A 288,358-nucleotide genomic window follows, 5' to 3' on the forward strand; every position below is an offset into this window, starting at 1 on the left:
CTGCCCCTCTGTGCAGGTTACCCAATGTTACTGTTAAAGGGGTAACTGCTGCTCTGTGCAGGTTACCTCTATTTCTCTGTTAAGAGTAGTAACTGCCGCTCCATGCAGGTTACCTCTTTAACAGTAACATTGGGTAACTGCCACTGTGCAGGTTATCCCCATGCATTCTATTAAGAGTAGTTACTACCGCTCCGTGCAGGTTACCCAGTGCTACTGTTAAGAGTAGTAACAGCCACTCCGTGCTGGTTACCCCTATGCCTTATATTAAGGGCAGTAATATTTACAATCAGGCATGCTGCTTGAACATGCTTTGCTTTGATCTTTGCTATAGAAACAGTCCTGTGCTTTTTTCCCCCTGATGTCTGCGTATCAGTACCCTGCACGATAAAGGTTGGCTGTCATCTGAATCCAGTTCCCTTTCCCCCTGCCATTGAAGCAGAGAGCATGCTGCAATTACATCAAAAGCGTCAAGGCTAATCACGTAATGGTAGTAATCCTCATGCTTTCTGATTAAGGGTAGTAACTACTGCTTCATGCAGGTTACTCCCATGGCCTCTTTTCTTCATTTCCAACCTCTAACCGCTAGGGATCCACAGTGTTTATCCCCTGCTCTCTTGAATTAATTTACTGTTTTCTGTTGCATTCCCGAGAGATGGTACCAGTTGGCTCTGAGTGTTGGAGTAGTTCATAAAAAGGGAAGAGACAACAGACACATTTACATTTCAGAACTGTAGGAGCAGCTTTAAACATCTTTTTGCCTGAAACTGAAATCTTCCCTTACAATTCAGCACAGGGAGTTACAGACTTTGCTTAAGGAAATATAGTAAGTGGTGGAAGTGGGATTAGAACTCACTTTAGCAGCCGAGTTGCTCTGGCCTTTTTTTTTTTTTTTTTTTTTTTTTTTTTTTTTTTAACTACTACACTTAATTCCCACTGCCTTTTCCTGCCATATCAAGTGGAAGAGGGCAGAAGGTTTTAAAATGACCATTTGTCTGACCTTACAATTCAATTACACCAAAGTAGACAGGACTTTGATAAACAGGTTCAGAGAGAGAGAGAGAGAAGTTCCAAGTCTCAGAAACAATACTGCTTTTTCGGCGTCTTGTTTAAGGTATCTTGGGTATATTTCATAATACAAAAAAAAAAAAAAGCTTTGACTAGGAAAACCAAGACTGGATTCTTTTCCTTATGCCCACACCCATACTCATAGGGAAACTGCATCTGCCTCAAGCAGCACAATAAGGCCATAGGTGCAATTGGGGCGGGGGGGGGGGGGGGGTGAAACAAGGCCTGGTGTGGCTTGTCCAGCAGCGGTGGTGACACCAGTCTGAAGGTAGCGCTCCTGATGGGGACCAAATCCTGGGACTTTTTTTTTTTTGTTTGTTTGCAGTGCAAAGCTTTTTCATGATGACTTTATTCAGGTTAATTTATTGTAAAAACAGAAGTGAAAAGAAAAAAAGTCTTATTTTTTCATGCAGCCATCATGGCGATTGCTGGGAGTTTGCCATTTGTCACTTTGCCTCCATTCTGCTTACAGGAAGTATTAAAACTGTGAAGCGTTATCAGCGCACTTTGACCTGGAAGTAACTGAGACCTTATTTAAAGAGGCGGGAAGGGTAACTAGAGCTGTGATGTAACTTAATTATTATAAGGAATAAAAAACCAACCCTTCCCAAAGTCTTTTGGTGTGGCCTGGAGTCTTTTCTTTTCTCTAGGGCGGCCCTCCTGGGCTGCCCTGGCAAAAGAGCGGAGAAGCCTCTGCAGACGTAGAAGTGGCACAAACAGGAATAAAATCCAGCTGAGAGAGCCCATGGAGCGCTCTCTCCTCCTCTAATAAAAGATGCGCCGGGCTGGAACAGGCGAAATATTCATAAACTGGTTCGCTTTAGAATTGAGATGGGTGCGCATCCAGCCAGAGCTGCGCATTCTAGGGGAGGTACAGCCAGAAAATATTTGGTTTTATTTTCATTTTATTTTTATTATGTGGTTCTGGGGATTTTCGTTTGTTTTCATTTTAGTGCCCACTAAAACAGAAACAAATCCTCCTCCCTCGAGTATCCCCTGTACGTGGGGCACTGGCGTCTGCCTGCCCTCTCGCACTTAACTTTTGGCTTGATGGATAATTTTTCTCATTGAACCGGACAATGTCAGGTTTAAACCACTTCACATTTTAAAGGTGGTAAGTGAATCGCCTGCTCCACCTTGCTGCCTGTACATTGGCCGTTGTTACTGCGGAGCAGTATTTCCCAAGTGGGCCATGAAAAGGTCACTACTGTCGGAAGCTCAGATCCAGACAAGCACGTTGGCTCTGCTCTCAGCATCTAACAGCAGCAAGAGAGGCCAGCGGTGGCTCTTAAACATGTAAGAGCTCCTTCCTGACCACATGTATAATCATGCATGCCTCTTCTTTCTAGCGAGAGCAGAATGTGGTAACCTGCAAGAAATGGAGAGCTACGCTCCCCTTTTGTGCAGCACCACACATTGACCTTCTAGCTTCTGACTTATCCCCCAAGCTGAATGAAGACTGGGAAAATGGTAACTGAGCACTGGACGAGACTCACTCTGAGGGCTAATGCAATAAAAGCAAGTTGAAAAGAGGGCTCCCGTTTTCCTAAGGTGCACCCATCCCCCTCTCCTGCATACGCTCAGTTGACCAGGGTCCATTTTCCTAGTCCATGGATGTGCAATGGTTAGGAAAACGGACACTCAATTTTACGAGCATCCGTTTTCCTAACCCATGCACAGCCATGGACTAGGAGAATGGACCCCAGTAAATTGAGCGTCCATTTTCCTAACCTGATCACTGTGAAGACTTTTTTTTTCATAATGCTGCTTTCTGCGGTTCCTCCTACTTAGTATCATGACCATATTCACATATTCACATGAACCTGAATTCACATAAGAGACAACCATGGTTCACCAAGGACCTACGGAAACTCAAACAAACCCTCAGAAAAAAGGAAAGCCTATGGCGCAAAACCCCTTGTGCCAGTACCCTGTCTACTTACAAATCTGCCCTCAACCATTACAGGAACAACACTCTAAAGGCAAAAAGAGATTTCCACGCTCTCAAGATCCACGACATTATCTTTGACGCAAGAGCCCTCTTCTCCTACGTATCCGAACTAACTCAACCTAACTCTCATTCCTTCCCTAGTGAACAAGCACAAGCTAAAGCAAATGAACTAGCCCTATTTTTCCAAAATAAAATCTCCAATCTCTTAACCCTCCTCCCACCTAACCCCACCCCTCTGACTAACCCCCTACACATCCCCAACAAGACAATCTCACTGGACACGTTTGAACCTACCACCGCCTTAGAGATCCAATCCCTGCTAAAGAAAATGAAACCTTCATCGCATCCCTTCGATCTAATACCGTCAAAACTTCTTCTGTTAATACCCGAAACCATCTCTAAACCACTTGCGGACATTATAAACTGCTCCTTAACACAGGGAATCTTCCCAGAGGCACTAAAAACAGCTTCTCTTAAACCTCTACTAAAGAAACCTGATCTGGACCCCATGAACCCAAACAACTTCCGCCCAATCTCAAATCTACCCTTTGTAGCAAAGATCCTGGAAAAACTGGTCAATTCGCAACTCTCTACCTACCTCGAAGATCATGAAATACTTCACCCCACACAATACGGGTTCCGCAAGACCTTAAGCACTGAAACTCTTCTCTTATCACTAACTGACCATCTCACCATGGGCTTGGACAAAGGACAATCGTTCCTACTAATCCTACTGGACTTGTCGGCAGCCTTCGATACGGTCAATCATGCCACCCTCCTCAACCGCCTTTCAGACATTGGAATTACAGGCTCTGCTTATACTTGGTTCAAGTCTTTCCTCTGTAACAGAGGCTACAAAGTTAAAATCAATAATAAAGAATCTCCCCGCTACAATTCCTCACAAGGAGTTCCTCAAGGCTCCTCACTATCCCCAACCCTTTTCAACATATACCTTCTTCCTCTATGCCAACTGTTAACCAACCTACAACTAAAACATTTCTTATACGCCGACGACGTACAAATCTTGATACCCATCAAAGAAACCATCTCTAAAACCCTCAAATACTGGGAAAACTGCCTACAAGAGATCAACCAACTCCTCGCTAACCTAAACCTGATTCTAAACTCGGCCAAACAGAACTCCTCCTCATCTCCCCTGAAAATAGCAACTCCCCACACTCTGCAACAGTTAACACCATTGCTACACATGCAAGAGACCTAGGGGTAGTAATAGACAAACACCTGAACCTAAAAGCATTTATAAACAATACAACCAGGAACTGCTTCTACAAGCTGCAGGTAATCAAGAGAATGAAACCACTACTACACTTTCATGACTTCAGAACAGTCTTGCAATCAGTAATTTTCTCCAAGATGGACTACTGCAATTCAATATTGCTAGGTCTCCCAGCCTCATACATAAAACCACTTCAGATGCTACAGAACGCGGCAGCCAGAATTCTGACAAATTCCAGAAGAAGAGACCACATCTCGCCAATTCTATCTAATCTTCACTGGCTGCCAATACACTACAGAATCCTACACAAGTCCATCACCATCATCCACAAATCCATCCACTCACAGGCCCCTCTCAACCTCCAAATCCCCCTCAGAATGCACTCATCATCCAGACCTATCAGAGACGCCTACAAAGGCTCCCTGACCGTTCCTCCAACTAAATCTACACTCCATAAGGCACTCAGAGACCGGGCCTTTTCTACAGCGGGCCCCTCTCTTTGGAATACCTTACCACCGGACCTTAGACTTGAACCCTGCTTACCAACATTCAAAAAAAAACTTAAGACTTGGCTATTCAGGCAAGCCTTTCCGGAGTCAAATATCCATTGAGAGACCTCACTGCACAATGTTAATATCCATAAAGAGACATCACTGCACAATGTAAATAAGTTACCTCTGTAAATTTTTACGCTACTATCCTTATTTCCTTCCTCTCCCAGTTCTACAACCTTGTTTTATTGTAACTTTTGCTTCCGTTGCACTTGTTAAAAGAACAGTTTTTGCACCCCCTGTTATATGTAAACCGGCATGATATGATCTTATCATGAATGCCGGTATAGAAAAACCTTAAATAAATAAATAAATAAAATATTACAGAAAAGCAGTATTTTTCACTTTTGGCTCGAGTGCAGGAGGTCGCTCCCGGACCCCCGTTGGGGAGCGATCTCCTGCACTTGGGCCATCGGCTGCCAGTAATCAAAATGGCGCCGATAGCCTTTGCCCTTACTATGTCACAGGGGCTACCGCTGCCATTGGTCGGCCCCTGTCACATGGTAGGAGCACAAGATGGTGCCAGCAGCTGATGGAGGGAGGGCAGGAGACATTCTGGGACCCCCGCTGGACCACCAGGGAATTTAGGCAAGTCCTGGGGGGTTGTTTAAAATTGCCATTTCGACAGCCGAATGATTCGGCCACGATTCATTGTATTCGTGGGAAATCGCAATACATTTCGCGACGCAACGAATACAACGAATCCGGCCATATACGTTGCGGATTCGCAATACGTTACAAACGAATGCACACCCCTAGAAAACACTGTTGTAGAGCACAGTGCACAAATGTGAAACAATGCAGGAGCACAGTGAAGGATTAAATGCAAAACATACAGATACAATAGCTGAAGGCCATTCCCTGCCCTAAAGAGCTTCCAGTCTATACTGCAGTTTACGCTATTTCCTCTTATACACATCACAATACAATCCCAGCATAGTTTACAGTTGAGTTCCTCAGGAACAGACAAGCAGAAAACCTGCTGCAGTATGCTGACTATAAATTCACACACACACACGCACTATGTATAGGGTAGAAGTTAAAAGAACATGTGACAAAAGGTAGATGATATTAGGGATGTGCTTTTGTTTTTAACGACATTGCCTATTTAATTTCATATTGTTTCTAAACAAACAAAATATGAGAAATTACTACTTACCTTATAATTTCTTTTTCTTTAGAACAGTCAGATGAATCCAGAAAAAGTGGGTTATGCACCTTTTCCAGAGCAAACTAATGTCATAGTACATATACCCCTGCAGTGACACCAATCTCCCAGTATTTTCTTCAAAAGCAAACTGGACAGACTAGCAAAAAAAACTTGATTAAAAACAGATAACCATGTCAAGACTCAGCCATCAGGAAGCCTGAGCTCAGACAAGAAACGTATTAACATTAGTCTAGGGACTGGACTAACACCAGTAATCCCTGTAACACATTGTCACCCAAGAAGACCATAGTACAATCATTCGGCAGCCAAGGGAGGGAAGGTGGATTCATCTGACTGTCCTAAAGAAAAGGACATTTTCAGGTAAGTAGTAATTTCTCATTTCTTAGCATCCAGACAGATGAATCCAGAACAAGTGGGATGTACCCAAGTTACTCCCGAATAGGGCAGGAGGCTGCCCATGGTCCTGTCAACCGCTCATGCAAAGGCTGTGTCCTCCCGGGCCTGCACATCCAGACGATAACACCTGGAAAAGGAGTATAAAGGAGGACCATGTCGCAGCTCGGCAAATGTCAACAGGAGTCAGCAACCTAACTTCCACCCATGACACTGCCTGAGCCCTGGTGAAATGAGCCCTAGCCTGATTAGGTAACTGCTTGCCAGCATTAATGTATGCTGCAGTGACTACCTCCTTAATCCAGCGTGCTACTGTAGCCCATAAGCCAGCTCTCTGTTTAGTACCGCTGTGAAGGACAAACAAGCGATCCGTTTTCCGTAAAGGCTCAGTAACCTCCAGATACCGGAAGTACGCAGCTGTATCGTCCCTGGAGTCACCAGGAGGAATGGGAACTGGCAAGATAAGGTTTGAGCTCAGAAACTCTACGCACAGAACAAATTGCCACAAAAAACACCATTTAAAAGGTCAGTAACTGCAAGGACAAGTTTATGCATCGGTCTAAATGTAGGACCTGTAAGAAACCGAAGACCAAATTAATATTGGAAACCGCAAGGGAGGATGAAGATGTTCCACTCCTTTCAGGAAACGTGCCACATCAGGATGAGCCGACAAGGAACCACCATTCACCTGGCCCCTGAAACAGGCAAGAGCCACTACTTGTATCTTTAAGGAATTAAGGGCCAAACCTTTATTCAAGCCATCCTGCAGAAATTCCAAAATGAGCGGGATCTTGGTCGAATGAGGAAGAGTACCTCGATCCTCACACCAGGCCTCAAACACACACCAAACTCACACATAGGCAAAGGAAGTGGAGCACTTTCTAGCTCTAAGCAAGGTGGAAATCACTGCCACCGAGTATCCACATTTCAGCAATCGAGCCCTCTCAAGGGCCATACTATAAGACAGAGTCAGATCTTCATCACTTAGCAGGTGCCTGTGTGCTGGAAGTTGAAGGGGCGAGTCCCCCAGAAGCCATCGCAGATCCGCATACCTCAGCCTCCTGGGTCAATCTAGAGCAACCAAGACCACCATCTGGCTGTGGCGCTCAATCATTCGGATCAATCTGCCCAACATGGGCCATGAAGAAAAGGTGTACAGCAACTTGTCTTCCAGCCACTCCTGCACTAGGGCATCAAACCCCAACAACTTTGGATCTCTCCTGCGACTGAAGAATCTCGGCACATTCGCATTGCGAGAAGTCACCAACAGGTCTAGGAAAAGAGAATCCCAGTGATCCAGAATCGGCTGAAATGCCTCGTCTGACAATGCCCATTCTCCTGGGTCCAGAGTCTCCCTGCTGAGAAAGCCTGCTCTTACATTGTTTTTTTTCCTTTTGTGTGTGAGGCTGAGATCATCTGGAGATGCACTTCTGTCCATTCCATAAGCTGAACTATTTCCTGCGACACTTGCTGACTCTGCTTCCTCCCTGCCGATTGACGTAAGCCACAGTCATTGTATTGACCGACATTATCCGGACCAATTGACCCTGCAGCCTATCGCTGAACTGCAAACATGCCAACCAGACCGCCCTGGCTTCCAGTCAATTGATGTTCCAAAAAGACACTTCTGCATTCCAGCGCCCTTGCACCGTCAGCTCCTGACAGTGAGTTCCCCAACCAAGGAGGCTCGCATCTGTTGTCAGTACTAGCTAGTCCAGTGGTAAGAACATAAGAAAATGCCATACTGGGTCAGACCAAGGGTCCATCAAGCCCAGCATCCTGTTTCCAACAGTGGCCAATCCAGGCCATAAGAACCTGGCAAGTACTCAAACACTAAGTCTATTCCATGTAACCATTGCTAATGGCAGTGGCTATTCTCTAAGTGAACTTAATAGGGAAAACTCACTTCTTTAGAGGATCTGCCTGCAGCCACCACTGCAGTTGGGAGGAGACTTCCAGAAGGAGTCGAATCGAATAGTCCTGAGACTGCAGGTTCCACCGAGACAACAGGGAGCACTGAAAAGGACGCATATTTTTTTATTTTTTATTTTTATATACCGTCCTCGCCCATGGGACCACTTCCAGGATTGCCGCCATTAAGCCAAGTATTTGCAGTAAGGACCATACAGTTGGGCACAGAGTGTTCAATAGCAGATGGAGCTGTCTCATCAACTTCTGAATGCGCACTTCGGGGAGGAAAACCTTGTCCTGCTTTGTGTCGAACCGAACTTTGAGGTATTCCAACGACTAAGGCAGGCTGAAGACGGCTTTTGGCCAGGTTCACCACTTTCAAAACTTTGGAATTCACTCCCAGTCCAACTAAGAATGCAGCAAGATAAAAGTAAATTCAAAACGGACCTTAAAACATGGTTTAATGCGGCATACAACGATGTGGAGAAATAGCCAGATGTTTAGTTTTACACCATCTCTGGGGACCTTAAGTCTATCTTGGAACTATATATTTATATTTTAAAACTTTATTTGTTTAATATGTATAGTTTTATTCTGTCTTTTAAGCTATTTCTCTAAGCTAGTAATTTTACTTTATTTTATTTATAAACTATTGTAACTTTCTTATTATGTTTTTATTGTAATGTAAACCGTCGTGAAGGCTACCGCTGAGATGACGGTATATAAATAAAATAAACCTTAAACCTTAAAACCCAGCTGAGCTCCTGCAAAAGGGAGATCACCTTACAGGTCACTCTGCAGCTCGCTTCCAGTGACTTAGCTCAAATCAGCCAGTCATCCAAATACAGGTGTATGAGGATCCCATCTTTTCTCAATTCTGCAGCCACTACCACCATTACCTTGGAAAAGCCCTTTAGGGCAGTGGCCAGACCAAAGGGCAGGGCCCAAAACTGATAATGGTGTCCCAGAACTGCAAACAGCAGAAAGCGCTGATGCTCTAGTCGGAAGGGATTATGGAGGTACGCCTCAGACAGATCCAAAGAGGTCAGAAATTCCTCCGACTGTATGGCCATTATTACCAAGTGCAATGTTTCCATGCAAAAATGTGTCATCTGGAGATGACTGCTGCCACCTTTGAGATCCAGGAAGGGATGAAAGGAGCCCTCCCTTCTTGGGCACAACAAAATAAATGGACTATCAATCTGTATTTTCTTGAGATGTGGGCATTGGAACCAGAACCCTTAGACTGAGGAGCCTTGCCAATGTAGTTTCCACTGCCTGCTTCTTCCGTAGTGAGCGCCTGGGAGAGACCATGAACATGTCCCAAGGAATACTGCATAACATCAGCACATGTCCTTTTCGTATCACCTCCAGGACCCATTGATCCGATGTGATCTTGACCCACTTTTGATAGGAGAGAGCGAGGCGTCCCCCTATCTCCTGTTCCTAGGGGCGAGATAGCAAACCTTCATTGGGAGGGTCGTGAGGTTCCACTACCTGAACCCGTGCCCTTTCTTGGCTGTCGGGGACGAAAGAACTGAGACCTACCAAAAGGTCGAGTTCTCTGAAGGGTAGTTCCTCTATAGGGATGCAAACACCTGGATCCTCTAGCACGATCTCTCATGTTAAAAGAGCGTGACCTCTGCTTCTTATCCTCTGGCACACAAGGAACCGGAAATTCGCCCCACTTACTGGCCAGTTTTTCCAACTCACTCCCAAATAATAGCAAGACTTTAAAGGGGAATTTAGTAAGGGTAGCTTTGGAGGTTGCATCGGCTGACCAATTTCTCAGCCATAACTGACACCTGGCCACTACTATGGAAGCCACTCCTCTGGCTGAAGAGCAGAACAAATCACAGCCTGCAGCTGCCAAAAAAAAAAAAAGCAGCAGCTGGCTTCATAACTGCCCTGGAGTTCACCCCAGAGTCATCGACCTTCTAGGAGAGAAGCAAACAAGATCGAGCCACCAGGGAACAAGAAGCAATCTGCAAGGTCATTGCCACCTCATCAAATGCTTGCTTAAGGATAGTCTCAATCCTTCTATCATGAGCATCCTTCAAGGCCACTCCTCCTTCCACGGGATCAGTGGTCCTCTTGGAGACTGCACATACACAAGTGCATCTACCTTCAGAAAATGTAAACACTCTCTTGCCACGGGATCCAAAGGCCTTCCATAACCTGAGCCCCTTTTAAATTAGCCTCTGGGGTGCCTCACTCAAGATCAATTAATTCTTGATTGGCTTCCATCACGAGGAAAACAAGAGGTCTTATGCAACATAACCAAAATGGGATTTTTCTTTGGCTCAGTCACATCGTCTGCCCCAGGAACTCTGAGCATTTTTAAGGTCTGGGAAATCAGAGTTGGCAGTTCATCTTTATGAAAGAACCATAGCTTAGTTCTACACAGTTCTAATCCTGGAGGAATTTCACCATCCTCAAGAGTGTCAGGCTCGGCGTCTGGATCTCCATTAGGAAATCCCATTGCCGCTCTAGCAGTACTCCGGCACTTAACAGTAGGTCCTGGCAAGGTTCCTACCTATGACTCTGCTCTAGGAGTATTAGAGAGGGCTGAAGATTGTGCCTGGAGAAAGGATTGCAATCCCTTGAAAAACTATCCATGAGAAGGTAGAAGCAATTAATCCAGGAGGTACTTGAGGCATACTCTCTGAGCTACCACCTGCTGCTGAGGAACCAGTTAGGGAAGGTCCAAAATCAGGTACCACAGCTGAGCTGTCTGTACCCAGGTCTATATCCGGCTGGGAAAAGCCAGGCTTAGTGAAATCAGAGTAAGGCAATTTTCCCCCTAGCCTCCAAACAACGTTGGAACAAGTCATCTGGCACTTCTAGCTGAGATGCCCAAATATAACAGGTAGTGCAAAGACAAAGGCACTTAGGTTTCTTAGGCATAGGCACCATTATGGCCAACTTTTGCTTGAGAGGCAGATGGAGGCATGCATCTAGCTTTTTTTTTTCATATGTCCAAAAATACTAGGTGTCCAAATTAGGCATCCAAAAATTAGGCATCTCACACCTAGTCGTCCAAAACTTAGACATCCCAAAAATAAGCGCCATAAAACAATTTAAGCACACAATACAAATTGTATGTATAGGTTAATTGTACGGCCACTTAAGGTGCCGCTTAACTTAGACGAACATAATACAAGGCCCAACTAAGCGTCCAAAAACTGGACACACAACCTGGACACAAAGCTAGTTGCACACGCCGAACCAACAATCCTGTAGAGGGCAGCCTTAGAAAGCACGTGAAATGCCACTGCGGCCTACCATGCAGCGCACAGCAAAAAAGCCTGAGCGGGGCCTAGCCTACAGAGGCTGCTCAACCCGTCAGGCTGCCCACGTTCCTCAACCTCTCATGGAGCAGGACAAACATCAAAACGGCACAGTGAGCACGGAGACCAGAAAAAGGAGGAAGACCTATGCTACAAAAACCTTCTTTTACATCTCTGTAAATATATATAATCTTTTTAATATTCTATAAAACTTACCTGAGTTAAGCCTTACCTGGCTGAGAACAGAGACGGTCTTCGGCTGCAGGGGGAGAGGGCATATGCCGTTACCGCCACACTCAGCTTCCTGCACCCGCTGCCTTTCAGCTGCTCAAGCAGTTAAGTCCACGCCGGCTGAAAAACCAGCTCATCTGAGGAACCACAGAAATCACCTCAGGAATTCTCAACTGTGGGAAGGACCTTTTGGTATCACCGCAGGAGAGTGGGGCAAATGTAATATCTTCAATTCTCCTTTTTCAAAATGAAGCAATCCCCAGTAGGGAGATGCATATCCACCATCTGCTGGAGACGGAGAATACTGGCAGGCTGTCAGCAGGGGTATATATACTGTGACATCAACTTGCTCTGTCTCCATCTGCTGGTAGAGGTACTTAACCCACTTGTTCTGGATTCATCTGACTGGATGCTAAGAAAATAATTTTTAAAAATATTTTTCATTTAGTGCACATTATTTCAATTTAGTACACACTAATGCAACTCATATACTGCACACCAAATCAAAATAGGGTGCACTAAATGAACATTTTTAAAAAACAAAAAACCTAACGAAAGAAAAAAAAAATGAAAAAGGGGAGGTGGGAAACAAATCATTCCCCTAATGGATATGAAGAATGGGAGCAGGAGACATGCAGAGAGAAGGGTGCCACTCTGGAAGGGAAGGAAGCAGAGGAGTGACAGAAAATACATAGCCACCATGAGAAACTGGGCTGCCAATGGGACTCCATACAGAGACAGGAACTAACTCCAGGTCATGCTGAGCCATTTCCATTGTGAAAATATGCTGGGGTTTCAGCTGTTTTTATCACCACCTTAGAGAAGGGAGAATTTTAAAAACAGCAGCCACGCTTGACAATTAGTCAGAGGTTCTGTCCATACTCCAGGCAGCTTCAGGCCAGCTTGCCAGTGGAAATCACAACCCAACAGACACACACACAATATTGAACAGGAATTCACAACTTGGGCCTGCGAGGGCTCCAAAGCAGTCTGGTTTCCCGAGTAACTAAAATATGCATATTTATCTTGCTGTTAAGATACCACAAATCCACCTGATGCCCATTCATTGTGCACACCCAGCCACGGAGAACCCCAATTTAGGCTGAGGGAGACTGAGCCAGCACAAGGAAGCCAGCGTATCCCAATTTTGGGCTATAGCGCAAGACCAATCAGCACTATTGCAAAGACTCTTCAAAGCTTAGGAGCATGTGAAAGGTAGACAGGGCAGGGGCTTCTTATTTTGCTTATTTCTGAAACAAGCTTTTCTCTGGAATTGTAGCCTGCAATGATGCAAGAGAAAGATTCATACTCAGTCAGCTAAGGAGATACCGCTTATGCGGTCCTCTAAAAGCTGGAAGCAAGGACTAGGGTAAAAAGCAACCCTCCACGCCTCGTTGCCAATCCCTGCACATACTTAAAGGGATGGGTGATTTTCAGCCAGCCAACGTAGTCTGCTAAATTGACATTAATGTTTTGCAAACTTATCCTCTTAAGAAGCCCTTCCGTTTCAACCTAGCTGACACTTAGCTAATTGCTTCATGGAAGGGTGTAGCAGTACAACAGAGCATTAGGCATTCTCAGAAAGAAATAAAATATATCTCTTTTCCCTGTGATTTTAGGCTGTCTGGTTGCCCTCTGACCGTCTTTCAAAGGTACAGACTTCAGCAGATGCAGAAGGATACCGTTGCAGTCATTTTTTTTTGTTACTTTTGCTTAGGATGTATATAGAGGCTAGACCGTATGGATTCAAAGTTTTCACCCAGACACAAACTAGTTTGAAGGCCACAGGACACCCTCTGAATGAACTCCTATTTAGTGTCTTGCACTGTAAAAGGTTTACCAATAGGCAAGAGTGTTTATTTAGTTATTCGACTAAGTCTATGAAGAGAAAACTAGCCATTAACTTATACTAAAGCCTGAGAGAGAGAATGAAGGCCACACAGCTGTGTCTGAAATCTGATAAGAACTCAAGAGGGAGGGAACGCCGCTGCTTTCACAAGCGTTTGAAGTGTATAAGGAGAGACAGCGAGAAAGAGGTAAGAGAGCACCCTGGACATGATGGTACGGCTGATCCTGTGGGAATGTAAGCTTGTTATATCTATGTAACAATTGTTATTATCTACCATTACTTCTACACAATCTGATTTTATTTGTTCTATACTACTATTGCTCAAATAAACTTACTTTCTTACCTGGAACCGTGATGTACTGAATCAAAGTTTATGTGTGGTTCTTTATGTAGGGGATAAGCTCCTGGGTTCAAGCCTCCAGGTATAATACCAGTAATTGTGTGTGTTTATATGAGATTAGCCCCCCAGGTCAGAGCCCCTGGGCAGGATACCAGTGTGCACAGTCTGAATCCGTAACAAATACCTGCCTTGGCCACAGACTCAGTTGGCAAGAACTGGGGCATCCTTCTCCCTGGGGGATAAAGCTCAATGTGATCTTCAGCCAGCTAATAATTCTATCTGAAGCAGAAATTCTGGCCTGCATAGGGGTTATGCCAAAACTTGGAGGTTTCAGAAGAACTCTGCTTAACAAAGGTGGACCTTGCTTATAGAGTTGGAGCTCCTGAAGACACTGGGGAAATAAGGTAGGGTTGTAAGGGGCCTCCTGAAGGATGTGACGTGACCAGACAGGGAGAGGAGGGATATCAGAGCGAATTGGTAAGGTCAATATTCAGTGTCACTTAGCTGGCTAAATGATGCCATATGAATATAAGCCAGCAGCACCACTTCACCCGCTATTTATCCGGCTAAATAGCTGGCGAAGTGAGAAGCAGGATGCGGCATTCCATGGCCAAGCCACTTAGCCAGCTATCGTAGCTGGATAAACACCATATTGGGTGTTATTAGCCGGATAAGTACAGGACAGCAATTTGTCTGTCCTACAGTTAACCCGATAAACTAAACTTATCGGGCTGAGTAAAGTCAGTGGCACAGTTGCGGAACTGAATATCTTTGCCAACGTAGCCAGCTAAATTTATCCGGCTAACTTGTTCACCCTGACAGCAGCTGAATATCGGCCTCCTCAGCTTATACTGCTGTTTTAAGTACAAAAAAACTAGAGCATATTGCAGTTCACTGTTCCAGTAACCAAACACCGCAAGTAGGGCAATGCAATTAAATGTTTTGGGCTATATTAATGTTAATTTGTGAATATAATAGGGATTATAGGAAATCCCAACCATTTATAAAAAAAAATATTATATATATATATATATATATATATATATATATATATTAAACTGTAAATGGAAATATGAAAACTGCACTAAAACTCAGGTGTCACAGTCAGGTTGCTTTCTGGTCCATCAACTTTGGATGCAGGGCCTGCCTTTCTGTTTTAAGAGCTGCCGTTACAATAACTCCTGCGACACAAAGTACAGCAAACAAGGAACCCACCTCCCCCACATCGTTTTAATTACAAAGACTCACACGGATTCAAATTGGGGGAAACAATTTATTTTATGCCAGAAAACAAAAAGTATTACTAGTAACAGAAAATATATTTTAAATAATTCAGCCAGCAGAAAGAACAGGTACAATCTCTGGAAGCCATCACCTCATTCCAGTTTAAAAAATATTCTGAAAAATAACATAACTGGTTTTGATAGCTCCTCTTGCTTAATCATTTTGACTCCAAATAAAAAAGCATGCACTGATTGGCATAAAAAAAAGTGTGGGCTGAAGGCCGGTTCAATTGTAGCTAACATGGCCTGCATTCAAATATTCCTCCTCAGGCTGGCAGAAGTCGCACTCACAGTCCCCTGGGGTGTAGGGAGGAGCGCGAGCCAGATAAACAAAACAAAAACGTGTTGGTCCAGTCCTGGCACAACCCTGTATTCCAAGATACAAGAAAACAAGGTTTCAACTTAAAAATGTAAACAGGACCTATGGGTAATACTAAAGGAATTTAAAGCAGGTCATAGCTGAATGATCAGGATTATTCTGCTGCTTTTAAACATTTACTACGGACACTCAATTTTTCTTGTTTAGGGTCCGTGCAAATGTGCGAGACTTACTAGACTACAGTCATCACATTACAAGATTTCTCATGGTCTTGTCTAGAATTTGAATGGTGTGGAAAACACAGTACAGCCCTCTGAGCACCGTGGCATAGATTCTGTCTGATCTCTTCCGCCAGTAAGACGTGACAGCAAATAAAGGGGTGCGGAAGATCAAACAGTAGCCTCCACCGACGTAAAGCCCTTTATCCTGCCTATGTGGAACCCCGACTTACGGTTCTACTGGCCGAGAATCACTTTTACACAGCTGTCACTGCACAGTGCCACCCCCTGGCTGAGTTTGGGGAGGGATATGACATAGGGGAAAAAATCCATGGGGAGCAACGAAAGGCAGCTCGTGACACCAGATTTGAGCCCTGGGTCCAGTGTGAAACGAATCTCTGTCCGCTGTATGCTGCTCACATTAATATTCTCACCAGCTTTACTTCCAATTACCTCTCTACATGGTTGTAAAAGAACACTTTAAAATTTTGAAAATACAAATAAAAACCGGTGCCAACACCCGCCAGTCCTTCAAACCAAAACGGTCTCCTGCTGATATCACAATTCCATTGAATGCATAGAAATTAGTGCTCTGATGTTACTGGACATTAGGAAAGTTCCCCTTAAAAAACAAAACAAAAAAAAAACCCCACAGCAAATGCAGCCCCTTTTAAACATTTCCGAGCACCTCAAAGCACTTAGGCGAGAGGTATACTTTGAAGTCTACATTGCACAAAGTGATCATCTGAGGATCACTTAAGCAAAAGACGAGCTGTATTATAAAAAAAAAACAAAAAAAAACTTTTCCTGCAGGCTTCGTTCTCCGCTGTCGCCTCAGCAGACCAAACATTTGCAAAGCCCAATGACCTGAGAAGAGCTCACGTTCCCCCAGCAACTGTGCAGGAATCAAGATGTCTATGTGGGACTAAACATGCTCCCAACAGGAACCGAAACACTGGATGTTACAAGGTGGAAATTAACCAATTCCCTTTTCCCTGCTACCTACGTGGGCGCCCTTTTCAATTCAGCATTCAGGGACAACGCCACTCATCCCACTCCAGCTGAGTAATTGATTAACAACATCTAAAATGAAACTTTGACTGACATAATCGTCCATTATGGACAACTGAGTGGCTGGCAGCCGTTAGCAGCGCACTAAAAATCAACAGCAGGCCTTATCTGACTCCCAGGTGCCAATCTGCCTCGCAGGCCCCATTCCACTCAAACCCAAATAGGCTTTTATTTCTAGTAAAGCACGTCGTCTCTCTTGTACTGCTGCTGATTTCATAAACTAACTAAAATCTGGCCTGGCTGCATGTAAGACATGACTCAGTGAGTTTCAGGCCCTTACAGGAGCCTCTCACAAAGACCAGGGATGCACGACCGCGCGCAAAAATAAAATTAGACTAAAATGTTTAAAAATCAAAGACCATAGGGAACGAACCACCCTCTCCAAAACAATTCTGGTTATAAAGGAAAAACAAAATGGAAGATTATATATATACAGAAAACTTCCATTCATTTTCTGATTTGTGCCTACTGCAAACACTTTCTCTCAAGTTCCGTGTTCTTCTGTTACTACACTTCGCCATCAGTGCAGTGCGATCTCTACATGAACTGAAAGACCCACAGTAAAAAAAAAGTGTGTATATATATATAAAATTAGATATAAACATATATATACACAAATATTTATGCCAACTTCTCTATACCTACACCTTTTAAAAAAAACAAAAAGTAATTTCCAATTTTGTACTGCTGTTTTCCCACCAAAAAACACAGGGCATTGATAAATCTGAAGAAACCTTTCTGCTGAAGGGAAAAAAAAAAAAAAGGTTGACAAATCCTGCCAAAAAAAAAATCTGCAGTCACAGGCTCCACAGACTTTGGTGATCTCTCAGACTGTGGGGGGAAGATGTGAACTGCTAATGGCCCAGAGGCTTCACGTGCCGAAAGGAAGCCTGGCTAAAGCACCACTGCGCTGAGCTCATGGCCCCGACAGTGCCATCAACCCACCTCTTGGTGGCAAATGTCTCGGTGCTTCTTGCACTGGCACGATTTGCAGAAACGTTCTGCACAAGTCTCAGGCCAGGCAAGCTAATGTAACTCTCCAAATGAAGCTATGCCGTTGCTGTGTTAGTCCACTTAAATATATGTGGAAAGACAGGCCAGCTGCAAGCTGGGGAGGATACCTCTGTATTGGGCTCACAGAGTATTTCCTGTGAATGGCTTGCACGACAGTGAAAAACAGGTCTGTATTCACTAATCTGATGGAGTGCAACTTGCTAGTTACCAAGTCCATGAGTCCATTATAAAAAGGTACCATCTGCTACTTGCTCGTCTATCCTTTGTTTTTACAGACTTGGACTCAAGAGTCCTGAATCGCTCCCCTTCCCTAACCTTTATCCTAAAACTATTAGAAGCATATAAAATATTATACAACTGGCAACAGAAAAGGCACTAGAACGGGCTCACTACTGTTAGCATAACTCAAAGTGACTGCTAAGCTCCAACCAGAGTTCAGCTGCCAAAAAGAAAGAGCATAAACAAGAATTTCCTTCCAAAAGAAAAAACAGCCCTGGAATGTAACATTTCGTGAAATGCAGTTGTTATACAGACCCCCATCTCCTCTCCGATATGCTGATGCCGGCAGCTCTGCAAACACTGCTTGGTAGCTGTCTGTCTGTCTGAAGGCACCATAACTTCAAATCAGGCCCAAACAGTGGGCGGGAGAGGGAGAACAAGGTCCTCAAGGTCCTACAAGTTACATTATCAAAGATAACTAGAAGCCGATAAGGTTCAGGTCCTTTTCAAGCATGTAATGTGGGGGAGGGGGGGGGGGGAAACCCTAAAAAAATCCACACATATGAAAGGTTTTCACACCTTTCCTTTTTTTTTAAAGATCAATTCACTTTGCAGTTAATTCTATTGCTCACACCAGTTGATGACCAGGAAATATTTTAAGATCATCATTTTGTAGCACTTTGAGCTTTTACTACGATTAATTAATTAGCCTCTCCTAAGATGATCAGAAACACTTAATTATACCTTTGCGGGTTAACAAAAAATTCTGATGTGGATAACAAAAGGTCAACATAAAACCTGGAATGGCTCATCTGCTACGCAGTGGGAGGCTTACAGTACTCCTGCCTATTCACTTGCAAACGTTTTTGTTATGGATGGCAAGCTGATGAAAAAAGAAAAACACAGTGACAAAGCCCCTTCATGATGCTGACTACTATAAACAGGAGTATGAAGAGAAAACAGCTGTTTTTAACTAACTACTAGGGCTCGCTAAATAGTTCTGGCTCACATTTACAGTGCAATTTTCTGTTACACTGCACCAGAAAATGTTTGTCCTGGTATATACACTAGCTAAAGAAACCCATTTTTTCCTACGCATCTTTTCACGTGGCCAAATTAATCTGCTTTTCATTAAAGATTCTTCAGAGGAGGCGCACTACTCTCATTTGGACTCTAGGGAGACACAATTTACTGACTTCTAAAATGTATCAGGCGTTAGACATGGCCAATGCCAATATACAAAATAGGCATGGTAACAGAAATGGCAACCACTTTCCAAATTAGTCAACCTTGCGGTTGCCAATCACTGGTCTGAATTTCTGCTACTAGCCTATGGGCCAATGGTTTTCATGTTAATTCATCTAGTTGCTAAATTCTACCCTTTGCCATTTGACCATTACACTACAGAAAGATTCCTGTCACTGGGGAATTGAGAAATAGCCATCTTTCCATTAAAATATAATAAAACAAAAACTTTCTGCCTTAAAATTAAGAATAATCTCAAAAGGCATTTAGAATAATGATTGATCCCTGGTCTGTAACTGTTCAATTTGTCCAATTAAGTGTAGCCGTTGCTTCATAATTGCAGAGTTTAAGTCCCATAGAAACTCCGTCAGCTTCCCCTTTAGGAGAGTTTCTACGGGTACAAACGCCAAAATCTGCTGCGGAGATTCCGAGTCAAGCAAACTGCTCATCAGTTTCTCAGTGTTATGCAAGTATTCACAAACAGGACTAGGAGGGCACCGATAACCACTACACAGCAGAACAGCATTATTTCCTAATGGCCGAGAGGATGTTGGACAAGCAAATGTGATGAATCTGAAGCAATGGTGTAGAACAAACAGTAGTCCTGCAGTGAAACGAGTGAAACAAGACATAATGGGCAGAACCAAGGCATCCCCCGACTGCAGTTGTGCCAATGAATGTAGAATCCAGTTCAGAAACTGTTGTTGATATCGTGGTTCTCCATCATGAAGCAGTGAATACCTAAAAGCACAAGGTGTAGTTGACTGTAGTAGAGTCACCTCCATGTTGGTTTGGCTTATGAGTCTGTACAGAGATGGACTACCCACCACAAGACATTTAACTTGATTTTTACATGTATCCGTTTTCACAGTCTGATGACACTTTGCAAGGTTCAACAATTCACTCAGTATCAAGTCATCTGTTAAAACATGGCAGGAATGGCAAGGCTGCTGGACAGAATCAGGACTGGGACCAGTTTTTGGCCGACTAACTGAAGAATTCTCAATGGCTTCATTAAGGTTCTTCAACAGCTCGCCATCACAAAACAAGGAGCACTTGACTTCTGGCAGTTTCTTCCCCTCCAAGATGTACCACTCATCGCATTCAAGATGATGGGAAAGTCCTTCTAAGATGCAACCTTTCCTCATGTTACCAAGAACGTGTTCTTCAGCCCAAGGAGTAAAATAGCCTTTCATGACCTTATCTTCCCATGATAGGGTTTCCATATATTTTCTTTCATTATATGTATCACTGCGTTTGTTTCTGTTTCCAAACCATTGAGCATTCATACTGCACCCTGCATGACATTTTTTGACAAGCCAGTCCTTCCTACAGATGTATTTCATGTCTAACTTTTGTAAGAAGTAGGCAACCGCATAATCCCTTAACGTATTCAACCTCGTACGGTCGTCTTCCGTCATATGCTCAAATAAGCGGAGGTTGTCCTTGATTGTTTCTATCTGATGCTTATGAAAGAAGGAACAGCACTGCTTATGTACCCTGAGAAACGATTTTGGAATTGCATGATGTGGAAATAGAGCCTTGTCAGTTATTTCACTCCCGAAGTTCTGAACCATCTTGGCCAATACAGAATGGACAGCATCCCTGCCTGCATATTCAAGACAAACCACATAGACTTCAGAGTTCCCAGATTTGCTAGTGCCGGGTTTAAAGACATGAACATCCTTAAAACAGCAGTTTAGCAAGAAGAGCAGGTTGACAGAAGAGTGTTCATATAAAGTGAACATCTTCAAGACAAAAGAACCCCCTTTGCCAAGGATCATTAAAGCAGTGATGGTTTCGCAGTAGTGTAAAGGAGCAACGAGTGCTTCTTGCTCTCCAGGGTTCCACTGGCAATCAAAGCTCCCATCTGCTGTGACCAAATGAACACTGGTCATAGGACTTATGAACTGTTGCAATCCTGTTAGATATTTCAGCGTCATGATATCACCTGTATTTTCTGGGCCAAAGTACCACCAGGACAATGTGTTTGCAATAAATCGATCATCCATTATCATGAAAAGGGTGTCATTGGCTTCATGATATGGGTTGAGGGTATTGGCTACCCAATTCCAGTCCAAGTGAGGGGCATGCTGGGATTTCAAATAATGATTAAGGCTAGCTATGAAAGCACCAGGGGCCTCGCAGAGATGTACAGAGTTCAGCTCTCGATTCCACAGAGCTTCCTTAGGAAGAAGAGGAAAGCAGCACACAATTTCATGGAATTTGCACCAGGCTTGGGTGCACAGTTCTGCGTTGACAGTCCTTTTCACTTCTGGAATGACCTTCCCGGCTTTGTTGGTGAAGGAGGTGTGGCGATGCCATTCATCAAGCTTCTTATCGCTCAGCAAGTTCTTGGTTTTGTTCAGAGACTCTTTTAAATCAAGAAGTGCATCAAATTCCTTGTGATCAGTGGTGAATGCGTCAGTGCTTTCCGGGAGCTGCCACAATTGGTGCTGCGGTTTTCGGTATGAAAACTTCTTCTCAAAGAGACTGCTAACTTCGGCAAGCACATCGGGGCTGAACACTTCCATGCTTGTGGTCTGCTCGACATGAGGCCTTTTACATTTATTCATTTACGAAGTTAAGTGTAACACCAATCTAGGGGGGGAAAGAAAAACAAAACAAGAACTGAGTAGTTACATTTAAATAGAATCACCTATCCCAACAGCATGAAATCAGTATATCCAGTTTAAAGAAATACTCAGCCCACAACTAGGACAAATGTAGCCATTATTATACATTTTGTTTTTTTAAATAGTCCCTGGGGCAAAATAAGTGGTATTTTAAAAAGCATTTCAGATGCTCTATCCAATACTGAGAGGATAAACTGGAGAACAACTTTCCAGACCATTGTAAGAAAACCTGTGCAAGTCCCACTCTAAAGAAGGAATACAGCAAAAATAAATGAACAATGACCCAACAGAGGGGCAGAGTGTGGGAAGATGGTGCACTTCATTTATTCCTAAATATAGGCAAGTAATGCACAACAGAGGAAACCGGGCTCAATTATTTCAAATTCAGGCTTTAGAAACTTTTTCACAAGATAGATATGTCGATCTTGTTGAATTAAAAACAATTGTCTCACAAAAAAAAAAAAGTGGCTAGACTGGCTCTGGAGTGCAGGAAACTGGCGTTTGATCCTCCTTTCGGATGAGGCCAGCTGGGGCTGGCCACACCGTGGAGTTGGCGCAAGAGGAGGGAGGCTCCGACAGCTCTCTTGCCTGGTTCTGCCCAGTCTTTCTTCAGAGACAGGAGTGGCTCCAGAGGACTGAAGAGGAGTGGACATTACCCTTGGCAAAAGCGAGAGCAGCGAGGTGGCTAGTGACCGCAAGCCAGATACCCTGACCCCAGTGGGGTGTAAATTAACGGAGTCACTGCTAACGCAAAAGAAGGCAGCCTACTTCGAATCCAGCAGATTACAGGATCCAAGGCCGTATCATTTTACCAGATGGAAATCATGTTAAACAGAATCAATTTCTTTGACTGGATGAGCAATGAATTAGATGCATGACATGCAAAATGGAACTTACTCCAAGGAAATCGGGCATCCTCGGTGGAGTGCATCAGCAATCTGTTCTAGGGCCCATTCTGTCCAATATTTTCATAAATGAGATTGCAGAAGGGTTAATATAAAATATATGTAATTATTTTGAAGATGATACGAAGATCTGCAACAGGATGGACATGCTAGCTGGAGGAGAAAAATAGGGAGTGATCTAAGAATCCTTTAGAGCTGGACAAGATTTTGGTAACTGAAATTAAAAAAAAAAAAAAAGGGGGGGAATCAAGTATTTGGGTTACAGAAATCCAAGAGCGCATTACACAGAGGTGGTGTGTAGGCGTGCACCAACAAGAAAAGGGATCTCAAGAGTGAATATATTTAATGAGCTCAAGGTAGCAAAACAGTGCAATAAGGGAGTCTACAGCCAGAGGATTGCTAGGGTGTTTAGGGAGAGATATAACCAGTATACAAAAAAGATAATATCTTTGTGAGAGATCACCTGGAGTTTTACGTCCAATTCTGGATGCCAAGAGGCAGTCCAGAAATGGTCTACCAAAATAAGTCTTAGGTGAAACTTAAAAACCTATTTATTTTATTTATTAAAAAAAATCCCCACATATTCCACTCAAATCCACAGTTCATGGCAGATATGTATACCATAGAGGAGAGGGGGAAAACTGAAAGCTCCTTTTGGCACAATTGAGAAATTACTACTTACCTGATAATTTACTTTTCTCTAGTGAAGACAGGTTAATCTTCGACCAGTGGGTTATGCACCTCCACCAGCAGATGGAGACGGAGCAAAGCTGACATCAAAGTATATATACCCTTGCAGTGACATCAGCCTGTCAGTATTCTCCGACTCCAGCAGATGGTGGACGTGCATCTCCCTACTGGGGACTGCTTGTTTAAAAAAAAAAGAAAAGAAGGAGAAAGAGAAGGATTAATCACATACTGCTTCTCCTGAGGTGATACCTTGTGATCCCTCCCTCAGTTGAGTTCTCCTGAGGTGATACAGTCCTCACAATATAACAGTGTTGAGAGCCCCTTCTGTAACCACAAGGGCAGCAGAGGAATTTCGATGTCCCTTATGCGGATGATGAGATAAAGGCTTGTCTGTCTATTGTTTTCTTATTGCACTTGATCTCCTTGCTTCTTTGCGATTAAAGATCAGCAATGCTTGCCCCTTTATTGAATACTGACATAGTGGAGGAAGCAAAACAGAATCAGTCATCTTTTCTGTGAAGACATATTTCCTTATGTTACTCTTAACTCTTGGACCCTTAAATAGGGAGCACTTCTTTTAGACCTTCTTACTACTGAAGGTTATTTACTTCTTGTGCGCTGTTTAATTTTGAGATATTTAAATGGTTTTATGTTGTGAGGACTATACATGCAACTGATGTGCCCTATACATACAACATAATCCTGACTGCAGATATTGGGATGCTGGAATAATGTGAAGTTATAAATATAGCTTGTGTGTACTAATGTAAGGGGGTGACCCCTTTTGGCCCCTTACAAATATTAATCTGTGGCTTCAGTTGGTCCCAGTGCCCTCAGGTGGTGGCAGAGGTATCACTAGGCCTTACCCTAAAGTGATATCAATACAGAGCCAGTGTTTTAGGGAGATGTACCTGCTCCTACGTTATGCTGGGAGGAGTAACAAGAGATCCCAAGAACCGCAGCTCTGTTTGGGTGCTCTCTCATCACAGAATGCTGCCAGTAGGCCTTAAGCCTTCCATAGGGATGGTTGGAAGGGAGAAAGTGTTCCAGCTTAGGGAGAGTTGGCTGGGCCTCACTAAGAGGAAGGTGTCCAGGAGAGAAGCCTTGGGACTTGCGAGAGTTTTAAAGGAAAAATTGTTCCTGAAGAAAATCAGAGTCCGAGGAGTCTGGAGAAGAAAAGGATTCCTTAGAACCTGTGGGATGAGTGCACTGGGAGGTTTCAGGAGTAAGCCTGTTTGGAAACATTCACAATCAAGAAAATCTTCCAAAGCTCACCAAGAGATGATAAAAGAGAAGAACATCAAGGAAAAGAGATTTCAGCTACCTAAAAGATAATGAGAGGACCCAGGGTGGAATGGTACCAGCCCTAAGATCTTAAGTGTTTGGAGGAAGAGTGTGAACATAGACTGAACCATTTGGAATTTTTGTTACATCTTTGGACTCTGTTGCTGTTGGTGCACTATCAATTCCTGTATCCTGTTGGATTTTGTTTTCCTACCACCAGTCTTTTTTTGTTTTCAGTGAGGTCTTTAATTTCAACACCACCTGTGGGAGTGAAGAGTGGTTTGTGATGTGCTTGGACTGGTGTGCAGGAAAGCCACAGAATGCTCAAAACCCTAATGGCCTTAAAAAGATTTAACTTTTTCCCCCTATGTGAGAATCCCAGGAGATCATGGGGCTTTGCATGGTGCATGGTCCATGGTGTCCCCCCCCCCCCCCTTCATTCTCAAGCTGACCAGGAAGTACATAAAAATAGCACCCGAGATGGGGCTCACAGTTTGTTTGTTTTTTGGAGGGGGGGGGAGTGACCCCCCTCCCCCAACCTGGGGAAAACACCTCCAAGATTTGAGACTTTTGCCAAAGGCTGTCCCACTGAACCCAAGATGGCCACCGTCCCTGTCCGAGGAGCTGGTGAGGTGAAGAAGGAGCCTCCTGCTACTCACCCACAGGCGAGTCCCTGGAACCTGTCACCTGGAGAGGCCCTGGGCTGATCGGACATCCAGCCAGGAGAGCCGAGGCCTGCAGCCAGGCGAGACGCCGGGGACGGGAGTTTATCCAGCCTGCCCCGCCTGGGCACAGAACTCCCGCAGCAAGCCAGGAGCCTGAGAAGCAGAGCCCCTCCTGGCAATAAGGCAGAAGGGCGAGAGTGGAGAAACCGCTGCGGCGCAGAGCTGTCCCGCCGGCCCTCCCGGGAGAGAGAAGCGGGGCGCACGCCTGCATGGGAGAGCCGGGGGCTGCAGAGCAGGGCCCTTTCTCCCACCCACGACCTGCCCGGCTGCTGGGGAGCCGGGCCCCAGGTTAGTCGGGCCGCCCAGAGAGAGCGTGCAGCGTTTGTGTGCCCAGGCCGGGGCTTTGCCCGAGCCCTGCAGCGTTTCGGCCAGCGGAAGGGAGTTGGGCCCGGCCGCAGGGCCCCTCTTGTTGCCTGGGGGGGGTTCCGTTTCACGGTTGTGGGGAAGGGAGGTCGGCAAAAGAATGAAGGGGGCCCGGGATGTCAGCAAGCCTGAGGGAGGCAGCGACTGCTAGGGACGCCCTGCGTGTCCGAGCCAGCGGGGGGGGAGCTTACCTGCACAGCGGGACCGGAGATCCGGGGGGGTGCTGGAACCCCCCTGAGGCCGCCCCTTCCTCACGGAGGCGCGCCCGCAAGCAAAGCAGCAAAAGAGACAGTGTAGGAGAAGGGAGGCTGCTGGGTCCTAGTGCCTGTCAACGCTTTACTGTTTTCTTTTTTTGGAGGAGGAGGAATCCAGAAGTATTTATTTATGATTTATATTTATAAAACTGCCCCTCCAGCAAGGGTTCTGATTGAGTACAGAACATGCAACAGAAAAAACAAACAAACCCCTCATAGAACAGCCATTGTCAGTCATAAAAAAAATAAATAAATAAAAACACACTATTTCATAAACCCAGCCCCATGAAGTAATCATATTAAAAGCAGCAATCATAAATGCAGCAAAATAACCTTAGCGAAACAGAAAATAAACATCCACAGAGCGAAGATTTATTTATTTATTTATTTAGAGATTTTTTTTTTTATATACCGCGGCACGTTAATAACATCACTTCGGTTTACAATAAACAATAAATCAGCAACATTGATCATTTGTGCAGCAAATTCCAAAGTAAAGACCCAATACAAGAGAAGGTGCTCTTAGTTTCGTTAAGTCTCACCATCTGCAGGGAGTTTTAATAGAATTTCCTATGAAGAAAGCAATACTGTTTTAGGTGATCTAGCAAGTCCCAGGGCCTTGGTCAGGCAAGGATTTGAAAGTGTAAATCAGAATTTTGAACTATATTCTGAACAGAATAGGTATCCAATGCAGAGTATAAATTAATCTCTGGAGAGATAAGGTTGAAGATTCCAAAAAGTATGCAACTGAGCAAAACAATATACTACAACAGAAGAGATCTGTGACTGAAAGGTGAGTTCAGAATCTAAGATATCTCCCACAACATGAACTTCTTCCTTTTTTTTAATTGTATTTTCATTGATGTCATCATTGTACAAATATTCAGTCAGAAATACAGAATATTTATACACCACAAAAGAAACTCGAGTGCATCTTTTTTAATCACTTAATGAAACATGAAATTCTAAATACTACCAGTCTAGTCTAAGCACAAAACAAGACAACCAATCACACCACACATACCTAATAAGCCATGTCCTTTTTTTCCCTTGGACTCCTTATATCATAGAGGTACATATTTATAAAAAGCCTTCCAGACTATTTGACAATCTCTGGTTAAAGGTTTTTGTGCCAACTTAGCATCTGATTGTATCAGAGATTTTGAGTCCAGAATTTGAGAAAACCATAAATTCAGCGGAGGAGCTTCAATTTATATGTAGAATTTCAGTATACCCAATCTAACCATTTAATAAAGCACTTTATATAAACTGCAAATAGCCTTTAGATAGGTCCATTGCCCAATCCATAGAACCCAATAATAAACATTCTCCAGTGATCCGCGGTTTAAGCACACAAACGTTCTATAGCCGATAATATTACTTCCCAATAATTGTAGAGTTTCATACAAGTCAAAAAAACTATGAGTAAAAGTATCTTTAACAATATGGCATTTTACACACTCATCTGAGATTTTTAGTCCCATTTTTGAAAAATTTGGTAGCATCATAACTTCTATGTAAAATCATAAACTGCATTTCTCTTAAATTGAGAAGCAAGATACAGAATTTAAAGCTTTGAATAAACCTTCCCAGTCTACCTCCAAAACTTCTGAGCCCAATTCCATAGACTATTGTGACACTGGTACAGACGATGTCCTATCACAGAATTTTTCAGATCTCATTTTATGCCACGTAGCCAGTTTGCTAACCTCAGAACCAGTCCCTAGAATCAAATTTGCCAGGGGGTCCGGACCAAGACTGGAAGGACTATACTGTATGACTTCCAATGAATAATGTCAGGCTATAAATGAGTATAAAATGTGTATTAAGAAGATTAAAGGCTTTCCTCAATTGTTTAAATTAAAATGCTGTATTTAGTGCTGTACAATACAGATGGGATAACCTCTTAATTCCCCAATTATACCAAAAATGGAAAATATTATTGGGTATTCCAGGAGAGAAATTAGGATTCCCCACCAGAAGTAATAATTCAGAGTTTTGCCAAGAAACTCCACACCAGCGACAGATATATTGCTATGCCGTTTCATTGCAATTAATAATGGATATTTCTCACGATACACAGGTAAATGATGATTCAGTGTAAGAAGGGCTCCCCATGGAGAAAGAGGTTGGATGGTTGTGGCTACCAATTGGGAGTGCAGAATTTAGTAGAAATTTGTTTTATTGTATTAAAATGTTTACAGAAGTCATACAAAATCACTGCAGTCTTCCATACAGTAAATATCATCAACATGTACTTGTACAATTAAATGACATCCTCCCTCCTCCCTCTTCCCTCCCCCCCCCCCCCCCCCCCCGCACGCCCATCCTCCCATCCCCAACCAGACCTGCCCTCCCCATGTTGTATTCAAAAAGTAGTGGATAAGCATTTACCCTGGTAGAATCTTCCTATACATAGCACATTCCAAATATGGGAACTATACAGTCTGGAAACTCCTATAATGAAAAGCCATTAAAAGCTGACTTCTAATTTTATGTGGTAAGTGAAAAATATAGGGAAGCCAAATGTCCAATATCAATTCCTTTCTCTTAGGATGCGGGAGTGCAGAATTTAAATTCAGCTATAAGCCACATCCAACCAAAGCAAAACTGATAGGCAGCATTATATGACCTGAAATTGGTTATACCCCCCTCTTTGAGATTTCTTGTAACAAAGTAGCATGGCTGATACGAACTTATTTATGTTTCCATAGAAATTAGATAATAAACACCTCAGTTTCATATTATCTTAACACAATAACCAACAGAGCATTTGGAGTCAATATAATAATTTTGGTAACAAAATCATTTTGAATAGCGCACTCCTACCAAATAATGATAGTATGTGTAATGCCGTCACCTTACTGTTATCCAAGGGGGGGGGGGAAATGTTATTTGAGCCAAAGCTGGGAATAGTTTCAGCACTCACACAAGAGCTGGTAGCTGGAAGCTGGCTCATCATCCTAAAGGCGGGTTTTGGCCTTTGAGAATACCTCAGGGGCCCCAAACTGTGAAAAGGAAGAGCTACAGAGTGAGGCTGAGAGTCCTGTGTGTACCTTACAAAAACTGAATTTCCCTGATCCGATGCCATTCCAGATTTTCCAGAAGACTCTCAGCATTTGGGACACTGACTGGATGTCATTTCAGGAGACTGCAGCCTAGTCCAGAGTAGGTGCTTCTGCCATGGTCTAAAGCTGTTCTGGTTTGTGAATGGAACTCTTTGTTTCAGTGTTTGTTCTGTGTTCTGGTTTGTTTGGGGGTTTTTTTCTTGTAGGTGCTGTTTATTCCTGAGTGTACTTCCTGTTTTCCCTTGCTGATTGGTTTCAGGAAGCCTCAGATGGAGAAATTCCTGAGGGGACTTTATCCTCCACCACCTGCTTGACGGTCAAGATGAGTTCCTTTCTTTAGAAGGCAATGTTTGATTTTTGCCCAACAAAATGTTTGTTGTTATGATTGAAAGGTTCAATTTTTGACTCCTGTTTGGAGAGCGTTATTCCACAAGTCCTGTGAGCCACACACCCAGATGCTCTTTAGTGGACTGGGGGCCGAAAGCAGTCGTCTTTTTAGAGAGCAATGGTTTCTTCCACACTGTCCTTCCCATGAACACCATCCACATGCAGCGTGTTTCCTGACGGCTGATGCATGAACCCTCAAATCAGCCACAGTGAGAAGGGGCTGCAGATCTGCAGATGTCAGTTTGCAGTTCTTTGTGACGTCGTGGATGATTTTCCGGTTTGCCCTTGGCAGGACAACTACTTCTGAGTGGATTCACTGTAGTCTTCAGCTTTTTCCATTTGTAGACTGACAGTAGATGGATGAAGCCCCAAATGTTTAGAAGTGGTCTTGTAACCCTGTCCAGACAGATGAGCATCAACTACTCGTTTTCACAGGGCCTCTGAAATTTCTTTTGACTGTGGCATGATGAGTTCCCACTGACCTTTTATGGTGAAGACCAAACTCAAAACCTTTTGGACCTTTATATAGGACAGGATACCTACACTCAGTCATGCGGACACACTCTGCAGGGTGGTTTACATGTTACCCAATTAATTAAGCACCTGATTCTAAATAGCCGACTAGAAGTTCACATAATATTTCACACACACTGATTTTGAGTTAGTTTTAATGTTCCTACTTTGTACATTATTGTGCCTCACAAAACATGGAATTGTTGAATTTATACCCTTTTCTTATTGCATAAGAAAACTCGTGTTTCAGTTAAGCAAGAGCATCGTGGTAAGAACTGTTAATTCTCATTATTGGGGTTCGCGCACTTTTTCATGCACAGCAAGTACCTTCATAAACACACAAAATCACATGTATGGCAGTTATAATATGCAATATTTTGTTTTGTTTTTGGTCTGTCTTCATATGTCCTGTGCACCACATCGAACTTTGGATATTGTGATTTATAAATAAAGTACCATAAATAAGTTCCATGCCACTTTGCTAGAAATATTTATCTTCAAGCTTTGGGGGAAAGTGTCACGTTGCCCCCATGGCTGAAAAGCCCGGAGGCTCCAGCTTTGAAAGTGAAAGCACCCTCAGACTTTACTTTGAAATTTAGCTGCAGGCGCTGCCCGTACTTCTTCACGGAAAATAGCATCTGAAGGGTTGAAAATTTCCCTCTGTAAAACCTCCCCCCCTATTGTGGGAGGGGCCACAAAAATAACTCCACCTCTCAGCCCTGTGTTTAGCGACAGACACATGTAATGCGCCCACACAACTAAAGGGTCTCCCAGGGATGGGGAGGAGAGGTTGGAGCAGAGAATAAAGCAATAAGTGATAACATAAAACCCACCTTATGTAGCTACAGCAAGAATTGCATATAAAATCAGTGCATGCACAGTTGCACAGCGCATTAGGATTCTTATATTCTATAGCAAACGCAGAGAAATGGCATTATAATAAAAAAAAGAAAGATGTTATTAACATGGAAAAGTGGGGAAAATCAGGTTGCCAGATATAAAAGAAAAATCACTAGCCCTTCTCTGTACCTCAGTTCAGTTAACTTACAAAATACTTCAAACTCCCACCTAAATTCTGGCCAGAATAATAATATAAGTTCTCGGTTAAGTCTCATGTGAGTTCTGCTTTCCTTTTCGTTAGGTAAGCTGCTCCACTTTGTGCTTGATGAAGCCGATGCAAATTCTTGAAACCCTGAGCTCAGTTCAGCTGCAGTGTCCACTTGCTTCAGGATATTGGAAGTCCCGGGTCTCACAAAAAAAAAATATATAAATTCCCTCTCTATATAAAATCCTGAATTTCCCTGCAGCTAAGTCAGCCTGATATGGAATGTATGCAAATACTATTCTAAATACTGTTCTTCTAGCTGTAAATGAAACAAAAGGTCAGAAAATTCTTGGAACTCACACTTTTCCTTCACTACAAAATAAAAAAAAAGTCACTGCTTCTCGGCACTGCTATATATTTACAACTTTATAGACTTTGGCTAGGAGGAACACTCCCCTCTGTCTGCAAATGCCTTCTCTGTTGTGGTAACAGCCATATGGCTGGGGGAGGAACCTCAGCTCTTTGCTATGTCCTTCTATCCTTTCCTCGTTCTGCCTGTTTGACGATACACAAAAGATAGCCTTTCTTTTATATCTAATTTTAAAAAGTTCATTAGCAATCGAACCCTTGCTCCTCATTGGCTCTGCTCTGGGATTACATTAGGTCCATTCAACTCAAAATTTTCCTTCTGCCAAATTATCCAGTTAACTTAAGTAATTGTAGCCAGGGCCACTTGGTGTCACTACAGTCCAAGGGATACCACCACTGGCTTCTAGCCATGTCACACCACCCATCCCCCCCCTTTTTTTTTTTTGTAGTAAACCAGAGGGAAATTTAACACTTTTTTATAACTCTTTATTTCAGCAAGTTTTGTTACAAATAAAAAAGGAAGGTGACAAACAACCCCCCTCCCCCCCCAGAACAACCATAAAAGCTCCCCCCATGGAGGGGACCACAAGTTAGATAGCAGGTATCTCAGCCCATGTTAACGTCACAAAAATAACAAGATAAGCCACGACATCACATCCAACCACCATATCCCGCCATCTGCAATTATCCTGAATGACTACGTCAGTACTCCCAGTAGGGGGACCAAATGTTGTCATATAACAGCATATTTCATTTTAGCCGATGGGTCAGCCTCTCCACCAATGCAATTTCGTGCACTTGACTCCGCCAACGACTCAGCGTTGGAGCAGCTTTCCACATTAAGGCTATCTTGTATTATCCAGTGTGAATTAATTGATTTGCCAGGATTCTTTGCTCAGTAGTGAAATTATGCTTCCCCCAGAAACCCAGTAGACATAATTCGGGCTTGAGGACTAATTCCTGCCCCAAATTGAAATAACATTCTGGATGGCCTCAACTATCTGTTGAAGAACTTTCCAATGTTATGCTTTCTGACTTGTAATGTCTCTCAAGTTAATGCACATCTTTCTTCCTTAGTGATTGCAAATAGATCCTCTGTTGAAGAACAGAGTAAGAAAATTGCTGAGTTGGAAACTTTTGTATGTACAATGATGCCTAAGGTTCAATTATTGCAGAATGCTGAAAACAGGCATATTAAAGATAGTTTGGTACTGCATAGTGAGATTGAAAACATTGAAAATTTAATGAGATCAAAAAATTTACGCTTGGCGAATTTTCCATACACACGGTTTTTATCTGCTTTTAAAATGTTTAAGAAATTTCTTACAGAAATACTAGCATAAAATGATGATAACATTCCTGGTATTTCAACATTTTTTTTATTTTTCTAGGCAGATTAGTGATGGTGGTGAGTTGCAGAAAGAACATGAAGAGGTAACATCTAGTCCAGGAATATCTACTTTTTTAGAGGAGTCAATTGATGTAATAAACAAGAGGGCTACACATTTTGTATCCTTTTGTTTGGAACAGGATAAAGAAACAATATTTGAGAAATTCTTTAGGAACACAGATGCCTTATTTTGTGGTCAGAAAATATTTTTTTTCCCGATGTCTCCAGATCCACACAGGCTCATAGGAGGCATTTTCTATCCCTGAAAAGTAGGGTTTTGTCTATTGGGGGTGCTTTCTTTTTGAAATGTCCTTGCAAATGTTTTATTACTTTTCAGGCAAAGAAATTTATTTTCACTGACCCTTTGCATCTTGAGATATTTTTACTTGATAAAACTATCCCAAGAGAGAGCTCTTCTGTAGTAACATAAAGAATTAGGACCTTTAGTTTTGAATTTGACTTCTCTCCCTTCATATTTCAATCTCTCCCCTATATTATTGGGGGAGAGATTGTAGTCAAATTTTGCTAAAGTTTATTATTGTGATTATTTTCCTTTGTACTCATACTTTGTTGCTTCTTTTTATGTTGTATAATTGAGAATTCAATAAAGAAAACATTATTAAAAAAAAAAAAAAGTGCCTGAAAAGACTTAAGCTGAGCACTGTCATCTTCCCATAATTGCCCCAAACATTTTAGGCCCAGTTTCCGCCACCTGGCGGGATCTCGATAGATGTTGCCAGTCTAAGATCCCGCGTAGGTGGGTAAGAGCCAATAAACCCTGCGCTGGCCACTTCAGTGTTTTACTCAGAGCTTTCCAGATTTTCAATGTGTTTGTAATGTGAGGGCTAGCACCACTGGCTTTCTTAGCTCTCATGAGCAAGTCAGGCTGCAGGAGCAGCATTGGCAAGTCCACATCCCCCACCAGTTGACGTTCGATCATGCGCCAGGGTACAGTGTAACCAAACCATAGCCCTCACTAACCCGCAGGTCCAATGGTAACTTTGTAAAGCCGGGAGAGCCATTCCGCCCTCCTCCTCCTGTAGTCTTGACCTGGTTGGTTAGAAATTGTGTGGGTTGGAAGGAGAATCTCATAAAGCAGTAGGTTCAAAATCCATCGGCATTGCCTTGGATCCCCGGCGTAATGAGGTGGAGCAGGCAAATGTAATGATGGAGACAGTGTACCATGCCACACAACAAATATATCAATGATCTATCGACACCAAGTAGCTAAAAATGGGGAGTTATAGACAAACTGTTCTTCAAACCTTGACATGTATAAACATGCTATATCAGGGGCCATAGTGGCCCCTATTGCTGTCCCATGTATCCATTGAAAAAAATCTTCCTTGAACAAAAAATATTTCTGGGTCAAGGCTGTAGATGCTAATTGCATGAGGAAAGCCGACATAACCCATTTATCAATCCTTCCCTCTAGAACATCTATCTTATGAATTGTGGCCTCTTGTGGGATATAGGTGTCATAGTGGATAACACATTGAAATCATTGGTTCAGTGTGCTGCGGCAGTCAAAAAAGCAAACAGTATGTTGGGAATTATTAGAAAGGGAATGGCGAATAAAACGGAAAATGTCATAATGCCTCTGTATCGCTCCATGGTGAGCCCGCACCTTGAATACTGTGTACAATTCTGGTTGCTGCATCTCAAAAAATATGTAGTTGTGATGGAGAAGGTACAGAGAAGGGTGACCAAAATGATAAAGGGAATGGAACAACTCCCCTATGAGGAAAGGCTGAAGAGGTTAGGACTTTTCAGCTTGGAGAAGAGAAGGCTGAGGGGGGATATGATAGAGGTGTTTAAAATCATGAGAGGTCTAGAACGGGTTAATGTGAATCCGTTATTTACTCTTTCAGATAATAGAAAGACTAGGGGGCACTCCATGAAGTTAGCCTGTGGCACATTTAAAACTAATTGGAGAAAGTTCTTTTTCATTCAACTCACAATTAAACTCTGTAATTTGTTTCCAGAGGATGTGGTTAGTGCAGTTAGTGTAGCTGTGTTTAAAAAAGGATTGGATAAGTTCTTGGAGGAGGAGAAGTCCATTACCTGCTATTAATTAAGTTGACTTAGAAAATAGCCACTGCTATTACTAGCATCAATAGCATGGGATAGACTTAGTTTTTGCGTACTTGCCAGGTTCTTGTGGCTTGGATTGGCCACTGCTGGAAACAAGGGCTTGATGGACCCTTGGTCTGACCCAGTATGGCACGTTCTTATGTTCTTATTGGAGTATAATGATTTAATATCCATTGATATGAGTAGAGAGGGATCTGCTATCTCTGGTAACGTACTGATCACCTCAGTAAAATGGGAAGAATCCCTAATATATGATCGTGCTTGTGGAACAAAAGTTTGTAAGAAATGGTCTACGAACACCAATAAAGGTTCCAGCACTGACCCAATCCCGGAAACAGTCTCCCAGGAGGGGAGACTAATGATTTATGCGCTTTAGGAAGTACATAAAACACAGGAATTCTTGGATTTTGTTGTACCAAAAACGCTGCCTCTTTATCAGTGATCCAACCCACACTCAGATACCAAACCAGAAATTTGTTCAACCAAAGGTAAAGTAGGTTCAGCAGACAAGCTACAATAAAATGTTTTAGCAGATAATCAGATATTTACTTCTCATTAAGCATAACCTCTCCACCGAAGTCATCAGGGACAGGAAATCCTGCCTAATCTCTCTGCCATTAAGAAAGAGCTTCACCTGAACAAAAACTCTTACCCTTCCTTCACCCCCCCAAGTTGTAGATATCTTGCAATGCCTCAGGCTTGATGAGCCCCTCGCTTATTTTTGGCCGTCCCCATCTTACCAACCCTTCTTTCTCCCACCTCTTGAAGCAATGTTTAGATTTGTAATGCCATGAATTGTATGTGTTCAAGGTGTAAATCGCCTTGATGATCTTGCAATCAGAAGACGGAAAATAAAATCTTTTACGTAAATAATCCTGATACCAACAACAGATAATATCTGTTCAGGGATATTCCTGTCAATTCTCTTTTTACTTCTATGGTTTAGCCAGTTTCCTCTCAGATTTGTAGTATTGCTTTAATAAACGGATGTGCATTATCTCCAGCTTTCCTCTCTTGGTAGCCAAAAATTTTGGAACTCCCTTCCAACGAAGCTCAGAATTCAAGAAAACCTAAAAACCTTCAAAAAGGAATTTGAAACTTGGTTGTTCAGCAAAGCATACCAACTCTCTCAATGAACAACAAATTCATCTTCGCCCTCCAATCCAACCTCATCACATCTATGCTTTCATATATAAGAAATAATACATAAACTGATCCTATCATTACTCATGTTATCTCTCATGTTTAATAACAGTTGTACTCTGCAACCCTTGTTTTAACCCTTTATCCCTGTAACCTTATTTTGTGAACCGTTATGATGGCGTTATTCTGACGTTCCAAATAACGGTATATAAAACTCTCTACATAAATAAATAAAGTAAATAAATAAATCATATGGGGTACCTAGGAGACATAACTTACAGGAACCTTATTCTTTTCTAATTGCTCAGTTTTCGCCCATTCTTTTCTTATGTTCTGGTACCAGTCCACTATGTTCTTAACTTAACTCGCATTATGATGCCATGTCACATTTAGTACCTCCAGTCCACCATCCACACTAGCATTCAGTGGAGTGTTTTTTGAGATTCTTGGTGGTTTTCTTTTTTCAAATGAGTGCAAATATTTTTTCTGTCTGTATTTTGATCAAAAGGGGGGTTTTTTTTGGCTTAAACATTGGTAAGGTATGAAAAAGATAACCCAACCTGGGTAATACATTAATTCTAACTGCCTGCATCTTTCCCAGCCAGGAAATATTTAGCCTGTTTCAAACGTCACACTCTCTCCCTCCATTTTTCAGTAGATGAGCACAATTTGCCTCATACAGTTGCTTCTCAGTTCTACTGATTTTGCACTCTGCTTGTCCCCAGGAAATTGGAAGCTTTCTGCAAGAGAGTCCTGATCCTGCTCAGAAAGGCTCATATTGAAAGCCTCAGTTTGTCTCTCATATGTTTATGTGCACAAAAGATAGGCATTCAGAGGGACAGAGATGGGATTTGCAGGCACACTTTAGAGTTCAAAAAGTATGCGTGGAAATTGACACACACAAGTTGCGTGCTACAGAGGCGGCTCAAGGCAATCTGCCGCCTGAAGTGAGGTATGAGATGGCTCATCCCTTGCCCCACTTCCTTGTACCACTCCACCCCCCCCCCCCCACACACACACACCTCATCCCCTGTCCCTCCTCCTTTCAGCTGCCGCCAACCTGGCCTCCGGCGGCAGCTGAAGGGAGGAGGGACAGGGGATGACCACGGGCTGCCAGCCTGATTTCTGGTGGCAGCCCGTGGCAGCGATCCTCCTCCCTTCAGCCACTGCCGGCCTGGACTCTGCCAGCGGCGCACGACAGGGTCCATTCTCCCTTCAGTTGCTGCCAGCCTGGCCGGCAGTGGCGGTCTATAGCAGCGATCCTCCTCCCTTCTGCCACCGTCGGCCTGGCCTTCACCAGCAGTGCGCAACAGCGTCCATCTTTCCTTCAGTTGTCGCCGGCCTGGCCTCCAGCGGTGGCGGTCTGTAGCAGCGATCCTCCTCCCTTCAGCCACCGCCGGACTGGCCTCCACCGGCAGCCCGCAGCAGCGACCCTCCTCTCTTCTGCCCGCGCAGGGTTGACAGCTGCGGCAGGGGCAGGCAGTGTGAGGCGGAGGCCACAGCAGCATTCTGAGAGGGGCATTTTTTGCCACCTCAAAATTCTGCCGCCTGAAGCAGCCGCCTCACCCTGCCTCATTATAGAACCACCCCTAGCATGCTGCACCAAGCAGGTGTAACTTTGGGCATGCTTTTTCAGAAGTAAGCTTATGCGCATAAATTTAGTTTCAGAACTGGCGTAAGTTATGCATGTTGGAAATGGATAAGTTATGTGGTTCTTATAAAATTACCTTCCAAGAGGGTAATTGTCAAAGGGACTCCTTCGCTTGCAGAAATGGCCCTTTAGAACAGTGATTTTTCCACCTTTTTTCCATCATGACACACCTGACAGACGATGCACATTGCACATTACATTTAACAGCTATGCTAAAATAAAAATCCTAGATATTTTATTGTTGAAAATGATGCAGGAGAAATACAACATCTTCTTTAATTTCAATAGTTGCTTATAAAATATCATGATTAAATGTCATTTTTTCACAAAATTGTAATCTCTGCTTACTGCATCAGTGAGAAACCTGGGACTGATCTGCATATGCAGTGCACAGCTTTTCGATAAAGACAAACTCTCCTGCATTTCACAGTCAGTCTCAGAAAGTTCTGACCTCTTCTGGAGTTTATACAGAGCAGAGTTAGGAAATTTCCCCTTTCAACTCTTCATACAAAAAATATATTCAAATTCGGATATCCCCTCAGTAACAGTACTTCAAAATCCCTTCCCTGTGAGCACTTTGTGAAATGACATGAAAACCTGCTAAAAAGATAATTTAGAAATTATATAGCATAACAGCCATACCATAAGAGCGCTAACACCCGGGACTTTAACAGAAACAACCTTACCTATGAGAAAGCAAGTCTGCAAATATACAACACAGAACACTTACTATTGGGAAAACAAAGCAAGCCAGACTGTTCTGGATCCCTACACAGAATCTGCATCCTAGTTAGCAGAATCCCTCACCTCTGTCAAACATGCAGAATGCAGACCGACTCTTACCTAATGCAGAATAAAAGACCATAAATTATAAACAAGCATACAGAGAAAAACTGAAACTCCAAGGGGGGGGGGGAGAGGGAGGGAGGTGCGGCGGGATGGCGGGGCAGGATACAGCATGCCTGCAACATTTCTGGCTTGGATTGGTGGTGGCAGCGATTGCCAGGGTTGAGGGAAAGGCAGCAACAGGAAGCGGTGATGAGGAATTTTAAGTGCCTGCTCCTTACTCTGCACCCTCCTCAAGCACGTGCGGCTGTTATAGAAAGCATGGGCTTGCTATCTCAGATTTTTTGTGACACCCCTTCCACCCCTGGGTGACACACCAGTGTGCCCTGACACACTGGTTGAGAACCATTGCCTTAGAAAATCGCATGACCGATATGTGCATAAAATTACACCCCTTGGGAGAGGCGTTCCAGGGAGTGAGGTGTAGACGGTGTTGAGACTTATGTGCACATTTAATTATTTACATTTGTGCATAGTTTCTAATTTACATTCGGCAAGGAGAAGGAGGTTGTGTGGGCCCGTACAGTCTGGATGTAGGAGGAGGTGCATCATCAGTGCCGGGTCAGGGGGATGTGGACAGAGAATAGGGAGAGAGAAAGGAAGGGGTCAGGAGGATGCTGGGCAGATGCTGGTGGGGTGGAGGTCAAGAGGATGCTGAGGGGGAGAGAGAGAGGAGGCGATTTTGTGTTTCTGGGCAGAGGGTGGGGATGAGAGAAAGGGGATCAGAGGGAAAGTTCACAACCCCACACCATTCCCAACTGGAGCTAGCTGCTCCAGATTGCAGCTAGCAGCAATCTGGAGCAGTTCTCAGCTCCAGATTGCTGCTCCGATCTCCTGCGCTGCCAGGAATGATGATGACAAGTGACACAGCATCCAAGAAAGCACCGGGCAAACCAAACAGAGGCTGGGGAATAAGAGGAAGTGCTTTGCCATCAGAGTCAAGGACACTTGCCACCCTAAGGAGCTGCACAGTCCTGGCTCCTGCTGCTGCCCCCAGACCCTGTTCCCTGCCAGATGGGAGCGCAGAGGGCTCTCTGTTGGATGTACCCCGGCCTTCCCTTTTCCCTTTTCCTCGTCCTTCCAGGAACACTTAACACAAAAGAAAACTCCCCCAGATCTCTCCTCAGCCCCTACACTGTGGCATGCGTGTACACAGTATTGGTTATCTGGCTCCTTTTTTTTTTTTTTATTAGTTTAAGATTGAAGGTTTCATTGCATTATGAAAATACTTAATAAGCACGTCTTTGGTAATGTCACCTGATTGTTCCTTTTGCCATCTAATAGCTAAAACCCCTAAGTGTATCTCGGCTTCTTCTTCCATGAGATACTCATATATGCATGATAATGACATTTTGCCTACGTGCAGGGACTGAATTGATCTGTCAAATGCAGAGCCAGTTACTGCATTTCAGTCCTGATGGATTAGTGAGCAGACATAATGCTTAATTTGAATGTATCTAAAAGAATCTGAATACTCTGGTAATTTGGTTTTCCTTTTGAAAAGTTCAGTGAGGTAAGCCTGAGCTCTTTACTGAGAAAGGATAGCAGAGTAGTCTTGGAACATTACATTTGGATTTCCTTGGTGTCCAGACTCATCTAAAGCTTTATGAGCCGAGGAGTTTTATTCAATAAAGATATTTTTCCTTTTTCACAGCATGAGGAAACATGAAGGATCAAAGATGGCAATGGGCCAGGTATTGTTAAAGGGCAGTGTTCCCAATCTCCTAAAAGTCCACCTTTTATTTTGTTTGTTTGTTTAAATGAAAGGGTTTCCCTTCTGAGCCCCTTCCCCTCTCTGTTATCAGCACAGATGTCCACGGAGAGTCTTGCAGTTTAAGCCACTGATGTTTCATCAGGAGCTATAGTAGTCAGGCTATGTGATGGAGTCTCACTAAACCCCAGCACTCCCGAGCCACCTCTGATTCCCAGGTTAAGACCTACAACGGGGCATGTCAGTTGCGAATGACGGCACAGATTCTATCCAGGCTAATGTAACTAATCAGGTGGACGCCTTGCAAGCTCCTCTGCCCATTCGGTCTTCTGCAGCTCTGTGTAATGCTTTACTTAGAACCCCGGCTTCTCCTACATCTGTGGTGAGTCCTCTGAAAGTAGCCTTTGCTACAGGGGATGTTAAGATCCCAAGGGAGATGTTCCTGGCTCTGGAATGATGGCTTCTTCCACCAATCAAAAAAGCAAACAGAATGTTGGGAATTATTAGGAAGGGAATGGTTAATAAAACAGAAAATGTCATAATTCCTCTGTATCGCTCCATGGTGAGACCGCACCTTGAATACTGTGTACAATTCTGGTCGCCACATCTCCAAAAAGATATAATTGTGATGGAGAAAGTACAGAGAAGGGCTACCAAAATGATAAGGGGAAAGGAACAACTCCCCTATGAGGAAAGACTAAAGAGGTTAGGACTTTTCAGCTTGGAGAAGAGACGGCTGAGGAGGGATATGATAGAGGTGTTTAAAATCATGAGAGGTCTAGAACGGGTAGATGTGAATCGGTTATTTACTCTTTCAGATAATAGAAAGACTAGGGGGCACTCCATGAAGTTAGCATGTGGCACATTTAAAACTAATCGGAGAAAGTTCTTTTTTACTCAACGCACAATTAAACTCTGGAATTTGTTGCCAGAGGATGTGGTTAGTGCATTTAGTGTAGCTGGGTTCAAAAAAGGTTTGGATAAGTTCTTGGAGGAGAAATCCATTACCTGCTATTAATTAAGTTGACTTAGAAAATAGCCACTGCTATTACTAGCAACGGTAACATGGAATAGACTTAGTTTTTGGGTACTTGCCAGGTTCTTGTGGCCTGGATTGGCCACTGTTGGAAACAGGATGCTGGGCTTGATGGACCCTTGGTCTGACCCAGTATGGCATGTTCTTATGTTCATCCCAAGACAAGTAACACTGGGGGTGGAATGGAGGAGCTCCTTAATCAGGCCCAAAGTTATAGTCAATATGGATTGCTGTTTGCTGTTGTGGAGCAATCTCTCTCAAAATGGATAATAATGTCCTGGGTGTTGCTATGAATTTACAAGCACAAGTCCAGGCAAGACAAGGATTTGGTTGAATATACTTAGAAATGGAGAGGCCTAGAGCAGCAGGCTGCAGTGCTTCAATCTTCCTATATTGCCATGATACAAACTAAGGTGACCATATGTAGCACTATGTACAGAGTGATCAGGTGCTCCTATAATTTTGGACCATGCCTGATAACAATGTATGTATTTCTTTAAGCCCTTACCCAGCTACTTGTGAGATTCCAAGTGTGTTTTATGTAAGCTTCTAGAGGTCCCTAATTTTTTTTTAAAGAGGTCTGCAGAAAGAAACTGAAGGAGGAACACCTTGATGAGCCTGACATCAGTATCGGGGAAAATGGCAGAAGCTATTCTGAAAAATTAAATTACTGATCATCTGGATAGACACAGACTAATGGGGCAGAGCCAATATGAATTTAGCAAAGGGGCAAACAAATAGGTGGACAAGGGTAAGAGGGTTGACATGGTGTATCTGGATTTTCAGAAGGCATTTGAAAAAGTTCCTCATGAGAAACTCATCAGGAATTAAGTCTAATGGGATAGGAGGCAATGTCTAGATTGGTACATGACCAAAGGATAGGAAGCAGAGAGTAGGACTGAATAGTCAGTTCTCTCAAAGGAGAAAAGTGATCAGTGGATTGCTCCAGGGATTTGTACTAGGACCATTGCTTTTCAATATTGTAATAAATGATCTGGAAAAGGGGGTGATGAGTGAGGTGAGCAAATTCACAAATGACACAGAATTGCTCAAAGTGCGACCACACCTTGAGTATCGTGTACAGTTCTGATTCACCCCCTTCTCAAAAAAACATATAAAGAAGGGCAACCGAAATGATAAAAGGGATGGAATGGCTCCCCAATGAGGTGAGGTTAAACAGATTAGGACTCTAGCCTGCAGAATTGATGGCTGAGAAGAAATATGAAAATCACGAGTGGTATGGAACGGTTAAACAGGGGTCAAGTCATGAAGCTAATAGGTAGAACATTTAAAACAAATTGGAGAAAGTATTTTTTTCACTCAATGCACAATTAAGGTATGGAATTTGTTGCCAGAAGATATTTTATTTATTTATTTATTTAAAATTTTTATATACCGGCATTCATGATACAATCACATCATGCCGGTTTACATAGAACAGGGGTGTACAAAGAACAAATGAGTAACCTATTAGTGAGGAGGAAGCAGTTACAAATAACAAGGTACTAGAACTGGGAGTAGAGAAGAAAGGGAGAGGATAACATTAGATAAAGATATTTACATTAAATTAACATTTTTACAATGGGAGGTAGTTCAACAGGCTGCAAGGGATATGCTGAAAGCAGTTGGCATACCTGAGTTCAAAAAGTGTTTGGACAAGTTCCTGGAGGAAAAGTCCATAAACTATTATTAGCCAGGTAACCATGGGAAAGCCACTACTTTTATCCCTGGTAATGAGCAAGAAGGATTGAATCTATTCTTTGGGATCTGGCTGGGTTCTCATGATCTGGATTGGCCACTATTGAAGACAAATGCTGGACTTCATGGAGCCTTGGTCTGACCCAGTATGGCATTTCTTAAGTTGGTATGTTCTCCTGAGCCTCCCCAGGCTAAGTACAGTGAAACTTGTCTAGTTAGCATTAACTGTATGATTCCTTATTATTTTATCTGTTGGCTGTTTACAAATCACATCTTTTTTTCTGTTTGCTGTTCTTACTATTTGTTAATAACTTTTATTTTGTTATTTCTATCCCTGTAGCTGATTGACAATCCCAGTATTTTTTGTATTTGGTCTGTAGCTGCATTTCTAGAAACTGTGTGGGGACTCAGTGACACTTAGAAATCACCAGCTTATGGGCAGAGTATGTGCCCAAAAACAAGAGGAAATCCAGTTAGTGGGCAGGAGGTTGCCAATGTAGTAGCATATACATGGGTGCAGATGGGCCTGAGCAGTGCTTGGCAGAACCCTTCGAGTGTCCCCAGGGTTAATCCTAGGTGGGTGTGAGGGGTATCGCCAAGTCATGCCATGACAGTGAGCAATACTGAAAAGTTTGCCTTGGGAGAGACTGGTAGCAGGGTTTTACACAACTGATGTGAATGCTTCTCGATTACAGCTTCATTGTGATATGCTTATGAAAAACGTAAGGGAGTGGAAAATTAAACTTTCAGCTCTTCAGAATGTGGTTTATCTGCTGAGTGGGACATAAGTGGGCAACATCCATGACAGTTATTACCAGAACTGACAAAGGTGATTAAAATCAGCTTTACTAGACCAGTTTCATCATTGTACATCAAAAGGTCACTCTCATGCCTCTGTAGAATAAAGACCTTTCTGCTGTCAAGTATGGGGCAAGCCAGACTCAATCACATGGTTGTTATATATGTAGAACTAGCCTGGGAGATGAAGCTTTAAATTGTAGCTAATAAGTTCATCCAGGCAGCACCAATCAGGAAAAATGCATTCAGTATGGAAGAATTCTGGCGGTGCATAGATTGAACGTATTCTCGTCGGTGCTCTCTGGATTTAACTACTCTTCAATGCTTCCTTTGGTTAGCTATAATAAATTAATTTTAATTCACGTAACAAGCTTTCTTGATTTTAATTCTGGATCCTGGCCTTCGGTTTATAGAGTGAAAAACAAATCTATTTTTTAAATCACATGATCAGTTGTTGATGAAGAGTGATTTCTAGAAATATAAACATGCACATACAGATGAATAAGCCTGTGCTTTGCCCAGGTCTAGCTCTGTGCCGCCCTCTTCCCCTGTGAAGGTTACCCCCTTGCCTTTACCCCCTGCTTAGGGTTGTATCTTTCCGCTGCGTGAAGGTTATCCCTGTGCAGAAGTCTTACACCTAAAGTTACAAAACGGGGTAACCCATGTTAACTTTAGGTGTATAATATACTGCTGCACGGGGGTATCCTTAACAGTAGGGCATCATGGTAGCCGGCACGGAGCGGCAGCCACTATCAAAAGCAACTTGCTGGGCAAAACCTTGGGTTTTTTATCTGCTGTTATTTACTGTGTTATTGTTTTTCATTACCATCTTCTTGCCACGAGGGATCCCCTGTGTTTACCCCACGCTTCTTTGAATGCTCATTACCATTATTCTCTCCACCGCCTCCTCCAGGAAGGCATGCCAGGCACCCACCATATATATATTTTTCTTTTACTCTTATGCTTCATTTTCTGTATTGGAGGCTTCACTTGGCTATTGTGGGCTAACTGGAGCATGTATAATGTAATCCTATTTTTCCCTGCTTTCTGCCTCTACTTTTTGATCTGAGAGTTATATATATATATATATATATATATATATATATATATTTTATTTTATTTTTATTTTTTTTTGGGGGGGTGGGGGTGTTTACGTTGCTGTGTATGCTTCCTCTGTTTCAAGGTTTTCTCTTGAGACTGTATCTAAAAAAAACAAAAACCCAAAACAAAACGAGAAAACATCCTTTTTGAACAAGACCCGTAGGGCCTGATTCATCACGGCAGGAGCACTGTGGCCTCTGCCCTTCATTTCCGGCGAGCTGGGCAAAGTGGGTAAGGGCTGTGGTCTGGACTTGAGTGAAACCTGCGGCAGGATCTCCCCCCTCGTCTATGATTTTCCACCTCGCTGAAGTCCTGGCTGTGCTTTCAGTTACTGGGATCCTCCATGATGGCAGCTGGTGAGCTACTTAACTGAGTAGGCAAAATAAATGTTCACAAGGGGGTAATAATGGGGACCTGTCATAAACAGTGAGACAGGTGGTAGGGGACGTCAGGAAACCACTCTTGGACACGGGCGGCTCAAGGCAATCTGTTGCCTGAGGCGAGGGCTGAGATGGCCCCCCTTCTCCCTTTTCCACACTGACCCATCCATACATGCATGCACTCATTCACTTCTCTCCCTCTTCCATACACACAGGTACTCTCATTAGTCACGGGAGCCTCCTCCTTCCCCAGGCCCGCGAGACATGAGCTCCACTTCCTTCTCCTCCTCCAGTAGCGTCGGCCCACTCTGCCCTTGTTTTATATTCGGCACCCGGCCCGGCATCGTTGTTCCTCCTCCTGCATCTTCAGTTTCCCATGGAGGAGGGCGACGCTGCAGCTTGTCTTTCTTGCCGCCCAGCACCGGGCTTCACGTTTTCTTCCATGGGCACGGGCGCTGATGCTCCTCCTTCTTCGAGTGCGCGCTGCTCCCGGCCCTTTCTCTCCTGGCCTCCTGCAGCAGGGCACCCGGAGTTCTCGGGTGTTGGCCCGGAGACTCGGCACTTCGTTCAGAATTCCGGGGTCTCCGGGCCAAATCCATAGAGTTCCCAGGTGTGAGTGTGAGGCAGCCGCGGCAGGCAGTGTGAGGCGGTCGCCACAGCGGCGGCGTTCTGAGAGGGGCATTTTTTTTTTTTTTTTTGCCGCCTCACAATTCTGCCGCCTGAAGCGGCCGCCTCACCCTGCCTCATTATAGAACCACCCCTGCCTGGACAACGCACACCTGACTCTTCCAGACCGTGTTCAGGATGGGGCCTCGTTACCTGCTGACCACCAAGAGCGCCTACTCGGGAAATAACGGAACGAGGATAAAAATGTGATTAAGCACCCCCTCCCCACCTTTCTTGTTACCAACATTGAAAAGCTTAAAACCTTGGCAACTCCTGCAACTGAAGGACAGCAGCTGCATAGTATTAAACACCACACCCAGGGCTGGTGCAGAGCGGAGCTTTATGATGTAATCTCATGTCCTCCTTTTATTAATGGGTCCAGAGGATCATGCCTTTTCTCTGAAATTTGGTTGCTTCCAGGTTATTCATTCCCCAACCGTCAATTTGCCAGTAATTTAGTTTTCCCTTCTGGGCCAACCGTGTCTGGAACAGTAGAATAACAGAAGATATGAATCTCTGTCAGACAGAATATTTTACAACCTTCCTTATGCCAGCTCCACGTTGTTTCGGGAACAGCACTTTGTTTATTTATTTTTTCGGCTTGGCAGTCTCCTCCTCCTCCTTTGGGCCTTCCAGCTCAATCAGAACCAGCCCCTACTGGAGTTTTCAGTGCCTTTGTTTGCAGCCTACCTAGAGTTTCTGCCCCTTTTCCTCTAATAGTCGCTGGCCAGAGGTTGCATGCTGCAGCTCGCTCCGGAATTCAATATGTGGGCAACCCAAGTCTGACTATTGGCTCGACCCTATGGAACAGCGGCATTCCCTGCCCTGGATAGCTCAAGGAACAGAAACTGTGCTCAAGAATCGAACCCCCTGACCTCTCGCTCGGCATCATGCAGCACTGCCAGCGAGCCACCAGGCCAGCCCCTGAAAAGGAGGAGAGGTTAGCAATGGATGTCCCTCTCTCCTCCCAGCACTGTGACCTCTGCCCTCTAACAACTGACAGGTGAGAGCTGGAGTTTGCATGGGGGGCTGCGGCAGGGTCTTCTCCGTGCGCGGGGAGATATTTCTGTTACTGTCTGTGTTTGTTATATTCCACGTAATCTGGAATGCGCCACCGTATACGCTGAAGCTGTGACCTTGCAGTGACCGGCTGAAACAAAGAAGGAGCTGGTTTTATATATTTGTGGCGCTTGGATGATTTCTGCAAAGCCAGCTCTTCCTGAGCCAAGGTGAAGACCAATCTTCCAGTCCCTTACAAGCGAATCAGTAATGAGACCTAGTGAAATGACATCCAGTGGATAATAATGAAGGCAACGAGCCAGGGGTGGCTGCAGCAGTGGATTTCCCTGGAGGAGAATCTCAGTCTAACAGAGGACCAGTTGTCCTTGGAGGAATAGTGCACCCTACTGTGCCTCTCCCCCTTGGTCTGGACTAATTACCCCTATGCTTGGGGTGGGGAGTACCACATCAGAAATTATATTTATTAATATGATTTATCTTCGGGTTTGCAGCCTGAATGGGAAATGAGACAGGGTCCCGGTCAACCCGATACCACAGGTCTGTGCCCTTCCCAAATAACCTCTCACTTGTAGCACCACAGACCAGATAAAATGATCACACCAGAATAAAACAGTGATTAACCCTTTTACTAGTGTTGTGTAAGTAGACTGTAAATCCAACCAGAACATTAAATGGGAAAAATACAGTAGTGAAGTATAATATGAACTGGCAGTTTTCTTATTTTTAAATCAAGCAATGGAAAAATAACACTGGGTATGGTCTGTTAGCCAGGGCAGCAACAAACTCATATGGATAATAAAAAAGATAAGAAACGCGAATAGAGAAGGGGGGGGGGGGGGGAGCAGTGAAGTACTCAGCTTTCAAAAATTGTCTCTACCTCTGAGTACTCAAAAGGGGGGGGGGGGGAACAGATCCCCCCCCCCCAATGTCAGCAGTTTGTAAAGAGTGCACCCTGTCCCAAACACAAAATTATGGGAAAGAAATAATCAAGAAAATGAAGAAGTCCCTTTTGATGGTGGAGCTGGCTAGATGACAAACCAAATTCATGAGCACCGCAGTGTGTGAAAGGTCTCTCTCTCCTGGGGAGCTTCACTAAATGGTTTACTTGGTACTAAACAGAAACCTGGCCTAGTTTCACTCTCTTACAGAAAGACCACGGTCCACCAGTTTTTCTTTCCCAGGAAGGGTTTATACTTTCTTTGGCTGAAAAGCTAGAGCGATTAAGATGAGATACTGAATTTGGGGCCAAAAGACAAGGAAATAAACCTTCTCTCTCATCTTCTAAGATTATCTCTGTGCAAAGTTTAAATTACTTAGCTCAGTCTCTTAGGAGGGTGATCCAGCCATGTGCTTCTGGGCCTGGATATCTCTGGAAAGGAAGTCTCTCAGTCTCTTAGCTCCTGACTCCTTTGTCTCTTGTTGGAGATTTTACATGTAGCTTGGCTATGAAGCAAGAACAGCTGTCTGTCTTTCTATTTCCTATTTCTCTCCCTCTCGATAATTAGCTTTTCAGAAGAAGAACTGATTGCAGGGCTGCCAGATGCATTCGCCTCTTCCTGGCTCCAAAGTTTGGCTGTCCTCACCCCTCACACACAGATTGAGCCAGCCAAATTGCACCTTTTCTACCTTAAATGGTCTCCTAGCATTCCTTTGGCTTCCTTCTTTGCTGGCTCTGAAGTGCTGTTCTCTGGGCAGGGTAAACAGTACAGCCCTTTTCCCAACTTGTTAACACTGTGAGTGCTGGACCCTGGCTCTTACAGAACATTTGTCATTCACAGCAGAGTGCACAGGGGTTTTTAACATATTTTTATATTCCTTCACTTTAGCTGCGGCGGCTTAGAGTCTCTTCAGGGCTGAAACCCCCTTTTTGACAGGTCCAAAACACATCACTCAAATCCAGAACAGTTTGACCCACATTGTAAGACTCCAACACATGATAAGCTCATGGGGGAAGGAACCTAGTTTACAGTAGTCTTGCTACGCTAATATTTGGGAGCACATCCTAACTCCCAGTAACACACCCTAACATCTAGGAGTACACCCTAAAACCCAGTAACCCACCACAACAACTGAGAACATACTCTAAACACCTAGTAATGCCTCCTAATGTCTGGGATCATAACATAACACCCACTAACCCATCCTAATAACCATCCTAACATTTGGGAGCACACCCTAACACTTAGCAATTCACCCTAACATCTAGGGGCACAATCTAACACCCAGGAGTGTACCAGGCAACCCAACTCATCAGGGAGGCAGTATTGGGACGTTCAGATGTAGAATTCAACCCTGCTCTGCTCTGAAGCCTTACACAAAAAGAATCTATGAGGCCAATATTCAGTGCTACTTAGCCAGATAAATAGGGACTTATCTGGCTGAATATCTGGCTGTTTAGCCAGATAAGTACTTATCCAGCTAAGTAGTTAGCCGGATAACTTGTGGGCGGATCAGGAAGGAGCTACTTATCCAGTTAACTTAGCCAGATAAGTGCTGATATTCAGACTTATTTGGTTAAGTTTAACTGAATAAGTTAGACCTGCTCAATAGCAGGGCTACAGTTAGCCAGATATAACCTATCCGGCTAAGTAGATCTTATCCAAGTATATTCAGTGGCATAGCCATGCCACTGAATACCCCTTCTAAATTAGCCAGATAAGTTATATCCGGATAACTTAGATAAACGGATACCTTTGAACTTTAGTAAGAAGAAATTAAACAGCACATCTGGAATTTCCCTCTGCTGAGTGTGTGGGACGTTTTACCATCGCCACTCTGTGCCTGGGTGACTAACCTTTGCACCGAGCTCTTGTATCTAACCTGAGCCCTTCCCAGGCTGTATCATCCCCCTACCTATCCTGATCCTAGTCCCACACTGTATCCTCCCAATTTTGGGTCATTGTGGGGCAACCTTCAAGCTGTCAGCATGGGGACTGCACGTTCTTTTTACCTCCAGTTTCCAATGCAAAACCACACACAAAAACCTTTTGCCGCAGATACAGAGAACGTGTGGTCACTAAAACCCGTGTTCTTTCTCCAGGTAGATTTTTTTTGGTTGGAAAAGCAAGTGCCAAGATTTTGAAAATGCCCATCAGTACGTTTACTCTTCCTCCTCTCCCCCACCCCCAATTAAACGCCATCCCTGGAAGCACCGTCTCTCTGCAGCTTACCTGTCCGCTGGTCATTCCACAAGGCACAGATCTCATGCCACGTCGAGGACGGGTAATTTTCAGAGAGATAATGAACACAGGTAAAATATCCGAAAAGTGGTTCTCTAGATGATTTCGGAAGTGGGGGTTGAAGCAGCAGGGGATGGAAGAACTTTTGGCAAAAATAGCTTCCACTTAGTGAGCTCCACTTCCTTTCACATTACTCGGGCATTATTTTTTTTTTTTAGCATTTATTTCTGGCTGCACGCCACGCGCACAGAGAACTCTGAGACAGTCTTTCAGGCAGGCAGAGCCATTCCTCTCTCCCAGTTCTTGGTTTGACCATGGACTTGGTGCCATAGATGATCATCACCCTGAGTATGCTGAGGTTCATGGGAAACGTAGTTCGGTGAGGTGTCTATCCATTCACTCACTTATCTGCCTTTACGCTTCATGCACATACAACCTGCCTCCCCTCTTCCTGCTCACTGTATGAACACCACACACTCAGCAGCCTTCCTCCTCTCTCTCTACTCTCCTACCATCCAGCACAGCCAAATCCAAAGGAGCTATCAGAAAGGTGACACATTTTTTCTGTAAAAAAAAAAAGGAAATAAAAGAAAAAGGAAACCAATACAGTTCTCCAAGGAGGTGGTTGAGAAAATAAAGGCAAAAGGCCGGCATTCAAAAAGTACAAAGCAACTGCAAAAGAGGAAATCGGAAGAATATCTGGTGAAGCTGACGGAAACAAGGAAAGAAATCTGGATTACAAAAGCTTGAGCAGAGGAAAAGAAAAGATCACCAAAGAGGTAAAGCGTGGTGACAAAACATTTTTCAGGTATATCAAGGAAAGGAGGCAGGGCAAAGGTGGCATTGTAAGATGGAAAGGAGACAAGGAGCAAAGTGTGGAGAAAGATGAAGAAGGAGCAGAAATATTTCAGTTCGGGTTTTCACTGAGGAAGACACTGGAGAAGGACCACTGCTGGCTAGCAAGAGTGCAGAGAAGAGTGGGGTAGATACATCTCCATTTACAGAAAAAGGTGATTGGGTAGAACTAGGAAAACGGAAAGTGGACAAGGCCATGGGGCCAGATGAGCTACATCCCAGGATACTAAGGGAGCTCAACGTGCTGGCGAGTCCACTAAAGGACAGGAGTGGTGCCACAGAACTGGAGAAGGGCGGTTGTGGTCCCTCGTCACAAAGGTGGTAGCAGGGAGGAAGCTGGAAGCTACAGGCCGGTTAGCCTCTCCTCAGTGGTGGGAAAATTAATGGAGAGACTTTTAAAGGAAAGGATAATGAACTATCTACAGTCCAATGGGTTACAGGATCCAAGACAACATGGTTTTACCAGAGGAAAGTCCTGTCAAACAAATCTGATTGGGTGACTAGAGAACTGGATCAAGGAAAAGCACTCAGGGTGGTTTACTTGGATTTCAGCAAAGCTTTTGATACTGTTCCACATACAAGGCTCATAAATAAAATGAGAAGTCTGGGAGTGGGCCCCAAGGTGAATGGATTACAAATTGGCTGACTGACAGACATCGGCGGGTAGTGCTAAATGGAACCTATTCTGAAGAAAGAAGAGTGATAAGTGGAGCGCCTCAAGGACTGACTCGGGAACCGGCTCTATTCAATATCTTTATAAGCGATATTGCAGAGGGATTAGAAGGTAAAGTTTGTCTTTTTGCGGATGACACTAAGATCTACAACAGAGAGGATACACCTGAAGTAGTAGAGAGAATAAGAAGTGACCTAAGAAATCTTGAGGAATGGTTGAAGGTTTGGCAGTTAGGATTCAATGCCAGGTTGTGCAGAGTTGTGCATTTGGGATACGGCAATCCAAAAGAGTTGTCTGAAGATCTGAGGTGTTACGGTTATGAAGGTGTTGGAGTGGATTCTTGGGTACTGCGGTGATGGCCACTCCCACGGGGAGGAGCCCAGTGAGGAACCGCCGTACTAGGCTAGACTCTATACACACAGACACAGAGGAGTTGTATTTATTATACAGCTCAATGGTACTGACCGGGGAGCAGGCAGCAGTGAAGGTGACCCAGTGAAGTAGTCCAGGGGTCCTCAGTAGAGGAGACCAGTCTCACAATCGAGTAGGTGATAGGCAGCGCGGCGTAGCAGGGACAGGTCCTGGATGTAGACATAGAGCGCTGAAGCTGAAGGTGAGACAGACTGAAAGGGTTAGTACTCACTGAAGCAGAAGCTGTATTGTAGAAGGTCCTGGCAGGCAGAAGTTGATCAGTGGCAGGCACCAGATTAGGGAGAGCAGGCCCTCGAGGAGCGAGTATCCGGTATCCCAAGATAGGTACCTGAAATAGAGCAGAAGGGCCCCCGAGGAGCGGGTACCCAGGTTAGTGAAGAATTACCCCGAAGGGCAGAGAGAGCTTCCTGCGGCAGCTGGGAAGCAGCAGAGCAGCTTAGACTGGAGGCAATCCAATCCTTGCTAACTCAGTTTCAGGCCAATACAGTACAGTGTGCTCCGGCAGAGCGCACTGTTAACCGCATTTGGACGCTCGTTTTCGATGTGCTAGCTTTACCCCTTATTCAGTAATTGCTTTGCCATCCTCATGTTGCGTTTTCAATGCGCTAGCTTTACCCCTTATTCAGTAAGGGGTAATAGCGCGTCGAAAACGCGCGTCCAACCCCCCCAAAACTAATAGCGCTCGCAACATGCAAATGCATGTTGATGGCCCTATTAGTTATTCCCGCGCAATTCAGTAAGTAAAATGTGCAGCCAAGCCACACATTTTACTTTAAGAAATTAGCACCTACCCAAAGGTAGGCGTTAATTTCTGCTGGCACTGGGAAAGTGTACAGAAAAGCAGTAAAAACTGCTTTTCTGTGCACCCTCTGACTTAATATCATGGCGATATTAAGTCAGAGGTCCCAAAGTAAAAAATAATAAAAAAAAATTTTAAATCGGCCCGCGGCTCGCGGGTTGAAAACTGGATGCTCAATTTTGCTGGCATCCGGTTTCCGAACCCGTGGCTGTCAGCGGGTTTGAGAACTGACGCCGGCAAAATTGAGTGTCGGCTGTCAAACTCGCTGACAGCCGCTGCTCCTGTCAAAAAAGAGGCGCTAGGGATGCGCTAGTTTCCCTAGCGCCTCTTTTTACCGCGGGCCCTCATTTAAATACTGAATCGCGCTCACAGGAGAGTGGCCTGTGCGCGCACCGGGAGAGCAGGCGCTCACCCGCTCTCCCGCGACTTTTACTGAATCGGCCTGTTTGTTAGCAAATGAAGGGCAGGCTAAATACCAGGAAGTGATGACGTCACTCGGAGGGGACGCTCCCGAGGTTCCCGCCATGATGTGGATAAAGACGTGGGTGGCGTGCACGCGAAAATCATGGTGAACACCGTCGCTGCTCCAGGGACACCGGAGAGAGCGGCATGTTGACGCGGCAGCAGCCATCTTCCCAAGGCTTGAGGAGAGAGAAGGAAGAAAGGTGAGGCACAGAGGTCGAAGCCGTCTGAGAATAACGGACGCAACATGAGGATGGCAAAGCAATGTGACAAGCTGCTGACCAAGGCTAGAGTGATGCTGGGCTGCATGGAAAGAGGCAGGAAAAAGGAGGTAAAAACGAGGCCTCTCCTGGAGTACTGTGTTCAGTTCTGGGGACGGTATCTCAAAAAGGATAGAGCAGGCCAGAGTGGGTCCAGAGAAGGGCGACCAAAATGGAAAGCCGTACGAGATAAAAACTGATTGATCTTAATATGTATACCCTGGAAAAGAGAAGAGACGGGGGCGATGTGATAAAGGAATTAATGATGCACAAAAATAAAATCTTTTCCAATGGAAAGGAAGCTGTAATACCAGGGGTCACGATATGAAACTTCAAGGGGGGGGGGGGAGACTCGAGAACAATGTCAGGAAATATTTCTGTATGGAAAAGGTGGCGGATGCATGGATTGCCCTCCCAGAAGAGGTGGCGAAGACAAGAACTGTAATAGAATTCAAAAGGGTGTGGGACAAACACAGCGGATCCCTGCCGGCTAGAGAATGGAAATGAAGAAATGGGGTAACGTTTCTATTACGTCTAAAGTTTATATTTATGCTTGGGGGTAACCTACACGGCGTGGCAGTTACCACTACCCTAAAAAATTTGCTGGTCAGTCTAGAAGCACCATTTTGGACTCTGTCTGCTGTCATTTGCTATGCTACTAGGTTAGGGTACCTGGAGGCCACTAAAGTGCATGAAATATATTATGCAATTTAAAAGTAATTGTTTATTTACAGAATATAAAACCTACAAGCATCAATAAACACAATTGAGCAAACTAGATTCACTTTCAATGTATTATTAGACAAATACAGGCTGCAATTTTCCGGGTGACCACTAAAAGTCAAAGCAATGCTGAAAAAATAAGTCAGGCGCTGTTCTCCTCACGGCCAGCAGAGGGCACGGTACAAACAAAGTAAACGTCAGTAGAAGTCAGATCCGATGGAAGAAGAAAGCTCGTGGGTAAGGTAGAAGAAATTGTCTGTGGTTTCTCTGGTAATTAGTGCTCGGTCAAGGGCCGGCCTCTCAAGGAAACACATGCTTCCAATGGCTACAAATCACGGTTCAAAAACTTCATTTGTATATATATATTTTTTAAATACAAACCCCAGCGTCAGAGAATCCTCTTAATTTAGTTTCCAAAGAATCAGATTTCACCCTAGCTAGACCGACTGAATGTAGAATTTAAGCTCACAGACTGCAGATCCATATAGCGTGCTGTTTTTTTTCTTAGGCTCCTACTTGTTATTGGGTCCGGCAGGCGCTGAGAAAGGACCATACAGACTGGTGAAGGGAGATCCAGCGAGGCAGGTTGTGGACTTCAGCAGCACCAAGCTTGTGGGGAGAATTAGCACAGATTGCCACCGACCTAGGGGTGCAACTAGTCCTAACATGAGACATGCAACATGCAAGGTAATAATTTACCTACAAGTGGCAAAATATCAGCCATTTGGAAGTTTGGGAAACTTTTAGGCTTTGTCTTAGTTGCAAGCAGGTTTCAGACATACTAACTGGTATGAAACTGAAACACAGTCTTTGATATGTGAACTAGAATGGGTCAGACAAAATGCAGGAGCACACATCTGTGCTTGTCTTTTACCGCCTTCCGAAAAGCCCACCCTTCTATGTGGTTTCTGTGTGTGTGGTGTAGGTATGGGAGTATGTGGTAAGGGAAGGTGTGTGTGAGGGTGAGGGGAGGGGGTTTAGGAGTGTGGGGGAAACTGGATGGGGATGTGGGAATAGTCAATGTGTGAAAGGGGTGTGTGAGGATGTAAGTGGATGGGAATATTTGGGAGGTGGGGGGCCAAGTATATGGTATCCATGTGTGTGGTGAATGTAGGGTGTGTTTGTGGGAGGGGTGGGTATATGGTGTGTGTAATACTTGGAATGTATGTGAAAAGCTTGTGTGTATAGGTTGGTGTGGCCGGGTTTGCAGATGAGGTTTGTAGGCGGGGGAGAGGGAGGGGGTGGGTCGGTATGTGTGAGGTTTCTGTGTGTGGGGTCTTTATGGGTGGGAGGATGTAGGTATGGTAAGGCATGAGCTTATGATGTGTGGGGAGTATGGGTGTATATGGAACGTGGAACTAGTCAGCGTGTGGGGAGTATGTAGGGGAAGAGTTGGTGGTGGGGGCATCTATTTGCTAAGCGTGTGTCAGGAGGTGTTTGTGTGGGTGTCGAGTTGTAAAGATGAGATGTGAGTACATGGGGATGTGTAGGTGGGAGTGTGTGTGTGCAAGTGGTGGAGGTGGGTGGGGTATGGAGTTGTATGTGCATGCTGGTGTATATGGCAGGTGAGTGGGGTGCAGGGGTATGTGGAGAGTATGTGTGCATGGAGGATGTAGGACTGTGTACGGTGTGAGTGTGGTAAGTAAGGTAGTAAAGGAGGGTGTGGGTTGTGGAGGGTCACTTTGGAAATGTGGGGAAGGAGGTTTGGAAGATGCCTTTTGGCATAGGGTGATAGGAGTACGTGTGGAAAAGTTTTTTTTGTGCCATCCTTTCTTGGCTGCTTCAATTGTTTTCCCTGTCTCTGATTTTTGTCTGTGTTGCTTTATAGCAGACGTGCCGGGGGGGCGGGGGGGTATTTGGAATGGCGTGCTCTTTAGTATTCGAACAGCTTGCACAGCCTCTAACATGAAGCAGCGGGGAGTTTTTCCCATTGAAAGCAATAAAGATTTCTTTTGGAAGCTCAGTTCTCTAAAAATATACTGACACCAGTGTTTCTGGTTTTTTGAACTCCTCTGAGATATTCCTACTTTCTTCCTGCTTGCCAAATTTGGTGACTTTCCGTCCCTCATTTGGAGAATTGTTGTGCCTACGGACAGACAGACAAATGGACATTGATCCCTATTCTATAATTCTTCCCAACATTCTGTATGTTGGAAAGCACAAAAATGACATTTTTCTGGGTAAAAATCTGGGATTATTTTGTGGACAGAAGTTTGACATGCTGCTCAGTCTCACCACCTGTGCTGATAAGGACTCAGGATCATACTGGGTGGCAGGGGCAGCCTCAAGGCGAGGGATGAGATAGTGCCCCCCTCCCACCCGCCCAGTGTAAATATTACACTGAGCCCCAGAATACCAGTACACCACCTACCGGGGAAACAAAACAGACCCAATTGCTATAGATCCCTACACAGACACTACACGCTAGCAGACTCTCTCATCTTGGTCACATGCACAGAGCAGAGACAGACCCTCACCAAATACAGAATACAAAATAAAGGAGCACAAATTAGACAAAAACTGAAATGGAAACCCCAAGAAGCCAGACTCTGTGTGTAACAATGGAAAAACAGAACCATAATTCATCATAAAACAAATAAAATCAAGAAACATAAAGCATCAATTATAATAGTATTCATTTATTTATTTGTTTTAAAATTTTTATACCGCTATTCAGTCGAGCCGTCATAGCAGTTTATATCTTATTTAAAAGATAAAGTACAAACATAAATATAGCCTAACTTAAAAACAAAGTAGCATAAAACACAGCATCCTACGTAAAATAGAGTAAAGTAATATACTAAAATTATTTAAAAGAAATTAGAATAAGATATAAATATAATATATAGTAAAACCATACTAATAAAATAATATTTTAAAACTACTGATAAACAGAATAACTTCTATTATTTAAAATCATATACATTTTTTAAAAATTTCCCAAGCACGAATAAAATATTTAAAAATAGCATATATTTAATTTATTTATTTAAGATTTTTGTCATACTGGCAACTGAAAGATTGAAAATACAATGAACAGGGGAGGGGGAGGGGAGTATAAATAATTACAGAGATACAGTAGTACAGAAAGTGCAAAAAAGTAGCAATAAACGTTAAACAATAAATCAATATGCAAAGGTGAACTTATATACAAGGGCATAGGAAAGAAATTGAATCCAGGGGTCCTGTAAGGATTACAGGGTGGTTTTCAATCTTAATGATGAAGACTTTATTAGATGTGTATGTGAGCATGTATTAAGGGGGGGAGGATTAAGAAAGCGGACTATTCTGGGTAGGCTTGTCGGAAGAGCCAGGTCTTTAGTTTCTTTCTGAATTTAGAGTAGCATGGTTCAAGTCTAAGTACAGTCGGGAGGGAGTTCCATTGTTTGGGGGCTGCTATGGAGATAACGCGGTCGCTTGTGGAGAGGTGGGCTCTTTTAAGGGGGGGGTACTGTTAGAGTTCCTTTGTTGATAGATCTGGTGGGTCGATTCGAGCGTGTGAGGCAGAAGGGCTCATCAAGCCAGTTGGAGTTGAATGAGTAGATTGATTTATGAATTATGGATAGGGTTTTAAAGAGAATGCGGGATGCTATGGGGAGCCAGTGGAGGTCTTTGAGTATGGGAGTAATGTGATCGGTTTTTCGTGTGTTTGTGATGACCCTGGCAACAGCATTTTGGAACATTTGTAAGGGTTTAATGGTGGAGGAGGGTAGTCCAAGGAAGAGGGCATTACAGTAGTCGAGCTTTGAGGATAAGGTAGCATGGATAACAGTCCGGAAGTCGTGATATTGGAGGAGGGGGTCTAAGTTTCTTTAGGACATTGAGCTTGAAAAAGCCCTCTTTGAGGATAGAATTGATATATTTTTTTAGATTCAATTGTTGGTCTAGTACTACCCCAAGGTCTCTTCCACAGGGTTGGGTAGATATGGTGTTGAAGGCTGGGTCGTTGGAGATCAGGGGGTTGGGTAGATATGGTGTTGAAGGCTGGGTCGTTGGAGATCAGGGGTTTGGGGGATTGGTGTTGGGACAAAAGGAGCAGTTCCGTTTTGGATGTGTTTAGTGCAAGGTGGATGTTTGTGAGGAAGTCATTTATGGAGGCGAGACATGTGTTCCAATGTGCCAGGGCATCAGTTAGGGAGTTATGAATGGGGATGAGGATTTGAACGTCATCAGCATAGAGGAAGAATTTGAGGCCAAGGTTTGTTAGAAGCTGACAGAGGGGGGTGAGGTAAATGTTGAATAAGGTGGAGGAGAGGGAGGAACCTTGTGGGATGCCTTGGGACAGAGAGTAGAGTGTGGATTCGGCATTTCCTATTTTGACTGCGAACTTCCTATTGGATAGGTAAGATTTGAACCATAGCAGGGCTAGGCCTGAAATGCCTATTTCAGCCTGCCGGGTGAGGAGGTGGTTGTGATTGATGGTGTCAAAGGCAGCTGAGATGTCGAGTAGGGCAAGAAGGTAGCAGTTACCCTGATCCATGCCTCTGAGTGTAGGAGTGTTATATATCAAATAACACCAAACTAATAAGGATAAAAAAAAGCCCCTGATGTCCATACTTGGGAACTTGATTTCCAGTCACCCTGAGATTGTTGTGGATTGGGGGGAGCTGCATACACTTCATTCTCTGACACACTAACTCTGTCTCATACACATGCAGGCTTTCACACACACATATGCAAGCTCGCTTTCTCTTTCTCATACACATGCAGGCTTTCACACACATTCTTTCTTACACAAGCTCTCACATGATCTCCTACACGACACAAACGTTCACATGCTCTCCTACACATACATACAAGCTCTTACTCTCACATGCTGTTCCACACACACATGCAAGCTCTGTCTCACATGCTTTCCCATACACACACAGGCTCTCAGTCTCACATGCTTTCCCATACACATGCAAGCTCTCACTTTCACTTGCTTTCCCATACCCACATGCAAGCTCACTCGCGCATGCTTTTCCATACACATATGCTTGTGCTAGCACATGTTCTCCCATAGGCAAGCTCTTACTCTCACATGTTCTCCCATAGGCAAGCTCTTACTCTCACAGGCTCTCCCGTACACAAGCTCCCAATGCTCTCCCACACATACACACAAGCTCTCACATGCTCCCCCCCCCACACACAAGCTCTCCCATGCTCTCCCCCCCCAAATACATACACACAGGCTCTCTCACACACTTCCTGACCTCCCCAATGATCGCTGATTTAATTCACTGCAGTCGCACCATGCGCGGTGGCCCCACAGCCTCCTGCCATCTTCAGCTGCCGGCGGTTTGGACTCTGCCAGCGGCCCTCGGCTCCTCCCAGCTTCAGCCACCAGCGGCCCTGAGGCCTCCTGCCATCTTCAGCCGCTGGCGGTTTAGACTCCACCAGCGGCCCTGCGGCCTCCTCCCAGCTTCAGCCGCTGGCAGGTTGGACTCCACTGGGCGACCCCGCAGCCTGCTCCCTCTTTCGCCATCGGATCTGGAGGGAGGCAACTAGCGCCCTGTTGGCTGGCGCCCCAGGCGATTACCCGATTGGCCCACCCCTGCTCACATACACACGCTGCAGTCTGCCGGCAGAACAGGACTTGAAAATCCAGATAATTTCCGGTTTTTCAGCGGGAATTCTGGACAGTTGGCAACCCTACAGCAGGGGCAGGCAGTGTGAGGTGCTCGCCACAGCTGCGTTCTGAGAGGGGCATTTTTTGCCGCCTCATAATTCTGCCGCCTGAAGCCACCGCCTCACCCTGCCTCATTATAGATCCGCCCTTCTGGGTGGGGTGGGATGGGATGGGGTATTAGTGGACAATTAGTACTGGGGGAGGAGAGCCTGGGGAGGTGATGATGTCTGCCAGAGCAAACCAAAATTCTGCGTGCTGAGCGTTATAAAAACCAGGTGAAAATTGATTTAAAAAAAGCAAATAGGTTTTGTCAACTTGCAATTTTTTGATGAAAATCAGTTTAGATCGAAAATAAAGGGCTTTATGTATAATGTTAGAGAGGAGGAAGAGGCGATAAGGTTATTGTGGAAGGGGTGAGGCTCACAGATGCGGTGTGCCCCTCAGAATTGCTCTATTCGTGTGAGAGGGGAGGAGAATGAGGATTTATTGTGGAAAGGAGAAGGAGCAGTCTTACCTTGTGGCTTCTCAGCAGTGATATTATATCATTTGAGAGAGAAGTTGAAAGAAACGACAGAGAGAGAAAGCCTGCACTAAAATGTAGTCCTAGCCTAGATCCCGCATTTGTCACTAAGGCGAGGGCTAAAGTCTTCCCAAAGTGTGGTGACAGCGTTTTTTGTTTTGAGCATCTGCGAGTTAAATGTTCCTGTTTTCTGGAGGGGACAGTCCTTTGGGGAATCAGCCCTTTGGCAGCAGTGCAATCTTATCCCAAAATAGCATCAAACCGGGCAGGATAATTTTGGCCCCTACAGCCCCTGTCAAGCCAGCTGCAGATCGCTTCCCAGGAACTACTGGAAGGCCATTAGCTCCAAGCATAGGAGGGTGCAGGGGGTGTGAGAATTCTCCCTAGCAGCCTGAGGGGGGAGGCCAGAAATGTGAGAATTATCTGCAACAGCAGGGGGGTAGGGATGTCTGGAATGGGGGTAGGTGAGAATTCGAGGCTCCAGGGAACCATGGGAGAATTCTGCCCAGCAGCAGGAAAGTTGGTCTAAGAAGAGGCTGGGGGAGTGCCATGTACTTTACTCTGTGGGCATCCACCGGCAAGTGATGGCTACAGCACCCTTGAATGTTCAGACCACAACAGACTGCGGAGATGCTTGTAGTTTTGGTAGATGGCTTTCTGGCTCATTGGAGGACCCCAGCTCACATGAATGCAATAATCTATAGCCCCTGTCATAATGGGGAAGCGAGTTATCTGCCTCTCTCTGCTGGGTGTACAGGTGCTGTATTGCACATGATCAGACATGCAAGCAACCAAGGCATCCATACAGCTGGAGAACAAAACAAAACTTCCTATAGTTTTACTTAATATTCCTATATTTTTAATTGATTACTACAAACACACTGTAATGACACACCAAAGTTGTATTATATTATAAGGACCTTCATCATAATAGGCCATGTGCATCGCCTCTTGGCTCTACCCACAAATATTGCTCTAGTATTGCATTGCCCAAGTATAATCATAGGTCCCTACACACATATCATTTTTTGTTTTAGAACTTTTGATTGCAAAGAAAACAATTCCAACTTGTGTTTGAAATGTTGAAAAATTGAAAGTCGCTGTATCCCCCCAACACAGTCCGTGTTTCAGAATCCTTCTCTTCCTGCTTCGGGGGGACCTGTTTCTGGCGTTTCTTAGCGTGATATTGCTTAAACCAGGTGTTCTTCGATGCTTCCTAAGAACAGTGACTCTTAAAACTATGCAGAGCCGCTGTGTTAACAGAAGTCTGAAACCAATCAGGATTACATACTTTACCTCATTCAATTGGTTGATCCAATGTAATACAAAACTTTATTAACAGGCTTTATGACCAACACAATCTTTGCTTAATCACAGACTGATTTAAAAAAATATATTCCTGAATAAACTTGTACATCTAAAGTGAGGAGCACCAATCTGCTTCCAGATTGATACCTGATGGATGAACAGTGCTTATGACACTGTTCATCCATCAGGTGATGGATGAACAGATGACCCCATTCCACCAGCGGCTGAAAAGAGGAGGCCTGTGAGGCCGCTGGTAGACCCCGTTCCACTGGCAGCCGAGAAGAGAAGGCCCAGGAGACTGCCAGTAGACCCCCATCCCACCAGCAGTTGAAAAAAAAATAATTTCACTGAGAAGGAGTCTGTTATCTCATTCCTCCCAGTGTGCTGGTCCTATGGCATTTAAAACACCTGTGGCCAGTAGGTGCTCAATGCTGATCTTGTGCATTGTGAGATCAGCATAGAAGAAGTGCTAGTCCTGTGAGTTTTGAATACCGTGGGGTAGGCGCACAAAGAGAAGCAGCAGAATAGGCTCTCCCTTCTGCTTCTGACGGGGAACCTGCTTGTGTTTTATGTTTGTATGAATGTGAGTAAATGGGAGCCTACCTGGGTGTGAGAGAGAGAGTGAATGTGTGTGTGTGTGTGAATGGGAGCCTGCTTGAGGGGGGGATGTGAATGGGAGCCTGACTGTGTGTGTGTGTGTGTATGTGAGAGAGAGAAAGCATGTGGGTATGAGAGCCTGTGCATGTGGGAATATGAAACTGTGTGTGAGATGGCATGTAAAAGTGAGAGCATGTATGTGTCTGTGGGAAGGAAATGGAAGCCTGCATGTGAGACACAGAACCTAAGAGTGAGAGCCTGTGTGTGTGTGTGAAAGAGTGGCAACCTACATGTAAGGCAGCATGTGAGAGTGAAAGCCTATATATGTATGTATGTTTTATTTTAGTCCTATTTATTTTATTAAGATTTATGTAATTTTATTCTACTGTTATTTTTATGTTTTTATTTGTTTTTTTGTTATGTACACCATAGTGATAGAAACATGTTTCTGTACAACGGTATAGAAGAATTGTACAAATAAATAAAAGTATATATGGGAGTGAGAACCTGCATATGAGAGATAGCATGTGAGAGCCTGTGTGTTTGTGCGTGAGAGAGTATGTAAGAGTGTGAGCCTGTATGTGTCTGTAGGGAAGGGGAATGGGAGCCTGTGTGTGAGAGACAGCATGTAAGAGTGAGAATGAGAACCTGTGTATTTGAGGAAATGGGAGCATGCATGTGAGAGGGAGAGCATATGAGAATGGGAGCCTGTGTATATGTGAGAGAGAGCATGCAAGAGTTGGATCCTGTGTGTGAGAGCCTGTGTGTGTATATGAAGGAGGAAGGAAAGAAGACAGGAGGAGAGAGAAGAAACAAAGAAGAAAGTAGAACCTGAAAAAGGAATAAGAAAAAGACAGACAAGGGGGAAAAAAGAGACTGGGACCAACTAATTAGAAAAATAAGATCAGACAACTCAGGTAAAAAAAAAAAATTCTTTTGATTTTCAGTGATTGAAATATGCCATTGCATTTCTTATATATTTGTATTTTGCTTTTTCTTCAGTGTTCCAGAATTCACAGAGTCTGGTTTCTCTGGCTTTCCATTTAGTTTTGTCTGCATGTTTGTTTCTAATTTGGAGTTCCTTATTCTGTATTGGGTAAGGATCTGTCTGTGTTCTGCATGTGTGACAGACGTGTAGCTTCTCTGTAGAGATTTACAGCAGTCTGGCTTGTTCTGTTTGCCCAGTATTAGAGTTCTAGGGTCTGGTGTACTGTTAGCGTTGCTACCTTTTCATAGATAAGCTTGCTGCTGTTTGAGCCCTAAAGTTATTGCTGTTATGGTATGGCAAGGTTCTATGTGTTGTCTTTTTTTTTTTTTTTTGGTAGGAGTTTGTGTTATTTCATAAAATGTTTGGATGTGGAGGGGTTTGTTTTGCTGTCACTGAGATGACACCATAATTTGTATATTTATTTTGCATGTCCTAGTTCTGTTTTATACTCATTGCAAATACTAAGTTCTTATGATTATTATGATTATTGCCGTTTATTGTAGTTATGATATTCTCTGTATTTTTAGAATGAGGATTTATAAAAGAATACATTGATATTTATTTTATTACGTGACTGGATCTGATGTTTCGTTAAATGTTCTTTGTTTACTTTTTACATGATATTGTGTATTTATAAACTGAAACAAATATAACATAAGTGTAATCCAGTTTAATAAGGCATTTCTAATGTTGGTAAGTACTTGAAGTAATAGAATTAACATATTTTAAAATGTCACTCATGATGCATGATGGTTATTGCTAAGGCATTACTTATTGATAATAGTAAGGCCTAGACCTGGATAATGCCCACCCATGTTAACCGTGGGCTCCCCCAAAATTCAGTTCTGGCTACGCCACAGGTATGTGCGAAGGAGTGGAGATGTGACGTGCAGGGTCTTTGTATAGGTATGGAGTGCAGTGGTGTATGTGTGAAGGAATGGAGAGCAGTGATGTGTGGAGATGTGCAGGGTCTATGGGTAGGTGTGGAGTGCAGTGGTATATGTGTGAAGGAATGGAGAGCAGTGGTGTGTGTGGAGATGTGCAGGGTCTATGGGTAGGTGTGGAGTGCAGTGGTATATGTGTGGAGTGGAGTGCAGTGGTGTGTGGAGATATGAAGTGCAGAGTCTATGTAGGTGTGGAGTGCAGTGGTGTATGTGTGAAGGAGTGGAGGGCAGTGGTGTGTGTGGAGATATGAAGTGCAGGGTCTATGGGTAGGTGTGGAGTGCAGTGGTATATGTGTGAAGGAATGGAGAGCAGTGGTGTGTGTGGAGATGTGCAGGGTCTATGGGTAGGTGTGGAGTGCAGTGGTATATGTGTGGAGTGGAGTGCAGTGGTGTGTGGAGATATGAAGTGCAGAGTCTATGTAGGTGTGGAGTGCAGTGGTGTATGTGTGAAGGAGTGGAGGGCAGTGGTGTGTGTGGAGATATGAAGTGCAGGGTCTATGCGTAGGTGTGGAGTGCAGTGGTGTATGTGTGGAGGAGTATAGAGTAGTGTGTGAAGATGTGACATGCAGAGTCTATGTAGGTGTGGAGGGCAGTGGTGTGTGTGGAGATGTGAAATGCAGATCCTGTGTGGAGGGCAGTGGTGTGGTTGTGTGTGTTCATGGTTAGTTGAGCTGTGGCGTGCACTGTGGATTGGAAGTGTGCAGATAATGAAAGGCAGGACTGCAGGCTCTGATCCCAGCCTCCTGTCACAATCAAAACACAGGCTGCAGTGCTGCGGCTCTCCTCCCTGGTCACATGGGCTCCCGGCTCTCCACCCCACTCCAGCCAGAGGCTGGTATTTCTGCTACATAATACCGGAGCACCGATGCTGTGACACAGCGGGAGCGAGAGATCGCGGTGTCCGGGACGGCAGCCATGGTAAGACTGTTTCCTCCTTGAGCTTGTGAGAAAAAACCCAAGAGGCAGAGAGAGAGAGAGAGAGAAGGGGCAGCTTCACACTGCACCAGGATATACACAACCTTAATACGTGTTAAGATCAGCATTTACTGTTTACTGAGTATCATTAGAGTACACACAAGATTAATTATATAAATGCAGGGTTCCTTCCCCCAAGACCTTACAGTATGTCTCAGCGCAGGGAGGTTAATGAACTTGCTCAGTGCCACTCAGTGAATAGAGGAGGGGGAGAGAAATGAGTCTGATACACTAAATATAAAAAAAAAAAATGCGCTAATCAGTGCAGTGCTTCATCAAACCATCACATGGTACTGTGGCAGCTGCACGTTATGTACTTACTGCTGTAAAACTGAGGCTAGAGATTTATGCTTTCAAGCTCTTACTCGCCGAATTGAAAAAATCTCAGGACGGGGTATATAATATATTTCTCAGTGCATATTCTATGCGGCAGTCTTCTATATACAAAAATATGTGCATGTCATGTATCTGATGTTATAGCCACTCTGTTTTACATACATTGGGATAAGCAGCAGTATCCTACGATCAAGTTTCTATGACTGACAGATGGGATGCGTCCTAGGCTGGGCACACTGCTGCCATCTAGGATGTTCTTCTGATAACTTTTCGTTCTACCTTAACGTAACTCGCCTTGAGCTACCAATGAAAAAACTTGAACTCCATCTAAAAAAAATAAAAGTAATAATGATAACAACAGAGTGCGCTAGTTGTATAGAGGATATTGGCTCCCTGTGTTCCCTTCATCAGAGGCTGCGCAGTTTGCAATTTACCCTAGGAGGTGCCTCTTGACTTCCCCAGGGTTGCAGCCGAAACGTTTTGACTGCAGCCGACGGTGCTGAGCCTTGCCACCGGGAGGCTGGCTGCCTCCCATCCCCGGCGCGTCTGAGTCAGGCAGAGAGGAAAAGACGCCTTCCCATGCCATGGAAAGGATCCCAGCTGACACGGCAAGGGCTCCCCTTCTGCCCTCCTAGCGCGCTGCTTGCAATAAATCGTAGAACGTATCAATTAGGGTGGGAAAACAAAACCAGCCGGATCCCTCCCCTCACTTGGTCTCGCACACAAACATAAACAGGCACATACTGATACACACACACACACACACACACTTGCTATGCACTATAAGACATGTCCCTCTAAAATGTTATCTCCTGTGAGGGGAACTGCAGGGTCATGGGATGTTGTAGCATTAGTGAATTGTGACGTTATAGAGTGGGGGGGCCCTGCAGGGTCAGGATGTTGTGAGAGCTGTGAGGTTACATGGCTCACGAGGTGTGATGGAGTGAGGTGGGTCCCAGCGTTACGGTGTCCTCGTGTCAGAGGTGCTGTGGGGGCACCGTGTCCTGGAGCTTCTGCAGTGTCACGATGACAAAAGGTGCTATGGAGCACCGCAGTGTCACGACGTCAGCATATCCGGGCTGCAGATTTTCACTGGATCTTTTTCTGAGTTCTCTGCTGTTTTTGCTGGCTGAGTTACAAGGTCTTTCTTTCCCTCAAGTCCTGCTCTCCTTGCCATAGTCAGACGAGGGAGTCTGATAATGTACTCCTCCACCTTGTAGACCTGCATGCCACAGAGGCCAAAATCTCACTAGTTCAGGGCAGCCACCTTTCATGTTGGGCCAGTGAAAGCCTGGATGCCACTGACCCAAAACACCATTCCAGTGTCCGCAGATATTCTGACCACGCCTGCGCTGTGAAGGGAGGGGAAGCTCAGAGCTGCTGCTGATTGACAGCCATTAGCCCTTTTTTTTTTTTTTGGTTGCCCAGTAGTTTTTTCTGCAAGTCAGTAAAATCTTAATTATTCAGTGGCCTGGTGATCAATTTTACAAAAATCTATTTTAAATTGGTTATTTCGTTTCCAAAAAGCACACTTTGATCATGCTGAGAGGTGGAATAGGTAGGACTATAACAGAGGTCACTGGTCACTGTCATGTGCACACGATGCTCAGCAACTGAAACTGCTGAGAAGAAATCCATTATTTAACCGGCCATATTCTTTTAAATATAGCCAGTTATGTGTATAGTTATGCGGCCACACGAGGCCGGCTAACTTTAGACTGTGCTGAAGCAGGTTTAGAGTTATCCAGCTAACCTAGCCTGGTATACATGATATTTAGCTAAGTTAGCCGGATAGCTCAGCCCCTCCCCTGGACACCTCAGGAAAGCCCCTTTTTTTATCCGCCTATATATTAGCCGGATAAGTGACTGAATATGCCCCATTTGCCATTTAGAGAGAGAGCTTTTGAGTTATCCATCTAAATGGCTCTCTGCGGGCCATACCAAGGGCGCTCAATTTTTTTATAAGTCGCCTGTGCGGAACCGTGTGACAGGCCTTACTGAGATCCAAGGACACTACATCTAGTGCTCTCCCCCCCAATCAAAGCGACCTTAGAAAATCCGGCGATAACGGGGGGCGGGGGCACCTCTGCGGTGCTATCGCTGCCGGCTTTCGCACCCAGTAGCGCCATCGTGAAAGGTGGTGCTATTGGGCGCGAAGCTGGTGGTGAAAAGGGCCCTTACCTTTTCGCCGTCAGCGACGTCTTCGCGGCGTCCGCCCCGGTGCTGCCCCGACTCCTCCTCTTCCGGGACCGACGCTGCCCTAACTCCACCCCGACTCCGCCCCCATTTAGTGATTGCACGCGAAAAGGGACTTTTTGCGTGCAGTCGCTTCTGAAAATGACCCCCTTAGCTGGTTAGAACCTACCTGGCTAGGTTACAGTGTATGTTCAGAGCCACGGCTATGTTGCTGAATATACGCGTAGAACTGAGCACTTAGCTGTATAAGTCTAACCAGCTAAGTGTAGACCTGCTCTATAGCATGCCTAGCTCAGCTGGAAAACTTATATGGCTAAATCCAAATATCAATTCAAAATGAGTGCAGACCCTCTGAAGATATCACATAAACATCATCAAAATGATCAGAAGTGCATATATGTTAAAATAACATGTATTTCCACAATCACCTAATAATTTTTATTAACATTCTTATACAAACTATCTTTTTAAAAAATGTTATCTTAACATATATGCACCTCTGATCATTTGGATGATGTTTAAATCCAAATATCGGCTGTTAGCCACGTAAGTTGTTCGGCTAACTTGGTCCACCCACCACACGCCTACTTTTTATACGGCTAACCGTTTAGCTATAAAAGGGAAGTATAGGGCTAAGCGGTGGCTGCTGAACATGAGCGTATATTCAGCGGCCGCTACTTAGACACACAAGTCCCGCTTATCCAGGCTGGCGTACCATTCCGATAAATAAGCAGGATCGATGCATTTCCATTTGGAGGCAATGGCCAGTCTAGCCGCCAGTAACAAATTGCTAGCCAGATTTTTTTCTATTTAGAGTGCATTCTGACCGAGTTTTTACTTTTTCTGAGGTATCTGGCCCTTTCAGAAGTTGCAGGAAATTAAATCCTTACACAAACATTTCCTCCCGGAGTGTGTTTTTTTTTTCCCAGTTTCTTGGCCCAACATATTTTATTCATGCTGAGTCTGACTGGTATTTTTGTTCACAGAAGGATTAAAGAATCACGTATTAACCGGGCTGTTTTACTTTGACTATAATTGTCAGAGTGCCTTTGTGATGTCATTGCCTGCTGCCTGTTTATTTAATTTATTTATATAAAAGATTTTATATACCGTCATTCGTAATCGCATCATAACGGTGTACAGAAAACCTTCATACGTAATAAAAATGACAAGATGACAATAAAAGAACAATTAAATACAGTAATAAACTATCAAGCAGTAAAAACATTCAAATATACAGTGCACTCAGTAGAGGTAATCAGTACTCGATTTGAAACTAAACTTATCTATCTGAAAAGGCTTGCTTGAAAAGCCAAGTTTTTCAACCCTTTTGTAAAATTTCTCCTGACCTGTCCCCTTTTGTGACATCAGTCAGAGTCAGGACAGAACAGGGCTGATAGGTCCACTAACAGATACTGTACAAAGGATAAACACATTAATAATTGTACAGATGTATGCTTTGGATTTAAGGTGAACTGTATGTATATATAGTATGTACGTCTGGGAACTCTCCAGTTTTCATGCAGAGAGTCAGATATTTGCATAAATTGCATAACTAGATATCTGTGAAAACACTGGAAAGCTCCAGGCCCTCCCCTTCAGGCAGTGTGCAGAGAACAGGAGAGGAAGGAGCGAGGCTGGAGAAGGAAGCAGAGTAATTGTCTTCTGCTCTGCTGGGTCTGCCGCAGCCTCACCCCTCCCCTCCTGTCTGCATAGGAGAAAAGGCTGGAGCCTGTACAGCTCTCTGTAATCCCAGGACTCAACTGAGGAGCATACCTGGGAATTTGTGAGTTGTGGGCACTCTGAGATTGCCGTTGGTTTTCCAGTACTGTGGGAGATGTGAGGGCCCAAAAAATACAGTAACCAAATTCCTTAGCACCATAACAGTGTTCAGAATACAATTCTTTTTCCTCAGTCTGTGCAGGAATCTCAGTCCCGAGGCCGGGGGAAAGCATCCACCCTCCAGGGCTTGGCCAAGTGGCATTCCCGAGTGGGCCAGGGTATCCAGGCCTGGATTTGTCAATAAGCAGACTAGGCACACACTCCTCCTCCCCCCATTCCTGAACTTTCTCCCTTCCTCTCCCCGCCTCTGAGGCCTCCTCCCTTTGAGATTACTTTTCTTCACCAATAAAAATAAAATAAATTCTACTAATACAATGGAATATAAAAGATAGAAATGGTTTTGTTTCAGAATTTTTACATTTTTCCCCCACAGGAAAGTAGGGGACTGTGTCTTGGAGACCACCTGCTCCCTATTGTACAACACCAGGGGGGGGAGGGGGGGGTTAGAGGAGGGTGACAGCACCCACAGTGCCTAGGGGTGGGCCGGCGAGCCCCTCCCAAAGCTGGTAAACATGTTAAACTCAGTCGCTGTACAGAGAGCCCAAGCCGCGCTCTCCCCAGAGGTGAAGATTCCGCCTGGGTGTCCTCGGAGGTCTCAGATTGTCCTTATTCATAGTTAGGGGATCTGCTTTCGGTTTTTCTTTCTCAGACGAATCCCTTAGGGGAGGGATCCCGCCCCCCCCCCCCCCCCCCCCCCCCCGCAACAGGCAGCTCCGGATGTTTCTGGGTAGGGTAAGAAGAGGGGCAGCCAAAAGTCCTCCCTGATCTTTCCAACCAAATTCTTCTTTCCCCAACTGAGGGGAAAACACCAGAAGGCCCCCGGCACCAGGGTCACCGCCAGGTCCTCACTGAGGGTGCAGGAGGACAGATCTTCCCTAGCCTGCTACTCCCAGAGAGAGGGTTTCCCTGTGCTTTCCCTCCAGGCAGCTCGCAGGGGTCTCACCAGGCTTCTCACAAAGCAAAGTCTCTGCAAAATCCCCCCAAAAACCCAGGATGCGGTCCTTACCCGCCAGTGAGTGGATAAGCAGGGCAGATCCCCCGACCGTCTCACAGATTCCAAGCAGTGGTTGCTCACACCTTAGAGTAGGCCTCAAAAAAAAAAAAAATCCCAACTTAGGAAAAGCTCCAAACATCCCCTCTGACTACAAAATTTACCTCCTAACACTGCCCCCAGAGCTCTCAGGAAAGAGCTGCTTATAAACCCTAAGAAGGGGACGGCCATTCCAGCACCTTCAAAGGAAGTGACTGCCTCCCCCTCATTACCAGCCTATACTGCACTAGCTGAACTTTCTCTTCCCTTGCTACCCACCACCACCTGCTCCAGAGATGATCTCAGCATTTTTCCCCTTCCTCTCTCCTTGATCCCAGCATTCTCTTTCTCTCACCCCCCTATAAGTGACTTGTGCATCCTCATTCTACCCTCGGCTAAGTAAGTCCCACGTCCTGGAATTACAGCTGCAGGGGGGGATTGTGTGTGTGGCTGCCCCTCTCGATACTGTCTGCCGTGTCTGCTCCAGGCTTACCTCTCCTCTCCTGTTCCCTGCAGGCTTACCGAGGAAGGGGTATGGTTGGAGCTGGAAACAGAGAGGCCCTGAGCTTGCTAGTGTTTCCCTGGCATTAATGATGCTAATTCCTTGAGCCTCTGGGTGAAATCCAGAGAGTTCCCAGGTGGAATCAAGAGGAAAAAGATATTGTAGAGCACAGGTCAAGAATCTGTGAGTGGTTTACAGGGGATGTGTTGGGGGCAGGTGCTGGGGACAGGGAGGAAGGAAGGGAATCATCTTTGGGGAGAGAGAGAAAGAGAGAGTCCGAATGTGTTGTGTTAGAGAGTGTATATATGTTTGGTGAGGGGGCGTGGAAAAGAGAAAGTTGATGTACCTTTTTTTAATTTATTTATAATATTAATTACCCGTCCTTCCATAGCTCAGGGTGGGGTACAATAAAATCATACACAAGCATCAGTTACATACAAGCATGAAAAAACCATAATACAGAACAGGCCATATGATGTTAAATGCCAATTTATAAAGGTAGGACTTGATGGATTGTGACGGCTTTTGGATCTTTGGGGCAAAAAACAGAGAAGGTTATGTGACGTTGCAAGCCAACTTAAAACACGAGTATTGGGGATACTTTGAAGGCTTTTGGATCTCTCTGAGACAAAACAAAATAGGCTATGTGATGTTAAATGCCAACTTGAAAAAGTGAGTCGTCAGGGATTTTTTTGAAGGCTTTTGGATCTTTGAGGCATCTCAAACCTGAAGGAAGAGAGTTCCATAGAGTGGGGGCAGAGATGGAGAAGGCTCGTTCCCTGGTGTCATTGAGGTGAGCAAGCCTTGCCGAAGGAATATCTAAGAGATCTTGACCAGAAGAGCGCAGGGACCGAGAAGGAGTATAGAGTTTCAACATGGAGGAAATCCAAGGGGATGTTTTATTATTTAACATATTGTGAACAGTAGTTGCAAGTTTATATTGAATAAAGGGGATAGGAAGGCAGTATAAAGATTGAAGTATAAATATATGTGCACAAATCATGCTTTAACGGGTACGTTTTTCGATGGCTTATTTGGGCTCTACGCACGTACAATAGGGGATCACATGGCTCGGTTTGCTGAGCCCGCTGTTAATGGATTTCTGTCACCTGAGAGAATGCAGACACTTTTGCGATAAGAGTACTTTACGCCGCATTAAAAAGAGGCGTTCGGATGCTGCTGGAGGAAATGTGGGTTAGTGGGCACTTTTATCCATATGTGGTGGGACTGTCCTGTCTTGCAGGAGTTATGGCAGGCGATTCATCACTGGTTGGGGGATATGGTGCCTGGCATAGCTGCCATTGGTCTGGCTCAGGTGTTGCTTGGGCTAAAATTCATAGGACTTTCGGATGAACATAATAGGTTGGCTCGCCATGTTCTGTTGGCCACACGTTTGGAAATTGCAAGAACATGGAAGGAACCCGGAGTACCATCAAAAGCAGTCATACAACAGAAAGTGGAAAAAATATATTTATTGTCTAAAATAACAGCTTTTCGACATAAATGTACACATAAATTTGAAAAGACAAGGCAAGCATACTCATGTTGGAAATCCGCTCAAGCAATAGGCTCTCCTTTAGTAGATCCGTGACCTTGAGCATTGAGTAATCTCATTTTATTCTAGGGTTAAGACCCTGATGGTTGTTTGTGGCAATCGAATAGACACATCAATTTTATATTATATTGGTTATCTATAATGGAGGAGGGGGGGGGGAATGGGCGAGGTAGAAAACTAAAGTTGGGATTCCATGTTGTAAAATGATTCACTCTATTGTTTAAGAATTGGTTAGGGTATGTCTCTATAATGGATGGGTTCTGTGTACAGTCATCAATGTTGTGATGTATACCCTTTAATATGATTCGATTTATTGTGGACATGATTCATTTAACGGTTCAATAAAACTTTAAATGGAAAAAAAAAAAAAGAGGCGTTCGGGGGAGGGGGGGTGCTTATTCTGGGGGCATGATTACAAACTACATGCGTACTGTTATGCTTAAAAACTGTACACGTGTAATAGGCATGTGGCTAACGCGTGCACTTTACACCACGTAAGCGTCTGTGTTGAACATTTTGCCGTGTAACAAGCCGATAATCAAGCAGAGTGGACGTGGGAGCCTTTTGCTGAAAAGTATGCACATGTACACCGTGCCGGGCCGGTGAGGAGCCCTAGTGGACACAGGCCTCTACACTCCTAGAGAAGTGGGACTGCTCAAGACTGGCAGCAGTGAGCATCAGCGTTACTCCTTTCCCGGGCTTCTGGGAGGTAGAGAAACAGCGCTGGCATATTTGGGTGAATGCTTGTGGGAAGGCCAGGGAGTGACTTGGGGCGAGTTAGAGGGGCATCCTTGATGGCTTTTGCACATCCTGAATATCTTTATTCACACGATGGTAGGATAATTTATTTTCAGTCAAATCTCTCATAACTGTCTCCTTTTTACGACAACTGATAATTAGCAGATTTTCACTATTTGCCTTTCAAAGATCCAAAATGAATTTGGAGCAGGTGAGGCACATCAAGAAAGTCTCCAGATGCTTTGGAACAGGAGCAGAGATGCGTGAAGAATATTTCTATAGTAGGAGGTGGTCCCCTGTGCATAATAGAAGCTGTAGCACTATACTCCAGGGCGACACTTCCAGTTTCAGCACCTACGAACAAGAGCTGAGAAGCCAGAGGGGCTGGTGGTGAGTGGTACCTCTGCTTTCTGATCCGTGGCTGGACACGCGCTCTAAAGCAAAGGGAACCGGAAAACGCGCACACGAGCGACTGAGAGAGAGAGCCCGATGTGAGATGTTCAGTTCGTTTTCACTGGCTTTAGACTGCTTTTCAAAGAAATGTCACGGCGGCTCAGATGTGCCTGGGGAGCAGGTTCACGGTGGCGGCGCAGGGAGTCAGATGCCAAGGCCATGCACTCATCCTGCAGCACTGCTCTCTGACCTCCACCTAATCAGCCCTCCCAGGACCTGTAGCTATGGCAACAGTAGCCAAGGGCTACAGAAAGAGGCTTAGGGGATCTGGTGTATAACACACAGCCCGGTTATAAGCTTTCTGGCTATCAGGCATAATAAGGGAAGAAAGGGCCCTTGTGGGTTGGATAGCTCGTGCACAATCATCCCAAAACTCTTAAATCTTCCCTTATGAAAGAATGTCAAACGCTGGCCGACAGGCACGTCATGCCTGGGGAGGGCAGGCCTAACTTTACCCAGGTAAAATCAGAGACTGAAAATTACACTCCCCCCTCCCCCGCAGGACATTTCGACTCACAGCACAAAGGAGCAGGGGATTTCATTTTTAAAACCTCGCCTTTGATTTACAGCGTGGACTTTGGAGAAACAGCGGCAAAGCCAGCAGCTAGTGAAATACTAACGGCACACGATTACCCCTGCTGTTTGTTGCGTGTAGACTTGCCGGTAGAATGTGTGTCTTTTCTTTTTTTTTTAGATCGGTTGCGCAATTTTTCTAAAAGGCCGTTTCTGCAGGTAAAACCCTATTTTGCCCACAGAAATCCCTTCGAAAATTCCCCTCCCCGGGGCCGATGCAAGGTCGGCACGCGAAATTGGGCGCTCGTGATTTAAGCGCCCGCTGCGCCCACCCACCTCTCCCGAGCTGCCATATAAAAGAAGGAGGCGCTAGGGAAAATTGTGCGTCCGTCTCGCCTCCTCTTCATCGGGCGCCCGGGAGACGTGGCTGTCGGTGCGGGTTAGGGAAACGGGCGCTCGATAAGAGCGACTGTTTTCTCCAGCCTGCTGGCAAAAAAACACGCATGATATGCACGGCCTAGACCGTGTATATTGTGCTTGAATATTGGGCGTCCAGAATTTTTTCTTTTTTTCAAGATTTTTTTTTTTTGGACGATGCTGCTTTCTATGGCTCCCATTTTGTATCGAGACCACACTAATAGGGGGAACCTCAGAAAGCAGGGTTTTGGGGGGTTTTTCTGGTAGAGCCCTTGATTGCAGCATGCTCCCGGGCTGGCGTTACATTTGCCGCGTTACAATGGGCACATTGGCTGCCCGGGAACATTTTATATCGGGCAGTAATAGCAAATAGTCTCATGTACATGGGAATTTACAGGTGATGAGCGCTATTAGCTGCGCGCGAGTTTGGACGCACGTTTTAGATGTGCTGATCCCAGCAGTGTGCGCTGACCTGAGCGCCTGATACTGCATCGGCCTGCATGTGTTTTCTCTTTCTGCCCAAATGCTTATTTGTCTTGTCTGTCTGTCTGTCTGTTATGTCTATCTGTACAGCACTATTCTGGAAATGTTTAAAAGTAGCAATAGTACTGGAGTTCTAGGGCCTTGCCCTCATGGGAAGGGAGGCGGATGCCTGGAAGGCCCTGCCAGAGGAGGTGGTGAAGACGAAAGCAATCAAAGAATTCAAAGGGACATGGGATGAACACGGTGGATCCCTAAAGGGCAGAGCGTGGGGGTAACTTGCTGGTGCGGCGGTTACTGCCCTTAGCCAAGAAGCCTTCATACTTTTCATGCAACTGCAACACTGCTCTCTGCTTCAACACCAGGGGGATAAGGGGGAGTTGGATTCAGACGACCACCGAGGGCCCTGATTTTTACGGTCTGGGGTATGGATAAGCATGGGGGGTAACCTGCACAGAGCAGCAATTACCACCCTTAACAGAAGGCATTGGGGATTACTACTCTTAATCAATAAGCCTTGATGCTTTTGACACAACTGCAACATCATTCTCTGCTTGGGGGTGGGGGGGGGGGGGGGGGGGGGGGGGGGGAGGTGAGTTGGATTCAGACTTCAACCAACACAGGCCCTGACTTTTACGGGCTGGGGGACTGACACGCAGACAGAAGGGAAAAAGCACAGGCCTGCTTCTAAGGCCAAGTGCATAAGCAAAGCGCGTCAGCCCTGTCTGAATTTTCAAGAAGGCTCATCCCCCAGTAAAAGTGTTGCTAGCAGTAGTGTTTTGTTTGGGTTACTATAAGGATCAGGAATAACTGCATAGAGCAGCAGTTGCTACCCTTCAGAGAAGCAAGGGGATCACCTGCACGGCAGATACCACCATAAAAAGCTTGCTGGGCAGACTGGATGGACCATGTTGTCCTTTTCTGCTGTCATTACTACGTTACTCTGTTATGTGTGCCCTGTGATATAGAAGGAGGAGGGAATGTGTGACTGTGAAGGGGGATTGAAAGTTAGTCTTGTGTGCTGGAGTATTAAAGAAATGCTGCTAGGCATTTGCCCAGATCCAGAGGAGGCGTGGAACCAATATTGGAGATCTGTGGCCTTATCTAGAGAATGCTAAACATTTCGTGATGGGTTGTGGGTACCAGTGAATTTAAGGATGAAGAATGACTAATGTCTAGCGTTCTTTGGAGTAGGAGATTAAGATCTAAAAGCTCTGCTAGAGGAAGCGTAAAGTGTGTTTATTTTGTTGCTGCTGTTTGTCTCTGCTGTGGATCCTGTGACTCATCGATTTTTGGTGATTTTGATTGTGAATAAAGTCGTTAACATTCTTTTGAATGGTGCACCCTTGTATGAGCCTTTAATCGAAAAATCCCAAGGTCGAGAGTTCCAAGTTGATCAGCTAAGAAAGGGTGAAAAGACAGAAGAAGGAAGAGATGGTGCCTGGGGTAAGTCAGTTAGGAGGATTTTTGAATTTTTCTCTGTCCAAAATGAGAAAATATTGCCATTAGCTTCTGAGCCAGGAACAGACCAACCCCTATCCAACCATTATATTTTTTTAACTCACAGAGCTGGTGCCAGGACCAGCATCAGGCCTCTTGTTTATTTTATGTGCTTCAGCTTGGGTTTCCCTACATATGATTCAAAGCTTAGTATTTAAAAGTATGGAAGTCGATATTCAAAAGCCATTTAGACTGATAACTGAAAATCGGAGGCATTCCGAAGGTGGGCGGGAGGCATTTCTGGGTGGAGCAGAGTTGGCCGCATAAGTTAGGCGGCAGAGTTGGCCGCTTAACCTATGCGGTTAACTCTTTTCGGGCCATAGGGCTGACCTAAAGTTAGCCATAACCTGCTAACTAAGGCCTAGATTCATTAAAATGCGATACATTTTGCATGAATAACACCTGCAATAAGGAAAAGGGGTGTGGCTATTAAAACTTTAGGGGGGAAGGAGAGAGAGAGAAACTTTCTATAAGGTATTCATAGTGGTCAACTATTTATACTACTATAGAAGAGCCAGCTAGTAACGCGAGGTGAGGTTTTGGGGGTGGTGTAGGGTTTTGGGGCCAGTTTTACATGCACAGTGAGACATACAAACAGCACAGTACACATCAGTGAAGATTTGCCGTGATTTGGAGTGAGGAAAGTCACACAAAGATGTTCTCTCGCCCTAGCTTGATGCTACCCTGGTAGAGAGTCTAACAAGCTAGGGCGAGAGAACAGTGTAGAAATCTCATCTTTGCGTGACTTTCCTAACTTCCAGTAAAGAGTTGACTACTATGTGTGCCATCCTAGCATCTCAGTCTCTCTCAAAACAGAATTTGCAATAAATTTCACAAATCCTGCTTCAGGCTTAACACCAGGAAAAAAGGCGTAGTTAAAAGTATGTGTTATGCTATCACACAGTGTGATAATGCCACTCGTTTTCATTGATCCCTCCCCAATTCTGCCCCTTTGAATAAATTTGCATTTGTGTTGTGATAAATACCTCAGGCATTAGGGCCATAATGCATTTTGATGAATGATGAATATCCCCAGCCTGATAGCTGGGGATATTCAGCAGCACAGCCACACCACTGCATATCCCCTTTAACAGGCCGATTCAGTAAAGTCCGCGGGAGAGCGGACGAGCGCCCGCTCTCCCAGCGCACGCACCGGCCCCTCGCCGGTGTGCGTGATGCAGTATTCAAATTAGGTGGCGCGGTAGAAACGGGGAAAAGGAGGCGCTAGGGACACTAGCGCGTCCCTAGCGCCTCCTTTTGACCCGGAGCGGCGGCTGTCAGCGGGTTTGACAGCCGACGCTCAATTTTGCCGGTGTCGGTTCTCGAGCCCGCTAACAGCCATGGGTTCGGAAACCGGACACCGGCAAAATTGAGCGTCCGGTTTTCGGCCCGACAGCCGCGGGCCAAATTCACATTTTTTTTTTTTTACTTTTTTTACTCTTCGGGACCTCCGACTTAATATCGCTATGATATTAAGTCGGAGGGTGCACAGAAAAGCAGTTTTTACTGCTTTTCTGTGCACTTTCCCGGTGCCGGAAGAAATTAGTGCTGACCTTTGGGTCGGCGCTAATTTCTGAAAGTAAAATGTGCGGCTTGGCTGCACATTTTGCTTTCTGAATCGCGCGCATACCTAATAGGGCCATCAACATGCATTTGCATGTTGATGGCCCTATTAGGTGCCGCGGGTTGGACGCGCGTTTTCCGCTCCTTACTGAATAAGGAGTAAGGGAAAACGCACGTCCAATAGCAGGCTAACAGTGCGCTCCATCGGAGCGCACTGTACTGTATTGGCCTGTAAGTTAGCCGGGTAAGTATATTCGTCTAACTTAACTATCAGCTCCACGGCTGAATATTGGCCCCCTGAAGTCTAATTATGTGTTTTTTACAGGATTGTTCTGGGAGGGGTGAGGTGGGGGTCATCAAGGTTGTTGAGTGTTTCAAAATCTCCAGAAGATGGGTTGGGATGCCAGGCTGGAAGCTCACTAGGGAGCCTAGTACTCTTGCACTAGCGCTACCCATTGCCCCTTCCCTATCAACAGGGGCCTCAGAATCCCTCTTGCTTCAGCAAGGAGTTGCCAGCATCATCCCATCCCCTGTTTCCAGTGGGCCCTTTGTGTATCCCCCATCAGCAGAGGGCTTCAGTCTCCAGCCCTCCCTTATCAGCACAGGGCCTCAAAATTAACCCCTCTTGTATCAGCAGATGCTTTCTCCCTCCTCTGTCAACCCCCTAGGGTGAGTATGATTGTGGCCTAAAGGGAGATATCAGTGAATCACAATTAATAATACACACAACAATTTTGAAATAAGGTGAAAAGCAGAGTCGCATGCAATTGGTAAGATGCTTGGATCGCTGTTTAATATTTTTATCAATGATCTACAAGGAAGGAGGAAACAGCAATATTGTCATTAATGACATCAAACTGTCAAACTATAAATATACTGCAAAGATTCACTGATTTTACAAAGGGATATAGAGGCGTGGCAGATGAAATTTAAGAAGGACTGGTGTCGGCCAGTGCACTAATGTAGGTAGGTTTTGTGTTGTGTAAGGTTTTGTTATGCTTTACTCTGTATGTTGATTGTAATTTGCTGGGATTGGTGGATCAGTGGAATAGAAATCGTGGAAATAAATAGGTGTGGTATGCCTTGATCTTCTTAACAATAACCATGAAAAAGATCTGGTCCATTAGTTGTTGATAAAGTAGGAATGATTTAAAAAAGCCGAGTAGCAGCAGCTGAGTACACAGAGGGCTGTGAGATAGTCTGACATGTAGATTTGATGGACCTCTAATCTTACTTCAACCATGTAGCTGCAGCATGTGGGATATTTTATGAAGCTGCATCTTCTACGAAGTACTGTTTATTAGCACCCGCAGGACATTATCTGTGAGTAAGATGCACATCGTACGTTCCACGTGGGCTGTCTTATATAGGCTACCGCACAAAGTCGGTTGGAATTGGTCGCGTCATTGTACAAAGCTTCTGTCCTGTGACGAAGGATTGACCCAAATGATTAGACATTTTGTCAATAGAGCTGCCTGCTGAAGGCTTTCATGTCTCATGGCCAATCTTTCTCGTCTGAATATGTTCAGCATAAAACTGGGGCAGATCCAGTGATGTGATACCAATTTTCTATCAAGGCATTCTCACCAGCTCAGCTGTGCTTCACTTGAAGGAATGCTTGGTTTTCATGCAATAATGTACCAAGGGTCCCTTCCAGTGTATCACTGTCAAAGCCTCAGCTCCTTCATCTCAGCAGATTCATGAGCTTATTTCATATTTCCTACTGATGACAGCGATTATTTTAGTAAGAGCCTATTGCCAACTGTGATTTAATTAAAGGGATGAATGAGCATTTTTTTAATCAGGAAAGCCGAAGCCCTACTATACTGAAAATAGAAAACAAATGTACCCGCCCACACAGACACTCCCAGCCCCAGCATCCCAGCAAAATAATAATGCCACCCCCTATTTACCAAAAATACATCACCACCTTGATAAAGTTTTATTACTCCTTGAATTTTCTAAGACAGGAGAAACCCTTAGAAGGAAACGCCCACAACCATCATGTCCCATAATGCTCAGCTTTGCAAAATTTAGGAGGGCAATTTTCCAACGTCTTTTCCCAAGATGAAACATCAGTTTACCTTTGGCATGGGTACCTTGACAATTGCCTTCCCTGCGTTGTGGGGTAAGTGCACACGTCATGCCAGGACACGCATCCTTTCACCTGCATTTAGTGGAGACGTTCCCGGCACTGTAGTCGGGGTCTATAGTTTCCAGGATCACCCCTGGAGCCCATTTTATATATCGAGGTTACATTCCAGACGAGGCCTTACCAGTGACCTGTTCCGAAGCATTCTCACCTCACTTTTTTCTTCTGGTTATGTCTCTCCCTATGCACCCAAGCATCCTTCTGGCTCTGGTCACTGCCTTGTCACACTGTTTTGCTACCTTGAGATCATCAGACACTATCACTCCATGGTCTCTCTCCTGGACAGTGTACATCAGCTCCACCTGCCCAAATGCATGACTGAGCTTTTTCAGATTGAGTCTTAACTGCCAAGTATAGGCCTACTCCTCAAGCTTTCTTAGATCCCTTCTCATTCTGTCTACTGTCTACTCTGCTGCAGAACTTAGTGTCATCTGCAAAAGGGCAGACTTATCCTTCTAACCAGGGGTGGTTCTATAATGAGGCAGGGTGAAACAGCCGCTTCAGGCGGCCGAATTTGAGGTGTCAAAAAAAATGCCCCTCTCAGAACCCTGCCTGCCCCTGCTGCGGCTGCCGACCTAAGCTGCCGGCGGCAGAAAAGAGGAGGGTTGCCACCAGCGGAGGCCAGGCCAGAGGCATGGAGGAGGGCTGCCGACCACGACTGAGGCAAGGCCAGCAGCATGGAGGAGGGAGGAGGGATGATGACGACTATGATGCCGGAGGCCAGGCCGGCAGTGTGGAGGAGGGACTATGACACCAGAGGCCAGGCCAGTGGCATGGAGGAGGGAGGAGGAACGACGCCAATGCCGCCAGAGGCCAGGTCGGCGGTGGCTGAAGGGAGGAGGGACATGGGGGTGGAGCGAGAGGGGGCGGGATGAGGGGGGCGGCGCAATCTCGTCCCTCGCCTCAGGCGGCAGATTGCCTCGAGCCGCCCCTGCTTCTAACTCCTTGGCAATATCATTCACAAAGATATTGAACAGACCTGGCCCCGGGACCAATCCCTGAGGCACTCCACTAATCACCTTTTTCTCATCAGTGATCCCATTTACCACTTTCCACTGTTGTCTATAACTCAACCGATTTGTAATTCATTCCACCACCTTGGGGCCTATCCCCAAGGCTGCGGTTTAGAGCTGAAATCCAAGTAAATAAACATCCGGTGCTTGCCCTTGATCTAATTTTTTGATCATCCAATCAAAAAAATCAATCAGATTTGTTTGGCATCTTCTCTCTCTGCTGCCGAATCCTTTCTGTCAGTAAAGTTTCCATTAACTTTCTCAACGTCGAGGTCAGGCTAACCATCCTGTAGTGCGCAACCCCCTCTCTGTTAGCATTTGTATGAAGCAGGACCACATCGGTCCTTCTCCAGCCACCCGGGACCACTCCCATCTCCCGAGATTTAGAGAACAGATCCTTCAGTTTCCTCAATATCCTAAGGCGCATCCTATCTAGCTCCTTGGCTTTGTCCACCCTCCGTTTTGCTAGATGTACCCTTGGCAACCAATATTGTTCCTTTTCCACTCCCTTTCTCTGTGAACACTGAGCATTTCTGCTTTTCCTCATCTCTCGATACAGATGGTTCCTCTTCTGCTCTCAGTCTTGCAATTGCTCTTTTACTTCTTTTGCTGATATACTTGGAAAAAGTCCTCTTTTTTTCCTTCCATATGCACTTTTGCCATCCTGTCTTCTTTTCCCGCCTTTTCTCAGCTGAACCAGATATTCTTCCGTGTTCTTGTTTTTGAGGTCCTTTTGACTTTTCCAGCCACCTGGTTAGTAGCTATGCTCCTACTTTTATCTACTTTCCTGCTCTTCCTATAGCTCCTTGGAGCGCAGCCCGCTCTTCTTCGGCCTCCCAACCTGCCATAGTCTCTTTAAGGTACTCACCCATTTTACCAAAGTCAGTAGTTTTGAAATTCAGGATTTTGAGCTTTGTGTGGCTTCTTTCTGTCTTGCAAAACATGCAGGGGTGGGGGAACATGAAATGCCATGGTTTAAATGCCAGAAGACTACCAGATGTATCAAAATCACTCAGCCACTGATATATCAAGGTGTCGGAGGCCTGGCAGGGCACCCATCAACCTATGGGCCACCCGGTCAGGTCATTCATCCACCTTGTGAGTAGGAAAATTATTTTGTTTTTTAGACTTTTAGTTAATGCGTATAGAAATGGCTCTAGACCAGCAGTCTTTACCAAAATCGAAAGTTAAGCCCAAGCCCAATGCGGCTGATCTTTTGCAATGTAATGCTTCTTCAGGGGCAAAACTTGTTTTCGCTGAAAAGCACTATGACCGTTGTCCGGAATCATTCTTCATCTGGACAGTCAAAAGTGTCTCACAGCCATCAGAATGGATTCATTGGCTCTTTGTCATTGTTAATTCTCTCTATCTTGGCCATTGTATCAAACCAAACCATTCTGTCTGATGATCACCGGTAGTCAAGTGGCCACCTACCTGTATATTAAGATGCTTCCTCCATTCAAATGGAGCAGATCCAGCACAGCTCCATTCCTCGTAAGCTCCATTTATCATTTGTCTGATCAGAACCCCTTGAAAAGAGTCACAAGCTCTAACCGAGTCTGCCAGTGATTGGACCCTCCAATTCCCATCTGGTAGATTAAAACCTCCCGCCAACAATGCCATCCTCTTCATTGCCACATTGTGTATATTTTCAACCAGTTCTCTGTCCAGTTCCTCTGCCTGTGAGGGAGCTCTGTAGACCGCACCAGGGTAGATGGATGTCCCCAGTACCTCCTCCTCTCCCCAGGTACCCTGCATTTCAATTGCTTTAAAATTATTTTTAACATAAAGGACTTCGCCAACCCTTTTTTTTCTGCCATCTTTGTCCTTCCTAAATACATTATAACCTGGAACGGTCACATCCTGTTCATGGAACTCACTGGACCACATCTCTGTGATTAGCAACAAGATTCAAAACCACCTGGACCATTACAGCTTGAACATTTGGGATTTGGTTGCATAAACTATCAGCATTTGTACTCCTAGCTTCCCGGCTGTTTCCTCTTGGCTTTACTTATTCTGTGCACAACCTCACACCTGCTGATTGCTCCTGGTAGACAAGAGAGCTCTTCGCTTTCTGGCTTTTCCCCACAGTCTCCCTTTGTTTGTTGGGCTGACAGCCCAAATCAATTGGCTTATGTTCACCATCCCCCCTCCCGCTTCTCTAGTTTAAACGCCTGTCAATATATGTTCTGCATTTGTCACTTAGGATCCTTTTTCCAGAGTCAGAGAGATGTAGGCCATTGTCAGAGTTTCACACTTTATTGTTTCATATATAGCCCCAGCCACCAATATATCTGAACCCTTCCTTGTGTTAGGCTTTGAGCTTGGTATTGAAGTCAGCGTGTACCACAAAACCTCTCCTCTCTCTCTCTTACCGTGAATAGGCAATACTTCTGAGAAAGTTATGAATCTCGCCAGCTGTCTTGTGTCCTAAGTTCTGATGCTCCCTCTGCACGACACCAACTCCTTTGCTAGCCGGGTCATTTATTCCAGGTGGATGATAACTTGGGTATCATGTGATGGGGACAGGCTGGCCAGTACCATTTTGAAAGATGATGTTGATTGGCTCAGAGCCTAGGGAGCACTCTGGGCCCCACGAGACCCCAAGGATCCCCATTGCCCACTGCCAGGGACTTCTTCTAAGGAAGGGGGGGAACTGGAGATTAGGGAAGAGCAGGGGGATAGGATAACTCCTATGGGGAGGGGGAGAGTTAAACTCCGAGAGGGGCGGGGGGGGGGGGAGAGTTGAATCCCGAGGGGGTGACTTGTGTTTAAAAGGGGAGAAGGTTTGGGTAGGGGGGGGGGGGCGGAGTGTTGCTGCATTTTGGAAACATTGATTTTCAAAATTGTTAACTTTTAAGCCACCTTTACAGGTGATGGGGGTATGGTCTTCTCAGACCCCCGGGGGGGGGGGGGGGGGGGGTGTTGGTTTTAGGCGGTCATGGCCCGTTAAATTTTGTGCAGAAGCATTGAGATGCTCATTAAAGTCCTGATGCTCCCACCGAAAAGTTATCTACAATGTCTTTTGTTAAATAACATGGCTTGCCTTATTTTTCCAAGCCATGTTATTGGATATGCATGAAATTTGCATTACTTGAGCTGCTTTGCGTGCATTTGAAAATGTAACGCATGCAAAGCAGCTCATTTCAATGGAGCTGGGGGTTTTGGGAAAATGTGTGGGTATATCACACAATAGACAGCATTTCTTGTATGTTCCACTCTTATCGCAGCTTAGTAAAAATATATCCCTGAGTTTCTACCTGGGGCAAGGGAGGACGAAGTGACTTACCTGTGATCATAAGGAGCACTAGTTGGCTTTAAACCTGATTCTCAGCCCGCTGCTCTAACCATTTGGTTATTCTTCCACATCATTAACTATTGGGGTATGGGCTAATGGGGGAAATAAAATGCAAGGGGAGGTGTCAGTATTTATTTATTTATTTATTTATTTATTTAAGTCTTTTCTATACCGTCGTTAAGTAGCTTCCGTCACAACAGTTTACAATAGGCACATAAAAATAAGGATGCTGAGACATTAATTTACATAAGTGCCATATCGGTCCGGTACATAGTTTTTTAAAATAAAATAATTGGAATGTGATACAATACTGTTCAGAGTTTTTTTTATTTTTTTCGGAATTAAAAGCAATGCTAACTTTATAAGTGTCACTTTATCTTTTAGTGATGGATGGTAAGACAAAGTAATATAAAAATAAAATACAGCTACACACGTATTGATTGTGATGGTGTGTGTTTGATTTTCATTTTCATTTGTTCCTACCTCGCACTTCGCCGGCTTCACTACTCCACCTACTCTCTTTGATAAGCTTGCTTAAATAGCCAGGTTTTTAGGTTTTTTCGAAAGGATTTGTTGTCACTTTGTAACCTTAACTCTAAAGGCCTGGTGTTCCACAGTATGGGTCCTGCCAGAGACAGAGTATGAAGAGAGCCTGGAGAGGAGAGTGCCAGGTGGAAGTCATCAGGAGAGTGTGGTATGGGTGGGCCTCAGGGGCTTTGGGGGCTTCCATATGAGGTCTCCTCTTTCTATCTCTTTGGGCATTTAAACCCAGGCTGCACCCGCACCTGCCGACCTTCCACACTCAGTTCCTCCTGTCAGCGTTTCACAGTTCAGCACTGCCCTCAGTCTCGGGCCGGGAAGGATCGGCTATCCCAGAGTCTTCTCTCTCCAGTGCTGAAATCGGGGGTTCTCCTTCTCCCGTGGTGCAGCATGTTCCCTTCCCTCTATATTAGTGGCTGGTTGTTAGCATCCTAGGCTGCCATTTCAGACCTCCTTGCTCTGGCGTTCGGCCAGCACTCAGTCAGTAGATAGAGGTCCTCCCTTGAAGGGCAGAGCTATGCGAATGCACCTCCCTGCCCTCCCTTTAGGGACTGTAGGTTCCTACATCTCTGTTCCTGTTCTTACTTTCTGTCATTCAGCAGCAGATCCAGATATGGCCTCCAGCCCAGACATTGTACAAGAGGTATGTACAGGGGATTCTCAGGGCTTACCCGCTTGGCTGACTGTACTCCACATTGCAGAGTCCTCTTTGTGCAGGGAAAGTGAGTGTCTGTGTGGGAGAGATTCCGATGTGACTGCGTGCAGCATCTCAGAGTCCTCGTCCCGCTGTCTAGGGGCTCTGCCTTGTCCCAAGGGAGAGTGACTGTGTGTGCGGTGCTCCACAGGGCGTCGCACCCCCTGGTGTGTGCCCTCTCCTTTCCTGCAGGAAAGTGACTATGTGTTAGAAGCAACATAGGCAGTTCCTCACTCTGCTGTATGCGTGCCCTGATAGGAGAGTGCTTGCGTGAGGAGTGTCACAGAGAGTCCCACACCCTGCTGTATGCGTGCCCTGATGGGAAGTTCCCGTGCGAGGAGTGTCACAGAGAGTCCCACACCCTGCTGTATGCGTGCCCTGATGGGAAGTTCCTGTGCGAGGAGTGTCACAGAGAGTCCCACACCCTGCTGTATGCGTGCCCTGATGGGAAGTTCCTGTGCGAGGAGTGTCACAGAGAGTCCCACACCCTGCTGTATGCGTGCCCTGATGGGAAGTTCCTGTGCGAGGAGTGTCACAGAGAGTCCTACACCCTGCTGTACCTGTGCCCCAACAGGGAGTGACTGTGCATGAGGTGCTTCTGCAGTTGGGCTCGATAATAACTGTTTGTGGAAAGATGAATTGCCCATGACCTCCTGGGAATTGAAAGTCTTTGCCTGTCACGTTGCTGAGCACTTTCACCCCCTTGCTCTCTCTCACCTGGCTTCCTTCTGTCCTGTCAGTCCCACACTTTTTCTCCAGGGAAATTATTTCCTTGGAAATGTTCTCTTTATTCTTTATTTAGTTGTTGCTGAGGTGCACAGGGCAATGATAATATCTCTGCATAAGACGTTGGCGAGACCTCACTTGGAGTATTATGCTCCGAAAAGTTATAGACAGGGTGGATGCAGTCCAGAGAAGGGCTATCAAAATGATGCAGGGTCTGCACCAAAAACCCTATGAGATGAGATCCAAGGACATAGATATATATAACCTTAGAGGCGGGGAGTGATGGGGAGAGAGAGAGAGAGAGAGTCAAAAACCCCAAAAGTGTAAATAATGCACAAGACAAAAACCTTTTCAGCGGAAAGAAAGTTCTGGAACAAGTGGCCATGCTGAAAGGCGGTAGACTCAAGATTAAGGTTAGGAATTGTTTCTCCACATTAAGGCTGGTTTATGCAAAGAGCGGCCTCCCAGGGGAGGTGGCGGCTGGGACAGATTTAGGCACAAGTTACAACTTAGGCCTTCACATTTTGAGGGGCTTCTAAATACAAAACAAATGACCACATTTTTGCTTAATACTCTGGGGCCTCTTCAAAGTGACGTAGTTTGGGGGCCTCGGCCTATCGTAATCCAGTCCTGGGTGGTGGAGGCACAGGGCAGTTGCAGAATTCAAGAATCCAGGGCCGGGCAGAGAGGATCTTTAGCTGACGGGGAAGCAGGAGCAAGGCTGGAGTGCAAATCCAGGTCTCGTCTTAGGAAAGGGAACTGCAGGCTGGATGGGCCGCCTTCTGCTCATTATCTTCCCTCGTGTTCTCTGTTCCTTTGTCGTTTTCCCTCAAGGCCATGGCGGAGGAGCACAGGCAGTGAACTTGTAATCTTTGCCGCTTTCAGGCTGTTCTCTCACACACGCCAGCACTCAGAAACGCTCCGGGGAGGAGAGAAATGTCACACTTACTGCCTTTCTTTCTTGCAGTTCTGTTTATTTTCTGGGGTGGGTAAATATTAATTCCCTGCATGGGTTTCGAACCTGGTTCCCCCCCCCCCCCCGCCCCGGCAGAGTTCCCAGAATGAATCCAGTTGCCTAGTTGATACCCCTGTCCCGTTCCTCATCCTGGGAGCAGACCTGCCCACTTGCTTTCCCCAGTTGAGAACCAACCATGCAGGGTTGTAGTGGAATTAACTGTGAGACCGGGACTTGGACCACTGGACCCCACTGTCCCTTGCCCCTCTGGCTTACACCTGGTTTGCAGCTGAGCGAGAGCAATTTACAAGTCCCCGGTGGGTGGGAAGGGACGGGTAAAGTCACGGCAAGGAGTGTTCGTGCAAGACCAGTGCTTTTTGCTCTCCCAGCTTGCAGGCAAGGGTCCTGCCCAAGCAGATTCTCTGGAGTTCACCTTGTGGAATTTGCACTCGCATCTGGGCATGGGTAGCCCTCCTGGCCACAACGCTTAGAGCAGCCTACATCACAAGTTTCCAGCAAATATGAATTGTTCTCTTTGTGTGATACCCTGGAGGGCTGGCTGGGAAGTGTATCCAGAAGAACAGGGCAGGAGAAAGATAGAAACATAATATACTTTGTTACCAGTTGATGGCCAGGGAAGCATCAATGTGCTGCGTAAGAACTATTCCCCCCCCCCCAAAACCTCGCCGGCCAAACTCCGGCTCCCGGGAGAGGTGGGGCCGGAGGAAGCAGGCCAAGCAGCCGACCGGCTGGAACTGACAGGACAGCGTGTGTCCTCCTCTCACTATGGCGGGGGTGGCCAGCTCTGGCTCTCAGGAGCCTCAGACGGGCCTGGTTTTCAGGATAGCCCCAACGAACAAGCGTGAGATAGATTTGCGATGAGCGGAGGCAGTGCATGCAAATCTGTCTCGTGCATACTTAGTGTGAATATCTTGAAAACCAGGCCTGTTTTTGCCTCTCCAGGACCCGAGTTGGCCACCCCGGCACTAGGGCATGAAGCATGTTATAGGAGAGGGCAGGCTGTGTGAAATGTCAACAATGTCCCTTTCCAAGCTTTCATTCATTCATTCTTTCTTTCTTTCCTTATGCGTTTTATATACCGTCATTCCAAAAGAAGATCACAACGGTTTACAAAAGCAACATTTGCATTATTGGTGCACACGACATCAGAACATGCAGCCTTCACGCTGTAAGTCAACACAACATCAAATCAAAACAAGCCACATTCACATTGTAAATCAGCACAATATCAAAACATGTTAGCTGCATTGTTCAATAGTAATTCATGATGAATTAGGTTCTTTTAGGTAATCTACATGAGGTAGCCAGTGAGATGTCTTAACATTTCTGTAAGTCTCTTAATAACTGTCAATCGTTCATTAATCCAAATCTATGTAATTTACTACACTTGTAAATTTTATAATAGATCACACGCTTTTTTGAACAGCCATGTATTCAGTTCGCATTTGAAGCTCTTTTTTTTCTCAGTGGTGAGAAGTAACTCCTCAGGTAGGGAGTTCCATAGCTTGGGGCCTGCTATAGAGAACATAGGATCTCTTATTTGCATTAGATGAGTATCCCGTGGCGTGGGTACTGTTAATAGTCCTTTGTTTTGTGATCTAAGTGTTCGTTGTGATGTGCATGGTTGGAGAGTTACGCCTAATAAGCAGGATTTACTATCACTGATTATGTTGAAGATGAGTGTTAGTATTCTGTAGTGTATTCTTGCTTGTACTGGTAGCCAGTGAAGATCTGTTAGTGCAGGGGTGATGTGGTCAAATTTCCCTTTCCCTAGCAGTAGTCTAGCAGAGGCATTTTGTAGTAGCTGCAATGGTTTCAGTTGTCCTGAGGTTAGGCCTAGTAATAGTGAGTTGCAGTAATCTTAGTGTTTGTAAAACGGTTTGGAAGTCCTGCAATGTTAGGAGAGGCTTTAATCAGTGTAAGATTCGTAGCTTGGAGTATCCTGTTTTAATTAATTTGTTTATGTGCTTTTTCATTGTGATGTTCTCATCGATTTGTATTCCTAGATCCTGTACTTGTTCAGAGGGTGTGATGAGGAAGTTACCCAGGTCTAGGGGTGAGGTTTATTTATGGATTGGTTTCTCCTTAAGAACATAAGAACATGCCATACTGGGTCAGACCAAGGGTCCATCAAGCCCAGCATCCAGTTTCCAACAGTGGCCAATCCAGGCCATAAGAATCTGGCAAGTACCCAAACACTAAGAAGATCCCATGCTACTGATGCAATTAATAGCAGTGGCTATTTTCTAAGTCAATTTGATTAATAGCAAGTAATGGACTTCTCCTCCAAGAACTTATCCAATCCTTTTTTAAACACAGCTATACTAACTGCACTAACCACATCCCCTGGCAACAAATTGTGCATTGAGTGAAAAAGAACTTTCTCCGATTAATTTTAAATGTGCTATATTCTAACTTCATGGAGTGCCCCCTAATCCTTCTATTATCTGAAACAGTAAATAATCGATTCACTTTTACCCATTCTAGACCTCTCATGATTTTAAACATCTCTATCATATCCCCCCCTCAGCTGTCTCTTCTCCAAGCTGAACAGACCTAACCTCTTTAGTCTTTCCTCATAGGGGAGCTGTTCCATCCCCTTTATCATTTTGGTTGCCCTTCTCTGTACCTTCTCCATCGCAACTATACCTTTTTTGAGATGCGGCAACCAGAATTGTACACAGTATTCAAGGTGTGGTCTCACCATGGAGCGATAGAGGCATTATGACATTTTCCGTTTTATTCACCATTCCCTTTCTAATAATTCCCAACATTCTGTTTGCTTTTCTGACTGCCGCAGCACACTGCACCGACGATTTCAATGTGTTATCCACTATGACACCTAGATCTCTTTCTTGGGTGGTAGCTCCTAATATGGAACCTAACATTGTGTAACTATAGGATGGGTTATTTTTCCCTATATGCATCACCTTGCACTTATTCACATTAAATGTCATCTGCCATTTAGATGCCCAATTTTCCAGTCTCACAAGGTCTTCCTGCAATTTATCACACTCCGCTTGTGATTTAACTACTCTGAATAATTTAGTATCATCTGCAAATTTGATTACCTCATTCGTCGTATTCCTTTCCAGATCATTTATAAATATATTGAAAAGTAAGGGTCCCAATACATATCCCTGAGGCACTCCACTACCCACTCCCTTCCACTGAGAAAATTGTCCATTTAATCCTACTATTTCCTGTCTTTTTGCCAGTTTATAATCCACGAAAGGACATCGCCACCTATCCCATGACTTTTTACTTTTCCTTGAAGCCTCTCATGAGGAACTTTGTCAAACGCCTTCTGAAAATCCAAATACACTACATCTACCGTTCACCTTTATCTATATGTTTATTAACCCCTTCAAAAAAGTAAAGCAGATTTGTGAGGCAAGACTTGCCTTGGGTAAAGCCATACTGACTTTGTTTCATTATTTATTTATTTAGATTTATATTCCGCTTTTCACACTTTTTCAGCGCTTCAAAGTGTATTACATTCAGGTACTGTAGGTACCCATGTCTTTCTATATGTTCTGTGATTTTGATAGAACACTTTCCACTATTTTTTCTGGCACTGACATCAGGCTAACCGGTCTGTAGTTTCCCGGATCGCCCCTGGAGCCCTTTTTAAATATTGGGGTTACATTTGCTGTCCTCCAGTCTTCAGGTACAATGGATGATTTTAATGATAGGTTACAAATTTTTACTAATAGGTCTGAAATTTCATTTTTTAGTTCCTTCAGAACTCTGGGGTGTATACCATCCGGTCCAGGTGAGTTACTACTCTTCAGTTTGTCAATCAGGCCTACCACATCTTCTAGGTTCACCGTGATTTGATTCAGTCCATCTGAATCATTACCCATGAAAACCTTCTCCATTACGGGTACCTCCCCAACATTCTCTTCAGTAAACACCAAAGCAAAGAAATTGTTTAATCTTTCCACGATGGCCTTATCTTTTCTAAGTGCCCCTTTAACCCGTTGATCATCTAACAGTCCAACTGACTCCTTCGCAGATTTTCTGCTTTGGATATATTTTTAAAAGCTTTTACTATGAGTTTTTGCCTCTTCGGCCAACTTCTTTTCAAATTCTCTCTTCGCCTGTCTTATCAATGTCTTACATTTAACTTGCCAACGTTTATGCATTATCCTATTTTCTTCTGTTGGATCCTTTTTCCAATATTTGAATGAAGATCTTTTGGCTAAAATAGCCTCTTTCACCTCCCCTTTTAACCATGTCGGTAATCGTTTTGCCTTCCTTCCACCTTTCTTAATGTGTGGAATACATCTGGACTGTGCTTCTAGGATTATTTTTTTAACATTGTCCACGCCTCTCACACACTTTTTACCTTTGTAGCTGCTCCTTTCAGTTTTTTTCTAACTCTTTTTCTCATTTTATCAAACTTTCCCTTTTGAAAGTTTAGCACTAGAGCTGTGGATTTGCTTACTGTCCCCCTTCCAGTCATTAATTCACATTTGATTGTATTATGATCACTATTGCCAAGCGGCCCCACCAAACGATTTCGGATTTATTTTTGTTTAGTGTTAGTTTTAACTGAGATAGCTTTTGCTATATTGCTTTCATGCATGTTGAGAGTTTTACTGCTGTATTTTCAATTGATTTGTCGATAGGAATGTAGAATTGTATGTCATCCCTATATAGGAAGAAGTTGATTCCTAGATCTGCTAGTAATTTGCATAGAGGGAACTTATAGATGTTGAAGAATGTCGGTGAGAGTGCAGAGCCTTGAGGAACACCAGTATCAGTTGGGAATGTGTCAGATAGGTTGTTGCCCAGTTTGACTTGGAAAGTCCTATCAGCTAGGAAAGAGGAGAACCATTTGAGTGCCCTTCCATCTATTCCAGTTTTTTTCATCTGACGGCATAGCAGAGAGTGGTTAACTGTGTCGAATGCCGCTGTTAAATCTAATAGTACCAAGCTATAGGTAGCAGAGATTTGACACCGATGCTGAGGGTTTAGGGGATACAGTTGCATACTGTGGATATTTGGGGATACCTCTTGAATATACTGGGGGGGGGGGGGTTTCCTGTTGATAGGGCAGATATTTAGTGTTTGTGATTATTTCATAGAATAATAGGGCTGGAAGGGGCCTTCGAGATCATCTCATCTGACCCCTGCCTCTAGGCCTAAATCATCCCAGATAGGCAGGTGACAACCTGCTTTCAAAAGCCCTCCCGTGATGGGTAACTTTGTTCAAGAGCTTAATTATCCTCACAGTTAGAAAGTTCTTATTCTCCTCTACTGTCATTTACAACCACTGCTTCTTATCCTATGCTAGGTGGAAATGGAGAGCAAGCAATTATGTTCTGGGTATTTGAAGACTGGTGTCAAGTCGCCCTCTATCTTTTCTTTTCCAACTCCTTCCACCTGTCCTCATGGGTCTTATTGTCCAGACCTCCAATCCCTTTCCTTGGACACTGCATCCAGCCAAAGGCCGTGCCTGTGCTGTGCACGTCACTTACATACCAGCTTCTTTGCAAAGAGATGATTTAAAGCTGCTTGGTCTTTGATTGGCAATCTGCCGAACCAAGAGCACAGGAGACAGGGGTGACCGTGGCCAATCCGGCAGGATAGGTGATCCCAGCCCCATCTCTTTCATTCTCAGCAAGCTCCTGCAGGCCTCACCAGCAGGAAGTATAGTGAAAGCCAGGCTGAAGGGAGGGAGAGCCGGCGCTAGTGTTATCATCATTTGTATAACACAGGAGTAGGCAACTCCAGCTCTAGAGTACCACAAACAGGTCTGGTTTTCAGGATATTCACAATGAATATGCATGAGATAGATTAGCATGCACTGCCTCCATTATATGCAAATCTATCTCATGCATATTCATTGTGAATATCCTGAAAACCAGACTTACTTGTGGCCTTCCAGGAGTGGAGTTGCCTGCTGTTAGTATAGCACATAAGAACATAAGAAATTGCCATACTGGGTCAGACCAAGGGTCCATCCAGCCCAGCATCCTGTTTCCAACAGTGGCCAATCCAGGCCATAAGAACCTGGCAAGTACCCAAAAACCCAAAAACATAACATACCAGATGGATGCAAGTGCTGTACAGGGACTCATAATGCACTGCCCCTACTCCCGGGATCTTACAATCAAGACAGACAGACAGCCAGGCTATAAGCTGAGCTAGGGCTGTACAGCACAGAGTGGGTATCCATGTGAGGGAAACTGTAATGTCCCAGCAGCCCGCTGTGGCCTGATTTGCTAAGCTTTATTCTCACACAGAATGGGATCGCTCATACCACAGCATGCAGTGCTCCAGTGAAGTCTGATCCACGGGCTCAAGCACCTGCATTTTTTTTTATCTTGAATGCATACTTGGTCGACATTCCCTGATTCACTAAGCTTTTTTTTCCTGAAGGCACACAGGCCGATACAGTACAGTGCGCTCTGTTAACCCAAAACAGTACAGAGCGCACTGTTAACCCGCGTTTGGACGCGCATTTTCGACAAGCTAGCCTTACCCCTTATTCAGTAAGGGGTAATAGCGCGTCAAAAAACGCGCGGCCAACCCCCCATAAACCAAAAGCGCCCGCAAAATGCAAATGCCAAGCCGCACATTTTTTTAAAATTCTTTATTTATCAAATTACCATGTTTATAGATCACAAGAATTTCTTGCATTCAGTAATAATACAAAATAACAGGGAAAAAAAAAAAAAGCCGCACATTTTACTTTCAGAAATTAGCGTCTACCCAAAGGTAGGCATTAATTTCTGCCGGCACCGGGAAAGTGCACAGAAAAGCAATAAAAACTGCTTTTCTGTACACCCTCTGACTTAATATCATGGTGATATTAAGTCAGAGGTCCCAAAAGTTAAAAATAATCAAAAATTTAAAAAAAAAAATTTTTAAATCAGCCCGCGGCTCTCGGGTTGAAAACCAGACACTCAATTTTGCCGGCGTCCGGTTTCCGAACCTGTGACTGTCAGCGGGTTTGCGAACAGACGCCGGCAAAATTGAGCGTCGGCTGTCAAACTCGCTGACAGCCACCGTTCCTGTCAAAAAAGAGATGCTAGGGACGCACTAGTGTCCCTAGCGCCTCTTTTTACTGCAGGCCCTCATTTGAATACTAAATCGCGCGCACAGGAGAGTGGCCTGTGCGCACAGGAGTGCGCACAGGCCACTGTCAGGCCACTGTCAGGCCACTGTCAGGCCAATACTTTTACTGTATTGGCCTGACAGTGAATCAAGCCCTCATGGTACATTTGCATAGGTCGCCTTAAGAATGTGTTTGTCTCTTGAAATGCTTGATCTGCGGGAGATGGGTTTAACTTTTGCCAGTGAAGGTCCCTTGAAGACTGCTTCCTGGCGAGGATCATCCTTCGGGATTATTATTGCTTCTCTCTTTTGCAACTTTGGCTAAATAAAGGAGAGGCTTAGGTTTAGTTTGTGTCTTCTGATCTGTGATCTCGTCTGGCTCCGTGCCAGGAATTTTCTCTGGACCTTTCCGGACTGGGACGTTAAGCATCTGACCTAAGATTTAGACAAAAGGAGCTCGCAGCGTTCAGAGAGGAGGAATTTTTGCCCTTGGCTTTAATTGCTTGCAAATTCTTTGTTCTTCTTTCCCTTTTTCTCCCAGGTGGTTTCTCTCACCAACCCCTCCCCTGGATGGCTCAGGTGATCCCCCCCTCCCCCTCCCCCCAGGCCAGAGGAGTGGAGGAGCCCCTCCCCTCGTTTGAGGAGGTTGTTGGGTTTTTTTCCCCAACGCCTCCTCCCCACCTCGTTACACAGCCTTAGCATAAAACTGCCACAGAAGAGCACTCTGAGGTCACAGCGGGGCTGCAGATGCAGATTTCCTTTCCCAAAATAGAACGCAAATCTGCGCCTGCAGCCCCAGCTTGACCTCCAAGTGCCTGTCTCCAGCCCCAGAGGAGGGAACTGATCCTGAGATCCCCCCTCCCCTCCCCTCCTATCCAGCCTTGGGGAAGAGACGTGTTATTGATTCCCAGCAGCCTTCTCTGTGGCCTGCCTGAGCCTCCACCCACCCCCACCCTGAATACTGCCCCAGTTCTGTCCTGATGCAGTCCTGCCAGCAGGGCCCTTTTTACCCATGGGCAAAAAGGGGCCGCTGCCCTGCCCAGCAGAGCGCCCCATTGCTTGAGCACACAGTGCTCTGCCCTGATGCATCTATTGGCCAGTGTCCTGAATCTAAGGCAGTGGGAAACAGCCTTCTCCTTCATGCTGCAGCCCCTCATTTCCCCAAGGCAGCAAGCAGGGAACAGGAGGAGATGAACCTGGCGCAGAGCAGAGCAAAAATAGCCACTCTGCTCCCTAATTCAGTCCTTCCCACCCCCCCCCCCCAGCTCTAGAGAATCGAAGGAGAGGTGGTGAGACGAGCGGCGGACTCCCGATGACGACCGGCCCAGGAGATACCACGTGGTCTGCCGAGCGCGGCTCTGTCACGGCAGACCACGTGACTAGCGCGACCGGCCCACCGGGGGATGCCCGATTTCCCCCAATAGGCCAATCCGCCCCTGGTGAGACTAGAGTGGGCAGCAAAGCAAAGACAAATTCATTTTTGGTCTGTATATATCTGTTCAGTTCCGGTGCAAGGGTATTAGGCACCCATGGCGATCCTTCTGCTACACTGCCCCCCCCCCCCCCCCGTGGTCTCCCCCCACTTCATTCGTGCTGCTGATTGTGTGCTTCTCAGAGCCGCAAGCGGGTTGGGCGCTGCTCACAGCCCGACGAATCTCTATTGCTCTTTGCCAGGAGCAGGATAGGCTCCGCTCATGGCAGCACATGGCTGCTGTTTGGCACCCCCTATTGGTCGGCACCATAGGTGACCGCCTGACTTCCCCTAATGGACGCACCTGCCCTATATTTGTTTATAATTTGTGCTCACTTATTTTGTATTCAGTGAGAGTGTGTTCTGTGTGTGTGAGAGTGAGGTTAGTTATTCTGCTAAGATGTAGTTTCTCTGTAGGGATCTGTAGCAGTCTGTTTTTTTTGTTTTCCCAAGAGGAGGTATATTGGTATTCTAGGGCCAGGTGGAATACTTGCAGCATTGCATTTTCATATAGGGTTGTTACTGTTTGAGTTCTGGGAGCTAGTGCTGTTTTGTTGTAGCAGATTTGCTATATAGATTCTCTGATATTTTTGCACAGTTTTTTTTATTACTTCACAAAGTATCTTGTAATGGAGGGAATTTGTGTCACTACTACTGAGGTGACAACAGGGAAATACCTACAGAGCCTGAATGTAGTCCACTTTGAAGTGGCAGAATATAAATAAGTGAAAAATGACCCATAAGAGGCAATGGGCTGCATTGTTTTCCATGGTAGATAGTGTAATGTCTTCTAGGTGCGTTTAAGTCTGGGTGATGTCAAAGCATGACATCTAATGGTATCAAGAAAGCGCGAGTCATGCAGTGAGAGCGAGGACACTTCCGCCTGGTTTCTCAGTTCTGGGATGTTGGCTGCGTCTTTTTCCCAGAAACCAGAGGAGGCCACACATCTTTCCATGGAGGGAATAAACTTTACACTCTGCTGCTCCTGGGCTTACGGCCTAGCTTTTTGTGAAAGGGCCCCTAGGAAGAATCATGGGCCAGCACCAGAGAGAACAGTCTGCCAGGGAAGTCTCATCCTTTGTTTCAGCCTTGGAACTGAGCAAGTGTTATGGTTATTGATGTTTGGGTGGATCCTTGGACACTGTGGCAGCTGACCACGCCCACTGGGGGCAGTCCCGTGAGGGACCACGGTGTCAGGCTGGACTCTGGACACACAAACACAGATTTGAATCTTTATTTAAACAGTTTTGGAAACCACCAGAGGTGGCAGTAGTGAGTAATAGATGTTGAACCCGGCTGGGCGAGTATCCCACAGGACGCTGGAAAAGCGAATCCTCTGCTTGGCTGTGCTGTAGTGGAAAGAGACTGAGAGTTATGAGTACACAGTGAGAAATATACAGAGCCCCAGGTAGAATTGGTGAAGCTCTGAGACAGGGAGAGCAGGCCCTCAAGGAGCGAGTACCTGATCCCTTAGAGCAGGGAGACTCAGTTGTATTGTACTCATGTAGCAGTAACAGAGATTCCACTAGACGAGAGGTCTGGCACTGGATCAGAGGGCAGGCCCTCGAGGAGCGAGTACCTGGTTCCAGAGAAGCAGTGCTGTGGAACAGATGGTAGTTGTACTCACAGATGGAAACTGTTAGTGAAGTCTTCCAAGTAGAGAAGATGGTAGATGCAGGCAGTGACTCAGGGAACATGGGCCCTCGAGGAGCGAGTACCGGTTTCCTGATAGCACCTGAAAGGAGCAGAAGAAACCCGTGAGGAGCGGGTACCCCGTTAGCAACCCGAAGGGTGTAAGAGTTCCAGATAGCGCTGGAGTGGCAGAGCAGCTTCGGTACAGAGAGCGAATCCCATCCATAGAATTACCGTTGCTAACTCGATGAGTTAGCAAATACTGTAGGCTTAAATATCCGGGCAGCGTGATGTCATATCAGGGGGACGCCCCTGAGGTTCGCGCCAACGTGGAAATAAAGATGAGGGCGGCGTGCGCACACGCCCTATGGTCCTTGGAGGAGCATGGCGGGAGGCAGCACCAAAGCCGGTCCGGGGACACCGGAGAGGACAGTAAACAGACGCCGCGGCAGCCAGTAGTCCAAGGTAAGCGGGAGGAGCCGCAAGTAGTGAGAGGTAGGCAGGGCGAAGCCATCGAAGACCGACGGTCGCAACCGCAAGAGATTGCTTTTCTCAGATGAGCTGTGCTGGCTGTCAGAAGTGAATTCCCTGCGCCGGGGCGTTTTTCTTTTGCTAATGGCTGACTGAAGTGCGCCTTATTGTGGGAATAATTGTGTTACCTCTGTTTTGTGTTTAATAAATTTGGCATTCTTGCAACCATCGATCCAAAGTGTGGGCGGAATCCTATTCCCGGGCTTTGGAGTTGCCTGAGGTGGAAGTAGTTGTCTGGGACTTGTTCATCCGAAGACGTTCAGTGCTGTGAGGTTGTTTGTTCATTCACAGAGAGGAGAAATTGCCCTGTGCAGGGAAAGAAAAACTCTGAGAGCCTCACCCACTGCACCATCTGCACTGGAACCTCTTTAACACCTGCTTATTATTTTATGTACCCCCTAAAAAGGGGTTACATATATATATATATATTTATATATATATATATATATATATATAAAACAAAGTGTAATATTTAAAAGTATGATTTCTAATTATGTGTGTTTTTTACAGGATTGTTCTGAGAGGGGTGGTGATGGGTTCATAATGCTTGTTGAGTTTAATTTTCAAAATCTCAGGCTGGCACTGATGGGCTTGAAAGTAAAATCCTGGGGAGAGGCGCAAGGCTGATGCCTGACCTAGGGTGCCTGATACCTTTTGTACCAGCCCTGCCCATAATGCAAGGCCCGTAACAACGTGCTCGCGCCAGCCCACGGGGGCTGGAGGGAGGAAAGCAACTCGGGCTGCACTTGCCTGGACCCACGTGGGCCGGAGGAAGGCAGAGGCGGGATTGCGTCAGCCCGTGTGGGCCAGAGGAAGGCAGAGGCGGGATTGCGTCGGCCCGTGTGGGCCGGAGGAAGGCAGAGGCGGGATTGCGTCGGCCCGTGTGGGCCGGAGGGAGAGGAGGCAGCGTGCGGCTGCCCCTCCCGTCAGCCGGCACAAGAGGAGAAAAGCTGCAGCAGTGGGGCCAGTGGCATCGGATTAACATGGGGGAGTGGGAAGGAGGAGAGTGCCGGGTCAGGGAGGGTGGCAGTCAGTATGGGAAAAAAGATATTTTCCCGGCCCCCTCAAGTGGTCCTGGCTGCCAGCCCCAGTAATAGCCAAAATAATAACTGAGAGGAGGATAATGTACTGGACTGTTCTATGAGTCGCTCAGTGTCCGTGACTGGGGTAGAACAGGATAAAGGCAGGGTCCGAGTGTGTCCAAGGAAATAGTGTGTATGATCGGTCTGTGTGTGTCCCTCCGTATAAGGTGTCTGTGATTTGCCATTGTGCGCCCCCTATGCTTCTGGGATGAGACGTCTCATGTTGTGTTTGCCTCCGTGTGTTATGTCTTGTGTTTCTCCAGGAGCGTGTAAAATCTTCGGGTGATGATGGGTGTGTAGCATGAACTTGCTCCTGCGATGTGTGTGTGTGTGTGTGTGCGCGCATTTTATTCTATTCATTAGTTCTTCTGTCTGCCTTGACATTTATTCAGTTTCCTTGTTCTGTCTCTCCTTTTCATTGCCACGCTAACCCTCATCGCCCATCTGCCTCACATTAGCATGATGCCCCTCTCTCAACAGCAGACAGCAGATTTGCAGGGGACGCCTTGCACGGCTGAAGATGGTGCCAGGATTCAGTCTCGCAAAGAATAGCAAGATTGTCCTGCTTTGCCAGGGGCCTTCGGGCCTTCCTGTGCAGAGCATTCTCAGGGGCCTTCTGAGGCCCAGGAGCAGACTGAAGCCCAGAGTCAGGAGCCGCCTCTGTCAGCGAGCGAACAGACACAGGAAGACTTTGATGTGGGATAATGTGTGTGTGTGCTGGCTCAATCAATTCTTCACGCCATTAACGCCATCTCCTCCTCCTGGAGGATTTCCTTCTCCCTGTTCAACAACTCTCAAACTCTCTTCATACTATTCCACTCCTAAGCACCAGTTTAGCTCTGGAGAAATTACTCTCCAGTGGCTTCTCTGGCTTGGACCCACTCTCTCCCTACCCCAGCTTCCAGACCTTATGAATATAAAATACCTCTCCAGGATTTTTACCTGATTCTAGGCCGATGCAATAAGGTGTTCCCAGCCTAGTGCATGGGTTTACTTGTGGTTGGCAATGCGTTCTGAGCGTGTAAGAATAGCGTCCGATGCAGTAAGGAAAATATCAGCCTGGGGGGAGTTTTTCAAAACCAGCTCACGGGGTATCTGACTCCCTTGTACACTTCTCTGCCGCGCATGAATCAACACACCAAGTCAACTCTGAAACCAGGCAGAATTAAGCCCCAATATCTCCAAAATAAATTTCACATTTTCCTAAATAACTAAGAAACAGAGCATACTCTGGACCAGCAGTGAGTAAACAAAGCTGAGGACCCTCATTCCATCCATGCAAATCAGTTGGGGCCACCCCACAAGTCTGCTTAGCAGAATACCTCACCTTGGTCAGACATGTAGAACGCAGACAGACCCTCACCAAATACAAAATGAAGAGATAATAAAGTATAAATAGAAACATGCAGACAAAAACTGAACTTGAATCCGCAACAAGCCAGACTGTATGGAATGGAAAAACAAATATTATCCTTACTAAACATCAAACGATAACATCAAGAAATATAAAGCATCAATCATAACAGTAAAACCAAACTCATAAAAAGAATAAATATTTCAAAACAACTGATGAAAAGAACATCCAATAATTACAAACATATAACATTGTTTTTTAATTTCCCAAACATCAATAAAATATTTCAAAATAGCAGACACAGCAAACACCCCCCAATAATTAAAATTAAAGCTAAAATAAATCCTCTGCTCTCCATACCTGGGAACTTTACATTCCAGTCGCCCTGAGATTGCCATGGATTAGTAAGGGGTGGGAGATATGCACAACTTTCTTCTCTCTCTAACACACATGTTCACTCTCACACAAACTCCCTTATATTTTCTCTCACACATGCTCACTAGATCACATGCTGTCTCTCGTACCTGCTCACTGGCTCACATGCTCTCTCTCACAGATATGCTCACTATGTTACACACCCATACTGTTGCTTACATACATGCTCACTGGCTCAATCGCTCTCTCATATACATGCTCGCACACAGGCCCACTGGCTTAAATAGTCCTCTTGCTCAAACATATGCTTATTGGCTCACTTGTTCTCTCTCGCTCACAAACATGTTCTGGTAACCACAACAAGCCTGACTGTATTACACAGTGCAATAATATAAAAAAACAGAAACATAATCACTCCTCGCAAAACATCAAGCAATAAAATTGAAATATAAGACATCATTCCTAATAGTAAAACAATGAAAAGAATGAATATATCAAAACAGCTGACAAACATAGGGGGCCCAATATTCAAAGCACGTTCAGTGCTATTTAGCCAGATAAGTAGGACTTATGTGGTTAAGTAGTGGCTGCTGAATATGTGCTTACATTTAGTGGCTGCTGCTTAGCCACATAAGTCCCTTATCTGTTTAAAATGTTAGCTGCATAAGTTGTGGGCAAGCAGTGGGTGGAGCGAGTTAGCCGCATAACTTATGAAACTAAGTAGCAATATTTTGTCTTAGCCTTTAGGTTTACCAGCTGCGTTAGATGGTTATAACTGATATGGCTAAGTACAAATATATATGTGAATATTATTCAGTGACATAGCTGTGCCACTGATTATACTGTGTAATTTAGCCAGATAAGTTATATCCGGCCAAATTACTTAAACAGCCATCTTGCAATATTGGGTCCCTAATGATTTAAAAAGTCACATAAATTTGTGCTAATTTCCCAAACACCAATAAAATATTTCAAAACAGCAGACACATGAAATAACCCCCCAAAATTTAAAAATAATAACTAATTAAATAATTACAAAATCTCCAGCTCTCCATACCATTAAATAAATAAATACCTGGCATCTTTTGATTTCCCAGAGATTGTTGAGGATTTGGGTGAAGAAGACCTCACAATCTTTATCCTCTCTCTCTCTCCTTCACACACATAGGCACTCTCTCTCTCTCATGCACATGAAGGCTGTCTCGTGCACACATGCAGGTGCTCTCATACAAGCATGCAGTGTCTCACTATGTCATGCACACATTCAGGCTCTCTCTCATACACATTTGCAGGCTCTCTTTCCTACACACATGCAGGCTCACTCTCATGCACATATTCAGGCTCTCTCTTTCTCATAGATACATGAAGGCTCTCACTCTCATGCACATATGCAGGTACTCTCATACAGAAATGTAGGCACGTTCTCTCTCATAGACATGCAGGCGCTCACTCTCATGCCCATGTTCAGGCTCTCTCTCATACACACTTGCAGGTGATCTCTCTCATGCACACATTCATGCTCTCTCTTTCATATACACATGCAGGCTCTCTCTCATGCATATATTCAAGCTCTCTCTCTTTCTCATAGACACATGAAGGCTCTCACTCTCTTATGCACACATGCAGGTGCTCTTGTGCAGACATGCAGGCTTTAACTCTCTCATGCACATATGCAGGTACTCTCATACAGAAATGTGGGCACGCTCTCTCTCATAGTCATGCAGGCGCTCACTTTCATGCCCATATTCAGGCTTTCTCTCATACACGCACGCAGGTGATCTCTCTTATGCCCATATTCAGGCTCTCTATTTCATATACACATGCAGGCTCACTCTGATGCACATATTCAGGCTCTCTCTCTTTCATACACACATGCTGGTGCTTTCTCTCATACACACACACACACACACACACCTCTCAGGAATCTTCCTTTCTTCTGGGCCTTGGCTGCTCCCATGCTGCTCATTTACTGCCAGAGAGGAAGTGGGAGAAAGAGGCCCTGAAACCGCCAGATGCTACTGTTCCCAAGCCTGCAGGCCTTTCTTCGGGCCGCAACAGGTTGGGCTCCATCATGGCCTCGCCAAGGCCTCCCACAGGCTGCGTCAGGAGTTGTGGCCCCCGCAAAAGACCTTGTTGCGCAGCAATCTCTCAATAGGAGCTGAGATGAAGACCACGTGACCAGTGCGACCAGCTCACCTTGGGATGCCCAATCCCCCGATAGGCCAATCCACCTCTGAGTAAGGAGATTAATTCATCCAAAATGCGCCCTAACAAATGTGTACCTGATAGTGCCCAAGAGATGTAAATTCCATGTAGATGAAGACATTAACTCTTACCGCCTGATGCAGGAAAGCATTCCCAAATGGTGAGCGCCCAATGCACATATTTTAACACAGGCAATTTAACTCCAACTCCCGAGGTTGAGTAACAATCAAGGGCTCATGAGAAACCTTAAAAAATATGATCTTGTGTGTTGCGATAATGTGTCCTCCTCCTTAGTATCATCCTGAATCTTGAATTTATGCTTGCGGTGCACAAAATTGTACATACAGTATATTGATTTGCAAAAAGAAGCGCACTTTTCTTATGACTGCACAATTTTAGACGCCTGTGGCAATGGGAGCCTGATATAATAAACTTCAGCAAGGAAATCAGCACCTCAGCAAAATAACCAAAAAGAAGCGCGATCAAAATGGACGTTCGTATTAAGCGCCTGTTGCGATAAATTCCTTTGAGCGCCAGAAACACACAGTTCTTCCTTAGTGCGCCCTTTTTTTTTAACCTGCCCTGATTTCCCTCTCATTTAAATATGGCATCAGGTGCACAGGGGATGTGGCTGTGAGCGCGTTAGGTAAACGCTTGCTCAATATGGGGTAGATTTCAAGAGAAGCGTGCGCGGGGTACATTTGTGCGCACTACCCAGTGCGCACAAATGTACACCCGATTTTATAACATGCGCGGCTGCCGCGCACCTGTTATAAATCTGGGGTCAGCGCGCGCAAGGGGGTGCTCACTTGTGAATCTTGCGTGCGCCAAGCCCTAAGGGAGGCCCGATGGCTTTCCCCGTTCCCTCCGAGGCCGCTCCGAAATCAGAGCAGCCTTGGAGTGAACTTTTCTTCTGCATCTCCCCTCCTACCTTGTTAAACTTTTTACGCCTGCCTTTGTCAGGCGTATTTTGCGTGCGCCGGCCAGCTGCCAGCCCGCCATCCCCTGGCACAGCCGCCGTGCCGGAGGCCTCGGTCCCAACCCCGGACCACCCCCAGACCAGCGCTACACCCACGACCCCACCCCTTCCCGCCTCTTTTTCAAAGCTCCGGGACATACGCGCGTCCCGGGGCTTGCGCGCGCCACCGAGCCTATGCAAAATAGGCTCGGGGCGCGTAGGGGCAGGTTTTCGGGGTTATGCGCGTAACCCTTTGAAAATCTACCCCTATAAGCGCCCGTTTTGAGCATGTGTCTTATTGCATCAGCCCGTCTGACATTTTCTGGGTGTGGGAGGTCAGAATTTGACTTGTCACCTCTAGTAAACATCATTATGGTTCATGGAAATTGCAGGAAGTATTGATCCAGGCCAAGGTATTGGATGAGGGAAGTGGTAATGAGAAATTGGAGGTTATGCTGCATCTGGGGTTTAGTTCTTTCTGGTGTGCCAACCAAACTCCCTCCCCATAGAATGTGTTGGCTGGGGGAAGGTTTGGGGGAAACACAGACAATTCTGTTCAACCTGATCCTCAGCTCTTTGCACCTACCGCTCTTGAATGTTGTTATATAAGCCAGATTTTGTTTCTCTGTGAATTTGGGTTCTTGGTGGCCAATTATTTAAATGATGAAATGCCTCCCAAAAAGAACCCCACCACACAAGAACCATCTTTCTCTTTCTCTGTCTTTCTATATATTTAGATAAAAGGTAGTTAGGATTCTGTCTGCGTGTTTGCACCATGTGCTGGAGCGGACACTGGAGAACAAGAGAGTCGCAGCTGAGCCGGCACCATCTCTGATGTTGTGACTAGGGTTGCCAACTGGCTCCAGATTTTCAGGGCAGGTTGATCCAGTCCTGGTTTTACTCCCCTGCATGCAGGTACTTCTAGTCTTGCTTTTGTTGGGGAATGCAATAGGGAAATCAGAATAAGTCCCAGCATGCAATGGGGTAAAACCAGGACTGAGTCAAGCTGACCTGGATATCTGGAGCCAATGGCTGGTAAGGCAGGAGCCATTGAGCATGGCATCTGCCCCTGAGAGACCTAAGTTGAAATGGGGGGAGCAGGGATCAAAATTGTTTTCATGTAGGTGATAAGGTAGAGCGAGGAGCTGTAATTTATAATGGGCTTTTGCACTAGTATATTGTAACAGAGGAAGGGGACAGTATTTCCCCACAACTTAACTCTTATATGTAGCAATTTTCAAAGCTTTTACTGTGTTTATTTTAAGAATAATTATCAAAGAAAAACTACCTGGGTAGTTTCTTTTTGAATATCAGCCAGTATAAAGTAGATGCACCGAAAGCTCCTGTGTACTATGTACCTGCTGTGAGCGGGGAGATGTGTGGTGAAATAGTGCACACACTTGTGAAAATGCCGCACACTAAGCACCTCCCACCCCGAGATCCTGCCTTTTGACCTGGCTGGAAATCTGCATGCCATGGAAGGACATTATCAGACAAGCCAATTTACCTGGGTAGATGGCTTTCAAAATTTGCCTTCAGGCTGTTTTTCTGGATGAAACTAGATTTATTCCCCGAACAGCCTGTGCACATCTGAACCTGAGTATGAAAACAGATTAAACTGATGAACTACAGTAGAACTAGAACAGAGACTAGGATCCTTCATCTCTGTTTAGGCCTCTCCTGTGTCCTGCTTCATTATACTTTCTTTTTAATATAGTTACAGAAAAATAAGCCAGTTATAAGTGAACCCTTTAAACTGGCCCAATATATTTGTGACTGGCTTAAGAGTACTGATACCTCCCTTCAGTGGCAGTAAGGAAGGGAGCAGAATAATTTGTTTTAAATTGATTGTAATCCCGCCTTGAGGCCATGCTGGGTAAAAGAGGAGGACTATCAGATGTCTATATATAAAGAAATATTAAGTTGAGCCAATAAAAAGATCTTGCTTGCAACTTGTTGCTGACTTCTATTTCAATAAGTGGACTAACAGAGCAGCCACACTATTTCATTTAGAAAAATGTTCCAAACTGTCTTTACTAGCGCAGCGAACATGTCTTCTGTCCAGCATGTCTGCTGTCTTCCTATCGGGCCAATCCTGTAAAGTGCGGCCGTGTTTACCCTGCTCCTAAGCCGCTTCTAACTCACGTTTCGGCCGCGTTAGCCCTTCCTGCGATCCCGAATCCCCTTTAACCTACTCCTACCGCGTCCTAAATTCCCCGGGTAACCCCTTCCGCCCGCGGCATGCATATTGCATGCAAACGAGCGAATTAGCGCGATATTGCATGCAAACGAGCGAATTAGCTATTCACCTAGCATCCCGTAACCCGCGCCCCGACTAACGCTACCTTTCCCTGCCGTTTTCTCGCGCGTTTAACCTGCAAATTTACCGCCTACCCTGACCCAGGCGGTAGAGGCATGGGTAAGGGTAGGTGGCAAGCTTTCCCCCAGCCCCCGCTCACCTGCCCCGGCCGCGATCATGGGTGCCGGTCTCCGTGGCAGCCCCAGTCCTCTCCCCTCCTCCAGAAGCCAAAAAAAAAAAGCGAAAAAAACGTTGCAGCCCCCCTCCGATGTCCGGACTGGGGCTGCCACGGAGACTGCAACGGCAAAGCGACTTTTCAGTGTCCCCCCCTCCTCTCGGAGCAGGGCGCGAAAAGCCGCCTTGCTCCGGGAGGAGGGGGGACACTGACAGCGGCGAAGCTTTCCCCCAGCCCGGACACCGGCAAAACTTGCTGTTTTGCAGCCATGAGCCACGAGCAGGAACGCGAAGATCTGGCTCCGATAGCTCCTCCCGACAAGATGGCTGCCTGCACGGGGAAAGAGTACAATTGGCCGCTGAAGACGTGACATCACGACATCACGTCTTGAGCGGCCAATTGTACTCTTTCCCCGTGCAGGCGGCCATCTTGTCGGGAGGAGCTATCGGAGCCAGATCTTCGCGTTCCTGCTCGTGGCTCATGGCTGCAAAACAGCAAGTTTTGCCGGTGTCCGGGCTGGGGGAAAGCTTCGCCGCTGTCAGTGTCCCCCCCCCTCCCGGAGCAAGGCTGCTTTTCGCTCCCTGCTCCGAGAGGGGGGGACGGACACTGAAAAGTCGTTTCGCCGTTGCTTCTGCGTTGCTTCGCCGCCGTCAGTGTCGCCCCCCCCCCCCCCTCCCCCTCCCCCTCCCCCTCCCGGAGCAAGGCTGCTTTTCGCTCCCTGCTCCGAGAGGAGGGGGGGGGGAACACTGACAGCGGCGAAGCAACTTACTTTTGCACCCGATCGGACCAGACTTCCTGGTATCTGTCATTTCAAATGACATTTGAAATGACAGATACCAGCGTGGCGTGAAGCCTTAGGCCCGCGCACCCAGGATCCTGTATAGGCGCTCTATCCAGTATCCTGGGTTGCGCGGGACTAAGGCTTTTCGGACGCGGCTTACATTTACATATAATTAGGCTTCAGGATCGAGCGGTAGGTGAGCTGCACTGTGCGGGCGGTAACCGCGGGTGCCGTAGGCACTAACGCAGCTCTTCCTACCGCTCGGTACTGGATCGGCCCGACTGCAAACCTCGCTGACGGTTGGGGGCTAGACCGGCAGAGATACCTTTGGGATAACTTTAAACCCCATGAGGTCCCCATTCAGACGCGGGCAGTCCAGCTGAGTTATCGGGGAAAGTCTGGTTGTGCTAACGTTATCTTGATAAGCCTGGGTAAAGTTTTATAAATGTAAGCCCCTTTCACGGGGTCCTCCCTGGAACAGGCCTGGGGCCAGCTTCTGAACCAACTCACCCCAGTCCGGAATCAGGACCGCCCGACCCAAAGGGGATCCCTCAAACAATTTCTCAAAGAAAAAATCTCCACCCAAGGAGTGCTGTCCTAAAACAAAAGTATATTTTCCAGATCAAAAACATAGATGGTAAAGAACTGCAAAAAGCAGAAGCACAATTCTTCAAGCTTTCAGAAGACAAGAGAAAGAAAATACAGTTCTTTTTGTCATTTAAGGGAAAGCTGCAGGAACCTTGAAACTCCCATTGGTTCCTCACAGGTCTCTCTTACCTCAGACATTTGGTCATATTCCTGAAATCCTCCTCCATGAAAGGGTTCACCCCATCATTGAGCATACATATATGTGGCCCATAAGTACATATATTGATTTATCTCCAGCATTATTAGCTACATAGATTTGCATGCACGGCCTCCACTGTATGCAAATCAATCTCATGCATATTCATTCTAGATATCCTGACAACTTGGCCTGTTTGTGGCTCTTGAGGACCGGAGTTGGCCACCCCTGACATTCTGTAATCATTCTCTCATAGGTTCTGTTCTGGCCTCCAGAAGGTAGAGAAGTGTGTGAGGCTTCTCTTATTCGGAGATCAGTGATTACATGTGTGACTTGTTACTCTGGGCAGGGCTGGTGGAAGGGGATTCGGCGCCCTAGGCACCTTCAGCCTTGTGCCACCCCGCCCCCGGTCGCAGCCCCAAGTCTAGGGGCAGGGACCACGTGCCGCCACTCTCCCAACCTCCCCCTCCACCCCAAATAAAACCTCACAAAACACCTGGTCCAGCGGGGAGCCCGGGAGCGATCTGCCGCTCCCGGGTCGTCGGCTGCCACTAACCAAAATGGCACTGGTGGCCTTCAGCCCCTACCATGTGACAGGGGCTACCGGTGCCATTGGTTGGCCCCTGTCACATGGTAGGGGCTAAAGGCCACTGGCGCCATTTTGGTTAGTGGCAGCCGAGGCCCCGGGAGCGGCAGATCGCTCCCGGGCCTTCCGCTGGACCACCAGGGGGGCGTCGGGAGGGTGGCACGATGGGGGGGGGGGGGGGGAGCAGGGTGAGGCGGGGGCTGGGCAGAATTTTGAAGGGGCACTTTTTGCTCCTTTAAAATTCTGCCGTCTGAAGTGGCTGCGAGCGGCGGTGGCGCCCCCCTAAGTCTCAGCGCCCTAGGCACAGGCCTAGCTCACCTAGTGGTTCCTCCGGCCCTCACTCTGGGAGATTGTTCTCTTCAAGTGTTGCAGGGGTATAAAATCCCAATCCTTGAGGACTGCATAGCAGTCACATTTGCAGAATAACCCTAATGAATATGCAAGAGAGAGATTTATATGCAACACTGCCTCAACTGCATGCAAATCTATCTCGTGTATATTCACTGTGAATATCCTGAAAACCTGACTGGTTAGGTGTTCCTCCAGCAGAGGATAGGGAAATACTGCATGTTGAGTCTCCATGATATGCAAATTTATCTCATGCATAGTCATTGTGGATATTCAGAAAACCCGACTGGCTATGGGGTCCCCAGGACAGGTTTGGGAAGACCTGTGTTAGACGACTGAAGGAAAAGAACCCTCTAGGGCTGTCCCACTCCAGTCCTCAAGGGCCACAAACCAGTCTGGTTTACAGAATATCTTTAATGAATATGCATGAGATAGATTTGCATGCAGTTGAGGCAGTGATAAACTGATAAACTACAGTAGAACTAGAACAGAGACTAGGATCCTTCATCTCTGTTTAGCCACCTCCTGTCTCCTGCTTCATTATACTTTCTTTGTAAAATAGTTACAGAAAAATAACTTGATGATGGTGTTTCCCAACCCTCTCCTGTAGGTTCACCTGACCAATCGGAATTTCAGGAGTTCCACAATGAATATGCATGAGAGAGATTTACATACACCGAGTCTCCAAGTATGCGAATCTATCTCATGCATAGTAATTATGGATATCCTGAAAACCTCCAGGAGAGGGGTGGGAAACACTGGTGTTGTGGACTGCAGGTCGAACTCCCTCATTGTAAAGAAACTGCTGTGTCACATAGACAAATCCTGTCCCTCAGGGAGTTTTCAGTCATTTCAGACCTACGCAGACAGTGTGCTCTGACTTTCCATAAGACATTAATGGACCAGGTTGCTCTTCTACAGGAAGCCGTGAGTTTAACAGTTCTGCGTTTCTGCTTAGAGTAGTGCACTGTAGTACAATAAATAAATACCAGAGCAACCTCCTCAGGAATTAGCGGTGTCGGCTTCCTCTTGTTCCCACAGTTCAGTCAGGGGGGAATTTCAGCGTGGGGCTCCATCCTTGTCCCTCGAAACAGATCGTCTCTTCTTTCTCCTCTTAAGGGTGTCTTATTTGACTCACAGCTTTCTAGCAAGGTGCCAATTGATTTTCCCAGGTCCTCAAGTAAATAGGGGCCCAGTTTACCATTTCTGAAGTCCATTCAGATAACTCCTGCCAGGCTGTTCTTCATGAATCTACCCCCAAGGAGCGAGGGACGTGAATGGCGTTCCCCGACTCGATGCTGGCTGCCTCATTTACTGCTGCTCCCCTCTCCTCTCTTCTCTTGAATCACTCTGCCCCCTGAACTCTTCAGAGCGTGGCCAGGCCTTACTCTGGGCCTTTACCACACCCGCAGGCACTGAGCAGGCAATGCGCTGGAGGGGAGGCAATGCGAGTGCGTGCAATGCGAGTGCGTGCAATGCGAGTGCGTGCAATGCGAGTGCGTGCGAGAGGTTTGTGCCTTTGACTTCCCAATGACATAAAAGCATCTCGGGGGTGTGATGCAGGTCACCGATGAAGAATCAAGCTTTTTGGATGGTCTGGGTTGTTTTAGGTTTTTTTTTTTCCATCTTGTCTCCCATGGGCCATGAGCAATAACATAGTAATGGGAATCCATCCTGCCTTGTAATGGGCCCAGCTGGCTTCATGGTTCTCACATCAAAAAAACAAAGATGCATGTGAGAGGTCTGTTCTGAGTATCCCGCAGAGCCACATATAAAACAGCGATACTAGCAAAAATGTTTCTTATAGTAATTTTTAGACACTTACAATAGATGCTAGCTGTTTTATTCTGATTTACAGTATATATATATTCTGGAGGGGTTAATTAACAATATCTAAACTCCCAAGCTTAAGAATCCAAGGAGCTCAGGGACGCTGCTGTACTGCTCCTCATCAGAACCTCGTGCAGATACCGCACTGATGCATGTAAAGCATGAACACAGCACAGAAAGCTGAATAGAAACTTTTGGCGTGGCGGATGTATGGTCCTACTTTCAGTACAGTCCGTTTCTTTGTATTAGGTTATAACATTCAATTACGCAGATTTTTTTTTTTTTTTAAAGGAAGTTGGACAAGACCCAGGCAGAGGGGGTGGGAGGTGATGCTGGCAGGGTGCAGCCCCCTTCCAGACAGGAATTCCTTTCAGCTCATTTTACAAACTTTTTGGGAAAAAGCAAGTGTAGAATTGCGTGGCAACTTAACAAAGCGTGTTAACAGGGCAATTTTAAACCCCCCTTCCATCCCCCCTGCACACAGCCGGGGGCCTCCAAGCAAATTTTCAAAGGGAAACTCCCCAGGGAGTTTCCCTTTGAAAATGGAGGGGCTGGCCTCTCTGTGGATAGATGAACACCTGCTGACTTTTCTTGCGCTTTGTAGCAGGGACAAAGTCCACAGCTTAAACCATCCACTGGGATTTCAAAATTAAATCCCTGGGTGTGGGCAGCCAGCTGCGCCCTCCCTTGCCCCTGGACCCCACTCCCTTTTTGCCATGGTTAAAAAATATCCGCCCAGGTTCAAAACGATGGGTACTTTTACCCACAGAAGTGGAGGAGGAGTCATTTTCACTGGGACTTCTTATGCAGGTATGCAGCTGTTTTCCCATGCAAAAGGTTTTTTAAATTGCTCTCTTTATGCTTTCTTTTCCACCCACTCTCTTGCGCGCTCTCCACTGCGTGTGGATAGCGGACAAACTGAACACATAAGTGTGTTTTATGGTATAAAACACGCTAAAAATCTAATCATCTCTTGTGCTTAACACAAAGGGGTCCATTTTCAACTGCTGTGCGGTTCGGCTAGTTAGCTGGATAAACATAACCAGCAGGGTATATTCAGTGGCGGGTTGTGCCACTGAATATATCCAGCTAACATAAAGTTAGCCGGGAATGTCTAACCGGCTAACTTTAGGACCGCCCTAAGGCCCGGCCAGAGTTAGCCACACAAATTAAGCGGCTAACTCCGAATATTGGTTAACTCCGCTCCTCCTCGAAATGCCTCTTGCCCGCCCATGGAATGCCCCTTTCTTATCCGGATAAGGGCCGGGTAAGCCATTTAGACAGATAACTATTTTATTATCTGTCTAAATGGCTTTTTAATATTTACCTCAGAGAGACCAGCAGCTCCCTCTCTGCTGAGAGATTCCTTCCAGGTTTCTGTGACTGCTACAGTTCCAGCAGTGCTCGCCTTGTATGCAAGCAGAGAGCACTGAGTGGCCAGAAAGGCTCTCACTTATTTGTGCAGAGCCGGGAAACCGTTTCCGTTCTCTCTTACTAATAATTAATCTTTCATATCTGCTTTCCACACTTCACCGCTTTTCTGGTTCTTTTGCTACAATTTTTTTTCTCTCTTTATCCATCTATCTGACTATTTCTTCCACAATATTGTGTAAACTCCTCCCCTATTATGGGAGGGGCCACAAAAATAACTCCACCTCTCGGCCCTGTGTTTAGGGACAGACACATGTAATGCGCCCACACAACTAAAGGGTCTCCCAGGGATGGGGAGGAGAGGCTGGAGCAGAGAATAGAGCAATAAGTGATAACATAAAACCCACCTTATGTAGCTACAGCAAGAATTGCATATAAAATCAGTGCTTGCACAGTTACACAGTGCATTAGGATGAATTCTTATACTCTATAGCAAACACAGACAAATGGCATTATAATAAAAGAAAGAGGATTTTATTAACATGGAAAAGTGAGGAAAATCTTGTTGCAAGATATAAAAGAAAAATCACTAACCCTATTTGGTATCTCAGTTCAGATCACTTGCAAAATACTTCAAACTCCCACCTAAATTCTGGCCAGAATAATAATATAAGTTCTCAGTTAAGTCTCATGTGCGTTCTGATTTCCTCTTATTTAGACAAGCTGCTCCACTATGTGCTTGATGAAGCTGATGCAGATGCTTGAGATCCTGTGGCTGCAAGGTCCACTTGCCTCAGGAGATTGGAAGTCCCGGTTCTTACGAAAAAAAATTTAAATTCCTTCTCTACTCTATATAAAATCCTGACAAATCTTCCGAATTAAGTCAGCCTGATACTGAATGTATGCAGATACTATTCTAAATTCTGTTGTTCTAGCTATAAATGAAACAAAAGGTCAGGAAATACTTGAAACTCTCACATATTTTTCTCTCACTACAAAATAACAAACCACTGCTTTCTCGGCACTGCTGTATAATTACTATTCTACAGACTATGGCAACTGTGTTTTCCTTTGTGGTAGCAGCCATGTGGCTGGGGTGGGAACCTCACCTCATTGCTATGTCCTTCTGTCTTTTCTTCGTTCTGCCTGTCTGACTGTACATAAAAGACAACCTTTCTTTTTTACCTAATTTAAAAAGTTCATTAGCAATCAAAGTGCTCCTCATTGGCTCTGGTCCGGGATTACACTCCAATTTCTGATTCCAAGAACTGCCATAGGTCCATTCAACTCAAACCTTTTCCTTCGCGGAAATATCCACTTAATCCTAGCAATTGTAGACAGGTCCACTTGGTGTCACTGCAGTTCAGGGGATAATACCACTGGCTTCCAGCCATGGCACCCCTCCCCGCCCCCCCCCCCCCCCCCCCTTGTAGTGGAGCCTGAGGATACTTTAACATTTGTATAGGTGAGGACTTATGTAGGCTTCATAGGAGACCATTTTCTTTGGCCCCTCTCTGTCTTGACCAACAAAAGTAATGCCAAGTAATTCACAGGTCACCATTTGCCTTTACTTCAAACAGAGAGTGAACAGGCGTCCTTCCCTTTGCAATTTAATTCACCTTTGCTAGTCAGAGCAAGAACAAAATCTTAAGCTTCTGGCTTACAATTGTATCATCTTTGAATTCCTCCTTCTCTCCTTTATCTTTCTTTCCCTCACGCCTTCTTTTCTGGCTTCTCCCTGACCCTGTTCCTTCTGCTTCGTGCTGTCTTTCCCTTCCTTCCTCTCCTTGTCATTTGCTCACCAGATAAAGCACTTCCTGAATGATGACCCTGATGATGTGGACCTGACCTCAATCATAAACGAACCTCAAACCGAACCCTACAGGAGGTCTGAGCTAAAGCCTGAACCAGAAGCAAAACCAGACCCAGAGGCAGAGCCAGAGCTGGTGCTGAAGAGGAGCAATGCAGATCCCGAGGAAGAGGCAGGGCCAGAGAGAGAGACGCAGTCGGAGAAAGAGATGGTTCCTAGGGAAGAGGACACCAAGAGTCGTGTAGATTCTGAGATCTTCTCTAGTGTACTGAAACATGTCACTGAAGACTCTGAGCATACATCCACCCCATTTAAATGGGCTTCGTTCCTGCCAGTAGAAGGGCTCCAACAGATCTCAGTGCCCCTACTGAGCCCCTCCCAGTCTAAGAGTCTTTGGGGAAAGCGTGATCCGTACAGTTCTCTGGAGGTAAGTGACAATTATGGTACATTACAGCTTAGGTTAGCAAGAAACCTCCACATTCCCCAGTTCCCCCTGGAATCAGTGCTGGTAGTGCCAGATAGCAGTGGATACTATAGGGTAAGGCTCTAATTGGCATCTGGAGCTTGAGTCACTCAGAATATTTTTGGCCTCTAAAGGCCAAATAGGAAATATTCAGGATTTGTTGAGTAGTGACTGTCATAAAATGAGATATTCAGCAGAAAAAGAAAATATATTTGGCACAGCCTGAAAATAAAAGTGCTTGGGGCATGCAGGAAGAGCAGCCACCATGGAGACTCCATCCTGCCCTTAAACACCAGTTCAGCCAAATACATCCATGCATTGTATTTACCTCTGGGAGCTTCCAAATCTAAATGTCTTTACTTCTGTCCAAAGCCGTGGGCTTCCACACAGTTCCCAATAATTCTTATTGGAGGGATTTTAACAGGCTTAAAAATCTAATCACTCTTATGCAAAAAATAGGAAAGCTGGCTTGAACAAACCCTCTTCTTGCATTCTTATCAGGTAACACGCTCCTAAACTTAAAACCACCTTCCCTATTTTTTATGGTTAAGAGAGAGAAGAGTAAAGCTGCAATCTCAGGTAACACTTGGTTTAGAATATGATGAGGGGGCATGATATTCATGTTATATAGATTAATATCAGGGTAAAGAAAAGAAGTTTTAAAAAAACCAGCGCCAAGATCCCACAACCCTTTAAAAGTTTCTTTTGCATTTAACCTGTGTTTAAAAATAAGGAAAATAGTTTCCCATGCAAAAGGCACTTTTAAAGGGTTGTGGGATCTTGACCTTTTGAAAACATCTTTTCTCTACCCTGATGCCTATATTAGCCTATACAGCATGAATATCGTGTCCTTTATCATATTCTGAACCAAGTGATGCCTGGAATTACAGCACTACTGTTCTCTCTCATTGATTCACTCATGCATGCAACCCTTTCCCACCTCTTGCATACTTAAATGCATAGCAATATCCATGGAACTATGGAGCCCCAGGATTGTAAGGATGTTAGAAGATACATACAGTAGTAGTACTGTAGTACAGTGCGTTGATAAGCATAACTCATTTACTGTAGACTAACTACTTGTTTGAATGTAATTACTTGCCTTTTCACATCTGAGCACAATGTACAGGTGGTATTTTCCTTCCCCAGAGAGCTTACAATCTATAGGGCAAATTTTTAAAAACTGGTGCGTGCCTCGACGTGCACATGTTATAAAATTGGCAAGTCCATGTGCGCACACATGGGCGCCTGCGTGGTTCTTTGAAAATTTACCCTTAAATTTGTACCTGTGGCAATGAAGGATGATGGGATTTGCCCAAGATCACATGGGGTGAGAGGATAACATTTTAACCCTGGCTTCCCTGGATCTCAGCCCACTGCTCTAACCACTGTGCTATTCTTCCACTCCATCCTAACTACTATGATACTCTTCCACTCCACTTACAACATTAACTAACACTACTACTTGTAGGCAGTTCTCAGTCACATAAACTAATGTATATATATATATATCTAAAAACCCTCTACACCACAGAAAAATACACATACATACTTGGTGATAAAGTGGTGACCATATTTCCTGAGTCCTGCCATGACGTCCAGAGACCTCTGTATAAATAGACATGTAGTTGAAATGGAGATTTGCTGGGTAGCTATGAAAAAAATGATTCCATGCATGTGGTGTTGTAAAGGAAGTGTGACATGAATAGAATAAGCTATGTTCTAACCTTGTTGTGTGTTTTTACATGATAATAGGTAGCCTCTCTTGCCTTCATTGTTAACTCAGTTTTTGTACCCCTCTGCTGGCTCAGAAAAGTGCTATACAAGTGCTCACCTGTAAACCATGGAAGTTACTGAACACAAATTTGGCCTTTGGGAAAGCCCACTTTCAGAGTATGAACCCCACTGCAGGTTTTTTCCCACTGACTCATGCCAAAGGGTGCAATGTGCATGCAACCTACTTTGTTTTTTCCTTCTGACTTCTATATATGTAAAATGACTCCTTGACTCTTTTATATAACACAGTTTGTATGAAAGTTTTTTATTTTCCTTTTATTTATTCTTATTTCCCCACTACGCCAATGGAGTTGAACCACTTAGTGTCTTTTGCACATATTTAAATTAGGTAGTATGGGTTTTTAAGTGTGGTCAAGCATTTTTAACTCTTGCTAACATCACAGTCAGAGCATATTCAGAGCACTTTCTCTGCCCCATTACAGATGATGATGTGAAAGGAGCATCTGCATATTGAGAAAGGATAATGAACCGTATGAATATTGTAATGAAACCTGGTCCTAGACATTTTCTCTATTTGCTGATTAGGAAAGCCATCTTAGGACAAACACTGTGGCACGCAGCACAATGAACTAAATCGACTTACCCAAAATCAAAGAGAATTCCAGCTCTCCCAGAGTTGGAATTAAACACAAGCAAATTAGAGTAACTTGCTCAAGGTCAAATATAACTTAACGACAGTATAAAAAAATACATTAAATAACTAAATAAATAAAGATCAGTGCAAGAAGGGAGGCTTGAACTCATGTGCCTGGACTTCTCCTGAGTTATAATCCAGTGATCAAATCATTAGACCATTCTTCCTTCTTGAGGCAGACTTCAATCTTCTCATCTACATCAACTTCATTATCTTGTAATGATTCTTTTCATTTTCTTGTGGCCTTGATGGTAGGAGCTATCATCCCTCATTGCAGGTGCTGGAAGGCTGGGACATAGCATATTCCGATTCCAAGCTGCAAGCTTAAGATAAACAATAGATATAAAATGTCCCTCTGTGGTACCTTTTCAAGGACCTCTGGGACAAAAGAAGCCAGCTTTGGAACTGCATATACACACCCTATCTCCTCTCTTCTCTGCTCTTAGGAGCCAGTGCTTCCACATCATCATGAGTTATTAGTCTAGTGCTTGTTTTATAACTTTCATCCCAAAGCAAGAAAATAAGGATAGAACTGCGTCGGGGTGTCAAACAGAAAACCAGGATTGGGCTCGCATCCCATAAAACCTGGAGAGAGGTTGGTGCTAGCTTAACTCCATGGGGTGTGAGACGAAAAAAAGACAATGTTGGGAAATCAACAAAAAATAAAGAAGCAAAGCCAATGCTTATAAATTTCCTAGTGAAAGGGCCCGTCAGGACAAATGGGGGAAAAAAATAATGTATGCGTTTAGAGTCCCTCCTCCAACCTTTCTACGCCATCGGGAGCCTCTGTTTCCTCAGCCAAGTATGGAAGACGTGTACATTTCGCAGCGGTTAAAGGCACATGCGCTTTTGCACTGCATGCGTGCACGGAGGTCGGATGATGTTCTGGAGAACATTTTATGCACATGGGCACGTGCTCATGCATGGGAAACGTCCATTTCTGCATCCCAGGAGAAAATGGTTTATATTGCCTGCTGTCTTCAATTAAAACAAAACCTTTTGATGGGATGCCAAACGTATGCCTTAATAAAACAAAATCAGTCATTAAGGGAGTAACTTTAAGATTGGCTGCATAAGTGCAAAGTCTGCAGGCGCTTGGTTTTCACCTGCAGTGTCTGCACACATTTTCCAAAGTCAAAGAATGCATGTACTTTCACTTTGAAAATTATCCCCCAAAAACTGCGTGCACGCATTTATAACTGTTACTTTGTGCAGGTAGTTTTGCCAAGATAAAATGCACACATATTTTAGAAAATCCAAAAGTATGTGCATAGTTCCCAGCCCCTCCCCCAGCATTGCCTAATGTGGGTTGGATAACTTGCAACAGAGGTCGTATGCACGTACATTTATCCTTGCACAGGCACGGCAAGTTTTACAAAATTCATTTCTGTGCCATTTCACCTGTGGAAAGGGCTTTGAAAATTACCCTCTAAATGTTCCAAAAAGGGCAACGCAAATATGCTTTCTGGAGGGTGACTGACAGAGCGGCCAGCATACAAATGTAGTAGATTATATACAGAAAGACAGCATACTTATCAAGAGGCTTAGTGGAAGTGGTGTGTGCTACCATGTAGACAATCCCCAGTTCAGTTCCTGGATTAGTTCTTCCACACCCTGGGCTCAGGTAGAGGTAGGGATGCTGCAAAGGCAGCGTTTGCTCACGGTGGATGTGGGAGGAAGTCTTGGTCATCGTCTAGGGTGACACCTGGTGGCCAGGTTTAGATCCGATGTCCAGACTAGGAACAATGGGAGGGTGGGTCTACTAAAAGAAGGGAACGCTCCCCAGATAGTTGCAAATGAAGGCTCATGGTACCAGGATCCCAGCACTGCTTCCAATTGAACTGGAAGAGAAAGTAGAAACTACTGGGCCAGCAAAAATACGGCACCTATGGATTAGGTTTTGTTTGATCCTCTTTAACAGTTTTGGTTTTAACTGGTTCATTTTCATATTTGTTTTCTTCTTTTTAATTGTGTATGCTTTGTTTGGTACTTATGTTTTTTCTTGTTGTGTTTATTAGTAGGGGAGCTGAAAATAGCCCTCTTTATGTGCTGGTTGGGTACACTCTTTCTTTCACCTTTAGTGTTAGCGCCCCGTTGTCACCCTTACAACTAACTGGAACAATTAATGTAGTCTCCTTCTTCCAAAATGAAGCAGTGGGGCTGTTGAAGGTTCCAAAACAATTCTAAATAACCAAAAATATGAAAAATAAAAAAATAGGATTTTCTCTCTCTTTGAGACAAACCTCTCGATTGAATGCTATCTTCCCAAGGAAAAACAGGAAACTCTCTGCTCTTAATCAGGTCAAAGATTCAAAATCCAAAAGAAAACCTACTAGTCTTTACTTCTGTAATGGAATTAGGATGTATTTAGCGGTTAGGCCTTTAGGGCCGGATTTTAAGAGATACGCGAGGGCGTAGATTTGTGCGCACAACCCGGCGCATATAAATCTATGCTCGATTTTATAACATGCGTGCGCAGTCGCGAGCATGTTATAAAATCCGCGGTCGGCGCACGCAAGGGGTGCACACTTGGGCACCTTGCGCGCGCCTAGCCTAGGGGAGCCCTGATGGCTTTCCCAGTTCCCTCCGAGGCCGCTCTGAAATCGGAGCGGCCTCGGAGGGAACTTTCCTTCCGCTCCCCTCCACCTCCCCTCCCTTCCCCTATCTAACCCACCCCCCAGCCCTACCTAAATCCCTCCCACCTTTATTTTCTTATTTACGCCTGACTCTGGCAGGCGTGACCTGCGCTCGCCGGCTGGCTGCCGGTGCGCGATCCTCCGGTACGGCCACTGTGCCGGAGGCCTCGGTCCTGCCCCTGGACCACCACCGGACTGGCACCCCGCCCACACCCCCGCCCCTTTTTCAAAGCCCTAGGACATACGCGGGGCTTGCACGCGTCGCCAGGCCTATGCAAAATAGGCTCGGTGCACATAACCCCCCTACGCGCGTAAATCCAGCCAGATTTACGCGCGCAGGACTTTTAAAATCTGGCCCATAGTGAACTCAGGGTTCTCAGACAGACATACACCACATGATTTTAACTGCTGAGAATAAGCTGTAAACATCATGTGAAGGGGCCAGAATTACAAGAGACATCCTAGACTGTGTTTTAGGAACAGTGCATGCATTTCTTATAACATAGTTTCAGATATATAGCTAGAAATGGTATAACTGGTAGAGGGACAGGCAGCGAGCACTAAACTGAAGAGTGATAATAGCTAGAGGAGAGGAGAGATCGCTTCCTGGATGTGATAGAACAAACTGAAAATATAAGCTTTGTTATGTGTGTATGTATTGTGTGTATTAGAATGGTTGTATATGTGTGTGTGTGTGGGGGGGGGGGTGAGAATGGGAGCCTGGGCATGTGTTCATGTGAGTGAGAATGGTAGTTGGTGTGGGTAAGAATGGGAGCTTGAGTGTGCGACTGTGTATGTGTAAGAATAGGAGCCTGGGTGTGCATCTCTGTGTTTAAGAATGGGAGCCTGGAGGGGGGTGTGTGAGAGAGTGAGAGCTTGTGTGTGTGTTTAGAGAATGTGAGCTTGTGTATGTGTGTGGGGGGGGGGGGGGGGGGAGAGCATATGAGAGTGAGAGCGTGAGTGTGTGAGGGTGTCTGTGAGAGAAAGAATGAGCCTGTGTGTGTGTATATATGAGAGGGAGAAGGGAAGAAGACAGTAGGAGAAGAGAAACCCTGAAAAGGAATTAGAAAATGACCGACAAATGAAAAATGGGAAAAAAAAGACCGGGACCAACTGATTAGAAACATACAAAGATCAGACAACAAAGGAAAATAATAAATATATATATATATATATATATATATATATATACTTTGAGATGTTATTACTTTGAATATTCCATCTTTGGGAATGTGCATTTCTTATATTTTTGTATTTTGCTCTTTCTTCAGAATTCCACTATTCAGAGTCTAGTTTCTCAGGCTTTCTACTTCAGATTTGTCTACGTGTTTCTGTTTCTAATTTGTAGTCGGTCTCTGTTTTGCCTGTGTGTGACTGAAGTGCAGTATTTCTGCTAGCTAGCATGTAGTTTCTCTGTAGCAGTCCAGCTTGTTCTGTTACTCCAGTGGGTATAGTATTTACATTGCTGCTTTTCATAAGGTTACTATTATTTGAGTCCTGAGAGTCAGTGCTGTGACTGTATGATATGACAAGGTTCTAGATGTCTCTTTCTTTGCAGGAGTTTGTGTTACTTCACAAAATAGCAGTGGAGGGATATTTTTTTGCTGAGGTAACACCAGAATTTGAATTTTTTTTCATGTTGGTTGTAATATGAATTGTCCTAGCTCTACTCTGCACCTGTTCTGATAATGCTATTTTATTGTAGTTATGATGATTTCTGGCTTTCTGCAAAGAGGATTCATGAAAGAATACATTAATTTTTTTTTATTACATGATTGGATCTGTTTGTTTTCTTTGCTTTTTACATGATATACTTGTGCATTTATAAACTGCAATAAATATAAAATACATTTAATACAGATTAATAAGGAATTTTTAATTCTGGTAAGAGCTTGAAATAATTGAGGTAAAATGTTTTAAAGTTTCACATATCATGCATAATGGCTGTTGCAAACTACTTAGAAAGCCACTGTAGGGGCAGTATATGGTATTATTTATCAATAAGAATACAACTAGTAGGTCTCAGACCTGCATGTCTACAGCCCACCCATGTTAATCTTGTGCCCATCCAAAAAAATCAGTTCTGGCTATGCCATATATAATTTATAAGGACTTTAATAAAAGCATTTTCAATTTGTTTGAAAGTAGTAAAAAATATTGGGGTTGTGCAATATATCTAGAGAGAGATGTGTACATATGTAAGTATGCTCATTAGTAATATCTGATTTTATTTATTCTCTTTTTATTTATTTATTTAAAATCATTTATTAATTGCCTTCCAGACAAGTCTTTTAAAGCAATTTACAGCATAAAATTAAAACAATCAAAGTAATAATCACAATAATAAAACAAAATAACCATAAAAACAGATCATATACTGTGCTCTAAAACTTCTGCACTTCTTGGAGAGAGCTAGTTACCAAACTACATCTGATTAACCACTGGTCATTAATCATTAAAAGCCTCTGTCCTAAGCCATGTTTTCAAATTTTTTCGGAATTTTAAACCATCCTTCTCTTCCCTTAAACCCAGGGGAAGGGAATTCCATAATGCTGGAGTTCCTGCTACAAATGAGCAGTTTTGTAGTGACTTCTTACGGAAAGCTTTAATACTCAGTAATTCAAGAGGTGTCTGTAATTGCTACTATTATTGTAATTACTAATAGATTTCTTTTTTGTAACTCTTTATTATTTCAAAGCAAAGGAATCTTTGTTTATATTATAAAAGTTGATAAATAAAAAATTAAAACAAAAAAAGTAATCAATACAAATTTGAATTTACAGCGCATGTTTACTGGAAGCCAGTGTCAGCCAAATAACAATGACTTCACAGGAGTTCTTCTGGTACTTCCGGTTATTATACGTGCTGTAGTATTTTGAATTGCTGCAGCCAGTGTTACAGATTTACTGGCAATCCCATGAACAACACGTTGCACTAATCCAAATGAGAGGGAATAAATGCACAAGCCACGGTTTTCAAGAATCCCATTCCAAAAATGGTCTCAGCTGTCTTATCAATTACGAGTTACTTACTGAATATGTTTTTCTAGACAAAGCTCTGAATCTAGCCTCTTATTGCTTAAATAAATCTATGGGAAGGATATGGAACTGATATGTACTGAGTCGGAGTGTGTGTGTGTGTGAGGAATAAGCTCCTGGGTTCAAGCTCCCAGATAAAATACCAATAATTGTGTGTGTTTACATAGGGTAAACAGGATGCTGGGCTTGATGGACCCTTGGTCTGTCCCAGTATACATGTTCTTATACCCCAGAGATAGTCCCCTGTGTGCGTGCAGGTGAAGAGCCCCTCAGGTAACTCCCAGTATAGACCCCATTAGGATTAGCCTCTGGGTTCAAGCCCTCAGGCAGTATGCCAGAGGGCACGATGTGAACTTGGAGCAACTTCTTAGGCCAGACGTTTTCCCAAGACATCCCAGATGACACACTGCTGGAGTCTCTTCCTTCGGCTCACTGCAAGGAACAGCTTCCTCTCTTTCTGTCTCCTACCGAGCATCCACCACATTGTGGCACCTCCCATGTGGGGGCTTTATCAAATGATTCAGTCCACCTGCCTGTGGCCACTAACAACATGGCCTTTTTACAAGAGATATCCTAGCTGGCAAGAATCCATACAGTAGAAATCTAAAACATTGGCCTTTGCAACAAGTCTGACTGCTGATAGAGTTGAGATGGAAGCTCTTCTTCTGTTTCTCAGGCTGCCAGCGGTGCTCCTCCTTGATCCAGTCACTTGGGAGTGCCTCAGAGCTCTGTCTTGGGATCTTTTCTCTCTTCCCTCTTTAATTGTTCCTTCGGTGCTCTAATCTCCTCCCACGGTTTTCAGTATCATCTTTATGTTGAGGACTCCCAGGTTTATCTCTTCAACAGAAATTTCAGCAGGAATTCAGTCCCAAATCTTAGCCTGCCTGTCTGACATTGCCGCCACTTTAAACATAACATGGCAAAATCAGAACTTTCTTTTATCTTTCTTGACTTCTATGATTAACACGGTCATCATTTCAGTCCACTCAGCCCATAACCTTGGGGGTAATCTTCGGCTGCTCTCTCCAAACACTGTCTTGGATCAGAAAGGTCTCCCAGTAGGAGAACCATCACCCTGGTGTAGCAGGAAGTGATCCTGTAGCAAGGACCTGCTCTCCAGGTGATGTATTGTCCTCTCGCACTGAGCTACTGCCCAGGAGGGAAGGGTTGGGCCGGCCATCATAGTTGGTGATTCGATTATTAGAAATGTAGATAGCAGGGTGGCTGGTGGACGTGAGGCCCGCCTGGTAACTTGCCTGCCTGGTGCGAAGGTGGCGGACCTCACGCGTCACCTAGATAGGATTATAGACAGTGGTGAATAGGAGCCGGCTGTTGTGGTACATGTGGGCATCAACGACATAGGAAAATGTGGGAGAGATTCTGGAAGCCAAATTTAGGATTTTAGGTAGAAAGTTGAAATCCAGAACCTCCAGGGTGGCATTCTCTGAAATGCTTCCTGTTCCTCGTGCAGGTCCCCAGAGGCAGGCAGAGCTCCAGAGTTTCAATGCGTGGATGAGACGATGGTGCAGGGAAGAGGGATTCAATTTTGTAAGGAACTGGGGAAACGTTTGGGGAAGGGGGAGACTTTTCCGAAAGGATGGGCTCCACCTTAACCAGAGTGGAACCAAGCTGCTGGCACTAACTTTTAAAAAGGAGATAGAACAGCTTTTAAACTAGAACAAGGAGGAAAGCCGACAGTCACTCAGCAGTGCATGGTTCAGAGAAATGTATCCTTGAAGGATACTAATGAAACAGGAGAGTTAGGGCATCCCAACAGAGAGGATGAAATAAAAGCAAACGAAGTCCATGTGCCTATATGTAAAAAATCACCTGAGCTAAAGATTTCCAAATTATCCCGAAGAACTGAAAAGCAAGTTGTTAATACAAACAAAAAACACACTTTGAAATGTCTGTATGCCAATGCTAGAAGTCTGAGCAGTAAGATGGGAGAGTTAGAGTGTATAGCAGTAAAAGATGAGATTGACATAATTGGCATCACAGAGACCTGGTGGAAGGAGGATAACCAATGGGACAGTGCTATATCAGGGTACAAAATACATCACAATGACAGGGAGGATCAACTTGGTGGGGGTGTGGCACTTTATGTTCAGGAGGGTATAGAGTCCAACAGGATAAAGATCATACAAGAGACTAAATGCTCAGTAGAATCTATATGGGTAGAAATCCCATGTGTTGGGTAAGAGTATAGTGATAGGAGTATACTACCATTCACCAGGACAAAATGGTCAGACAGATGATGAAATGCTAAGAGATCAGGGAAGCTAACCAATTTGGCAGTGCAATATTAATGGGAGATTTCAATTACCAAATCCAAAAATTCTCCTACTATGTAATCCCACGATTAGCACAATCTAAATAAGAGACATGGTACTGAAACATTTTTCAACTTATAAAGCTGTATGTAACAATGCTTATATGTATTTAGACTGTAAATTTAAGGACCATCATACCACCCATAGTGCTCACAAGTTAAAACTTGTATTTCATGCACTTCATTTGGGTCACTTTTAATCATTGGTCCGAATCAGCTAGCATCCAATATATTAGTTTTCAATGTTCAAAAGAATTTTTTTTGGGTTTTTTTTTAAGCGTATATATTTAAAATAAATGAACTTCCCTTCTGTAGCTGTCGGGGTTAATCGTCCGACGCGCGCGTTTCGCAACACTGCTGCTTCAGAGACATCAATTCAAAACTCTCCTGATCCAGCACTCCCCTTCTGATCCTTTAACGGGGGTGTATCTCAGCTATGCGGGTTTGTGCGATGCTGTGGGTCCATCAATTTTTCTTCGATGTAAAAGCTTGTAATTAAATCCAATTTCTAAACACACTCAAATATACAGCTGTACTTGAAATTCTTTAAAGCAAATATTTAACGATGCATGTCTATGCAAGCGGGACCGAGCAATTCTTTAAGTCTAACTTACCAGACCCGATTGATTCTACAGAGCTTACTTACCAAACCCGACGCCATTTCCCCGCTTAGAAATTTTGCGGTGGAGCGGCTCGGGATGGTTTGATTTTAAATAGAATTACCCTGCAGTCCTCCTGACAACAGGATGATTCGTGATTTCGACGGGAAATCACCAGAAGTGAAACCACTCAATGTCTCTATTCAGTCCACCAGGGATGACTGATTTTAATTGAAAAATCCTTTTCTGTTCACATTGTCTTAAAGTCTGCACCCGGTCCCCTCCTCTCCAATGTGGATTAATTATTTCCAACACGGTCCATTTTATGTTATTAAAATCATGTGCAAACTCCTTGAAATGTGCAACCATTGGTTCTTCTAATCGGTTGGTGTTAATACAGCACTTGTGTTCAATCAGACGAGTTTTAACTTGTCTTTTAGTCATGCCCACATAAATCAACGGGCATGGACAAAAAATGGCGTAAACAACGTGAGTTGAATGGCATGAAAATTCAGGTAACGTGACAACTTTGCCCGATGAGATGGTGAAACCGCACCTTGAATACTGTGTAAAATTCTGGTCGCCGCATCTCAAAAAAGATATAGTTGCGATGGAGAAGGTACAGAGAAGGGCAACCAAAATGATAAAGGGGATGGAAAAGCTCCCCTATGAGGAAAGGCTGAAGAGTTTAGGGCTGTTCAGCTTGGAGAAGAGATGGCTGAGGGGGGATATGATAGTGGTCTTTAAGATCATGAGAGGTCTTGAACGAGTAGATGTGAATCGGGTATTTACACTTTCGGATAATAGAAGGACTAGGGGGCATTCAATGAAGTTAGCAAGTAACACATTTAAGACTAATCGGAGAAAATTCTTTTTCACTCAATGCATAATTAAGCTCTGGAATTTGTTGCCAGAGGATGTGGTTAGTGCAGTTAGTGTAGCTGGGTTCAAAAAAGGTTTGGATAAGTTCTTGGAGGAGAAGTCCATTAATTGCTATTAATCAATTATACTTAGAGAATAGCCAGCACTGCTATTAATTGCATCAGTAGCATGGGATCTTCTTAGTGTTTGGGTAATTGCCAGTTTTTGTGGCCTGGTTTGGCCTCTGTTGGAAACAGGATGCTGGGCTTGATGGACCCTTGGTCTGACCCAGCATGGCAGTTTCTTATGTTCTATATCATCACCAAAATCCTTCCCTTACTTTCAGAACACCAAAACTCTTATTCACTCTTTCATCACTTCTTCCTTAGACTACAGCAGTCTGCCCCGCATAGGTCGCCCACTGAACTCAACTACAATCTATTAAAAATTAAGCGAAGAGAAATTAGGGAAGCTAACCAAATTGGTAGTGCAGTAATAATGGGAGATTTCAATTACCCCAATATTGACTGGGTAAATGTAACATCTGGACATGCTAGAGAGAGAAAGCTCCTGGATGGAATAAATGACAGTTTTAAGGAGCAATTGATTCAGGAATCGATGACAGAGGGAGCAATTTTAGATCTAATTCTCAGTGGAGACCAGGATCTGGTGAGAGAGGTAATGGTGGTGGGGCCGCTTGGCAATAGTGATCATAATATGATCAAATTTTAATTAATGACAGGAAGGGAGACTGTAGGGAAATTCATGGCTCCTGCACTAAACTTTCAAAAGGGAAACTGACAACATGAGGAAAATAGTTTAAAAAAAACTGAAAGGTGCAGCTACAAAGATAAAGAGTGTATACCATCTTAGAAGTGCAAGTCAGGTGTATTCTGCGCATTAAGAAAGGTGAAACGAAGGCCAGACGATTGCCAGCAAGGTTAAAAGGTGAGGTGAAAGAGGCTATTTTAGCCAAAAGATTTTCATTCAAAAATTGGAAGAAGGATGCATCAGAGGAAAACAGGATAAAGCATAAGCATTGGCAAGTTAAATGTAAGACATGGATAATACAGGCTAAGAGAGAATTTGAAAAAAATTTGGCCATAGAGGCAAAAACTCTTAATAAAAACGTTTAAAAATATATCCAAAGCAGAAAGCCTGCGAGAGAGTTGGTTGGACCGTTAGATGACAGAGGGGTTAAAGGGGCACTTAGGGAAGATAAGGCCATTGCGGAAAGACTACACGAATTCTTTGCTTCGGTGTTTACTGAAGAGGATGTTGGTGTTGCAACCGTCCCTTCCCGACGGCTTCACTCCGCCTACCTTTCTTTCCTTGCACCTCCTCTTGCTGTTGATGGACTACTGGCTGCTGCAGCGTCTGCCTGCCGTCCTCTCCGGCGTCCCCGGACCGGCTTGGGCGCTGCCTCCCGCCATGCTCTGTCTGTACCTTAGGGTGCGCACTGCGCGGCCCTCTCTCTTATTTCCTACTTGGTGCGAACCTCAGGGGCGTCCCCCTGTGATGACATCATTCTGCCCGGATATTTAAAGCCTACATTGTTTGCTAGCTTTTGAGTTAGCAAGGTCGGGAAATCCATACGGATGGGATTCGCTCTCCGTACCACTACTCTGCCTCCAATCTATTATTGGACTCTTAACGCTAATGTGGTACCCGCTCCTCAGGGGCCTCACTTGCTTTTCAGGTCGCTATCAGGAAACCGGTACTCACTCCTCGAGGGCCCATGTTCCCTGACTCGCTGCCTGCTCCTACCTTCTCTTCTGCCTGGAAGGATTCGCTATCTTCAACACCAGTGAGTACTACCATCTCCACCTCAGAGCTTTCCCTGGAACCAGGTACTCGCTCCTCGAGGGCCTGCCTCCGTTCCAGCCCTGGTGCCATCTCCTACATGGAACCGCTGTGTGAGTACATCTCCTACAAGCCTCTCAGCTCTCAGGGATCAGGTACTCGCCCCTCGAGGGCCTGCTCTCCCTATCCTGGGGTTCTCCATATTGGGGCTTGTGCATATTCCACTGTACTCATTTTTCTCAGTTCTTTCCACTACAGCACTGCTCCCGGAGGAGTCGCTGTTCCAGCGCCTGAGGGATACTAGCCCAGCCGGACTACTTCAACTACTCACCACTGCCACCTCTGGTGGCTACACCACATTTTTAATAAAAGATCAATCTCTGTGTTTGTGTGTCCTCAGCTGAGCCTGACCTGTGGCCCCTCACGGGACTGTCCCCCATGGGCGTGGTCAGCTGCCACAGTGTCCAAGGGTCCACCCAAACCTCACTAATTATAACAGTTGGGGAGATACCCGTTCTGGAGATGATTTTCAGAGGTGATGATTCAGATGAACTGAACCAAATTATGGTGAACTTGGGAGATGTAGTAGGCCAGATTGACAAACTGAAGAGTAGAAAATCCCCTGGACTGGATGGTATATTCCCCAGGGTTCTGAAAGAATTAAAAAATGAAATTTCAGACCTATTAATAAAAATATATAACTTATCATTAAAATCATCTATTGTACCTGAAGACTGCAGGGTGGCCGATGTAACCCCGATATTTAAAAAGGGCTCCAGGGAAGATCCAGGAAACTATAGATCGGTGAGCCTGACTTCAGTGCTGGGAAAAATCATGGAAACTATTATAAAGAATAACATCACAGAACATTTAGATAGACATGGTCTAATGGGACACAGCCAGCATGGATTTACCCAAGGGAAGTCTTGCCTCACAAATCTCGAACATTTTTATGAAGGGGTGAATAAACATATGGACAAAGGTGATGTGATGTATTTGGATTTTCAGAAGGCGTTCAACAAAGTCCTTCATGAGAGGCTTCTAAGAAAACTAAAAAGTCATGGGATAGGAGACGATATCCTTTTGTGGATTGCAAACTGGTTAAAAAACAGGGAATAAGATTAAATGGTCTGTTTTCACAGTGGAAAAAGGTAAATTGGAGTGCCTCAGGTATCTGTACTTGGAGCGGTGTTTTGTAATATATTTATAAATTATCTGGAAAGGGGCACAACAAGTGAGGTGCTTAAATTTGTGGATGGCACAAAATTATTCAGAGTAGTTAAATCTCAAGCAGATTGTGATAAATTGCAGGAGGACCTTGCAAGCCTGGAAGACTGGGCCTCCAAATGGCAGATGAAATTAATGTGGACAAGTGCAATGTGTTACATATAGGGAAAAATAACCCATGCTATAGTTACACAATGTTAGGTTCCATATTAGGTGCTACCACCCAGGAAAGAGATCTAGGGGTCATAGTGGATAATACTTTGAAATCGTTGGTTCAGTGTGCTGCGGCAGTCAAAAAAGCAAACAGAATGTTAGGAATTAATAGGAAAGGAATGGTGGATAAAATGGAAAATGTCATAATGCCTCTATATCGCTCCATGGTGAGACCGCACCTTGAATACTGTGTACAATTCTGGTCACCGCATCTCAAAAAAAGATATAATTGCGATGGAGACAGTACAGATAAGGGCGACCAAAATGATAAAGGGGATGGCACAGCTTCCCTATGAGTAAATGCTGAAGAGGTTAGGGCTGTTCAGCTTGGAGAAGAGATGGCTGAGGTAAATATGATAGAAGTCTACAAAATCATGAAAGGACTTGAATGGATAAATGTGAATCAGTTATTTACTGCTTTGGATAATAGAAGGGCCAGGGGGCACTCCATGAAGTTAGCAAGTAGCTAATTTATAACAAATCGGAGAAAATTCTTTTTCACTCAACGCACAATTAAGCTCTGGAATTTGTTGCCAGAGGATGTGGTTACTGCAGTTAGTGTAGCTGGATTTAAAAAAGGTTTGGATAGGCTCCTAGAACTGCTATTAAACAATAAGGATTAGTAGCTTGGGATCTATTCATTTAATGTTTGGGTACTTGCCAAGTTCTTATGGCCTGGATTGGCCACTGTTGGAGACAGGATACTGGGCTCGATGAACCTTGGTCTGACCCAATGTGGCATGTTCTTATGTTCTTATGTTCATATATAAGCTGCACAATTTATCTTCCACCAGTGTCAAAATGCCCATATAATCCCTATTCCCAAGTCACTACATTGTCTCTGTATCTGCTTCTGTATACACTTTAAGCTTCTCTTCCTAACTTATATGTGCATTCATGATCTGTTCTCTACCTCCACACCCCTTCTCATAAATTCTGCTCATTGGGTAAATCACTCTCATCCATGCCCTTCTTCTCCACCGCCAGTTCCAGACTCTGCACTTATGACCTGATGGCCCAATGTGCTTGGAATAGACTTCCGAAACTGGTGTGCCATGCTCTCTCTGGCCTTGCTCAAATCCAGCCTAAAACACATTTTTGAGGCATCTTATAAATCTTAATCCCTGGGTCTCCTGATCATAATCTTGTTGGTTTTAACCATTTTCCATAATAAATAAAACTCCCTGAGTCTCTTATTTGCCCTGTTTGTCTGTCTTGAGTAGATTGCAAGCTCTGTGGAGAATGGATTGTCTGTTATGTGTATCTGTACAGTTGTGCGTACGTCCAGTAGAGCTATAGAAATGATAAGCCATAGTAGCAATTTTGGTTGAGGTTATTGGAATTGATTTGCAAGAACTACTTCCTTGAAGGGTCATCCTTCACAGTGTCTCTCTGTTTTTCTCTGCAGGATGACAGGGATTATGTGGGCTTTGCCACCCTGCCTAACCAGGTGCACAGGAAGTCGGTGAAGAAGGGCTTTGAGTTCACCCTCATGGTGGCAGGTATGCTCAGGATGGAAGCTCCACGCACCTCTAGTCAGGGCCGGTGCATCCCAATAGGCGAACTAGGCTGCCGCCTAGGGCACCAGTGGCGGCAAAGAGCAGCCATATGAGGCCACAAGCTGAGCCCTTCCCACTCATGGAGACTCGGCGGGCCGTGAGCGGCAGAGACTCGGTGCGCTGCAAGCAGCACCCATCCTGCTCGCGGCAGAGAGAAGCAGAATCTTGGCGGGCCACGAGTGGCACCACTGTTTGTGTGTGTGTGAGAGGGATTGTGTGTGTGTGTGTAGGAGAGAGCAATGGTGTTAATGAGAGAGAGGGAAGGAGCCTGTGTAAGGATGCTTGCATGAATGAGATAAGGAACCTAAGTATGTGTAAGAGAGGGGGACTGTCTGAGGGAATGAGGTAAGGGCCGGAGCTGGGGCTGTATTGGGGATGGGGGGGAGAGGGGGCGCGGAGCAGGCGCAAGGCAGAAGGTTTGCCTAAGGCACCTAATACTCTTGCACCGGCCCTGCCTTTAGTCACCTTTTCTCTCAGACTATGCCAACTCAGGTCATATATTCGCTCTTCTGTCACACACTTGGTGTTCACCCCTCTGTCACACGGCCACCCTCCACATTCATCTTTATTAAAATGTATTCTGTAATCACTGATTTATTGTCTCCCTCTAGGAGAGTCAGGTCTGGGAAAATCTACACTGATCAATAGCCTCTTCCTGACCAATTTATACAAAGATCGAAAGCTTCTCAATTCTGAAGGTAAAACTTGAGAAAGGGCTCCATAGGTCTGTCCCAGTCAGCAGAGGACGCTGCAAGCAGTAGGAAAGTTAGTGGATGGGGCAATTCCACTAGATCTTGCCAATGTGTGTGTTATTTCTTTCTTTCTGCAGAACGTATCAGCCAAACTATAGAAATCACTAAGCACACAGTGGAAATTGAGGAAAAGGGGGTGAAACTGAGACTCACAGTCGTGGACACTCCAGGCTTTGGGGATGCACTTGACAATGCAGACTGGTGTGTATTTTATCTCTTGCGGCAACGGTCATGAGGCAGACTGCAGTGTTGGGGAGAAGGGACAGGTTCAACCTCGGAACACCATGTACTAAACATTTCTTCCATACACACGAAGTAGGTGGACAGCTTTAGTTCTGGAATATAATGTTGGTGGCATGTGCAGTCCCAGACACGCAAAAGGACATTAATGGGAAGTTTAATGCATTACTGAAATTGTGCTGGACTGGCTTTGGATTCTTGACACTTAACACTGTGTCAGACAGATGGGGGGCAAATATATTGGGAGAGTGGGTGATTAGCTGTGTTGTCCACAGCAACCAGTGAAGTCACTTGGGGTTAGAGAGCAATAGATATTTAGTTACATAGCTGGTTAGTCTGAAAGAAGACGAGGTCCATCACATCCAACCTTCTGATTGCGAATAGCTCTCCTAGGAACACAGAGATTGTAGGCAGATAAGGGGCATTGGTCCACCCTGTCTGACCATATGTGCCTACTCTGCTATCACAGGTCTTGCTCGATCTGTGGTCTTCTCCCGTACATGCTTGAATTCTGCCACTTTTTAAGCTCCTACCGCCTCCACTGGACATCTGTTCCAGGCGTTCACTACCTTTTGGGTGAAAAAGTATTTCCACATATCTTTTGTAAGGTTTCCTCCATTTAGCTCATATGATGATCCCTTGTCCTTGACGGTTTATTCTCTGGGAAATGCTTCCTTCTGGTTACCTTATTGAAGACTTTTCCTTCTTTCTTTTAGAAAGTATATCGCTATTTTGATGGCCTTCCTTTGAATTGCCTCCACCTTACGACTATCCCTTGTTTTGGACGTGATCTCTAGAACTGCATACAGCCCACAGCGTGGGGGGGGGGGGTGTCTCACTGGAGACCTGTACAAAATCGATATTATTTCCCTCTCCTGCTAGTGATACCTTCCTTTATGCACCACCCAAGCTCACTATTAACTTTGACAATTCCTTTGTTACACTGACTGGTTACCCTGAAGTCAGCCGAGATGATGACCCCCCAGGTCTCTTTTTGGGGGGCAGTGTCTTCAAATGGGTTTGTCTTGCACATACTCTGACAGGAATGAGCCTCTCTCATAAGCCACTGTTTGTTGGGTACAATCTTGATGTCTCAAACTTACTTCTAATACTTGTCTTCAAACTTGCATTACGCCAGAGAGAGCTTCTTTCTGGTATACAGGGTGTAATACGTACAGACAACATATCAAGGTGTGCGTTGAAGTTAAGAAATGTGAGAAATGCCATAGCGGGTCAGACCAAAGGTCCATCAAGCCCAGCATCCTTGTGGCCAATTCCAAAGAATAGGTCCAATCCAATCCTTGGCTTTCCTAAATCGACATGGCTAATAGTGGTTTATGAACCTTTCCTTCAGCAACTTTTCTAAACTCTTAAAACCCAGCTCCTCTAACTGCTTTCACCACATTCTCTGGCAATACTGTAGATTCAACAGCTTAATTGTGCACCGAGTGCTGAAGCACTTTCACCAATGTGTTTTAAATGTGCTACCTGTTATCTTCCTGGAGTATCTGCTAATCCTATCACTACTGGAAAGAGTAAGTAGCTGTTTCCTGTTTACCTGTTCCACCCACTGGAGATTTTATTGATCTCTATCATGTCCCTCTCAGCCATCTCTTCTCCAGGGTGAAGAGCCCTAACAGGTTTAACCTTTCACCATAGGTAAGCTGTTCCATCCCGTTTGTCATTTCGGTCACCCTCCTCTGCACCTTTTCTAGTTCTGCCATATCTTTTTGAGCTGGGGTGACCAGAATCGCAGTAATCAAGGTGTGGTCACATCATGAATCGATACAGAGACATTATCTGATGTGATCTGAATAATTCTGTGTCATCTGCGAATCTGATCGCCTCACTTATCACTCTCGTTTCAGATCATTTATAAATATATTAAAAAGCGCCAGTCCCAGTACAGATCCCTAGGACACTGCACTATTTACCTCTCTCCATTGACAGAAATGTCTATTCAGTCCAATTTCCTTCCTGAACTCATTACCAGAATACTTATCCACTCCCTCATCTCTTCCTGCTTAGGCTATTGCAACCTACTCCTCATAGGCCTCCCGGCAAGCCATCCTGCTCCACTGCAATCTGTCCTGAATTCAGCTGCGTGACTTACCTTTCGCCGAAATCGTTATGCTCACATAACTCCTCTTCTGAAGTCACTGCATTGGCTCAATGTCCTTCCCCGTATACAGTTCAAGTTCCTCTTTCTCACCTACAAATTCCTTCACTCTGCAGCACCTCACTATCTCTCCTCTCTTATCTCTCTCTACACCCCTCCTCGTGCACTCTGCTCATTGGATAAGTCTCTCCTATCTGTGCCCTTCTCGTCTGCTGCCACTTCCCGACTCCGTGCTTTCCACCTGGCTGCGCCGTGTGCTTGGAATAGTCTTCCTGAACTGGAGCGTCATGCTCCCGCTCTCGCTATGTTTAAATCCCATCTAAAGACCCACCTTTTTGAAGCTGCTTTTAAATCTTAGGCCTGATTATCTGCTTTTAGCCTCATTAACTAACTTTCTTTTTCTTTTTTAACCATTGTCTTGCTTTATGAAATACCCCACGTCTCTTGTCCTGTACATTTGTCTTATTAGATTGTAAGCTCTATTGAGCAGGGACTGTCTTTTTTTCTGTGTGTTTGTACAGCGCTGCATATGTTGTATAGTGCTATAGTTATGATAAGTAGAAGTAGTAGTAGTACTTCCTTGGGTAGATATTCATAATCTACACAGCTAAGTAACTTAGCCGGATAACATTTACCCGGCTAAGTTACAAGAATATTTAGTAGCTCAACTATGCTGCTGAATATCCATATACAAGTTGCTACTTAGCTAGATAAGTTATCCAGCTAAGAAGCGGTACCTCGATCTGCCCACTGCCTGCCCCCAAGTTAGCCAGATAGCTGACTAGGTGACTTATCCGGGTATCTAGCAGCCACCGAACAAAATCATATATTTAGCGGCTGCTAGATGGTCGGATAAGTCCTACTTATCCTGCTCTCCGGCATCTGACTATCAGGTCTCCCGTGTACTTTCTTTTGGCCAAGTTCTTTTTAATACACTGGTGGCACCCGATACAACTGAGACTATTTTGGCATCTTTCTGCCATATTTTCTTGGTCTCTGACTGCTTCTCTTGGTGCTTGAGGATCCCCCTCTTTCTCTACACATTGTAGAGAACATCCACTTGGTTCTGACACTCCTGTTGTCAGTGCCAGTCATGTGTTTTCTCTTCAGCAGCTGTATGTCTATTTTTCTTCCACTGAGTTTTTTGTCGGCTCGAATGGGAGTGTCCCACAGCTTCTTCATTCTCTGCAGTGTTGTGATTTTAGTGTCCTGGTACATTGATGTTCTAGCGTTTATACGCTTTCCAGTGGAGGAACCGTGCCACCTTTACTGTGTCTCTCTGCATATAGGCCTTCTGACATCAGTACAGAATCTGCATTTGTCGTTTTACTGTTTTCTTTGTTTTGTTTTGTTTTGCTTTATGCTGGCTGTGAGCCATCCTGTCTGTAGTCTGCTGTCCTGAAGTTATCAATCTCTCGTCTTTAGGTTTAAGTTGATTTCTCCATATTCATTCCTGTGTCAGGTTTTGAACTTGTGTTTAAAACATGTCTTCTCTTGTTTTTGCAATTTCTACTGCTTCTTTCTCCATGTGTGCTGGTGAATTCTCATTTATTCCTTCTGTTTGTCAGAACACGTGTCCAAATTTAAGGATGGAGACCAGTTGTGACTGTTTACTTTTGTACTCTATTTCAGCACATTTTGGGCCAAATTTTTAAACCTACGCGAGGGCGTAGATTTGTGCGTGCAACCCGGTGCACACAAATCTACTCCCGATTTTATAACCCTCCCCCCTTACTGTTATCTGCTAAGTTGCGCCTGCCTCCAGGCAGGTGTAGGTTACGCGCACCGGTAATGGTAATGATCACAGGAGCTGTAAAGCTTCAAATCATCTACAAATAGTAGGTGCAGTGTTATCTGTGGATCATTAGTCTTTCTAGGATTAAGGTTAAGAGCAAATTTACAAATGTGCAGGAAGAGTAAAAGTCTGTGGGTACTTGTTTTTCACAGATTTTGCACCACTTTTCAAAGTGAAAAAGTTTCCTTTGAAAATTGAATGGGAAAAAGTGCCCTACCAAACCAGCACCTGCTATTTGTGTGGGTACCTTTCCAGCAGAATTTATGCGCATACTTTTTGAAACTTGAAATATTTGTGTAAATTCCGACCCCCTCCGTGATCCACCGTAACTCCGTCCCCGGATTGCCTCTCTCTGTATGCACATAAATGTACGTGCATACAGGACGGGCACTTTTCAGAGGCGCCAGTTAAGCAGCTAAAATGGAGTGGAGAAATAGTCTGGTGGTTAGAGCGGCAGGCTGCAAAGCAGGGAAGCCAGCATTCAAATCCTGCTACTGCTCCTTGTGACCTTGGGCAAATCACTTCATTCTCCATTGTCTCAGATACAATGTTAAATTGTAAGCCCTCTGGGGACAGGGAAGGTACCTGAATGTAACTTGCTTTGAGCTACCAATGAAAAGGCATGAGCTGAATATTTTTTTATGTTTATGGGTTGTTGTTTTTTTTATTATAAAATACTTCTTAATCCACATAAATGCCTTTGAAATTTGCTCCGTAGCCCAAGAAGTTAATAAGAGCACTCAGTAGATTCAATGCCATACAAAAGGTGTTTCTAAATATCCAATACAAACAAGAGCTAGTGTATATCTAAATGTTTTATCAACAATCAGCAAATCAAAATTTGATTTTAATTTTTAATTTTTCTTGTTTATTATATTTTTAATTTTTTAATTTCCAGATTTTAACTTCTTAATTTTTTATTTTTAGAGAGGAAAAGAACTCAGCACTGATTGAAAACATAACAGATTGAATTCAATACCAGTTGTTGCAATCACAGGTGAAAAACTCACTTTTATTAACTAAATATAGAAAATCCATGATTCTTCTTTCTCATATTTCTTCATCTCTCTCATATTTTTCTTATATTGTTCAATAAAGTCTTTTTCAAACTCTTCATCAACAGCAACAACAATGTATCCTGTTACATTTTTGTTTGTATATCTTATGGGATCACTGCTGAGCTGTACATACTCATCGTTGTGCTGACTTGAACGCCCAATAAACTCTACTTTTCAAGCAAATCGTGTTAATTCTTTAAGAGGACAGAATCACAGTAATTGTTACACAAGAAGAGAATTGAATATTGGGCATTCAGATAAGTGCAAAACGTCTTTACGATTTGCTTGAAAAGTAGAGTTTATTGGGCGTTCTTCAAGTCAGCACATCAATGAGTATGTACAGCTCAGCAGTGATCCCGTAAGATATATGTTGCGCTGGGAGTGGACCCTTGGCCTGGTGCAGGATTGGTACGGCCCTCCAGTCGGACCCGGAGAGCGCCTGCCACCAGGAGGCGGAGCACAGGAGGAGACAGAGGCTAGCTGGAGCTTCACCAATAGCAACCCAGGGATCCCTCAGGTTGAGCCCTTGATTACCCGGGCCGCCTGGTCTTAGGTGGGCCTCACAGAGTCTCCTAGAGAGAAAGTTCAAGGGAGTACCCACCATGAACAAGGGTGCACGGTTGGTGTTCAGATAAGGAAGTCCAGAGGTCGCAGGAGGCCAGAATAGAGTGTCTGAGTGAATGGCGAGAATCAAGGCCAGAGTCTTTATGCAAAATGGTCAGCCAGGCAGGGTCGGTAGCAAAGGTCAGGTCAAGCAGGAGGTCGAGTTCCAGGTGGCAGTCGAGAGTAGTTGATGTTCCAGACAGAGGTCAGGGCAAGCAACAATCAAGGAGTAGTCAAGAACAGGCAAAGGTCAATACTGTGAGATCAGTCCGAAGGGTACTACCGGGGATGGAGAGATGAAGGAGCAGGAGACGCTGGAACTGGAGACACAGGAGACGCTGGAACAGAGAGACCTGAACAGGAGACACAGGAGCAAGACACTGGAACTGGAGACACAGGAGACGCTGGAACGGAGGACAGCAAACTTGCTATCACTAGGTGATCGACCCGATAGCCAAGTCAAGGAAGTGACGTGAGGCACTTCCTTTTGTACAGAGATCAATCTGGGTGCGCCGCGGAGCTGGGACCCGTCCTGGGTGCGCCGCGGAGCTGAGTGCGCCGCGGAACTGGGACCCGTCCTTGGCTGGTCAGTCCACGCACGCATGCCTAGGGGTGGGGCCGACGCCACGGAGGACGCCAATCCCTGCCGTGAGGCCTGGCTGGAGCCAGAAGGTGAAGCATCAGGGAATACCGCTGCTGAACACCGTGGCTGAGTGGAGCTGGCGGCAGATGCAAGGGAGGCCGACCCAGGACTGGCTGGCATGTAGGAAGGGTAAGCGGACCCGGGAGCGGGTCGGGCGCGAGCGGGACACGCAACAATATACATTGCTATTGCAGTTGATATAGAGTTGAAGAGTTTGAAAACAATTTTATTGAACAATATAAGATACATATGAGAGAGATGAACAAATATTAGAGAGAAAAATCATGGATTTTCTATATTTAATTCATAAAAATGAGGGGGTTTTGACCCGTGATTGCAACGGCTGGTATTGAATTCAATCTGTTATGTTTTCAACCAGTGCTGAGGTCTTTTCCTCTCTAAAAATAAAAAATTAAGAAGTTAAAATTTGGAAATTAAAAAAATAATAAACAAGAAAAAATAAATAAAATTTTGATTTGCTGATTGTTGATAAAACATTCAGATATACACTAGCTCTTGTTTGTATTCCATACAAAAGTAGTGACCGGGAATCTCCCTGAAATATTCCTCATTGGATACATATGTTAGGGATGACAAATTGTCCATCTTCATACCTCTGATGGCAGGTAGTCTGACACATTTTCAGAGTGAACGTGATGCACTCAATCAATCCAGGCTTCATGCTCTGCATTTCAAAGCAATCGTCATTCCCTGCTGTACTGAGGTTTCGGTTTCTCTTGCAGCTGGCCCTGATGGCTTTATTCAGCATCGTCTTGTCTTGCCCTTTTGTTCTGTCGTGATGATGTTATTAGAGTCTACATGATCGGATGTTCTGTCAGTGTCTGTTACAGTAATCAGCTTGGAAATTGTAGGTAAACAAGTGGTCAGTAGCTGTTGAGGACATTATTCGCGGACAGTCTTCTTGTTGTTAGTTCCTTCTGTCTGATCAATTGATTTTTGCAGCTTGCCAGGTCTTGGTGGAAAGATGTTGAATGTTTAAGCCACAAACGCTGGGCACTTCATGGGCATCAGGATTTCCAGCCCTTTCGTTGATACTTCTGGCCACTCCCTAATGTTGATGTTTGCCTTTCCCTTGTTCTTTTGTAAGTTGAGTAGCCATTCTGCTTCTCTCTTGTGCTAAATGGGATCTTCATATACATTTCTCCAGAAGTTATCTGTTTCTGCTTTTGTTGGTGGTGTTTTAACTGCACTAATGCCCTTTCCCCAATGCCCTGAAGAATTGCTTTGGGTTCTCTTTAAATGTTTTTTATTTGATCTGAAGTGCCGAAAAGTGCGAAAAGCAGAATATAAAAATCGAAATAAATAAATGCCCCTCATTTCATATATCCATAGCTGTTGTAATTAGGCTGTTATTTTCAGTTTGTTATTGGAGTATGTGAATTTAAGGTCTTCTTCTGTTAGTGCAGCATGGCTCAGATTGATGTTTTAGATTGTTCTCATTATTTTTGGTGCACGCGATTCTTATCGGGACTTGCCACCAGTGACCCCTCTGCACACAATGATTAACTTTTTTCTTTTATTCTGGCCTTGTGCCCTTATTGGTAGGATTCTCTCCAGAACGAGTTTTGCTGCACACTGTTGTTATCTGATTTATCCTGTGATATCGCTAGATGGTCCCTTTGTGCAGTCGATTGCATTGTAGATCTTACTTGTCATGCTTTTTTACTTTGGGTTTCAGGTTTAACTTAGGTAAGTCTTTCTCCACACCTATCCATAGCCACATATTCCAGGAACTCAGCCACCAGCTCTTCCCTTTCCTAATGTCTCACTTGCCTTTCCTTTTGATTCTGCTTCCTGGCCTGATTTACATTGCTCTCATCCTCCTATGTTGCCCCCTTTTCATGCACTGGTATCTCATTTTTTTTTTTTACCTCTTCCAATTCTTCTGGCTGTTCCAGCACCTCTCTTCTGCTTTCATTTTAAAATCTCTTTGCATAATTTCGTGGCAGGTGCTTTGTGCCTGCTTCCGTGCAGGTACAAAGTGCGTGGGAACAAATGTACCTGTGTCGTGTACAGCCGGTGCATTTTCTTAGGAAAACTCTATGAGAGTTTCCCTTTGAAAATGAGCTTGCAGCCTTACATGTACAAAGTACTCATGGGACTGCCTATGGGCAGTTTCAAAATTGTCCTCCCCACATGTTATTTTCTCACAAAAAGCTTGTGCAAATATATGTGGCCACAGCTATGCATGCATACTTTCTTTTTGAAAAGTTAATGGATAAAAATTGCAATTTGAAAATTGCCTTCTAAAGCTCTCACAAATTTGATGAATCCCATATACATCATTGTAGAATTCCTAGTAGACTTCCTTGCCAATATCTTTATCCCAGTTGACAAACTTAATACAGCCCTGGAATGTGGAGTTTGATACCATGCGGCTAGAACTGGAGCCCTATGGCTGTAGCGCTTCTAACGATTGAAGGCCTTTATTTTATAAAGATATGCATGCTTTTTTTTTCTGGAAAAAGTACCTGCAGAAAAAGCCTGTGCAAATCTCTGCAGGTACCTTTCCCCACAGCAATAATTAAAGCAAAACTGCGCACATTGTATGGCTTCATTAGTGCAAATCTCACAGGTAAAAAGTAGCTGTGCAAGCAGTTTAATTATTGCCTTCTCTTTGCATAGATGTAGGTTTATCTTTTGGGGAAAAAACACTGAGATGTGTATCCCTTGGGCTCCAGAGCATTGAATTTCATGTCATTTACACTAGAAAATAGCGAGGTTAGAGAAAGGACCAGTGGGTTAAATCTGTTCCTGTTTAGGCCATTCATAAATGATGTAGAAGAGAGGATGAATAACAGTATAGCCACTTTTACTGATGATACCAATTATAGAACTGTTCTGGATCCAGTCTTCTACCAAAGGCTCTAGACAGGTGATGTCATTGTTCAGAAGAATGGATCAGGGCTTTATTACCACCCAGCAACTGAACTTGAGACTTTTAAACATTTTTGGCCCCACAGTTTCCTACAAAAGAACATAAGATATGCCAAACTGGATCAGCTCGAGGGTCCATCAAGCCAATATCCTGTCTCTAACAGTGGCCAATCCAAGTCACAAGCACTTGGCAAGTACCCAAACATTAAATAGATCCCATGCTACTAATGCCAGCAACAAGCAGCAGTTATTCCCTATTGATTAAAAGCAGTGTATGGACTTCTCATCCAGGAACTTATCCAAACCTTTTTTGAACCCAGCTACACTAACTGCACTAACCACATCCTCAGGAAACAAATTCCAGAGCTTTATTGTGCATTGAGTGAAAAAGAACTTTCTTCGATTAGTTTTAAATGTGCTACTTGCTACTTTCATTGAGTGCTTCCTAGTCCTTCTATTATCTGAAAGAATAAATAACCGATTCACATTTACCCATTCAAGTCCTTTCAGGATTTTGTCGACCTCTATCATAACCCGCCTCAGCTGTCTCTTCTCCAAGCTGAACAGCCCTAACCTCTTCAGCCTTTCCTCATAGGGGAGCTGTTCCATCCCCTTTATCATTTTGATTGCCCTTCCCTGTTCTTTCTCCATCACAACTATATCTTTTTTAAGATGCGGCGAACAGAATTGTACACAGTAGATGCCCCCCCCCCCCCCCCAGAAGGTCCAGGAAGCAGAATCCTGGCTTGGGAATCAAACAGGTCCTCTGCATGGCAGTGCACCCCAGTCACCACTGAGTCGCCTGGCTGGTCTAGGTCTTAGGCACTCTGTGATGGCCAGCAAGCCAGGTCTAAGGATTCCAAGCCAGGCAGCAGCCACTAATGAAGGAGGAGTGCAGGTTTAGTTAAGAAAATGATCTTTTCTTTCTGTGGGGGCCCATACTTTGAGGAAGGATATCAGGAGACTAGAAAACGTTCAGTGACGAACAATTAAATAAAAGAAAGGACTGGAGTTGGGAGGGGGAGGGCTGCCTTACAAGGAGAGGCTTATCAGACAAACAGGCCGATGTAATATCCCGCACGTAAAAAAAAGTGCGTCCAAAATAGATGCACGTTCTTTTGAACGTGCGCACATCTACCTCTCCTGGGCACTCGATGCAATATGGAAATGAGTTGTTGCACTAAAAGGGACGCACAATGGATAATTTGTGCATCCCTAGCTCTCTGCATTGGGAGCCCAGGAGAAGTGGCTGTGCCCACAACAGCCTGGCCAGAGTCCCTTCCCACCCCCCCCACCCCACACTGACAAGTATCAGTGAAAGGACCAATCCCCTTTCAGGACAGCTTTCTGAAAAGGGATTGGGCCTTTCACTGACATATGACAGTGAATGGACCAATCCGGCAGTAAGTGAAGCGGTGAATAAATTAATATTAAATAAGTGCCCTGTGTGCAGGTTACCAAGACCGACGCTACGTTTATGAATGTCCATTTTATTCCGCAGTAGCTAATTTACTAGCACAATACGCACGCACAATATACACGGCCCTGAGCATATATATTGTAGATATGCGCCCCGAAATGTTCTTTTTAAGTCAAGGCCTTTTTTTTTTTTGCATGGTGCTGCTTTCTGCACTTCCTCCTGGTTAGTACTGCGATGATACAAAGTAGGAGGAACCACAGAAAAGTGTTTTTAGGTTGAGCCCTTGACACGTGGCAAGACTTTACGCTTGCTCTGGGCAGGTGTAAAAATTGATGGGCCAAAAAGTGCACCTTGGGAGCCTGGGGAATTTTTGCATCACGTGGAAATAGCTAATAGCCTTATCTGCATGGCATTTACATGTGATGAGCGCTATTAGCTATGTGCGAGTTTTGGATGGACTGATCTCCTTCTTGTATCCGGGGTTATGGATGAACTTCCAAAATGTGTGTCCAACCGCTCGTTAACCTGTGTATTAGTCTCAGCGCATAACATTGCATTGGCCTGAAAGAGAGCTGTGTACTGATCTGCAAAATGCACAAAACGGCCTGAAACACAAGAAATGCCAGTTTCAGTCTTTTGCACGTTTTAACATGTGTAGGGCTCATTTGTGAAAAATGTTGCCCCTTACATGCTAACGTGTACTAAAATTCTGCTATTAATGATCTGCTACAATGTACTATCAGGCAAAGCAGCTCATTAATGCAGAATTCAGCAAAAAAAACCCAAACAGTGCACAAAGATATCTTCACAGGCCAGTTTTCACAAAAAATAAACAAAACAAAAAGCTACACCTCATTGAGTTATCTTTTTTAGCTGAGCCTGGTAGCAAAATGTCTCGCAGATATTTGCTATAGAGCTTATTTGGAAATGGACCACTAACATGCAGGAAATCACATGGGTTAATACGTTGGCCCCTAAATCTCTCCTTGGAAGAAACCCATCTATCTTCAGAACAACTAACAGAACAGAAGCACCTTCTGAGATCAGAGAAGTGCAGTATACACAAAAGCAGAAAACACTGCTTTTCTGTACTTCCTCCGACTTAATATCGTGGCAATATTAAGTCAGAGGAACAGAAAAAAGGAGACCCTGCAAAAAAAAAAAAAAAGTCGCTGGCGATGAGGTCAGGATGCTCAATTAATGACCGTCCATATTCCTAACCCATGGCTGTGCACAGGCTAGGAAAATGGAAGCTCGTAAAATTGAGCATCTATTTTCCTAATCTGCTGACAGCTACCTCTCCTGGACGCCCGATGCCGAGGAGGTGCTGGGGACACACAGTTTTCCCTAGTGCCTTCTTTTTACTGTGGCAGCCCATTTAAATATTAAATCAGGCGCCCAGGAGAGTTGGGTCGGCACACATTGAGAGTTGGCGCTCAATCATGAGCACCCATTTAACGTGCGCCAATATTGCATCGCCCTGTTAGTGCCTTCCTATTGCTCACCTCTAACACATGACAGACCTCACTTACTGTGTTGCTATGTATCAATGCTTTTTGGTCCACTCTGTACATCTGTTCTATTATTCCATGTCAAAGAAAGAGATATTTCTATTGGTGCAAAAAGACACGCTGGGGACAGCCAGCAGAGGGCACTGCAGGGAATGTGAAGTGTGGGATATATATGTAGGAGAAAAAAATTCAGTCATAACCAGTAGGAGGTGCTGCAGGGAATCAGAAATGGATGATATAGAGGGGACAGTGAGATCTCTGTCCCAGTCAGCAGAAGGTGCTGTAGGGAATGAGAAAAGGGGAAACAGAGGGATAGGGAGATCTCTATTCCAGCCAATAAGAGATGATGCAGGGGGATGGCATAAAGGGGAATGCACAGGGGAATAGAGAGAGGCATATTTTAGATGTGTAAGGATTTTTTCTATAGGTCACCTCATAGATTATTTTTTTCTCCCTCAGTTGGAAACCCATTGCAGACTATGTGGATCAGCAGTTTGAACAGTACTTCCGAGACGAGAGCGGACTGAACCGAAAGAATATTCTGGATAACCGGGTGCACTGCTGCCTCTACTTCATCTCTCCCTTTGGACATGGGTACGCAGGGATAATGTCTCACCCGCACGGGGGTTAGCAACTGGCTCCATGCAATAAACTTACTTGAGAACTTCTGGGTTTTACACATGACGGGATGAACTGAATTTCACTCAACGTTTCGTGGCACACAGGATAGTGGAAAAGTGTCGGCATGCCTTAAGGCTCCAGTTTGCAGAGCTAGTACATCAGTCACTACATGGAAATTTCTAGCACAACCCCGTGTTCCACAGAATACGTTCATCCAGCTAGAGCAGGGACCATGGTATTGACTCTCATCTACTCGGGGGGGGGGGGGGGGCAAGAGGAGGTACCCCCTCAGAGCACCTGCTGAATAGCTGGTGGAGGGGGAATTCCCCCTTGGAGCTCCAGTCAAGGAGCCGGGATGGGGGGGGGGGAGAGTGATGGAGGAGTCACCACCCTCCTCCTCTTCCTCCTTCAGAGAAAGAATAGTATACTCCCAGGCCACTTAACGCATTCTGGGGCGGATTTTAAAAGGAGCGCGAATAGCCTACTTTTGTTTGCGCTCCAGGCGCAAACAAAAGTACGCTGGATTTTAGTAGATACGCGCGGAGCCGCGCGTATCTACTAAAAAACCTGGATCGGCGCGCGCAAGGCTATGGATTTTGTATAGCCGGCGCGCGCCGAGCCGCGCAGCCTACCCCCGTTCCCTCCGAGGCCGCTCCGAAATCGGAGCGGCCTCGGAGGGAATCCTCTAACACCCTCCCCTCACCTTCCCCTCCCTTCCCCGGCCCTGTCTATACCCCCCCCTTACCTTTGTTGGGGGATTTACGCCTCCCAGAGGGAGGCGTAAATCCCCGCGCGCCAGCGGGCCTCCTGCGCGCCGGGCCGCGACCTGGGGGCGGGTACGGAGGGCGCGGCCACGCCCCCGGACCGCCCCGGGCCGTAGCCACGCCCCCGTACCCGCCCCCAAAACGCTGCCGACACGCCCCGAAAACGCCGCGACGACCGGGACCGCCCCCGACACGCCCCCCTCGGAGAACCCCGGGACTTACGCGAGTCCCGGGGCTCTGCGCGTGCCGGTAGGCCTATGTAAAATAGGCTTCCCGGCGCGCAGGGCCCTGCTCGCCTAAATCCGCCCGGTTTTGGGCGGATTTAGGCGAGCAGGGCTCTTAAAATCCGCCCCAATGGGAAGTAACTGGTGCATTTATTTTAAAATGTGTTGAAACGTTGCGACTGTAGTACCCCTCCCCCCCCTGGTACAACATTTAGCCGGGGAGGCACACCCAACGCCAAGGCTTAATCGTGACTCAGTTCTGAACGCTCTGGCATGGATCCTGTAACGGGGGAGAGGGGAGGTGTGGAGAGGATGGTGTTCTTCTGATGGTGAACTACCAAGGAGACACTTTGTCTCTTTCTTTATTTAATAATATATTTACTGTCTCTCCTGCCTATTGCGAAACAGGTCAGGGCGTTCCAAAACTAAAAGTCTTGTCTGAAACAGTTCAAAATCAAAAATGTTGCAAGTGGCCCAGTCTTTTCAGCATTTGCAATCCACAAGCTGTTTGCAGCGTCCTGGGAGCTCCTCCCGCCTTATCTTGGGGTTCAGGCTCCTTTGGAGAGATGGTGGGCTTCCTGCCTCCCTGGCACCTATTTGGCGCCTGACTCTCCGGTGCTTGAACCTCTCCTCCTGCATGGGCACCTCTCTCCCTTTCTTCTTTCCACACCGCTGGTTGCCTCTGGACAGGCGCCACCCGACGCTCACTTCTCGCTGCTCCTCCAGAGATGCAGAGCTCAGATCAGTGTCCTCTTCCCCCCTAGAGAGAGAGACACGCCCAGGGTGAGAGGTTTATTCCTTCAGACCGGGGAATACTCTCCACTCCACTGATGCTTTCCCGTGATCAGCTGCTGAAAGTAAAGCATCAGAAGGACTCCTACGGGGAACTGTCTGTGTGGCCCTTTATCCTCACTATATATCTTTGAAGAAATAGGGTAGAAGGCAGATTTTCCCTTTACCCTAAGTTCAGAGACAAGAGACTTGCTTCCTCTGCGACTCCTTACTCCTGACTGTACGACCCAGAATACTCTTGGGTTTCTCCGATCAAACCCTGGACTGCACCCCTCCACACACACACTCTTCAGGCTGAACGCTTACTGTGAAGTAGAAATAACTCGGCACTCTTCTGTGGCAGCTTGCAAGGATACTCTGCTTGGTGTCTTGGGTGAGAATGGGAGCCTGGGTGTACTTCTGTGTATGTATAAGAATGAGAACCGCATACGTGCATGTGAGAATGGGAGCCGGGGGGGGGGAGAGGGTGAGAGAATGAGAGCTTGTGTTTGTGGTAGAGCATGTGAGAGTTTGTGTATGTGTGTGTATGGTAGAGCATGTTACAGTGAGAGCTTGTGAGGTGTGTGTGTGTGTGTGTGTGTACAGTAGCACATGTCAGAGTAAGAGGTTGTATGTGTGTATGTAGAGAATGTGAGAGTGAGAGCTTGTGTGTATATAGTAGAACATATTAGAGTGAGAGCTTGTTTGTATATAGTAGAGCATGTGAGAGTGAGAGCTTGTGTGTATATAGTAGAGCATATTAGAGTGAGAGCTTGTTTGTATATAGTAGAGCATGTGAGAGTGAGAGCTTGTGTGTATATAGTAGAGCATGTGAGAGTGAGAGCTTGTGTGTGTGTGTGTGTGTGTGTATATAGTAGAGCATATTAGAGTGAGAGCTTGTGGGTGTATGTAGATAATGTGAGAGCTTGTGTTTGTGGTAGAATATGTGAGAGCTTGTGTGTTTGTGTGTCATAGAGCAAAGATTCTCAACCAGTGTGTCACGACACACCAGTGTGTCACCAAGCACACGCAGGTGTGTCACCACACTTCCCAATCCCCCACTGGGGGACTGGGGACAGCGAAATAGGAACTCTTCTCCGCCCGGGCTTAAAATGCTGATAGCCCGGTTGGAACGCAGCAGGAGAGCTGGAGTCAGCGGCACCAACATGGTCTCTTCTTCCCGCCTCCCCATGGCTCGGAAGAGGAAGTGGTGTGCAGCAGCTGCGTGCACAGGAAGAAGAGACCATGCTAATGTGGGCAGCATCATCCTTAAGAAGAGAAGAGAAGCGCGGCCTGAAGAATGAGCAGTGAGGCGCGGAGAAAAAGAGGAGCAATGTCAGCCTCTGCAGCTGATGGGACTCCTTTCTCCAGCCCACGAGGGCTGTAAGTGGAGGAGGCTGCTGCCGCCGCTGGTTTGGTGGGGGGAGAGAGAGTGAGTGAATGAGCAAGCGTGTAGTGTGTGTGTGTGTGTGTGTGTATGAGAGAGAGAGAGAGACAGCATGTATGTAAGTGGGTGGTTAAGAGCCTGTGTGTGTAAGTGTGTGACTGAAAAACTCTTTGTGTGAAAGAGAGTATGTGCGTATGATTGAGATCCTTTGTGTGTGAGAATGTAAGTGTATGATTGAGGACCTGTATATGTGAGAGAGATCATGTGTATGTATGATTAAGAGCCTGTGTGTATAAGTGAGAGAGAGCCTGTGTGGAAGTGAGAGAAAGAGAGAAAGCATGTGTGAATGTAAATGAGAGTCTATGTGTTGAGAGAGACAGCATGTATAGAAGTGTGTGATTGAAAGTCTGTGTGTGTGTAAGTGTGAAAAGACAGACAGCATGTGTGTAAATGTATGATTAAGAGCTTATATAAGTGAGAGAGAAAAAGCATGTGTATATGTGTGTGACTGAGAGTCAGTGTGAGAGAGAGAGAGAGCTTATATGTGACTGAGAGAGAGGAGAAAGTTCCAAGCAAACCACCCCTCCTCCTGCTAATTCAGAACAATCTCAGGGCACCTGGATATCAAACGTTCCCAGGTATGCAGAGCAAAACATTTTTGTATCCTTATTATTTTTCATTACTGGGTCTTTGTGCCTGCTATTTTGAAATATTTTATTGGTATCTAGAAATTTTTGATATGAGTTTTTAATTATTGGATATTCCATTCATCAGCTACTTTGAAAAAATCTATTCTTTTTATTATTATGGTTTTACTACTATTTATTTATTTATTTACTTAATTTTCTATACCGATGTTGGTATTTACCTTCACATCAGTTTACAATGTTTTGTAACTAAAAATCAAAAAATACAATAAAAATTGAAATCAATCAAACAAGTAAATATAAGTGTAAAGCACTCTTAAAATTATATAAATGAATCAAATCATAAAATAAATGTTAGGAATTAGAAGAATAAATAATCACATTAAAACATACCCATTAACATAAAAATAAATAAAAGAAAGCATCAAAATATAAAAATATGAGAATTACTGGCTAAAATATTGATTTTATATTTCTTGATCTGTTTTATGAGGACTGGTGATGTTTCTCTTTTTGTTTGTTCCACTGCATACAGAGACTCTGGCTTGTTGTGGTTTCCAGTTCAGTTTTTGTCTGCATGTTTCTAGTTATGCTTTATGGTCTCTTTATTCTTTGTTAGGTGAGGGTCTGCACGTGTGAGTGAGGTGAGGTATTCTGCTGGCATGTAGTTTCTGTGTAAGGCTCTATAGCAGCCTGGCTTGTTCCATTTTCCTAATAGGAGGAGTATTGGAGTTTTAAGGCCTGGTGTAATTTTTCAGGTTTGCCTTGTAAGGTGGTTACTGTTTGAGTGCTGGAAACTGGTGCTGTTCTGGTTTACTATTTATGCAATTTCTGTTCAGACAGTATATGTATCTTTCCCTTGTGTCATTCTTAATAAAAATAATACTAGGTCTTTATTTTTTATTTCCGCCGAAAATTGTAGTGAGCAGTGTGTCATAGATGTGAGCGTGGTCTGTCAGGCATGTTATGATGGGGAAAAAGGTTGAGAACCACTATTGTAGAGCATATTAGACTGAGAGCTTGTGTGTATGTGTATGTAGAGAATGTGAGAGTGAGAGCTTGTGTGTGTGAGGGAGTCTGTGGGAGAAAGCATGAACCTGTGTGTGTGTGTGTGTGTGTGTGTGAGGGAGGAAGGGAAGAAGATAGGAGAAGAAACAGAACGAGAAGAAAGACCCTAAAAAGGAATTAGGAAATGGCCAATGGGGAAAAAGAGACTGGGACCAACTGATTGGAACAATACAAAGATCAGACAACAAAGGTGGAAAAAAATTATTTTGAGATTTTAACATTTGGAATATGCCATCTTTGCAAATGTATATTTCTTATATTTTTGTATTTTGCTCTTTCTTCAATATTTATTTATTTAGATGTTTTATATGCCGTTGTTCCAAAAGAAGATCACAACGGTTTACAAAATCAACATTCATATTCTTGGACAGCATTCATATTCTTGCAAACACATTTCTAGGTTAGTATATCAGTTTCATGTACAAGTTAGCTATGGGGGCTGGGATCATGGTTAGTAATCCATAAATTATATTTCTCTATTAATCAGTAAGTTATCAAGTTCCACATTACATCGTTCTAGTCTTATTGCTCATTCTTCTAACATTATCTATCTATGGTTTTGACAGTGAAGTTATCTGCATATTGGTATTTTACGTTAGGTCGTATGCATTTCTAAAAAGCCATGTTTTTCACGTTTCAAACTCTTTCTTTCTGTTATCTGGCATAATGATTCTGGTAGAGAGTTCCACAGCTTGGAGCCTGCTATGGAAAACATTTGGTCTCTTATTTGTGTAAGATGTGTACTCCATACTGTAGGTACATTTAGAAGTTTTTTGTTTTGTGCTCTTTGGGCTCTCTGCGGTGTGTATGGTTGCAATGCTACTCCTATTAAGCACAGGTTAATGTTTTTGATGATATTAAAAATTAGGGTTAATACTTTATAGTGTATTCTGGATTGTACAGGAAGCCAGTGCAGTGCTGTCAGCGAGGGGGTGATTTCCTTATCTCTAGTAAGAGTCTAGCTGAGGCATTTTGTAGTAACTGTAGTGGTTTTAATAGTCCAGAAGGTAGGCCTAGTAATAGGGAATTTCAGTAATCTAAGTTTGAAAATATTGGTGTTTGTAAAACAGTGCAAAAGTCCTGTATTGTTAGTAATGGTTTCAGCCGGTGTAATATTCTCAGTTTGATGTATCCACTTTTGATTAATTTGCTTATGTGCTTTTTCATTGGAAGTTCTCATCGATCTGTATCCCTAGATCCCGTGCTTGCTCTGAGGGTGTAATGTTAAAATCTCCCAGGTCTAGGGTTGGTGGTTTAATTATCGAGACGTTTCTCCTTCACCACACAATTTCAGTTTATTTAGTGTTTAGTGTTAGTTTTAGTTGTGTTGCCTTCATGTATGTTGACAGAGTTGATGCAGTTTTTTCAGTTGATTTGTCGAATGGGACGTAGAATTGTATATCGTCTGCATATAGGAAGAAGTTGGTTCCTAGCTCCGCTAGCAGTGTACATAGAAGCAGCATGTAAATGTTGAAAAGAGTAGCCGAGAGTGGGGGACACCTGTATCGATTGGGAAGGTGTCAGATAATATATGACTGCCCAGTTTGACCTGAAATGACCCTCTCTGTCAGGAAGGAAGAGAACCATTTGATAACATTTTTGTCTAATCCAATTTTTCTCAACTGATGGCAAAACAGGTTATGGTCTATGGTGTCGAAGGCTGCTTTTGGTACCAGAATATAGGATTCATCGTTGTCAAACCCCTGTAGTACAGGGTCGGTTAAGGAAATGAGTAGGGTTTCTGTTGAGCGATATTTTCTGAATCCGAATTGGTTTGGGTATAGAATATTATTGTCTTCTAGGTGGCTTTCTAATTGGAATAACACTGCTTTTTCTAGTACTTTAGCGATGAATGGCAGGTTGGATATTGATCGGTAGTCATCCCAATCATCAGTTCTACCAGTTTTATTTTTCAGGATTGGTTTAATCCCAGCTTGTTCTGCCCCCGTGGGGACTACTCCTTCTGATAGTGAATGGTTGATCATGGTCATGATTGTTGGAGTGACCTCGCTGTGTACTGTTTTCAGGGAACTTGCAGGGATTGGGTCCAGTGGGCAGATAGCAGGCTTAATTATTGTAATAATTTGGTTAATTACAAGTTTAGATACTGTGTCAGATGTGTTCCATTTTGCTTGCTCCTTTTTTTGTTCATGTTCTTTTATTGGTAAGCAGGTGGAGAATTGTGTTTTTAATCTATTGGTTTTATTTAACAAAGGCAAGAATTCTTTGGAAATCCGTAGTTATTTGAAATGGTGAATGATGGATCATTAATTAATGGGTCGATTTTAAAAGGAGTGTGCGCGGTTCCAGGCGAGCACACATGGATACGCCGATTTTTTTAACGTGCGTATGCCGGCGCACACATGTTATAAAATCCAATGGCCGCACGCACATATGCGCTGGATTTTAAAATCCGCGTGCACATGTGCGGGTGGCCCATGACTCGCATGGGGGGGGCGGATTTTACAAAGCAAAGCGCAGTGACACAATCGGGCCTCTCTGAGTTCCCTCCCAGTCCGCTCCAATTAAGGAGCGAACTGGGAGGGAACTTTCCTATCCCTAACTCTATCCTTCCTCCCTTTTCCATTCTCCTCCCCGCCCCCTAAATCTACCCTATTGCAAATTTTTTTTATTTTAATACTTACTGCTCCTCCGGAGCAGAAGTAATCTGCGCGTGCTGGCTGGCTGCCGACGCACGCTTCCCCAGGACAGCAGCTAATGAACACCACCCGTTCTGCCCCTCCCTGCCCAGACCATGCCCCTGGGCCACCCCTTTTCCCTCGGCGAGCACTTCTGCGCCTATCGAGGTTTATGCGTGTGGCTGGGCCCTTTGTAAAGTACGCACGGCGTGCGCAAGGCCCGGCTACACGCATACACCCCGAAATTTACGTGCGGAGCCCTTTTAAAATCCAAGCTTTAGTTTTTAATTTTTTTTTTTTTTTTATATATAATTTTTATTAATCTTTCCATTTTACAAAAGAAATACACAGTTTTGTATACTTAACTTGTGTATAGAAACTTACATTTAAATTTAAACAAAAACATAGTTTACATTCTGTGCATTCTAGAAAAAATAATTCACTAGTAATTGCAGAAACTGGTGGACAGAAATTTGAGCAGGCTATACCAAAGAAAAATCTCAAAGATAATGTGTCTGATCCATATCTTTCTTAATCCCCCATATTATAGTAGGAGATACTATAGGACTAGGAGTCCAGGAAAGCTCGTAGCTGGTCAACCTGATAAAAAATATATCTATTGTTTTGATAGAGAACAATACATCTACAAGGGAAACGTAAGATAAACTTAGCTCCCCGCTGTGTAACTTGTTCCCTCAATACTAGAAATTCATTTGCTGCCGGCGGGGGCCGCTGGATGAATGCACGGCCCCTGCCGGCAGCGAATGAATGCCCGTGCGATTTCGGCGCTCATGCCTTGAGCGCCGAAATAGCACGGGCATTCATTCGCTGCCGGCAGGGGCCGTGCATTCATCCAGGCAGAGGGAGCCGGAGGCCGCTTTCGCCGCCGGCTCCCTCTGCCTGGATGAATGCACGCCCACCCGGCTGCCTTGAGCGCCGAAATCGGGAGGAGAGGAGAAGGGAGAAGGGACTACCGTAGCAGGCCCGAGCCTTGCTACTTTTTCAGTTTTGGTTTTTTTTTTTGCTTCGGGAGGAGGAGACAGGATTGGGGCTGCACCAGAGACCGGACGGGGCCAGGGCAGGTGAGCGGGGGCTGGGGGATAGTTTGCCGAGCATCAAGGAACATAACTGTCCACTTCCTGGTACCTGTCATTTCAAATGACATTTGAAATGACAGATACCAGCGCGGCCATGAAGCGTTAGGTCCGCGAACCCAGGATACTGTATAGGAGCTCTATACAGTAAAATGGGTTGCGCAGGCCTAACGCTTGCCTAAGGCTTCGCAGCCGCGGCATGCATTTGCATGCAATTAGAAGAGAGTATAGAGCAGTAGGTGAAGAGAACTGTGCGTGCGGGGAACGAGGGTGCGCCTGACACTGCCGCACTGTTTCTACCGCGGCCTTAGAGTATCGACCCGTATATTAGGTAAGGGTCGGTTTCTCTTTTGCCTGCTTGTGTGACTGAAGTGCAGTATTTCTGCTAGTGTGTAGTTTCTCTGTAGTAGTAGTACAGCTTGTTCTGTTATTCCCGTAGGTGATGTATTAATGTTCTAGGGCCTGGTGTTGTATTTGCATTGCTGCATCTTCATAAGGTTGCAGTTATTTGAGTCCTGAGAGTCAGTGCTGTGACTGTATGGTACGGCTACGTTCTAGATGTCTCTTTCTTTGCAGGAGTTTGTGTTACTTCACAAAATGTTTAGCAGTGGAGGGATATTTTTTGCTGAGGTGACACCAAACTTTGAATATTTTTTTTCATGTTGGTTGTAATGGAAATTGTCCTAGCTCGGCTCTGCACCTGTTCTGATGATTAGTGCTATTTTATTGTAATTATGATGATTTGTAGCTTTCTGCAAAGAGGATTCAAGAAAGAATACATTGATTTTTGTTTTATTTATTTATTTATATAGATTTGTTGAGTTTTATATACCGTCGTTTGGTAAATCCATCATAATGGTTTACAAAATTTAAATAGTAACTCTTAACAATTGTGGAAAAAGTATAACAATGTGCATATTAAACAGAGGTTAAACATTTCAAGTCCAGAAAGTATCATTATGTGGGAGGAGGAGGGATTGTTTGTTCTGGTTGCAGAGAAGTAATTTTGAGGTTTTTGGATGAAAGTTCGATTGGGAGTTAGGATGTTCAGAAGTATGAAGGTCAGTGTAGAATTTGCGAAACAGCAATGTTTTTAGGTCATTTTTGAACGTTTTGAGGTTGGGTTGGGTTGGGTTCTCAGATCTTTAGGTAGGGAGTTCCAAAATTTAGGGGAGGCAATGGAAAAGGCTCTTTCTCTTGTTGTTAGATGTGCATGATTGATTGGATATGTTTGTTTTCTTTGCTTTTTATATGATATACTTGTGCATTTATAAACTGCAATAAATATAAATTAATATAGATTAATAAGGAATTTTCAATGCTTGTAAGTGCTTGAAATAACTGAGGTAAAATGTTTTAAATTTTCATGCATGATACATAATGGCTGTTGCAGATTACTTAGAAAGCCAATGTAGGGTGCAGTATATGGCATTATTTAATCAATAAGAATACAACTAGTAGATGTCACACCTGCATGCTTACAGCCCACCCATGTTAACCTTGTGCCCACCCAAAAAATCAGTTCTGGCTATGTGGGACTAGGATCGAGATCTGCTATAGCAAAGCACATCTTAGAAATAATAGATAACACTGAGACAGGGTCAAACTTCTTCCAGAATAGTTCTTGCAGTTTGAATAATGAATGAATTCTCTCCCAAGGTAACGGCTTGATTTTCTGTAATAGTCTGAGAGTCTCTCCAGGACAGAGATCATCTGATCACTACTGAAGGAGCTGGTGATTTTATATGTTGCTTTTTCCAAATTTTTGTTTTTAATGCATTTCTTGTGGTACCATGCACTGGCACGGACCTGAAATGAATTAATTTTGTTTTTATGTAGGGTGGGGTAACCCCAATTTCTATTAATTTTTTGCATATTGAATTATGTTTCTAATTCTTATTGGTAGATTGTGCACTGCCTTGGATAACTCTGTTGGTAAAATGGTCTAAAAATTGTTGAAATAAATAAACACAATACCCATATGCAATTCAACACCAAACCCCCCCCCCCCCCCATGTCTTTTAAGTTAAGTATTGTATATAGCTTTGTTTTGGGGGGGTTTTGGTCAATATCCTTTATGGCATATGATTGCAATTTGATAATTGCTTTCAAAGAACATGAAGATGTTAGCATACAAGTGACTTTTTGTTGGTTACGTTGACACCTCAAGACTGATAATTTAATTGGTCGGTTGTATGATTGACATGGATGCAAATTGCTGCCGCACAAGTTTTTGACAGGGCACTGCTCACACTCCTGGAGTTCAGGTTGGCACCGGCTGGGCACTGTGGTGAGCAAACCCGCCCTGCAGGTGGTCAGGAGGATGCAGGTTAGTTCTGGCTGAACGCTGCCCGTTCCCTCTGCAGATTACGTCCTTTGGATTTGGAGTTCTTGAAGGCTTTGCACGAGAGAGTGAACGTTGTGCCCATCCTGGCAAAGGCTGACACCCTGACACCACTCGAGGTGGAACGGAAGAAACGCAAGGTGAGGTCACTGAGGTCAGTAGGTCATGGAGATCACCAAGGAGGATACAGAAATCACTGGGGAGATTCTAGCACTCGTTACATTGATTCTTTTGTTGTTGATTTTTAATTTTCAGTCCAGCAGGTTCCTTCACCTCTTATAACTGGCCTCTATTGGGGATATAGTGTCATTAACATTTATTTGCAGCTATCAGGGCTTCCCCCTTCCCATTTTCCAGTAGGGGTATGCCTGGAAAAAAACTTTCATTTTGTGTGGTTTTCTTTGTTTCGTTTGCCATTTTGTGTTTCCATTAAGTAAATGGGAGAAGCAATGCATCCCATTTTCGTCTCTAACATATCATGAAACTTGCAGGCAGACAGCAGCAGCAGAGAGGGGCATAAAACAGTATAAACACTGGCATGAACACCCAAAGGCACAGGGAGGGCAATTTTCAAAGGCATTTTTAAAACTTTACAGTGGAAAAGGGCGCTTTGAAGATTGGCTGCAAAAGTACTTTTTTGCACAGATAGAGAAGATGCTCCTGGGGGCGGAGTCAGGGTGGGGTTAGCACTTCCATGTATCAGGGCTGTGTTGAGTAGCTGGACTGCATTGGGGTGTGTGCATTATAGTTCATGTTGAATGGGGGTATGAAGGGGGCTGTATTCAGTAGGGCACGGGGGGGCCATTTGAGTAGGTGCATCTGACAGACCTGTTTTGGGGTCATATTTAGGTGGGGCTCTAAAAGGTCGATGATCCGGGGCAATGTTAAATGGGTGCACCTGAGGGGGCTGTGTTGGATGGGAGTACCGGGGTCTGTAGTGGGCAAGTGCACTGGCTAGAATAGCAAAGTAGAAGAAGAGATGATTCCTCCCCATCGAGGAAGAAAGCATTTAGTGAGGTTCGGGAAGAGAGTGCCCCAGAGAGGCCACAAGAAAGGTAATGAAGGGCATTGCTAAGATAAAGGGGACCCTCAGGAGAATGAGAGCTGGAGTGTGAAGAAGATTGGGGAATCCTCCACATGGCTCGAGTGAGAGGCCCAGGATGCAAGGAGAGTGATAAACGAGGTTTTAGTAACCTGTAGGGATCATATGTGAGTGTTATAGTTAGTGAGGTTTGGGTGGACCCTTGGACACTGTGGCAGCTAACCACACCCAAGGGGGTGAAGTCCTGTGAGGGGCCACAGGGCAGGCTCAGCTCTGGACACACAAACACAGATAGTTCTTTATTTAGACAGTTTGAGAAGCCACCAGAGGTGGCAGTAGTGAGTAGAAGATGTAGCCCGGCTGGGCTAGTATTCCCCAGGGCGCTGGAACAGCGGTTCCTCTGGTAGCAGTGCTGTAGTGGAGAGAACTGAGAAAGTGAGTACAATAGAACATTCACAGAGTCCCAAATATGGAGAGCCCCAAGATAGGGAGAGCTGGCCCTCGAGGAGCGAGTACCAGATCCCTGGAGGTAGAGAGACTTGTTGGCAAAGTACTCGCACAGTAGTTCCACGTAGGAGATGGCACTGGCGCTGGAACGGGAGTAGGTCCTCGAGGAGCGAGTACCTGGTTCCAGGGAGACAGCTCTGAGGAGCGGAAGATAGTAGTACTCACTGATGGTGTATGTAGAAAATTCTTCCAAGTAGAAGAGGAGATAGATGCAGGCAGTGGGTCAGGGAACATGGGCCCTCGAGGTGTGAGTACTGGTTACCTGATAGCGACCTAAAAGAAGCAAAGAGGCCTCCGAGGAGCGAGTACCCCGTTAGCAGAAAGAGTCCAATGGAAGTTGGAAGGCAGAGTAGCTGGGTACAGAGAGCGAATCCCATCCATAAGATTACCCTTGCTAACTCAACGGCTAGCAATAAACTGTAGACTTAAATATCCGGGCAGCGTGACGTCATCACAGGGGGACGCCCTTGAGGAACGCGCTAATGAGGAAATAAGAATGAGGGCCTCATGCACCCTAAGGTACCTGAAGAGCATGGCGGGAGGCAGCGCCCAAGCCAGTCCGGGGATGCCGGAGGGGACGGCAGGAGGACGCCGCGGCAGCCAGGCGTCCATGGAGAGCAGGAGGAGTCGCAACAAAGGAAAGGTAGGCGGAGTGAAGCCGTCGGGAAGTGACGGTCGCAACAGTACCCCCCCTTCAAAGGGCGGTCTCCTCTGCGGGTACCAGTTCTTGGTTTCCAAGGATACGAGAGATGAAACTGATGGAGCATCTCTTTGTCAAGGATATTAGCCAGAGGCTCCCAAGAATTTTCTTCGGGGCCACAACCTTCCCATGAAAGAAGGTATTCCCAAGTCTTGCCTCTTCTTCGGATGTCAAGGATGGCTTTGACCTTGTATTCTAGGTCATCTTCTGCATTGATGGGAGATGGTTCCTGAGACTTGGAAGAGAACTCACTGAGAATGAGTGGTTTCAAAAGTGAAACATGGAAAGCATTGTGGATGTTTAATCCAGGTGGTAGCTTCAGACTGTAAGTGATGTTGCCAAGACGTCGGAGGATTGGAAATGGTCCAATGTAGCAAGGAGCAAATCGAGTGGAGGATAACTTTAATCTAAGGTGCTTAGTGGATAGCCAGACTTTGTCACCAGGTTGAAAGACAGGCGCTTTGGAATGGTGAGCATCATAAAACCTTTTGGTTTGATCACTCGCTTTGAGTAGCATTTCTTTCGTCTGAGTCCATAATTGATGGATCTCATCAGCAGTGGATTGAGCTGCTGGGGACGTCACTGAGAGCTTCAGTGGAAGTGGCGGTGATGATGATGGTGAACACCTTCAAAAGGTGTTGATCCAGTGGATGATGCTGAATGAGAATTAATGGCGAATTCAGCCCATGGTAACAGTTCGGCCTAGTTATTCTGACGGCAGCTCACATAGGCCCGAATGAACTGTTTCAGGGTCCTATTCATCCATTCTGTTTGGCCATTAGATTGAGGGTGATAGAGATGTCGAAAAGCTGCACAAAGCCTTCCAGAATTTTGCCATGAACTGTGATCCTCGATCCGAGACTATGTGCTTCAGTAGGTAGTGAAAGTGAAAGATGTGGGTTATGAAGAGCTTCGCAAGCTCCAAGGCTGAAGGTAAGCCAGGCAGCGCCACAAAATGGGCCATCTTGCTGAAGCAGTCGACTGTGACCCAAATAATATTCATACCTCCAGAGAGGGGAAGATCAACTACAAAGTCAGTAGCGATATGCGTCCAGGGCTATTCCATCGCTGGAAGCGGTTGCAGCAATCCCCACGGTTGGCCAGAAGTAGGTTTGTGCTTGGCACAGTTGGCACAAGATGCTACGTAGGAGAGTGTATCTTCCTTGCTAGTTGGCCACCAGTAATACTTCTGGAGCTTCAGCAGGGTACAGCTTGGAATCAGGCGCCCAATAGAGCAATTTCTTCCTGAGGTGTTTAGGCACGATGGGTTTTACCAGCGGGCACAGTATGAGTAGCCGCCAAGAAGACTTTCTTCAGGTCAATAATATGCTGAGGTTCTTCTGGAACATCCTCCGAGAGAAAGGAGCGTGACAGGGTATCAGCTCTGGTATTCTTGTCTCCGGGGCGATATTTGAGCACGAAGTTAAAACGGTTAAAAAATAAGGACCATCTGGCTTGTCTATGGTTAAGACATTGTACAAGGCGGAGATACTCTAGATTTTTATGGTCTGTAAACACGGTAATTTGATGTTGAGTGCCTTTGAGCCAAGGCCGCCATTCCTCGAATACCAACTTAATAGCCAGGAGCTCTTTATCTCCGATCCCATAGTTCTTCTCTGCCGGAGAGAAACGTCACGAGAAGAAGGAGCAGGGACGTAAGGATTTGGAGTCTCCGGTTTGGCTCAATATAGCCCCCACACCGACATCAGAAGCATCGACCTCCACGATGAATGGCTTGTCGGGGTCTGAATGATGCAGGCATGGTTCAGGCAGTCTTTAAATCCTCGAACGCAGATATGGCCTCCGCAGACAATTTAGAAGCGTTGGCCCCTTTCCGGGTCATTGCAGTTAAGGGCACAGTTAAAGAAGAATAGTTCTTTATAAATCTTCTATAGTAATTAGTTAACCCCAAAAATCATCTCAAGGCCTTAGGCTGGTAGGTTGGGACCAATTTTTAATACTCTCTAATTTTTGGGGATCCATCTGGAAGCCATCTTTAGACACAATGTAGCCAAGAAAAGGCACAGAGTCTTTATGGAATTCGCACTTGGATAGCTTGGCATAGAGCCGATGTTCTCGAAGTCTTCGTAGTACTTGTTTGACGTCCTCTAGTTGAGTAGACAAGTCCTGAGAAAATATCAGGATATCATGTAGGTACACTACGACACTCTTGTACAACAGGTCCCGCAAGATGTCGTTCATCATGTTCTGAAACACAGCAGGTGCATTGCATGGGCCGAAGGGCATTACTAAGTACTTGAAATGACCATCTCGAGTGTTGAAGGCTGTTTTCCATTCGTCGCCACTGCGAATGCGAACTAAGTTATAGGCTCCCTTCAAATCAAGATTCGAGAATATCTTGGCACCTTGAAGCCGGTCTGAAATTAAAGGCAGGAGATATCGATCTTTGATCGTGAGCTCGTTCAGCCCTCGATAGTCGATACAAGGACGTAAGGTACCGTCTTTCTTCCCCACAAAGAAGAAGCCTGCGCCAGCTGGAGACTTTGATGGTCTAATGAATCCTTTCTGTAAATTCTCCTCAATGTACTTGGGCATAGCCTTATTCTCTATTACAGAGCGTGGATAGGCACGTCCTTTAGGAGATTCAGTGTTCGGTTTCAGCCTTATGGCACAGTCGTAAGATCTGTGTGGAGGAATGATGTCAGCAGCTTCTTTGGAGAACACATCACTGAAGGATGCGTATTGAGGCGGCGGTCCTGGCATCACTGGAGTTGTAGGCATGCAGAGGACAGGAGAAACCTCCTTAAGGCACTTGCCATGACAACCTGGGCCCCAGCGGGAGAGTTCCAAGGTGGCCCAGTCGAATTGAGGCTGATGCGATTGCAACCAGGTTAACCCCAGAACGATAGGGTGCATGGCCTTCTCTAACACAAAGAAGGAAATAGACTCAGTATGGAGGGATCCGGTATGGAGGGTTACCGGTTCAGTGTGACTGATCACATCACCCGGCAAAGGCTCTCCATGGATAGATGATAAGAGCAGTGGAATCCTCAAAGTGACGAGGGGAATCCTCAAATGTTCCACTAGGCGTCGAAGTATAAAGATGCCTCCTGCCCCTGAATCCACCAGGGCAAGAGTTTGAATTTCGGACGGTCCGCAGATCAGGGTGACTGGGAGAGAGAGTGGAGGAGAGGGCGTAGTAAGGCCTAAGAACAGTTCTCCCACAGGACTTAGGCCCGGCCGTTTCCCAGACGAATTAGGTCATGCCTCTTCCAAAGTCGTCTCTTGTTTGAAGTCAGGTGATTGCGACCAAGTTGCATCAGTTCCTCTCCACTGGCGACAGATATTGCTGGAACCATCTGAAGTGCAGGTTTAGCACAAACTTCCTTCTGAACCAGTCCTTTACTAGGCTTGAGTTCTTTCACCTTATCACGAAGTCGGTGGTCAATTCTAGTAGCCAAAGCCACTAGTTCATCCAGCGAGTCAGGTGTCTCACGAGCGGCCAGCTCGTCTTTCAAGCGAGTATCAAGACCTCTGAAGAAGAGGGTTTTCAGACATTTGGGATCCTAGCATAATGCCGTAGCAAGAGTCTTGAACTCTATTGCAAAATCAGCCAGTGGTTGGTTGCCTTGCTTCAGGTCCACCAGAGCAGAACCAGCAACAGTCACTTGAGCAGAATCATCAAAAACGGATTTAAACAAATCAAAAAATCCATCAATATCCTGCAGAATTGGATCCTTATGTTCCCACAGCATTGAGGCCCAAGATAAGGCTCTTCCATCAAGATAAGATAGAATATAAGTAGTCTTGGTGTAGGCTTTGGGGAAGTGGGAAGGCTGTAATGCAAAATGCATGCAGCACTGATTTAGGAAACCTCTAGTTCTTTGAATCTCACCAGAGAAATGAACTGGAGCAGCCAGAAGTACCATAGTCTTTATAGTTACTTCAGGTAACAGACCTTCATTACTGGAAGCAGCACTTTGATTCTTCTGTGCTTGCAGCTGAAGGAACGCAGAAGCAAGTTTCTCCAATGCGTCTTTTTGTTCAGCAATGCGCAGGTCCAGGCCGGGAATGGCCTGCAAGGCATTGAGCTGTGCCGGATCCATGGAGTTATATTTAGTGAAATTTGGGTGGACCCTTGGACACTGTGGCAGCTGACCACACCCACGAGGGGGGGGGGGAAGTCCTGTGAGGGGCCACAGGTCAGGCTCAGCTCTGGACACACAAACACAGATTATATCTTTATTTAGACAGTTTGAGAAGCCACCAGAGGTGGCAGTAGTGAGTAGAAGATGTAGCCCGGCTGGGCTAGTATTCCCCAGGGCGCTGGAACAGCGGTTCCTCCGGTAGCTGTAGTGGAGAGAACTGAGAAAGTGAGTACAATAGAACATTCACAGAGTCCCAAATATGGAGAGCCCCGAGATAGGGAGAGCTGGCCCTCGAGGAGCGAGTACCAGATCCCTGGAGGTAGAGAGACTTGTTGGCAAAGTACTCACACAGCGGTTCCACGTAGGAGATGGCACTGATGCTGGAACGGGGGCAGGCCCTCGAGGAGTGAGCACCTGGTTCCAGGGAGACAGCTCTGAGGAGTGGAAGATAGTAGTACTCACTGATGGTGTCTGTAGCAAATTCTTCCAAGTAGAAGAGGAGATAGATGCAGGCAGCGGGTCAGGGAACATGGGCCCTCGAGGAACGTGTACATGTTACCTGAAAAAAGCAAATAGGTCCCCGAAGAGCGGGTACCGCATTAGTAGAAAGAGTCCAATGGAAGTTGGAAGGCAGAGTAGCTGGGTACGGAGAGCGAATCCCATCCGTAAGATTACCCTTGTTAACTCAACGGCTAGCAATAAACTGAAGGCTTAAATATACAGGCAGCATGACATCATCACAGGGGGACGCGCGTGCCCTAAGGTACCTGAAGAGCATGGCGGGAGGCAGCACCCAAGCCGGTCCGGGGATGCCAGAGGGGACGGCAGGCAGACGCCGCGGCAGCCCGGTAACCATGGCGAGCAGGAAGAGTCACAAAAAAGGAAAGATAGGTGGAGTGAAGCTGTCGGGAAGTGATGGTCGCAACAGTGAGTGACCAGAGGGATATTGGGGATGTAAACTTTATGTACCATGGCGAATAAGAGAGGAGTGAAAAGATCTGATTTTTGTTCAAGTGAAGACGGGAGATTGGTACTTTAAACCCTGGGGTATCAAATGGTTTGTTGTATTGTATGTTTTACTTTGATTGTGTACCCATGAACTCTGTGTAATCAGTACTGAAATGTTTGCCCTATTCTAAAACATACCAAGAAATAAAGTTAAGAGTTTGGCTTTACTAGAGAGTGCTGTGACTGACTGTTTGAGAGTTAGTTTTGTCCAGCACTGGTGGAGAGGTATTGGGGCCAGATTCATGGAAGGGAGAAGGGTTGATGAACTCCTTTACCAATCAAGGGAAAGCATGCTACCCTGTTGTTTCTATCCAGATCCATGTCACCATCTGCATAACCCACCTTTTTGAACCTGCTAAATAAATCTGAGAATCTGCCCTCCCTCATATATGGACAGAACCTCTCACCATTTTATGTGCCCTGTGGTTGTGGGGTAAGTTATGGAGTATATTTTATCTGGGCTTCCAAGATGGTATTTTTAAATAATGTCCAGGCCTCATACAAACTTTTAACCTTGGTAACTGCTCCTTTTTGGTGTTTTTTTTTTCTAACTAATTTCTTCATCTTATCGTTTTCTCCCTTTTTAATATTAAATGATGCTGAAGTTTTTCTACTTAGTATTCGTCCTTCAGTGATTATGACAAATGTATTTGCTTTATGATCTGTAAAGCCAAGTGCTTCATAGGCAGTTCACAAAAACTCTCCAATGTATTACTGACAGTTGTTGTTACAATACTTGGGCACAGTAGCAAAGAAACGTCTTCCTTCCATGCTCTCATGGAGGCCCCGTAATGTCCTCCAGACAATAGCAAACAATGGAAAACCTTCTTTTCCTTTGTTATACACCTCAGCCTGGGGGCTTCCCCAGATAGAATGGTGTCACTGTAGACTGAATGGTCTTTATCCTCTCAGATAGCTCTCAGTCTGCATTGAAGGGAGCTCCTTCTGCACCTCCAGCAATTCAATAATCTTCCACATTCTGACCCTGGACTCTTCAAAGGCTAACTCCAAAACTCCTCTTACTAACTTCTAAACGTCTCCCAGTGCCCCGTAAAAGCAACTTATCTACCACCTCCAAACCCAACCCCCTTAAGGGAAGGCTCTTCCTTTCATTCACTAACTCCTGCATACCCTATGGAACTCCCATTTCTGGAAATTTCTCAATGTTAAAAGATAATACGTACTCTAGTGAAACCTAGTGGGGCAGTCATACTAATAAATCTAAAGCCTTTTTCCCTGCACCTGCACCTGCACCATCACCTGCACCTGCACCATCATCTCATCCAAGCATTGAGACTCTGGAGCTCAGCCTGTCTCTGGGGTCCTACCATGGAAGAAGGTGCATTTCTGAGAATTTCTGTTTCCTACTTATAAGCCTAAATTTAGTCTCCGCCTTCCTGTATCATTGGTACCTACATATACCATGACAGCCAGCTCCTATTCAACACTCTAAAGTTCTCTCTTTGTAACTCATGAGGGTCCACTACCTTTGCACCAGACAGGCAAGTTACAAAGCCATCCTCATTCCCACCAGCCACCCAGATATCTACATGGCCAATTATAACAGCAGTCCTGACTCTTCCCTCTTGGATGTACACCTCTGGAGACATCAACTGGAGGTGGGGCATCCATGAGGGGAGGACACACTGCTGAGCTCTTTTATTAGAACTGCGTAACTTTATTTCTTAGCCTTTTATTGATGATCAAAGTGCGGAGGCTTTCCTCAGGACCTCCAGCTGTGACACTGCAACTGCCGCCAAGTATGGGGTTTTTCTCACATTCAAGCCCTGTTTCATCCAGCGAGTCCCATTATCGAGGCGGGTGGAGGAGCAGCACGCCCACTGGAGATTGAGACCTCGTTAAGCATGAATGTTAGAGCCAACTCCTCCACCTCCCACTTGTGTTGTGATCTCCAGGGAGCATTTCTGAGAATGCAACACTGGAGATTCTGGATTTGTTTTCTAGCTAAAATGCTAAATTTGACTTCCAGAACCTCCCTCCTGCACTTTCCTATGCCATTGGTATTCACATGTACCAAGATAGCTGGCTCTTCCTCAGCACTGTCTAAAATCCTATCTGTGTGACGTGTGAGGTCTGCCACTTTCGCACCAGGCAGGCAAGATACCAGGCGATCCTCAAGTCTACCAGCCACCCAGCTATCTACCTTCCTAATAATCAACTCATCAGCTACAATGGCCATCCTACCCCTTCCCTTCTGGGCATGTGCCCCTGGAGATATATCTTCAGTGCGAGAAGATACTACATCAGCTTGAGGGCAGGTCCTAGCTACAGGATTGCTTCCTGCGTCACCAAGGTGATGCTCTGCTCTCCTTCCAGGTGACCTTTCTCCTCCAAGACACACAGGGGCTGCCAGATTGGAGATGGGACTGCTTTACTATGTCCTTGAAGGTCTCCTCTATATACCTCTCTGTCTCCCCTAGCTCCTCCAAGTCTGCCACTCTAACCTCCAGAGATCGGACTCGTTCTTTGAAGGCTAGGAGCTCTTTGCACAGAGTGCCACATGAAACCTCTCGCCAGCTGGGAGATAATCATACAGTGGAAAAGAGTGGAAAGCCTTCCTCTGGCTGCTGGACTGATGTCTGCATCTTAATTTTGTTGATTTGTTACCAAGTTTACATTTCTAAGGGAGTAGGGATGTAAAGCTAATCTGAAGTACTTTTAATTAGGCAGACTTGATGGATCAAGTGGGACTTATGTGCTGTCATCTGCTTACAATGTATGTTAAATATTTCACTTAAGGAGAAAGAGGCAAGAATCTTGCTCTCCTCTTGGGATGTGAGACCAGAAGTACATGAGAACCCACTGACAAGAATTTGTGTTCTGATCCTTTGCTAGTCTTAGTCAATACTCTCCCAATTTTGTGGAATGAGAACTGTCAACATATTTTGCATAACTCAATCAGTAATTACAAGGAACAGAACTAGTAATTAAAATCAAATTAAAAAAAAATGGAGAGTATTTCATTAATGCAGAGAAATACAAGTTTTCAAGATTATGACAGATCCTATTATCCATCACCATCACCATCATCATCATAGAGTTAAGCAAACTGGGGTAAAATCACTCCAACAAATGCCTTTACTCTGCAGCACCTCACTACCTCTCCTCTCTTATTTCTGTACACCCCTCCTTGTGCACTCTGCTCATCAGATGTCACTCCTATTTGTGCCTTTCTCCTCTGCTGCCAATTCCCAACTCTGTGCTTTCCACCTGGCTGCGCCGTGTGCTTGGAATAGTCTTCCTGAACTGGTGTGTCATGCTCCCTCTCTTGCTGTGTTTAAATCCCATTAAAGACCCACCTTTTTGAGACCACTTTTAAATCTTATGCCTGATTGTCTGCTTTTAGTCTTATTAACTTTCTTTTCTTTTTAACCATTATCTTGCTTTTTAAAATGCCCCAAGTCTCTTGTCCTGTATGTTTATTAGATTGTAAGCTTTATCAAGCAGGGACTGTCTTTTTTTTGTGCAGCACTGCGTATGTTGTGTAGCACTATAGAAATGTTAAGTAGTAGTAGTAAGCCCTTAAGTGACAATGGGACAGCACTTTCTGAGAGTCTTACTGCAGATATGTCTGTCAGACATGGAGTGGGAATTGCAGTGTAGACCGTGGCAGGATCTGGAACATCTCAGGAGGTTAGGAAGTTGAGGGAAAGTCCTCCTGAAGGACTTGGAATTCTGCCCCTGAACTGGGAGTAAGCGAAATGGATAGTCGTATTGTCGAACAGGCACTTGCAAACTTGAGATCCAGGCAGTCCTTGCAGAAACCTGCCACAGAATCTTTGGAAGCTATTTGGTTTGCTCTGACAGGTTTACAGGGGACCATTTCCTCAATGGGCAGTGTTGATTGTGGAAAGTTTTTCTCACTGCCAGGTGTAAGAGAGATGTTTAACAGGTCACTGTAGGGTTAAAATCAAGGTTCCTGTACATACCCAGATCAGTCCTGACCAATGGGTTATGCACTCCCACCAGCAGATGGAGTCAAAGAGCAAAGCTTCAAGGCACTGTTATCCCAAGGGTGCCACCTGCAGCTCATCAGTATTTCTCTGACTCCAGCAGATGGTGGTCATTGGGGTTTTTGCAGCAGGGATTATCTAAAGGTTTGGCTTAGAGTTCCCTGCATGTTCAGGTTTCGGCCCTGGGATGTCTCCTAGGGCGGGTAGGTGACAGGCCTCTAGCCAGCCACTCGGACATTGTCCATTTCCTGAAAGGGGTGAAGCACCTTCGTCCTCTTCTTCGTAAATTATGCCCGGAGTGGAATCTCAATCTGGTGTTGAGGGCGCTTCGTGATCCCCCTTTTGAGCCTCTGGGACACGCTTTCTTAAAGGACCTCACCTTGAAGATGGTGTTCTTGGTGGCCATCTGTTCCACGAGGCGTATTTCAGAATTGCAGGCTCTTTCCTGAGGGATCCCTTCCTTCACATCTCGGCTGATAGGGTGTCCCTGCGCACAGTCCCTTCCTTTTTGCTGAAAGTAGTGTCTGCCTTTCATGTTAATCAGTCCGTGGAGTTACCCAGATTCCCTGATTGGGCTAGTGACCCCACTATGGGAAGAGATCTTCATCTGTTAGATGTCCACCGGGTTCGCCTTCGGTATTTGAAGGTCACCAATTCTTTTCGAAAATCAGATCACCTTTTTGTGCTCTTTGAAGGTCCGAAGAAGGGTGAAAAGGCATATAAGGCATCCTTGGCTCACTGACTGAAGGAAACAATTTGCTTGACCTACATCGGGAAGGGTCGCCCCATCCCAACTGGTTTGAAAGCTCACTCGACGAGAGCGCAAGCGGCTTCTTGGGCAGAGTGTAGGTTGTCGCCTGAGGAGATTTGTAGAGCTGCAGTCTGGTCTTCCCTGCATACCTTCATAAGGCATTATTGTCTGGATGTCAGGGATCCAGACCAAGCATTTTTTGGGGAGAGCTTCTTATGAGCGGGTCTTTCAGGTTCCCGCCCGGTGTAATGTGGCTTTGGTACATCCCACTGGTCTGGACTGATCTGGGTATGTACAGGAAAGGAAAATTGGTTCTTACCTGCTAATTTTCGTTCCTGTAATACCACAGATCAGTCCAGGATCCCGCCTGGGTGCTACTGCCGAAAGACTGATTTACCTAACAGTTAGCTGCTGTATATAGGGAATCTATCAGAATGATTCTATAATATTTTGGTTTTTGTTATGGACCGTGGTTCACACCTGATTTTCAGGTATTGGGGTCGTTTGTTTCGGACCCTTGAGGGAGTTTTTTCCTGTTCGCCCTTGTTTTGGGAATTAGATGGTTTTTGTCAATTATACTTTGCTTGAGTATCGATAAATACTGATGAGCTGCAGGAGGCACACTTGGGATACCAGTGCCTCGAAGCTTTGCTCTCTGACTCCATCTGCTGGTGGGAGTGCATAACCCACTAGTCTGGAGTGATCTGTGGTATTACAGGAACGAAAATTAGCAGGTAAAAACCAATTTTCCTATACTGATCAGTGTTCTCAGTAGTCGGGTTCAACTCCAGCTGTGTTGCTTCAAGATAAAAATCTGGTTCATCAAATACTGTAGAATTTGGAAAACATATCTAGAGCTTTGAGTCTAAGGATTTACATTTTCCAGTGGTTTCCTTGACATCCCCAGTTGACGTTTTCAAACAGTATCTTACATGAACTTTATAAGATAGCATTGACATTCCAGGAGTTGCTAGTCCTCCCTTTGGTAAAGTTTTTTAATCTGACATTTTGGTGGTTGGAAATCAAAGTGGAAATATAGATGGATACATTTCATCCCTGGATAGCCTGGATTTAACCAGTAGACATGGCTAATAGTGCCCCTCTGTTGATTTTCTCTGGACAGCAATTCTATGTTGCTCCTATTTTATTTATTTATTTATTTATTTATTTATTTAGGAAGTGACAGGTGTTATTTTATGGCCAGTGAGTTTGGATATTTTCTTATGTATGTAAGGCTACCCAGACATGTAGGAAGAAATTTCTTGAAATGCAAAAGAAGGCTTTCTCCATAGGTGCCAAAATGTTCGTTTGATTTTCTTATAAATATTTATTGGTTCTGGTAATGCAGGTTATGTTTTCTTTGAGCTTTCTCAATATGCGGCAGGAGGATCCGTTAACCTCAGTGGATGAAGATCCGGAAGTTTGTTGGTCTCTGAGGTTATTGTACGGGGCGTTTCTTCTTCTTAATAGTTTTCTTTTCATTTATTTGTGAATTTTGCTCCTCTCATGTCTTGGCTCTCTCTCCAGTCTAGTGGTCTAATTTAAAGTATGCAGATATTTTTCTCCAATTTTCTCCTTTGAATTTTTTTCTCTTAATGATGGTATTATAGGTACATGCCCATATACCTTGCATTTTCTTTGTATAAAATTTTTGAATTTGCTTACATGTTGAAATGCAAATTTAAAAAAGACATCAGCTGGAGGGCAGATCCCAGCAACAGGGTTATTTCCTGCCACGCCAAGGTGACAGTCTCCATCCACGGGGACCTTACTCTTCCAAAGCAGCTCAGAGGTTGTCAGACTGGAGTTGGGATCCCTCTGCTGTAGCCCTGAAGATCTCAGCTACAGACCCCTCTGTCTGCCTCAGCTCCTCCAGGGACCTCCAGAGATTGGACTCGTTCCCTGAGAGCCAGGAGCTTTTTGCACCGGGTGCACACGTATAACCTCTCACCAACAGACAGATAATCATACATGTGGCACCCGGTACAAAAGTCTGGATAACCTCCATCTCGCTGCTGGCCCTCTGTCTGCACAATTTTGTTGACTTGTTAAAAGTTATTTAAAGCCATTTAAGAAGTGGGTATGCTTAATCAGATTAAGGTGTCCTATTGTCAGTGACCAGCAATAGGACTAAAATTAGTCATTTACTAAAATTACACGTTGATATAAATCCCTAAATGACTCTTATTGAGAAAAATGTTCCTCCCTTACCTGGGAGGGTAAGGGAGGAACATTTACCCTCCCTTACCCTCCCTTACCCGGGAGGGTAAGGGAGGAAGAAAAGTGAATGAGGTTGTCCCAGACCCAGCTTTTCAGAGCAAAGCGCACAGAATTAATTCAGCTCTCAAACTATTTTCCCAGCACATAATGGTACATTCAGACTACACACAAGATTAATTTTTTGCAAGATTTAAACCCAAACTTTCCCGGGTAAGCCAATACTCACAAGTCCTGCTGACCCACCAGCAGATGCAGCTTCTGCTCTCAGCACTCCTTCAGGACTGGTCATAATAACACCTTCTCTCCTTACTATTTATTTATTTATTTATTTATTTATTTATTTAATTTTGTTTTATATACCGGCAACCGTTTGCACATCGTGCCGGTTTACAGATAACTTACAACCGAAAATATGTAGGCAAAGCCTTTACAAGGAACATTGTGTAACAAACAAAGTAACATAGTAAGTAACTAGAAAGGTAAAATAAATAACTAAGGGGAGGGAGGGGAGGGGGTAGACGAGACTAAGGAAGGGGAAGGGGGATGGAGTGGATACAAAAGGAGAAGCTATGTACAGGGGTACAAGGGACAATTGATGTGTACACAGGTTATATACAAGATTGTGTAGGCGCAGAAAAACAATAATTGAGGTAAGAAAGTGTATGCGGTTGTGCTGAGTAACATTTTTAGGTTTCTACAGATTCGAGATGAACTGGAGCACTACCATATCAACATATACCAGTTCCCAGACTGTGATTCTGATGAAGATGAGGAGTTTAAACAGCAAGACATGGAGTTAAAGGTATGGGAACTGTGTATTGATGTTTGAGAGAGAGAGGTCACAGGGTCCCTTCAGGAGACAGTGTGGGTCCTTATGTCTCTATCCAACAGAAAGGCTATGAGGGTCAATATTTGTGTCTGGTTTATCGCAGGTCACTGTCAGTGCCCAAGAGGGAAAGGTCATGGCTTCAGCATCAATCCCTTTGACAGTCCGGAGTATCACCGTGGGTAGTTGTGTCACTGTCATGGGTAAAGGTCACAGGGTCAGTGCAGATCCCTATGTTGTTTTCAGATAGAGGCTATAGGGTCTACTGAATAGGGACTGGGGCCACAGGAGTGGAGTAGGTCTGTGTCACTATTCAGGGAAGAGCTATTTCATCAGTAGAGGACCCTATGTCATTGTCTGGTGGAGAAAGGTCATGGGGTCTCTGGGTCACTATGCTGTTGTTTTGTTGCAGAGGTGTATCCCCTTTGCTGTGACTGGCAGTAACACTGTGGTGGAAATAGATGGCAAACGTGTGAGAGGCCGACTCTACCCCTGGGGCGTTGTGGAAGGTTTGTGACTGCAGCCTCCTGACCATCTTGAAGATCTCTGCAGGTCAGAGTGACCCCTGGAGGGGATTCTTTGCATAGTTTTGAGTTTCTATCACCCCTTAAGGTATATCAGGGCCAGTGTACCATCGGAGAACATGGCAGCACCATGTAATGTTGGATGATGTCTCTTTAAGAGTTCCCCATTTACAGAAAGCATGAGATTGCTGGGCCCTTATAGATCCAGGTGAGGTTAGGTGCAGGAACATCATTCTGTGTACATGGCTTTGTGGAACATGACCTTAGGAATAAAAGAACCAGTGCACCATGGCAGGAATCATTATGCTATGAACACCATGGGTAGAGCGGGGACCAGTAGCCCTCATAAGGCACCACAGCCGGAGGCTAAGGATCCGGTTACATATCACCCTTTTTTAAACCTGATTGGGGCCAAAGTGCTTCTGTAACATTTGTCAGTTCAGCCGTTGACATTACAGTCTGATTTCACCATTCTGCGGTCCTGGAGTTCTTAGGTCAGTTTAAAGCATTAATGTTTGCCTTCCGATCACACACCGTACACACCTGTACCCTACAGAGGTAAGAATTCATGCACCAGCATGATTAGTTCACTTGGACTCTTATGTGCTGTTTACACAATAAAAGTAACACATCCTTAACGTAACGATTATTTCACAGTTCAGGAAGTGGACACGTTTTATTAAAAGAGTTCTGCACTCTGTGGGGGTCATTTTCAAAGGAGTTACGCATGTAAATGTGACATACTATCGTAGCAATTTTCAAAAGCTATTTACTCGAGTAAAGTGCACTTACTTGAGTAAATCCTATGGACAATTCAATGGCATATATTGTAGCAATTTTGAAAAGCCCACTTACTTGAGTAAAGTATATTTACTCGAGCAAAAACCAGTTTTGCTCGAGTAAATGCTTTTGAAAATCTGGCCCACAGTTTGCAAATGACAAGCGGTGATAGTCATTTTTATCAGGGAATCTGGTGGCAGGCAAAGACCTGAAGGCCCATCCCGTCTCTACCCATGTCCCTTCCTAACACAGTAGCGCAGGCTCTACTGTATTCAGCAGCTGCCTCCTGTTCCGGAGGGGAGGGGGAGGGGCCTTGCAGCCCAGTGAGGATCAGCCCCGACTGCAAACATGGCATCAATGAGCCTGCATCCGCATCTAGACTTCTCCTCCTCCCTGCCCGCGTTTATATAATCCCTCTCCTGTCCAGCCCAGCCATTGCAGCGAGGGGCCTCGGCCACAGGGCTGTGGCTCTTTTCAGAACCCAGTGCGCCTGCACCTCGAGTCTGGCCAGCAGACGTCTCTCTGTGGTGGAATGGCTGAGACTCCTTCCCTTGCCCAGAGTCTGTGAGCGCTACCTTCGAAGTATCCCCAGCCCTGACAAGCCCAGGGAGCAAAAACTGGGCTTAGGAACTGAACCCATGTCTTTCACATAAGCAGCACACCACCCTGCTACTGAGCCATGAAATGGAAAGTAGATGTAACGCATTCATGTTTGACCACCTTTAATTAGGACAGATATTTTCATTCTCAGCTGGGTCAGGGGATTATAGGAAGAGTCTCATGCACAAATTTGTGTGGGGGGGGAGGGGTCAAGTAACTATGGATGGATCCATTTTCTTTTAATGTCAGGGATTATGGGAGGGATCTTACTGCCGGGTGAGATTAGAGATTATAGAAAGGGTTTCATTCCAAGCTAGGCTTGGGGGGGTAATTGACAGTCTCTTGTTTAACTCCCTTGTCCGTCTCTTGGTCTGCAGTAGAGAATCCATCTCACAGCGACTTTGTAAAACTGCGGACGATGCTGGTAAAGACGCACATGCAGGACCTGAAGGATGTGACGCGAGAGACGCACTACGAGAACTACCGGGCGCAGTGCATTCAAAGCATGACCCGCATGGTGGTGAAAGAGAGGAACCGGAAGTACGTGTCAGAGGCAGAGGACCAGTGGCAGCTTTGCACGTTAGACGCAAGCTCGCCCACGTCCCCAGGCAGTCACATGATTGCAGCCTAGGTCAGTAGGTCACACAGGCAGGTGGTAATAGAAACAGAATAAGATGGCAGAGGAAAAGACTGCAGGGGGTCCATCCTGGCTGTCCATTTTCCTTTCCTGTTGCAGTAATTGCAGATCCACTACTAAATCTCCGGGTTCTCTCTCTCTGCCCTGCCGTTCATGATCTTTGGCCCATGCGGTTCTGAATTCTTTTGCTGGATTTGCTTCCACCACCGTCACTGGGAGGTTGTTTCATGCATCCGTCTCCCCGTCTGTGAATAAATTCTTCCTCATATTGCTCCTGTGTCTCACCCGACCCCACACCCCCCCTCCCCAGCCTCACCTCGTGACTCCTTGTTCTAGAACTTCTTTTACAGTAGGCGACCACCTACTGGGACATTAGAGACACTCTCCCCGTTTCTGAATATTTTGTCCGAGTGTCGTCTCTTCTCGATTGGGTTCTGTTGCCAGTTCCTGAGAAGAGTCTCTTTAAAAACGGTCCAGATTCTCCCTCCTCCTAGCTCTTTATGTGGCCAGAATGCCCCAATCAACATTTGACATTAAAATCTCCCACCAGCAGCAGCCCCCCGTTTATTCAAACTTATACACCGATTCCGTTCAAAGGCATCCATTCAACTCTTCTGCTGTGCTGGCGGTCTGGAGATCACACTAATGTAATTCTGGGTCAATTACCTGCATTTCACTGGCTTTAATGTTACTCTTTAGGTAAAGTGCTCTCCTTCTCTCTTTTCTACCAACCCTGTCCTTCCTGAACAGATAGCATCACTCAGACAGCTGGTGGGATCTCCTGGGGAATTGGTGAAATGTATTTACGTGCCCCAAGCGAGCTGCCTTACAACAAAGTTACAACAAAATAAAAGTCTCCAAGAACAGAGCAAGTGATATTGAACCCAGAACATAAAAACTAAGGGAATCAGGTAGTAGGATAAACCTGCTGAAAAAAGAGATGTGATTACTAGTATAGAAGAACACCAAGGATGCAACCTCCTGGACATTAGGAGGAAGTTTACACCTATGAAAGACTGTAAAAGAAGGCCCAAAGCAACAGGTATCTTATTTGGTTCATGAGGGATTCAGAGAGCAGTACAATATTCAGAGCCAAGACAGTAAGGTGGTGTTCAGCAGCACAGATAGGCAATAAGGACTGAGACCCTAGTTACATTGAACCACGTAGTCAAAGCCATGCATGTGCACGGATGTCATAGCACTTTTCAGTGTTAGCCTTCTGTAAACGACCCCAGCCTCATCACATTCAGACCATTTGCAGTACGATAAATTCTAGGACCATGGTTCACCTTCATACCAAGTTTTCCAGCTGATCAGTCCAACTTAGCAAAAGTTATAATATAGATGGACAGATTCAGTCTCTGCCTAAGTGCTTTTCAGATGGTGATGCAAAGTGCTAAAAATGAAGGCAAGAAGCTTAAAATTTGCTCTAAACTGGGAGGCAATTAATGAGCAGGGAAAAGACATGATGAGAGAATAGCAAAGACTACTACTTATTTCTGTAGAGCTACTATGGAAAATAATACATCAGAGGTTCCCAAGCCTGTCCTGGGAGTCCCCCAGGAAGTCAGGTTTTCGGGATATCCATAATGAATATGCATGAGATAAAATTTGCAAGCACTGCCTCCATAACAAGCAAATTTTATATCATGCAGATTCATTGTGGATATCCTGAAAACCCGACTGGCTGGGTTTGGGAACCACTGCTTAATGCAGAATTGTGGAGGAGTCAGGAAGTCCAACAAGAATACTATTGCAGTACACTGAGTCAGAGAAGACAGCACAGAGAGGAAGATGCCAAGCTTTGAAAGCAAGAGCGAGGCAGAACTTGTAAATCTGAGGGAGTTGAGAGTAGAAGATTCGAGATGTGGGCACTGAGAAAGATCAGGATTGATGGTCACTTGAAGACTGAGCAGTCGAAGAAAGACAGAGGCACAGAATCAACTGCGAGGAAACCAGAGGAAGGAGAAATGCCAGGCAAGGCAGGGATAGAACAGGGCTTTGGTTTTGGTGGGATTCAGCATAAGAAAATGAGAACGCTTTCCAGATGACACAGTGAAAAGACAGAAAGACAGCTGGGACAAGACTGATGCAGAATGAGAATGACAGAGATTTGTGTACTCTTGGCAAATTAATGATAAAAACACTAAAAGGAAGAGATTAGTGCATCCAGAGACTTAAAGTAGGTAGAGAAAAGTAATGGTCCTAGAAGTGAGCCCAGTAGAGATTATGGAATGAGCAGAGTAGCAGTTGTTGACCAGAGCCCTGAAGGAGCAGATAGGCAGATAGGAAGAAAACTAAGCATAGGTATGCCAGAAAGATCCAGCGAAGAAAGAGTGGCAAGAAGAGACAATGGTCAATGGTGTTGAAGATGATAAAGCTAGTTGATGAGTCTGAAGCAAAGGATAATATGTGAGGAGGATTAAACATGTAGTGAAGGACAATTCATTGACCATAAGAGTTTCAAGCAAGATTGAATTGTATCAGTAAAACATAGGGAAGTGGAAGGAACACATGGACAACTTATGGGATTACACAGGAAGGTAGTTAAATCACATGGGGAGGTGATGAAACCACACAGGGGAGCTGGTGGGATCACATTGGATTCTACAGAGGATTATATCAAGAGCTGTTGAGATCACATAGGAAACAGCTAGGATCACACAGGACATTCATCATGTAATCACCCAGGATGGCTGATGAAATGCAACTTTGTTTTTATTTCTTAGTAAATTGACAAGGGACAGTGGAACAGATTTCCCGATCCAGACAACAGACGAAATGGAAACAGAGAAACTCATCCGGGAGAAAGATGAAGAGGTAAGTGTGGGAGGGAGAAGAGACGAAAATGCAGTCACTGGCAAAACCTTTTGTTGTATGCTGGGTTCTTGTGTTAGCCGCAAAAAGGGAATAAAAGATTAGCATTCATAAAGTAAAATAATCTTGGAAAGAGGATGATAGAAGAATATCTGGAAAAGCTGAGGTTAGCAAGGAATGGTAGGCAGGACAGCAAAGGCAGACTTGGAAGAAAAGATAGGGCAGAAAGCAAGGTGACTTTTTTTCAAGTATGTCAGTGAAAGGAGAAAGTGCAAAGGTGGAATTATAGGACAAGGAGGAGTGTGTAAAGATTGAAAAGGAAAAAAAACCCCCAGAAACACTGGACAAATATTTTTGCCTCCCCATTTACAGAAGGAGAGGGTTTGTATGAAACTAGCAAACTGAAAGTGGACAAGAAAGCTATGAGGTGAAATGGGATTTATCTCATGATATTAAGGGAGCCCAGTGGGTTTCTGGCAGCTCTGCTGACTCGTATGTGCAATACCTGGGGACTTCTGAGTCCTGCTCGCCCTGAGATTAGGCGGGCTGTACAGACTTTCTCTTCTTCCACTCCATCACCCCTTCCCCCAACTCCTTTCTTCTTAATTTATGCGCGCTATCAGATAATAGTTTCCAGCCTGTGGCTTGATTTTTGTGGCTCAGCCTTTTTTCCTCATTCTCTGTCCTTATCTCCATTTCTTTGTTTTCTGTCTCTCTCTGCTGTCCTCTTTCATTTATCTTTTCTGTTTCAGTTCTCTCTCCTTTCCTTTATCGCTTTCCTTCAGCAGCAGATACCTTAATACCTTCTCTTCCTTCTTTTTCTCTTTCTCCTGCTTTTTTCCTATTCGTCCCACCTGCTCTGCTTTCACCGTTCTTCCTCCCATTTCTCCTGCACTCCCTTCTCCCTTCCTCATCCCCTCCCTTCTGTATTATCACCCGGGATTCCTTCCCCCATCACAGGGTCCTCTTTCTCCATCTCCGGCCATCCCTGGTCCTTCTACCCCTTTCTCTTCCTCCTCCCCATTCCCCGGCCCTTTTCTCCCCTGTCCCCTTGCTCTCAGCATCCCCTAATTCAGCCCTCTCTCTTCCTATATATTGCCTACACACACTCTCGCTCTCCTCTCACTGACCCCCACCCCCACCATTTACACACAGGTTCTCAAGTTTTCTCCTCTCTCTGGCTCCCCCAGCACACACTCAGTTTTTCTCCTCCCCCCACCCCCTTGAATCTCTCACTCTATTACACCATGTGTACAGTTTCTCTTGCCACATCTCCATCTGTTTACCCTGATCCACGCAGGACTAGCAGGTCTTCCCAGCCTCTCACTGCTGATTGGTTCCTTGTGATAGCGAGGACCAATCAGCAGCCCAGAGGAAGAGAATTGGCAGCAGAGCTTCCTCCTGCCTCGGACTCCGTCCTAGTGCCCGCCCTTCCCTCTGCACAGACTGAGGGGAAAAGGCTGCAGCTGAGCAGAGGTGGTGATCTCTAGGACCTCGGAGATCCTGGGTACTCTCCCGGAGACCCGGAGGCTGACCTCTGAACCCTGAGTCTCCAAGTCAAATCCAGAGAGTTCCCAGGTATGCTTCTTTGTATCTTTACAATGCTGTGTATGCCTAGTAACCCTCTAAAAATGCTAAATAGTATTACTAGTAGTAGCAGCAGTTATGATTCAAACTGTAGACTGGAGGTGAGAACCTCTTAGGACAAGTTGCGCTGTGGTAGCATTCCGGCCTGGATTCAGACATAGGTAACTCCCTCCATGCCAAATTTTTATTAGGTACCAGAGTGTTGCCTGCTTCCATGCCTCTGTCTGGACCCTGCCTCTGAGCTGCAGCATTCCTCCGCTCCAGCAGCAGCGGCAACACTGTAAAATGGAAATGTGGCCGCGAGCCTCCAGCCTCCCATTGCGCTCTCAAAGCCCTGCGGTGCCCCGCCCCTTGCATGGGTTTCCGTAGTAACTAGAATCCTCTGTGGGTGGAGGGGGCGGGGCACCGCAGGGCTTTGAGAGCACAATGGGAGGCTGGAGGCCCCCCCCCGATCTTGCAATTCCTTTTTAAAGTGCTGCTGCTGCTGCTATTGCTGAAGCTGCAGTGGGAGGGCAGCCGCGGCTCAGGTAAGTGTGGAGGACCAGAGTGGAGAGGAAATGGGGGGCCATCTTGGACACCTCGCCTCCCTCTCCTTCACATCCCCCTACTTCTAGTGACGTCATTGCAGTGGAGGATTGGCGTTGTTGACTCCCCTACCACCCCCCACTGCCTATGGGAACCAGATATATTAATCTGGCCCTGCTAGCATTAAATATGCATGTTCTTGTCATTTATGCATGACACTGTACTATATTTTTGTATGCTTTTTATTGTACACCACCTAGAATTTTAAATAGCGAGGTTTATAAATACTTTTAAATAAGTGCAAAAAAATATAGAGTCATGCATTTGGGTTGCGGAAATCCAAGGGAACAGTACGTGATAGGGGAGGAGGTATGGGGTGATCATATCTGATAATCTCAAGGTAGCGAAAGGGTGCAACAAGGCAGTGACCAGAGCCAGAGGAATGTTAGCGTGCATGATCCGAGAAAAGAAGAAGTGATACTGCCTCCGTACAGGTCATTGGAGTCTCGGGTCCTGCTCTGGAAGCAAAACCAGATGTAGGCAGAAGTTCGGGGAAGAGTTATGGAAAAAGTGCAAAGTCTGCACCAAAAGGCTTCTGACATGAGTTCTAAGGACTTAGATATGTGCACCTTAGAGGAAAGAAGCGATGGGGAGATATGATGGAGACATTGAAATATCTCATGGTATAAGTAATGCACATGAAGCCAGTCTTTTTCATTGGAAAGGAAGTTCTAGAACAAAAAAAAAAAATTCACAGTATGAGGCTCCACGGGGGAAGAATCTGGAGTAACGTCAGAAAATAGTTTTTCATGGAAAGCGTGGTGTGTGCACGTAACAATCCCGTAGAAGAGGTGGTGGAGGCAAAAGCAGTGACAGAATTCAAGGAGGCCTGGGATATGCACAGAGGATCCCTGTGTGGGAAGAAGTGAGATCTATGGCATTGCACCAGGAAGGAAATTGGGCAGCCTAGCTAGGTCTTCCAGTCCTTAGTTGGCATCACGTTCTCTGCTTCTGGGCACGGATGCAGCCTGGACTGGTGAATGGGTTCCAGAGCAGGTCCGGCACTGGTGTAGCCTGAGTTGTGTGCTGGGTTCTTGAAGCAGCCTGATACTGGAGATGACTATTTTTTCCTCTTTCAGCTGCGGCGGATGCAGGAGATGCTGCACAGGATCCAGAGACAGATGGAGTCGCAGTAGCCATCCCTTCCTCACTTCTGCAGAGACTTAAGACTGTTTTCATGGATCAGGGCCAGGCTTGCTCCAGTCTCCACACCGCACCTGTCACCTTATCTTGAGAACATGTTCCTTTTTCCAGCTTCTCAGCACTTTTTTGCCACTAACGATTTAGGAGATACTGAAGCATAGCCGTCTCCCACTGTGCCACCTAGGGAGAGTGGAGGCGGGAGAGGCCTCTGAGCTCTCGGTTCTGGTATCAGACCAGTAGATGTGCAGTGCGGAAGGGAGCCCTAAGATGGATGACCCTATGACATGGCTTCATGTCCCTCGGATGCATTCGCACTGAGAATTGGGGGGACTGGCCAAGAAGGATTTAGAAAAGTGGGAGAGCTGCAGCTGCCAACGCCTAGGCTGACTTTTCCTGTCACTCGTGGAAAGCTAAGTCCAAGGACACTGATGAATTCATGAGCATTAGTAAACCTAGAATATGAATCCCACACTCCCCGTGCTAGAGAAATTCCCTGAGGAGGCAGAGGCTGGCCCCTGCTGCCCCAGGCCCCCCTTGGTAAAGATTGCCTCCTGCCTCATCCTCCCCACGTGGCAGAGCTCCCTGATGAAACAGAGAGTGGGCTGCTGTCAGTGACAGATTTCAGCTTTTGGTGCCCCTTAAGCTCTGTGCTCATCACAGCCTCTGCCCCTCGCCACCCCACTGCCTGGTCCTGAAGATTAGATGCCTTAACCCTAACTCCCCCACCTCAGCAGACCTCTGATTAGTCTTCTCCCCTCTCCCTCTCTCTGCCCCCTGGTATATACCTCCAATTCAATTCTCTCCCCCCCCCCCCCCCCCGACCCCCACCACTGTATCTCTGATTCCATTAACTTCACCCATCCCCCGATATACCTCCGATTTTAATCTCTTCCCCAGCCTATCTCCAACTTCAGTCTTTTCTCTCCCCACTTGGCATTCCTATGATTCTGGCCTCCCCGCCCCTACCTCCAGTTCCAGGCTCTCTGCTCCACCTTCCTCCCTAAGTGACTTCTGTCCAGTTCCCCAAGACGTAGGGTAATTCCCTTCTGAAGCTCCTAGCACTCAACTTTCCCAGGGCAGAGTTCTCTGCTGGAACAGAGGCTGGCATGGGCCTCCAGGGAAAATCAGTCTCCGCATACTTACGGCATTCCCATCCTGTCCTGATAGCCAGGCAGGCCCCTGAATTTCTGTTTCTTGCGGATTATGAGGTGATGGGAAGGTGGAACACCGGCTCTTACAATATCCGTAAAGCCAGCCTGTGAGACCTTGGGGTTGGTGTTTGGTGGCTCCTGTGATTTCCAACTTACATGTGCTCAGCCTGCTGATTATCAGATTAATGCACACTCAGTTACTGCTTGGTAAAAAATAGATTGAGAAGTTCGTGCTGTGATTTCCTGCCTCTGTGAGCACAGTCCCCAATCTCATAATCCCTTGTCAATACAAAATAAGCATATAATAGGAGATTTCTTTTTGCAGATAAACTGAGAAGCTGTAAACTGACACAAGGCAGCACGACACAAGCGTCTCTAAGATCTCTTTTTACATGCAATGTAGAAATATGGAGTCATTTTAAGTCACTATCTAATAAAATTGGAGTAGAGATTCAGAGCCTGAAGGGCTGTGGGGATGGGCAAAGGAAGACAGAACCTGTCACGTTTAGGGCTGAATATCTCTGAGCCCTGGCACAGGGACAACGAGCATGTTACGTGAAGGGCCAGATGGCACAGAGGATGGGTTTAGGGACAAAGAGCCTGTCCCTTTTAGGGTTACCTGGCACAGGATTATAAAGCCTTTCACCCATAAGACTGGATGGCTCAGGGGACTGGTACTGGGATACCCAGACTGGATGGCTCATGAGGTTAGTTCAGGGATACAGAGCCTATCACTAGATGGGGTCAGGAGACTGGTGCATGGATACAGAGTCTATCATCTCCAGGGCTGGATGGAAAAGGAGTTTAGGGGTACGGGGCCCATGGCCTCTAGGACTGGATAGCTCATGGGATGTGTTCAGGATACAGAGCCTGTCACCCCTGGGACTGGATGATTTAGGGGATGAGCATGGTGATACAGAGAGCCTTTCACCTCTACACCTGGATAGCTCGGGGGATTAGACAGGGATATACATCCTTTCACCTCCAGAACTGGATGGCTCAGAAGATTACTACAGGGATGCAGAACCTGTTGTCCAGGGTAACTTTGGGGGTTAACACAAGAATATATATAATTTCTCACTTGTAGGACTGGATAGCTCTAGGGATTGGTGTAGGGATATAGAGCCTTTCACTCTTTGGACTGGATCATTGGAGCCTTTCACCTCCAGGATTGGATGGCTCAGGGGATTGGCACAAGGTCACAGCCTTTCATCTCCAGGATAGGATGGCTCAGGGCCTTAGTACAGGGACACAGAGCTTTCCTCCTCTGGGACTGGATGGCTCAGGAGATTGGTACAGGGACACACAGCCTTTCACCTCCAGGATTGGATGGCTCAGGGCCTTAGTACAGGGACACAGAGCTTTCTTCCTCTGGGACTGGATGGCTCAGGGGATTGGCGCAGGGACACACAGCCTTTCACCTCCAGGATTGGATGGCTCAGGGGATTGGCGCAGGGACACACACAGCCTTTCACCTCCAGGATTGGATGGCTCAGGGGATTGGCACAGAGACACACAGCCTTTCACCTCCAGGATTGGATGGCTTGGGGGGATTTGTGCAGGGAGAGAGACTCTTTCACTTCTCAGGCTGGCTGACTCAGGGCATTGATATATGGAAGTTTGGGAATCGAGGTGGGCCTGTCTCATTTGAATCTTTAGCTGCACTATTCCTGGTCTGAACAGTTCCTGGGGTTCTCTGATTAGACATTAATCCAGGTCTTGAATCACATATGGTTTGTGCAGGAGTTGAGAAAAATTTCTGCACATCCTGGCACACACTTGCACTTTCTCACAGACTGGCAGGGCTAGCAGGAGCAGGACATTTTGTGAAACGCATTCCTGAGTGCAACAAAAAAAGACTAAAGCTATATTTTCTCTTCATTTGTTCTATTTTCTTACAAGAAGGTACATTGTATCTTTGCATGATTGTCACAAATATGTTTATTAAACTATATGATTAAAACTATAAATTCTTATACATCAACAGTGGAAATATTTTTACCCCTCCACAATGTTCTCAGCAAATAAATGTAATTAATCCCAGTCCATGGCTGTGTCTGTTCAGTGACACCGAAATGTAAGACAGAGGCAAAAGAAGAACCAGAGCGAAAGAGAGTGAGTGGGGTGAGACAGCAAGAAAAGGGGAAATATGGAGAGAAAGCAAGGGCAAGAGAAAAGGAGAGCGATAAGAGGGAAAGGGATCGAAACCAGGAAGGCGGGTGAGAAACAGAGGAAAACCTTTTTTTTTTTTTTTTTTTACATTCCAGTAAAGGCTGCATTTCTGAGAATGTCCGATAACATCACAGAAGGAATGTGAATACCACTGAACGCTAACTAGAAAGTTCATGTTCCCGGGACACTTGATGATGAATGCTAAAAATGGAAAACAAAGGGCCAGCCGGGACAGAATCCATGCTTAGGGCTCAGAAAACCAAAGCGACGTGCAGGCCTGGAAGAGCAGAGACAGCCGGGCCTGTGCCCTGGCAGAGGGGGAGATGCGTTTTCTTGCCACTCTGCTGGTCCTCGATCTTCCCTGGACTCCGGAACGTCACCACACAGCAGCGCTGGCTTCCCTTAACTATAGGGTGACCGTACTGAGCTCCCTGTGCAGAAGGACAGGCTGATACAGTCTCACTGCATGAATACAGATGTAATCCTGCTTTTTTCATGGCATGCAGACCTGCATCTCGGTGCATGCAACTTTTAATATGATCACCTTCTTTACCTTTCTCCCCAGGGTATTTGAAATGGGGTTACCAGGTGGCCCCAGGTTATCAGGAACAGGCTCAGCCAGTCCAGGGTTTGCTCCATTGCATTTCAGACTTGTAGACCTGCCATTTTTAGGGAAATCAGAATTACAAACTCTGAATCCAATAAAAAAAACAACCCAGGACTGGCTGAGCTTGTTCCTCATGATGAGGAGCATAGTGTGAAACCGACTTCAAACCAGTTTTAAATTCAGTTGCTTGAAGACAGCTGAAAATAGTTTATTTTGCATTCTCAGTTGGTTTAGAACAGGTTTCTTACTCATTTCTCTGCAGAAAATGAAATGGGATTGGAATGTATAAAGGGTTCATGGGAATGTCACTCGACTAGCCAGGGCCAGATTTAGGCATAGGCAACAGAGGCACATGCTTAGGGCGCCGAATACTGAAGGCACCCAAAAACCCCAACTCCCTATGCTGCTCTCTGATTTTCAGGGGTAAAACCCCACCGTGTCCGATTTCTGACTATGGGCTCTATAATCTTAAATTCAGCTGTGACTGTAGCTCACTAAGTCATACAGGCCTTGGACCCGATTCACTGTGCACACAGATTCTCACCATCTCTCAATGCTTGCATGCAGGGAAGGCAGCTGAGTGAGTGGAAGATAGTTATGAGGGAAGAAGAGTTGAGCATCCTTTTCTGACCTGGCAGCTTCCTCCTGCTCCTATGGGCCTCCAACTCACTCAGAGTCAGAGCGGAGATCTGGAACCGTGAGCATTCATTTCCAACTACCTAGGGATGTTTCCACCTTTTTTATTTTCCCCCTCCCAGCATTCCTGGTCTGGTCATTGCCATGACAAATCATGTCAACAAAGCTGCCGCTATGGTTGCTGCTTCTGCCTCCATCCAGATGGATATCTTGGTCCATAGCAAGAGACCAGTTCTGTGTGAAGGATGCCTGGGAGTCACCTCAATCAAGAAATGAGCGGGGGAGATGAGAAGGTAGCGAGACCTGGAAGCATCCTCAACAGTGATGACCGGTTTCTCACTCTGCTTCTTGAGGCATCTAGGGTGAAGGGGAAGGAGAATCTGGAAACCACCTTCACTTGAGCTGAAGAACTGGAATGCAGCCCTAGAAGTGGAAGTGGAGAGACCATCCCAAGATGGAAAGGAAGCTAAGCACACGTGCCCAGAGCAGGCGCAAAAGGTAAGTTAAAAGAATTGGGGGCGCATGTTGTAAAATTGGGCGTACATGTGCGCGCACTGGGTGGCGCGCACATGTACGCCCGCCTGTACATTTGAAAATCTACCCCAATGTGTCTAAGAAGCAAGGGATAGTGGTGATTGGTGAAGGGTAAAGAGGAATCCATTTGCTGACCAGAAGTGCTGTCTCGGGAGGTGTGCTGTCTGCCAGGCACCAAGATCCAAGATATTGCAGAGAGATTGCTGAGAATTATCAAGCTTATTGATTATTATCCGATGCTGCTTATCCATGTTGGCATGAATGATTACTAGGTATCCCCTGGCACATGTCAAGAAGGACTTCATGGCTGTGAGAGAGAGAGTGAAGCAGATAACTGCACAGATGGTTTATGCCTGAATTTGTCCGGTTGAGGATAAAAGCAGAGGCAGGGTGGCTTCCATTCTGGAGATGACTGAATGGTTGTGCAGATGGTGTAGTATATACTGTGTTTTAGTTTAATTTTTTTAGATTAAGTTTACTTAAAGTATGTTCTATTGTTTTAATCTCTTTTATATTGTTTTTATGATGTGATTATATTATGTATGTATTATTGTTCATTGCTCAGGCCAGTACCGTGTTGAGCGATCAAGAAATACAATAAATGTAAATGTTGAGAAGAGTATTTCAACTTCCTGGACCATGGAATGGCATTCCAGGGACTGCTAAGCAGGGATGTTTACCCCTATCAAGGAGAGGGGCAAGGTGTCTTTAAAGGATGGCTTTAAACTAGGATTGTCAGGGATAGGTAAGAGATGCCCTCGGGTAGGTGTACGCCCTAAAGTAGGTAAAACATTAAACACTTGTATAGAAATGGGGAAAAAATGGCAACATCTGGAAAGCTATATATATATATATATATATATATATATATATACACTAATGCCTGTAGTATGGGAAATAAAGTCCCAGATCTAGAGACAGTCATAGAAGAGCCTGATTTGGATGTAGTGGCTTTCATGGAGATATGGTACATGGACTGCCATGACTGGGATATAGTTATTCCAGCCTGTAACCAATTCAGGAAGGGCAGGCTAGGAAGACAGGGAAGAGGAGTGGCACTCTATATAAAAAATAATGTGAAAGTAACAGGACTGCAGGGCTTAGGAGATAAGAAGGAGGTTCTGTGGGTTCATCTGGAAAGAGGGAATGGAACATCTGTCTATGTTGCCATGATGGACAAGACCGCCTTTGCAGGCAGAAGAAATGGACAGAGCTATTATGGAGGATATGCTATGAAATGGGAGGTGCTATTGCCAGGGGATTTCAATCTGCTGGGTGTTGACTGGGACATTCTGGCTGAGATGTCTTCTAGAAGCAGGGAGATCCTGGATTCTCTGCAGGGAGAACTGTTCTGTCAATTGGTGGCGGAACTCACCCAGGAGGGAGCGATACTGGACCTGGTGCCTGGCAATGGGGTCAGCATTTCTGCTGTCATGGTATCCAGGGGTCACCGGATGGTGTGGCTTAGCATTAGAATACAGGTCCATTCAAAGGTGAAAGTCCTAGGCTTCAGGAAAACTAGCTTTGTTAAAATGGGGGAATACCTTAAGGAGGCATTAGCTGGAAAATCTAAGGGAAGTAGAAGACTGGTAGGCAAAACTAAAAGCAGATATTGTAAAGGCAACTCATGTTTTTGTTAGAAAAGTAAATGAAGGTAATAGGAAAAAGAGGCCACTCTGGTTTTTCTAAACAAGTAGCTGGAAAGAGGAGGGACAAAAGGTTGACGTTCATAAACTACAAGAGATCTCAGAAAGAGGACGACAGGCAAAATATCTGAAGAAGCTAAAAGAAGGTGGGAAAGTAATCAAGAGAACAAAGACGCAAATGGAAGAAAAAGTGGCAGATGCAGTGGAAAAGAGGGACAAGATTTTTTTTTGGGATATGATGATGAAGAGAAGATGTGTAAGACGCAGAGGAGAAGGGAGGAATATGATGAGGAAAAGGGAGAATTGCTTAACAGATTTTTCTGTACAGTATTCACAGAAAAAACCAGTAGCACAGAAAATGGACATAAATAAGACTGGAAATGTTGTAAACCTCAAACAGTTTTCAGAAAAGTGTGTTCATAAAGAGCTAGCTAAAGTAGATGAAGCAATGGAGACAGATGAGATACACGGAAGGATTTGGGTGGAATTTAGACAGCTTCTGGCAGCTCTGCTGACTGACTTTTCAATGCTTCTTTAGAGTCGCGAGTAGTTACGGAGGACTGGAAACAGGCAGATGTGGTTTCTCTTTGCAGCTGGAAACTACAGACCAGTTAGTCTGACCTCTGTGGTGAGTAAAGTAAGGAATCCTTGCTACAACGTAGGATGGTGCAGTTTCTGGAATTCACTGGATTACAAGATCCGAAGCAGCAGGGTTTCACCAGAGGTAGATCTTGCTGGATGAATTTGATCAATTTCTTTGACTAGGTGGCCAGAGTTGGATCAGGGGAGAGCACTAGATGTGGGGTACTTGGAATTCAGTTAGGCCTTTGACATAGGTGACTTATAAACAAACTGGGCTCTCTTGATATGGGCCTTAAAATAAAGACTGGTTGGCAATAAAAAGTAGTGGTAAATGGAGCCCGGCGCTACCTTTGCCCTCACTATGTCATATGGGTGACCGTCGCCTGTATGACATAGTGAGGGCAAAGGTAGCGCCGGCGCCATTTTGAAGATTGGCAATACGGTCCCGTATTGCCAATCGTATCGCCCATATGACATAGTGAGGGCAAAGGTAGCGCCGGCGCCATTTTGAAGATTGGCAATATGGCCCGCGTGCAGGAGGTCGCTCCCGGACCCCCACTGGACTTTTGGCAAGTCTTGTGGGGGTCAGGAGGCCCCCCCAAGCTGGCCAAAAGTCCCTGGGGGTCCAGCGGGGGTCCGGGGGCAATCTCCTGCATGCGTGACGTCGGGAGCCAGGAAACAAAATGGCGCCGGCGCTACCTTTGCCCTGTCACATGATAAGGGCAAAGGGCCACTGGCGCCATTTCTCAACGCAGCGGTGGCCAGAGAGCGGGAGGAGATCACGTCGGGACCCCCCCCCCCCCACTGGACCCCAGGTAATTGAAAACATTTTGGGGGGGGGATTTGTTTTAAAGGTTCGGGTGGGTTTTAGGGTTTTTTTGGTGTGCTGGTTTTCCCGCGCCCTATTTAACGATACACTACAAATGCCCCTGACGATAAATCGGGGGCATTTGTATTGTTTCGCGTATCTAACGATTTTGGACGATTTTAAAATTATCTGACGATAATTTTAATCGTTCAAAAACGATTCACATCCCTAGTGTGTGTATGTGTGTGAGTGAGAGCCTGTATATGTGAAAGAGAGTAGAGCCTGCCTGTGAGAGAGAGAGCATGAATGTAAGTTTACAACTGGGAACCTATATGTGTAAGTTTGAGATTGAAAACCTGTTTGTGTGAAAGAGTATGTGTATATGATTGAGATCCTTTGTGTGTGAGAGAGATCATGTGTATGTATGATTAAGAGCCTGTGTGTTTAAGGGAGAGAGCATATGTGTCTGTGTGTGATTGAGAGCTGGTTTAGGTGAGGGAGCATGTGAGTATGTGATTGAGAGCCTGTGTGTAAATGAGAGAGAGAGAGCATGTTTGTAAGCATGTGAATGAGAGTGTGTGTGAGAGAAAAGGACAGCATGCATGTGTGTGATTGAAAGCCTGCGCGTGTAAGCATGAAAAGATAAGACATCATGTGTGTAAATGTGTAATTAAGAGCCTATATAAGTGAGAGAAAAAAAGCATGTGTATATGTGAGTGACTGAGAGCATGTGTGTATAGGTGTGTAATTGAGAGCCAGTGTGAGAGAGAGCGCTGGTATGTGACTGAGAGAGAGGAGAAAGTTCCAAGCAAACCAACCCTTCTCCTGCTAATGCAAAACAATCTCAGGAGACCTGGATATCAAACGTTCCCAGGTATGCAGAGGAAACAATTTTTGTATTCTTATTTTTCATTATTGGGTCTTTTTGTCTGCTATTTTGAAATATTTTATTGGTATCTAGAAATTTTTTATGAGTTTTTAATTATTGGATATTCCACTCAGCTGTTTTGAAAAAAATCTGTTCTTTTTATTAGTATGGTTTTACTGCTACTGATTTTATGTTTCTTGATTTGTTTCAGTTTTTGTCTGCATGCTTCTAGTTATGCGTTTTGGTCTCTTTATTCTTTGTTAGGTGAGGGTCAGCACGTGTGATTCAGGTGAGATTCTCTGCTGGCGTGTAGTTTCTGTGTAGGGCTCTATAGCAGCCTGACTTGGTCCGTTTTCCTAATAGGAGATGTATTGGTGTCTTAAGGCCTGGTGTAATATTTCAGTGTTGCCTTTTCTTAGGTAAGTGGTTACTGTTTAAGTGCTGGAAATTGGTGCTGTTTTGGTATGGGATGTTTACTATTTATCCAAGACCACAAAACAAATAATGAGCAAGTACTGCACTTCAAGCAATATCGCAATGTACATATAGTGCAGGAGGATGTGTAATCCTGACAAAACTGATTCAAACAGTCTTATAAAACAGGATGTCTTTTATTTTTTCAATATGGCAACTCCACAAGGTTATACGAGCACCGGCTTAATGGTGTCCCCCGACACGGTCCCGTGTTTCGCCGCGGGCTGCATCGGGGGGGATCGCCACCGCTGGAATTCACACAAAAGCTAGAACATAAACAAATTAACAGAAAGTCAGAATAACAGAGGGACTTACAACCGACCATAATAAGTTCCACAAAAACATAACATACCTGACAGCAGCGTTTTGACAGTGACAGGGAGCGCAATGCCCTTCAAATTTGACAGGTATTTAAAGGAGACAAAGGCGCCAAAAACTACAGGGAAGGGGAACCACGTGAGTAAAAGAAATGAATCCATTGGTTCCCGTTCCTGTAGTGCACCAAAGCAGTAAACTAGCCTAACCTGCTAGGTAAATAGAAACCATTCGATTTCCCGATTTAGACCTTTTGGGGCCACTGTGTCTAACGTGAAGATCCAGCGTTGTTCAATCCTGCCCAAAATCTCAGCATAATTGCCTCCCCGCAAAGGACGTGAAACAACTTCAATGACACAAAAAAAGAGATCAGAAAGGGAATGTGACTGTGTTATCCAATGGTCAACCAAAGGTTCCTTCTCTCGCTGCAAACGGATATTGGAGCAATGCTCTATAATCCGGGTCTTTACCATCCGAGATGTTTTCCCGACATATATTAAAGAGCAGGGACAAGTAATAATGTAGACTACTCCAGACGTGGTACAATCGGAATGAGACCGTAACTGAAACATTTTACCCGTGGTGGGATGCATAAAGCAGGTCATACCACTTGTATGAGCACAAACCGTACACCTGCCACAGGGCTGATGGCCAACATCACTGACAGGATCCCGCGGCACTGGAAGATCAGTATGAATCAATTTGTCTCGCAGATTTTTGCCCCGACGAAAAGTGAACCGAAGGGGATCAGAAAACAATGTATTTAAAGACAAGGCCTCCCAGTGTCGCCGGATCATGCCAGCGATGGGCCGGCTTAGGGTAGAAAATGGTAATATACAGTTTGTCACAGGAGGTTCAGAGGAACGGGAGGACATGAATAATAGCTCCCGATTAGTGTATAAGGCGCGTTTCATTGCTTTTTTAACCACTGACTTCGGGTACCCTCTTGACAGAAAGCGAGATGACATCTCATGAGCTTTATCCAAAAATTCACCGGTGGTGGTGCACAATCTGCGAAGCCTAAAAAACTGGCCAGTGGGGATGTTCTTACGCAGTGCACTCGGATGACAACTTTGGAAAGATAATAAGGTGTTACGGTCTGTCTCTTTTCGGTAGATGGTGGTGGAAAACCGACCATCATCTACAAAAACGAGTACAAAAACGAGTACAGAGAGAGCCACTTTGGCTCTCACAAAAATTTTTTTTCGCTTTGATAATGTTTTTTATCATCAGATCAAAGGGACGGCCATGGGAGCAACTATGGCCCCGAGTTTGGCATGCCTTTATGTGGCGGAATTTGAGCGTTTGTATGTATACCCCGCTGAAGGTTTTGATAAAGTTGCACTATGGCTTCGTTATATTGACGACATTTTCTTATTGTGGTTAGGCACTGAGGTGCAATTGTTTATGTTCATTGATCACCTTAATGCTAGTGACCCGAGTCTTCAGTTCAACTTTATTTTTCATCGTTTTCAGATATCTTTTTTAGATGTACTCGTTTTTGTAGATGATGGTCGGTTTTCCACCACCATCTACCGAAAAGAGACAGACCGTAACACCTTATTATCTTTCCAAAGTTGTCATCCGAGTGCACTGCGTAAGAACATCCCCACTGGCCAGTTTTTTAGGCTTCGCAGATTGTGCACCACCACCGGTGAATTTTTGGATAAAGCTCATGAGATGTCATCTCGCTTTCTGTCAAGAGGGTACCCGAAGTCAGTGGTTAAAAAAGCAATGAAACGCGCCTTATACACTAATCGGGAGCTATTATTCATGTCCTCCCGTTCCTCTGAACCTCCTGTGACAAACTGTATATTACCATTTTCTACCCTAAGCCGGCCCATCGCTGGCATGATCCGGCGACACTGGGAGGCCTTGTCTTTAAATACATTGTTTTCTGATCCCCTTCGGTTCACTTTTCGTCGGGGCAAAAATCTGCGAGACAAATTGATTCATACTGATCTTCCAGTGCCGCGGGATCCTGTCAGTGATGTTGGCCATCAGCCCTGTGGCAGGTGTACGGTTTGTGCTCATACAAGTGGTATGACCTGCTTTATGCATCCCACCACGGGTAAAATGTTTCAGTTACGGTCTCATTCCGATTGTACCACGTCTGGAGTAGTCTACATTATTACTTGTCCCTGCTCTTTAATATATGTCGGGAAAACATCTCGGATGGTAAAGACCCGGATTATAGAGCATTGCTCCAATATCCGTTTTGCAGCGAGAGAAGGAACCTTTGGTTGACCATTGGATAACACAGTCACATTCCCTTTCTGATCTCTTTTTTTGTGTCATTGAGTTGTTTCACGTCCTTTGCGGGGAGGCAATTATGCTGAGATTTTGGGCAGCATTGAACAACGCTGGATCTTCACGTTAGACACAGTGGCCCCAAAAGGTCTAAATCGGGAAATCGAATGGTTTCTATTTACCTAGCAGGTTAGGCTAGTTTACTGCTTTGGTGCACTACAGGAACGGGAACCAATGGATTCATTTCTTTTACTCACGTGGTTCCCCTTCCCTGTAGTTTTTGGCGCCTTTGTCTCCTTTAAATACCTGTCAAATTTGAAGGGCATTGCGCTCCCTGTCACTGTCAAAACGCTGCTGTCAGGTATGTTATGTTTTTGTGGAACTTATTATGGTCGGTTGTAAGTCCCTCTGTTATTCTGACTTTCTGTTAATTTGTTTATGTTCTAGCTTTTGTGTGAATTCCAGCGGTGGCGATCCCCCCCGATGCAGCCCGCGGCGAAACACGGGACCGTGTCGGGGGACGCCATTAAGCCGGTGCTTGTATAACCTTGTGGAGTTGCCATATTGAAAAAATAAAAGACATCCTGTTTTATAAGACTGTTTGAATCAGTTTTGTCAGGATTACACATCCTCCTGCACTATATGTACATTGCGATGTTTACTATTTATCCAATTTCTGTTCAGACAGAATATGTATCTTTTCCTTGTGTCATTTTAAACAATAAAAATAATTACCGGACCTTTACTTTTTATTTTTGCTGTGAATTGTAATGAGCAGTGTGACACACATGTGAGCGTGGCCTGTCTGGTGTGTCATGATGGGAAAAAGGTTGAGAACCACTGTTCTAGCATATTCTTGTCCAGCATTTCAGAAGCATATGACTGTAGCAACCACTTTCCCCCAGCAACCCAGCACCTTTGCTAATGGTAAGCCTGGGGAAGGTTTAACCCTGAATGTCCTGATATCGCTGTTCTCTCACTGGAAAGGACTGGGACTGGGGGGATCATTATAGCAGCTTCCTCTTTTTCTTTACTTACACTATATATTTTAACAAGGTTGTGCTTTCTTCAGATACAACGTTGTGCCTTTCTTCCAGAACAGCTCTTCCTTTCTTTCACTTTCACTTTCCTGCAGCGCAAAGAAAGGCATATTTGAAAAAAAAATCCCTCCAAAGTTCTTTTATTTTATTGATTTTAAAATCTTACATTCCGCACATTTCCAGGAGTTCAAGGCAGATGACAAGCAATAAACATTCATAGTATCGTAAAAGTAACATCATAAAAAAAATCATGAACATTTTGGCAAATATAGTTAGACTCGAAGAGAACAGGAATGGGGACTGGGCCCCTGTGCTTGCCCCAGCCCATCCGATTCATGACTAATGATGTGTGCAAGTGCAGACTACTGACACTGCATGTACCTGGACTCCGCTGCACTAGCCCCTTGGTGCCTTAGACCTAAGAGCGCTTCATGAGATCTGTATTGATTTTTGGATCAAATTGGTGCTTGAATCCGTTCTGATTACCCTGCAATGCAAACAGGCCTCCAGCACTCCCAGTCCAGTGGTTGCTACCTCCATCATCCTAACCTTGTAGCTCTTCTCTGGGTCTGAGCCTCCAGAAAAATCAGCAGAACCCAGAGCTCAGAAAGCCCTGGGGTGACAGAGAATGTTCTCTGTCTCATTTGCTCCTTTCTCCTCCCTCCTCTTTTCCCACAGCACATCCATAGACCTGGAAACTCTCAAGGATTTTAAAAGAAACCGCCATGGATCTGGAGACGCCTGGCACATCTCAGGGTGGTGCCCCTTTGTCAGAGGAAGCTACAGCTGAATTAGGGTTGCCAGCCGGCTCCAGATTTTCAGGACAGGCTGATTCAGTCCTAGTTTTACCTCACTGCCTGCACGGATTTGTAGGTCTGGTATTCCTATTGATTACCCTAAAAAAAAAAAAAAGCAAGACTAAAAGCCCATGCAAGCAGTGGGGTAAAACCAGGACTGGATCAACCTGTCCTGAAAATCTGGAGCCAGTTGGCAACCCTAAGCTGAATTAGCTACTCAGGCTGGAAGGAGGTGGAAGCATTTGGACCACATGGCCAGGAGAAGGCAGAATTGGCTTGCATGAGATGGAGGAAGCGGAAGCAGCAGCTTTGAAGGCCAGAGGAAGAAGGAATCTGCAGCGGAGGCTTCAGAGGTGGGAGGATTAGAGGCTAGTGGGTTTTGGTCTGGGGGCAGGAACGGGACAGAGTGCTAAGGTCAGATCTGAAGGAGGAAGAGGGAGAACGTCGGGGTCTGGGAAAGCAAGGGGCTGTCTTCCTGGTCCCGCCTGGTGCTTGATGAGGAAGGGGACTGATGTCGATACACCACTATTGATTGGTGTACCTCCTGGGTTCCTTGGTGCCAATGCCTGCAGTGCTGATATTGATGGGCTGGACTTATGATACCCAAAGTGCTTTTCCACGAGGTCAAGCCGAGAACGATGACCTCTGGTGGTCATATTTGTACAGAGGGGGCACCCCATCCAAAGGACTCATCTATCATGGGGATCCATGATAGATATGATCCTCTCGCACGGGGGGCGCTTGTCAATGACAATGGCTTTCTTCACCTTCTGGGGCATCAATCAAAAAAATGAATGCAGTGAAATCAAAAGACCCAATGTTGGGAAAAAACATGACCTAGGCGGTCTTGATGCACTGGTAGGGTGCACTATATGGCTGTTGAAAAAAAAAAAAAAAGAAAACTTAACAAATGCTTAAAAAACCTACTTAAAGGTGACTAAAGGGGTGAGAGAAGACCATGGGGCCCTGCAAGAAATGAATCTTGTGCTTCTGGGAAGCAAAACTTCCATGGTAAACAGAAGAGAGAAAAGGGACCCTGTGTGGACATATGGTGGTATAGCATGCTAGATAAGCTGGATGGTCTTTTTCTGCCATCATGTTTCTATGTTTTTATGCCCAGTAGGGCATATTCAAGGCATGTGCATTCGTTTTAAACGAATGGCACATCCAAACTGAAAACAGCCAAAACGAAAATACCATCAAATTTTCTGGTATTTTTGTTTTGTTTTAAAGAAAATGGCCTCCCCAAGGCCTTCCAACCTACTTCCCATCCCATAAAGCAAGCCTCAAGGCCTGGACCTACTTGGCTGGGCTCAGCCGAGCCCAACTGGCACCTCCCTAGGTCCCTCCAATCCCCTCCTGCATCATAAAACAAGCCTCAAGACCTGGGCCTACCCAGTTGGGCTGAGCTGAGCCCAGCTGGTGCCTTCTCGGGCCCTTTTGAACCCTCTACAGAAAAATTGCTGAGGCTGGAATCTTCTCTGGTCTCCTCTAATCCCTTCCATGATGATCGAGGGTGAAGAAAAGTGTAGCAGTGATGCCCATTCACACCTGGCCCATCCCATTCCTTTTAAAAATTGTATCAGCTGGTGCCAAAGTGAAATTATTTTGATGTTTGTCTCAGAGCTGGCTAAAGCCATAATGTTGTGCAGATGTACAACATAATGCACTGGCCTCAGGGTGGATGGCGTATTTTTAAAGGAGCTCCTGCCCTTTTCTTTGCCATTGACCCCCATGGAAGGGGTAAGTGGGGGCCAGGGAGATCCCTAGCAAGTTTTCTTCAGGGCTGTCAGGGGGACCTCGGAGAGCTCCAGGTAGAACAGAGCCTCAAAGCTTGCTTCATGGGGCAGAAAGTGGTCGGAAGAGCCTGGGGAGGCCCTGGCTGGGCTTGGCCCAGATGAGTTGGGTAGACCCGGACCCCAAGGCTTGATTTGCAGGGCAAGAGAGGGGTTGGAAGGCCTCAGGGAAGCCCATTTTGCGGGGAAGGGATTTGTTGTTATTTTAATGTTTATTTTGGTTCAGAAAGGAAACTGAACTGAAATAAACAAACACATAGAAAAATGAAGGAAAAAATGCCCCCCCCCCCCAAAAAAAATAAATCAAAACAAAATTATTTGGCCTGCACATCCCTAACATGCTTATAGTTTCTAGAAACTTTGAAATCACACTGCCATGCTGGGTTCCATCCGATGATATCACTCGTGTGTGATGACTGACATCCTGCTTGTCATCGGAGAGCATTCTTTACATGGTATCTAAAGTCGTTGAACATGAATCAAGCATTGTGGTGGCTGGCTCTGTGATCACCCTACTTCTCTGCAAATGAAGATCATCTCTCCTTCATGGATGGCAGCTGATTACCGAGGGCCTTTTTTTTTCAACAAGCATCTTGTTCATTCAGGTATGTGTAACCCTTCCTTAGTGTACAACTCGGGTACGGAGGGGGACATAAAGTTATTTGTAAGTTCTTCGGGGAAGGGACCCTGGATAGCTTTTTCTTCTCTTCCCATCCCGAGGGGTAGGTCCTTTGGACTAGGGGTGGAAAGGAGTCCTCTCTGGTCCCAGAATGGGGTGGCTGGGGTGTTCAGCTGATTTTCCCTCATTGTACTGTGAACTGTGTGTTGTGTGCCAAACAAACCACACTCAGACCACATAGGCAGTGTCCAAAATATTATTTTACTGATACACTTTCATTGAATGGCACAATTAGATATGGTGAATCACACACCAGCGCCTCTGCAGTTTCTCTCAGAATTACAGATCTTTTCTCCTCTATCTGTGCAGTGGTCTTTATTAGGCCAAGAATCCATCCACACTTCTGGATTAGATGTGCAGTGGTCCCTCTGGGTTAGCCCCCCCCCCCCCTTGGCTGAACAGGAAACCCCTCCCGATGGCACAAAATCCTATCCTGGCACAGAATTCAATGTCTCTATCCCTCAGGGCTCTGGTAGATGCCAGATGGGTGTCCTCCCTTGAATGTGGATCTTTTACTCACAGTTAGTAATGAATCTCCTGGTGGGATTCCTGGTGGTGGGAATCCTTGGCGAATTGCAGGGTTTGCCAGTTCCCTTGATGGGCAGGAAGAGGGGCAGAAAACCCTTCCTCCCAGATGTTGGAAAACAAATCTTCTTCCCCAACTTAGATAATCAGGATTCCGCTGCAATGGGTCACCTCCTTTGTTGGGCAGATCTTCCCTAAACACTGGGCATCTTCAGCCCAGGGTTCCACTTTCCCTGGGCTTCGGAAAGGCCCAGGCCTTCAGCAGGGCTCCTCTAAATGAAAGTTCAAAATCCCAAAAATCAGTCCCAGAGCAGCCACTCTGCACCTTGTGAGGAGAGTACAGCAGCGGAGCCCTTTGGCCTGTCCTGGAGGGGTCTCGGATGGTTTCTGAGGCTCCAGGTAGGCCCAAAATCCAAGTTAGGAAAAATACAATCTCTCCTTCTCAATCTCAATTTAGACTGCCCCCAGAGCCTATGTCAGAGCTCTGCTATAAAGCCTCAGGACTAAGGGTATCCATTACAGCTCTGCCAGTGGGAGGGCTGTCCATGAATGGGTACTCCCCTAATTATCTCTCTAACTGCACTAGGCTGTTACAGGACCTATTAGTAACCCAAAATGTGGTTTGGGTTACAGATGTGATTTGAAGACTACTGGTGTGCTAGTGAAGAGTCCCCTGAACCCTGAGTGCCACAGAGTCTGTTCTTTAGACCAGTGGTTCTCAACCTTTTTTTGGCCGGGACACACCTGACAGATGGTTCTCACATGTATGACACTGAACATGTGACCATCACGGGGCTAAAGGTAAACATGCACTCTGCATCCACAGGAATCCCCTCAACCCCCAGCAATGGGTGCAGAGTTGTACAGGGCATTACCCTGTACAACTCATCATACAAAAAAGATATTCTGGTTCTGATGACATCCCAGTAAAAGCAAAACAAACTCCCTTTACTACCAGACACAATAGCCTTCCTTATGAAAAGACAATAATTTACCACTAATGCATGTCCTATTGAGACAGCACAACAAATAAGATTGATAGAAATGCCTACATGCTAGTAAGATACCTCGCCTCAGTCACACACACAGAACTGACCTTCACCAAGTACAGAAAAACCACAAATTATAAATATGGAGACTGGAATGGAAAGCCAAGAAAGCCACTCTGCATGCAGTGTGAACCTGCAGAAATGGAAAGAGAAATATAGCACCTAACAGACTCTCAGGATTTGCAATAATGCACACAAACTAACCCGCACAAAGTTACACCTGTGTTATGGAACACACTCAACAGTAACAATCCTATCTAAGAAATACAACTATTAAACCAGGCCCTAAACACTAATATACCTCCTATTAGGAAAACAGAATAAGCCAAGCTGCTATAGATCCCCACTCAGAAATAATTGAAAACTATACTAATAAATGTTACAAAACAGCTGATGAACAGAATAACATCCAACAAATAAAAACTCATAAAAATTATTTAAAATTGTCCAAATATCAATAAAATATTTCAAAACAGCAGACATCACATAATACCTAATAATTAAAATGGCAGTCAATCAAGAAAAATAAACTTAAAAGCCACCTTTACTTACCCTCTCCTGCAACTCTCCTACTCCTTTCCCTTGCAGGTCAATAGCACTCACCAGAAGCAGCAGTGGCTGCTGAAGCTCTGTCCTCACAGTCCTCTTCCTTAGGGCCCACAACCAGTCACTCACACACAGTCTCTGTCTCACACAGACCAGTAACGTCCCTAACCAGTCACTCTTCCTCACACATACACCAGTCACCTCCCTGACCAGTCTGTCTCTCACATGCACACACCAGTCACCTCCCTGTCCAGTGTCTGTCTCTCACACGCACACACACACCAGTCACCTCCCTGACCAGTATCTGTCTCTCACACACACAAACCAGTCAGCTCGCTGACCAGTCTGACTCTCTCACACACACACACACCAGTCACCTCCCTGACCAGTCTCTCTTCATCACACACACTCCAGTCACCTTGCTGACCAATTTCTGTCTCTCACACACAGACACCAGTCACCTCTCTGATCAATCCCTGTCTCTCACACACAGACATCAGTCACCTCACTGACCAGTCTTTCTCACACACACACACTATGGCGCTGGCCCGGGGGTGTGGTCGAGGCCCCCGGACCAGCCCCCGGATCGGATGATGGCACGCCAGCAGTCCGCTGGCGCACGCAGATTTACGCCTGCTGAAAGCACACTCTCGTCCTTCTATTACCTATTAGCCCTCTGGAACACTGCCAGGTAATCTCAGTAGCATGTTTTAATATGCATAATGAAGTGTAGTAATGCTGTTTGTGAATTGTTTTGTCTTGAATTGTATGTTTCAGCTTGTATGTCTGTTTTATGAAATTATGTATTTTTGTTTTTTATTGTAAATTCCTTTATATAGGTGGTATGTTAAGTTTGAATAAACATAAACATTTCCTCCCCTGGAGCTCCTAAGATCACTCTAACACTAAAAGCAGGCAGGTACTGGGGCCAGCTTGGAGTGAGGTCTAGAAAAGAAAACCCAAAGTTACCGCTGCTATTGGGTAAACATGTGCAGAGTCTGCAAGCATTATAAAGACAAACCTGCCACTCGCAGTTCTCTCTCTACATTCCAATTCCTGGTACGTAGTTGCCATGTCTGTCCTTCACCACCATGCGAGTCATCTTCTGTAGGCACTGCAAGCGGTAGTTTTCATATGCCTCCTGTGTCACATCCTTCAGACGCTGCATGTGAGCCTTCAGCTCTGCCCGCAGTATCATAAGGTCACTGACAGCAGGATCCTCCACTGCGGAGTGAGAGAATGAGGTGAGAAAGAGAGCCTTCAACCCAGTGACCTGAACCAGACTGGCACTGGGAACCTCACCCTCCAATTCCGTCCCCTGTTTTTTGCCTGAACCAAGGGATATCAAATCTTCCCTATGCTGCTGGCATAAAATGCACTTTATGCGATCTTTCATCACTCAGCTGTGCATTTGAGGGGTATGTGGAAGCAGTTGTCCAGGCTAAGAAAATTGTAACAGCTGGGCATAATATTCATGAGACTCACAAGCTTCTCAAAATTCATCAAATAGCTATTCAGAATCCATCAGCCAATTGCACACCCTATTTATTTTTTTTATTTAACTTTTTTATATACCAACATTCAAGACGGTGGTCCCATCATGCTGGTTCACAAGAAACAGGGGTGTAATTATAATAAACTTTACCATTTAAACAATAGTGCAGAAAAGCAGTTACAAATAACAAGGAAAACATTTGCCATTTGCATTTGCCAATTGTTTTCACCCCTTGTTGTGAATTCCACTCATCGGGCAAGTCTACGCTTATCTATGCCCTTCTCCTTCATCACCAGCTCCAGATTCGGTTTTCCACCTTGCTGCTCTGTACGCCTGGAATAAACTTCCTGAGTTGGTGCGTCATGCTCCCTCTCTGACATTATTCAAATCCTGCCTAAAAAAACCCCACCTTTTTGAGGCTTGCTTTTAAATCTTATCCTCTGGTTTATTGATTTACTTCACAGATTTATAATCTGCATATCGCAGAGCATCAATGCGGATTACAACCAAAATACAAAATAAAACATGACAGCACAATAAAACTAAATATATGACAAACATAAATTAAAAGCTTCAGAGAACAAATAGGTTTTCAGTGCCTTTCGAAACATCATAAAATCAGTAATAACACTAAGCTGATTCAGTATAGTATTCCATAATTCAGGACCCACAACAGAAAAGATTTTAGAGCGAGTGCCAAGTAATCTAACAGATGTATGAGATGGGACTGTTAACAAATACTGAGAAACAGAACGCAGTGGGCGAGCAGTATTTCTTTAAACTGTTTACACTGTTTTACAGGCGACTATTTTATCAAAGATTGATTACTGCAATGCATTGCTAATAGGTCTTCCTAAAACTACAATTCAACCCTTGCAAATTTTACAAAACGCAGCTGCCCGCATCATCACTGACACAAGCCGCCATGAGCACATCACTCCAGCACTTCAATCATTACACTGGCTACCCGTGGCATCCAGAATAATATATAAATCCTTGACGCTGATTCATAAAACCATCCACAACAGAGATATGAATTGGTTCACTGATCACCTACAATTCAAAACATCAATCCGCCCAACCAGATTCCAGCATTTAGCTAAACTGAAGATCCCTGCATCCAACCTGACTAATCTTTCCACTACAAAAGAACGTTCATTCATCATTGCTGGATCCAGAATATGGAACACTATGCCATCAGAATTACGCCAAGAATTTTGCTACAAAAAATTTAAACAAAACTTAAAAACCTGGTTATACAAAAAAGCCTACTATTCTTGAACTGAGTCCTTTGCTTTGCGTTCTAGTTAGTCCCACAGACACTCATATTCTGATATTTATCTTCATTATACAAAGTTTTATATGGATTTGTATTCTTTCAGTTATAATGTTATATTGTAAAGCTCTATGCTGAATTAATGTTTGAATGTAAACCGAGGTGATGTTACTTACGTGCCCCGGTATATTAAAAACCCGTAAATAAATAAATAAATAAATAAATAAATAAATAAATAAACAAACAAAAGGAATCCGAATACAGAGATTTATGTACCAAAGACAGTATTTGCACCCTTACGTTCCTAGCCTCTGCACATACCGTAATTGTAATTTATTGTCTGGAGATGATAACCTTAAATCCTGGTTCTCCTGATTGTTGTAATAACCATTTTATAATAAATGAAATTCCCAGTCTTATTTGTCCTGGATATTTTTCTTGACTACATTGTAGCAGGTCGATGCAATAGAGTGCACTTAGGCTAGCGCACCCGGGTAACATTCTATTGGTCGCGCATTTTGGACACGCTGAAATCCCCAATGCAATATGGGTTTGTGCACATCCAAAATGTGCGTTTAATCGAGCACATAGCTTATAGCACGCAACAGATTCAAATTCCATGTAGATGAGGCTATAAGCTATTACCTCATGATGCCAAAAATTGCCACATGGCCAGGACACACTTTTTAATACGGCAAATATAAGCCCTACCTGGGAGCTGGTCTTAATGCATGCTGCACTCAAGGGCACAGAGAAAACAAAATCCTGTTTTCTGTGATTCCTCCTATTAGTACCGTTGCGATACTAAACAGGAGGAACTACAGAAAGCAGAATCATGTCACGCTTAAGGGCTCAACAAAAAAAAAATCCTGCTTTCTGTGGTGCCTCCTATTAGTATCATCGCAATTCTAAACAGGAGGCACTACAGAAAGCAGAATCATGCCACACTCAAGGGCTCAACAAAAAAAAAATCCTGCTTTCTGTGGTGCCTCATAGGGGGAACCACAGAAAGCAGCATCCCCAAGGTCTGGCCCAACTGGAACCCCTGCCAGCAGTGAGTGAGGGAGTGAATACATTATTATTAAGAGCCTGACACTTAATATTCATTTAGTCTCTCCTTCACTTACTGCCGATTGGTCCATTCACTGTTGCATATCAGTGAAAGGATCGATCCCCTTTCAGAAGGCTGTCCTGAAAGGGGATTGGTCCTTTCACTGACAAGTGTCAGTGAAAAGGACCAATCAGAAACAGCCCTGCCTGGGGTGGGAAGGGACTCTGGCCAGGCTGTTGTGGGCACACACAGCCACGTCTTCTGGGCGCCCGATGCAGAGCGCTAGGGATGCACAAATTATCCATTGCGCAGCCCTTTTAGCATGGCAGCCTTTTGCATCGGGCACCCAGGAGAGAAGGATGTCCACGTGTTCAAAAAACCTGTGCCCAATTTGGATGCACGTTTTTTTACGCAATGATATTGCATCGGCCTGTAAGTGCTACAGAGAAGGGACTGTCTCGTACTATATATATATATTGTTATAATAGTGATGACTTTATCTCCTTGGAGATAGGAGCCAGGTCTGGGACTCTCACACAGTACAGAACACTGCCACTGGGCCAGCTCTGACTTGCACAGGTTTGAAGAAGACTCCGAAAGCTGCAGCCACAAACCTTCCACGATGCCCCACGGGTAGAGTCGGCCGAGCACACGTTTGCCTTCCTTTTCCACTAGAGTGTTACTGGCGATTACAGCAAAGGGCTGGCACCTCTGAAACAAGACAATGGCAGAGTGAAACAGGAAACCTGTGCTGCTCCTAGTGACCAGAACAGGACACAGGAGCCTGCACTCACCCCCATGATCTTTCTCCCGGGCAATGTCGGAGGGATGTACACTGACCTGGTGACCTGTCTCCAGACAGTGACACAGAGACCCGCACTGACCCTGTGAGCTTTCCTCCATACAATCTACACTCATCCAGTGACCAAGATGGTCACAAGGCTCTGCCACTGACCCTGTGACCTTTCCACTGTACTGCCTTGACGCCACGACCATTCCCCCCAAACTGACTCCAATACCTTTTCCCACATCGAAAGCAGGACCTGCACTGACTCTGTCACCTTTCCATTGAATGCTGACCGAGACCTGCTCTGAATCTACACAGCTTTTCCCTTGGACGGTAGTGCAGGATCCTGCACCGACCCCTCCCCTGAGACCCTGTCCTGGACAGCCAACTCCTTACCTTCAACTCCAGGTTTTGCTTTCTGAATTCGTCCTCATCATCAGAGTCAGTATAGGAGAACGGATATATCTGGATCCCGAAGTGCTCGAGCTCCTCCTGGATCTGGGGGTAGGAGGAGGGACGGCAGGGAGAGAAACGTGGCGATACCCAGAGAGAGAAACATGGAGACACAATTTGTAACGGGTCAAAAATTGGCAATAGAGAAACGCAGGAGAGCGTAGGCAGTAATCAGCACTTCAGAGCATGCCTTTGGATACGAGACACAGAGAATGGGACTGGGGAAGAGGCTTGGACCCATTTGATGTGAATTAGAAAAATTCTTACCTCAGTCAAAACAAAGCTGAAGGTTTCAAATTTAACCACCCCCCCCCCAAAAAAAAAAAAAAAGACTAGCCAACCTACATTTCTAGCTATTATTTTGGACCTCTCTGGTGCCCCATAACCCTTGTAAGCGACTTAGTGACCTTACCCTGCGCTTCTTATGTGCGACTTCTGTTCTTGTGAGCGTGTCAGCCTTTGCCAGGATGGGCACAATGTTCACTCTCTCATGCAAAGCCTTCATGAACTCGACATCCAAAGGACGTAATCTGCAGAGGGAACGGGCAGCGTTCAGCCAGTACTAACCTGCACCTTTCTGACCACCTGCAGGGCCCTGCTGGAGCCAACCAGGTCTCTAGCAGTGTGAGCTTCCTCCCAGCAGTGCCCTGTCAGTGCTAGTTTGCCCATTTGGGGGTCATCCTGGAATATGCCCACAAGCAGCTCATTCCGCATTCTCTCTCTTTATAGTGCCCATGTCCAGTGGAGAATTCTGGACCTGTGAAAGTGGTGGGCCGCAATGCATGGCGTACCCATGTCCAAAGGGAGAGATGAAGTAGAGGCAGCAGTTGACCCGGTTATCCAGAATATTCTTTCGGTTCAGTCCGCTCTCATCTCGGAAGTACTGTTCAAACTGCTGATCCACATAGTCTGCAATGGATTTCCAACTGAGAGAGAAAGGAAAAGACTCTATGGGGTGGCCTACAGAAAAATAAATATTCCATACCCAGCCTTACACACCTAAAATATGCATCTCTCTATTCGCCTCTGCAGCACCTCCTGCTGGCTAGGACACAAACCTCTCTATCTTCTACCCTGCAGCACCTCCTGCTGGCTAGGACACAAACCTCTCTAATCTCTGAGTTGTGTCACACCCTGCAGCACCTCCTGCTGGCTAGGACACAAACCTCTCTATCCTCTGAGTTGTGTCACACCCTGCAGCACCTCCTGCTGGCTAGGACACAAACCTCTCTAATCTCTGAGTTGTGTCACACCCTGCAGCACCTCCTGCTGGCTAGGACACAAACCTCTCTATCCTCTGACTTGTGTCACACCCTGCAGCACCTCCTGCTGGCTAGGACACAAACCTCTCTATCCTCTGACTTGTGTCACACCCTGCAGCACCTCCTGCTGGCTAGGACACAAACCTCTCTATCCTCTGAGTTGTGTCACACCCTGCAGCACCTCCTGCTGGCTAGGACACAAACCTCTCTATCCTCTGAGTTGTGTCACACCCTGCAGCACCTCCTGCTGGCTAGGACACAAACCTCTCTATCCTCTGAGTTGTGTCACACCCTGCCACACCTCCTGCTGGCTAGGACACAAACCTCTCTATCCTCTGAGTTGTCACACCCTGCAGCACCTCCTGCTGGCTAGGACACAAACCTCTCTAATCTCTGAGTTGTGTCACACCCTGCAGCTCCTCCTGCTGGCTAGGACACAAACCTCTCTAATCTCTGAGTTGTGTCACACCCTGCAGCTCCTCCTGCTGGCTAGGACACAAACCTCTCTATCCTCTGAGTTGTGTCACACCCTGCAGCACCTCCTGCTGGCTAGGACACAAACCTCTCTAATCTCTGAGTTGTGTCACACCCTGCAGAACCTCCTGCTGGCTAGGACACAAACCTCTCTAATCTCTGAGTTGTGTCACACCCTGCAGCTCCTCCTGCTGGCTAGGACACAAACCTCTCTATCCTCTGAGTTGTGTCACACCCTGCAGCACCTCCTGCTGGCTAGGACACAAATCTCTCTATCCTCTGAGTTGTGTCACACCCTGCAGCACCTCCTGCTGGCTAGGACACAAACCTCTCTATCCTCTGAGTTGTGTCACACCCTGCAGCACCTCCTGCTGGCTAGGACACAAACCTCTCTATCCTCTGAGATGTGTCACACCCTGCAGCACCTCCTGCTGGCTAGGACACAAACCTCTCTATCCTCTGAGTTGTGTCACACCCTGCAGCACCTCCTGCTGGCTAGGACACAAACCTCTCTATCCTCTGAGTTGTGTCACACCCTGCAGCACCTCCTGCTGGCTAGGACACAAACCTCTCTATCCTCTGAGTTGTGTCACACCCTGCAGCACCTCCTGCTGGCTAGGACACAAACCTCTCTATCCTCTGAGTTGTGTCACACCCTGCAGCACCTCCTGCTGGCTAGGACACAAACCTCTCTATCCTCTGAGTTGTGTCACACCCTGCCGCACCTCCTGCTGGCTAGGACACAAACCTCTCTATCCTCTGAGTTGTGTCACACCCTGCAGCACCTCCTGCTGGCTAGGACACAAACCTCTCTATCCTCTGAGTTGTGTCACACCCTGCCGCACCTCCTGCTGGCTAGGACACAAACCTCTCTATCCTCTGAGTTGTGTCACACCCTGCAGCACCTCCGGCTGGCTAGGACACAAACCTCTCTATCCTCTGAGTTGTGTCACACCCTGCAGCACCTCCTGCTGGCTAGGACACAAACCTCTCTATCTTCTGAGTTGTGTCACACCCTGCAGCACCTCCTGCTGGCTAGGACACAAACCTCTCTATCCTCTGAGTTGTGTCACACCCTGCAGCACCTCCTGCTGGCTAGGACACAAACCTCTCTATCCTCTGAGTTGTCACACTCTGCAGCACCTCCTGCTGGCTAGCACCACAAACTTCTCTAGCCTCTGAGTTGTTCTCTATTCCACCTGCTGCAGCACACCCTGCACCAAGGTTTGTACATGAGGCCTTTCAGCACTGTCACATTTTCCATATTACAGGATTGGGCAGTGAAGTGAAGAGGCCAGCTCTGATGTTTCACGCCGAGAGGATGAGACAGTGCCAGGGGATTTCATGTTCCTGTCATTCAATGAAATGGCCACTAAAAGTCAGCAATGCTTCCGGCCGCAGAGGTCAGCAGCATTCACCACCAGAAGGCAGCAAAAAAAATCCCTGAGACAATTCTCCGTCTCTCACACACGGCCTCCCTCCCACCTATCCCACCTAGATTGCCTCAGGAAAGCATCATGCGAATTCTGTCTCCTTCCCATCCATCTCTCCTCAGAAAGCCATCGTACACTGACGCTGTCTTTCCCATCTGCCTTTCCTCAGGAAGACATCGAGCACGGTTGCCTTCCTCCCCCAGTAACAGGTGCTCCTGAAGCTGGAAGTTCCCCAGCCTCCTCCATTGCAACCTCTCTCCCCTCCCCCCCCCCCCCCCCTTCCTATCACACCTCACAGGATTTTAGCTACACACCAGCAGGTATTGTTAACTGCATCCCCAAAGCCTGGAGTGTCCACCACCGTCAGTATCACCTTCAGCCCCTCCTCCACAATTTTGACAGTGTTTTTAGTAATTCTCACTGTCTGAGAGGGAGGCTCAGCTGCAAAGAAAGACAGAAAAAGCCTCTGTGACGCCCATGAATATCTCTTAACATCAACATAGCTCATGCTTTGCCCCCTCCCCCCCAGCGGACAGACATTATTCAATTTCCCCTCTGCAAGTGAAAGTGCTCTTCCACAACTTTCCTAAATCTACCTGCATTTTCGTGGAGGCATTCTGGGGATGGGTTAAGGCGGAAAAAGCAACAACACACCTAATTTTGCATTTTGAAAACTACATGCATTTTTTTGGCCGGAAAAAGTGCCCACAGAAAAAATAGGTGCACATTTCTGCAGGTATTCACCCCTTGGGCAACTGTCAAAGGGAAAGTATGCATGTAATTTCCCTTTGAGAGCTGGTGCAAAATCCGTGGGCTTTTCACTTGCTGCACAGTTTAGAAAACATAGAAACATAGAAATGACGGCAGAAGAAGACCAAACGGCCCATCCAGTCTGCCCAGCAAGCTTCACATTTTTTCTCTCATACTTATCTGTTTCTCTTAGCTCTTGGTTCTATTTCCCTTCCACCCCCACCATTAATGTAGAGAGCAGTGATGGAGCTGCAACCAAGTGAAATATCAAGCTTGATTAGTTATGGGTAGTAGGGGAAGTAACCGCTGCAATAAGCAAGCTACACCCATGCTTATTTGTTTTACCCAGACTGTGTTATTCAGCCCTTATTGGTTGGTTTTCTTCTCCCCTGCCGTTGAAGCAGGGAGCTATGCTAGATATGCGTGAAGTATCAGTTTTTCTTCTCCCCTGCCGTTGAAGCAGAGAGCTATGCTAGATATGCGTGAAGTATCAGTTTTTCTTCTCCCCTGCCGTTGAAGCAGGATATGCATTGAAAGTGAAGTATCAGGCTTATTTGGTTTGGGGTAGTAACCGCCGTAACAAGCCAGCTACTCCCCGCTTTGTGAGTGCGAATCCTTTTTTCTTCTCTCCTGCTGTTGAAGCAGAGAGCTATGCTGGATATGCGTGACCATCCCCTAAATTACTAAAGAATCCAGAGGCAATAGGAGGAGCTTACCCTGAACAGTGGCTACAGCAGTGCCCCCTGCTGGCTGGGACTGAGATCTCTCTATATCCTCCTGTCTCTCTCCGGCTGGGCCCAATATCTGTGTATTTCCCTTTATACAGAATACAGAGATATTGGGCCCAGCCGTTCCTTGCAGTGCCCCCTGCTGGCTGGGACTGAGATCTCCCTATATCTTCTTCTATCTCTCTCCCGCTGGGCCCAATACCTGTGCATTCCCCTTTGTACCGTTCCTTGCAGTGCCCCCTGCTGGCTGGGACTGAGATCTCCCTATATCTTCTTCTATCTCTCTCCGGCTGGGCCCAATATCTGTGTATTCCCCTTTGTACCATTCCTTGCAGTGCCCCCTACAGGCTGGGACTGAGATCTCTCTATATCCTCCTCTATCTCTCTCCGGCTGGGCCCAATATCTATGTATTCCCCTTTGTACCATTCCTTGCAGTGCCCCTGCTGGCTGGGACTGAGATCTCTCTATATCCTCCTCTATCTCTCTCTGGCTGGGCCCAATATCTGTGCATTCCCCTTTGTACCGTTCCTTGCAGTGCCTCATGCTGAACGGGATTGAGATTTTCTGTATCCCTTCTGGGCTCTCTACAGTGCTTCCTGCTGGCTGTAACTAAAATCTCTCTATAACTTCTGTATTCTCTACCGCTCTGGCTGGAACTGAGTTCTCAGTATCCTTTCTATTGGATTCCTTGCAGCATTTCTTGATAGCTAGAGCTGAGATTTCTCTGTCACCCTGTGTCCTGCTCTCACCTTTTTCTTGCTACAACCCTGCTGGCTGAGACAGAGATTACTGGTGCCTGACTCTGTATCCTCCTCTATCCCATTTCCTTTCACATCCTCTACTGGTTGAGACAAAGATGTCTTGATCCTGTACAAGAACCCCCTGGGGCCATCCAGGGTCGGTGCAAGGGGATTAGGTGCCCTATATCCTCCCCCCCCCCCCCGCCCCCAGTCACGCCCCCACAAACCCACTCGTGCCGCCAACCCCCGGTCTTGGCCGTGACTCCTACCTCGTTCTCGGTTGGGTGCTGCTTGCAGCCCGCCGAATCTCCACTCCTCTTTGCTGCCACCACTCTCGGCCCCACATGACTCGTGTCCCCTAATGGTCGACGCTCTAGGCCCAGGCCTAGTTCACTTAGTGCTTCCGCCAGGGTCATCTCAGATCTTACCTTCAGAATTCAGTAGCTTGTCATCTTTATATACATCAGTCTGGAAGAGACTTTTGATTAGTGTAGACTTTCCTAGACCTGATTCTCCTATAGATGACAAAAATCAGCATGTATAGACTCTCAGCAAGTACAGAAGTTTTAGTACAGTGACTGAATATATAAATCACCAGCAGATAAACAGACATCATGACAGGACTGGGTGAATATAGACCATTGGAAGGAACAGAAACATTGGGGCAGGAATGAGTGTGTATAGATTGTCAGCAAGGGCAGTGATGACTGTTTATAGACAGTGATGACTGTTTATAGACAGGGGCAGTGATGACTGTTTATAGACAGTGATGACTGTTTATAGACAGGGGCAGTGATGACTGTTTATAGACTGTCAGCAGGTATAGAAGCATTGGAGCAGGGATGAGAATGTATAGACCATTGTCAAGTACAGAAGCAATGAGGCAGGGTTGAGTGTGTATAGATCTTTGGCAGGCACAAAAATGTCAAGGCAGAGATGAGTAAAAACAAATTGTCAGCAAGTATTGAATTGACAGGAATACATTTTTTGGGGTAGGGATCAGTAATTCTGAATCTTGGTATAACTATTACATGTTATGAGGCCCATATTCAAAAGCATTTAGCCAGCTAACAAACGTTAGACAGCTAAACGAATATTTGGGCATATATCTGTCTAAATTCTAGTCTCCTAATAAGTTAGGAGGCTATAATTTAGTTTAAGTTAGAGGTGTTCCAAGGGCATAACTGGTGAGTTAGCCAGCTAAGTTAACCGGCTAACTCCAATATTCAGAGTTAATCGGATGTCTTAGCCAGCTAAGTCTGGTTGGGCCAAAGAGGTATCCTAAAGTTAGGGGTCTATGGTTAGCCAGCTAACTTTTAAGATAGCCGGCTATATTCAATATGCGGTTTCACTACTGAATACACCTTCAGAATTAGCCAGATCTGAATATGGACCACCAGAAGACCATAGCACGGATCAATATGAGCATGCACATTTTACAGACACTCAATTAACTCTTGTTTGAGTACACACATTCTACAAAAACATGCACAATTATCAGGCATCTAAGAGCATACCTATAACATACTGTACCTGCCACCATGAGGGTGAAGTTCAGCCCTCTCCTTATTAATGACTTTTGCAGATGATCAGAGAGAACCCCAACTCCTAAACACTGCATAACATTCTGCGGAGAGAAAGAGACAAAGAGGGTATATGTCACATTCTCTGGTACAGAGACAAGAGTGAATGTCATAGCCCTTGGTATCCCGAGTAGCATACAGTTCAGAAAGGTGGTATTCGTTGTTCATTCTATATTCACAGAATTAAGCAACAGTCTATTTTCCCAGAACACACACATATTTCTAACAGTGACAATCAAATACTGACCTTTATTAGCTCACAGAATTCACTGTCAAGAAAACTGATATGCTGTGGTGCTTCTGAATGTATTTCTAGCAGAGCTAGAGAAACCAACATCCGCTCCCACTCTCCTAGCTAATACCTTACAAATGGTTTGTCATATCCAAGGTTTCATGTTTAAAACTGAAAAAAGGGTTGGGCCATCGGCTGGGGTGGTAGTTGTGTACATTTCTCTACAGAGTGACCTAGGTTCAGTTCACAGTTCAGGTCTTCTAGCCTGGAGTCAGATGGGGGAGGGGCTGCTGAGAAAGCAGCTGTCCTTAGCCTCTATGCAGAAGGAGAGGAAGGGAGACATAGTCTTGTCACAATGGCGACACCTAGTGGCTGGATGTAAAGCCCATGATCGCAGGATTCTGGAAGGAGCCCTGGTGCAGTCAAGGGATGTAGATAAAATAAACGAACTAACAAAAGTTGGGAGGGGAAATAAAACAGGGGAAGCATCCCCGGGGAGTTGCAAATGAAGGTTCGTGATGCACGATCCAGCCCTGGTTTTGACTGAGCTGGAAGCCCAAAGAAGCAGGAGAAAAAAATATAGTTTGAAAAAAAAAAGATTTTTTAATATTTTTGCTTTCTTTTCTCTTTGTTCTTTTTTTTTTTTCTTCTTTTGGGCCAGTTCTCTCTGCAGACAAGTGCAGAAGGCAGAAGTAAGTGTGGTGCGGGCAGCCAGCTCAGTTAGTTACCTTGGCTGCCACATCAGAGCCCCTCCACTGCTGCAGCTCCTCCCAACACATAGAGTGAGTCACATCCAGACAGAAATCGTGGAAGCAAAAACCTGTATAAAAACTATTGCAGGACTTTTGCCTGATGCTTGAATCCATTGCTTTTGGGTATTTGATTTTTTTTTTTTTTTATTGTAGCCAATATCCATTCATCAGATCTAACACATGTGAGGTAATTTATGTTGTAGGGTGGATCCTTGGTCTGAGACGAGGTTGACGCCACCTGCAGAAGGAGGCCCCCCTGCAGGTCCTCGTCGTCGGCAGGCTGTACTAGGTGAAGCGGAGACCCAACAGGACCTTCACCAATCCCAGCCCTCGTTCCCCGCAGGTTGAGCCCTTGGGTACCGGGGCCGGCTGGACGTAGGCGCAGATCTCTGGGCGATGAATCCAAAGGATGACAACAAGCTAAACAGAGTTCAGAAGACGGGCCGAAGGTGGGGGCAGGCAGTAAACAGATGAGTCCAAGAGGAGGCCAAGGGTCAGGGCAGGTGGAAAAGAGAGCGGAGTCCAGGAAACAGGCAGATGGTCAGGGCAGGCAGCAGACAAACCAAAGTCAGAAGAACATACCGAGGTCAAGCCAGAGAGTCAGTGCAATGAACAGGAGCACGGAGTCAGGAATAGGAACACGGAGCAACTCGCTACTCAAAGAATTCAACCTGAGGGGCTGTCCTTACATAGCTCCAGAGGTGATGTATTCATCCAGGGCCGCAGGAAGCTTTCCCGCCACGGCCCCTTTAAATCAGACAGGAAGCTGCGCATGTGCACCTAAGGAGAGCAGTGCGGCAGCATTGGCTTTGGTCCCCCACCGCGCTAGGAGGAAGCGGCAGTGGTGATTTTCCAACACCGCAAGACAGGGTCTGCTCGGCAGGGGGTAAGAAAGGCTGGTCATGTGCAGCCAGCCATCATAACAGCACCCTCTTCTCTAAGCCCCTTTCCCAAGGGCTTGGTTTTCTTTGGTTGAGAGGCATGGAATTTCTTGAGTAGAGCTTTATCCAGAATATTGGCTGCGGGTTCCCATGAATTCTCCTCTGGGCCATACCTCTCCCAGGATATGAGGTACTCCCATCTTCTGTTTCGACAGCAGACATCTAATATTTCTTTCACTTGGTAGAGTTGGTCTTCTTCAGAGGAGACCTTTTGTGGATTGGGGAGTCTCCAGGTTGGTCATGACAGAACTACTGATTTAAGAAGGGAAACATAGAAGACATTGCGAATTCTTAATAACGTGGGGAGTCGGAGCTGATAAGTGACCGGGGCAATCTGTCGGAGGATGGGGAAGGGACCAATATAACATGGTGCCAGTCTCATGGAGGGTACCCGAAGTCATATATTGCAGGTACTCAACCAAACTTTATCCCCGGGTTTGAACTGCGGGGCAGGACGCTGATGTCTGTCTGCTGCTGTCTTCGCTCTTTGGGCAGCCTTTTGGATCATGGCTTCAGTTTGGGACCACAGTTCCTGGAGTTCTTGTGCGATTAATTGGGCCACCGGAGAGGGGATAGACTGTTACGACTGTCGCTGTCCGACGTCTCAACTCCGCCCTCCTTACCTCTCTGGTGACTCCTCCTGCGGTTGACGGACGATTGGCTGCCTGCCGTCCTCTCCAGCTTCCCCGGACCGGCTTGGACGCTGCCTCCCGCCATGCCGTTCAGCTGCCTTAGGGCGCGCGCGCCACGCAGCCCTGCTTCAAGTACCTTCAGTGGTGCGAACCTCAGGGGCGTCCCCCTGTGATGACATCATGCATCCAAGATACAAAAGGACTACGCGATTGCTAGCTAAACGAGTTAGCAAAGATTTCCTAACGGATGGGATTCGCTCTCCATACCTTGCTACTCTGCCTCCTTTGGACCTACTCTATTTGGGGTACCCGCTCCTCGGGGGCCTCTCTCTCTTTCTTATCTTTCAGGTCGCTGTCTGGAACCGGTACTCGCTCCTCAAGGGCCCATGTTCCTGGACTCGCTACCTGGACTTCATTTCTGCCAGGAAGACACCACTGCCTATAACATGTGAGTTACCATCTCTATCTCTCAGAACTATTCCATGGAACCAGGTACTCGCTCCTCGAAGGCCTGCCTTTAATCCAGCTCCTGTGCTCCATACTGAAAGACCGCTGAGCCTGACCTGTGGCCCCTCACGGGACTTCCCCCCGTGGGCGTGGTCATCTGCCACAGGTCCAGGGATCCACCCAAAACCCTTACAAATAAATACAGATTGCTAACGCCATTGATCCGGCACAGCTCAATGCCCTGCAGGCCATACCAGGCCCTGCGCATTTCGGAGCAGCAAGACGCATTGGAGAAACTCACTTCAGCGTTTCATCAGCTGCACACACAGAAGACCCAAGGCATTGCTTCCAGCAATGAAGGTCAATTACAGGAGGTAACTTTAAAGACTGCTGTACCGCTGGCGGCTCCAGTTCGTTTCTTAGGAGAGATTCGGAAGACCAGGGGCTTTTTAAACCAGTGCTGCATGCATTTTGCTCTACAGCCTTCTCAGTTCCCTACAGCTTTTTCCAAGATTACTTATATCCTCTCTTATCTGGATGGAAGGGCTTTGTCTTGGGCATCTACACTGTGGGAATGCAAGGATCCAATATTGCAGGACATAGACGGATTTCTGGACTTATTTAAATCCGTTTTCGATGATCCTGCTCGAGTTACTGTTGCCGGCTCTGCTTTGGTGGACCTGAAGCAAGGCAACAGACTACTGGCTGATTTTGCAATAGAGTTTAAAACTCTTGCTACAGAACTCTGCTGGGACCCTAAATGCCTGAAGACCCTTTTCTTTAGAGGCCTGGATACCCGTTTAAAAGATGAACTGGCCGCTCGCAAAACACCTGACTCGCTGGACGAACTAGTGGCTTTGGCCACTCGGATCGATCACCAGCTTCGTGATAAGGTGAAAGAACTCCGGCCTAATAGAATACCTGGGCTGAAACAGGGTAGTGCTAAACCTGCATCTCGGATGGTTCCAGTAATTCCTGCTGCCAGTGAAGATGAACCGATGCAACCTGGTCGCGGACATTTGACTTCCAAAGAGAGAAGATGTCGGTAGAGGCGTGGTCTTTGCATGTACTGTGGTCAGCCTGGCCACGATGTCCCTACATGCCCTATTCGTCCGGGAAATGGACAGGCCTAAGTCCTGCAGGAGGACTGTTCTTAGGCCTCACTACGCCCTCTCCTCCACTCTCTCTCCCAGTCTCCTTGATCTGCGGACCGTCTACGGTTCAAACTCTTGCCTTGGTGGATTCAGGGGCAGGAGGCAACTTTATTCTCCGACGTTTAGTGGAACACCTAAGGATTCCCCTCGTCAGTTTGAAAGTTCCACTACTTCTATCCTCCATCCATGGAGAGCCCTTACCGGACGACGTGACTTGCCAAACTATACCAGTGACTCTCCGCACCGGAGCTCTCCATACGGCGTCGCTTCCCTTCTTTGTGTTGGAAAAGGCCATGCACCCTATCGTCCTGGGGTTACCCTGGTTGCAAGCGCACCAACCCCAATTTGACTGGGCATCCTTGGAACTCTCCCACTGGGACCCAGAGTGTTATGGGAGGTGCCTTGAGGGTATTGCTCCTGTCATCTGCATGCCTACAACTCCAGCGATGCCGGGACTGCCGCCCCAATACGCATCCTATGGGGATGTATTCTCCAAAGAAGCTGCTGACATCCTTCCTCCGCATAGGTCCTATGACTGTGCCATAAGACTGAAACCCAATACTGAACCTCCTAAAGGACGTGTCTATCCTCTCTCAGCAATTGAGAACAAGGCAATGTCCGAATATATTGAAGAAAACCTTCGGAAGAGGTTTATCAGACCAACAAAATTTCCAGCTGGCGCAGGCTTTTTCTTTGTGGGGAAGAAGGACGGTACCCTACGTCCATGTATCGATTCCCGAGGTCTGAACGAGATCACGATTAAAGACCGCTACCCCTTGCCTTTAATCTCGGAGCTGTTTGACTGGCTTCAAGGGGCCAAAATATTTTCAAAACTCAACCTGAAGGGGGCCTACAACTTAGTTCGCAATCGTAGTGGTGACGAATGGAAAACAGCCTTCAACACTCGAGACGGCCACTTCGAGTACTTAGTGATGCCCTTCGGCCTGTGCAACGCACCCGCCATATTTCAGAACATGTTGAATGACATCTTGCGGGATCTGCTGTACAAGAGTATTGTGGTCTACCTGGATGATATCCTGATCTTTTCCCAGAACATGCCCACTCACATTGAAGATGTCAAACAAGTACTCCGCCGACTCCATGAACACCGGCTCTACGCCAAACTTTCTAAGTGCGAATTCCACAAAGACTCAATGCCTTTCCTTGGCTATATTGTGTCTAAAGAAGGCTTCCAGATGGATCCTCACAAACTTGAGAGTATCAAAAATTGGTCCCAACCTACCAGCCTGAAGGCCCTGCGAAGATTCCTGGGGTTCACCAACTATTATAGATGCTTCATAAAGAACTACTCTTCTTTAACAGTACCCTTGACCACAATGACCCGCAAGGGTGCCAATGCTTCAAAATGGTCTGCGGAGGCCATTTCTGCGTTTGAGAATCTGAAGACTGCCTTTTCCACGGAACCATGCTTGTGGCATCCTGACCCCAATAAGCCCTTTATCGTTGAAGTTGATGCTTCAGATGTCGGCGTGGGGGCCGTATTGAGCCAGACAGGAGACTCGAAAGCCTTACGTCCCTGTTCCTTCTTCTCACGACGATTTTTCCCGGCCAAGAAGAACTATGGGATCGGCGATAAAGAGCTCTTAGCAATAAAGCTTGCATTCGAGGAATGGCGGCATTGGCTCGAAGGTGCTCAACATCTAATAACTGAATTCACGGACCACAAAAATCTAGAGTATCTCCGCCATGCACAACGTCTTAACCATAGACAAGCCAGATGGTCTTTATTTTTTAATCGTTTTGACTTTGTGCTTAAGTATCGCCCTGGAGACAGAAATATCAGAGCAGACGCTTTGTCACGCTCCTTTCTCTTGGAGGATGTGCCCGAAGAACCTCAGCACATAATTGATCCGAAGAAAGTCATCTTGGCGACTACCCATTCTGTGCCCGCTGGTAAGACCATCGTACCAAACACCTCAGGAAGGAAGGTGCCCTTTTGGGCACATGATTCCAAGCTGGCTGGCCATCCTGGTCAACGCCGTACCCTGCTCAAAATACAGAAGCTGTATTGGTGGCCTACGATTAAGAAGGATACCTATTCCTATGTGGCATCGTGTACTAATTGTGCCAAGAACAAACCTGCTTCTGGTCAACCGTGGGGTCTGCTGCAACCTCTGCCAGTTCCAGAACAGCCCTGGTCATACATTGCTACTGATTTTGTATTCTATTTACCCCCTTCCGGAGGAATGAATACCATCTGGGTAACAGTTGATCGCTTCAGCAAGATGGCCCACTTCGTAGCGCTTCCTGGCTTACCCTCAGCCTTGGAGCTTGCGAAGCTCTTCATATCGCACATATTTTGCCTTCACGGCCTACCTAGTCATATTGTCTCTGACTGAGGATCACAATTCACGGCACAATTCTGGAGGGCCTTGTGCAAGTTATTTGACATCGCTCTAGACTACACTTCAGCCTACCATCCGCAATCAAATGGCCAAACTGAACGGATGAATAGAACTTTGAAGCAGTTCATTCATGCCTACGTCAGTTCCCATCAGAATAACTGGGCCGAACTGTTACCATGGGCTGAATTCGCCATCAACTCCCATCCAGCAACATCAACTGGATCAACACCTTTTGAAGTGGTATATGGACGTTCTCCAACACCACTACTTTCACTGAAGCTCTCAGTGACGTCCCCAGCAGCTCAAACTACTGCTGATGAAATGCATAACTTGTGGGTTCAGACAAAGGACATGCTGAATAAAGGGAGTGACTGTGCTAAGAAGTACTACGACACTCACCATTCTCAAGCGCCAGTCTTCAAGCCTGGAGATAAAGTCTGGTTATCTACCAAACACCTCAGACTGAAGCTACCCTCCACTCGGTTTGCTCCTCACTACGTTGGACCATTTCCAATCCTCCGACATCTTGGCAACATCACCTATATTCTGAAGCCTGAAACGAGTGCTTGGGAAGGCTATTCCAGGCATTAGCTGCAGTGAGGTGCAGAGTCAACATTTGGCGATGAAGGGAAAAGTGCACAGATAGGAACTAACAGTGGGTCCCAAGTATTTCAGGGGAAATCCCTAAGGTCACTTCCACTTTGCCCAGGGCAGGCTCAAAATCCACATTCAGGGAGAGAGAAGGAACTCTGAGGGATAGACTAAGGGACCACAGATCCACAAATTTATTGGGTGGAGACTATCTAAAAGACTTGTATCAAGTGCCTTAGAGTCATGTTGAGCAGCTTCTTCATTAAGAGTTTATTGTGGAACAACATCACAGTTCCCAACTTTTTTTCTAACACCCAGGGCCTTGGTGGCAGAGCTGGCTCTAGGCTGAATGGCACCCCTCCCCCTCCTTCCCTTCATTTTCTCTTCCCTTTCTCTCCCAGCACCCAGCTTGCCTTACCCAAAAGCCAGCTTGCTTGGAGACTTATCCTTCCTCCCAATGGAGGACCTGCGTGAGTCCAGGACTTAGCCCCAATACTGAGTGTGTACCCCATCACTCTAAGGGGAACCTGGATCGGGATTCCATTAATGGTGTTGTGGATGAGCTCATAGAAGGAAAGAGAGGAATCAAAAAGGACCCCAAGGGATTGAAAAGGGGAGAAGAAGAAGGAATTATTTTTAGGAGGAAGAATAAGAAGTTATATTTTGGCCATGTTGAGTTTAAGGCAATTGTGGGACATTCAGCAGTAATAATAATAATAATAATAATAATAATAATAAAAATAAGAATTGCCAACCTTGATTCCAGAGGGATATTGATGAATGTGGAAGTTTCTTTACAATCTGAACTGTAATGTTTTAAAGCTGCTACTTACCTCCGGAGAATCATATGATTCAAGCTTCTCCAAAGGGCTCTTTGGTAGCAAGGAACTAAGGTCGCAAGGGGCAAGAGCAGAGGTCTGTTGGGTCCATTCTATTGGTGAGAAAGAGGCCAGTTTAAATGGTTCAGATGTATCATCGGGATATTCAGATATTTGTCTCATTACATTAGAGAAGATCTCAGATTCAACACGACTCTCTCTCACTAAAGTCGTGTCTTTCTCCAGCTGTGCTTCTCTCTTCCTTAGCTCTCTCTCATGCTCCAGCTGTGCCTCTCTTAGTGCTCTCTCTTTCTCCTGTTGTGCCTCTCTCCTCCTTTGCTCTCTCTCATGCTCCAGCTGTGCCTCTCTTAGTGCTCTCTCTTTCTCCTGCTGTGCCTCTTTCCTTCTTAGCTCTATCTCATGCTCCAGTTGTGCATCTCTTAGTGCTCTCTCTCTCTCCTGTTGTGCCTCTCTCCTCCTTTGCTCTCTCTCATGCTCCAGCTGTGCCTCTCTTAGTGCTCTCTCTCTCTCCTGCTGTGCTTCTCTCCTCCTTTGCTCTCTCTCATGCTCCAGCTGTGCCTCTCTTAGTGCTCTCTCTCTCTCCTGTTGTGCCTCTCTCCTCCTTAGCTCTCTCTCATGCTCCAGCTGTGCCTCTCTTAGTGCTCTCTCTCTCTCCTGTTGTGCCTCTCTCCTCCTTTGCTCTCTCTCATGCTCCAGCTGTGCCTCTTTTAGTGCTCGCTCTCTCTCCTGTTGTGCCTCTCTCCTCCTTAGCTCTCTCTCATGCTCCAGCTGTGCCTCTCTTAGTGCTCGCTCTCTCTCCTTTTGTGCCTCTCTCCTCCTTAGATCTCTCTCATGCTCTAGCTGTGCCTCTCTTAGTGCTTTCTCTTTCTCTTGCTGTGCCTCTCTCCTCCTTAGTTCTCTCCCTTTCTCTAGCTGTGCTTCTATCCTCCTTATCTCTCTCTCTGTCTCTAGCTGTCCTTCTTTCCTTCTTAGCTCTCTTTCTTTTTCAGGTTGAATCTCTTTCTTCCTCAGCACAGTCTCTTTTTCCAATTTTGTTTCTCTCTTGCTCATCGTCGTTTCTTTTTCTGACAATGTCTCTCTCTTGTTCAGTACCATCTCCTTCTCAATCTGTGTCTCCCTTGTCAGGACTGTCTCTGGATCTGGTTCTGTCTCTGTCTTTCTCAGCATCATCTCTTTCTCTTTCCTCTGGTCTGCCTGTGATTGCAGCCGGGCCTCTTTTGGCCACAGCAATGTTTCTTTCTCTAGCCTTGTGGCTCTCTTCCTCAACCCTGGATCTTGCTGCACTTGTCTCTGCCTCCACATTGTCTGTGTCTCTGGCTGTGTCTGTCTCTTCCTCAGAACTGTCTCTGGTTGCTTGTCTTTTCTTCTCAACACCATCTCTCTTTCTCTATCTATCCTACTCCTAAGCACTGGCTCTGGCTCTTGCGCTGTCTCCTTCTTCCATAGCACCATATCTGACTCTAGCTCTGGTTCTGAATCAGATTCGGATTCAGGTATTGGCTCCGGTCTCCTGTTGGTTGAATGCTTATTCATTACCCGGATCAACTCCAAGTCTTCGGGGTCATCATTCAACAAACACTTCATCTAGTGAGAGAAAGGAGAAGAGATGAACATGAAGGAAAGAGATCAGAGGAAAAAGACAGAGCATGAGTACCTGAGGAGAGAGAGAAAGAGAGAGACAGATGTGGAGGAGAATGAGAGGGCAAGGGCAAGATCGAGAAAGATAGAAGGTTGGAAAATTTTTGTTTTGTGTATTTTTGTTGTTTTTGATTACAACTGTGGCAAAGCGGGTTATAAAAACTCCATAAATAAATATCATAAATACATTATAAAGATAAATGAAGGTATGGAGAAAAAAAGGATCAGAGCTCAGGCCGCTATAGTCCATCTATTATCTTGGATCCCCTGACAATTCTTTTTTTTTCCACCACAGACTCTTTAAGGATATCCAGTATCTGGGGAGGCTTAGAAGAGGTGTACAGGGCTCACCTCAATCTGCACAAAAAGGATAGTCTTAGCCATCATCCTCTAGACATAGTCAGGAATGGAAAAGTCTTCAGTTAGAGGCTTATTCCCACCCTGTGCTGGAGAAGGCCCTGATGGGGAGATCAGTTGCTTATTCCTCTTTGGAACAGAACTTCACCAACAGGTAGGTATTCTGGACCCCAAGACTGCTCAGCTTGTAAGTCAGAAATCATTGGTTGAATGGATGTATGGAAACACATGACCCTGAAGCCAAAGACCCAATGTGACCAAAAGTTATTAGGCTTCGGAACTGAGTGTTGCTGATGGGCAGGAGAGGCTTCCTTCTACAAACTTCTTTGGCTCTGATGGATGCTGGAGCTGAGCCAGTGTCAACATGCTGTGCACCAAAAGGGAGGCACTGAGAAGAGGATTTTTCAACTCATCATGGAAAGCTGAGCTGTTCAATGGCAGGAATTTAACAAGCTTGGTCTGCCGAATGAACCCTTTGGCAATTCCTCTATTCACCTCAAAGAGAGCGACGAAAACACTGTGGTTGGATCCTTAGAAAAGTGGATGTCTTCCACTGCTTTCTGGAGATCCCTGTCAAAGCCTATGGACTGGACTTCTGGGAACCAGTGCAGGATTGTCTGTGCCTGGGAGTTAGAGCTCACCTCCAGATGCAGCTGCTTTGGCTGGTGCAGAACTTCCTAGACCTACTTGATCTTGGAGCTCTGTATTGAAGCAATATGTCAGTGCATCAGAGCAATGCTGATTTTTCTGCCAGGTCATTGACCTTGAACCTTTTTTAATTCTGGCAAATTATTTCCTTTTTCCAGAGAGACTACCACTGGTCTTGACTTGGTACTTTTTTTTGTATTACAGAATCATCACTGCTTTTGAGTCTAGACTTGACACCCATTACCATTTCTCTCTTTCTATATACTCAAGCTCTCAGAGCCCTTTTCTCAGCTTGAGAGGAGGAGTAAGAATCAACTTGAGTCTGTCCTCTGACTAGAAGCAGAAGAGGCTGAAGACCTGGCTATCAGCAGTCAATGTGACTTCCTGGTCCCTATTAGGGATGTGCATAGACAATATTTTCATTTCATTATGTTTTTCAATTCTTTTTTTTCAATTTATTTTGTTTTGTTTGTTTCTTTTCATTTCTTTAAAAAGAGGGATTCAGATTTGTTAGAACCTGGAGACCTTTTGGTGAAGGAGGAGTCTTTTCCAAAGGGATGGGTTCCACCTTAACCAAGATGGAACCAGGCTGCTGGCACTAACCTTTAAAAAGGAGAGAGAGCACCTTTTAAACTACAACAAAGGGGAAAGCCAAGAGTCGTTTACCAGTACATGGTTCGGAGGGAGGTATCTTCAAAAGACACTAATGAAGCAGGAGCATCCCAACAGAGAGATTCCAATAAAAGCAAAAGTAGTCCATGTGCCTATAAGTAAATAATCCCCTGAGCTAAAAGATTCCAAATTATCTCTGTCAACTGAAAAGCAAGTTGTTAATTCTAACAAAAAACTCACTTTGAAATGTCTGTATGCCAATGCCAGAAGTCTAAGATGTAAGGTGGGAGAGTTAGAGTGAATGATGACATAGACTTAATTAGCATCTCAGAGACATAATGTAAAGAGGATAACCAATGGGATAGTGCTGTACAAGGTACAAATTCTATCGCAATGATAGGGAGGAACAACTTGGTAGTAGGGGGGCGTTTATGTCCGGGATGGCATAGAGTCCTGTTACGCTCGCTGCCCGCAGCAGCCCCGCGATACGCCCTCTCACCTCTCTACACAAGCTTCAGGCTCCAGCTCCTCGTTGCTGGTGGCGGTGGGCCACCAGTCCCAACCTCTGACTTCCGTCAGCACCTCTGGCCCTGCTCCACTTCCTGGGACCTCCATCCAGGATGCCTCCATCTGTCGGGCCTCTCCATGGGGTTTGTGGAGAGATGCCGCTGGCGGCGGCGACCCCTCCCTATGCGTGCGCGCACCAGTGAAACCTTTAAAGGGCCCGTGGCGGGAACCTGGCAGCGGACCCGGATGCTGATGTCAGTTTCCCCAGCGCTTAAATGCTCAGGCCTCACACTGAAGCGTTACCTTTGCAAAAGGTCTCCTTGGTCTCCTGTTCCAAGTTTCCTTGTACTCATTGCTTCTCCATGAGTCTTGCTTCGTGTTCCTGTTTCTCCAAGTTCCTGGTTCCTGTTCCGTGTTCGTCTCGTCTGTTTGCTGATTGACTTCCTGGTTCTGATCATCGCTACGCCTGACCTTGCCCGCCATCCCCAAGCTTGATCACTGCTACGTCTGACCACGCCTGCCTTCTCCGTGCCTTGACCATTGCTACGTCTGATCACGCTTTGACCATTGCTACGAACGACTTCGCCTCAGACTCTTGAGTCCAGAGTTCCACGTTGCTTGCTACACCTTCCAAGTGCCACCAGCTTCCATTCAAGCTTGACAGTGATGCCTCTGCACCTATCCTCTGGACATGGACTATTTAGGCTTCGGCCTCCCTTTGCTCAGGCATCTTCAGTTCCTTCTTGTTCCTTGGTGTTTGAGTTCCTGTTCCATATCCTGTCCAGGATAGGACCACACCATCTGCTGGCTGCTGTCTCTGGGCTGAACCATCTTCTACCTGTACTTAGCCTTGACGCCCACCTAAGTCCTGCCGGTCCCGGCACCTGAAGGCTCAACCCGAGGGGAACATTGGCAGGTATAGGTGAAGCTCCAGTGGCCTCCAGCTTCAGCCCACTCCACCTGCTGACGGTGAGGACGTACAGGCCCTTGTCTACAGGTTGCGTCAACCCCACCTCAACCCAAGGATCCACCTCCCACGCAACAGGTTGCAAAGGCCATGGATTCGGTGGAGCCGAGTGCCTCCCAGGTCCTGGCCATATCTCTCTGACCATTGAACCTGTCCAGTTACGTACAGGGGCCTTACACCTTGAGGAACTCGAGCTACTGGTGTTGGATAAGTCAATCCATCCCATTGTACTTGCACTTCCTTGGTTACAGAAACATTCCCCCCAATTTAATTAGACTTTGCTACAACTGGTAGAGTGGGGTCCAGCCTGTCACCAATCCTATCTTCAGAAGGTGACTCCATCTTCGATGATTCCTTTGATTACCATCTCTTCTGGCATACTTCCTCCATACGCCACCTATGAGGTTGTATTTTCTAAACAAAAGGCTGATCTCCTTCCACCTCTTCGTCGGTTCGATTCTCCAAATGACCTTCTTCTTGGAACCACGCCTCCTCGTGGATGCACCTATCCTCTGTCGTTACCCGAGACAAAGGCCATGACCGAATATATTCGGGAGAAGCTGGCAAAAGCGTTTATTTGTCCATCCACATCACCCGCCAGAGAGGGATTCTTCTTTGTGACTAAGAAAGACGGATCACTCAGACCATGCATCGATTACCGCGGTCTAAATGCTATCACCCGTAAGGATAAATATCCCTTACTGTTGATTTCTGAACTATTTTATCATCTCTGTTAGTGTTTGAGGCAGTTGTGGGTGGATCCTTGGGCCGATGGCAGATGACCACGCCCCCGGGGGGAGGCTCCCGAGAGGGACCACCGGTTAGGCTCAGAGTATGGAGACAGACACACACTAGTTCTTTTATTAAACAATATATTGAACCACCAGAGGTGGCAGTAGTGAGCTGGAAGTGCCCGGCTGGGCTGTAGTCTCTCAGATTCTGGAACAGCGATCCTGGATAACTGAGCTGTAGAGAAACTTGAATATAGTGAGTAGGCAGGGTATACAGAGTTCAGGAACAGAACCTTGATGGTAACACTCACATAATAGTCTCTTAGAAGCAGCCCAGGAGCTGGAATGAGGAGCGAGTACCTGGTTCCAGGGAAAGCTCCGAGAGAGACATGGTAACTCACTGGTGTTGTAGGCAGCGATGATTTCCTGGTAGAAGTGGAGTTCAGTAGCAAGTCAGGGAACGAGAGTCCTTGAGGAGCGAGTACTGAGTCCAGACTGTGATCTGAAAAGCAAAAGAGAAAGCGAGGCCCCTGAGGAGCGGGTACCCCTGGTAAGTCCAAGGAGGCAGAGTAGCAAGGAAACCCTGTAGTCTAAACCTTTGCTAACTCGATTCTTTAGCGATATCAGAGACCTTAAATATCCGGTGAAGATGACGTCACCTCAGGGGGATGCCCCTGAGGTTCACGCCACTGCTGGTACTTGAGTTGGGGCCACGCCGTGCACGCCCTTAGGCTGCTGGGAAACATGGCGGTGTGCAGCGTCGAGCCGGTCTGGGGACACCGGAGGGAAACGGCAGAGAGACGCCGCAGCAGCCAAACTTCCAACAGGCAAAGAGGGAGTCGCCAAAGAGGTGAGGTGGGCGCAGTGGAGACGTCGGGCAGCGATGGTCACAACAGTCTCCAAGGTGCTACCATCTTCACGAAGTTGGAATTACATGGGGATTTACTTAGTGAGAATCTTCCCCGATGACATCTGGAAAACCGCCTTTAATACAAGAGACAGCCGCTATGAATACTTGGTGATGCCTTTTGGCCTTTCCAGCGCACCAGCTGTATTCCACCAGATGATGAATGAAATTTTCAGAGATCTGCTATACATCAAGGTCGTAATTTATCTGGATGATATCCTCATATTTCCGAAGGACCTCGACACCCACCGGGCCGATGTACGAATGGTACTACAACGCCTACGAGAAAACCACTTGTTTGCAAAACTGGTCAAGTGTTTGTTCAAGAGGTCCAGTTTATAGTTCCTTGGCTTTATAATCTCTCCTTAAGGCTTCTCCATGGACCCAGATAAATTGAGGGCAATCCAGGATTGGCCACAACCAGTGGACTTAAAGCGCTCCAGTGCTTCTTGGGATTCCTTAATTATTTTTGCCACTTTATCCCACATTACTCCACATTGGCTGCTCCTCTGACAGCCCTGACCCGGAAGGGCCAAAATACATGGAATTGGCCGCCCGAGGCTGTTACCACTTTTCATCATTTGAAAGAAGCCTTCCAAAAGGGATCCTGCTTACTTCACCCTGATCTGACTCGTCCATTTTTAGTCGAGGTGTCTGCCATTGGGGCTGGAGCTGTTCTAAGTCAGCTCACTGCTTCTGGTACCACAGTCCCATGCTCATTCTATTCTCGAAAATTTTCAACATCAGAGCAGAACTACAGTATTGGGGACCGCGAACTGCTCGCCATTAAATTGGCTCTTGAAGAGTGGCGCCCGTAGCTTGAGGGCACACAACATAAATTCACGGTGTTCACTGACCACAAAAACTTAGAACATGTAAGTCTCGCCCAGTGCCTCAATGCCTGTTAAGCTCGATGGGCCTTATTTTTTTCAAGGTTCGATTTCGAGCTCCGCTATTGCTCTGTGGATAAGAATCTCTGGGCAGATGCCTTATCCCGGTCTTTTGAACCTGAGGACATCCCTGAAGAGCCAACTCACATCATCAACCCAGCTTGTATTTCCTTGTCTGCTACCCATCCAGTTCCTACTGGGAAAACTGTGGTGCCCTGATGACTCCGGGAAAGAGTTCTTCACTGGGCACGACTCATATTTGCCGTCCACCCAGGACATGCGCTAATTGTGGCACTGCTCCAGAGGTATTTTCTGGTGGCCTACTTTGGTCTCCGACGCTAAGGCATACGTCAAATCCTGTAATGTATGCGCACAACAAAAACCCCCGGTTGGGCGACCTTGGGGACTTTTACAACCACTTCCAGCACCTGAGGAACCGTGGACTCACTTATCTACAGATTTCATCGTGGATCTGCCCCCTTCTAAGGGTAATACTGTGATATGGGTCACCATAGACCGTTTTTCGAAAATGGCCCATTTTGTACCTCTTTCAGGCCTACCATCTGCACCAGAGCTAGCACTTCTCTTTTTTTCATCACATTTTCAGACTTCTCCAACCCTGACCACTGCTATGTCTGACCATGCCTGCCTTCTCCGTGCCTTGACCATTGCTCCGTCTGACCACGCCTGCCTTCTCCATACCTTGACCATTTCTTTTTTTTTTAATTAACATTTTATTGATGTCCACACCATAGATAAATACAACATGCAAGGAGCATAACCATTAATAAACAGGAGTACATCATATTATATCAGTTTCCCACCCTCCCCACCCACCTTCCTCTGCACATATCAGATACTATTCAAGGATGCGACAAGTTACATATAATACACACATGAGTAACTACATAATGCATATATACTGCTAACATGTGTCCAATGAATGTAGATATACTCTATTTGTATCTTTAGGCCATGAAGAGAAAGCCTAGCTGTGAAGTGGTAAAGCGCAGCAATCTTCAAAATAAACACTGTCTATGCACATAACAAAGTGAGTCCTGTCAGTTTAAGTATTTGATTTACGCCAGGATAGATACAAGCCCCAAATATTATGAAATTGTTTATGATAGCCCAACCGTTCTGCTGTGATTTTACTCATAGTACAGATATAGTCTAATTTCCAGTGTTTAGCAATCACTATTCTCGTGGCCACGCACAGTTGGGTAATAAACAATTGAGTACTGCGAGGTAAGTCAGGCGAATTCTTATTTAAAAGTGCAGCAGCCAGGGTTATACTGATAGGAGGAGTAGCAAGTATTTCAGAAGTCAATTTTTCAATCCCCTGCCAGACAGGTGTAATGCAGTCTCCCGTCCACCACATATGAATAAACATATCCTTAATCAGACAATCTCTCCAGCATCTATCACTACGCCCCGTCTTAAATTTGTGTAGCCTGTCCAGAGAGATATACCATCTAAAGAGAAGCTTATAACTATTTTGCACCAATGCAGCAGATATTGATGTTTTAGCAATGCCAGCAAACAGTTCCAACCATATGCGCTCATCGGCGATAGCCGGCTAGTCCCTCTCCCATGCTCACAAATGAGTCGGTTTGCTTTTCAATTTGGCGTTCAATAGTCAATAGATTTTTAAATAAGTCCTTTAACCGTCTGGGGTGAGGAACAAAATCCTTCAAACAAAGACCAAGTGGCCGTGAAGGCACCCCAGACAGTATTGTTTCTATAGAAATGATGGATCTGCCAATATGCCAGAAATTCAGTATTTGGTAGATGGCTATTAGTTCTCAACTCCGTAAAGGAGAGCAAATGTCCATCCTTCCATATATGTTCCAGTTTAGTGATCTTACTCTCTTTCCATAGAGAAAAGGAATGTAAGGAATGGAAAGGAATGAAGTCAACATTGTAGAATAAATGTGTAAGGAAAAGGTCTCCCCGTCCCCACCCCCGTCCCCACCAGTAGCTACCTCCATTTGGCCCATACATTGAATGTATTACGGGTGTAGCTAGCATCCTTGGCATTCCCTTCAGGTCTTTCTGGGCTGCCAGGGAAGCGCTGTAATAGGCATATGTCGTAAGTGGGATTGTTCTATGAATACCCAATGTTTTTGTGTAATTCCACCAATGCTCACAGTTGTGCAGCAACATAATACCAGGTGATGTTTGGCACACTCAAGCCTCCCTCTAGTTTAGATTGGTAAAGAGTATTCCTATTTACTTGAGGTGGGCGGTGATTCCACAAGAAGTGAAACATCTTTTTCTGCCAATCCCGCAAAGTATGGTAAGGAATTGTAATGGGTAGCATTTGGAATAAATACAATAGACGAGGGAGCAGGTTCATTTTCAAGACCGCTATTCTGCCTTACCATGAGAATGACATATTTGACCATGTCTCCAGGTCCAACTGCAGTTTGTGAAACAGTGGTGCATAATTAAGTGTGTACAAATCCTTAGGGTGTGCGCTTATATAGACCCCAAGATATTTAGCTTTGGAAGTTGCCCATCGGAAGGGATATATGGCTTGTAGTGATGTTACCAGGTTTGGGTCGCATGTGATATTAAGAATCTCCAATTTTTCTCAGTTAACTTTAAATCCGAAAACCTGATCAAAATGGCGGAGCGTCTGCATTATGGCTGTCAGGGAATTATTGGGGTCTGTTAATGTAAACATAATGTATTCAGCATACAATGACAGTTTGAAAACATGTGAGTCTACCTGAAAGCCCGAGATTCCCGAATGACTAAATCACTAAAGGCTCCAAGAATAGGGCAAAAAGCATGGGAGATAGTGGGCAACCTTGCCGCATGCCTCTTTCGACTGCGAACAAGCTGGTATAGTCGCCATTCACTTTAATACAAGTTCGGGGCTGATTGTATAATCTGGTTAACCATGTACGAAAATGGTCCCCAAAGCCCATTTTGGATAAGGCACTGGATAAGAAGGGCCAGTGTACAAGATCAAAGGCCTTTTCGGCGTCAATGGCGAGGAATATGGAATCCATCTGATCTCTATGGGCTTGCCATATAAGGTTAACTAATTTGCACACATTATCACCCGCCAGGCATCCTGGAATAAACCCTGCTTGGTCCTGATGGATAAGAAGAGCAATGAATTTATTTAATCGGCTCGTCAGGATTTTAGCTAAAATGTTTAGGTCTATATTAATTAAAGAAATGGGTCTGTAGGACCCGCAGAGTGTGGGATCATGCCCTGGCTTGGCTATGATGGTAATCCCTGCTATGTTGGAATTGTCATGTAAAGTTCCCTGATCTCTAAGGTAGTTATAGACTTTTTGCAAATGGGCAACAATATGCGGACCTAATAACTTATAAAATTTAGCAGTGAGACTATCTAGGCCCGGGGCTTTTCCTGTCTTTATGTTTTTATAGTGGATAGGATTTCTTCACTGGTAAGCTCTCTATATAAGTCATCCTTCATTTCTGTACTAAGAATTGGGAATGGGATATCACTGAGATAAAGCTCTATGCTCACAGGAGATATATTCTTATTTACACTATAAAGATTCGCATAAAATTGGAGAAAGCGATCACATATCGCAGCATTATCAGTGAGTATTGACCCCCCATTATCTTTTATCTTGAGAATATGGTTCCGCAGTATCGTCTTTTTTAGCCTATGTGCAAGCAATTTGCCGGCCTTATCACTTGTTTAGTAATATTCATCATGTGTACTAAGTTAGCTGATTCGAGTCGCCGCAGATCTTCCTTAGCTTTATTTAAATGAGTCAAAATTTTACCCGAACCTGCAGACTGATGTTTATTAGTCAGGGTTTGTATAGTAGAGCGTAGTGAATTCACTTCTTTCTCTCTTTGTTTCTTAATAAATACAGCCCTGGAAATCAAGAGACCACATAAATAAGCCTTAAGACTGTCCCAAACAATAGTGGGAGGTATGCCCCCTCTATAGTGTTCCTATCAAGGAAATCCCAAATATGTCCAGTTAAGGCTGTCAGGAAGTCAGAACAATGTATTATTCAGCTTCCAATATCTGCTTCCTATATCATAATTATCAAATCTAATATCCAACCAGACTGCAGTGTGATCCGTCCAAGCCACTGGAGATATACCAGACTTTATAATCTTATTAAAGATTGACTTCTCTACTAAAAAGTAGTCAATCTGTGAATGAGAATCATGTGTGGGGGAGTAAAAAGTATACGATTGTGACGTGAGAAAATGTGTTCTCCATTCATCTATAAGTTGCCAGTTCTCCATAAGATCTCGCAATTTAGATCTGTGTAGAAGAGGTGCCGTGGCACTCCCTTTAGACGTGTCGATGGCTGGGAACGCACTAAATTAAAATCACCTCTCACAATCAGTGGCCCTTTGCAGTGTTTCTGCAACAGTGAGTGGATTTGATCTAGGAACACATTTTGTCCAGTGTTGGGAGCGTATAGATTAAGCAATGTATAGGCAACCCCACTGACAGAGATTTGTAATAAAAGATACCTTCCCAGGGGGTCCACATAGCATGCATGACATTCAAATATAAAATTCATAGAGAAAAGGATGCCTACTCCTGCATACTTGTTGTTCTTTCCACACGATGCTGTTAGGATCGTGGACCCTTGGACCGGCTGAGACTGGGTGTCGTGCTGTGCATGCCCACAGTGGGTGTTGCAGCCAGCAGGTGGCACTGAGGAGTGGCTTCGAAGACGGCTTCACAACTGGAAACCTGAGGTCCCCCCAGGAGGAGCCTGTAGGGACCCGGGCCACTTGGTCTTAGGTGAATCCTATGCGACCAAGGATCAGAAGAGCAGCCTGCCGAGGTAATCCAACGATGAGATAGCACCCCGGAGGTCAGGAGAGACTTCACCCTTGGAAGCCCGTGGTCCCCCTGGGAGGAGCCCGTGAGGACCCGAGCCGCTGGGGCTTAGTAGAAACCTCCGGGCGGGTGATGAACATGTACCTGCGGCAGTGGGAAGAGATGAAGCCAAAGTCCAGGAACAAGACAAGGTCGGGAGCCAGAAGTCAGATGTCGGATGCCAAAACCATGGTTGGAAGCAGAAGCCGGAGTCGGAGAACGAAGCAAGGTCAGGAGCCAGGAATCAGATGTTGGATGCCAAAACCAGGGACAGAAGCAGAAGCCGGAGTCAGAGAATGAAGCAAGGTCAGAAGCCAGGAATCGGACATCAGGAAGAAGCAGGAACCGGGAAGCAGAGAGCACAACTAGTTACTCCGAAGAGTCAACTTCGTTGCAAGGCGAGGTAGGAGTGTGACTGTAGGGTTTAAATACCCTGCAGCATCTGACATCAGCTGGAGGGCAGTGCTGGAGTTTCCCGCGCTGGTCCCTTTAAATTTGGAGCTCCGGCACGCGTGTGGGGGGCGGGGCCAGCCACGGCAGGACGCCAGCGTCTCCCTCAAGGGGGAAGCGCCGCATCAGAGGCCCGAGCAGGCCCGAATGAGGCACCAGCGGCCCAGACCAGGGCAGTGGTAAGTGAAGGTCCAGGGGCACAGCCCGGGACCGCAACAGTATCCCCCTCCTACACCCCCTTCCCGGGGGTTTGGGCTTGGCGGGATGATCCAAGTGGAACTGACGGAAAAGACTTTTGTCCAGGACATGAAATGAAAATTCCCACGAATTCTCTTCGGGGCCATAGCCCTCCCAGGAGAGGAGATACTCCCACTGACGACGGTGGAATTGGACATCCAGGACGTCTTTCACGGTATACGTGTTGCCCTGTTCGGCGGTAGAGGTGGTCGGTTCTGGAGGCTTGGTCCGGAATGGAGAGAGGATCACCGGCTTGAGCAGGGACACGTGGAACACATTATGGATCCTTAGGGTGGACGGCAATCGTAATTGGTAGGACACTGCCCCAACACATTCTGCCACAGTGAAGGGACCGATATAGCAGGGCGCCAACCTCATGGAGGGGATGTGAAGCTGAATATTCTTGGTACTTAACCATACCTTACTCCCCGGTTGGAAGACCGGTGCAGGTCGTTGGGTCCTGTCTGCATACTCTTTGAACTTGGCAGCTGTCCGACGAAGTTTCTCCTGGGTGGAGCGCCAGAGATGGCGCAGTCATCGGGCCATTAGTTGTACTGCTGGAGATGACACCATCAGAGGCAGTGGTAAAAAGAAACGACCCCGGCAAGTCTGGGGTCGTTGAAGGTAACCTGGGCTCGAGCGGGGACGGCGGCCAATAGAGGGGAGGAGAAAAGAATAGGGGGAGGTGGGGGGGGGGGGGAACGGGTCTGACGAGCACACCAATGGGAGGAGGGAAAGTTAAAAGCAGTCCTCCCATTGGTGTACCGGCGGGGTAGCATAGATAAACTAAGCAGGCTGATCGGCAGTTGGGAAGCAGGCAGCGGAGCAAGCGGAGGGTTCTTTGCTTGCTGCGTGCCTGGGTCCCAGCGGCGGCGGGTGCGGGCGTTTTTTCGGTCGTGTGGGTCCCAGTTCACGTTTCGCGGGGGTGCGGCGACGCGAGCGTGATGCGGCGTTCCACAGTGCAGCGGAGGCCGAGGCAGCGTGGGCGAGCGGGCGTGCGGTCTCCGGCGGTCGAGTCGGGGGACCAACGGTCAGGCGAGGCGGACGGGCGCGATCGATCTCCCGCGGTAGGCTTACCCGACCCGGGCGACCGAGGGAGGGCGTCCCATGCCCCTAGTCCGCCGCGTATCCCTCCGGCCATCCTGCGAGCGGCCGAGTCGGGGGAGAGCGGCCCGGAGCCGGAAAGCCCGCCTCCCTCCCGTCCCTGCAGTTCGGGCTCCCACTTCGGCTTGCGGGTCGCGGGCGCTATCGGGGAAGGCCTAGACGCGGCCACGCGGAGGGCCTCCGAGCCAGTTGAGCCTCCAGCTGGCTCTGCTCCTCCGGCCACAGACGGACTAGCTTCGTGCGCTGCTTCCGGGTATGTGGCGCCGGCGGGTGGGGAGGTCCCTCGGAGCCAGGAGTCCGGTGCAGCGGGGGGGGGCGAGACCCAAGCGGCGTCCCAACCCCGGGCGGTCGGAGCGCAAGCGCGGCGAACCAGTTACCGCGTCCTGTGACCCTTGCCCCGCCCGTTCCCGAGGCCGCGTTAGGCCAGACGGGCGGCGGGGGAGTGGGGTGCGCTGGCTATCCGGGGGGGGCTCGCCGGCCCCTGTCCCTAAGGGTAGAGGCGCCCCGCGGGCGGCGCGAAGCAAGCCAGTGCAGCGTGGCGTTGCCCCTGCTGCCATGCCGCGCCTATTGGAGGGGCATTCCCTCCCCCCCCCAGAGAGCGGCCCTGTTGATGCTGCGGCCTTAATCGCCGATATCCTGGGCCACATGGCTAGGGCCGGGTACACGTTTCTGCAGGGGCCCAGGGACGCCGGTGTACGCGGCGGGCAGGAAGTCAGTGGCTGGCGAGAGGGTTGCGGGGCTCCCCAAGGTGAGCGTCTTTTCCCGGGCGCGCCGGTTACCCCCCGGGGCGTGCGGAGTATAGGAGGGCAGAGTGGGCGGCTCACAGGGCCCAGCCAGCGCCAGAACGTGCTGGCGGCCCGGAGCGCGGATGGCGGACAGGAGGAGGCCAGCGCGGGGGGTTTCTTTGCAGCAGCTGAGGAGGACGAGCTACCGGGCCCGTCAAGCCGCGAAGCCTGGAGGATGCGGGAGAGCTCGGTGTCTGGTGCAACGCCGTATCGGAGGACGGAGGTCGGAGATGGCGGTGCGGCCGGAGGCTCGGAGGCTATGGGACCACAGGAGCCCGGCGCCCTCGGAGGGGGCACGCATGCGGGTAAGTTGGGGTCGAGGCGAGGTGGTGGGATACGCGAGGGTACGAGGCGGCGGTCACGCGGGGATTCCAGTTCCAGTTCCTCGACGTCTATGTCGTCCTCCAGCGTGGACAGGGTGGGCGGACAGAGGGTGCTGGGTGAGGGTCCCAAGTGTGAGACGGGCTACGCGGCTGCGGCGGCTCTTTCGGAACTGTGGGAGGAGGTCCCCACGCGCTTGGTCAAGCGGATTCGGAAGAAGAAATTCGTTAACATTTTCAAACTGTTGGAGGGTAGGCGGGGGGGGGAGGAAGCTGTCCAAAAAAGCGAAAAAGCGCAGGCGTAGGAGTGGGTCGAGGCCGAGAATCGCCAAGAATATAGTAAATTGGATGAGGGGTTTCTTGCGGCTCGCGAGTGTTGTAAGCCATTTCGATCCTTCCCAGTATGGAGCGTTGCTGTCCTACGCTGACAGCATTCTGGGCGCGTTCCGGGACTATGACGGTTGGGCTTGGCTCAACTACGACGAGAAGTTCCGGGACAAAATGGCGGGGAACAAAGTTATGTCCTGGGGCTACCAGGATATCCATCTGTGGTTGACCCAGATGACCAATAAAGGGGCGGGAATGGCAAGGAAGGCGTCGGCAGGGGGCGGGGTTCGGACCGGCGGGTAGTACGGCGCCGGTGTTAGGCGGTAAGGGGCAGTCCTTTCGGGTTGGGGGAGCGCGGGCGGGTGAATCAGGCGCCAAGAGTGCCGGCGGGGCTTCGGACGTTTGTTGGCGCTTCAACAAACTCACTTGTTTGTTTCCGGAGTGTAAATTTCGGCATGCCTGTGCTACCTGCGGGGGGGCCCACGCAGCCAGCAAGTGTTCCCAAGGGGCGGGAGGGGGGGCCGGTAAAGGGGCCAAGTAGTGATGTTTTAGCGTGCAAGGCGGACTCCCCTATTTGTGTGGAGGCGCTGGAGGAGGGTCTGGGGGATTACCCAGATCGGGTGGCCGCTGTTTTCCTGCGGGAGGGTTTTCGGGAGGGATTTCGCATCCCGTATGGGGGCTCAGGGCAGGGGGGTAGGGCTAGGAATTCCAGGTCAGTGTATCGACTGGCGCACGTGGCCAGGGCCAAACTGAAGGAGGAGCTGGAATGGGGCAGGGTGGTGGGGCCGTTTCCGCAAAAGCCGTTCGCCCGGATGCACTTATCTCCGTTGGCGGTGATCCCGAAGAAGGCCGCGGGCAAATTTCGTTTGATTTTGAACTTGTCATACCCAGCGGGGGGTTCCGTCAATGAGTTTATCCCGCGCTCCGCGTGCACGGTGCGTTATGCGTCCTTTGATGAGGCAGTGGCCTTGGTGCGCAAAGCGGGGAGGGGGGCGTTGTTGGCCAAGGCGGACATAGAGGCCGCGTTTCGTCTGCTCCCGATTCACCCATCGTCTTTCCCGCTGTTAGGCTTTTACTTCGAGGGCGGGTACTTCATTGACCGGTGTTTGCCCATGGGGTGCGCGGTGTCGTGCGCCTTTTTTGAGGCGTTCAGTACATTTATTCATTGGGCCACGAAGGTTCATACTGCTAGCGCGGATTCGTTGCATTACCTGGACGATTTTTTATTCGTGGGCAGGGGTGACTCGGACGCATGTCAGCGGCAGCTGCAGGGTTTCTTGAGGACGGCGGAGCGGTTCGGGGTACCCATTGCGGGGGACAAGACGGAGGGGCCTGCCACCAAGCTGACCTTCCTGGGGATAGAGTTGGACTCGGAAGCTATGGTGTGTCGCTTGCCGGCGGGGAAGGTCAGCCAGCTGCGGGACTTAGTGTGCATGGTTAAGGGGGCGGCGAAGGTCACCTTGCGCCAGTTGCAGTCTCTCATCGGTTCTTTGAACTTCGCCTGTCGGGTGATCCCAATGGGGCGGGCGTTCATTCGTCGCCTGTCGGCCAGGACGGTGGGGATTAGGGCGGGACATCACTTCATACGGGTATCACGAGCAGTGAAGGAGGAGTTGGTTATATGGGAGGACTTCCTGCACTCGTTCAACGGGATCCGGATGATGCCTGAGCCGGAAGTGTCCAACATGGACATAGAGTTGTTTACGGACGCGGCGGGGGCGTCGGGGTGCGGCATCTACTTTCGTGGCAAATGGTGAGCGGAGCCCTGGCCAGCGTCTTGGGTCACGGAGGGTGTGGTGCGGAACATAACTTTCTTGGAATTGTTTCCTATCATCGTGGCGCTGACACTTTGGGGGGAGGGCTTAGCCAATAAGCAGGTGGTCTGGTGGTGTGATAATTTGGGCGTAGTGCAGGTCGTGAACAGGCAGGCCGCGAAATGTCCCAGGGTATCTGCTTTATTGCGTGTCATGGTTTTGTTGTGCCTTCGGTGGAACGTGAATTTGAGAGCGCAGCATGTCCCTGGGTCCCAGAACATTATAGCGGATGCTCTCTCTCGTTTTAAGTGGGACGTCTTCCGGGCGGCGGCGCCTCGAGCGGCTTGGCAGGGAGAGCGGGTTCCGGCGCACTTGTGGAGCCTGGGGGCGACGACCCATGGGAGTTGATCCGGAGATCGGTGGCCCCGGCGACGTGGAGAGCTTACGTAGCAGGAAACACTACTGTGACTCGTTTTCTATTATCTGCAGGGTGGGGGGGAGGGTGGGTGCGGGATGCGGAGGTGGTGCAGTTCATTCTGTGGGCGAAGGGAGCGGGCTTCTCGTTAGCGTCCGTCCGCAGCCAGTTGGCGGGGTTCGCGTTCTTTAGCAAGTTGGAGGGGCGCGGTAACCCGTTGCGTTCTTTTATAGTCAAAAAGTTGTTAGACGGGTGGGGACGAGGGGGCGGGAACCGGGGGGATGTTCGGAGACCGATACGGTTCGGCGATTTGTTGGGGTTAGTCGACGGGTTGCAGGGGGTATGTAGCTCGGAGCATGAGTTGGCGCTGTTTCGTGTAGCCTTCTCCTGGGCGTTCTTCGGAGCCCTTCGCATTGGGGAGCTCGTCGCCCGCTCTGGGAGGGACAGGGGGCAGGAGGGGTTGCTGGTGGATGACGTGCGTGTATACACGGAGCGGGTGGTGATCCGCATTCGAAGGTCAAAAACCGATCAGAAAGGAAAGGGGGCGTGGATTTCGTTGATCCGGGCCGAAGGGGAGCGTGTATGTCCGGTGTGCTTGGCGGGGGCCTATGTCTTAGCTAGGCCTGGGGTAGGGGGGCATTTCCTAGTGCACGAGGATGGGTCCCCTCTTACCAGGTTTCAATTCGCGGCGGTTCTTCGGAGAGTGGTATTGCGCTTAGGGTGGGATGCGACGAGATACACGTCGCATTCGTTTCGGATTGGGGCGGCCACAACGGCAGCGGAATTGGGTTGGCCGGCCGAGCGGATACAAGCGTTGGGGAGGTGGAAGTCGGAGGTGTTTAGGGCATATGTGAGGAATTGACGCAAGGGCATGTATGGAGGCGTCACGTTCAGTGCTGTTGGTAACAGGTCTGTTTGTCTTGCAGATCGGGATCGGGAGGTGCCATGCACGGAGTGTGCCTGGATCGTGGGTCACTCATTTATCCAGCGCGCCTACCGACGGGCTAAGAGGAGGCCGTGCGGGGAGAATCTGAATTTGAATCCTTCAGACGTCCGGGTGCGTTGGATCGGGAGAGGGGGGATGAAATGGGGTGAATTGTGTGACACGCTGCAAGGCGCTATTGACAGATGGGGGGTCCCTACATGGATTGTCATTCATTTAGGCGGTAATGATATCGGCAGGTTGACCTGCAGGGAATTGATCAAAATCATGCGTAAGGATTTGGCGGCCCTTATGAATCGGTTACCCGACACTAAATTGGGTTGGTCGGATGTGATCATTCGCATCAGGCACCGGGAGGAGCCCCTCTGGCGTCACGGTGTGAAGAAATTGAACCGTCAAATTGGGAAATGGTTGGTCCGGGAAGGGGGGTTCTGGATTAGACATCAGTGGTCCTGGGAAGTACTGGGGGGTTACTTTTTGGGGGATGGGGTGCACCTTTCCGAAGTAGGGATAGATCTGTTTAATAATGCCTTGGAGGATGGAATTCGACAGCAGCTGCGTTGAATCCAGGGGCCGCAGTGGGGGTACAAAGGCCGTAAACGGTCTTTGTTGGTGGCGGAAAACCCGAGCCATATGTTGTATTGGTGTATTGGAATACGGTAATGGACTGTTCGGCGGTGGGGGAGGAATGCCCGAGTAACTTGGGGCCGTTACCCGGGAAGGCCTAAAGAGCAAGAAGGGGCCGATGCTCAGGCCCAAAACTTACCCTCGCTGATGCCGAGGCGGGGTAAGGAGGGGGGGGGGGGCAAATCACTAGCTTACCACCGGGCCGCGGTGGTAAGTGAAGAAGGGGAGGCGGCCAAGGAGGGGGAAAGGGGGGCATTGTTATTTGAATGTATGTTAAGATAGCGGCTCGGGTTAGGTTAATAAACTGCGGCCTTTGTTAATACCATACAGTTGTCCAGTATTTATTTAAAGGGGGGAAGGGGCTGACCTGCAGCCGCCGGACCGATTGTCTCGAGTCCCGATGTTACAGAGGTTTGGGGAGTCTTCCCGTAGACCAATTGAATAGGGGACCAGTTGGTTGCAGTGTGTTTATGGCGGTTGTATGAGAACTCTGCCCAGGGTAACAAGGCGACCCAGTCATTTTGGAGATCCCCGACGAAGGCCCAGAGGAAGGCCTTTAGAATTCGGTTGGTACGCTCGGCTTGGCTGTTGCCCTGGGGGTGAAAGGTGGTAGTCAGATCCAATTGCACTCCGAACTTCTTGCAAAGGACCTTCCAGTATTTCCCCATAAATTGAGGCACGAAGTGGGCCATCTTCAAGAATCGGTCGACCGTGACCCAGATCACGGTCTTCCCATCTGAGGGAGGTAATAAAGTCCGTGGACAGGTGGGTCCAGGGCTCAGTAGGCATGGGTAGTGGCTGAAGGAGGCCCCAGGGGCGACCCTGCAAGGGTTTCTGCCGGGCGCAGGTAGAACATGACTGGACGTAGAGCCAAACGTCTCTCTTGACCTGCGGCCACCAGTAGAAGTTCTAGGGTCCATTCAGTTCCTGGATGCCCCGCGGTCAGGGAATCATGGGCCCATGCTAACACCTTCCTTCGTGAACGAGCGGGTACCGCTGTCTTACTTGCGGAGACCACCTCAGATGCGGCTAAAAGAATTTTGGCTGGGTCCAGGATATATTGAGGTGTGTCGATGGTATCGTCGGTCTCCGTCGTGCGGGAGAGAACATCCGCTCGGACATTCTTTGCTGCTGGTCTGTAATGGAGGGAAAAATTGAACCGGCTGAAAAAGAGGGACCAGCGTGCCTGCCGTGGGTTAAGGCGCTGAGCATGACACAGGTACTCTAGGTTTTTATGGTCAGTGTAAACGACCACCGGGTGCTGGGCTCCCTCCAACCACTGGCGCCATTCTTGGAACGCTAACTTGATGGCCAGTAGTTCTTTGTCCCCTATGCCGTAGTTTCTTTCTGCGGGGGAGAACTTGCGTGTGAAATAGGAGCATGGCAGGGATTTACCATTCTTGGACAACTGGCTTAAAACGGCTCCGACTGCCATGTCGGAAGCGTCATCCTCCACGATGAATTGGCGTTGAGGGTCCGGGTGCCGGAGGCAGGTGTCCTGAAGGAAGGCATTCTTGAGATCCTGGAAGGCTTGTATGGCAGCAGCTGCCCACTTCCTAGCGTCGGCCCCCTTTCTTGTAAGAGCCGTCAGCAGGGCCACCATGCTGGAATAGTGTGGGATAAATTGCCGGTAGAAGTTGGCAAAGCCGAGGAACCACTGTAGCGCCTTGACTCCCACAGGCTGAGGCCAATTCTTGATGGCCACGACCTTCACTGGGTCCATGTGGAACCCTACGGCGGATACGATGTACCCCAGAAAAAAAGGGTAGTGACTCCTGTTCAAATTGGCACTTCTCCAATTTGGCATAAAGCCAATTCTCTTGCAGTTTCTGAAGGACTAGACGGACATCTTGGCGGTGAGTCTCCAAGTCCTTAGAATAAATTAGCACGTCGTCAAGGTAAACAATCACTGAGGTGTGCAGCATGTCCCTGAGTACCTCATTCATGAGGTTCTGAAACACAGCCGGGGCATTGCAGAGGCCGAAGGGCATGACGAGATATTCGTAATGGCCATCTCTTGTGTTGAATGCGGTCTTCCACTTGTCTCCGGGCCAAATTCTCACGCGTATTGCTGTTCAGGCCGTGGTAATTGATACAGGGTCGAAGGGACCCATCCTTCTTACCTACGAAGAAGAACGAGGCTCCGGCCAAGGAGTTCGACGGTCTGATAAACCCTCAGTCCAAGTTTTCTTTGATATAGGTGGACATGGCATGGGTCTCCGGGAGTGATAGCGGGTAAACCCGTCCTCGAGATGGTGTGGTGCCGGGGATCAGGTTGATCACACAATCGAAGGGCCGATGTTCGGGAAGCAGTTCAGCTTTCTCTTTCGAGAACACATATCGGAAGGCATGGTACTGAGGTGGTACCACTAGAGGTGTTGGCAAAAGTGGTACCAGCGGTCGAGGCCGGGCAGACAAACACTCATTAAAGCAAGTCGGGCCCCAGGATGTAATCTGGAGGGAGTCCCAACTGATCACGGGAGAGTGCTTCGGAAGCCAGGGCAGGCCTAACACGACTGAATGTATGGATTTCTCCAGGATGAGGAATGAGATCTCCTCGACGTGTAGGAGACCGGTGCGTAGTGTTAGTGAACGAGTCCGAGTGGAAATGGTTCCCAGAAGTGGTGTCCCCTGAATTGAAGACACTCGTATGGGGGGTTTCTGAGGTTGGACCCCAAGCTGGAGTTGCTGTACCAGGTCCCGGAGGATAGTGTTCCCCCCCGGCTCCGGAGTCTACCAGGGCTAGGGTGTCGAAGTTCCCATCCGGGAGGATCAAGGTTACTGGAACGGTACACGGGGAGGCGGAGGTGGTGTTGCCTAGAGTTAACTCCCCAACTGACTCTAGGTCCGAGCGTTTCCCGGACGCTCATGACAACGGGCAAGGAAATGCCCCTTGTCTCCGCAATATAAACACAGGCCTTGGGATCGGCGCCTTCTCCTCTCCTCTTGGGAAATAGGACCCCGGCCCAATTGCATGGGTTCTGCATCATGCAGCCCCGGGGAGGCAGGAGGAGAATGCCTGGTTCGAGGAGGCGTGGTTCCGGAGCCTCCAAATCCCCGAGCGGATCTCCTCTCCCGGAACCGGCATTGGATGCCGCAGTCTACATGGCCAACCAGGTCAATAAGATCATTCAGGTCATCCGGGAGATCTCTGGCCACCAACTCGTCCTGAAGTTGTGGAAAGAGCCCCTCCAGGAATATGCCGTGCAGGCTATCGCTTCTCCAGTTCAGCTCGGTAGCAAGGGTCTGGAACTCCACGGCATACTCCATCAAGGGACGGTTACCCTGCCGTAGCTGGAGTAATTTGGACGTGGCCGTGGGTCCGCGGGAGGGCTCATCAAAGATCCGTCGGAAGGACGTGACGAACTGAACCAAGTTAGCTAAACGGGGATCCTTACGCTCCCATAGTGAAGACGTTCAAGCCAACGGCCTCCCATCCAACAGGGAGATAATGTAACTTGTTTTAATCTGGTTTATGGGAAATTGCACTGGTAATAGGTTGAAGCAGATATAACACTGGTTCAAGAATCCGCGACACATTTTCGCATCTCCTGAGTACCGCAAAATTGCTGGCATCTGTATGGGGGCAGATGGCCCGGCATTATGGATGACTACCGGTACAGGGGAACCGGAAGCGATGGCTCCTTCCACCCGGTCCGCTAACCTCTGCATAGTTGCCACCAGCGAGTCGAGGCAAGATTGCTGCTGTTGCAACCTTTGTGCAATTCCCGGGATGGTTTTCAAGATCGAGAGGTCCGCCGGGTCCATGGCCTTGCAAACTGTTAGGATCGTGGACCCTTGGGCTGGCTGAGACTGCAGGTGTCGTGCTGTGGATGCCCACAGTGAGTGTTGCAGCTGGCAGGCGGCGCGGAGGAGCGGCTTCGAAGACGGCTTCACCACTGGAAGCCCGAGGTCCCCCCCGAAGGAGCCCGTAAGGACCCGGGCCTCTTGGTCTTAGGTGGATCCTATGCGACCAAGGATCAGCAGCCTGCCGAGGTAATCCAACGATGAGATGGCACCCCGGAGGTCAGGAGAAACTTCACCCTTGGAAGCCCGCGGTCCCCCCAGAAGGAGCCCGTGAGGATCCGAGCCGCTGAGGCTTAGGAGAAACCTCCGGGCAGGTGATGAACAAGTACCTGCAGCAGTGGGAAGAGAAGAAGCCGAAGTCCAGGAACAAGCCGAGGTCGGGAGCCAGAAGTCAGATGTCGGATGCCAAAACCAGGGACGGAAGCAGAAGCCGGAGTCAGAGAACGAAGCAAGGTCAGGAGCCAGGAATCAGACATCAGGAAGAAGCAGGAACCAGGAAGCAGGGAGCACAACTAGTTACTCCGAAGAGTCAACCTCGTTGCAAGACGAGGTAGGAGTGTGGCTGCAGGGTTTAAATACCCTGCAGCGTCTGACGTCAGCTTGAGGGCGGTGCTGGAGTTTTCCTCGCTGGTCCCTTTAAATTTGGAGCTCCAGTGTGCGCGTAGGGGGCGGGGCCAGCCACGGCATGACGCCGGCATCTCCCTCAAGGGGGAACCAGCTGGTGCCTCTCAAACGAGGCACCAGCGGCTTGGGCCGGGGCAGTGGTAAGTGAAGGTCCCAGGGCACGGCCCGGGACCGCAACAGATGCAAAATACTGGTTAGGATATTTAGGGGACCGCATTAACCTCTCATATCTTCCCTTTAAATGGGCTTCTTGGGCAAACACTATATCCGCCTTGATACTGGTCAATTCCCGAAAAAGCATGTGTCTTTTAAAGGGGGAGTTAAGACCCTTAACATTTAAAGAAATGATGCGGAAATCAGCTATGGTATATAGTTTGAATGGGAACTGAAGGTCTAGAGGTAGTTGGTTGTGGATGGATTTGTGGATTATGGTGAGTGCTTTCTGTAGAATTCTGTATTTTATTGGTAGCCAGTGCAGGTTTTTAAGTATAGGGGTGATATGAGCTCCCAAGTTGGTGTTGGTTAATATTCTGGCTGCTGAGTTCTGGAGCATCTGTAGTGGTTTGGTGGCGGAGATTGGGAGTCCTAAAAGGAGAGTGTTACAATAGTCAGTTTTAGAGAATAGTGTTGACTGGAGGACAGTTCTGAAATCCTGGAAATGAAGAAGGGGTTTGAGTCTTTTAAGAACTTGAAACTTGTAAAAACAGTCCTTAGTAATATTGTTGATTGATTTCTTTAAGTTCAAATGGTTATCAATGATGACTCCTAAATCTCTAACTTGAGTGGTCTGTGGGTTAGAGACTGTCTGATCTGAGTTGTCTGAATGGTCGGGGGAGATAAGAAGGATTTCTGTTTTGGCTGCGTTGAGAACCAGGTTTAGGCTGGTGAGTAGGCGGTTGATGGACTTAAGGCAGTTCTCCCAGGAGGAAAGCGTTTTTGGAAGGAATTCTTTTATAGGGATCAAGATCTGAACGTCGTCTGCGTATAGGTAGTGAATTAGGTTTAGGTTTGTGAGCAGCTGGCAAAGGGGCAGTAAGTAGATAATGAAGAGGGTAGGGGACAGAGAAGAGCCTTGGGGAACGCCTAGAGTAGATTTGAAATTAGGGGATTCTTTGTTATTGATTGTGACCTTAAAGCTTCTGTTATTGAGGAAGGAGTTGAACCATCTGAGGGCGTATCCAGATAATTCGATGTCTGAGAGGCGATTTAGAAGGATGTTATGGTTCACGGTGTCGAATGCCGCGGAAATGTCTAAGAGGACAAGTAGGAATGAATGCCCTTTATCTAGTCCCAAGAGGATGTGGTCTGATAGAGAGAGGAGGAGAGTTTCAGTACTGGATGACTTACGGAAGCCATACTGGGAAGGGTATAGGATTTTGTGTTCCTCAAGGAAGTCCAAAAGCTGTGTGTTCACCACTTTCTCTGTCAGTTTCGCAAGAAAAGGGAGGTTGGATATGGGTCGGAAGTTGGAGAGCTCTTTTGTGTCCAGGTTGGGTTTCTTCAAGAGGGGTTTAAGGGATGCCGTTTTTAGATCATCCGGGTATATTCCTTGGGCTAGGGAACAGTTGATGATGTCGGCCAGTGATCTGGAGATAGTGCCTGGGATAAGGAGCAGAAGTTTAGTTGGGATGTGGTCCATTGGGTGGCTGGATGGTTTCAACTTCTTGAATGTCGATTCAATCTCCAGTGAGGTGGTGGGTTCGAAGGAGTTTAGGGTGGCTCTGGTGGAAAATGTAGTGGTGAAGTTTAGGGCTGGTGGGGTTGAGTTAGTAGGGAGATGCACTAGAGTGTTTGCAATTTTATCCTGAAAGAAGAGTGCTAGTTCATTTGCTTTGGATTGAGCATGATCGTCCGGAATGGTAGGAGCAGAGGGTTTAGTGAGTTGAGATACATAGGAAAACAGGGCCCTGGTATTGTATTGAATATCATGAATTTTGCTGGCATAATAGTCTTTTTTTGCCTGTAAAAAAGAGATCTTATAGAGATGCATGGTGCGTTTGTAATCGGATAGTGTTGTGGTGTTGGGGGTCTTCCGCCAAGTGCCTTCCTTGTGTCGGAGGTCTTGCTTCATCAGTTTAAGTTCTGGTGAGAACCAAGGTTGCTTCATTTTTTGTGTCCAATTGATAGTTTTCGTCACTCTGGGGCAAAGTTTATTGGCTATCGACTCCGTGATATTGCACCAGGATAGAAGGGCTGAGTTGGGGTTGGAGATGTCTAGGTTGGGGAGTTCCTTGGATAGATATTCACTGAGCATGTTGGAGGTACATTGTTTCCTGAAGTGGATGGTGGAGTAAGGTTGTGGCTGAATAGAGTTTTCTCGAGTCGTGAGAGTGGCTATTAGGGAATGATCGGACCAAGGGACAGGGGTGCAGTCAGGAGTGTTAATGTATGATAGGTGTGAGTTTAAGAAGATGAGGTCAAGCGTGTGCCCTGCTTTATGGGTGGGTTTATTGACAATTTGTTCAAAGCCCATTGCCTGGAGTGTGGATAGGAAGGTTTCACAATTGGGGGAGATCAGGGAGGCGTCAACATGCAGATTGAAGTCCCCCAGAATCATAGCAGGTGAATCAATGTTGATGTGTTTAGCAATGGTTTCTATGAGGGGTGAGGCATCGGAGTCTAGTGATCCTGGTGGGGCGTAAACAAGGAGAATTTGAATATGTTTTGACTTGAACAGTCCGAGTTCCAGTTTTTTGGAGGAGGTCTTGACGGGTTGCTGGCTGAGATTGAGTTCTTTTTTGGTTGCTAGGAGCAGACCGCCCCCTCTTTTTTTGGGTCTTGGGATTGAGAAAAAGTCATAGAGGTGTATAGGTAAGTGGTTTATCAATGGGGTGTCAGAGCTTTTTAACCAGGTTTCCATGATTGCACAGACGTTTGGTTTGGAATCCAGCAGATAATCATGAAGTATGTGGGTTTTCTTTGTAAGGGACTGAGCGTTGAAGAGGGTTAGAGAGAATATAGTAAGTCCTAGTAGTTGGGTGAGGGGTGAAATCATGATCGGGATGAGTGATCTCGTTGAATGGCTCACGGAACGTTGTGAGAGTTTGGAGAGGTGGGTGTGGCGGTGATAGATGATAGGGATGGGGTAGGTTTGCATGGTACCTTCTTGGCTTCTCGGCTGGTGTAGAAAGGGAGGAGACGTGAAAGTGAGTTGTTGATTGTGGTCTTTAAGTCTCCTGTCTTTGCGTCGGACTAAGAGATGATTGCTAGTACTTGGAAGAGAGGGTTGGGGATTCCTTATGTGAGGGGAGATATCTGAGAGCGCTGAATGGGTTTTGTCTGTGATGGTTGTCTGGAGTCTGAGCAGTAGCGGAGGTATGCTCGAAGATGATATGTGCTGGGAATGTGAAAGAATGCTGGTTGTGTTGAGGTGAGTCAGGTGGATGGTAGTTGGTGGGTGGTGGTAGACGCTGTCCGGACTGGACGAGAGCTGCAAGGACTTGGCGACTGCTGGAAGAATGCTGGGAAGAATGCTGGGAGAGTGATGAAAGACTTGGAGGTTGCTGGAAGATTGTTGGTTGAGTGAAGATTAACTGCTGGGTGCGTGTAGAGATGGTGGATTCAGGCGAGTGCTGGAGGAGTGCTAGGTGAGGCTGGTGTGAGCTGGCTAAAGCTGGCTGAGTTTGGGAAGAGCAGTAGACCTGTAATGATAGTTCACTGAAAGAATGCTGGCCAAGGCTGGATGATAATGGCAGGAAGAAGAGGGCTGGAGAGAGCTGGGTGATGACTAAGGTAAGATATTGTAAGGCGCAGGGGCCTCTGTCCTGGGGGCTCACCAAGGGGCACACTATGGGGCAGGCCCCTTAGGTCGCGTTCCTTCGGGCGCACGACACCGGAGGTAGCCGCCGTGATTTAAAGATCTTTTTGGTGCCCTCTGATAGGCCTAGTGCCTCTCAGGGGGCGCGGCTGACTCACCGCGTGGGCTCTGCGATCAGTGGAATTTCCTTCTGATTTTTTTTTTTCCTTTCAGTTTCTTCTTTCTTTGCTGTCCCGGTTGCCTCCTCTGTACTGCTCGCGGTGGTAGCGAGCGGGTTCTGGCCCCGATTGGGCCTCGAGACCCCCAGCAGAGGAGGAGAAGGTAAGAGGCGGTCGGTGCCGGAGGCCGGAGGGCGAAAAGAGGGCTGCCGGAGGGAGTCGCCGCGATTTAAAGATCTTTTTGGCGCCCTCTGATAGGCCTAGTGCCTCTCAGGGGGCGCGGCTGACTCACCGCGTGGGCTCTGTGGTCGGTGGAATTTCCTTCTGATTTTTTTTTTAGATAATATATGTCGTCACATATTGAAATAAACATGCTAGGTGCAGTACCTTGATCCCATACCCCTCCCTAGTGTAAATTGATCTGCGAGTTCCTCCCAGCAGATTTATGTAACCCATCCAATAGGAGGAACCAAATATAAACCTAAAATATGTAAGCTCTCTCCAGCCAGAGCTTCAAATTCTCGTATACCGTTCCACAATAAACTAGCGAACCTGTAAACAAGAAAAACCTTATATTATCCAACCAACATTATTATGAGACGGCCCAACATTGGCTCAGGATTAGCGTCTGAGCTGCTTGGCTAAAAAATGCCAAATGGAGTATAGTTATAATAGGAACACTGGGTTCACATCGGCTGCAAGAGACTTGTAGCTGCGCCAGAGTTTAGTTTTAGGCGGCTGTTACGAGATCCCACTCTCTGCCATTTCAGTGCTGGTTTCCAGAAGCGAATCTCAAGTCTATGCAATAAGTACTTTGAGGGATGGAAGAAGGTTCCGAGCTGCTAATTCATCTTTTATTCTCCCAGATAATCCTTGCCAGAAAATGGAAGTTTGGCTATCTTCGCCCCATTCAAGTTTGGAGGCTAGAATATGAAATTCGACTGCATACTCGCTAACTAAGCGGGTGCCTTGGTGAATACGAAGGAGTTCCATGATGGCAGACGAAACATGCCTGGGCTGGTCAAAGATCAGACGAAATTGATAAGAACATAAGAACATGCCTTACTGGGTCAGACCAAGGGACCATCAAGCCGAGCATATGTTTCCAAAAGTGGCCAATCCAGGCCATAAGAACCTGGCAAGTACCTAAAAACTAAGTCTATTCCATGTTATCATTGCTAGTAATAGCAGTGGCTATTTTCCAAATAAGTTATTTTCTGAGTAAGGTTATCCAAATTCTTGAGAAATAAATCATCTTGTTCCCACAAAGGAGAAGCGCAATTGAGAGCAGGACCATCCAGTAAGGAGATGATATACACAATTTTAATACAGACAGAAAAAAAATAATCCGGCTTATAATTCAAAATGCATCTTCTGCACCTCCGCTATACCTCGGAGGTGGCAGAAGTTGAATAATGAATTTCCCTGTCTAGATGGGTGCCGTTGCGGGATTCACCGGAGCTGGAACTACGATGGAAGCTGGACACTGAAATTGCATCATATCTAATCACTGAGACAGGATCTGTAGAGAGTCTTTTTTTTGATCAAGTTGCTTCTGGGTCTGTTGCATGAACTGGTGCAGGAGACCAATCATTTCCATTTTTTGCTCTTGCATCTGGGTGATCAAGGTAGCAATGGTTCATCATGGGGATGTCTTCACCAAGCTCATGGCTTCAGCAATCTGTTTCAAACGTGAGCGTGAGCCCCTTTTGCCATGGTGCAATTGGTTCAACTTCATGGGCTTGTGCCCTAAGGCTTGCGCCTTCAGCGGGTGAGCAAGTCTTAGCACGGGCCAGATTATGACAGAGTCCAAGGATCTATACCAAGACCAAACTGGGGCTGAAGACTGAACCGGAACTGAAGACTGGTACAAGTTGATGGCTTGAGCAAGACGGGAAACTGGAACCAGGGCAAGACAGGAAGCAGGAGATCTTGCTGAGGCAAAGCTGAAGCGTTTGAAGAGCCCTTTTATAGGGCAAGTGGCAATGACATCATCCAAGAGCACTGCAGGTGTTATCTGCCGCAGGCCCTTTAAAATAAGCTTTGTCGCGTGTATGCTCCTAGGAAACAGAAGACGAACAATGGCGGATCCCCCACGTTGGTGGCATTTCCCTGCTGTGGGAAGCATTTCCCTGCTGTGGGAAGCACCCCGATGGTGCCAGCCCGATGGGCTGGCACCATCGGGGTGAATAAAGCAACTCGCAGGGCTTTCCCATGAGCGGTGAGCATAATAATATCATTAATATCATCCACTGTACCTGAAAACTGGAGGATGGCCAATGTAACCTCAATATTAAAAAAGGACTCCTCAGGGAAACTATAGACCTGATCCTGACTTCAGTGCTGGGAACCTGACTTCAGTGCTGGGAAAAATTGTGGAAATTATTTTAAAGAATAAAATCAAAGAACATATAGCTAGACACAAGGGGAGGAGGAGTCGCCTAGTGGTTAGAGCAGTGGGCTACAAACCAGGAGACCAGCGTTTGAGCCCCACTGTTGCTCCTTGTGATCTTGGCCAAGTCACTTTATCCTCCATTGCCTCAGGTACAAAACTTAGATTATAAGCCCTCTGGGGATAGAGAAATATCTACAGTACCTGAATGTAAATTGATGTGATATCCCAGATTGAATGTTGGTGTATAAAAATAATAAATATCCCATAATTTAATGGGACATAGCCAACATAGATTTACCCACTGGCAGCATGGCCTCCTCTTCTGCTGCCAGCTTTGGGTAAAGGCCGGCAGCACCACAGGACATCACTTTTGCTGGCAGGAAATAGAAACCCCGCCAGCACCTTACTTTGCGCTGCTACAGGACCCATGTGTGCACGCACGCCCGTGCACAGCTTCCTCTCCTCCACCCCCCCTTAATACGCCACTGCAGCCCACCGATCTTCCTGCTTGGGGGGGGGAGGGAGCGGAAACTGCGTGGGCGTGTGCACACGCATGGGCCTCTTCTTCCGTCGCCGGCATTCTCTCTTTGGCCGCCGGTTGGTTAGGCTTCGCAGGCCCGCTGCCTCGGGTGTGCTGCTCCATGCAAATGTACGGAGTGCGCACCTGGTTGCACCGGGCCTGCCTGGAGGAAAAACCCATAAACTGCTATTAATTAATAGGGAATAGCGACTGCTTGCTGCCAGGATTAGTAGCATGGGATTTATTTAATGTTTGGGTACTTGCCAGGTACTTTTGACTTTGATTGGCTACTGTTGGAAGCCGAATACCAGGCTTGATGGTCTGACCCAGTATGGCATATCTGATATTCCGATGTTATGTAAAATAGCCAACAACAAACAAAATTAAAAACAATGAAAAAATAAAATAAAATGAAAACAACAACAAAACAAAACCATGTAAGTCCGCCAGCAAAGAAAGAACACATCACTGGGCCTTTCCCCATTCTTATCCCCCACCCGAAGACCATTACACCAAAAATGTCTTCATTGGACATGAGCGATCCCCAGTTGCTCCTGTCCTGATGCTATTGTTTTTGAATATGGCACCTGCAGATCAAGGAGTTGCAAAAGAGTGCAAGGAGAGTTCAGACGCACAAGCCAATAGATCTTGATAGTTCGTTTAGTGTTTTAACGATAATTAAATTCCATATTTATAAACCAATGAGGAAAAGAGATTGCGAAATCCAGGAATAAAAGTAATGAAATGTCTTCCAAGTATGTCAGAATCCAGGCCCCCTGCAGATCAAAGCCGGTGCCATTGTTCATTTTTGCTGGCGCCATTTTGAACAGAAAACATTAACAATAGCACCAGCCTCAATCTGCCAGAGCTATTTCCATTAGCGGCAGCAGCAGAGCAGGAACAGCCAGGGATCACTTCTGCCACATGAGGAAATTTTCTTCTATGATAGGGAAAAGGGGATAGGATGGTATATGGGAGCAGGAGGTGAGGGTAAGGAATAATATTTATTTATAAACATTTGATATTTGTCCTTTTTCCTAAAATAGTCTCAAGGCAGACTGCAGTCAAAATTAAATCAAACATACAGTTATAGTGCATTCGTCTAAGGCGGTTAATGTACAAACAGAGTTAGGTCAAAATTATAGTTGCAGTAACATTTGTGTAAGGTGGGTTGCAATCAGAACGGTGGGAGAGGATAATGGTGAGAGATGGTATATAATAGTGAGTGGGAGTAGGAGCTTTCCATTGTTGGTCTGTGTGAGAAGGATAGTTTAGGAAAAGAGGGCAGCTAGGAAAGAGACACAGGGCCCCATGGGAGAGGAGCTTCTTACCTCTTCGTCTGATCACCCAAAGTATTGGAAGATGGAAGGTGGTGAATTGCGCCAAGGCACAGAGGAGACGACACCAAGGAGAAAGCAGAAAGAACAAAGATTTAGCTGAGACCCTTTCTTTAGTGAAACCAAACTGACGGGGAAGGATATTTAAATGCAGAGTACATGCATAGTGAAGCAGACACGGCCATTTTAGCTACTTAAAGGGCCTGTGGATGGGCCTGCTTTTATTTTTTCTATATTGACTTCTACCTTCCCTCATCTCCCTGACCTTAGCACTGTCCTCCTTCTCACTCTCCCTGTTAGTCTGATGCTGCCAGCTCCACGGCTAACGGGACGGCAGCTGCACGCTGCCTTCTGCCCTGCGCAGGCCAACATAAACCCGCCTCCATCTTTTTCTGGTCTATGCAATGTGATAGAATTGTATGCTTGGCCTTCACTGCACGCAGGTTTATCTCATGCATATTCCTTGCAGATATCCTGAAAACCTGACTGGCTGGGAATCCCTCTGGACAGGTTTGGGAACCACTGCCCTAGGTGAAACGTCAACCTTGCACCCCCAACTCCCAATTAAACTTTCAGGAGCACAGGATTCCCAACCCGGAGATTTTGATAATTAAACTCAACAATCATGATGACCCCCACTACCAACCTTCCCAGAGCAATCCTATAAAAAAAAAACCCCACATAATTAGGGGCGTGCATTTCATTTTTTTAAATAAATTAAAACATGAAACACTTGCATTTTCTTTCATTAAAAAATGAAATTAAATGAATCCCTCCTCTCCAGAATTTTTTTTCTTCATTGACTTTTGCTTGAGAAAGTCTAAGGGGAAAAAAAAACCCTAAAAGGCTCAAAATTCACCCCTGACCCCAAACCACACTTAATCATTCTGCATGGGTCTCTGATGTAGAAAAGGGCAGGAGTGATCCCCAGGTGTTCCTGTCCTGCCAACTCCTGGCTTGAAAATGGTGCCAGCTGGGCATTGATAGCTGTACCAGAAAAAGGGGCTGTGGCCTCAGGAACCAGGACACGGCAGGGCAGCAGGAGCCCCTCTCCGTAATCAGAGATCCTTGTAGAAGGGGTAAACATGGCTTAGGGGGAGGGTGGTAAGGATGACAGTTTCTTTTCATTTGTTTTCTTTTGGATTTTCCTTTTTAAACTGAATGTTTATTTTGGTTCAGCAAACAAAACAAACTTGAAACAAATAATAAATGAACTGAAACCAGAATAAAACCTCATCCCCGTGCTGTTGAATATACCCTGTTTAATTAGCCGGATAGGTTTATCTAGCTAATTAGCTGAGCCACTCAGCGGCTGAATATTGGCCCCTAGACTTGTAAATTGTAAACTTTGTTTCCTATATGAGTGTGTCAGGGCCCCTAAAACTGGCTGATCACTAGAAGGTCCCTGGGAAAAATTCTGGAAGAAATGCATTTGGCCTCTACATTTAGGGTTGAGTGATGTATTATTATGGCAGAGGTTAATTAAAGGGGGTGGCATCTCTTTACATACAGGCCAATTCAGTACAGTGCGCTCAAGCCGAGCGCACCGTTAGCCCCCATCTGGATGCACGTTTTCGACACGCTATTATACAGTAAGGGGTAATAGCGTGAGGAAAACGTGTGTCCAACCCCCCAAAAACTAATAGTGCCCGCAACATGCAAATGCATGTTGATGAGCCTCTTACTTATTCCCGCGCCATACAGAAAGTAAAATGTGCAGCCAAGTCGCACATTTTACTCTCAGAAATTAACGCCTGCTTTTCTGTATACCCTCCGACTTAATATCATAGCGATATTAAGTCGGAGGCTCCAAAAATAAAAAAATAAAATAAATCATAAAAAAAATAAAAAATAAAAAAATCAGCCCGCGGCCCGCGGGTCGGAAGATGGACGCTCAATTTTGCCGCCATCGGTTTGCCAAACCCGTGGCTGTCAGCGAGTTCGACAATCGACGCCGGTAAAATTAAGTATCGGCTGTCAAACCCGCTGACAGCCGCCACTTCTGCCAATAAGGAGGAACTAGGGACGCGCTAGTGTCCCTAGCGCCTCCTTATTACCGTGGGCCCTCATTTGAATACAAAATCACACGCCCAGGAGAGTGTCCTGGGAGCATGTCAGGAGAGCGGGCGCTCGCCTCAGAGCGCCGGCTCTCCCGCGCATTTTACTGAATCGGCCCGATAGTGTTGTGTGGGAGAACCTCTAGGGGGAGTGTGTATGGGCTTAATATAAGTTGGTGCTCATTGGGATGTGAGGAAAAGTACAGCACAGTTCGGCAGGAAGCTTGTGTGAAGTCAAGTGAGGGAGTTTCTCTCTCCTTCCCTGCAGCTAGTGGTTGTGTCCAGGAAGGCCATGGCTCCAGAAGATGTAGACTATAGTCCTGAGCAATGTTGCTGAGCCACCTGGGAGAAATCATGGATTTTAAAATGAGGGGAACTTCTTTTTACCAGGGAAAAAGATGTAAAAGAATTCTGTGAATAATGAAAGCTATTTTTCCTGAAAAGAATGGACTAAGAGTTATGCCCCTAAGCTGAAGTAGAAGAAGAGACAGGATCTGATGTTATGCTAAAGGGGATTCTTGGAGGAAGTATGTTTTATTGTTATTGTTATTGTACTAATGCTGTAAGAAACTAGGGATGTGCATTTGTTTAAAACAAAAGTGCAAAATGCAACGAATAAGGCCAATTCATTTTATTTGAGAGGTCATGAACTGAATCAGCCCCCCCCAATGAAATGAACCTTATTCGTTCCATTTGTTTTACACTAATGAATCAGGCCTAGGTCTGAAGTCGTGGCCTCGCCAAGGGCATAGGCTGAGGCAGAAAGCAGAGACCATGGCCTATGCGTGAGTGCGATGCCAGCGTCTCAGCCTTGGCCTTGGCTTAGGGCATAGGCTGAGGCCCAAGTCTGATGCAGGGTCTTGGCAGAGGCCCGGACTGATAACAGGGCCTGGGCCGAGACCTCCGAAAATTAAAAAAAAAACAAACTTACCTGATTCGTTGGGTATCCAACAAAGGCCAGGCCCCAACACCATGGCCCAGCCTGGAGGCTGGGTCCTGAAGTCGAGGCCTCGACCCAAACCCAGGCCTCATGCAGGGCCTGGCCCAGAAGCCAGGTCCTGATGCCTGGGCCTTGGCCTAGGCCAGGACCTGAGCCCAGGCCCGATGCCATGATCCGACTTAGAGGCCAGGTCCTACACTGGGGCCCAGTCAATTGACGCCATCTGGTGGAATCATACCTGAGTTAATTAACTCCGGAACATTCACCCCGGCAGACAACGCCATTTGATGTATGGCAATGCTGTACAATGTGGTACATCAAAATGGCACCGTCTGCAGGGGTAAATGTGCCAGAGTTAATTAACTCAGGCACAACCCCAGCGAATGGTATCAATTGGCTTTCAAGTGCTGAAGAAAGTCAACCAAGGTTTGAGCTTCAAGGCCTGGGCCTGACCCCGGGCTGAGGCCCAGAGGTGTCAGGACCCTGTCTTTGGGCCGGGTCACAGCATTGCGGGTCAAGACCCCAGCATTGGGACTCAGCTTCTGGGTCAAATTGTAGTGTCGGGCCTGGGTCTGGGACCTGGCCTAGGCCAATGCCCAAGCATTGGGACTTGGCCTCTGGGCCAGTCCCTGGCGATGGGCCTGGGTCTGGGTCGAGGCCTCAAGTTGGGACCCAGTCTCTGGGCTGGGCGCTGTGTCGGGCCTGGGCTCCAGACTAGGCCAAGCCTCGGCATTGGGTAGAACAAGGCCAAGGTCACAACAATCTACCACAGTTGCAGCCTACACAAAACTGAGGCTACAGCCTGGGCCTAGGCCTCAGCAGCAGCTTTGGGCCCAGGCCTCAGCCTTGCGTAGGCCAAGGACTTGGTGACCTATTGCGTTCTCATCCTTCGCAAGCCCAAGGCTTTGGCTTGGACCTAGGCCTCACCGACAGATCCCCACTGGACCAGGTAAGTGGGGGCCAGGGGGATCCTGGCCCAGGCATTTTTCTGGGTGGGTGAGAGGCCCTGTATGCCCTTTCTTTTTTTGTTTGTCTGTTTTTTAGGGGATTTTTATTTATTTTTGATTCGTTTTTTTTTTTTTTCACACAAATGAAAAGAGTCAAAATTCCACTTGCTAAAATTAGTGGGGAAAAAACCTTCCGAAAATGAAAACAAACATTTTTTTCCCTCACACCCCTATAAGAAACCCATGTACCCTGAGAAATCAGAGAGCTTTACTTGTTTTATTCTGACTGTTGGTAACCCCAGCACTGTGAAATAAAAAGTATTATTTGATGATACCCTTTGCAGTGAGATCCTCCTTTATCCCAAGGCGTGGGTACAACAAAGGCCATTATCAATTCTGGAAGGATTTGGAGAGTAGGCAGGGAGGAGAAAGAGGCGCTTGGTTGAGGCCAATATTCAAAACCCCGGAAACAGATAATCTATCCAGCTCAAGTTAGCCAGATAAGTTATCTGGGATATTCAGTGGGAATAAACTACCCCCCATTAAAGTTATCTGGCTAATCGTAGCTAGTTAACTTTAAACCTAACTGGATATATTTTTAAATATTGCCGGTTAGATGTAAAGTTGTTAGGCTCTGGTTAAACAGATAACTTTAGACTTAACCAGCTGTGTTCAAAAGAATATAATCGGTTAAAGTGAAGCTGCGGGGTTTAGAAAATAAAAACAACAGATTGCAGGTTTACTGGGCCCTTCTCCTCCCTACCTGAGCTCCAAATGGCTCGGCCCTACCGTCTGAGCCTGCAGCTTCCCCCCATCAACCCCTTTCATTTCAAGAAATAGGAAGTTAAAAGGGCTGGTGCCAGTTCTGCCCCCACCCTGCCTGCTCACATCTCCAGTCACATTTTTAGCAGTATTGCAAGACTGTTAGTTTCTGCGCTTATGGCGTACCATTGATACCTTTGAGCGATGCTGTACAAGTCATTTTGTACTGAATGGCTTCATACAAAATATCATATATTTATCAAAATAAAAATAAAATAAAGAAAAAGTCTGCTGATTCCAGGCTAAACAGCAGGGATAAAATAGTGGAAGAGGTAGGGCAGTTTACACTCCTTTGATAAATTGTTACATTGCTAGTATTATTAAGTGTAGGGGTCCAATGAAATAAGCGGCACAAAACCTGCCACGGGTTTTTGTGGGGGTAATTGTGCATGGTTTTCCGTGCTAATCTTATGCACATACGTAATAACACATTTAGCTTGGGAAAAAAAACACATGCACACACACACGCCCAGGCAAAAACCTGTGGCAGGTTTTGCATGAGTGCATGCAAATGGCATGTAAAGGAGGCAATTATCTATTCATGGGCCATGTAGGGAGCCGTGCTAGCAGGGAGATTGGTTAGTGCAAGGTTTTTTTATCGCCTGGGTCAGGGCAGGAGTTAAGTGAACGCGCCTGTCTGAAAGCCCTTTTACCCCATTGCTGGCATTAGTTGTCATTAGCTTTGCTGAGCTACTTTAAATTCCCTTCATTTTTCCTAAATAGTTTTTTGATGCCAGGCTGTGTGTCCGTACAGCCTTTTTCCTCGCTGGGTGCCTGGGGTTTGCTGATCGCGATCACTCCTACTGTTTTGGTGGCTTTTTGTCCCAGTCCCCCCCCCTCCCCCCGTGATGCTGCGGCTCCGGGCGGTGTTGGTGCTTTTGTCTATAGTCAATCCGTCCCAGTTCCTACTCCCTCCTGACAGGGCTGATCTGTGCCAAGCGGGCGCCTGGCGAGAAAAAGGCTGCACGGGACTCACAGCCACACGAATGCCAGCAATGGAGTAAAAGGGCCAGTAGGAGCTGAAACAATTTATTTTTGAATAGTAGTAACCTGAAATCATTAGAAATTAATCTGCAACATTTTTCCATTAGCACCTATTTTAGTGCCTGTTTTTCCCCGCAGCTTTCTGCGTCAGGGCTTATGCGGGTATTGGCACATGTATTTGGTCTTGCGTGCATCCATTTATGTATATTAATTTGCATGCCATTACATCCCGCGCTTGCTCAAAATAATGCACACAGAAAAATAGTGCCGATTTCAGCACACATCTTATTACATGGGCTCCATCGTGTGCCCTGGCTGGAGAAGGCACATTATCTGTACATGCTAGCTGAATATTTACCTGTCACCCACCAGACAATCTGAGCGTTGCTGTTGTTGGTGGAACCTGTAAAAAATAAAGAAGAATTTAGACGCTGCTTGCATAGTTAATTTCTATCCTTTGGGACAGGTATTTATTCTGAAAATATCTGTATCTATGTGAAGATTCAAATACAATTCTATAAGTTTATTATTTTGAATAATACTTCTGAATAATGTCTGTAACCTAACAAAAACCTGCATTCCCCCAACAATTAAAGGCTTTTTTTTCTTATGTGGTCAGTCTGAGATCTTTGAAAAAGCAGTCTATGGGATATATTGTATACACAGGAAATGGATTGCTGTCTGTATGGTTGACTCTGATTGCCCTTCAGTATTTGTGTCCCTTCACTCTGCGTGAATGCAGTGAGTATTCTCTTCTGCAGCCCAGCAAGAGTAAAACAGAATTTTCAACAACAGAAATACTTACTTTTCGTATAATATTCATATTATTTTACAGAAACAAATTTTGTTCTCTGCAGTAATTCTTTTCAGTGCTTTATTATTTGATCATGTGTAATCAAGAATTTGGAAAGGGTTTTGCAGTAGAAATACTTTAGGAGAGCACCATTATTTATTATGCTGGGTAACATGAAGGGAACCTCGGCCAGCGTCAGGACATGATGAACGTGATCAGGTGCTAGCTGTGCCTGTAGGAGTCTTATGTTCTGTGAGATTACTGCAGACGTAAACCCCCAACAGTTTTACTGCTGTTACAAAATGAAGGGATCTCCTTAACTATATTCTCTCATTGTCTTTATCTTTGCTTTATACCTGGTGGTACAAATGTGATAGGTTAGAGTGAGAAACAAGTAATATAATCAGCATGATTCAATTTGAAAACAATAAACAGATTATGGTACACACTGATGACAAAAAAAAATCCAAAAAGCCTAATGCTAAGAACAAATGTTGGAGAGTTCTATGCATCTGTCTAGAGTGGAGATAATGCCACCGTAAAAACAATCACACAAAAAAGTGTAGTAATACAAATAATGATTTATATGGTCCCAAGCAAGAAAGATTTCATAAAGCCTAAAAAAGGTTATTATAGCCAAAAAGGAATAGAGACACTCATAGACACAAGGTCAGTACACATGCTGGAAAACCAGCTGGCAGATTGACATGATCAGATTTATAATCATGGTGAGCTCATATTACATTTTGAAAAAACTCAATAAAGTAGATAAAATAAAAGCATATAAACACTAATCTACCACTGCACCTAGAAGGTGGAGATGGTGGCGTCTGGTGACTCATTTCTGAGGGGCATGGAGGCATCCATGTACTGAACAGACATGTTGTCCTGGGAAGTGTGCAGTCTGCTGGGGTGCCAAGATCTGAGACATTAGGGCGAGAACGGCTAAAAATCCTCAGGCCTACTGATTACTGTCCGACGCCGCTCATCCATGTTGTGCTGGGTACCACATGCAGTGCATCAAAAGCGACTCCATGGCTCTGGGAGAGAAGGTAAAAGCCTTCTAGGTGCACAGGTGCTATTCTCCTCAGTCCGCCCAGACAAGGATAAAGACCCAGGCAGGAAAGCTCACATTTTGTAGACGAATGAATGGCTGCATAGGTGATGTTGATAAGAGCGTTTCGGCTTCCTGGGCCATGGGATGATGTCTAAACAGAACTAGGATTAATCTGTCGAAGAAAAGGGCACAGCAGCTTCCAAAGCAGATTGGCAAACATACTGAGAAGGACACAGGATTGTTGGGGATGAGTGAACAAAGCCGTAAGGAATAATAAGTTAAAGTATTCAGGGTAAGTGAATCTTTAATCACTTCTAGAGAAATGGGGGGGGGGGGGGAAAGGGCATAATCTGGAAAGCTATGAACATTAATGTTATTTATTTATTTATTTATTTATTTATTTATTTAAAGCTTTTCTATACCGGCATTCATGATGCAATCATATCATGCCGGTTTACAATTAACAGGGGGTGCAATAACTTTTTTTTTTAACCAGTGCAGAGGAAGTAAAAAAGTTACAATATAACAAGGTTGTTGAAACTGGGAGAGGAAGAGGACAGGAATAGACAAGAATAAATATAAATCTTTACAGAGGTAGATTGTTTACATTGTGCAGTAATGTCTCTTTTATGGAATTTATTTACAATGTGCAGTAAGGTCTCTCAATGGATAATAGACTCTGGAGTGCTTGATTGCAGTAGGATCTCTCCTTGGATATAAGTTTTGGGAAAGGCTTGTTTAAATAGCCAAGTCTTAAGCCTTTTTCTGAATGTTAATAGGCAAGGTTCATGTTCATAGTATGGAAGCAAAGTCCCAGATCTAGACAGGCATAGGCAACATAGGCATGTGCCTTGGGGTGCCAAATTGTGAAAGTGCCTGACAATTGGGACTTCCCCTACTGCTCTCTGATTTCCAGTGGGAAAATCCCCCTACCCTGTGTCCTCTGCCTATAGGTACCATCATTTTAAATCTGGCCCTGCAGAGTGTAAGAGCCTCTGAAGCACCAAATTCCACCAAAGCCATTTTGGTTTGTTTAGAGACAAGGGTCCTCATATAAGTAGAGAATACTTATTTATTTATTGCTTGGATTTATTTCCTGCTTTTTGAATAAGGAATTCATTCAGAGCGGGTAACAAAATATTCGAAAACTTAACATACAAATAGGTCACTTGTGGCTTCACATTTCAAAGGTATAAACAAATTTGAAAAGCAACAAAATCACAATACAACTCGCCAAAATGAAGTGCATTTCAAAGCCTAAATTTAAATAAATCTGCAATCATAACTAAGCTCTAAGACGGTAACTTGGATGCCAGTGCGTTCGCGAACCTGTACACGCGTATGCCGGATCCTGCCAAAGGTCGCGGCCATTTTATAACATACGCGCGTATTCGCGGGCACGGTATAAAATAGGCTGTACACGTGTACATGTGCTCGCAGTTGTATATGGATGTGTGCATGTGAAATGCCACCTCTACAGCTTAAGTGGGGGGATTTCAGTAGACACGCGTGCTGATGCAATTTCCAATTAAACCAGTTCGTTCCCAGTTCACCCAGTTAAGGGATCAGCCCCCCCCCCCCCCCCCCCCCCCGTTAATTAGCCTCCCTTTAACCCTGTTAGCCTTGACCCTTAAAACCCCGCCCACTTCTTTAGTGTTTTTTTGTTTTCTGACTTCCACACCATCCATAGCAGAAGCAAAGTTATGAGGCAGGGGCCTCCGGTGCGTGCAAGTATTTACATGCTGAATTCATTGAGAAATCCTGGAATGCCCATGCCCCATTCAGACCATGCCCCAACCAATTTTTGTGCGTGGAGCGGGAGATGCGCACATACGTGTGCGCTTTTTAAAATACGTGCAGCACGCGCCTGTCCAACTTCTCCACATATCTCCAGGCTTTGGTGTGCGTCGGGCTTTTAAAATTCACCCCTAACATTTTAATTTGGGTTGGCACATTTTTTTTAACTCCCGATGCATTAGCATGCCATCTGCTTACTGCATCGGGAGTTATCCTTTTAGTATGTGCATTAAGAAACTGCGCTGAATTTCAGCTCCCAGTCTGAACGCGCGGCTTATTGCCACGGCCTTTTCCTTCACTAGCTTGCTTTGATTCACTTTCCTTTTGCACTTGTGCCTTTGTGTCCGTCTCTCTTCCAGAATACAGATGTTGGCAATGCCAGAAAAGGATTCGCCCAAGTTCCAGATCTGTCAATTTTGAGGGAGGAGAACTAAATGCAAGTCAGGAAGGAATGAGCTTAAGGTGGCACACATCTCTATACCAAGTCTACCAGAGTTTTGGGTGGATGAATCTGGGACATTTTTCACTCACCACTCGTACCAGGAGGAACAAGTATCTAGATTCATGCACCAAAAATCTGGGTAATGTTGAAATATTTGCCCCTTAAGTTCATTCCTTCTTGACTTTCAGAAGTTTCCACAGAGGTTGGAGATTGAAAGGAGGGTGAGAGACTGGAGGAGCAGCAGAGGCTGCAGCCATGCCAGAGGAATCCTGAAGATTAGCTAGCTAGATCCCCCAGACTGAATCCTGCTCGCTGCATAGCAGGTACAGGTACACGTGCCTTTTCACAATACATGTACTTTTAGCCAGATTTAAAAGAAGAGTTCTAAGGGGCATTTTAGTTTGGAGGAGTAAACTACACATGTGGAAATGAATTTTGAAATCTAGCACGTAGTTTTATCCCTGTTCCTTGGCCTGCACAAATAGCAGGTTCCAAATATGTGGCTACTGCACTTAGGGCCATATTTATTAAGCATTTTTCCCATAGACACAGAATAGGAAAAAATCAAGCGAGGAGGGAGAAGACAACAGATCGAGTGAGATCTGAGATAGCACAGTAGGGTCGGCTGTGTATCTCTTCTCCTATAACAGGAATTCTTTATAGGAGTATGCACTGCAATGTATAAGCATACCCATGAAGAATGTTCCTTCTGAATCCATGCCTTGGTCCAAATCATAAGATGAAGGATCCATATCAGTTATTTCCAGACAGAAAGACTTTCACCTGCTTTATTGTATGCTGCATAGCAAATCACATGAGCTCTGCAGTTTTCTGATATCACAAAGGCAACAGTCATTCTGTGACATCATTCTCCATTCCGTCTAATAGGTGGGCACTCAGGTGCATGATGGGACTGATATGAATGAAGATAAGAATGAAATCAGTTCACCTTCCATTGCTTCTAGTACAACTTAGAAGGTCATTTATTAAACTGTGTTAGGGCTTTATCACACAGTAAACGCCTTAACACAGAAATAATGCTCTGTATCTACCACTGCCAGGTACTTGTGACCTGGATTGGCCACTGTTAGAAAAAGGATACTGGGCTTGATGGGCCCTTGGTCTGACCCAATATGGCAAGCCTTATGTATTGCATTTCCTGGCCGCGACCGGCTCTACTCACCCCTGGATCTGGCCCTTCCTCTTTGGCAGCGGTAGGCAGTTGCCTGCACTCCTGCTACACTCCCAGGTTCCTCCGGCAGCCTCTTCCGGTCCCAGTCAGGTCTCCCCACGTACGTCAAGGGGAGAGGCTGCCACCACGTAGTTTCAGTCTGTCTGCCTTAGGTGCACACCTTCCCCAACTTTAAAGGGGCTGTGGCGGGAAATCTTCCCGCGGCCCTGGATGATGACGTCTCCGGGCCTTGCTACTTAAGGCAGGCTCCGCCATCCGGTCTTTGCCTTGGCAACAGGTCTCCACGCTTCCAATCGAGTGCTTAGTTGCTGCTCATTCGTGTTCCTGTATCTGTTCCTGTTCCTTTTCCTGTACCTGACTTAGTTCCAGTCTTGCATTCCTGTTCCAGTCCTTGTGCTTCAGTTCCAGCTTCCTGTTTCCTGATTACCCTTTGGACGGATTCTCTGGCTTCACCCTTGCTTGTTCCTGACCACGCTTTGGACGGATTCTCTGGCTTTGACCCTCGCTTGTTCCTGACCATGCCTGGCTCAGACCCTTGCTTGGACCTGACCTTGTCTCCAGCCACCTGCCCTGTCTTCAGCTTGTACCGGACCTTGTCTCCATCCGCCTGCCCTGACTTCAGTTTGTACCTGACCTTGTCTCCAGCCGCCTGCCCTGACTTCAGCTTGTACCTGACCTTGTCTTCAGCCACCTGCCCTGACTCCAGCTTGTACCTGACTTTGCCTCCAGCTGACTACTTGGACTTGGCCTTTCTTAGGCTTTTGCCTACTTACAAGCCCGGACTTACGTGTTCCTGACTCCTAGCCTGCTTCAGCCTGTCCGGGCTTCTGGATCCAGGCCCTGTCTTGAACCCAGCTTCATTGGACCCTGTGTCTCTGCTGCTTCCTGGCTCCCTACTTTGAGCACCCTCCACGGGATCAACCACGTGGTGGCCCGTCTAAGACCAGCCGGCCTCGGTACCCAAGGGCTCAACCTGAGGGGAACAAGGGCTGGTATTGGCGAAGCTCCAGTTGGCCTCCGCTTCCCATTCTGCTCTGCCTCCCGATGGTGGGGACCTGGGAAGGCTTCCCCACGGGTAGCGTCAACTCCACCTTGGGCTAAAGGTGCATCTCCACACCAGATTACCAAGTCCATGGACTCAACGGAGCCATCCGCCCTCCAGGCCATTCCGGGCCTGGTCTTGAAGATCCAGAAATAGCAGCGGTTCTTGGAGGCGTGGCTACCTCCATTGAACGCCTCATCGCCTGTTTGGACTCTCATACTGGTTCTGTGGCTCCTACGACTGTACCACTCAGCTCTCAGGCACCGGCTACCCCAGCCTGAGCTTTGCTCGCCCTGCCCGCTCCACCCCGTTTCAATGGGGATCCAAAGCTCTGCAGAGGCTTCATCAATCAATGCTACATGCAGTTTGCCCTGCAGCCCTCTGTCTTCCAGGACGACCTTACGAAGGTAAACTTCATCCTCTCATGCCTAGAGGGCATAGGCATCTCCCTTATGGGAGCGTGCAGGCTCTCTTCTCCAGGAACTATCATGTTTTGTGACTACCTTTCATCGGACCTTTAATGATCCAGGGAGGCAGGCTACGGCTTGTTTGAATCTTCTACATTTGCGGCAAGGTCACCGAGCACTCAATGAATATACCATAGAATTCCGGGCTCTCGCTACGGAGTTGGGCTGGCAGGAGGATTGCCTCCGAGCCATTTACCTAGATGGCCTGTCACCTCAAATCAAAGATAAAGTTGCAGCTCGCGAAGTACCCTCCTCTCTCGAGGATCTCATCGACCTTGCGGGTCGCATAGACCATCACCTCCAAGAACACCACCAGGAGGCCCAGGTACCCCGGCGCCCCACTGCTGAACGTTCTCACTTTTCACCTGCGGCAAGATCCGCATCCAGCGGAGTTCCGCCGTCTAAGCTGGAAAAACCCATGCAGTTGGGACGTGGACACCTCACCCCTGAGGAGCGCCTTAGGTGGAGGCATTCGGGTCTGTGCTTGTACTGCGGAGCTGCAGGACACCGCCTGCAGTCATGTCCTTTTCGTCCGGGAAACTCTCTGGCCTAAATTCAGTAGAGGTCCTGAACTTGGGTGCTACTACTCCAGCCCCCCTGCTAACGTTACCTTGACCTGGAACTCTTGTTCCTTCCCCACCTTGGCTTTGGTCAATTCAGGAGTCGGCGGGAACTTCCTTGTGAAGGATTTGGTCCAACTCCTAGGCATTTCTACCTGTCCCATTGAGAAACCACTACTTATTGCCTCCATTCATGGCAACCCTCTACCAGGAAGAATCTCTCAAGTCACCGTTCCCATCCACCTGCTCACTGGAACTCTGCACGAGGAGGAGGTAGAATTCTTCATCCTGGATAAATTCATCCATCCAGTGGTGTTAGGGTTACCATGGCTTCAGCACCACTCACCCCACTTTGATAGGGAAACCCTACAACTCGCTGAATGGAGTGCTGGTTGTCATCGCATTTGCCTCAGGAGAATAGAACCTTCAGTGATCCTGCTAGTGGTTACTGTCTCAGGCCTTCCTGCACCATATGTTGATTTTGGGGATGTGTTCTTGAAACATAAGGCTGATATCCTTCCACCACACCGTGAGTTTGACTGCCCCATTGATCTATTGCTGGGTACCACACCCCCTAGGGCAGAACCTACCCTTTGTCTGTACCAGAGACCCAAGCTATGTCAGACTATATCTGAGAAAACTTGGCTAAAGGCTTTATCCTTCCCTCCACGTCGCATGCTGGTGCAGGCTTCTTGTTTGTCACCAAGAAGGATGGGTCATTACGACCATGCATAGACTATCGTGGCTTGAATGCCATCACTCGCAAGGATAAGTACTCTCTGCCCTTGATTAATGAGTTGTTTGATTGCCTCCAAGGAGCGACTATCTTTACCAAGCTGGACTTGCGAGGAGCCTACAACCTGGTTCGTATCTGTCCCAAAGATGTCTGGAAGATAGCGTTTAATACCAGGGATAGACATTACGAATAACTTGTGATGTCATTTGGCTTTTGCGACCTCCTCTATGTGAAGGTCGTCGCCTACTTAGATGACATCCTTATTTTTTCTAAGGATCTTGCCACCTATCGTTTGGATGTCCACACGGTGCTGCAGCGCCTGTGGGAGAATAACCTATTTACCAAGTTAGATAAGTGCTTGTTTGAAAAACAGAGCCTACCCTTCCTGAGTTATATCATTTCCCAACATGGCTTCTCCATGGACCCCAGTAAGCTACGAAGCATCCAAGACTGGCCCCAACCTACGGGCCTTCGAGCACTCCAGCGGTTCCTTGGTTTTACCAACTACTACCGCCACTTCATAGCCAATTATTCTCTGGTTGCCACACCTCTCACGGCCCTTACCCTCAAGGGTAGCAATACGAAGAATTGGATACCAGAGGCGATTGCCGCATTCCAGCCCTGAAAGACACCTTCTTGTTAGGGCCTTGCCTGCGTCACCCGGAACCGAATCACCCCTTCATTGTTGAAGTTGACGCCTCCGTCATCGGAGCTGGGGCGGTGCTAAGTCAGCATTCCCCAAAAGGGGTTCAGTGAACTTGCTCCTTCTATTCCCACAAGTTCTCCCCCCTGGAGCGAAATTATAGCATCGGGGATCGAGAACTCCTTGCAATGAAACTAGCTCTCGAGGAATGGCGCCCCTGGCTGGAGGGCGCCCAACATCGGTTTACAATTTTCACAGACCACAAGAACCTTGAGCATCTCTGGCACGCCCAGCGTTTAAATGATCGCCAGGCCCGCTGGGCATTATTCTTCACCCGATTTGACTTCAACCTTCGATACCGTCCTGCCGAGAAGAATCTCCGGGCTGATGCCCTGACTCGTTCCTTCAAACCCGAAGACTCCCAAGAAGAGCTTCGCCACATAATTGATCCTGCCTGTATCTCTTTGTCCGCCACCGTGACCATACCTGCAGGGAAAACAGTGGTGCCCTGCAGACTTCGTGAAAAAGTGCTACAGTAGGCACAAAACTCTAGAGTAGCTGGCCATCCTGGATGTGCTCGGACTTTGTCCCTCTTACAGTGCTACTATTGGTGGCCCACCATGTCCTCTGACACACGTGCCTACATAGACTCTTGTCCTACGTGTGCCCAACAAAAGCCTCCGGTGGGCCTGCTGCATCTTCTACCTGCCCCTGAAGAACCCTGGACTCACTTGTCCACTGATTTCATGGTGGACCTTCCAATGTCAATGGGGAACACTGTCATCTGGGTGATCATGGACAGGTTCTCCAAGATGGCTCATTTTGTGCCATTTTCTGCCTTGCTTTCAGCACCTGAACTTGCACGTCTGTTCTTCCTCCATGTTTTCCGTCTCCATGGGTTACTTGTAGACATTGCCTCCAATAGGGGGCCTCAGTTTGTTGCCCGCTACTGGTGCTCCTTATGCAGAAAATTTGGGATTTCTATCAGCCTGACCACTGCCTACCATCCCCAGGCCAACGCCCAAGCCGAGCGGATGAACCGCTCCCTCAAGTACTTTCTCCGTGTTTATTCCAACGACCAGCAAGACAACTGGGCCCAACTACTCCTGTGGGCTGAATTCTCGCATAATTCCCACATCGCTGCAGCCACGGGAGTCTCCCCTTTTTCTCTGGTGTACGGCAGACAGCCATGGCCTCTTTTGCTGAGTCCTCTTTCTGTGCCTTCTCCAGCAGCCCAGGCAACTGTGGACACCCTTCAGGCCTTATGGAGGCACACTAACCAGCGGTTGCACCTAGTGGCCACACGTGCCAATAAATCCTCCGACACCCTTCACAGACCTGTTCCTGAATTCCAACCAGGTGACAAAGTATGGCTGAGCATCTGCCATATTCGTTTGGAGCTCCCCTCCCGGCGGTTCACTCACAGGTATATCGGGCCTTTCCCGGTTACTTGGTATATTGGCCCAGTGACCTACCAGCTCCGTCTGCCACCTACACTGGGAGTACACAATTCCTTCCATGTCTCGCTACTCAAGCCTCTAGTGCTCTCTTGGCCTTCCTGTAAGGCTCCTGTACCTTCTCAAGTCATCTCAGAGACCGACATGCTCTACCGAGTTCAAGATGCCTTGGACGTCAGGAGGAGAGGCCGCCATTGGGAGTACTTCCTCTCTTGGGAGGGGTATGGCCCCAAAGAAAATTCCTGGGAACCAGCTTGTAATATCTTGGATAAAAGGCTTCTTCAGTGCTTCCACCAAGCCCATCTGGGCAAACCCAGAACTCCAAGAGAGGGGCATAAAGGGGGGGTACTGTTGTGTTTCCTGGCCACAGCAGGCCCACGACCAGCTCTACTCATCCCTGACGCCAGGGTCCCGGACCTGGCCCTTCCTCTTTGGCAGCGGTAGGCAGTCGTCTAAGCGCCCGCGCTTCTACTAGGCTCGCAGGTTCCTCCAGCAGCTCCGCGGGTCCCAGTCAGGTCTCCACATGTGCGTCAAGGGGAGAGGTCGCCACCACATAGTTTCAGTCTGTCTGCCTTAGGCGCTCACCTTCCCCAACTTTAAAGGGGCCGTAGTGGGAAACCTTCCCATGGCCCCTGATGATGACGTCTCCAGGCCTTGCTACTTAAGGCAGACTCCGCCATCTGGTCTTTGCCTTGGCAACAAACCTCCACGCTTCTAGTCGTGTGCCTAGTTGCTGCTCGTTCGTGTTCCTGTCCCTGTTCCTGTTCCTGTACCTGACTTAGTTCCAGTCCTGCATTCCTGTTCCAGTCCTTGTGCTTCAGTTCCAGCTTTGTGTTTCCTGACTACCCTTTGGATGAATTCTCTGGCTTGACGTTTGCTTATTCCTGACCACACTTTGGACGGATTCCCTGGCTTTGACCTTGGCTTGTTCCTGACCACGCCTTGGACGTATTCCCTGGCTCTGACCCTTGCTTGGACCTGACCTTGTCTCCAGCCGTCTATCCTGACTCTAGCTTGTACCTGACTTTTCCTCCAGCTAACTACTTAGACTTGGCTTTTCTTAGGTTTTTGCCTACTTACAAGTCCGGACTTAACGTGTTCCTGACTCCTAGCCTGCTTCAGCCTGTCTGGGCTTCTGGATCCAGGCCCTGTCTTGAACCCAGCTTCATTGGACCCTGTGTCTCCGCTGCTTCCTGGCTCCCTGCCTTGAGCACCCTCCACAGGATCAACCACGCGGAGGCCTGCCTAAGACCAGCTGGCCCCGGTACCCAAGGGCTCAACCTGCGGGGAACGAGGCCTGGTACTGGTGAAGCTCCAGTTGGCCTCTGCTTCCTGGTTTGCTCCGCCATCCAATGGTGGGGACCCGTGGGGGCTTCCTCTTGGGTAGCGTCAACTCCTCCTCAGGCTAAGGGTTCACGTCCGCAACATTATGTTATTATGTTCTTATTTCAAATACTGTGCATTATTTGCCCCCCACCTCACCCCAGCAAACAAAGTACAGTACAGGTATGGTAATGAGCTGATTTGTCTAGCTTTTGTCTAGCCAAACTGCTAGACAAAAGCGATCTGCCCTGTCGCAACAGCTCATGCAGGTGAGCTAAACGAACGGGAACATATCTATAGCAAGATGAACCAGATCTGCAAACCACAGCCGGTGTGGCCACTCTGGTGCCATAGAAATCATCCTGCCAGAATGATGTTCGATGTGACGCAATACCCAGCCTATGAGAGGCCACGGGGAGAACACATAGAGCTGAAGCTTCATTGGCCATAGTTGAACCAGGGCGTCAATGCCCTTGGAGCCAACTTCCCTCCGGCGGCTGTAAAACCGATCCACCATGAGGTCCAACTCCAGCCTGCCCCATCTGGCCTGTATAGGGGCAACAGCCTTTTGTTTAATTATGTAGCAAAAAGGTTGCCCGACTCAGGCCGAGTTTCGCCCATACCAATGGGCTGCTTCAGGGGTTGAAATTCAATACTGCTATGAGTGTTTGCCCCAAATATATCCTTTACAGAATATGTACTGTCTAATCATTTTTTTGTTTCAACCACATATGACAAGAACAATAAGGAGTCGGAGTCACATCTTAATATCTTATGAAGAGAATACCTTTGCTCAGCTAACTAACAATACAGGAATATAGAGGTAAACTATCGGACTAATCGGAGAAAATTCTTTTCACTCAAAGCACAATAAAGCTCTGGAATTTGTTGCCAGAGGATGTGGTTAGTGCAGTTAGTGTAGCTGGGTTCAAAAAAGGTTTGGATAAGTTCTTGGAGGAGAAGTCCATTAATGGCTATTAATCAAGTTTACTTAGGGAATAGCCACTGCTATTAATTGCATCATTAGCATGGGATCTTCTTAGGGGTAGATTTTATAAATCTACGCGCACGCGTACTTTTGTTCGCGCACCAGGCGCGAACAAAAGTACGCCGGATTTTATAAGATACGCACGTAGCCGCGCGTATCTTATAAAATCCGGGGTCAGCGCGCACAAGGGGGTGCACATTTGTGCAACTTGTGCGCGCCGAGCTCTGCGCGCGCTTCCCTTCCATCCCCCCGCACCTTCCCCTCCCTTCCCCTACCTAACCCCCGCCCCCCCCGGCCCTATCTAAACCTTCCCCCTACCTTTGTTGGGAAAGTTACGCAGGCGTAACTCTGCGCACGCCAGCGGGCTGCTGGCACGCCATCACCCGACCCGGGGGCTGGGCCGGAGGCCTTGACCACGCCCCTGGGCCGGCGCCACGTCCGCAACACGCCCCCCAGAACGCCCCAAAATTCACACCGCACACCCAACACGCCCCTGACACGCCCCCCTTGCAAAGCCCCGGGACTTACGCATGTACAGGGCTTGCGTGCGCCGCTGAGCCTTTGCAAAATAGATTCGGCGCGCGCAGGGGCGTTTTAAAAGGGTTACGCGCGTACCTTATGCGTGTAACCCTTTTAAAATCCGGCCCTTAGTGTTTGGGTAATTGCCAGGTTCTTGTGGCCTGGTTTGACCTCTGTTGGAAACAGGATGCTGGGCTTGATGGACCCTTGGTCTGACCCAGCATGGCAATTTCTTATGTTCTTTTGTTCTTATGCATTCTTTTTAGTCAGTCTCCAGAATAGATTTACTTTGGTTAGGACATTTAAATACATACTTAATTAAAACTAAAACTATGGTGCTTACAGACCTCATTGTGGAGCATCAGCTGCATGTTCTTTGAATAAACGAGATCTGCTCAGAAGCCTGCCCGCCAGGCTATACTTTTAGCTTTAAGTATAGAGATTGAGAGAAGATAGGTGGGGGAGGCAGGTGGAAGAGTTGTTTTAATCTACAGTTTGACCCTGAAGAGTGCCAGTTTAGAGCTACCAATTTCAGGAATCTCTGATGTTCTTTTAGTGAAATTTGGTATTAAACTTAATTTGGCCTGTCTCTTGGTTTATCCCCCTCCAGGATCTGGTTCTGCCTCCCAGGAAAAGGTGCTTGATCTCAGATGTTTCTATTAATCATCCAAACCTGGTAATGTAGAGCGATTTTAGTACACATGTGGATAATCCTAGCTATATTTTTGCTAGAGATTTTCTGTTATCAATGGGCAATTTAGTTTGATGCAGCAGATTAATTCATGTACTCATGAGGCAGGGCCTCCTCTTGATTTTTTATTCACTAGTGTACATTGCCCCTCTGTGGAAAACTTGATTACTATTAAATCTTTTCTGTGGACCGATCAATTTTTTATTTCTTGTATTCCGTCTATTAGAGCACCTGAATTGATAGCACTACTAGGGAATAGTAGGAGCAGGAAAATCTCCAAGGAAGCCTTTGAGCAGGTGACTTTGCAGATTTACCTTTGGGCGAACAGATTTCCATTTGGAATCCAGGAACCAGGGAAGCTTTGCACAAAGTCGATGCTGTCTCTGTTTGTATTCCGTCGATGAAAGTTTATCCCTCCTGGCATCGTCCTGGCCTAAACAACAATTGGAGAGGAAATGGCATAAGGATGGATCCTCTGTAAAATTTCAGGCCTATCAGGCCAGCATATACATGATTATAAACTTTCTGTAAAGCAGGCGAAAAAAAAGATTTTTATGCTAGAAATTTAAAACAGGCTGAAAATCACACTACGCAATTACTTAGAATTGTTTCAGACTTGTCAGGGCAGAATTTTTGTCATTCCAACTTAGATAAAAGAAAGCTGAGCAATTCTCAGACTTTATTTTCTGCTCAAATAAACAGAGCTGCCTGCAGTTTATATATATATTTTTTTCTTTATTTGTATTTATTGTGTATTTAGCTGGCACCTTTTCATTGGTAACTTAAGGAGAGTTATAATCAGGTACCATAGGTATTTCTCTGTCCCCAGAGGGCTTACAATCTAAGGTCCTCATTTCCTAGGCATAGACACAGAATGGGAGAAAAGCCTTAGCTTTAGTAAATCAGGCCCTAAGTTTGTACCTGAGACAATGAAAGGTGAAGTGCAATTTACATTTTTCTTGTTGTTCTATATACATTAAGGAGGTAATTTTAAACGGAGTTACATGTGAAAATGTAACATACTATCATAGCAATTTTAAAAAACCATGTACGCGTGTAAAGTTCACTTACATGTGAATATCCTACAGACAATTCAAATGGCATATATTGTAAGAATTTTCAAAAACCCACTTAAATGGGTAAAGTGCATTTACACATGTAAAACCCAATTTTAAGCATGCAAATGCTTTTTAAAAGGTCCTATATCATTGCTAATTTTCCTCTTTAGATAAACTAAATTTACACATCTGTGGATATGTGCAAAGATTCAAAACCATTTTATTTTGCAATTTCAGTAAAAAACATTATTGACCCTATAACGGAATCAATGTCACTGCTGAGTATCGAAACTATACTTTGTTGTGATTCTTGTCTCTTTTTGTCAGTGTAGAATTTGAAACCAAGTAAAAGCTTGAAGAACCTGAAAACATGTGGAGGTCCATATTCTGGCTAACTTTAGAGGCCTATTCAATAGTGCAGCTGCACTCTGAATATTGGAGTTAGCTGGTTACCTTAACTAGTTAATACAACTCCTCCCAGTTATGCCCTTAGAAAGCCCTTAACTTAAGGCCCCTAACTTACAGGCCAATACAATACAGTGCGCGCCGATGGAGCGCGATGTTAGCACCATTAGCCCGGGTTTGGACGCACATTTTTGATACGCTATTTTTACCCCTTATACAGTAAGGGGTAATAACGCGTCGAAAATGCGCAGCAACCCCCCCCCCCCCCCCCGAAACTAATAGGGCCCGCAACATGCAAATGCATGTTGATGGCCCTATTAGTTATTCCCGCGTGATACAGTAAGTAACACCTGCCAAAAGTAGGTGTTAATTTCGGCTGGCACCGGGAAAGTGCCCAGAAAAGAGGTAAAACTGCTTTTCTGTGCACCCTCCGACTTAATATCATAGCGATATTAAGTCGGAGGCCCCAAAAGTAAAAAAAAATTAAAAATCTGCCCACGGGTCAGAAGACGGACGCTTAATTTAGCCGGCGTCCGTTTTCCAAACCCGTGGCTATCGGCGGGCTCGAGAACCGACGCCGGAAATATTGAGCGTCGGTTGTCAAACCCGCTGACAGCCGCCGCTCTGTCAAAAAGGAGGCGCTAGGGACGCGCTAGTGTCCCTAGCGCCTCTTTTTACTGCGGGCCCTCATGTGCATCTTCTTCCCCCCTGAATTGCGCGCACAGGAGAGCGGGTGCTTGCCCGCTCTCCCGCGACTTTTCCTGAATCGGCCTGTTAGCAAAGCAGCACCCTATCCCATTCTCTTCAGGTAGGGGTGATTTTGCCCTCCTGAGCTAGGAGCAGGTCAGGAACAAAACCAACTCTCTCAAAAGACAAAACTTTTCCTCTTTTCTCTTCTTGCTAAGGGCTGTCCCATCCAGCTCCATAAGGACACTAGCAAGGATACTGTTCTTGTTTTCCAGGCTATGAGGTAGATTTTAAAAGCGATGCTAGCACAAAAATGGCCACATACACGGTCTACATGTGAATTTTAAGAAGCTGGGAAGAGCGCATCTCCATGCAAGTATGTGTGCCCAGAATAAGGAGGTGGAAAAGGGGCAAGTCATGGGTGTTCTGGGGGCAGAACCAAGACTGATGCACATATCCACAAATTTTGCAAAGATCATGAGAGAGAGCAAGAGAGAGAGCCTCTGCATGGAATCACTCTGACACTCTATATATAGGTACCACTCTATAGGGGCACTTTGAATCGCGGTGGGTTTTCAGGTGTTAAGATACATTCAGAGGTATTCATAGTAAAATTGACATCAGTAAAGGATTATAGCCCTTATAAGTGATGTAAAGGAATAGATTTGTACAATGCAGTGTACAAATCAACTCCTCTTGTTAGATTTTTCATCACTTATAAGGGCTATAATTCTTTACTGATGACAATTTTACTATGAATACCTCTGAATGTGTCTGTTACAACAGCCCCCCTAACTCCAACCTACCTCCTGAATACCCACCCCAGTTCAAAGTGCCCTTCTAGAGTGGTACCTTTATAAGGGGTGTCAGTGAACCCTGTACAGAAGTGCCCTCTCTCTCTCTCTCTCAATACACATGTAAAGGCTGTAGAAGTACACACAGCAACAGTATTTTAAATGCTACATGTGTACTTTATAAAATTAGGTATATTTTTTTTTCATGCTACAACACACTCCTCTCCTTCCAAAATCAAAAACTACAACCAGCCACACACTGCACATGCTCAACCTAGGTTATCTAGAGGATGTTGAGAATGGCCTCGAAGGCCTTGCATTCTGTTGAGAACGGCCTCGAAGGCCTTGCATTCTGTTCCGTTGCGGGGTGTTTAATGTGCCCTTGGGCCTCAGCCCGACCCCAGACGCGTCTAGGACCGACCCGAGGGTTGACGGCGTGTTCCAGCATGGCTGGAGCAAGGACTAGAGAACAAGGTCTGACCTTCAAGCGGACCTGCACGCCCAAGACAACCAACAACGCAATGTTGATTGATGAATGGTCCTCCGACTTTTCCAAGCCCTTTCGGACCTGCCGCTGGGTAACAGCATTGGACGGCAGGCCGGACCAAGGACGAGGGCAGACAGAGTCCTTGGAACACAGAAGACATCACAGGCGAGGGCTGAAGCGAGGACATCACAGATGAGGGTTGAAGCGAATACATCACAGACGAGAGAGGAACTAGGGCGGAAGGACACTGGCACTGTCTCTCAGGGCGCCCTACTCAGCCCACCCACAGGACTGAGTCGCGGACCACCCTGTCCCACTACGTGCCCTACACAGCCCTAAGAGGCTGGTCATGGACCACGAGGAGAGCGGGACAAGTGCAGGGAAGACCCAGGCAAGGAGGAACTCCAATGACGGAGCCGATGTCATCCGAAGCTCCACCTATGGCTGGCGGGAACAGAGGCTCAGGAGCACAGGGACCAATCCCACCTGCAGGCCACTCCATTCTCGGGCACGACATCATCCGAGAACCACAGCTCTACAGGAACAAAAGGCTCAGGAGCACCAGACGAAGACGCAGGGAAGAACATCCTGGCAGGCAGGCACATCAGGACGTGGAAGAACATGACGGAACATCAGGACATGGTCAGGGACCTCAGGCAAGACATCAAGACACGCAGACGTGGTACGAAGACAGAAGAGACGAGGGGCTCCACGAAGAACAGAAGGCCTTACAAGGCTCTGGCAGGCAGGAGCCTCCAGAGGAATGTCACTCAGATGCAAGGCCCAGACAGACAGACAGACTGACGGAGCAGCCCTTTATAGGGCTGAAGCAGGAAGTCCACTCTCTAGGTGGGGCCAGCACACTTCCTGTGCCTGGCCCTTTAAATTCAGTGAAGAGGCGCACGCCGGCGCCTAAGGAGCAGGAAGCAGGGCTGTGTAGGACCGTGGACAGCGGCCTGCACAGCGTCATCGCGTAGACGCAGGCTGGGCCTGAGGAGAAGGCCCTGACGTCGGCAGCAGCTCCAGCCGATGCATGAAGCCCCGGGGGCGGGTCCAGCCACCGGATGGAACCGGGGCTTACGGCCTAGCGCCGCGAAGATGGCATCTACGTCGGCAGCGGTCCCGGGCCGCGAAGATGGCCAGGAAAGTCCACGGCTCCAGCCGCGGTGAAGAGGGCGAAGCAGGCCATCCTCCGGGCCGCAGAAGGAACTTCAATCCGCGGCACCAGCCGCGTGGGAAGGCCCAACGGCAGCGTCCGGCCGCGTTGGGTGAAGCAAGGCGGCATGGTGAGTGAGTCTGCTCGCTGGGAGACCTGCGGGCAGTAGTTCATAATAGAGGAAGCTTTACCAATCCCAGCACGCAAGGTAGGGAAAATTATTAGGGTTGGTCCAAAAAGTGCCAAAACCTATTACAAAAGATTATATTATTAAAATGTGATCTGATATTACTATTGTGATATTCCCTTGGTAACATGTTCAACATTTTGTAGGGTCACATAAGGCCTCTTTTTTATGCCCATTGAATCAGATTGAGCTTATGTTTCAAAAGAAAAATGTATTTGCTGGACTTATCGCAATACTTTATTTTTAATTAAATTAGGGAAATAATAAGGCTAAGTTTTTGCATCAAAAAAATTGGGAAAATGATATACAGGGATTAATATCAGATGATCAGTGGGGGATATCTGGGGCAATATCAAGCATATCTCTATTTGTACTACTCATTTGGATGCTCAATATAAAATATTATTTTAGTCTTATCTTATCCCAGCCTTGTTTTGCAAAATCGGCCAGATAGTCCTGATTCTTGTTGGAGGGGTTGTATATCACAAGGAACTTTCATACATATTTGGTGGGATTGTCCTAAAATTCAACCTCTCTGGAGGAATTACAAAGCTTTATGTTATGTCTGTCGGTTGCAGACGGCTGCAACTGCTCCTGCTCACCTCTTTCTGCACAACATTGACTATGTTGGGAAGACTTGCAGCCTCTGCCAGCTGTCGCCAGCCTGCCTACCGCTCCCAGCCTCCCTGGATGGCACAGGTGCTGCCGACCACCATCTTGCCCTCGGAATCCCTTAGGCGCACGCACGCACTGGCCAGTCTTAAGCACGTCATGGCGGGAACCTCGGGGGCGTCCCCTCTGGATGATGTTATTCCTCCTGGACATTTAAGCCGGCTGGCCCTACCTACCTACGACTTGGCAACGAGTTCCCTCATTGCTGAATCCGCCTCGCTCACAGAGGACCCTTTGTTCCAGCTCCTGCTTCCTTGGCGTGAGATGCCCTGGGTACCCGCTCCTCGGGGGCCCTCTCCTCGTCTCTGGCTATCCGCTCCTTGGAGGGCCTGATGCCCAGGTCTTCGGCTTGCCCCGTTCCCCCGGGCTCTTCAGTGTACCCCACACTGCGGACCATTACTATCTCTACTGAGGACCCTCGTTTGTATACCCCGCTGCATGGACCACTACCATCTCGTCTCTGCTGGAGAACCCTCGTCGGTGTACCTTGTTCTGCAGACCACTGCAGTACCACCTATCCTCCTTGGGTATCCCCCATTCCACAAGACCCATTTTACCTCTGTGTCTGTGTGACTTTATTCTTGCACCCCCCTCTCTGTGGGTAGTGCTGCTCTACCTCTTTAATAAAGATTCTAGATTTGAACTGTGTCTGACGACAGCTGAGACCTCACCTCCCGACGGTGAGGTTCATGGGGCTCCTCCCTGTGGGTGGTACCATCTCTCACCTTGGCCCAGGGCCCACACACCCACATATCCTAACAGATTGCCAAGTCCATGGAATTGGCACAGGTTTCGGCAATTCTGGCCATCCTTGGCCTGGCCCAGCGAATTACAGAACAGCAAAAGATTCTAGAAACTTTGGCTAACACCATAAATCAACTGAGCAACCGGCTGGTCTCTGTCCCGATGCCTGCCAAGCCTAACTCAGCTGCACATGCATCACCATTCCAGCCTCCAGTGCCCTTGCCAGCACCTCCTCGTTTCGCAGGTGACCCCTTGTTATGTAGCGGTTTCTTGCACCAGTGTAGCACGCACTTTTCCTTATCACCTGCATATTTCCCTGATGTAGTTTCCAAAACTACATACATTTTGTCCCATCTGGACAGAAAAGCATTGGCCTGGGCATCACTTCTTTGGGAGCGAACGGATCCGATCCTCAATGACCTGCTGGGCTTCCTCGCCCTATTCCGCTCGGTTTTTGACAATCCAGGCCAAAAGGCCATCTCCAAGTCTACGCTCCTACACCTGCAACAAGATTCCAGATCACTGACTGATTATGTCATCGAGTTTAGGACTCTCTCGTTCGAATTGCACTGGGATCTGGGCTGCCTGCGTGCTATATTCCTCAAAGATCTGAGTCTGTGTATCAAGGACGAATTAGCAGCACGAGAACTCCCTGAGGCCTTGGATTCCCTTATAGACCTCGCTGGTCGCATTGATCACCGTCTGTGTGAGCATTCACAAGAGGTCAGAGGAGCCAAGAGGATGGCGTCAGGTACTCCACGCATTCGCCCAACGTCTTCCACTCAGACCGCTACTATACTGAACACTGAGAATGAGGAACTGATGCAGATGGGCTGTAGTCATCTATCCTCAAAAGAAAAGCACTGTCACCAGAAGTCTGGCCTCTGCATGTATTGTGTTCAACCGGGTCATGCGGTATCCTCCTGTTCACTCCTTCCGGGAAACTCCTAGGCCTAGGATCTGCCGGAGGACTTCTCCTAGGCCTGACCGCACCCTCTCCTCCGTTAACTCTGCCTGTCTCCATAAATTTGGACGCTCAAGAATTTCACACCCTGGCATTGGTGGACTCCGGAGCCAGTGGAAATTTTATCCTCTGACAACTCGTGGAACATCTTCGGATTCCCACCATCCATATGCCGACGCCATTATTACTCTCCTCTATTCATGGCGAACCGTTACCAGGTGAAGTTGCCTTCTCCACGATCCCCATTCGACCGCACAGGATCTCTGCATATGGAGACCATTTCTTTTCTGATACTGGACAAGGCTATACATCCTGTGGTCCTTGGACTGCCATGGTTAAAACTCCACACCCTACAATTGTCCCAATGGGGTGACTACTGCCACAAAGAGTGTTTGGAGGTTGTGTCTCCGATACCCTGCCTAGCCCCTACAACATCCATTCTGGGGCATCCGCCACAGTATTCCTCCTTCCAGGATGTGTTCTCAAAGAAAGCCGCAGACACTCTACCTCCTCACCGCTCATTTGATTGTGCTATAAATTTATTGCCTAACATTGAGCCTCTCCAAGAAAGAGTCTACCCACTTTCACTGACTGAGACAAAAGCCATGTATGAATATATACAAGAAAACTTGGCAAAAGGCTTCATTCGGCCTTCCACATCTCCCGCTGGAGCAGGGTTCTTTTTTGTGGGGAAAAAGGACAGCTCCCTCTGGCAGTGCATAGATTACCGCGGCTTAAATGAGATTACACAGAAGGACCACTACCCCCTGCCATTAATCCCTGAACATTTTGACAGGTTCCAGAAGGCCACGATATTTACCAAATTGGACCTCAGAGGAGCTTATAATTTGGTCCGGATACGCGAGGGCGACAAATTGAAAACCGCATTTAACACCCGCGATGGCCATTTTGAATATCTGGTTATGCTGTTCAGCCTCTGCAACACTCCAGCGGTGTTCCAGAATATGATGAACAAAATCTTCAGAGACATGCTGTACAGTTGTGTCATGGTCTGTTTAGACGATATCCTGGTATTTTCGCAAGACTTCCAGAGCCATCACCAGGATGTCACCAACGTTCTGCAACGCTTAAGGGATAACCAGTTGTATGCCAAGCTGGAGAAATGTTCTTTCCACAAGGAATCCGTCCCTTTTCTGGGCTATGTGGTCTCTAGCCAAGGGCTCCAGATGGATCCACAAAAGACTAAGAACATTCGGGATTGGCCCCATCCAATGGGCCTTAAAGCACTCTGAAGATTTCTGGGTTTTACTAACTACTTCAGGTCGTTCATCAACCACTATTCGACATTAACCGCCCACTCACAGCTATGATATGGAAGGGAGCCAATCTCTCCCAGTGGTCTCCCGAGGCCGTGTCCACCTTCCGGGAGCTCAAGGAGGTGTTCCTACAAGAGCCATGCCTGCACCATCCCGACCCTCGATGACCCTTCATCGTCGAAATAGACGCTTCAGGCATCAGTGTTGGTGCGGTCCTCAGCCAGTATTCAACTAACCACACTTTGCACCCATGTTCATTCTTCTCCTGACGCTTCTCCCCAACTGAGCGTAATTATGGAATTGGGGACAAGGAATTGCTGACGATTAAACTGGCCTTTGAGGAGTGGCATCCCTGGCTTGAGGGCGCACAGTACCAAATAACAGTATACACTGACCACAACAACCTCGAGTACCTACACCACTCTCAACGCCTTAACCGCTGGTCTCTTTTTTCACTCGGTTCAGTTTCCTACTACGATACCGGCCAGTCAATAAGAACTTCTGAGCTGATGCCCTCTCTCGTTCTTCACCACAGATGATGTTCCAGATGTTTCATGGCACATCATTGATCCGACTAAAGTACTCCTCTCCGCCACTCTCACAGTGCCCTCTGGGAAGACGGATCCTGATCTCTTCGCAAAAAGATCCTCCGCTGGGCGCATGATTCTTTACTTGCAGGCTATCGCAGACAAGCTAGAACTCTCTCCACCCTTCAGAGGTTCTATTGGTGGCCAACCATGAAGAAGGACGCCTAAGCGTATGTGGAATCATGCCCCACTTACGCTCATCAGAAGCCGCGGGGGGCCGTCCTTAGGGTCTCCTACAACCTCTTCCTGCACTTAGTGAGCTGTGGACACACATAGCCATGGATTTCATTGTGGATCTACTCCCTTCCAGTGGCAATAACACCATTTGGGTCACCGTGGACTGATTTTCGAAGATGGCTCACTTCGTGGCGTTACCTGGTCTTCCTTTAGCCCCGGAGTTAGCTAAACTATTTATCCATCACATCTTCTGCCTCCATGGACTCCCGAGACACATATGCTCTGATCGGGGTGTTCAATTCACGGCCCGGTTTTGGATGTCACTTTGTAAAAATTTCTACATTGCCTTAGATCTCACATCGGCCTATCAGACAGAGAGGACAAACCGCACGCTGAAACAGTTCCTTCGGGTGTACATGAACTCTCGACAGAGTGACTGGTCTGACTTATTGCCCTGGGCCGAGTTCGCCTTGAACTCCCATCAGTCTGCATCTACCGGATCATCACCCTTCCAAGTAGTGTACAGATGGCAGCATCTGCCTCCTCTTCCAATACCTCTTTCTGTACCTTCTCCAGCAGCGCAAGTCTCTGCTCAAGAGCTACACCAACTGTGGGAGCACACCAAACAACTTCTACAGCAAGCCGCCCAGAAATCAAAGAAGTTCTACGATGTCCATCATCGGGCAGCTCCTCAGTTGAACCCCAGAGACAAGGTGTGGCTCAGCACTCGTTTTATTCACTTGAAACTGCCTTCAGCTCACTTTGCTCCCAGATACATCGGGCCTTTGCCCATAATTCGCCAGCTGGGCCCCGTCACTTACAGCCTTCGTCTACCCACATCGCTCAAGATTCATAACGCCTTTCACATTTCACTATTAAAGCCGCTCATCCTATCTGAATTCTCCAAGAAACCTCCTGAGCCCCAACCTCTGGCCTCAGAGGAAGATATACGTATCAAGTTGAGGACATCTTGGACATCAGGAAGCGTGGGAAGCATTGGGAATATCTGATCTCGTGGGAAGGATTTGGTCCCGAAGAGAACAGCTGGGAGCCTGCAGTCAATATCCTTGATAAAGAGCTGATCAAACAGTTCCATGCTTCTCACCCAAGAAAGCCAAAATCCAAGGGAGGGGCCCTAAGAAGGGAGTACTATTACGCCCGTCGGTCGCAGATGGCTGCGACTGCTCCTGCTCACCTTTTTCTGCACAACATTGACTCCGTTGGGAAGACTTGCGGCCTCTGCCAACTGTCGCCGTCCTGCCTACCACTCCCAGGCCTCCCTGGATGGCACGGACGCTGCTGACCACCATCTTGTCCTCGGAATCCCTTAGGTGCGTGTGGGCCAGTCTTAAGCACGTCATGGCGGGAACCTCAGGGGTGTCCCCTCCAGATGACGTCATTCCTCCTGGACATTTAAGCCGACTGGCCCTGCCTACCTACGACTTGGCAACGAATTCCCTCATTGCTGAATCCACCTCACTCACAGAGGACCCTTTGTTCCAGCTCCTGCTTCCTTGGCGTGAGACACCCTGTGTACCTGCTCCTTGAGGCCCTCTCCTCATCTCTGGCTTTCCACTTCTTGGAGGGCCTGATACCCAGGATACTGGCCTGCCCCGTTCCCCGGGGCTTCCTGGAACCATCGCTACTCCTGCCAAGAGTACCCCGCTCTGCGGACCATTACCATCTCTACTGAGGACCTCATTGGTGTACCCTGCTCTGCGGTCCATTACTGTCTCTACTGAGAACCCTCCGGTGTACCCCGCTCCATGAACCATTACCATCTCTACTGAGGACCTCATCGGTGTACCCCTTGCCGCGGACCATTACCATTTCGTCTCTGATGGAGAACCCTCGTCTGTGTACCCTGCTCCGTGGACCATTGCAGTACCACCTATTCTCCTTGGGTATCCCCCATTCCACAAGACCCGTGGCACCTCGGTGTCTGTGTGACTTTACTCTTGCACCCCCCGCTCCACGGGCTGCTCTACCTCTTTAATAAAGACTCTAGACTTCAACTGTGTCCGACGTCAGCTGAGACCTCGCCTCCCGTTGGTGAGGCTCACGGGGCTCCTGTCCATGGGCAGTACCATTTCTCACCTCGGCCCAGGGCCCACCCACCCACATTTTAACCTAACATTTTAACCGCATCTGAATTATCAACTATTGCTGTTGGGCTGTAGCAATGCCCTGACATTTCTGTTCTGAACAGAAGACAGATTGCTAGCAATTAGGCTGATGATACCTGCCCAGTGGAAATGTGTTGACTCCCCCTCTCCCCAAATTACTGATTGTATAAAAAAAGGACCAGATGTGGGATGTGGTTAGTGCAGTTAGTGTAGCTGGGTTAAAAAAAGGTTTGGATAAGTTCTTGGAGGAGAAGTCCATTAACTGCTATTAATCAAATTTACTTAGGGAATAGCCACTGCTATTAATTGCATCAGTAGCATGGGATCTTCTTAGTGTTTGGGTAATTGCCAGGTTCTTATGACCTGGTTTGGCCTCTGTTGGAAACAGGATGCTGGGCTTGATGGACCCTTGGTCTGACCCAGTATGGCAATTTCTTATGTTCTTATGTTCTCACCAAATACTGCATTCCACTAAACATTAAATCTAAAATAGCTCTCTCTTGTGTTTGATTCCTCCTTTTTTATTTTGTATTTGAAATTGTTCAAGTTGATTGTTTGGTTGTTAAATGGTATTCATAAGAACATAAATAAATTTGAAAGACTGTATGTGTTCCAGGAAAAATGAGTTTAGATTTATTCTGTGTGCTAGTAAATGTTAGTGTTTGCCAGTGTTAGAATTGTGAATTTGCAAAGGTCACTTACTTGATCAAAGAAGATGAGAGTACTGGTTCCTAGTTAATTAGTCAATAGTAGTCATTAGTTTGATTCCCACCTACCCCCTCCCTAACTCCCATCCCACCTCTGTCACATTTTTTTGTTATATTGATTACCTGCACCCCAATTATGGTGAGAATCTTCAAAATAAGAGTCAATTAGTAATTTAAAATAACACACAATTAACCCTGATTTTAGTGATTGACTAATTTTTGTCTTGTTGCTGGTCATTAACATAAGTCACCTAGTAATCAAATTGAAATATCTTGGGTCCAATATTGAAAGCGCGTTTAATGCCAGAGAGCCCAATAAGTAGGACTTATCTGTCTAAGTGGTGGCTGCTGAATATCTGGCTATGTTCAGCAGGCGCCATTTAACCGGATAAGTCACTTATCCGGCAAGGTAGGTAACCAGATAGTCAATGAGTAGGAATGGGCAGATCGGGGCGGCACTACTTATCTGGTTATCTTAACTGGATAAGTGCCAATATTCAGCTTTATCTAGTTAAGTTAACCAAATAATTTAGACCTGGAGCAGGTCTAAAGTTATCTGGATATAACTTATCCAGATAACTAGAACTTAACTGGTTCTATTCAGCAGCACAGCTATGCAGCTGACTATCTCTTCTAAGTTATCTGGATAAGTAATATCCGGATAAGTGTTATGATTGCTGGCCCACAGGAAGGCCCCATGGACCGACGCATCACCCCAATGCTAGCGTGGCCTCTCCAACACAACAGGAAAATGGTGCGGTATCGTCCAGGGCTCCGATGCCCTCTGAACGCTGCTGCCCTCCCCTTCCTCCAGCTGTCCCTTAGGCACACGTGTGTGCCAAGCTGCCGCTCTTAAAGGGATAGTGATGGGAAAACCCTGGTGGCGCCTGCCTAGTTAAACCTTGCTTTCCTTCCAGTCCTTGCCTCAGGAATAGGTCTCCTGACATCTCTGTGTCCCAGTGCGTGTTGTTACTTCTTTGTCTTGCTTCACCTTTGTCTCGCCTACATTCCTGTCTTGTCCATTCCTTGTCCTGTCTCTGTTCGTGCCTTTCTCCTGCCTTGCCCCCTTAGCTCCGTTCCTCTCCTTGCCTGTCCTTGTCAGTCCCTGTCTGCCTGCTTGTCTGTATTCCCTTCTCTCTTCCCCTCGGCTTTATTCTCTAGCTTGACCTCAGCTTGGATTGGACCTCCCTTGATGGCTGCCTGGACCAGACCTCTTGCCTCGGACCTGACTTCATTATTTACTGCCTGCCCTGACCTCTGGCTTATTCCTCATTCGTGCTGCCTCCTGCCCTGCCCTTCGGCTCATCTACTGTATCTGCTAATTGCTGCCTGCCTTGACCCATGCCTTAGATTGCCCTAGGGTACCTAAGTTCTGCTAGCCTCTGGAACCCAAGGGCTCAATCTACAGGGAACAGGGTTGGTACAGGCGAAGTTCCAGCCAGTCCCACCACAGAGCCTCTCCGTCAGCTGACGGGTTGGCCTTAGTGGGCTTGCTCACTAGGTGGAACCAATCACCTATCAGCCACAAGGGTACACATACCCAACAGGCTTTACAAGTAATATCCGGATAACTTAGATAACCAGATATCTTTGAATATTGGGCCTAACAGATTTAAAAGACACCAAATAAATACATTTTAAAACTCTAGTCAAATGTAAAAAACCTAAAATTGAGAGACATAACTATTCATTAATCATGTATTAAAACTTTATCAACTCAACAAAATTAAAATGCAGACAGAAGTCCAGCAGCGAGTTGGGGGCAATTCAAGCTTTTGAACTGAGTGCTCCATAGATGATTATTTACATGTTGGGGAGATGATGTATGTGTCTACCCAGTGCAAAGAGCTCCTGGCTCTCAGAGAACAAGTCTGATTTCTCGAGGCTAGAGTAGCAGACCTGGAGGAACTGAGGCAGACAGAGAGATATATAGAGGAGACTTGCAGGGACTATGTAGAGCGGTCCCAACTCAAGTCAGGCAGCCTTTGTGCTGCTTTGGAGAGGCAAGGTCACTGGCAGAAGACCATCACCTTGGTGTGGCAGGAAGTGATCCTGTAGCTAGGACCTGCCCTCCAGGTGAATGCTTTATCTTCTTGCACCGAGGATGTGTCTCCAGGGCTGTGTGCCCAGAATGGAAAGGTTAGGACAGCCATTGTAATTGGTGATTTGATCATTAGAAAGATAGAAAGCTGGGTAGCTAGTGGGCATGAGGATTACTTGGTAACTTACCTGCCTGGTGCAAAGGTAGCAGACCTCACACGCTACCTAGACAAGATTTTAGAGAGTGCTGGGGAGAAGCCAGCTGTTGTGGTACATGTGGGTACCAATTACATAGGAAGGTGTAGGAGAGAGGCTCTTAAGGTTACATTTAGGCTCTTGGGTACAAAATTTAAATTCATAACCTCCAGGTTGCAATCTCAGAAATGCTCTCCGTTCCATACACAGGATCCCAGAGACATCTCAATAGATGGATGAGATGATGATGAAGGGGGCTTTAGATTTGTTAGGAACTGGGGAACATTCTGGGAAGGGGGAGCCTATTCTGATGCAGAGTGTTCCTTGAGCAGAATGGAACCAGGCTCTCCCCTTAATAAGATGCTCAGTAGTAACAGCCTCAGCATATCAAAGTACTGCCAATTTATGAGAAAGGATAGTCTGACCCCGTAAATCTGAGGCCCTCCAAATAGACTCTAATATAACTGTGTCTATTCCTCCTCCTTCTCCAATGTAAGAACACTTACCTAGGTATAAGCCATGTGGGGACTCCCTTGTCCGCTAGAAGTTTAAAAGCTGATTTCATATTGTTATGTCTGCAAAACAGATGACACAGTTCAAACCTTTACCTTGGACTGATACAGACTAGTTTCCACACAGACTTCAGCAACTTTACGCAGTGTAGTGGGTGTAACTTACAGGCTGAAACTGCTGGAAATGAAATAATTAGCAAACACCGAAAAATTACCTCTCCACTGTTAGCCTCAGGAGGAATGAATGTCCCAGCTCCACGTTCTGTGGGAAAACTAGCCATTCCCCGTTAATCTCAGGAAGAATGAATGCCCTAGCTCTAATTACTATGGGAAAACTACCGCTCCCTTGCTTATCTGAGGAGGAATGAATACCCCCAGCTCCGCTTACTGTGGGAAAACCACCCTTCCCCAACTTACCTCAGGAGGAATGAATGTCAGAACCCACCTCTAGTTTACCCTAGACTAAAAGACTTCTCTCACCCCCATCAGGTGAGGTTTTCTGCTTCAGGAGGGGTAGGAATGGTGAAGGCTAAACAGAATTCACGTGACATCACAGTCAGTTCCAGTGTAACAGACGTTTCAAATGCAAAGTTCTAATGTGGAGCTTGAGTGACACAGAACGTAGGCTCATGTGTTACTCACATGTATGAAGTTACAGTGAATAAGACCAAAAGGAGGTCATATCTTTATTCCTTATGATCTTTCCAGGACTGATGTAGTTTTGTTGGTGGTATGACAGTGTTTATATGTATGTGTGTATATATATATATATATATATATTTTTTTTTTTTTTTTATTTATTTAAGGTTTTTATATACCGGCATTCATGATAAAATTCACATCATGCTGGTTTACAATAAAACAGTGGTGCATAAAAGAAAAAACAAACATGAACTGTAGTGCGGAAGAAAGCAGTTACAAAAAACAGGGATGCTTAAACTGGGAGCGGAAGGAAAAAAGAAAAGGTTGAAATCATTTGAAATATTTACAACGAGCAGTTAATTGAGCTGGTTGTGTTATAGAACTTGAAATTGAGGGACATTATATATATATATACACATATAAACACTATATATATTTCTTTTCCTTTGTTTTTTTTTTAATTTTAACTGAGTGGTTTCCTCCTGGTCCATTGTATTTCTAGTTCAGTCAGAACAAGGCCTGGGATATGGCAACATGATTCCTCATTCATAACTATCCAGGGATTTGGGGGGGGGTTTGTCTATTTTATATCCCCTCTCACCTTGCATTTAGTCTAGTCATTGCGGTATTGGTCCTGGGTCAGGGTTCCTTCCAGAAGGCTGCTATCATGGGCCCTGAATCTGGCCCCTGGGTGTCACCTTTAAGCAGTAACCTTGACTCCCTCCCTTCCGAGGGCCATGAATGCTGCCTCTGAAGCATCTCCAACCCTGGACTACTTTGGAGCAGAAAACCCGACATGAGGATTGAACAGGGGACTTGCTGTATGATAGTACAAATAGTCTGTACGACTATTCTTGGTGACTTGTCACAGTGAGTGTTGAGTTGCTCATCATTCCAATAAATGTTATTAAGTATTCAAGAACCGTTGCAGACGTGGACCCTTGAGCCGAAGCAGAATTGGAGCTACCTGCAGTGAGGAGGCCTGCAGGTCCCTACTGTCGGCAGGTGGAGCTGGCTGGTGCTGGTGCCCAAGTGGAGCCTCACCAATACCAGCCCCTCGCTCACCGTAGGTTGAGTCCTTGGGTGCTGGGGCGGCAGGGCTTAGGTGCAGGCCCCTGTGGAGACGAAGATCCAAGAAGCAAGGACGTAACAGGCCAGCAATGAAGAGTGGAACAGGTCAGACAGGCAGCAGACAACAGAGTCAGAACCAGGCAAGGGTCAGAGGCAGTGGAATCAATCAAGTTAGAATCCAAGCAGTGGTCAGTGGCAGGCGGAGTTCAGGATCAGTGTCAAAGTCCAGGGCAAGGTCAAAGCCAGAAATCTGTCCACAGGGCAACAGGAGTGGAGAGAAGGATGAAGGGTGAGGAGCAGCACAAACAGGGACGAAGACACTGAAGACTGCAGACACGGACCGAAGACTGACCAAATGGAGAACAGGAATTCAAGGAGATGGCCTACAGGAACTCAGGAACTCAGGACGGAAGCAAAACCAGGAACCAGCACACACAGAGGCAAAGCACTACTTCAAAGAAGCTGACCTATTGCCAAGGTGCTGGAGGAGTGAAGACCCCAGCCCTTTATAGGGCAGAACTGCTGCTGTCATTAGGAGGCACCACCAGGAACTTCCTGCCACTGGCTCAATGAGCAGAAGCATAGGCACGAGCGCCCTAAGGGGTTGGGCCACATGGCCTCAGCGGCCTTCCAGTGCATGGGAAGTGGGTGGCCTGCAGGAGTGGCGCAGTGTTGCCTCCCGCCGCATGCTGGAGAGATGGCCCAGCATCGGAGACATGCAGCAGGGATCTTGGAAAAAATGCCGGGACCAACCGTGCCCGCACGGGGAGGCTGGCTGTGACGCTGGGAGAGCACTTAGTCGGGCCCGGGCTGGAGGTAAGAGCAGCAGGCCACAGGATATCTATTTATTTATTTATTTTAAACATTTCTATACCGTTGTTTAGCAATGCACCATCACAACGGTTTACAATTAGGCACGTAAATAAGTTTGGTTTGGTTTATAAATTATCTAGGGGGTACCAATAAACTTTTCGGTTACATGTTTCAATAATATACTCTATATGGAAAGTGGATTGGAATTTCCATTTATATAATTAATAGGATAAGCATATACGTTTTATACTGTCCTTCTCTTAAATTAATACTTAATTATGATAAAAAAATAATAAAGTAAGCAATTACACTTTTAGGTGACTTTCAGCTGTGTGTAGGTGTTCTTATTCATCGACCTCACTGGGAAAGGCTTTTTTGAAGAGCCATGTTTTTAAACTTTTTTTGAAGAGTTTTAAATCTTTCATTAATCTTATTTCGAGTGGTAATGTGTTCCATAATATTGGCCCCGCTAAAGATAGTGCTCTCTCTCTAACTTGGGTCAGTTTTGCTGTTTTGACCGAGGGTATGGTTAGTAGAGCTTTATTGGCTGATCTGAGATTTCTGTGGGGGACATGCAGTCGTAATGCAGTGTTTAGCCAATCAGCATTTTCGTCATTGATTAGTTTATGAATTGTGCATAGTGTTTTAAATTGCACTCTTTGTTCTATTGGCAGCCAGTGTAAATCGGCAAGAGTTTGAGTGATATGATCTTTTCTGCTTTTCCCGGTAAGTATTCTGGCAGCTGAGTTCTGTAGTATTTGCAGTGGTCTGATTGTTGTATATGGTAATCCTAGGAAAAGTGTGTTACAATAGTCTGTGCTAGCGAATATTAGTGCTTGCAGAACTGTTCGAAAGTGTGCTTAATAAGGGTTTTAGTCTCCTAAGGACCATTAATTTGGCGTAGTCTTCTCTAACTTTCAGTGATATGTGTTGCTTAAGGCTGAGTTCCGTGTCGATTGTTACTCCTAGGTTTCAAGCTTTCTCAGTTAGCTCCACTGTTTTGTCATTTTTAAGTTTGAGGGGATTCTGAATTATTTCAATGTTTTTTCGTTCAAGATGTATAAATTCTGTTTTTTCAATGTTAATTACTAGTTCCATTTGGTTTAGTAGTTGTTTGTTTATATCTAGGTACAACATTGCAAAGTTCATTGTTTTTTCAATTGTTTCTTCTACCGGTAGAATTAGCTAAATGTCGTCAGCGTATATGTAATGTATGATACCCAGTCCTGCCAGTAGGTGGCAGAGGGGAGCATGTAAATGTTAA

The 288,358-nt window shown here is 46.2% G+C and overlaps 3 protein-coding genes across 11 annotated transcripts; 1 reads left to right on the top strand and 2 right to left on the bottom strand.

Moving 5' to 3' along the window:
* Nucleotides 1-15,242: 15,242 nt before the first annotated feature.
* Nucleotides 15,243-26,259, bottom strand: CMTR2 (cap methyltransferase 2). 3 transcript variants are annotated; one of them, XM_029612938.1, is made up of 3 exons: nt 25,533-26,130; nt 22,892-23,052; nt 15,243-21,959 (listed from the first exon to the last, which is right to left on the bottom strand). In XM_029612938.1, exon 3 carries the CDS (start codon nt 21,932-21,934, stop codon nt 19,625-19,627), a length of 2,310 nt encoding a protein of 769 aa, XP_029468798.1. In that variant the 5' UTR covers nt 21,935-21,959; nt 22,892-23,052; nt 25,533-26,130; the 3' UTR covers nt 15,243-19,624. The 3 variants fall into 3 exon arrangements, with proteins under 3 accessions (XP_029468798.1, XP_029468797.1, XP_029468796.1); XM_029612937.1 differs by lacking the exons at nt 22,892-23,052; nt 25,533-26,130 and adding an exon at nt 26,153-26,259; XM_029612936.1 differs by lacking the exon at nt 22,892-23,052.
* Nucleotides 26,260-55,075: 28,816 nt separating this feature from the next.
* On the top strand, nt 55,076-183,426 carry LOC115097274 (septin-4-like). 4 transcript variants are annotated; one of them, XM_029612943.1, is made up of 12 exons: nt 65,315-65,400; nt 114,640-115,071; nt 131,656-131,749; nt 132,418-132,504; nt 132,636-132,759; nt 145,305-145,439; nt 156,427-156,544; nt 171,416-171,517; nt 171,954-172,050; nt 173,823-173,985; nt 176,812-176,902; nt 180,151-183,426. In XM_029612943.1, exons 1-12 carry the CDS (start codon nt 65,398-65,400, stop codon nt 180,205-180,207), a joined length of 1,503 nt encoding a protein of 500 aa, XP_029468803.1. In that variant the 5' UTR covers nt 65,315-65,397; the 3' UTR covers nt 180,208-183,426. The 4 variants fall into 4 exon arrangements, with proteins under 4 accessions (XP_029468804.1, XP_029468805.1, XP_029468803.1 ...); XM_029612942.1 differs by lacking the exon at nt 65,315-65,400 and adding an exon at nt 86,139-86,231; XM_029612944.1 differs by lacking the exons at nt 65,315-65,400; nt 114,640-115,071 and adding an exon at nt 55,076-55,201 and having other exon boundaries at nt 180,151-183,425.
* A 9,763-nt stretch (nt 183,427-193,189) lies between these two features.
* On the bottom strand, nt 193,190-285,077 carry LOC115098066 (septin-4-like). Of its 4 annotated transcripts, none has more exons than XM_029614367.1 (14): nt 284,986-285,077; nt 284,563-284,631; nt 270,108-270,226; nt 256,445-256,489; nt 250,331-250,338; nt 210,673-210,766; nt 209,568-209,654; nt 207,235-207,361; nt 204,543-204,677; nt 204,164-204,281; nt 203,695-203,796; nt 203,126-203,222; nt 199,711-199,913; nt 193,190-193,386 (listed from the first exon to the last, which is right to left on the bottom strand). In XM_029614367.1, exons 3-13 carry the CDS (start codon nt 270,127-270,129, stop codon nt 199,732-199,734), a joined length of 1,017 nt encoding a protein of 338 aa, XP_029470227.1. In that variant the 5' UTR covers nt 270,130-270,226; nt 284,563-284,631; nt 284,986-285,077; the 3' UTR covers nt 193,190-193,386; nt 199,711-199,731. The 4 variants fall into 4 exon arrangements, with proteins under 4 accessions (XP_029470227.1, XP_029470228.1, XP_029470226.1 ...); XM_029614368.1 differs by having other exon boundaries at nt 285,014-285,076; XM_029614366.1 differs by lacking the exons at nt 270,108-270,226; nt 284,563-284,631; nt 284,986-285,077 and adding an exon at nt 260,867-260,944.
* Between the last annotated feature and the right edge of the window lie 3,281 nt (nt 285,078-288,358).

Source organism: Rhinatrema bivittatum, chromosome 8 (assembly GCF_901001135.1).
Source record: "Rhinatrema bivittatum chromosome 8, aRhiBiv1.1, whole genome shotgun sequence".
In the NCBI taxonomy this organism is placed as follows: Eukaryota; Metazoa; Chordata; class Amphibia; order Gymnophiona; family Rhinatrematidae; genus Rhinatrema; species Rhinatrema bivittatum.

Bases quoted from the DNA above. Each gene is read 5' to 3' on its own strand.
- LOC115098066 (XM_029614364.1), bottom strand. From the start codon at position 218,838: ATGAGACAAATATCTGAATATCCCGATGATACATCTGAACCATTTAAA. The intron at 207,362-209,567 runs GTAAGATCTGAG...CTTTCTTTGCAG, and splicing joins CAAGCTACTGAATTCTGAAG to CTGAGCCTCCCTCTCAGACA. The intron at 204,678-207,234 runs GTGTGTAGCTAA...TTTCTCTCTCAG, and splicing joins GCAGTTAACAATACCTGCTG to TTGGAAATCCATTGCAGACT.
- CMTR2 (XM_029612937.1), bottom strand. From the start codon at position 21,934: ATGAATAAATGTAAAAGGCCTCATGTCGAGCAGACCACAAGCATGGAA.
- LOC115097274 (XM_029612942.1), top strand. From the start codon at position 86,202: ATGGCCTCCAGCCCAGACATTGTACAAGAG. The intron at 132,505-132,635 runs GTAAAACTTGAG...TTCTTTCTGCAG, and splicing joins AAAGCTTCTCAATTCTGAAG to AACGTATCAGCCAAACTATA. The intron at 145,440-156,426 runs GTACGCAGGGAT...TTCCCTCTGCAG, and splicing joins ATCTCTCCCTTTGGACATGG to ATTACGTCCTTTGGATTTGG.